This window comes from Rhamphochromis sp. 'chilingali' (genome assembly GCF_963969265.1).
Source record: "Rhamphochromis sp. 'chilingali' genome assembly, chromosome: 4".
Lineage (NCBI taxonomy): Eukaryota > Metazoa > Chordata > Actinopteri > Cichliformes > Cichlidae > Rhamphochromis > Rhamphochromis sp. 'chilingali'.
This window is the reverse complement of record NC_137948.1, coordinates 11897384-12185741: the sequence shown is the minus strand read 5'-3', so window position 1 is coordinate 12185741 and position 288358 is coordinate 11897384. Positions and strand designations below refer to the sequence as shown.

The window sequence follows — 288358 nt, the reverse complement described above, 5'->3', positions numbered from 1 at the left end:
AATACTTAATGGCAACATTATGGCGAGTTAGTAGCCATTAAACCTAATTTATACAGTTCTACATTTTTTTTTCCATCTAGGACGCTTTGAAAAGACCCCAGAAACACTATCTGACATCCATCAGAGGCCATAAATCATGATAAATGGAATTGTTGCCTCCTAAAGAGAAAAGAAAAGCTGTCCTGGCTGAGACAATCGCTTCCATATGAGATACTGTATGCAATTCAGACACATGTGAAGTGCATGCATGAATAGGTGCACAATGTTCAACCCTTCTGCTTCAGCCATAACCTTATACACACACGTTCATCCAGCCACACACACGCTCAGCGTGTTTGATTTTGTCGGAGGATGGATCGCTCATCATCGGACAACCACGCTTCATCAAACTCCCTGCAGCTTTGTTTAAATAAGCCATAGCTGCTTTTCATTTATTACCCATTTATCAGCTCGTAGCCACGCTGTAATCTAACATCTGTTGATTCTCTGACATCTCACTCATTAGAGTTCTCACTGCGTTGCTTATGTCATTAAAAATTAGTCAAACATCTAATGATTTCTGTCCAGGAAACCGTTTAGGATTGAATTACTCCTATATGAAATGTTTTCTAAATCATCAAAATACTGGGTTTTGGCATGCTACCCTGCTACGTTTAAATCATGTTCCGCTTTAGGTTTGACCCTACAGCTTGTAGCTTACGGGGGAAAAGCTTGGCCTGGAATCATATTAGATTATATTCTGGCAGCCTTCTTGATCAACTCAGGAATGAATGCATTCTTATCTGTATCCTCAGAGGATGACAGGAAATCTGCCTCTTTAAAGTGATGATAGATTTGTCCTGAAATGCAGGTACGCACATTCACACAGATGCTGGACTGTGTCCTCTTTTTCTGACTATATTGAAATTAAATACTGTGCCTCAGGCTGGCACTGAACTCGTGTGAGCTACTTTCTTCCTTTTTTTTTTTCATAAGGAAAACCCCGTTGGAGGTTCCACAGGTTATTGTTTTCTGTATAAGAAGCCGAGGTATGTAACGACAAGCTAGACCTCCATCTTGGTCTGTGGAGCAAAATTAAAGAGGTTTATAGTAAATGGATGGGATAAAAATCATAAAGATAATTTAATTGAATTTAGTGTGTCGAGTATGTGCCTCAAAGTGCTCTGGGTGGTATTTCTTTATTACAACAACTTACTAGTACATCCTACACATTCCCATGAGCACCTCTTCAATCTATAGCGATAGCACTTCAATCATTACATCATCATCCAGAGCAGCTTCGTTCCATTTGCTTCTCCCAAACACACTTTAGGTTGAAATTAATTTGAGTTCCCGTGAGAGGGAGTAGGACATTATCATTGGCTCAGATATGTGTAGCTATGATTGGCAGCTCACGAGAGAGCTTTCCATTAAGTGGCCGAAACTTCACCTCTGACCCCACAGGAACAACATATATCCCAGTCGGCCCAACTATCCGTGGGGCTAAAAGCTTGGTCAGTAAATAGTCACGAGGGTCACACTGTGGGAGGTCAGAGATCAGAGGTAAAGAGGAAATGTGTTATTAAACATAGATATTGTTTCTTCTCTGTGTTGTGCAATAATTCAAACTCTGGGGCCTGGTGCATTTGAAAAGCGTTGACTCTATAATAATCTTCATTATCTCCAGTATTATGGTCCTGGGTTCAAATCCGCCAGATGCGCCGGGGCGTTTCACATGTTCTATTCATCATGTCACCATCAAAAGTATTCATATTTTAAAATATGCACGTACAGCTGTAGTTTTCTTCTTAGTTTAAGATGGCAAATAATAAATGGACTAGCTTTTCTCTTATTAACCACTCAACGTGCTTTACTTTACAATCCACATTACTTTGAGCGATATACCCTTCACAAGACATTTAAAGTATACCAATGCACAAGATGTTATTTAAAGATAAAGAGCTCAGGCTGTGCTGGTTAATCTTTTTGTTTAGTACCTTTTCCATGGACTGCCCACAGCTTCTAAAACACTGGTACCACTTTATATAACAGATGTGTGAGTTAGTGCTAATAGTAATTGTTAGCTGTTAATAGTTACCACGAGCAGGCTGAGATTTATGTTTCCACAGCTGCTGCCCGCCTGTGTCTGCTGACTTTCTCATGTGGATTTAACAGGACAATAAACATCCTGCGGCTCAGTTACCATTGAGGACACTCCGTGATCTAACATTAACACAACACGAAAAGTGATAAAACATCCGACTTTTGCATGAACTGTGACTTATTTTGCAGGAGGACAGCTTAATTGTTAGCATGGCATAAAGCCTCATGTTTATAACGAGCTCCACAACTGTATAAGACCCATTCACTCCACTTGTGTAACTCCTGGATGGGCGAAGAGATGCATTTCCCTTAATGACTAATAATTTGATTGCTATTAGGAACAACAACCTCTTAAATAATCTAAACTTACTCTATTGTTAATGGAAGTGGGTAAAGCTCAACTTGAAATCTTGGACCTGAAAGGCCTGAAGAAAATGTAAAGCAAGTGGCTGCTTCAACGTTCACTGCTTCCTCCTCACTGTGCCTATTTAGTGATAAGTTTGAGAACTTTTCAGTTTCTGTTGTTTAATTTAGCATAATTAAAACATATATTTTGCTGATAAAGAAAAAAATGAAAGTGAGTATAAACTTTAGGGGATTTTTTGATGTCTGGTTCTACCTGTGTGCCTGGAAATAAGCCGTTGAAGAAAGAGGATTTTCTGTAGGCGCCAAATTTCTGCTGAATGTATTGATTTAAAGTTTATATGCTAAAAGTGCATGCAAAAACTTTTTGGTTATATATTGTTTACTTTGGATTATTTGTGTGTTGCTTGCATGAGAAGGCAGTATGCGGACCAGTGTTAATTTCACTGACAAATAATTTTCATCATAGTTCTCAAAGTCTACCATAATCTAAAACTCAACTATAACTAAGTGAATTTTAACACCTGAGTTATGATAAAAACGAAATTATCTTTTAGTCAAAAAACTTAAAATTAACACAATAAGCAGTCAAAGAAATTATTCCAGTAATAATATGTAAAATAAACAATTTTATTAACATGTATATTTGTATAGATTACAGGTTTTAAATTAACATGACTGCATTCTTTAAAAAACAAACAGAGCCCATAAATGACATTTTCTAAGTACATATGGATGTATGTGGAAGCATGCATTTGCTAGCATGAGCCTGGCACGCACATCACCCCCCGGTCAGCATCTATCACGTTGCTCAGTCATCTCATATCAAGAACTTAAGCGCGACTCTTCTGGCTTCTTCCCCCCTGGATCTGAGATTGCTTTTAATAAAGTCTTTGTTTAGCCTTGCTTAAAAGAGCTTTGACTGAAAAACTCTGACATTTTTGTAAGATGCAGTAAAGATTGTGGAAACGCAGAGAAATATTTCAGATTTTCTTTCCATTTTTCAGTAATCATCTGTACTCGGCCATTTTCAAGAGCGAACTCTGATTTTTATCGATGAGCCAGGAATGCAGTGGCTGTAAGTAGCAGCATTGTTTGATTCAGGTATATCGAGTTTCCCCACAATACCGTCTGCCTGCACAGACCATATTTATTTCAGTAGCAGAGAGGTTTAGCACAGGGAAATAAATCACTCTCATAATGTAGAAGTACTGTGTTTGTATTATGATGACTTTAAGCTTACAGCCAAGCAAATGTTGTCTTACTTAAATTCACTTCAGAGGTGGTCTGCTATATTTTACTTCAAACAATAAATGTTATTTAAGAAAACTTTTTTTTTCATAACACACTTTCAGTCTCAGCTTTTAACCTGATCAGATTAGGAATCACCACTTAGTTTATTTTATTTTAGAGTTCATGCAAAGCGTTGTCTCTCTAAACTTAACTCTGACCTCTGTGTGTTTGTCACTGGCCTGAGTGAGAGATTGATAAATGTAGATTAATTTGCCAAATGACCCTGAGTTGAAAGTTTAAAAAACATTCATCATGGCCAACCTCCCACACATGGTATCACACATGGATCATCTAGATAACAGATCCATTAAGGCCACTTTGATATTACAAGAAGTCCTCCTTTCATTTATACTAATGAGAGAGCTGGGAGGAGTTAACCCAAAAGCAAGTGAAGAAAAACAGAATGAAGCTGAGACATGGTGATTAGTAAATGTAAACCCTGCATGATTGCAGCTTTTTTGCTTGCTAAATGCTCAAATACTCAGATGGATCTCAAATTAATATGAGAGAGATTTTAAGCTCTGCTTTTCCACAGAAATGAAGAAAATCATTTTGTTGTATAAATATCTAAAGCCATGTTTATTTCTCAGAAACTAAACACTGTGGGAAAGCAGACAGCATCTAATTGGCAGGATGTTTTAACCCCTTTTGACTGTGGCTGACAAGCTGACAATGTTGTGCAGCCATGTGTGCTGGTAAACACACAGAGCATCTTTGCCTCTGTCTTCCTGACTCCATCCAGTTACCCCCACCTCACCTTCTCCTCTCCAGTTCATTGGTTCGACGTGGAGAAGCGCTGATCGCCACTTGTTCTGGTTCACTAAAGCCTGGAATCTCCTGTTTAGATCAACAGGAAAGGAATCTTCTTGGTCCTCCGAGACAGCTAAAAGCCCGTCTGTTTTAAAGAGGGTTGGGGGTCTCATAAACTTGTCAGACCCGACGGTGTCCTTTTACCTACCTAGCTTCAGTTTTAGCTTAGAGAATTCCAGGACACTCTTAAATGGTGGTTTATAGGTGACCTGTCAGCCCAGGGATCATCAGAGGTTTATGGTTGACCAATAAAAACACTGCTGTGATTCAGAAGATCCCCAACTCATCGCCGCGCTTTCAGATAAACCCCCAGTTTTTTCTTCCTGTCTCCAAAGATTAGAGGAAACCCCAATAAACTCCCCGCTCTTTTCTCACCACTTCTGTATTTGCCTCATTTATCTCCCACACTTATCTAACCCTAACTTAGATTTTACAGTATAGGACAAGCAGTATGTTTGTCTTGATGAGGAGAGTTTTGTTAGTGTGGCAAATATGAAGCCTGAGCCAGGAGGCTTAGTTAGACTAGTAAAGGTCCAATGTTTCCCTTGTCAAGGCTGACTGTGCAGCAGGCTCAAATGCAAAAGATCACCTTATGCCATGAATACCCCACGATAGCTGGTGAAAGCTGCATGTATAGACTACCATGACCTAGATGACTGAGAACTTACACAGACATTCTGCAAATTACATAAAAATGCAACAACAAAAACCCCAAAGCAAAACCCAAAAAACCTATAGCTATTTATGGCTCAATTACTCTATACTAACTAAATAATGTGTATCTGTATATTTGTGTTTCAGAATCCTCAAAATCCATCAAATGCATCAACATCCACGAATTTGACTGGATTTCATATTTTCTCCTTTCCCTGCTTGTTTTCTTTTCTAAACACATACACATTCACTAACAGCATCTTTTCACATGACAACATAGTATTTTATACATTTTCACCATTTAATTTATGTCTTTAGGTGGTCAAACTTTATTGCATCTGACCTCTTCTAGCTCGTAATGTTCACCATGTTCATCGCGAACATGCTTTGCTGTTTTCTTACCTGCACGCCCACAAATAGGATGTGACAGTTTTAGATGGGACAGCTACACGTGGTCGGGGCTGCCCATAAAATAGGCGGCTGGTGTCAGTCCCAGAGGGTTCACTCTGATTATGGTTTTCCTGACAGATGGTGGAGTTTCAGCTATAATAACATGCTCTAAATATCAAGGCAGGCTTTGTAGTCACATACAAGTTTTTTTTTAATTTATTCTCATTATTTTTTAAATTGAATTTTGGATATTTTTTGTTTTAGTTTTGGTTCTTAGTGTAAAGGCATTTTATTGTGAAAAACTGAAGAAAGAATTCTCAGCCCCAGTAACAATAAATTTGTTTATTAAAAGGTTATAGTGAAATATTAACCTATTAGTAGTAATAAAAGAAACTACAGTAATTTGTATATAGTTTAATACACAGTTTAAGAGTTTTGTATATAGTTTAATAGTTTTATATGCTATATAAAAGACTTATTGCTACACTTATTACTTAAAAAGATATTTTTTTACTCCCTGAACCTACTCTAAAAACGTTCTGCTATTAGCAGGAGGCATATTATCTGTGAATAAAGGTGAGTGTTAGAAAACAGTTGTCTAACCACACATCTGTAGACACTGAAGTTAAAAAATGAAAAGCAGAATGATGTTTTAATTCTAAAATAAATTTAGCTATTAAAAATTATTTCTGGTAACATTTTAGGTTTTAAATGTTAACATTTAAACCTTACACCAGTGAATCATATTGGACCATTTAGGCTGGTTTGCAGTCGGCCTTTAGGTGCAAAAGAGGTGTGGCAGTTCTTCAATAAATTCATTTTTGCATTTCAGAACAAACAAAAATCTCTGAATGGAGACATTTAAAAAAGGAGAGCTTGAAACAGAAGAACAGATATGAATGTAAACACTATTTAAACACCATTTCTGAAGTCAAAGTAGTACTCAAACAAACAGTCCCACAGATGCGTCTGTTAAAAACACAGCTGGGGTTTTAAGCAGGGTTCAGATGTTGTGATACCGCCCAGTTCACAAGCTAAAAGAAACATGCATACTGTAAATGCAAGTACACCGACTTGGTGTGAGGCCTGAAAAGATTGAACGATCTTCAGCTGGTGTTGAAATAGGAAGTCACTTCACCTGTTTTCTTTGCATTACAGGACTACTTAATTCTCTAGACTCTAAATGGTAAAAGACCCTCTTCCGGTTTTTCAGCAGAGCTGTGATTTAATGTTTTAATGAAGTTCTTGCTCTCATGCATGTTCCTTTACTCTCTGCACAGCTGTAAAAATATGTATTGGCCTTCACTGAGGGACTGCTCATTTCAAACAATATTCATTCTCCCTCTGAAACAGAGGTGAGATCGATCTTCCGTGTGGAAAGATGCAACCGTGTCTGTTGATACAAGGCATATATTTATGCAATTTAGTGTGTATTTAAGACATATGGTGAAATTTATGCCTTAAAATACACATGTTGTGTAATAGATTTGTTTCACATGAATGCCCAAGTCCAAAGTAAAGAAAATTATCCTTCATGTTTCATTCTGGACTCCAAGATGTTCCTCCTATTAGTCCCTCTGTGGGTGATTAAAGTCTGGATGAAGTGAATTTATGTGAAATTGTTTGCAACAGCTGAGCCTCCTGATGTTGTCTTTATCTAAACATCTTTATATCTCAAGTATCATGCCCTTCCTCTAAAGAAAGACCTGATAGACATTCATATCTACTGTGCAACCACGATGTACCCCTACTACAAAGTAAATCCATAGATAAATATGTAAAAGACAGTAGTCAAACGGTTAAGCTATCAAAGAAAACACACTGTGAATGTCTGCATGTTATAGTCTTTTTGTTCAAAAGGTTAAAATAAAATGTTTAGGGTAAATAAACACATGAGAAATATGTCATTTAAAAAGTGTATTAATACAAATTCTAAGAAGAATATGGAAAAATTGCTTTTGAAGGAATTCAGATTTTTTTCAAAGTTGTTTCAATCTCTGCTGAAGATCTGACTGAAACTTCTACAATAACTTCGCTTGCTTCTAATTTATATTCCAGAAGTGGAGAATTAGTAAAACATCTGGCTCTGTGACCACAGCAGGTTAAGCTGAAGAGGACATCTGTCTTTAAAACCACCTGGCAGTTTCAACACTTTCACATTTCTCGTTTGAAATAACTGATACACTATCCAACACAATGCACATTTTTCCGTAAAGAAAAATACACTAGTGCATACTGTTCTGTTGATGGGGGAAAAATGACACTTCATCCCACATACGGAGGCCAGGAAACACAACTGCCTGTACCACAGCACCTCAGCTGTCAGAACGTAATCCAGTCATCCATTTGGTAAATCCATGATAAACACATGCCAAACCCATAATAACACTTTCTCTAAATACTTGTTAGTCTCCTAGAGCCTCACCCTTTGCTCCTTCTAAGTGGACCATAACTCTCATGTAAAAGTCATGTGCTGTGGTTTTACAGCCTCCAGGAGGTCAGAAGATGCAGCTGCTTTTCTCGACCACCACCAAAACCATCAAGAGCATGTCTATAAAACTCTATATTATTATTATTATTGTTATTATCATTATTATTATTATTATTATTATGTCCATTTGTGACAAGATGAGCGACAAAGAGAGAAGTAAGGCAGAAAAATAAACAGCAGAGAAGACAGGAACAGGGAAGCCACAGGGGAATAGAAACTGTAAATGTTTGTTAAACCTTCACTCAATTGTAATTAAACTCAAATGGCACAAAAAGGAATTGGCTGCAGGGTTCATATGTGTCAGACAGCAATGGACCTGCGTTCAGATGTGGTTTCTGGCATAATTTCAACCTCAGGAACAATGTTATTTTTAGGAAGACACATGGACGGAGATGCAGGCAGGTAGTGCCTTTCTCCAAAGTGAACGCACAGATCAGTGTGTAACAGCAGCACTCAGAAGGACTCACTGATTGAATGAGACAGGCTTGTTAGACTGATCTCTGTACCTGTGAAAAGCTGATTGAGAGAGATGACAAGCTCAGGAAGAGAAAATAAAGATACTGAAAGACGGACTGTGAAACAGTCGCTGCTTCAGACAAATGGTTTTGGTGCATGAAGTGGTGAGTTGAGGTGACGGTTTGTTTAAAATGCCTACACATGAGAATGAATTGAATTACATTGCAGAGCTTTGTCCCGAGCAGATGTACACCAGTTTTTTGAAAAAGTGGAGCAAGTCTAATTCAAGATCAAAACACAGTCTAGTCTCAGACTCACTATATTATTGTAACTCACAATGTAGGATTTGGGTAATAAATAAATGTTGATATAGATGTTTATGTTAAACATCTGGTGGTTTTCTCAAGTGAATATATTAGGCTCAAATATTATATATCATAGAAATAAGTATGAGCATCGCTAATTGCATTTGTAAATGCTGGTAGATGGCTACAGAAAAACAAAAAAACATTAAAAAAATAAAAATAAAAAGCAGGAAATAGTCCAATAGTTTGCATGTCACACTAATTTGCTTTCTGATAATGTCTGCCCAGAAATTAAAAAGTCCCAAAGTGTCTTAACTTTTAGAGAAAGGAAACTGTAATAAAATGTTTAAAAAAAACTTCACAAGCTCCCCCTGAGCACCTATATTATATTATGATTATTTGATCTGTGCCAGACCCTTCGTGTAAAAATGTTTTTGCAAGCTCTGCACAATAACTGGTACCAACTGAATTTTTCCAAAGACATTTTCTTTCATATGACTGGAAAACCGCTTAATGTGTGGTCTTTTTCAAACTCCAGGTACTCCCAGTGAATACACAAAACGCTCCTGGAGTGCAAAGCCTTCTCATATCTGTATGAATACATCCAAACACAATTTTTCTTTTCCACTCAGTGAATGAAAAACTAGAAGGGGTAATGCTTTCAGTAAAATACTTTAGCAGTGTTTTTATCCCTGTTGAGGTTTTCACTTAGATGCTCTTTGCCTTGTTCTTGCCTGGCTCTAAGGGTATGTTGGAGAAAATGTCCTAAAATGCTACAGCAGATGTGATACAGAGCTTATTTCTTTAAAATAATCCACACTTCGCAGATTTTTTTACTGTAGTGCAAAGTGCACCGTTAGTCTTTCATATTTACCGTTTTATAAGAAAGCCGTCACGAAATGACATCTGTGCTTTGAAGTCACATTTCTTTAAATTTTACTCCAACGTCAAACAATGCTATGCACGTGGATGGACTGTAAATGAAATGAAGGCGCAAAGAGCAAGGTTTGCAATGCAGAAACAAGTGATGGTAACCTAAAAGAAGTATCTTTAAAGACTGAATAGGGGTAGCCCCTCAGTGGCCTTTCTACTTTGCTGAAGCTCAAGACGTTCTTAATTACATCCACAAAAAGCCTGAACACCACCAAAGGCTCATTAAGAGGCTGGTGCTCAAAGGTTGACCATAGACTCAGACGAATGAAAACTCCTTCTTTGCCATTTTTTCTTCTTTAGCAGCAGCTTCTCAGGCTTTGTGGGTCGGACACTGGAACGACATGGGTTTTGAAAGATGGCTGTCCGCTTGTGTGAAGTGAAAAAGTTGGATAAAAAGGAGGGTTAAAGAGGGCTCCTGTTTGCGATTTGCTTGGAGACTTCGCAAAACTAACATCCTATAGTGTGGTTTCTATGGAAGCCAGTGTTTTTGTCCCTGGAAGCCATGAGGTCGATTTGTTCTGAACCTGGGCTCGAGTTGGTTGCTCTGGGTGGTGAAGAATTAACACACACAATTAGATTCTGTGCACATGTTTGTGTGCAGGCCAAATTTAGGAAACCTAATCTCTAATAATTAAAAGTCTCTGAAGTCTGTGAAGTGAAACCGTTTGCTTTGTTGTCCTGTAATGACAGAATGAAATGAAGAATAAAAAGGGAGAGCAAGAGGGGAGTTTAAGGGTCTCACACCAACAACTTCTAATAAAAGAAATCCTTGTGAAGGTAGTTTATTTTGGTGGAATCATTAGAATCAGTGAAGTAAAGCTGTGTGAATTTAGTAATGTTCATGAACTTGCAGTTAAACAGCTTTACAGCTTATTACAAAGAAATTCCCTATAAATAATTTAGATTTACACTTCTGTGCGGTTCATCCCATCCAAAGAAGTTTGTGCGCCGATATTAGTGAGTAAAATTCTAATACTTGTTAGTGCAAGAGGATGGTGATAGCTCTGTGATGGGTAACATCCTGGTCCAGTTTCCATTTGGCTCGTTTCATGAAATCTGAACTGCGTATCATTGTCTTGTACTATGTCTGCTTCTTTTCCTCTATTCCCACAGCTTCATCTTCTACTTTCTTTTTCAAATATTACTTTTGCAAATGGACCTGTGTAATGTTTTTCTTCCCTAAAATTTCAATCACCTTTACCGGAAGGACATTAACAGTTTTTCTTGGCAGTTATGTTCACTCGTCAGGAAATACGTCTGTCATCGAAGCAGTAAGAGTGGATATTGGAGAGCAGGGGAGGCTCACGATGTTGGGATTTCAGCTCTTGGCAAGCTGGGTTTTATTGAGGTGTAAGAAAAGAAAAGAAAAAAGGAGCGTATAGAAGACTGTATAAACACAGACCACCACCTCTTAATCCTTAGACACGGAGACATGACAAGACTCCCAACACGTTGAGTCTAAACTCAAATACAGTGACAGAGTAATTGAGATGTTAAGATTGGTTGTTTTTGGATTTTCGTCAGGGTGGAGCTTACTTACTTCGCTGTGAATTATGTGTAAGCTTTCATTTGCCTTTCACCAAAGGCATTTCTGAATGTTGAACAATGGATACAAATTTTTTTTTTTTTATTCTGTCGGCTACTACCATTTCTGTCCACCAGGGATATGTTAGTTCTTAAAAAGTACATTTCTTACCTTGCAACAGTGTTGTGGTACTTATTAGTATTCAAAATAAATATAGAAATGCCTTTCTTCACCTGTTTTATTGTTTTGCACTACATCAGCTGAGATACAACAATATTCATTGTCTTATGAGCTAAGAATCTGGTCTTTAAGTCTGATGCCATTAGCCATTTCCGGGTCCAGACTCTACTTCCGGTCCCAAAGTCAAACAAACACCGTGGCATCACTGAGAGTTAGGAGCTGTCGAAATTCTTTCATCTTTAATAAAATGATCAATGTGACTGCTCTACCAGGTGTAACAATTAAGTTACAATCAAATCCAGACATCCACCAAAACAGAATTTACGAAGTTTAGCGGGAGTTAGAAGTTAGCAGGAAGTTAGCTCGCTAGTTTCTATCTAAAGATGACATACCATGTTCTGACTGAGAGATTTCTGAAAAATTAAAATGTACAGCTCTGCTATCACTTCTGACATAAATGAAGACAGAAAACTAAACAGTGGTGACTTTTTTAGGGTTACTGAATTTGGACTAGCTGGTACGTGGTGGCTAGCTACAGCTATGGTTAGCATAATATAAACACATTAGCACAGTGAAGCTGAGGGATGAACACTAACTTTTTTCCACTAAATAAAAGTTAATGCAAGGGTTTTTGATGGTTAGGAACAAATGTAATTGCATGGCAGGATGCTGTGAAAGGACGAAACGTCAGTCGGGAGAACAACTGATACAATCCATCCAAAATATGAGGTTAGTCATATTTAATTAATTCTCAACAAGCCCCTAAAAAAGGGGCTTGTTCAGATTAAATAGAGGATACAAAGCATTAAAGCATGTTAAAAACACAACAACCTTAATAAACACAGAGTAACTTGGACCCAGAAGCAGGGTTCAAACGTCATCACTTTCCAACCGGATTGTCCTTTTGCGCAAAAATGATCATGTAATGTATATAGTTCACTTTTGAATAGCCGTAGACATCACTGTGATTTTTGTTCATGCATTAGGTTAAGATGATTGATGCTTTTTGATTTTTGATGATCATTAAAAAGCTTAATGACTGTGTGATGCACATGTCATAACTGTTTATTTGTGATTTAAGTGCATGGAAAACTCATTACAGTTTTTGCCCGTTGCTTGAACACTATAAACCCATGCTCAGACTAAAGTAACACAACGTGAAGCTTTTGTTACCATACCTCAAACACATGTACCCATACCTTAAACAAAAGCGCTGCTTTGCACCCCAGTACCAATTATGCAACACTCCTACTCCTTTATGCAACACACCTACCCCTTTATGCAACACACATGGTCCTGCATGCTACACTCTATGTCATACATAAGACACTTCGCTCACAAAATGAAATGTCAGGGTGCCATTCGGAAAACACATGTATCCAAAATACAAAACACATGGGGTAATTGCAACCACGCAAATACACACCTGAAGGCACTTACTTGCAAAACCGAACACCAATTAGCCAACTACAAAAAGCCCTCAGCGTAGCCATTTCAAGAACTTCGCAAGCATGGATGGAGGGAGAGCAAGAGGAAGAGGAAGAGGAAGAGGTAGAGGAAGAGGTAGAGGAGGAGGAGGAAGAGGAGGAGGAGGCCGAAGAGGCCATGCACGGACCCATATTTCTGATGAAATAAGAGCAACTTTGGTGGACCATGTCATCAACCATGGCCTGACTATGAGGGAAGCTGGGCAGAGAGTCCACCCACATCTAAGCCGCTTCACAGTGGCATCTATAATACGAACATTCCGACTAGAAAACAGGTCTGTCTTCACCTCCATACCTTCTGCTCTACTCAGATGGTTCCATAGCACTGTTCTACAGTATATCACATTACCATATCAAGTGTACGGGGTGCTAATGCTCCTTTTGCAGCCAAAGTGGCTGATTCCTCATATTGAAGTACAGTGTTGTACAGTGGATGACACAGTACGTACAGTAAAGTACTGTATGAAAAATAAGCAAACCGATGACAATATGTGGTTGTATTCCTCCAGAATGACCCGAAGACCTTCTGGGGGTGGACGGCAACGCCTGTTCACACAACAGCAGGAACTTGCCTTTGTGGACCTAGTGAGGGCAGACAATGCCATCCGTCTCCACCAGCTACGACGGAAAATACTTGCAGACAGGCGAGTGTTCAGCAACATAGACCATGTGAGCATCACCACCATCAGACGCATCTTGGGTAAACACAGCATCACCATGAAGCAGCTCTACAGAGTCCCATTCGAGAGGAACAGTGACAGGGTCAAAGGACTTCGAGCTGAATATGTACGGGTACGTGTAACTGTCCCTTACATTTACAATAGAGTATTGGTGAAGTCCAGTAGCAGCTGAATATGTACCATATCAGTACCACATGGATCTATTCTGAGAGCTACACAGGTACCTGTGTGATGGGGTGAGGGTGCTGTATGTGTAGCACTGTAGTACAGTGATATGTTCCCCTTTTTTTCAGAGGATCATGGCCATGGATGGAGCTGCACAGCCTCATGAATACATTTTCATTGATGAAGCTGGATTCGACCTGAGCAAAACAAGACGACGGGGTCGTAATGTGATTGGCCAAAGGGCAATTGTGCACGTCCCAGGGCAGCGCGGGGGAAACATCACATTATGTGCCGCCATATGCCTTCGAGGACTTCTGCACCATCATGCAATGCTAGGTCCATACAATAGCCAACACATACTCACATTTCTAGATGCTCTCCATAACATAGTTGTACAGAACAGACCAGATCAGCCCAGGTTTGTGGTGATATGGGATAATGTCAGTTTCCATCGGGCTGCTCTGGTCCAGGCCTGGTTCACCGACCACAATCAATTTGAAGTGGTATACTTGCCCCCTTACTCACCATTTTTAAACCCTATTGAGGAATTTTTTTCGGCTTGGAGATGGCGAGTATATGACCGCCAACCACATGCCCGCATGCCTCTTCTGCAGGCAATGGAACAGGCCTGCGGCGACATTGAGGTGACAGCGATCCATGGATGGTTTCGGCATGCAAGAGGGTATTTTCCCCGGTGCCTAGCGGGAGAGGACATAGCTTGCGATGTTGATGAGGTCCTGTGGCCAGACCCCAACAGACGGCGGGATCCATGAGCCCACTTATGCACACTTGTCATGGTTTTTTGTGTTTACAGTATAGTGTTTTTTCTATTGCAGTATTATTGTGTTGTGGTTTTTTTTTTTTTTTGCTTCATCTGAATTCATGGTACTGCGATGTACACTATTGAGTAGGTCTATTTGCGTTTTTGGTTGTTTGGAAATGTGTCTCCTGTAAATGTGCCTTCTGAATACACAATGGAAATCAAGGACTGCAGTGTTTTATGTAAAGAAGACTAGTGTGTTCCCCCTGATCTGTAAGTGTTTGCATATGATGCAAGTATGTGTCATTTTGTCAACAGAGTTACATTTTGACAGAGGAATGTTAGGTTTTGACAGCAGAGTTTAGGTTTTGGGAGTGGAGTTTCATTTTGGCACAGATGTGTATGGTATATTTCCCAGTGTTGTGTCGTGTTTACTTGTGTTTAGAGTTTTGGCACAATGAGCGACGTTTTGCCAAATGTGTTCAAGCAACGGGCAAAAACTGTAAGTAGTAGTCATCAAAAGCATGATAAAAAAGGGTGGAAATGGATTGCAAAGCAGCTTATAGATGCTAATCTACTGTAGACAAGCCAAGGAGCTTCAATAGGGCCACTTATATAGTTTTCCTATTGCCAAGGACAAAGAGTATGAGCCTTCAGCTGTTGTGGACTGGCATTCAGAATGTGCCTGAACTTGACTGTGTGGCTTGCCTAAAGTGATGCTATGCTCAGTTGTGATATAGTGTGGTTGCATTTATTCATTAAGCCCCAAAGTGGTACCAGTAAGTATTTGTATTGTGCATATATTATTTGTTTCTCTTGCAGCACAGCTTAAAATAACATGAATTTGTTGATGTTTAAATGATCCTTAAACTAACTTGGAACCCTTAAAGAGGCAACTGAGTGTTTTTAGTTAAAGCTAATCAGAGACAAATGGCTTTGGCACTGCAAGTAGAGTAAATAAATCATTCTGGACACATGAAAATCCACAGTGGCCATACATTTCTCTCACAGTATACTGGATCCTTCTGCAATGCAGCTGGTGCTTAAATGTAATAATCCCAAAGCACCATTTGAATGCTAATCACTGAGCACCTCTGCTGATTAAAGCAAACATTAGTGAAAAGTGAAGGAATCTACTACATGCTGTGGAAATCGGCACGTTTGTCTTGAAATTAATCAGTAAAAGGACCTAAATCAAACAGACATCTGACAGCGTATTTGTGTATTGACATTTCTTTGTGCTTTTCAGTGTTTTGGATCAATTTCAATAACATTTTAGATTTTTCAGAAGCCAGGTGTTTACTGTAAAACCTTTATTTGATTTTTAAACACATTATCTTAAAATTTCCTTGATTAAAGCCTTTGCAATTTATAAGAAAAAAAACTTGAAAACTTGACTAGATACCACGCAGGGAAACCCCCGTGAGGTATCTTTTAACCCCTCATGATGTTTGGATGAAGGAGGAAGTGATGGGGGAGAGAGTGGTGCTAAGTGGACTGACCCCAGAGGTAATGATTAGGGTCATAAAGAGGGCTGTGCTCCATGGTTATTAAAGGATCATAAAGAGCTCTAAAGGGTTATAAAGAACAAGTCTGGAGAATATTAACAAACGCTGTAATTCAAATCAACACTGGCAAGCATTCCACCCTACCAGTTTAGCAGTGTCTTGTATAGAAAGACAAGCACAGAGAGCTTTAAACTCACCTAAATGGTACATTTGCCAAGATGATAGGGAAGAAATGTACCAGTTGAGATGCTAAATCACTGAGTAATTTGCTTGTTTAGTTGCTAACGCTGTTACTGTGCAAATCAGCTTTGCACAGAAAGCAGAGCCAGTGGTAGCTAGACTCGCACGCCAGTCTCCTATCAGTCTAGCTTCAAAGACTAAAGGATTATCCACAATGCCCACAATGAAGCTTAGTTTATGGTCATTATATCAGATGTTATGAGGACGGGGATTTGTTGTTTTCTTCTCCTGAACTTCTTTTCCCAACTCAGCAAAACCTCAGCACTGGAAGAAGTGGACACAGGAAGTAATGAGATTGCCAAGTTTGCTTGTTTTTTTTCACCAAATATTATCCAGACAGTCTATTTTTTTCAAGCATATCACACGTGTATAATCAAGGACATGCAGTGAACAATAACACAGTTGCATGGGTGTTACTGCACTCCGTTGTTTGTGCTGGTGTTTCTGAGATGGTGTTCTTCTTAAATATCTTCAGATGTTTCTGATGCTTAATGTTAATACTTCCTCTATGTATTTTCTATAGTGCATTTAGTGTCTAGTTCTTAGTTCCTTGTGTGTGTGTGTGTGTGTGTGTGTGTGTGTGTGTGTGTGTGTGTGTGTGTGTGTGTGTGTGTGTTCTTTGTTTAGTTATCACACCATTTCCTGGTTTATTTTGATAGTTATTTGTCTTTTTTTAGTTTTTTTTAGCTTTTAGTTTTACTTCCTGTTGTTTCTTCATTTGAATAGTTTAGCTGTTGCTTGTTTTCCCAGCTATCTCCACCCCAGAAATTGTGTTTTGTATGTGTATATAAAGTGCTGTCTTACCCTTAGCCTTTGTCAGAGTGTCAGTGTATTCTCTAGTGTTTTTCTTGCAGCTTCTGGTTTATGTTACTGCATTCATTGGTTTTTATTAGAGTTGTATGCATTAATAAATCAGTCGCCTCAAACAGGCTACGAGGAGAGAGAGAGATACTTTTCACTTTGACGTCATTTTAAATGATGTATATTTTGAGATTTTACCAGGCAAGCACTGCCTGCCTTGCTTGCCCTGATTGAGGATCCATACCAAAAAGATATTGAGTCACATGCAAATTGCTGAAAATTTTTTAATTTTTACTTTAAAAAAATCGCTTGCAAAGAATAACATTTAATTTTGTGAATAAGAATGTGCATTCGTAATTTGAAAATACAGAAAAAAACTACTGTTCATATTGTTCATGATCATATTATTCACAATACCCACAATGCTGTTATTGTTTTTCACTGACATTTTTTTTCCACATTTTGTTTTAAAAAAAAAGGATTGTAGGTTTCTATTTGTTACTAATAGTTAACATGAATATAATAATAATTATGTTAATTATCTGAAATAAAAGAACTCTTGGAAATAAAAAATGTGATTATTATGATTATCATAGATAAACAAGTTGTTATTTACAAACTTTCTAATGCGGATATTTTACCTTATAAATGAATAAAAAGCCAAATTAATAAAAAAAATCAAGTGCCATTGTTGAAGGGCCCATGCTTGGTTCGCCTTGGGCCCCTAAATCCTTAAGTCCATCTCTGCCTACGTCATCATCCAGTGCACCAGGCTGGTCCAGAGGACTGTGATAATGGGAACCAGAGCTTCCTGAGCTACCTGAGCCACCACTAAAGACAGCAGCACCACAGATCGCTCACTGCATCACTCCATCACTCCACCACACTCTCTTTCCTTACCTTGAAGGATGAGACCTGGATCTAGTCTCAGCTGGCCTCTGCTGCCCCCTCTATTTATCCTTATTATGCATTTACAGTGTTATTATTTTGTTCTACATTTTCTTTGTGAAAGTTATGTTTAAACCTCACGCCCTCACTTTTTTGTTCTCTTTTGTCACTTTACCACTCTTGCTCAAACACAGAACATACAGGTTTGTGTTTTAGTAATTAATCAGCCACAGATCTCTGTTGCTTTTAGATGTTTTGGAGCCACGTGCTCATAATGAGAAATGGCTCCTAGGCAGTGAATAACAGACCACTATGTCTCTGTGTGCCTGTCTGTCTGTCTGTCTGTCACCGTGTGTGTATGTTTGTAAGTTTCCTCACAAGTGACCAGAGGTCTAACTTACATAAATATTTGGTTCCATAAAGGCTGTTAGCGCTGGCTTATGAATCATAAAGCTCATTAAACGGGAGTGTAAATAAACAGTAAAGCGAGTCCTGGCGCCCTGCCGAGCTGCCTTTCCTTCCATAATTCAGTCTGGGCTCCGACTGTTGTGGATGGATTAATTCAGCTCTTTACCTGGACGACAGGTCCTGCTGTTTGGCTTTCTAACCTGCTCGGCTTTCCTGAATTGGACAAAAAACAGTAAATTAGCTGAAGGTTGTACCCGGGGCATAAACTTGTCTAACAGCCCATTGGAAGCTAATGCTCTGGATTTGTTTGGGAAAATCCTTCTGACATTTGGTTTTTTAAGAGGTGATTCTGGCTTTGGTCGTTAGGACGGAGTCAAAGTTTATGATGCATGGAGAGAGAGAGAGAGAGAGAGAGAGAGGGCGTGCATGGTGTGTGTGAGAGAGAGAGGAGGATTTTCATTTAGTAAAAAAAAAAAATTATCTTTTACTCCATGTCTATTTTAATAAATTCAATAATGTTCCTCAAATTTTTTATGTAAAATTATTTTAAAAGAAATTATCTTACAGACGAGAAATGTCTCAAGATCACATTTTCACTCAACTTTCATTTCATTTTCACAGCCAACATAATTCAAGATAACAAAATGCATGGGGTATTGTACAGAGGTTTGTCACATTAACCTGTCATCCAGCATTCATTATTTTCTCACGATGTTTCTTCACAAGACAAACAACCTCCTAAAGGGCAAAACAAGCTTTTCTCCCACTGGCTACAAATTGTTTTTAACTAGCTTTAGCAATAACAGAACAAGTTGCCTGCTAGCTACTCAGTTTTTTTCCTTTTTACTTCTTTTTTTTTAAATGAAGTTTTTTGACAACTTGTAAAAATGTTGAGTATAGAACTCCTATCCTTGACTTGCAATCACACTAGAAAAACTGCACCGATTGGTCTTGTTGGTAAGTTGCTTAAATTGACACAAGAAATAGGTTTTGATTAGATAATAATGTGTTAAATATCCAAAACTGTGACTGTCTTGGAGCTGCTCCCCAGAGCATGGACTACAATGACTGGAACTATCTGCTCAGTATTAGATGAACAATTATCCACTGCTAATTACATCTCACCTCTTCTTTGAAAATGGAGAATTCGTGTTTTTCTCACCAAAAGACAGCATCATTGATCAATCCAAATCCACAACATGTCTAATGGTTTACATTTTCATCCTTATTTCCACAACAGAGGAAAATGTGATCTTCCTGCAGAGTCTGAAGAGCATCTGAAGGAAAAACATCTGTGTGGAGCTACATTTATCAAACTGAACATCTGCGCAGATACAGCACAAACTCTGACTATGATAAACTGAGGGTTGAAGTAGGGATCATGATATCACCACTGAGACCAACACTGGAACCCATATTCAGCCTGAACACAAGAAATACCTACAAAGATCTTCAACACTGTGATCTTAGCTATTTGTCATTCCTTCACTGAGAAGGTGTTCTGAAAAATAAATACTGAAGTGATTTATGTTTCAGTTAGACAGAAATTTTGGAGCTTCCTGAGTCGCACTCCACTCTCCCATATCTTTCTGTCTACATGTGCTTTGTCTTAACAAAACACAACTTTGCAGTCCTCTCATCAGATCTTCTTTCTCAGCTACCTTTTCAAAGCATTTACCTTCTTTAAGTGATCACGGAGAAAGTCACAGGAATATTTTGTTACAGTTGTTGTCTGGGCAAAGAGACTTTGGCCTCTTTTTGCTTTCCTGGCTATTTAGAATGGAAGGGAACAGATTTATTTACAGTAAGTCATCCCAGTTGAATTAATACAATTAAAGGAGGAAAAATAAGTGTAGTGAGATAAATCATGATTGTTCTGTTGTTCTCATTTGTCAGTGTCAGTCACTTTCCTACTATCAATAAAAAGATGTTGCTTTATAGATCCCTCATGGAAAATTCATTTTCCTTGCTCCCGCTGAGGGAGGTCAGTCCACAGGGTCAACAGTGGAGCGCCGACTGCGGAGGATATGGGGTCGTTTGTTGTTTGCTCATCATTCTGACAAATCCACTCTAGTAATTCAGTATCATTTTATAGTCACACCTGAACTAACACTTAATTTAGAACAGCCAGTTAATGAAACACATGCAGGCAGAGGGTGAAGATGCAACACTCACAAAGAAAGGGTCCAGTTAACCCAGAGGTTTGAACCAGCTCCTGAACAGCTCCTTGCAGTTCACTGGTTTAACACTATCAACTATCAACATAATGCATGCATATTGATTTAGTAGTGATAGTGACCCTTATGAAAAGGACACCGAGGGAACAGTTTACCCTGCCCAGGATAGGGTTACCGGGGCCCCGCCCTGGAGCCAGGCCCGGGGAGGGTGCCCGAGGGCGAGCGTCTGGTGGCCGGGCCTTAGTCCATGGGGCCCGGCCGGGCACAGCCCGAAGAGGAGACATGGGCCCATCCTCCCGCAGGCCCACCACCTGCAGGAGGCGCCATAGGGGTCGGGTGCATTGTGTGCCGGGTGGCGGCCAGGAGCGGAGGCCCTGGAGGACTGACCCCCGGCTGCCAAGACTGGCAATAGGGACATGGAATGTCACCTCTCTGGTGGGGAAGGAGCCTGAGTTAGTGCGTGAGGTTGAGAGGTACCGGCTAGATATAGTCGGGCTCACCTCTACACATGGCTTGGGCTCTGGAACCAGTCTCCTGGAGAGGGGCTGGACTCTGTCTCAGTCTGGAGTTGCCCCTGGTGAGAGGCGGCGGGCTGGGGTGGGTATCCTAATATCCCCTCGGCTTGCTGCCGGTACGTTGGGGTTTTTCCCGGTGGACGAGAGGGTTTGTTCCCTGCGCCTTAGGGTCGGGGAACGGGTCCTGACTGTCATCTGTGCTTATGCGCCGAGTGGCAGTTCAGAGTACCCAGCCTTCTTAGAGTCCCTGGGGGGGGGGGGGGGGGGGGGGGGGGTGCTGGAGGGTGCTCCACCTGGAGACTCTGTTGTCCTGCTGGGAGACTTCAATGCTCACGTGGGTAACGACAGCGAGACCTGGAGGGGCGTGATTGGGAGGAACGGCCTCCCTGATCTGAACCCGAGCGGTGCTCTGTTATTGGACTTCTGTGCTAATCACAGTTTGGCCACAACGAACACCCTGTTCGAACATAAGAGTGTCCATAAGTGCACGTGGCACCAGGACGCTCTAGGCCGTAGGTCGATGATCGATTTTGTAATCGTATCAGCAGATCTGCGACCATATGTTCTGGACACTCGGGTAAAGAGAGGGGCTGAGCTGTCAACTGATCACCACCTGGTGGTGAGTTGGATCAGGTGGCGGGGGAAGACGCTGGACAGACCTGGTGCACCTAAACGCGTAGTGAGGGTGTGCTGGGAACGTCTAGCAGAGGCCCCAGTCCGCGAGATCTTCAACGCACACCTCCGGCAGAGCTTCAACAGCATTCCGAGAGAGACTGGGGACATTGAGTCCGAATGGACCATGTTCAGCGTCTCCATTGCCGAAGCTGCTGCATTGAGCTGCGGCCGCAAGGTGGTTGGTGCCTGCCGTGGTGGTAATCCCCGAACCAAATGGTGGACACCAGAGGTGAAGGGAGCCACCAGGCTGAAGAAGGAGTCCTATCGGGCTTGGTTAGCCTGTGGGACTCCGGAGGCAGCCGACAGGTATCGACAGGCCAAGCGGAATGCGGCTCGGGCAGTGGCTGAAGCAAAAACTCGGGTGTGGGAGGAGTTCGGAGAGGCCATGGAAAAAGACTTTCGGACTGCCTCGAAGAGATTCTGGCAAACCGTCAGACGTCTCAGGAGGGGAAAGCGGTGCTCTACCTGCACTGTGTATAGTGCTGGCTAGGGATGGGTATCGAAAACCGGTTCTTGTTGAGAACCGGTTCCCACTGTTTCAATTCCTTGGAATCGTTTGCCACTTTTAAAAACGATTCCCTTATCGATTCCAGTCGCCCCGAATGACGTCATCACGTTGAGTAGCGTCTTTTACCCAGTAGGAAACACGGCGCCTGAGCGGCACAAACGCTCAAAAGTTTGGTTACACTTTATGAGAAAGGATGACAACAGGGCAACGTGCAATACTTGCAAAGTAGAGATTTCATCAAAGGGAGGAAACACTACGAATACGCAAAAGCATTTGCTCAAAAAACACGCGATTGCTTTCAACGAATGTCGTGTTTTTGATCCGCTCCGGACTAGCGAAGCTCAACCCAGCAGCAGCGGTAGCGTTTCCACGTCCTCTCCCGTTAATACTGCAGGTAACTAATCAATTAGCATTGCATATTATGTTAGCGCGATTTACCTTATTACAAAACCTGCTATTACTGTGCATTTAGATAACCATGATGAGACAGACAGAGTCTGGCTGGCTCAGATGCTGGCAGTTCTCGCTGCAGTCTACCGGTAGCGTCTCCTTTCAGGCCAGGATAGACGAATGTCACCGAGCAGTGTCTAAGTTTGTGGTCAAAGGCTTTCACCCATTTGCCACAGCAGATGATTTTCAGTAAGTGAATGTGTTTAATTGTAGGCAGGACATTACTGGATATTCTTGTGTAATTGCTACAGAACAATTTATGTTAAACTTTGTTATTGCTACAGGAGAATATTTATTTTATTATTTTACATATACATTTTTTTTCCTGGGGACCCTGTGACACACCATTGAAGAGCCGTAGGCTGTGGCTCTCTTAAGATCTCACTGTTGGGTTTGTAAGGCCATGTTACTCCTAAATTTCTATCTTGTTCAAAGAGAAGATATAAAACAAAGTTCTAAGCTAATCGACTTTAGTGTTCTCCTTTAAAAAAAAAAAAAGAATCGATAAGAGAATCGATAAGGAATCGAATCGTTAAACAGAATCGAAAATGGAATCGGAATCGTTAAAATCTTATCAATACCCATCCCTAGTGCTGGCGGAGCGCTGCTGACGTCGACTGAGAAAATTGTCAGGCGGTGGAAGGAATACTTCGAGGACCTCCTTAATCCCACTGACACGTCTTCCGAGGAGGAAGCAGAGTCTGGGGATGAGGGGAATGACCCGCCAATTTCCGGGGGCGAGGTCACTGAGGCAGTTAAACAACTCCTTGGTGGCAGAGCCCCTGGTGTTGATGAGGTCCGCCCCGAGTTCCTGAAGGCTCTGGACGTTGTAGGGCTGTCCTGGTTGACACGCCTCTGCAATGTTGCGTGGAGATCAGGGGCAGTACCTGTGGACTGGCAGACCGGGGTGGTGGTCCCCATCTTTAAGAAAGGGGACCGGAGGGTGTGTTCCAACTACAGGGGGATCACACTCCTCAGCCTCCCTGGGAAAGTCTATGCCAGGGTGCTGGAAAGGAGAGTTCATCCGTTAGTCGAACCTCGGATACAGGAGGAACAATGCGGTTTTCGTCCTGGTCGCGGAACACTGGACCAGCTCTTTATCCTCTTCAGGATACTTGAGGGTTCATGGGAGTTTGCCCAACCAGTCTACATGTGTTTTGTGGACTTGGAGAAGGCATTCGACCGTGTCCCTCGGGGTATCCTGTGGGAGGTGTTGCGGGAATATGGGGTGTCTGGCCCATTGCTACGGGCCATTCGATCCCTATACAACCGTTGCAAGAGCTTGGTTCGCATTGCCGGCAATAAGTCGGACTCGTTCCTGGTGGGTGATGGGCTCCGCCAGGGCTGCCCTTTGTCTCCGGTTCTGTTCATAATTTTTATGGACAGGATTTCTAGGCGCAGCCAAGTGGCGGAGGGCTTTCGCTTTGGTGGCCTCAGAATCTCATCTCTGATTTTTGCAGATGATGTGGTTCTGTTGGCTTCATCGGGTGAGGGCCTCCAGCTCGCACTGGAACGGTTCGCAGCCGAGTGTGAAGCAGCGGGAATTAGGATCAGCACCTCCAAATCTGAGGCCATGGTTCTCAGCCGGAAAAGGGTGGAGTGCCCACTCCGGGTCGGGGATGAGTTCCTGCCCCAAGTGGAGGAGTTCAAGTATCTCGGGGTCTTGTTCGCGAGTGATGGGAGAAGGGAGCCGGAGATCGACAGACGGATTGGGGCTGCAGCTGCAGTAATGCGGACGCTGCACCGGTCCGTCGTGGTGAAGAGGGAGCTGAGTGTAAAAGCGAAGCTCTCAATTTACCGGTCGATCTACGTCCCTACCCTCACCTATGGCCACGAGCTGTGGGTAGTGACCGAAAGAACGAGATCGTGGATACAAGCGGCAGAAATGGATTTCCTCCGAAGGGTGGCTGGCCTCTCCCTTAGAGATAGGGTGAGAAGTTCGGCCATCCGGGAGGGGCTCAGAGTAGAGCCGCTGCTCCTCCACATCGAGAGGAGCCAGCTGAGGTGGTTCGGGCATCTGACAAGGATGCCCCCTGGGCGCCTCCTGGGTGAGGTGTTCCAGGCATGTCCCACCGGGAGGAGGCCCCGGGGCAGACCCAGGACACGCTGGAGAGATTATATCTCTCGGTTGGCCTGGGAACGCCTTGGTATTCCCCCGGATAAGCTGGAGGAGGTGGCTGGGGAGAGGGAGGTCTGGGCCTCTTTGCTTAGGCTGCTGCCCCCGCGACCCGGCCCCGGACAAAGCGGATGAAGATGGATGGATGGATGGATGGATGGATAGTGACCATTGTGTAATTACTAAAAGACTTAATCTTTCGTGGTTATGCTTGGGAAACTCAAAGGACTCCGTTAAACTTATGGAAAGATTATGGACTTCTGCTTTTTCCCTGTTAACAAAAGGTCATTCTGGTCATAATCCTGATTGCAGTTTCCCCAAAATTTGAAAAATGAAAAGGAAGATAAATGTGGAAGACTCCAGCTGATTCCATTACATAGCTTTTCCTGATAAGTTATTGTCTAAATCAATGGATGGTGGCTTGGGCTGATGGTATTTGATAGCTAAATGCAGAAATTCTTAGCTATCAGTTTTAACTCGTGTAAATAAAATGGCAAGCAAATAGTGTGCACTTAGGGATGCTAAAACAACAAGAAGGAGTTTGACGCCCACTGTTCAAACGCATTTTCCTCTGGACCGTGTAATCCAGGGAGCTATTTTCCTTTTCCATTAAGCCAGCATCTGTGTAAATGGTGTCTTCAAGGCTACTGGCTCCCGTGTTAACCTCCGACATGCTCTGCTTTTGTTTGCTTCTGCATGGTTGATGCGGTGACCCCGTGAACCCTGCAGTGATTGTCTCACACGGTTAAGTGCCTCCTGATTGTGGGCAGAGGTGAGTGTTGATAATGTCTGTCAGATTCACCTCCCACGTAACAGGCTGCGCGTACACGCAGGCGCACGTGAGCACGCACTTTAACACAAACACACAAGCAAAGCCAACGCACAAACTACTCTGTGCTCTCTGTCCTAACAGTAAACAGTTTAGATTCGTCGATGCTTGAGAATGCTTCCTGATGGCGGAGGAAGCCATGGCAGTGATGTTGAAACACGTCAAGTGTTTTCTGGTGTGTTTATTTTTCAGGCTGCACAAAGGAAACTCATTCTTCAGTGTGCTTGAATTTTATTTAAATGTTAAGTTACTGACCTGAATCTTCGCTTTGCCTTACTCTCCCCGCCCCCACACACGAATTCCAAGTTCTAAATATTGCACACCTGCATTTATGTTTATTTTTTAGATTATTCGAGTATGAGTCTTTGTGTGGCAGCAAAATAAAACCTACAGACAGATGCCTTAGCACACTCACATACATCAGCTCCTTCACCCTTCTCCCTTCTCTCACCCCTGTAACCTCAGTCTCCATAGTGACTTAAGCTGTCAACAGATGGCCGATCCCACATGGTGAGTGTTGATTTAGTCAAAGATGTGAAAACAAACCCAGTTTCCCCTCTCCTCTTCTATTCTCTCACGTCTAATATCTTTTGAAGTTTATCTAAAACTACTTATGAATCTAAAACAGGGGAGACAAGGTCATGAAAGCCTACTGTGGCGCATCTTAGTCATAAAGCTCATGTGTGCTCTCTCAAATAACCCATATTTAAAATGTATTTGATTCATTTCTAGCATGTTTATCTGTGATGCTAAATGATGTTTTGTTGCTGGTTGTGACTGATGAATTGTGGTCAAAAATTGGGGTGTGCAGTTGACTGAGTTTCTTGCTTTGGTCTTCTGGACAGCTTGAAAGAAAGAGGGGAAGAGAAAACAGTCTGCAAAACACCAATACAGAAACACCAAATACAGAAAGAAGCTGTTGATGTGGAAAACACTGTCAGAAACAGATATGCTGCAAATAATGGTAATAATCTACGAGGGGAAATGTTTCCACAAAGCCTTAATAGCTGACAGAGATGGTTGGGGGCATACTTGGTGTTGTTTGTGACTTTTGAGGTGAATACTAACACAATCAAATAGAAAACGAACATGTTGTTCTTTTTCCATCATCCTCATGATGATCACTCTTGGTGCTTTTTTCCTTCTCTTTACTTTCCCCTCACAATAACTGATTTTTAGATTTTCTTGTGTTTTGTTTTTTATTGTCGTGACTCTCAGTAAAAAACAGATCTGGTCAGCTGAATCCTTTTTAATGCATTTTGTATATATGATCAATGTCACTAATGCACTGATGTTATTTGAAGAGACTTGAACTGGTCTTAGATTTTGTTGTTTTTTTTTTCTTTAGCAAGTTTCACAAGCAAGTTTTCAATTTCTAACAAGGTCACTGCATGTTGGAGTAGATATCAGGTTGCAGAGAGCAGCAGAAGGGGAATTGTAATGAGACAAAAAAAAAAATCATCATAAACTAGATCTCAGATACCTGGAAGTCGGCTACCTCAACTCCCACAGTTCCCCTTCTTTAGATCTCACATTCATAGCCTGGTTTGGTTTCAATCTGAATGTGAGTGTTGCTTTGGACATTTGTAATGGTACTGCTGTCTTTATATGACTAAAGAAACCAAACAACACATTATTCAAGTTTGCAGCCACCCTTTTTCAGTCTTCATGCCGCTGCTATTAAGCACGTGGCAAACAGTTATGATTTGTTTACACTGACCCGCTGCAGCCATGCATTTAACTTAATTAGCTGGGAACTCAGATTTCCTCTGGGGATTGCCAAAGCCATGGAAACTGTGTACCAATAGGAGGATTCAAGGTCAGTGCTGGCCACTATTTTAGGCACAATTTATCATCTGAGGCATTGCTATGCACTCTGGGGTTTAAGGGACCCAGATCTAATGGAAACTGGTTTGGTGGATCTGTTTATAGAAGATACTGAGTACAGGAACTAAGAAGGGGCAAGGGAATGGTCCATGTGTCCTTTTTGACATGAAACATTAGTGAGTGATTCAGTGGGTTTGAAAATGCATCTCCTTTGGCCTGCTTGGATCTTTCATACGATCTGCTAATATGTTATCTGCCTATTACTGCGGAGGTTCAACACTTTTTTATCAGGCATAACGCCACAGGCCTGTCAGAGTAACAAAAAACATTTTTCTACAACACCTTTTATATTCTTATGTGTTTATTTGAACTCGTTTAAAGATTGGCTCTAGACTGCATTCAGCTTACCACAGTGTCTATTTCAGCCATCCCAAAGTCTTTAGCTGTCACTTTCAGCTGTACTTTTAACAGCTATCCATCATGCTTGGCTTCCAACTCCATTTTATTGTTAACTAATGATTTCACTGTTAGTTCCTTATCTTAGTGTCAGGCAGAAAGAGAAGGCCCAAAATGCAGGACTCAAAGAGGCGGAAGAAATTCAAAATACACAGCTTTATTGCTGGGATGAAGCAGAACAGAAAAACACTAACTAAACTGGGAGTACCGAATAACTAGACAGGTTGGCAGGCTGGCAAACAAAACACACAGAGGGAGTGAGAGCAGAAGACATTAACGACGCGCCGCTGAACACTGGAGGACACGCACTATAAATACTGAGGCAGGAACAAGAGGGAACGAGGAACAGGTAGGAACACAGCCGGGAGAAATTACACTTAACGAGACAAGGGGAGCAAAGCTAGACACACAGACATAAGACAGGAACATGAACCTCCAAAGTAAAGCAGGAAACAAGACACGCTTTACAAGGACACGGACTCCACAGAGTGAGACAGACAAGACACTGAACTAAACCTGCAATAACAACGAAATACAACCCGAACATTAATCCTAATACAGAAACACACCAGAATAACAGAAACACAGATTCATAATAATAAAAATCAAAGCACCAGAGAGACATAAAGAACAATCCATCATTCAAAAATAAACCAAAACATAAGGAACTCAAAATGCTGGGTCGAACCGACCCAGAACCATGACACTTAGTCTAGATAAAGACAATAGCTATCTAAAATAAACATAGTGGATAAAGTATGTTTATCTGGTGTTTTTGTTTGTTTATCTACTCTTATCACATAATTTCAACTGTTAGTCATATTTTTAGAAAACTTTTCAACTATTACTTTACTTTTTGCTTAATTGTTAAAGATGTGCTTCTCTTCCACATCCACCTACTGGACAGGATACTGGCAGCTCAGTTTGAGAATGACTATATAACAGGGGAAACTGATTGTTGTTTCTGTCATGAAAGTGGATAACACATTTTTGTGGCATGCTGAAGATAATCAATAATCTAGCTTTAAGTGTGGTCTGTGGGTGGACAATCCATTAAGCCTGAATCTGACAAGAAATGTTGACCGTATGTGAATGTGGAAAACTTTCACAGTTGGGGGTTCACTGACTAATGCACAATCAGATTCAGCTCAGACGTGCGTGTGTGGCCAACAGTAGTTGCTGTGGGAGTTCATGCATTCTGCATTATAGCTGTAGTATTGGATTTCATTGCAACAATTTAATTGCCTGTTTCTGGATACAACAACTCAGAGAGATATTGAGTTATACCAGTACTACTGGGTAGCCTGAGGTCCAGAAACACATAAAAGCAGAAACAGCCAAGGTAGAAAAACTTGGAATGAGACACACACACACACTTATACACACAAAGGCACACAGAGTTTATCAGTTTCCCTTGAAGACCCCCCTGGACCATCTGCTCTTCTATTCAGTAGGGTGTTCAACCATGGGCTCGGCACCGAAGGTCACAGTGTGTGCATGTGTGTGGGTAGACAATGATCCAGCTGGATAACCCCCAAACACACTTCAAACCCAGTTTGTTGTGACCTTACACCTCAAACAGACCATCAGTATCTTTCAAGATGGGTGTTAAGTGCACATAAAGGTGAGAGAAGAGGTTGGGATTTGTGCGTATATGTGAGTTAGTATATATAAGTTTGTAGCTTTTGTGGGGCTATTCAAATATCTATTGATCACATTTTTTTTTACACAGGAGGATTAAGTACTTAAACGCAGGAGAGACGAGCACCAGATCAATATAAACAGTCCTACGCTAGGGCTGTTCACAGCTGCTCATCTCCCTCGAGTAATTGTAGTCTTTATTGGCATTGATTTGTAGAAGAAAAATCACTATGGGTGGCTCAGCTTAAAACACTTAAGATTTTCTGTGTGCATGTACGTGTGCATCCGTGCGTGCGTGCATGCGTGCATTCTTTCATGGCTCAGTAATGGACAATTGTACCGTTACCAGAGATAAAGGTCTTAAAGACTAAACACAACAAAATCTTTTGACATGCGTCATCTGCGACACATCAACCGAATTGTGTCTGTATTGTCAGTACAAAGGGAGAGGCAGGAAATTCTTTTCAAAACTCATATTCATTGCACATGAAATGCTGTCGGATGTATGTTGTCAAGTTTTCTTCAGAAGCCTGAATCAAATATTTTTTTTCTTATCTCATTTGGTATCGTGTAGCACACTTAGTATGCACATCTGTGTTTCCCCCAGCATCTAGATCCATTCTTTTCATTTGACCCGAAGACTTTGGAGTTGGGTGACGCCGCACAAATAAAACCCTCCTCTTTGTGTTCTCGCAATGTTTTACAAGTTTAACGTCTTTCATGATTATTGATGATTGAAATGATTGGGTTTGCATTTGGAGGTGTCAACAGTGTTTTTATGAATGTCTTGCTTGTTTTTGGCTCTACGGAGAGCTTTTTTGATGATACACTGAGTGACCATTGTGGACAAAACAGCAGGGAATTTCCAAGGGCATACAGTACATCTAGAGATTAGACACTGGATATGATGTAACTATGAAAGATTACTCAGCACTTACTTTGACATGAAATAACTGACGTCTTTTTACCACCATCTGATCATGACTGAAAAATTGTTAAAAAAATCAATTTGATATGAAGGTTTCAATTGCAATCACTGTCAGTATGTATTTAGACGCAACATTTACCTTAGCTCATGCTACTTACTTAATGTCACCTGGATGTGCTTGTCAGATGTGCTAGACTAAGAAAAGCACATGCACTGTCCCAGCACATGCACTCAAGCATTGTAGTGGTAGCATCATCCTCTGGGGCTGGTATGTTGTACAAAGTTGATGGACTATTAAAGATGTGAGAACTACCTCCAAATTCTTCATCTTCACCTCAGATCAACAGCTAGATGGCTGAATTTTAGACACAACTGGGTCCTCAGGAAAGAGAGTGATCCCAAACACACATCAAAACAGGTTTTGGAATGGATAAATTCGATTTTATTTTAAAATGAATTAAAGATGTATGCTGTACACTCACTCCATATATGGCAAGGATGATTCAAACCTATGACCTGAAAGACAGATGCATTGAATTCCATCACTGCAATAATGTGATGAATATTTCTCACTTTGTAAGAGATGGTCTGACTAGACTTTTATATACGATGCAACAAAGTCAGCTCTGTTACAACTTGGAATGTCAGCCACAAGCTATCAACTACACAGTGAGCACATTATATGTGGCTGCCGTTTTAGTGTATACAAATTTAATGGGTTTTTTTTGTCTCAGACAAATGTTAGGATTCTCATTATCTCCCTTTCTTTTCATGCAGCCCTGAATATACTGACAGGACGGCTGGATTTCTGAATTGATTACTTGTTAAAGTGCATGTATTCATTTGTCCTGTGATGCATTAGATAAATCATCCACATAGTTTACATTATACTATTCCTGCTGAAAGCATAACAAGATTTATAACAGACTTTTATTAAAATTATCTGGCACATTAGTGTGGGAACGCTTGAATGGAGCATCAGCTTAAAGATGGATATTAAATTTTAAACCTCCACAGGATGCTCTGTGAATTTTAGCGAATAATTTGATAAAATGGTAAACTCGCACATAAGTTGTCACTTTGTGTTAAATATGTGGACATCATTTCCCTTGAATATGTCCACATCTATATAATAAAAAATATTGTAATGTGCATCATATTATAGCTCCAGAGGTTAGGATGGAATTGCTTTTATGTAGCACAGGGATCAAGATGAAACCTTTTACCAACCTGTGCCATGGTTTTAGAGAAAAGCGACGTGGGGACTTTGATCTGTCACGTCACATTTAGTGTAAGGATTTATAGCTCTCTTCCATCTGGGAACCATCTTCTTTAGACTTCAACGGCCAAGTAAAGCACTCTTCTTGTTATCCTTTTGTCCAGAAAGAAGGAGGAGGAGGAGAGTCCTGTCATGTCTTCACAGACGGGTCATAAATTGGCAATACTGAGAGGAGGGAACTCATAATACTAGTTAATGGGTCTGCAGTAAAAAGCTGAGTGGCTGAAATGATCAGAGTGTTCTTTTGGTCTCAACTGAAATTCAGCCTTATATTGAATAAAATCTTTATTGTAGCAGATATAATGTCAGTATAAAATGTAAATGATAAAAAGTCAGAAGCCTTTATTACAGAAGGCTACTTTGAAGTTAAATTTTAAAATCTGTTATTATGTAACCAGTTATGCCAAATTCAACACATGTGGCCTCTGGTCAAAACATCAGATGATTATTTTACTGAAAAGAAATTCCATCGTATCTGTATTTTATGGCAAAAAAAACAAAAAAGAAGAAACCCATCATTGTTATGGCCTTAGCAGGGCCTCCTCCTGAAGTTGCTGTTGTGTGGGTGTGGCCTGCCAGCTCTCCTGCCTTAGGTGCCATCTTTTTGTTACAGCTGACTACTTAAAGCCAGAGAAAGCTGAGCTCTAGTGTTAGAGAGCCTTGTTGGTGTGCAGCTAGTGAGCTGTGTGGTTGGTGATTGTTTACTCCTGGAGAGGAGTGTGTTTGGTGACTTATCCTTTTTTACTATTTTTCAGTTTACTGACCAATGCCTGAGTTTTGTTGTTTACTTTCTTTACATGGTGATAGCAGCTTGTCCGTCTCTTTTAGCTCACTTGTTAATAGAACGGAATAATGGAAATCAAATGGAACATCCATGACACGCAGCTCATAGAAGAAACCCACACAATTCCTAGACTGAGCAGTGAACTGGGAAATATTTGTTTGTTCCTCAGTTCTACAAAACTGTATTCAGTCTAATTTCACTCTTACACAGCTCACATGCATTTAAAAAAGCATGCATGTAAAATGGCTCAACACATACATTTATGCTTTATGAGGTAATAAAGCAGGAAATTGGTGATTTAGGTGTTGAGATTAGGTTGATGTCCAATTAGGAGTAGACACTTCTCAAGTGCATAAAATTTATTGCATGAAATTTAGTCCGCCCTTTAAACTTAAGTTGGGAATAAAGCTACTGGAGGGGTCCGAGTTCAAGATGCTAAGATTTGTGAGTGTCAAGGATTGACAGGACTAGCAATGAGCATTTCAGAGAGACCGCTTTAGTTGGACACTTTGGCAACTTATTAAGTGGGATGAAAATTAGTTGCTTCAGATATTTGTGGTGGAGCGGTATTATCTATTCTGAAAGAAAGATGCTGAAGATGCAGAAAGAAGAAAGGAAGGACAAACAAGAAGTTTGTGGATGTGGTGAGAAAAGACATGCAAAGGGTGATCGAGAACACAATGATGTGGAAAAAGATCTTCTGGTGTGGTGACAACTTAACAGTAGCAGCAAAAAGAAGCCAAAAAGTCAGCAATATTTTTATTTCAAATTTGAAACTAATGAAAAGGCTTCTGTTCTCCACACAGCCTACATGCAACTAAAAACATGATTTTTTTTTTCCTTCTCTTCTCTCTTCGTCTCCCTCTATGGATTTCCTTCTCAATTTCCATATCAAAACTTTTTGTAAAGGATTTTTGGCTAGTTTTGTGTTAGCATGCTGTCTGTAAAGATGCTTGCAAAGAGCCAGACTCGTGTTAGCAGTATAATCTGTCCTTGATGCAGTTTGCATTTCACCATCACGCTCTTCTCCTTTTCTACTGAAAAATCTAACACTCCACTGTTATACTCCACCAAGCATATGAACTGAAATTAGTTGACTGTAGTGCAAGTGTGCATGAAGACAAAAGCAGTAGTGACATAACGTGTTATTTTTGAAACACCCAATCAGTGTGAAAAATATATTTTTTATTTTAAAACAATGACTAGTTACACCCAACCCTGTTTTTTATACCCTTGGCAGAAGTTAAAGAATTTGTACTGATAAGAGCAAAATACAACAAAAAGCAATTAGTTAGGTACAAATCATGTTCAACATACAGCTACAGAAACACTCATTAAAGTAGTTCATGGAGTTGCTAATACAGCTAAAAGCCATATCTCCAATAATTAGTTCAATGCTCTGTCTGAAGCTATTATTACGGCTAAACTGTATCCAGATTATCTTCTTGACATTTGTTGTAAAATAATGAATTATTTTAAATGCTGATAAATGATCTTCCTATTTTTGGTCACATGAATATTTTTGGTTTAGTGCTGAACCCACTGTGGGTATTTCTCTGAATCCTTCAGTGTGTAAGTGTATGTGGATAACCAGTTTGGCAGACCTGACTGTGCTGACTTTAATCTTTCTCGCTCTTGAAAATGTTGAAGGGACAGCTGCTGAGTTCTCTTAGATCCTATCAGTGTCTGGCTTTTCAATGCTGGTGTGAAGGACCAGCTCTAATGCCTTGAAAACAAGCCTGTATGGTCTGAAGACAGACAGAAAAAATGACTAGTAACATTAGAAGAGGTAAAGAAGGTGACAAAAAACACTTGAAGCTATGGAGAGGTGGAGAGTGCGGACAAGGAAAATTGCCAAAATGGGGGAAAGAGGAAAACTGAGAAGTGAAACAGCTTTGGATCAAACAGGCAACAATAAGAACAAATGACTCGGTGCCCAGAATATTTCATGTCGTATTATCTGTTTCATCTGGAAGTGTGATGTTTGAAACAAATTACAGCTAAAAGTTTTTACACACCTTACGACAGCTGATACCCCTGGCATATTAAATCAGTCACTTAAATTGCCATTAAACCTGTTTGGTACAGGCTTGAATTAAAATATAAAAGTGTATGGGTGTGCCTATTCAATTTACATATACCTTTTATACCTCGTTTAACTTTTACATTTGTACAGCTTTTATACAAATGTGTAATTCCTCCTGCATCTAAACCTAAGATCCATTTAACACCAGCATGTGTTAAATGGAATCTAACACATGCCCCAAAACCCAAGTTTTTATAACAAGCTAATACTTAAAATTGTAAATTTTTTCAGTTCAAATAATTTTATTCAGTTAGTAATGTCCTGCTTAAAAGAAACAAAAAACTAAACTGCAACAACACAAATGTCACAATAGTTAAGTTCGTCTTCTGTATACAATCCAGGATTTACAGTCTTGTTACTGTAGATGGAATTATTTCTGAAAACATGCCAGTATTTGACTGGGTGGGGAAAATGTTTATTTAGATGTGTTATTTATGTTTTGTGTACAAGAATACTGAACCAGACCTCATAGGCCTCAGTAACACAAGCCTGGAGATTGGTTGCCAGATGGTCTCTAACCAAACATGATGGAGAATTGAGCTTTTGAGTGGTTCCTGGAGGTTGCAGGTAGTTACTGTGAAACTGATTGCTAAAGCCCCCATTCACACAGCCACAGAGACCAGTCAGTGACCGCCGGCAATAACCAGTCTGCAGTGTGCATTCCATGACCGGTTGGTCATTGGTAGCTGGAGGTTGCTGGCACATGTGCCACAAAGTGGTATACAGTCCTGCACTAACAATCTTGAGATTACTTTGATCTCTAGCACGCTGGCGAGCTCACTGGTAGATGTTCAAACAAATTGATAGCAGCATTAAGGCACAACTTTTACTTTGAAGGCAGTAAATGGCATTTTTTATACAAATAAGTGTTTTCCATGGAAAGTCCAGACAACCACAGCAATCTGCTAGTGACCAAAGTGATCACAACACTCTTTTTGCATCCAGTTTTATCTAATGAGAGTCATCCACATCTGGTCGGGATTAAACAGAGTGACCAGAGGGTCCCAAGGAGTCGCTGACTGGTCTCCAGACCTGTTTGTTTGAGACATTAATCTTGCAGTTTAGTTGTTTTTAGTCCCATTGCCACAGGTGTATATGATCAAGAACTGAGCCATGTGGACTGCCTTTACATATGTTTGTGAAAGAACACAAAGACCTCCCTGACTTCAGCCAGGACCTTCATGCCATGGGTTTCCATGGCAAACCAGTTCCCGCAGGTGTAACTTGTAGTTGGCCCAGTACTTTTGTCCATACAGTGCATCAGGCAGAATCAGAGGTCATCTTTTAAGTGCCAGTACAAGGAATAGTCTGATGTTACACAGATGAGTGAAATACAACCACATGGACCACAGGAAAGTCAATGGGATTTAGTGTGTACAGAAGTCATGTGGGGGTTTGTTAATATTCACCCATGGCAACAGTCTTAACCTAATTTTACCCAGTCAAACAAACATAGCAATGTAACCATATCAACCATTTGTTTGGCAAGCGGTTTGGAATAAAACACCTGTCCAGAAACAAGCTCCCTCTGTTAAACACAGGATTTGTTTGGCTGTGGTAGCACAAACACTGTCAGCTATTGTAGCTTTAATGATTGTAAAAGGAAAGAGTACTGCCTGTCTCCCACCTGTGAGAGCGCGAGGTCTTGCCAAACCAGGAGCTCTGACCAATCTGCTAAGGTCATGACCTCAGCCTTGTTCCAGTCCCAACGAAGATCTCATCCCTGCCTGGACTTGGCTCTGCCCTCGTTCCACATCATTGCTCTGCTCGTATGTGTGACGAATAAAGGATGCTGAGAAGCCAGCGCTAAAAAAAGTGTCTGTGCAGTGTCTGTGTGTGGGGTATTTAAATTCAAGTGTGTGTGTGTGTTTGTGTGTGTGTGTGTGTGCCAAAGCCAACACATTTGTTCCTGACGTGCCAGGCACACATCCCATTAAGCCTCCGCAGCCCATATGTAATTTACATCACAAAGACAGCATCCTTTCCAATTTGACGGTGCTGGATTTGAAATGTTTCAGAGAAGAACAAACTGCAGATTGAGCAGACTCAACAAAATGCTGCTGTGTGCTGAGTTGTTACTATCAAAGCTGGGGCTGGGAGACATGTGCAAGCCAATTCAGCTTTAATTTGCCAAGTCTAAAAAGCTCAGCAGAGGAAAATGCTCTTTAAGACTCTGCCATGTCTGATGTTTTCAATTTATCCCCCTTATTTTGCCCAAGTCCTTTTGGTCTCCTTCAGCATTAGCTTGAGACAAACTGAAGGAAAATAAACTTGTCATTCTGAAACTGTCCCCTCAATCAAAAAACATCAAGGGATTGTTGAGAAAGGACGGACAAACAGCTGCTCCTATTAGTCTTTTTCGAGCAAGACTCAGAGGGGATGTCATAAAAACACCATAACTACCAGTTAAAGGTCAGTAAAAAAAAAAGAGAGAGAATGGCCAAGTCTTTGTATTTCTTATGTCCGTTCTCCTTCATGCATCTGCTCTCAACTGTAATCAACTGTAATGCCAGCAGCTCCTAATTCAATTTGTATTATGTTTCTTTAACTTAAATTCATATTACCTTCTTTAGTATTCCTGGAAACTGATTTTTCTTTTTTTCAGAATTTTCTGTTTTCAATCAGCATTCAAATCTTCATTTGTTGACTTTCTGACTGTTTTTCTCGTGAAGAGCTGTTTGTCAGAGGTCAATGCCTTCTCATACTACTCGCCAAAAGTTTCTTAAACTGAAACTTTTTTCTTTCTCTGTTGTTTTGTCCAAAACCAAATTGTCCTAAATGACAAATATGATCGACAAATATAATAACTTTTGTTTCTTGGCTGCTCTGGATGCTTAGCCTGGCTGTGAAGTTACAGCACAACAAACCCTTCATCACATTGTCCCAGGAATGTGCATGTATTCATTTGATGAAGCAGAAAATGCATAAAAGTTTCTGCTGGAAGTGCAGCTGCTAGAACTCACACCAAAGAAACATAGCCTGGCTATGTTGAACTTCGTTTTTAGTACACCCCTTATGTTGTACAAAGTCAGCCTACCCAGGATATCTTATCCACCTTCACTTACCCTAACATCGGCACTCACGCTGAGCAGTCACATGAAGACGGCTATCATCAAATGATGATTAAAACAAGCAAAAAACACTATACATAATTTAAGATGGCGCCGGTGAGGTCGGCTGCCGTCACGACTGCTCCGACCACTTTTTCTTTGTCTTTGTTTTTTAAGTTAGTTTTCAGCGTTTCTAAATCGGCAAAATCATCACCATTGGGTACATTAGGTATGACAGTGACACTCTTGTTTCTATTGGTGTACAATGTACTCACAATTCGAAGTTTTTAACTCCGGATCCGAGCTGGCCGAGTGAGATCTCGAGGGAGAACAAAGGGAAGCGGCGGCGGCCTAGAGGGAAGCGAGCCGGCGTCAGGAACAGGCTGAGAGCTCGTGCACCTCTGCCTAGCATCCTGCTCGCCAACGTCCAGTCACTGGAGAACAAGCTTGATGACCTCAGGGCCAGGATAAAGTTCCAGAGAGACATTCGGGACTGCAATCTCCTCTGCTTCACCGAGACATGGCTGAACCCAGCGGTGCCGGACCACGCCATCCAGCCGGCCGAGTTCTTCTCGGTTCACCGCATGGACAGGACACGGGACTCGGGGAAGTCAAGGGGAGGCGGCGTGTGTTTAATGGTGAACAACAACTGGTGCAACAGTGCGAACGTTGTTCCTCTCACACGCTCCTGCACACCAAATCTGGAACTACTGTCCATCATGTGTCGTCCTTTTTATCTACCTCGGGAATTTACATCGGTCATTGTAAGTGCCGTTTATATTCCACCACAAGCGGACACGGTCACCGCCTTATGCGAGCTGCATGAGGCACTCACACAGCACCAGACACAACACCGGGACGCTGCGCTTATTGTGACGGGGGACTTTAATAGCGCCAACCTCAAACGCACAGCGCCGAACTTTTATCAACACATCACCTGCCCCACCAGGGGTGAAAGGACACTGGACCACTGCTACACTACGGTCAAGGACGGCTACAAGGCACAATCCCGCCCCCCGTTTGGCAAATCTGATCACGCCGCCATCTTCCTCATGCCAAAATACAAACAAAGGCTGAAACAGGAAGTTCCGGTTCAGAGGAAGGTCGCGCGCTGGACGGATCAATCGGTGGCCGCGTTACAGGACGCACTCGATGACGCAGACTGGGGCATGTTCAGAAACAGCTCCGACGATGACGTCAACGTGTTTACGGAAGCGGTTGTGGAATTCATCGGGAAACTAGCGGATGATACCGTGGAGACAAAGACTATCACAACGTTTCCCAACCAGAAGCCGTGGGTGGATAAAACCATCCGCGACGCTCTGAGATCCCGCACCGCTGCCTACAACACGGGACTCATGACGGGGGACATGGACCCGTACAAAGCCGCGTCATATAACGTGCGGAGGGCGGTGAAAGAGGCGAAGCAGCGCTACGGGAGGAAACTAGAGTCACAACTCCAACAGAGTGAATCTAGGAGCCTGTGGCGGGGACTAAGGACAATAACGGACTATAAAGCACCAACAACCGGTATGACGAATGCGGCCGTGACTCTGGCAGACGAGCTGAACACTTTCTATGCTCGCTTCGAGGCTGCAGCTAAGGTCTCCAACAATGCTAGTGTTAGCGGCGCTAACGGCTGCAGACAGGAAGATACTGCCAGCACCGGAAACGTGCTCGTCATCTCCGAGCATGAAGTAAGGAGAGCCTTCAAGAGAGTGAACACCAGGAAAGCAGCAGGACCAGATGGCATCCCAAGTCGTATCCTAAGAGACTGCGCATACCAGCTAGCTCCTGTGTTCACTGAGATATTCAACATCTCTTTATCTCAGTCGGTGATCCCCACATGCTTCAAAGAGTCCATCATTGTTCCTGTCCCGAAGAAACCCCACCCTGCTTCTCTCAATGACTATCGCCCTGTAGCCCTCACCTCAGTAGTGATGAAGTGCTTTGAACGCCTGGTCAGAGACTTCATCATTTCTTCACTACCAGACACACTGGACCCACTACAGTTCGCTTACCGTCCAAATCGTTCCACAGACGATGCCATCTCTCATCTCCTCCACACATCACTCACTCACTTGGACACTAGAAGGGGGAATTATGTTAAAATGCTCTTCATAGACTACAGCTCTGCATTTAACACCATAATTCCCTCCACACTCACCACCAAGCTGGAGCATCTGGGACTCAGCTCATCTATGTGTCAGTGGATCTCCAACTTCCTAACTGGCAGACCACAGGCAGTAAGGATGGGCGGACATGTCTCAGCCTCCACCACTCTCAGCACTGGAGCCCCCCAGGGGTGTGTTCTGAGCCCCCTGCTGTACTCTTTGTACACATATGACTGTGTGGCCACTACCAGCTCCACCACCATCATCAAGTTTGCTGACGACACCGTCGTGGTGGGCCTGATCTCTGATAACAACGAGACGGCCTACCTGAAGGAGATTAGGAATCTGGAGAACTGGTGCCAGAGGAACAACCTCCTTCTAAACGTCAGTAAGACAAAGGAGCTGATAGTGGACTTCAGCACTAAGCAGGAGAGGACCTACCAGACCCCCGTCATCAACGAGTGCCCAGTGGAGAGAGTGGACAGCTTCAAATACCTCGGAGTTCACATCACGCAGGACCTGTCATGGTCCAGTCACATCAACACCGTGGTGAAAAAGGCCCGACAGCGTCTCTACCACCTCAGACGCTTGAGAGACTTCCAACTGCCCTCCAAGGTGCTCAGGAACTTTTACTCGTGCACCATAGAGAGCATCCTGGCGGGAAACATCTTAACCTGGTTCGGGAACAGCACCATGCAGGACAGACGAGCTCTACAGAGGGTTGTGCGGTCAGCTGAGCGCACCATCCGCTCCGAGCTCCCTGACCTGCACTCAATCTACAGCAGGCGGTGCTGGACCAAGGCCAGGAAGATCGTGAAGGACCTCAGCCATCCCAACAACAGACTGTTCTCTCTGCTGAGGTCAGGAAAGCGATTCCGCTCCCTGAAGACCAACACAGAGAGACTGAGGAGGAGCTTCTTCCCGCAGGCGATACGGTCTCTCAATCACACCACCACACAGTACTGACCCACACATACAGTTCTTACACACACTGGACATTCTGGACTTTGGTTTTGCACAACACTGGTCACTATATTCTTCATTTCCTGTTAATACTTGTACAGCTGCTGTTATTGTGTATATATTTATTTATATTTAGATTCCTTCATACATTCTTATATAGTTCTATATTGTGTATTGTGTATTTTGTTGTACAGTTATTTTATTTTCAACTTTAATTTATATATTTATCTTTATCTTATTCTTCCCAGTTAAATTTACCCTTCATTCTAATTTGTGTTGTACAGTTATTTCATTTTTAACCTTAATTTATATTTTATTCCTTCCTAGTTAAATTTACCCTTTTTAATTTTTCATATTTATTTCCTATCTTATTCATAGCCTTTTCCTTTTTTGTTCTCTTTAGGTCACGAGCAGTTGTCCAAGCATTTCACTACATATCGTACTGTGTATGACTGTGTACGTGACAAATAAAATTTGAATTTGATTTGATTTGAATTTGGAGGATGTTGAATACATAATATGTTCTGAAAGCTAGTAAACTAATAATGGATCTGCAGCTGTTACAGACAGATTAAAGTAAAATATTCAAAATACAGTATAAATGTGTGTGCACTTTATACAGTATGGGAAATATTGCTGAAAAAGTATTACTATATTAATAAAGCTTATTTCTAAGAGTTATTATTGGAGAATCTGACAGGTTACAATGAAGTAATAATGGATGTGCATGATATAGTTTTAGCATAGCAGAATTCAACCATAGGCTACAAGCCTGGAAAATTGATATTAGACTTAGAAGTACATATATAGCTTTCCTCTTTTAGGATCAAGCGTTAACGTGTATAGGACAAGCAGTTTTAAATTGTTTTAAAACTGCTTTCAGCCAACAGGAAAAACATTTAAAGGGATGATTTAAAGGATGCTATTAAAATGTGCGCACCACTGTCCAAAGGATCTTCCAGGAACACTGGTACTAGTTTACTGAGAACTTATAGGTCCATAGGTGATGATTTTGCACCTGTTGATCTCTAATTTCAAATGTAACCTGCCCTGGAACAATTTAGGTCTCCAGCATAAACCACCATGGTGTTGAACCTCAGTAAGATGTGAATCACCTTAGTAAAAGCCCAACGATAACGCTGAAGGTATGTGGATAAGCCCATATCCTGCTTCGAAGCACAGGCCTCTGCTTTCGCCTTAATCCTGATCGATGGCCAAGACTCTAGGTTTCATTATTTCTTTTGGTAGCAGTTTTCACACATGAACTCTGGACAAGCTCAGGAGAGTCAGATCAGGACCAGATCAGCACTTACGTATTGCACAAAATGTAACACAGTCAAGAAATAGCCTCTCTAGCTCACTATCTTGAGCTACAAAGCAGCATTATGTGAGGGTAACTTACATGTCAACAGTAGCTGGTTTGCATGCTAACTTCTCCAAAGCATGTCTTTGACATAACATGATGTACTTTACATTCTCTTTTAAGTATTAAGTACCTTTTTAACACCATTTTTAAACAATCATTTTGTGTCTTTATGAATTCACTGATATTTATTCAAAATGTGTTTTGTTCTTTTTCTATCCTGTTCTACAAGGAGACGTCTGGCCATTCAAAAGGCATACTCACTCAGAACAGAACTCCACTTATGTGGTTTGACCACACGTCTGTGGTCACCAAGCGTTCACGGCACATCCCACCCAATTAGGGTACGAGTCGTGATGGCCGTCCCTTATATGGCCTCCTGCTCTCGGCATTTCTCTGAGAAAAGGAGCAGACAATTGCATAGTGTTAAAAAAACACACAGTCTCACACACTTGAATGTGGCACCAAAGGGCACAAGCACTCCAGCCCGCCCTCTCTTTTCTCTGCATCCCATAATATATACAGTAAACACATGTCCGGCCCCATACGGGAGCTGAAACTATAGCAACAGGGTCACATACAAACCATGCTCTTGACAAATATATGAAAGAGGAGATGGATTGAATGTGTTTGTCAAGCAGGAAACGGGGAGTGAGAAGGAGGAGGACACAGGAGGGGCAGCCATTTTTTGCCTTTGTTTGGGAAAGCATCTATTGAGTGGCATTTGGTGTCATGCCAGATTCTCTCCTCCACAGATGGGCACAAAGTAAACTGGATTAGTCATTGAGAGGGCTTTCTCCCATAAATGACAACCAAGGAGAGCTGAAAACTTCAAACGCATTCAGGACGTGTCTACCTAAAAACCAGTCGTTTATTCAAATGGAAATGCCTTTATCATCACTCTCTGCAGGCATCCATAGCTTTCTGACTGTATGTGCTGTATGTTGTACATCTGAATAGATGAAGGATTAAAATGGTCAAGAGGGGAAGTGAACAGGGAGATTTCTCGACCTTTTGTTCAGCCAAGTCCTTCTTGGTCCTTAATCATTGTTTTACTTGATCTTCTAGACTTGCGCTGTCTGAGAGCGCAGAAAGTGCTGCGCTACTTTAGCATGCTGCTTTAAACTGTTGTTCAGTCTTAGCTGCAACAATCTGTCTGATTTGTAAATAAGAGTAGTGACTATTACACAATGAGAAAATCATGTTATAACCTTGAAATGTTTAAAACTCAAACTTACATTTCAAATATCTAATTTTTCTTATGTATCCCTGAGAAAATACCGTTTCGTATGATCAAAAACTTAACTGTGCTTCGTTTTCAGAGTGATTTTAGTTCTAGTCTCTGCTTTTTGCAAGTACTTAATAATAAATCCAAAATTTAAATCTCTAAATCAAAATCTGTGCTTAAGTTTTATACATATACGTCAGCCCAGAAATGTTTTCATATATTCCCCAATGGCGTAGCATGTAACAATGCATTTAACCTGTACATTACACAATTTTTTACCCTTCGACTTCCTTTGCACAAAGTCTGTGTGGTGTCTGATTGTGCACATGTGAGAATATGTCAAGTAACTGTCCAGTTAACTCAGCACCCGTTTTCTCTTCCCAGTCTCTGGCCCACTCTAACCATACAGCTCCTTCTCTGTAACCAAATGTGGAATTTCCAGAAATGAAATTCATCTGAAGCTGACCAGCTCCTGTTCTGCACTATGTGTGGGAAAGGTTAACTTTGGACGCTGTCCCATCCTGATTCATCTGATGATGCCCAGAGTATATGTATGTAAATGGTTTCTGAGTTTCTTAGCAATACCTTGCTATCTAGATAAATGAATTTCTCTCGTCAATATACAACACTAAACATGATCATTAATAAAATATTGTACATCTGAGGCTGACAGGGATGTTATTAGTCTTTATCTTGGTTTAAATTCAAAATCAATCCTATCTGAGCCATTTAAGTGCAATAAATTTCTATTTTTATGTCGTCTAAGTGAGGGGACAACTTTACAACAACAAGGTAAATGTCTCTGAATGTCCCCAAACATTTGTATGACAGAAATTATTACAACCACTCAGAGCAATTCTATTTTGCACCAGGTAGCTGTTATCTCAGGTACACTTGTGGCCTATTAAGATACCTTCCCGTGTGTTTTTGAGCCATCTCCCTTCAACTATATCAGCCAACCTCTTTACCTTCTACCTTTTAGCAACTTTTAGCTACACCTACAATAATCCCGCCACAGTTTCTTCAGAAATTGCATAGTCTAATTGCTTTTAATCTTTTTGCTTTATGGAAAGACAAGAGCTTTGTGATAAAATGCATAAACACAGTCAGCCAGGCTTGCTATCATTATCACTATCCCTAACACTATCATTTATGCTTTTATTTCCACGTGTTTAGATTATTTTAATACATATTATTACAAATTTTACTTTTATCTAGCAAGTGACATGCTTTAGGTTTGAGTAGTTTTCCACCCATATACATAGTTCCACTTCATTTCTGTGCTGTCATAAGTCCCATAGTTCAGCTGTCTGCAATGTTGTGCGCTAATCCGCTGTTTTATTAAAGGATTATTTCAGCCGCTTGTAAGAATATTTGTATCACTGATTAATGAAAACGTCATCTTGTTTAATCAGTCCTCAGCAAGAGGTGTGTGTGTGCCTGTGTCTGTGTGTGTATGTGCGTGTTTGTTCCTCCTAAGGAGCCAGCTGCTGAAGCTCAAGGCAGAAATGTGCTAACTGATCCAAGAACCCCCTCCCCAAAAAAATCACACCCATCCCCCTCCCCCCTTCCCGCCTCTAGCCCCCAAACACCTTAAACCTCCATTTTATCCTGTTTACAGAGCCCACAGTTTCACGCCACCACCATAAACACGCACACGGGACACACACGTACAAATCCAGTATACATAAAAGTTTTAAAAAAATACAAATCTGATCCAAAGTCACGATCCTGTAAATCAGAATATACTGTAAGCTAACTACAAATAGTCTTTACTCAACGCTCCCTTTTTATCCAGCAGCTGATATTATATTTATGCTCTTGAGAATCTTTCCCCATGTTGATGAATGTGTGTTTACGTGGCACATTTTGAGCGCTCATAGCGCCGCAGCTGTGATTGTGATCTACTGTTTATCTAAGTCTATTGGAGGAAAACCTTTCATCTGCGCTGCCACAATAAAATCAAACTCAGCACTAGACTCAAACTGCTGGACAAACACAATAAACTCTCGACCACAAAGGAATCTCCTAACATAGATCCTAACAGGAAAGTCGGGATCTGCCGTCACACTGGAGATTAGTGCAAAGATTAGTCTGTGTTTATTTAGCTTCATTTTTACATGGAAAGGCATGAAAGACATTAATAACATATTTGCATGAGTCTGCTTTAAGTGCTATGACACACCTGGTGATGATAGATGATTAATTTTTCCCTCTGAACCACTTTAAAGTCTGGTGCTAAAATAGGACGATATATGTATATTATTCTCTGTGGTTCTACTTTTATTCCTAATAAGATTTTAATTACTGTTTATTTTTTTTCTTCTAAGACTGTGTTATCCTGCAAATCCACTACAAACCACAAATGGAAGTACGGCAGGAAACCAGTAAGCTTTGACAGAGAGCAAAAAGATATTTTGATGTTTTTCTGCTCTTGCTAAAAACCCCATTGGCTCTTAAATAACCACATCCTCCCATCCTGGCAGAGTTTTACAATCGCATTTACAGTGCAAAAGGAAAAGTTTATTGCACCTAATAATCTTTATTTGGACCTGTTCAAATAGGACGGGCTCGCATGTATGGCATGTGTGGGCCTGATGGAGACCATCCACCAAGACCAAATACTCATCTGCTCCCCGTCACATCCCTCATCGTGGCAGCCATTCAGGCAAGCTCGTCTATCAGAACAAAGACCTTGCAGCTCTACCTCTTGTAACCCTATACAGGGACATGAAACGTTGACCTTTGATCCCACGTGTGATACAAGTGACAGTGTTGTCCCACAGGTCAGCAGTAAACGTGCCAATCGCATTCCCAGTCTCCTCTGCAGCAGCACTCCTGTGGCATGTTAGCACTCGAGCGGCTAAAACACTTCTGTCATTTGTTTTTGTGACTCACTAAATACAAGTCTCTGTGTTGTGATGAAAGTATTAACAGGATTTAGTTTGTGGGGGGGCGGGGTGTAACTAAGCTAACTTGTAAATGTTAATGATAGCCAGAAACATAATATATTTATTATTCTTAATACTATGCTACAAAAAAAATGCTACTGCATCCTCAAATCGGCAGTTTTAGAAATTTAAGATAGTTAAAGAGGTGGAGCACATAACAACACTGAGCTTCAAAGATTGATCAAATCAAACGATTTGGGTTGAGACAGAACAAATAAATAAACAAATTCAGCAAATAATGTGTTACTCATAAGTTTTTGTAAACATATAATTTTTTTTTCACACTGTGCAAGTTTTTACACATGTAATGTAAAAGTATTAGTGGCCACTAATTTCTTCTTTGTCTATATTTTCCTATATTTGTTCATGTTTTATTCTCACAAAAATCATACATTCTCTAAATGCATTAAAAAATCTATCAACATTGCTCTTGGTCAGTTGTTTTTCCCCAGACGTTACAACTTTGCAGCCTTTTTGCAAAATGTGATAATAAAAGCAAGTCTCATTTTTCTCCTTAATATATAACAGCCCACGTATCCACTGCTGCTTTATCCCTGAATAGAAACTATTTATTAGCAAGAAGGCACAAAAACCAAACAGACATAGTTAGAGCTAACTCTCCTATGTTAACTCCAACCAGGCAACTCAACGCTCTGTTTTGTTCCATATCAAGATTAACAGGTGGAAGATTCGTATGCATTATATTATACTTGTTAATATTATGTGGTTTGTAAATGAGTTAAAATAAGCGACCGTGTCACTGTTTCTGAAGGATTTTTGCTAATGATCAGGATGTTTTTAATGCTGTTGGAACAAAAATAAAAAACTATTCATCTTAGAAAAACTTTTATAGCCTAATTATAAAATAGCTTTAGTAATTGTGTGATTAAGGCAGAGCATCCATATAAATAATAAAACAGGCATCTCTCTCTCTATGACTGAAAGCTTGTAACTGAATTTTGTGTCACTTGGGTCATAAAACAATAAAAGAAATGTGTTGTTTGTGCTTTCAAAGATAAGTAAATTCCTCTGAGGTAATTATATGTTTGTCTCTTCACAGCTCGGTTTCATCTCCCTGCTGGTAACGGCAGTTGTATAGAGTGACTCTGTAAACACTCTCTCAGGTTTATAGCTTCCAGCAGGCCGCAGTCCTGCGAGCACTTTCTCAGCCGGCCGCAGTGGTAAAGGCCTGTAAACTGCGGGGGAGAGATTTCAGGGTATGAATTGACAGGCAGTCTGTAGCTGTGCATGGTTTTATTACCGCTAATGGTGGTCGAAGACTGCACATGAGGGCGGGTGGGAGTTTTTGAACCATGTCCAACTCGTCTGACAGAAAAGGTGTTACGTTCTGGCATGAAGGCCAGTTTCAGTTTACCTGCTCCTGGATTCAATACAGGAAAGGAGACAAAAACATGTATAATCACATGGATGTTTACACACATACAGACACACGTAACGCACAGACTAACTTCATAGCATCTGCACCCCTATTACATGCTACATACATGCTACACTCGTAGCCGATTTCCTCCAGATGAAGCTGGAAACCCTCCATCAGATCATCAAAGTTTTTCAGAAACATGTGTCTGAGCTTTATTTGCTCACTTTGTTGCAGGATTCCTGCCACTAGGGTTGTTAATGTGTTTCACCTATGAGTATGTAATTAAAAAAGTAAGCTATTCTGAAAAAAATGATATGGGTTATATTTTTACCCCAAAAGTTTAAAAATAAATAAATGAAGAGGAGAAAAATTCACGTGAAGAAAGAAACTGGCACGGTTAACTTTGATCATCAAAAAATGAAAAATATTCAAATCTACTGAAAGCTTCTTATCTATGATATTGATCTAGTGCTTTGTATTATTGTAAGATGAAACTCATTCCAGTTACTGATGACTGTGTTGGTTTAGCATTTCCATAAACAACATGCTGATTGCAGTTCGTTCCCAGAATCAAACCCAAATCTTTGATCAACATCTGTAAATTCTGAGAAAGCGTTCAAGAAACTCCTCGGTGAGAAGGAGCAGATCTTGACCCACTCGTGCACACTGCAGTCATAATTTATCACCCAATGATTTAGTGAATAAAACAACCAAAAGAACATTTGTTTCTTGGCGATATATGTGGTCGTTTTTTTGTAGTTGATGATGATAATCTACTTACAATAGAATTTCCTATCCTTGACTACATTTTAATTAAAAACAGCAAAAGACTCACAGAAGTTCATCACTTAATGGATCTACAATTTTTCTTAAACCAGGTTTTCCTCTGTCCTAACAACTGTACAAACATGAAGTCAGCTAATGGTTTCTTCATGGAGAAAACAATGAAAGTCCCAATAAAGACATGAAGCAGACGTCATGGACAGGAGCCCAGCCAGATGACAGGGAGTCAGCAAGAGGGAAAAGGAGAAAGAACGACAGCCAAAGTGATGCATGGAGAAAAAAAAGGCGGAGAGGGTGCAGCCTGTATACCAGCAAACAAATACACAACAGGCAGCTGACATATAAAACAATATTAGTCCAAATGCAGAGAGAGCTGCTTCCAGCAATAATATGCAGTGACTGGTGAGAAATGCTTGAACTCTGTATGCATGTGTGTGGCAGATGGCAAGTAAAGGTGAAGAGAATACACTGAAAAATGGAAGAGGGGGAAGGAAAAGTACAACAAAGAAGATTAAATAGACACAATGAAGCAATGAAAGCGAGAAAGGCGGAAAAAAATAGGCAAAATTAGTGAAGAGGCGAAGAGAATAGCCCTCAGACTTTCTCCTTGACTCGCAGCCAAACGCATTTACAATCGAGGAAGTTTCTACTGACTGGCTGCCTCTCCCTCCTTCTCCTGCCCTGGCTTCCCCTCCCTCTCCTCTCACGCTGGGACCCCCCTCTATAGAAAGTGGGACTCCGTCTCCCTGCTCACTTTCTCTCGCCCGTCTGAAGATTTAACACAGCGCAGAGCGAAGCTGGCGGCCACAGTCGTGCCCTGGATTGTAACAGAGAAAGAGCGCAAGCCCTCCTGCAGCCTGCAAGCCCACCACCATGGACGTCAAACTGATGGCACTGCTGGCTCTGCTGGCCGTGGCCACACATGTTCCGACCTCCAACGGTGAGTCCAGAGGGACAGCAGCCCCTTTAATTTAAACGCTTCAGGAACATTACTGACAACATCATTTAGACAGGTTTTGGCTAATTTAAACGTTTAAGATTCTGGAGCTTCCGACATTTATATTTTTCTTATTGGCTATTTAGAACAGCATTTTTCTGGATTAAGTTTATGTTTGTTAGGTTATGTCAGCATTAATTTTAATTGTTTATGATTGATCGGTTGCCGTCGTGGTAAATCCCTTATTACAAGACTGTGAAATTCCAGTTCTTCGATCACCTGCTTTCCTTCTACATCGATAAATTTCTAGACAGAAAATTGGGTAACAGATTGAAATGTTATTAGAATTTTTTTTAATACATTAATTAAATAGCTACAGTATAACTTAAACTCATGGAGAGTAAATGAAGTACAAAATAGAAGCTTCTCGGTTATTGTTTTTTCGGACAGGTGCCGAATTATTGCGTTTTGCTTTGCTAGTTTTTTAAAATTATTATTATTTTGCAGTTTGTATTTGGGTTTGTGGAAACAAACATATATTTTTATACATAATTAGAAAATTAAACTTGAATGAAAATATTTCCCCACTGCAAGTTCTTATGTGGGGCGCTAGAAGAGAATAAGTAGAGAATATACTGATATTAATCAAAATCTAAAAAACAGAAAAAGCCTTTTTAAACAAAATGTTTATAAGCATTTGTTTCAGATTTTGGGCAAATATCTTATCTTATATAGGTGGATTCCTGCCACCGCATTGACCCCACATTTACCTCCCACGTTTAACCTTGGTAGGAACAAGACGGGGTGTTGAGTTTCCTAGCAGGATTTATCCTAAGCGTATTGTTTCTGCTCCACTAAGAGCTCAGATTGAATATTCAAGAGTTAGACCTAGACATGTGTATTTGCCTTTTCTCACTGCATCCTTATAATTAGTTTCTAATTAGGGATAAATCAGTGGTGGACACATGCTTCTGGCTCCAGTGCTGCATGCTGCATAATGATCCCTTAGTTTGCATGAGAAAAGACCCTGAATGGGTGCGAATCATTAGAGCGATATTACTGAGGATTTGGGCATTTGTGACAGGACATTTGCTGTTTCTTTATGAAAAAAAAGAGTACATTGAACCTTGTAAAAAAAAAAAAAGAGCTTTATTATTGATGCACCTGATTTTAAGATTTCAATTACATTTAATTATATGTTGCCAAATCACAACAGCATTTGCTTTATATTGTATGGTTTGAGTAATCTGGACATTTACATTTGTACAGGCAGGGCATGGCTGATGTACAGAATCAGCTCTGTGAAATTTTGTAATTTCTTAAAGCACACTTTAAGCTTCAGTTTTCAATGCATTTTATTCCCATTCAAAGCCCTCTATAATGATGCAATTAAAGGCTATTCGGCTGGTTTCTTTTTAACTTTTATTGCCAGCCAGGTTTTCCTTCATCCTTTCCCTCATTTTTTTAACAACCCTCATCGTTTCTTTCATTTGAAAACTTTTAAGGAAGCATTTAGTCTTATTACTGTGCATCTGTAGTCCTCGGGGGCACCGACAAGCCTACACAAACTCACATTGTAATCATTTTAAGAATGTACCTCATAGAGGCTGCTGAGGCCGTCTGAGCTGCAGAGTGCTTTCATAAAAGAGGTGAATATTGGAAATTGAATGTTGAGGACCCTTCTCCTTTAGAGTGGCTTGGCTGAATGCTCCAGGAGTGAAAAGCTAAACTTCTGCATGCGTGTGTGTGTGAGAGTGTGAACGAGCGGGTGGTCAGAAAGGGCTAATCTCTTTTTAATGAGGATGTTGTTCACAGACATAGCAGGTAAACTTATACATTCCCATGCTTTGTTAAGATTTGTTACAGTAGATTAAACATGCCTTTAATTTGTCCAACGAGGTGAAAGGTACGTTTAATCGCAATCCAAATGAATCAGAAACTGCTGTGCTTGGATTTGATTTGAGTTGATGTAGGTATTTAAATCCTCACTTGAACCAAAATGACCCTTTCTTTTGTTAACGGGCAATGAAACGAAATATTTAGACACCGCTGCTCATTTCATCCACTGTGATCTGAATAAGTTTTCTTTGGCAAGTTAACGGAATCATTTATCTTAAAGTCCAACGTCTGCCACATTTTACTGCCCTGCAGAGCTCCACATAAGTAATGCTGAATGTGTCTCTGTGTTGGCTGATTTCTTCTTTGTTCACAAAAAGCTTGTTAGGCTTTTCTTGCTCTTACATATTGAAATAAGGCAGGTGCAGCTTTGTCTGTGGATTTATCTTTGGATCCCAAAGCAAATTTTTCAGTTTTCAAATTCCTCTTCCTAACTCCTTCCTAAATATATAGCTGTGTGAATGCCAGAGCTTAAGAGTGCAGTGTTGCAGAATTGGAACAGTCAGTACTTGTTAAGCTTTTTAACAGCCTGGTCTCTTGAGATTTTGTTGCATTTTCTAAGCTTCATGCTAATTTGTAATCTTCCTTGTCCACTGTTTGTAGCAAAGCCCATCAGTCTGGTTGAGCGCTGCTGGTGTCGATCCACTCTCAACACGGTTCCCCAGCGCTCCATCAAAGAGCTCAAGTTTCTCCACACGCCCAACTGCCCCTTCCAAGTCATGTAAGTAGATGAGTCTCATGTTGCAGGGGGTGATTAACTTCAAGAAATGTGTTTCCTGGTGTAATTATCTGATGACTGTTTGAATGAGTCTGTCACTCGTGTGGCCTGTTTAAGTGGATTCTTTTCAGTGTGTCAAGGTTCATTTTTTAGGTTTTAAAAAAGCAGAATCGTGTAAAGTAACCATTTTGTGATAGATTAGATTGTACTTGATATCTGTGCTGAGCTTTTGCAAGTGAACTGTTCTCCTCAAACTCCCAGACATACAGTCACAATAACCAGATGTAGGAAAACAAAAAAACAATATAGGAACACAATAAAAATGTAAAATGACACTGGCATGCATTACCTTCTCTGTTTAATGAACACTACAGATTCATTTATGACTGTATTAGTGTAATGCCAGTAATAACAGCGCACACATATCATTCAAGACCAGTTCATATCAGTGAGTACAAACTACAAAAGGGCTGTGTTTGAAGCGTAGGCTATTTTTGGGGGTCTATCTAAGCCAATAGTCTTCTTTAACAAGAGGAAACAGAAATAAATGTAATACACTGCTGATGTGTGAGGTATGTGTGAGGTATGGTGTTAATATCCTTCTAGGCTTTCCTGAGTGAGCGGGCTGACTTTAAAACAACACAATCCACTCAGAGAGAGGAAAGCGCTAACGCTCAGAGCTCGAGGGGGCCATTTGTGTTTGGCAAAGGAAGCAATAATTAGGGTCAAAGTGATTACCTTTGTATTTCTGCTGACCCCTTGTGTCCCTCATCTACTTTTTCTTTTTTCATTTCCCGCCTGAATCTGGTCAGCAACGTTGAGAATAATTTCACTGGTCTGGAACACATTAACAAAAAAGAACCTTCCTTAATTTGTTAGCTATTGAAAATCTGGACGGCAGAAGCCTCAAGGCCAAAAGGCTAAAGGACTGGAGGCTTCTTCCACAAAGAAAGGAGGGGGCTGGTGATGGTTGGAAGGGGTAACCGAATGGCAAAAGGTCAGGAAGGACTACCAGTCCTGTGGCTAGGCTACAAACTCCCTCTAACCTCCCTCCAGAAAACTGCCAGAGGAGTCAAGAAGTCATTCAGACAAGGAGCCCGCAGAGTGGCGCTCCGATATCTCTATTGAGGAGCATGAAAGAAAGTCGGTAACATAACACCCTCTTTCACCCTACAAGAAACTCCCCCCCTCCCCCTTCTCCCACTGTGTGCCCTCATCCCTTCACCCTAGCTTGACGACAACCCCTCCAAACCAGGCCGCCACGCTGTTGGTATTAACTTGCTGTGAAGTAATTACTACCTGCTGCTTGTGGAACTCCGGCCCCCAAATTCCTGCCAAGTCAATTAGGGTTTAGGTTCTCAGTTGGTCATCCAGACAGGCAGACAGATAAACAGGATGAAGTGAGAAACATCAAAATAACAGAGAGCTTCCGAGCTGATGAGCTGGCAACCTCTAATAAAACAAAAAGTGTGTGTGTGTCTGTGTGTGTGCGTAGGAAGGGGGGCGACCCCATGAGAAAAAGCAAACACAGATCCAGTTACGGAGCTGTTTGGCCTCCTGACATTTGAAGGATTCGGGATCAGGCTGGTGCTCCCGAATTGCTCTTTTAAGTTTGAGGGGCCATTTGCTCATCTGCCTCTAAATGCAGTGAGGAATAAGGGAGGTGGTATATCAGAGGGGCAAGCAAGAGAGGGGGCACGAATTGAATATGAAAGCAGTGTTTAACTTACAGAGATGTGTGACATGAGATGGAGGGAGGAGAACGGGGAGCAGCGAGACGCTACACCTCTGAGCTGTTAACTCTCATACATGACCTTTTGCCACTGAGGTGTGATATCCACATGTTTGGAGCAGGGTAAGACCCTGTTGCGTGCCCCTGCAATCACCCCATTGGGTCTGAAACTCACCCAGAGTCAGTGACTGACAACAGAACAAATCCTCTCCTAAATGTCTGGCTTAGCTCTCTAATAACAGACCAGACATCAGCACACTCTCTGTGACTGCCCTGCAGCACCCCTGAATCCTGAGGGGGAAGGAAAATTCAATATTTTGGAGTATGAAAGAAGAAAAATGTCTGTTTTTCTGAGTATTACAGTTGTATATTTTACCTAACATAAAGTGTTGAGGGTGAAGCAATGTTTCAGTTTCTGTTCAGGCTAATTTTTAGTGACTTCTAGTTTATTTAAATCTAAACTCATTTTAAAAATATGTTTAAAAACCCTCCACAAAAAAGACGTGTTAACATGTGCACCCAACAAAGTACCAGGAATAAAAATTTAAAGCAACATTTTTCTTTTTTAAGTTACACACATTGACATCTGCCTTGCCAAAAAAGACTAATATTTAAAAACTCTGTTTTCAAGAGGAGCGTAATCAGTGAATTACAGACAAAAAACAGAAACACAAATCAAATAAATAACCAAATCAGACTTAAACAGTAGTGGGATTTAAAAATATAGACTTATACTGTAAATTTCACCCTATACTACCAAAAAGGATTTAAGAGTGGTAGCGAACGTGACTGATTACTTAAACAAGCCTCTGATGTTGCACCTTTTAAAAGTTTTACATGAAACCAGCCTGATCAAAAGGACTTCCCACGTGTAAAGTTTGTGTCAGACTATGTGTGAAGATGTTTAGCATGCCGTGCAGAGACAGCTTTACAAGTCATACAGTGCGGTGTGATCTGCGATATCAGCCTCCCCCCTTCAGCCGTCCTTGAGCAGAAACAGCGAGCTGTGATTTTTCACCGCTGAGCAGACGCTGACAGCCTGTTATGCGTAGTAATCCTCCAGTTTGGAGCTTGGATGTGTTTTTAGATGTGCAGAGATTTTTAGAGCTTATCTGAGGTGTATCTGAGCTCAACCCCCGTAGACCTTTTAATCCTGGCATGTTTTGCTCATTTCACTTCTGATTTATTTAACAGCCGATAAACCATAAACAGCGAGGGGCTGTTTTTGTTCCCATTATGGTTAAAAAAGTGCTGTTTAGCTTTTAAAAATGCTTTAAGAGTTTTGTAGCTTTAGTAAAAAACTTACATTTACTGATTTATTTCCAAGAGACAAACTAAAGGTATATACATTGCTCTTAATCTATATTAGTCATAAATCGCTAATATTAAGTAGTACAGCCAAGGAGCACCTATTTAAATGCTATGGTAAATGGTAAAAATGGCCTGTATTTATATAGCGCTTTACTAGTCCCTAAGGACCCCAAAGCGCTTTACACATCCAGTCATCCACCCATTCACACACACATTCACACACTGGTGATGGCAAGCTACATTGTAGCCACAGCCACCCTGGGGCGCACTGACAGAGGCGAGGCTGCCGGACACTGGCGCCACCAGGCCCTCTGACCACCACCAGTAGGCAGCGGGTGAAGTGTCTTGCCCAAGGACACAACGACCGAGACTGTTGGAGCCGGGGCTTGAACCGGCAACCTTCCGATTACAAGGCGAACTCCCAACTCTTGAGCCACGATCAGAATAAATGCTATAAGCAAGGATGTTAGGTTGTGCATCCCACTGAATAATAATGCTTGATTTGTTGTCATTGCGCAAGGACCGTACCCTGAACACAAGAGAAGCAGAAAAGGAGGCTGGATGAGCTTCTTCAGGCATCCATTAAAATGCCGGTCACACTTTGTTGAGGTTACTGAGAGGTCTTGTTACAGTTTGGTTAACCGCACAGCCGAAGAAGAAGATAAAGCCTCTGTACTGTACAACACTGCAGGATGTCAAGCTACACAAGAGGGCCAAATTTAAAACTGCAACCCTTACATGTCCTTGAAAGTGATTTATTGCCTCTGAGTTTGCTTTGGGCTTAAACACTTTGATTCCTCATTATCTCTGTTACTCCTCTTTTATGTGGAAACCAGGATGAGTGTGGAAAAAAAAATGTACTGCAGAAGCAAATGTAAACATGCGGGAGAATGTGGCAATAAAAACCCATCGCACTCGTCTGCACCCCACTTTGAAAAACTAAAGTTGGGACAAGACAGTTTGGGGGATTTTGGGTTTTTTTTTTCATTTTAAATTCTGGCAATGAGTAGTTTTTTTTTACTTGCTAAAGTAGTAGAGTTAATGCCAAATTATTGTTGTTTTTAAGCTGTTCTTTAGCTTAAATAGTTTCTATGGCTCTCCTTTTTTTGCCTTTTTCACTTCCTCGGGCAGCTAGCTACCAGCATGTGCATAGGTAGACACATTAAGGGGTGTTTGGTTCCTCTCTCAGGAAATCTTGAGTATCAGAAACCTTATTTCCTGGATTCTGGTGAATTTTGTGGCACTAATTTGTACACATTTTTGCATCAGTTTCTGGTGGAGGTGTTTCTGGTAGTTGTTCAACATATAATGCAACAAAACGCAACAAGACTCAGATGCATTCTGTGCTGCTTTCAAATAACGTAACTTTTATCATTTAATATTATCCTTCCTGACATTACACACATCTATCCTCTGTCTTTAATCTGATTAAAGGTGGCACAAGTGATAAATTCCTTTGTTTTAGTTTATAAACCCCTGTTTATAATAGCTCACACAGATATCTTCCCCCCCATATTCCAACCTTTGTGCACATTCAAACAACGTCAGACATATCTGTGATGCTTTTAAGGAATCAGCAGTGTTATTGAGTTTGTCTGAAAACAAGAAGGTCACGCAACATTTCCTTAAGATTAGAATCAGATTTGGCTTTATTGGACGTGTACACATACAAAGAGCTGGGCTCAGTTCTTTCTTCGCTCTCAGTATAAACAGAATAGACAAACAGACAGTACATACAACAGCAACATGACACAGACAATAACACCGTGTTGGTGATACAATGGTGCAGAGTGCAACACTGCTGGAATAAATTACAGAATAAATAAAGGATGGAGAACTGGTTATTAAATGTACAGTATAAACACAGGAACTTGACAGTATATAGTATTTAGATATATACAGCAAAGTGTATACAGAGTTTGCTTTATGTAGTTAGCAAACTAGCAGCAACAGTCTTAGTTATCAACATGCCTAAAGAGGCTGTGTTGCTGCTGAATGAGATCAGCACTGTTGCCTCACTGAGTAAAATTACTGTGTTTCTAGGTCATTCCTGTGCTTCCTTCCTTCTTGTTTTCATTGGTGGAAATCTTCCCACATCCCACCTAAAATCTACACATTGAGCTTCTGGGTGAACAAATCTGCTCTGCATTTTTCCAACTGGTGCAGTCAGAAAACGAGGCTTAAAGTCAGCTTGTCAAAACAGCTTTGTTTTCAAGATTGCTTCATTTTGGTAGAATGTGTCATGTAACCAAATCAATTCATGCTTTTTTTCTTCCACAGTGCAAAGCTGAAGAGCAACAGGGAAGTTTGCATCAACCCTGAGACCAAATGGCTGCAGCAGTACTTAAAGAATGCCATTAACAAGTAAGAAACCCCCTCTATCTATCTACGAATGGCACGAGCATCACTGACAAAGGCAGAAATGAAATATGGTTCCCTTCTCCTCTAAGTTTAGAGCTTGCAAATAAACCAATGTTAAAAAAAAAGTCAATTTCTCAGTTTCCTACTGACAATTAGTCTCTGAAATTGGTGACATGGTTGATGTAAGCCAGTGAGTTATTATCTGTGAAATAATGAGCTTCAAGTAAGACCAGAGATAAATCCACCACTGGTATGTCTGCTTCCTATTTTCTCATAAGCACATCTGAGATAGTCAGCCAAATCAGAGCACTTACGTTAACATTAAAACTTTACACATTATCATCACAAATTGCACATCTGTAAAAGAACGCTTCTGGTTGGGGATTAAAAACTATTCATAAAAATTGCAGTAGCTGTTTCACTTTTTAATGGGCTATGCAGTAAATATGTGCCTTTCACATAAAAGGAAAAAAACTGTTCCCAACATGTCTGGTGGTGATTATTGCCAGGCTGCATGCCTGCATCTTTAAACAGTATAAACACTTAAAGTGCACAATGTGAAAACAAACAATAAAGGAATATCTGAGGGGTTACAAGACATTGTTTATTATTGTAGCGAAGGACTTCTGTGACTGCAGATTTAGGCATTGTCGTAGTTCACTGAAGCTGGCATGTGGCGCAGCAGCAAATAATCTGTCATACACAACAAATATCACCAAATATCAGCCTTTCATATTTAGACTAGTGTCGCTCACGGGCTTCTGCATGTTAACCTCTTAACACGCACCAGATCTTCTCTTAGGCTTGGCGTTAATGCCAGCGACATCCTTATTTTTAATAACCTATAAAAACAAAATGTAGCTATGCTTCTTTAACATGTAGCTAAATGCATCCTAATCCAGCTGGTGGAAGTACGAGAGGTTAAGAGTTGAATATGCATCACACATCATAACTGTCAAACGAAACTTTCCACTTGTTGGCTTAAAAACCTATGATATTATAGCTTTTTTCCACCAGCTGACAATTGACATTTTACATCCACCACTGTTATGGGTTCTGTTTTACTTTTATAGGCATTTTTATACTATATTCAGGAACTTAAAGCACATCAGTAGCCAAGTATATTTCTTAATCAGAAGAACAGCGTTCAGCTCAGCTTACATAATTAAAACCACATATTTCTAATGATCAATTAGTCTTTTAACAAATTTTGCAGTGGGGAGCAAAATGTGCCATTAGATCACCGTGTTTGATGCTAAAAATGAGCCTCTGAACTCCAATCTAAGCATTTCATTAAACAAAAAAACATAAATGATTTATGAATGATTCATTTAATGATTAACCGGTCAATCCAGTAAAGCCAAAAGTTTTGTAAATGGTCTCCCATTGTTCAAACTTCACCTTTAGCCAATGCAAACTGCCTCTGGATTTGCAAGTGATGCTTCCCAGACACCATAATTTAAGCATGGCAAACACAAGCTTATAAAAGACAAGTGAAAGATCTATGATTATAGTTAGGCATATATAATACTGCACCAGAAGGTTTTACAAACTTCCTGATCTGTCTTCTCTCATCGGACATAATTACATTTCCCTCATATGCACTTTTATATGAAAATGACCAGAAGTGCACACGAGGCATGAGAGTCGTGTTAAGTGTTATATTATTCTAGAGGTTCTCAAAATAGGCAATAATGAATGGAAAAATCCTTTTTTATACTAATGTGTTCTTACAAACACCAGAAACAGCCAAAAGATTTAAGCTGAAAGAACATAAAGTGAGTTAGATATAAGAAATTCTGTGCTTATACGAATGTGCCTTGTATGAGCGCATTTGTTCATATATCCCCATAAAATGAAACCAAAAATTGATCTCCTTTCAAGAGCCTATATTAAACAAATTGAAGATATAATGTTTAGTTACAAAACTTACATTCATATATCATGCTCTCTGAAAAAGGTCAAAAACAACTCGCTCATCCTTTATACCAGTGATGCACAGCTCATTCCAAGAGAAGATGAATTTCAAATGACTAAAGTCACATAAAACTAGATAACATGTTTTTAACCTGTGGCTCAACAATAACCCGTTATTTGTTCTCATGGATTTTTAAATGTAAATATGTAAATATAACTGTGACAGCTAAAACGAAGTTGTTTTCAGTTACATAAACTCATCTTAATAACTTCTGAATCTTTCTCCAGGGTGAAGAAATCTAGAAGACGCGCTAATAAGATCAACTAAAACACAAAGGGAGTCCTGTATGTCATCCAGCCTGGTATTCCCAGGCTGAACCTCTGTACCTCCCTGTCACTGCTATGGATGTATGCACACACGCTGTATGTACCCGTCCAACTCTCTGGACAGCTTGCAGAAGCTGCACTCCATCCCCAGCACCATCCACTGATCCCTCGGGACGTCCAGTTGTTTCACATTCACCTTATCCGGCAACAAATCTTAGCACCAAGTGCAATCTCACCTTGACGGACACATGTTGATGTCAAAAATATGTGCTGAGTACTGAGTGAATGGCATGGGAGAGTGTGTGTGTGTTTGAATGTTGCATACATGAACTCTGATTGTGTGCCTGTATATAATATTTTCTTGCTTCACACAGCTATAGAGGAACAATTCTACCTTTCTGTCTCGTGCAAGGCTTTGTGAGTAATGCCACCATCATTTCAAGTCAGATTAATTTTTAATAAAAGCTGCTGACTGAGGAAAAAACATTCACATCAGCTTCCTTGGAAAAAATGCTGTTGGGACTTTGTTGCCAGTTCCTGCCCTTTTATATCAAAAAATGTGGTTTGGAAAAATGCAGACATGTCAAATTTGAAAACATCAAAAGAAATGTTTCCACATCAAATTGATATCATATCCTTCTGCTCAGAATGATATGATTTATTATTCTAGTTTTAATATATACATTACTCAAAGAAGAATTTTGGATGTAGGCTTTCCACACATAAATGTAGAAGGCTTGTTGTGATTTGAAGTGAAAGTGGCATTACTCTGAGAGTGAAGGCTCATGGGATATATTCAGGGGCTGGCAATTGGGGGAAACCATCCACAAGCTTTTGTTAACTGTAACACGCAGAGCTCGCTAGCACAGGTCTAGTTGGTTTTGAGCTTGGTGCAGGAATAGAGAGGAAGCTCACAGAAACTACTAAAAAGCACGCACTGATCCAATGGTGCTATATGTTCAGTTTAAGGAGTCAGAGCCATTGACATAACTGTGTTTTTAGTGATGATTTTATGCAAGATGGGATGTCGAGACTCTCGGTGTCTTAAATGGAATGCAATATGTTTTGAAATAAAGGCTCAAAGGACTGTTGTTGGAAGTGAAAAATGAAAATGAAGTCGATTCTAAGCTGACGTTAAGGCCACACTGTACTGATAAAGACTGTAAAGAAATAAAACACTAATCAGTGCATCCCAAAAAGTTGGTCCTGTTCATCTGGACGTCTGAAGAAGTCACTTGGGTGAGTGACGAAACGTTTCCCCCACTGAAAACAGATGAACAGACTCAACTTTTTGGGATTTCCTTATCTGGATGACCGAGCATGGATGAAAACACCAATCAGTGCAGCTTTTTGTTTTTTAGCCAACTGATCTTATTGGTTAAGAGAGACCAAATATTTATGCACCACCAAGAAGCAGATGAATTCAATTTCATGGATTTTAGGTAAAATAGGTAGGACGTCGTTACAATTCAGGATAGTTTTACACTTTGTAAAAAGGACCAACAGAAGAAGTTAGATGCAGTGTTTTCATACCAGCACCTGTCCTTAGTAGGAATGAAAAGCTACTACATTGTCCAAATAGCTGAAAGATAAATGCCTGAAAAGGAATGCTCACGGTGGCAAAAGAACATTTTTAATTATCAGTTATTTTATATATATGTGAACCACTTTATGTTTTTTTTAATGTAATTGTTTTATTTTTATATTGAAGATAATCTTACAAAATGTTTTTTTAATGAAATGTACAACAGGCAGAAGCTACTAAATGAAGGCCGTTCATTAAAGTGCTAGAAACAGTATCTGACTTCATTTTTGAGGATTCATTCAATATTTCACATATATGTAAAAGTCTGTAAGTATGTTATGCACAGTATGCGACACATATATTAATATTTCTTGCATTTTTTTTAGAATACAGAAATGCTGAGCAACTTAAATGTTGCTGTCTTGAGTTTATTGATATTGTTTGCTTATCAGCTGCAGAGCGCGTGAGCGGAATAAAACCCAATCCAGCCTGCAGTGATAGAAAACAAAAGCCACAAGTCAGGAAACTATTCAGCTCAGCCCACCATTTGTCCCCATCAGCCTCATGATTTAGTTTTTTATAGTTTTACTTAAGTTGATATATGATGTGTCAAAAGAACTGCTGAGCCAAAACAGAATAAAGACTAAGAGTTTAGATCAGCCAGCATGTGCTTTCAATCTGGACACTCCCAGCACCCCACAGGCTTTCTTTTCAGGTTCACTCGACTGCTCCCATGCCGCAAAATTGCTTTGTTTTGTTTTGGGTCCCCCCCCCACAAATTGCTATGGAAGTCCAAGTGCTTGTGGTCATTGTTATCGTCTATCATCTTTTGTGTTTTATGGTCTATTTACTGACTGACAGGTTACTGGTGGTAATCTTATCAATTTGGAGCTAATGGTGCAACAATCCTGTAAGTGTAATTCATTTCTCATTACTCTAATGGCCAAGAATCTTATATAATTATACTAATTTGCGTAAACACCATTGCTCAATAAAACTGTGCTGTTTTCCAAACACACTGATATGTAAAGATAAAGGTTAGTGTGTTAAACCACAACCCAGTCCATAATTAGTAGATTAAATATTTCTGTAAAAAAAAGTCCAGATTTTTCATTTATAATGTGATTATTATCTAAATAGCAGGACTAACTTTGTTAAACTAATAAGAAATATGTTAAACAAACTTTCAACAGCATATGCTCTACGTCACTCACGATTTACCTTATTAAGATTCATGTAATGTAATAAGTATTTAGTTATATTAAATAGACTTTAAGTGCTGTTAAGTTAGTCCCGTGGCCCCTGTGGAAACTTGACACCTGTGCAGTGTCAGAGCCACTCTCGCTAACCCATCAACAGAGCATAATTTGTGGGATCAAATATATATCAGGCAAAGCTGTGTTCCAACACAGTCATCACTGTGCAATTATATTTTTCAAAGAAGGTTTTTGTTTCTTTGTATTTAGACCAAATATATATTCAGGGTCACATTTACTTGCCATTAGTGTGTTACTAAAATAACTGAAGTGTGTTACAATTAGGTCCCCAAGACAATGTGAAATGACTTCATTTCTTTTGAGGCAGCTTCTGACACATGTTCTTCTATACACAAGACGTATTAGAGTATTACTCTGTATTTTCACTGATTGTAAACCAAGAGGCAGTATTTTAGCTTTTATATCAACCCTTTTTTTCAATAAACCTATATAAACTAAAGTGCTGTTATACGTGTATTTCTCATCAACAGTGATTCTTTGTATTTATTGTTCATTTAAAGCTGCATTATGTCATTTCTGAACAATGGTGAGGTGGAGCTGGAGCCATATTAGAGCTGAGATTGTGTCCCCACAGATAAAGCTTGGCATTCACTCGTCTTTTAGGCTGTTTCACCTCTATTAGGCAGCTTGTTCAATGCGGGACTGATGCACTGCTCTTCTGCCTCACCCAACAATCCACCTCTGTTAAAAGTACTGAGATGGATTGCGGGGCATTGTTGTTGCAGCTTTAAGCCTGCAGAGCTGAACTGATGTCTGTATGAAAGGGACAGCTGGTGTGACAGGTCTCACCACACTAGTCACCAGCAAGACCTCTGATGGATCTGAAAACAATTCAGCCAGAACCAGCGCTGTGATGTTTTTGTCTGGTGCAAAATGAACGAGCAAAGTGAAATATGAAAGTTATTTCAACAAAAAATATTATTACATGGTTGCTTCAGGATGGAGGTTTACAAAAGAACAAAGAGCTTGGAGTTGTAGAGTAAATAAATGAATGTCACTTCAATACAGTTAGGGTTTAAAAACCGAATGATAATCAGAAACTCCAGTGTAAAATGGGAAAACACAATGATGTGAAAAAACAGATATCATAACCAAAAAGATCAAATGTTTGCAGTTAAATTATGTATGATGATTATCCATGAGTCTACTGAAAAGTTGTTTAACCTCTGAACACATGACTAATTTTGTAGATGTTGCCTACAAACTATGAAGCATTTCTGTTTCTCTGTTTTAAATAGACAATATAAGTAATCATAGCAACATAAAACATTATGAAAACATATACTGTGCAAAAACCCCAACAACAGTGTGACATTATTGCAGTGCAAACAAATACAGTCTGAGTTTAGTCCTGTAAAATCTCATTTTAATCTAATGGTGTCAATTTCCAGCGGGCAGGAGATAAAGAAGTTGTTGGGTTAATTTTTAATTTTGCTGACTGGTTGAATGTGTGCATTAGATACATTAACTTAATCGGTAGAAGGTCAGAACCAGTTATACTCCACTTTTGTCTTATGCCCGATTTAGACTTCTGCAGGGAGCCTTTGAAGAGTTTGTGACATAACCCAGATAAGTAGCCAATGTCATTACCCAGAGTTATACTTCCATGTGGTTGTTAAATAGTGTGGTCATGTACCGAGGTTTCATAAGCAGATAAACTGAAATGCTGGGACATCTCTTTTTCCCTCCTGACGCCCTCACTCTTTGCTATGGTCAGTTTTTGTTTGTTTTTGTTGTTTTTTTGTAGGCAAACATATTTGTCCCTCAGGTTTTTCCACTTCTTCATACATTCCCTCACATCCAGTTTGGTAGTTGCTACAATGTGCCTCCGGGAAGCTGCTGACATTTGTGAATTCTTACATTTACGCAGTGATTATTAATCTTTATGATGAGGCGAGGATCGTTATTCTTTCACAGATAAATTAAAAAGTAAGTGAAAGTAAGTGAAAAAGTAGCTGCAAACGCACAGGAGTGATCGACAGCACTGAGCAGGCCAATCAAAATAGCTGGCTGCGGTAACCCAACGTGTAGTTACATTTCTTCTGAGGTGCATCTCAGGTTAAGTGGAAGGTTACGGCGTAAGGTCCAAATGGATTTCTAGTTACCCTGTTACTTAAGAGGTAGACTTCCTGCAGAAGTCTAAATCAGGCATTAGCGTGGCTGTCTGATGGCTGACGATGCTCCATTTTCAGTTGCTTTAAATGTCTAAAGTATCTGAAGTATGTCAGGAAAATAGGTTCTGACTGAGATGTAATTGCAGGCGTTCACATTTGCCCTTCTCCATATGTCTAAACCTAGTTGACTAACAAATTAAAAATACATATTACTTGTTGTTCTTAGAGTATTTAAAAGTAGAAAGGGAGGCAGAGACTTCGGCTTTTAGGACCCCTCTTGTGTTGTGTGTATTAACTGTATTGTTAACTGGTAATTATGAGACAGTGCATTTCAAGTCATTTTATGGAGTAATGGAACGAGTAGAGTAACAAATTGCTTTCTCCGGCGAGTATTTAAGTAATATACCACATTATTTTAAAGATTTTAAGTCCTGCCTTTCCCTCTTCATCCCAACAGGGCGTGGCAGATGGCCGCCCCTCTCTGAGTCTGGTTCGCCTGAGGTTTCATGCTGTTAAACAGGAGTTTTTCCTTCCCACTGTCACCAAGTGCTTTCTCACAGGGGGTTGTCTGATTGTTGGGGTTTGCTCTGTGCTATTGTAGGATCTTTACCTTTTAACATAAAGCACCTTAAGGTGGCTGTTGCTGTGATTAGGTATTATATAAATACAATAAATTGAACTGAATAAAATTTACCGAGTCCTGCATCTGGCAACCTGTCCTGCCTCTTCTCAACAACTGTCATAAGTAGTTACTTACCCTGTTTGATGCTAATATTAAACGGCAGCACCACACCTGAGACAGGTGGAATAAGATGAACCACAGACCACGTAAATCATCTCTCAGTGGAAAAAATGAACTCTAGAGACCAGGCTTCCTGTTGCAGGTCCACAATTTAACCCGCTCAAATGGAAAAGCAAAACCAGAACGGCACACAAACAGCCTTGCATTGCCTAGAACAACCACTTTTAGTCTCAATGAATAATGCAAAGGGACTATCATTTAGCATTTTCCACCTTACAACTGAAAAATGCTCTGCAAATTTGGATAGCGATAAAGAGGAACACGGCGCATGTAATGCCCATTAGCATCCCGGTCTGATATTTTAATACCTGAGGTTTCAGAAGTATTCTTTTGTGCTGGTTCATAACTCGTTTGCAGCACCAGGGAGCCCGTGTAACTTTAAAAAGCTGTCAGCTCTAATAAAGTGGAACCACGTAGAGCGGATTAATTTCACGGTGCAGCTCTCGCCTCTGACCTCTGCGTAGATACACATGAGGAACATGAGACATGGTTTGGACATGGACCAAGCAGTTTAGAGGGTCATAGTTACATGTTTGGGCCTTTTGGGCACATGATTGTGGGATTTTTATACTGTGCTTACTCAGCTGAGACCCTGGCACAATGGAGGTGGTTGACATATAAACAGAGTTTTTTATAAAGATGTATTGGTCTCATTCAACCCAGCTAAAGAATTTGACAGGGTTTTTACACCAAGAAAAAAAATCTAACTAAACGTTAAGCGGCCTCAGGTCAGCGTGTGAGATATTTTTAATAAAGTTAGATAAAACATTAGTAGCCAGTTGTGACTCATAAAATGTGTCCAGCGGGATAATTAAATTCTGAATCAGACATGCGTTGTCCAACCAAGAACAATAAAAGCACAGATTGATGGAGAGACATAGCAACAGATGAAGCAGTAGAGTAAATGTTGACTCAAATGGTTCAGGGAAAAGTGGACCTCACATACAGTTCAAGGAGGCACTGTAGGATTTTTTGACATAGTGAACAAGACACGACGAACCATTTAAACCAATTAAAACTGTATATAACATCTGTAGGAACTGTTTTGACTCGAGTTCATGAACATTTTGAAAGTGAGGACAAAAGATTTTTGCACTTATTTGTACCTGCTTCTCTACCATTCTCTTGTTTCACTGCACCTTGTGGAGGGATATTAATCCGACACCGCTGTTTGTTTTTGATAATGCTGACGTATGCTTGTATTCCTTTACTGCATTTGCAGTAAATATGATGTTCAGTGAAACACCTAAAATGTAAAATATTGTCTTCTGTAAATATCACGACCCTCGCACAGCAGCAAGCACATTAAAAACAGCACCCAGCATACAACAGCCTTCAACTCAAATCACCTCAGACAGAAAACATAACCAGGCTCGACAACAAATTGCTCGGCTGATTTGGTTTCGGAGGTTGCAGGTAATCCAGCGTGATTTGAGGTTCTCATCTATTCATCTTTGAACAACTTAATACCCAACCAGCCAAGCTGGAGTTAATAGGAAACACGTTGGCTATAAATCCACTAGAGTGTGTGTGTGTGTGTGTGTGTGTGTGTGTGTGTGTGTGTGTGTGTGTGTGTGTGTGTGTGTGTGTGTGTGTGTGCATGTGCATGTGCTGCTGTATGAAAATGAGACGTCATGGACGTCGTGCTGAAAGATCCAGTAAACATGCAGCACTGACTAAATAGCACATTTAGAGGCTAAATGCAATATACATCCAAATAAACACAAACATGAATGTGTGCGCTTTGATGTGCAAATGTAACTAAATATAGTGACCATAGAAATATATAAATGTGCTTTTCACTTTCTTCTCAGTAGTTAAACTTAAAAGTATATAAATAAAAAATGCTTCTCTGGTATCTGTGTGATAAATGGAAAACTGAGGGGGACAGTTAGCGTAATTGGGCTTAGTGTGAAGTTAGCAATCGGAGGAAACTTGGCTGCATTCACATTCAAAAGTTTATTTTATTTTATTGGAAGCTATGTGCTGGACAGGTGCAGTGACTAATATTAGTCTTGTTATCATCTTTGACTTGAAAGGAAACCAGTGGAGCCCCGTTAGCGTCATAGATGTTTTTTATAGATGTTTTTTAGATGGTTCTTTCCTCCTTCCACCCTGTTACTATGCATCCCAACTGTCGTCTCGGAAAATCACATTAGCTGTAGCATTTTGCAAAACATCAACAGCTTTCAACCACAACTAATCAACATCAAAACCTGATGTTAAAGTGCTGAATGATGTGATTTGTAGATGCGACGGTTCCTTAGAGTGATGAGGAAGGCTTACAGTTAAGCAGTCAGGTTTTCTCATGACTGTATCTAAATCAGTCTTCATCAGAAAATGTTTTTTATTTAAAAAAAAAAAAAGTTTAGCATTAAATATACATCATTCCATGCAAAGCAACAGTACACCGCACACTCCTGTGATTCCTTGGTAACCTGTGCTTGACTGCCTCGAGTAACTGATTGTGTCGCGACCCCCTCGACGTCGCGCAAGCCTTAGTTACCCCCTACAGACAATCAGCTCCAGGCCTAAAATGCACAAGAACCAACAAGCACTGCCTCCAAAAGACGGACGATGTTTGAGTGTTTGAGCAACTGACAGTGCCATTGTGTAGGGAGAGCAATAAGGATGAAAGAGTCCACCATTCCTCCTGCCACAGAAACCACATATCCCACAAGGCATTTCTTCACTATCAATTCGAAAGGCATTAGTGTAAACAGCTCGAGGGGATTCTGGAATGTCCTCAAATCCATCATGGCTGAGTTCTCAGTGTTTCTTTAACCTTACAGGGAAGAAAAAGGTCACCGGCATCACTTGCAGAAACAGGTTGATCACTCTTTCCATACAGGGACATCCCTTATGAGAGACAAAGGAAAGCAGAGGAAGAAGAGGAGAAACGAGAAGAATATAATCATTATTTGTCAGCAATGACTTCCAATTGTTCCACAGCAAAGAAAGGGATGTGATACATCTTTGTTTATTAGCATACTCTGGAAAAAAACAGCCCCAAAAGAGAAAAAAGGATGTCATCATTCATGGCTCATTTTGGAAGACATCACGTACAAAAGGCTCACAATGACCCCTGTTAAATGAGTCGTTTCACTGTGATGCAGGACTATGCAGACTGTGTCTTTGTTGCCTGGTTATCAGACTCCTCTTCTGGCATTCAGCAGACAAGCATCATTAACGGAGTGAAGAGCTGACTTCTCAGCTATTTCCTTTTGGAAGGCAGAAATGCCCTGCAGGCAATTACTACTGAACCACCACTGATTTCACTGCAAAAGGATGCAAACAGTTCCACGATTTAGTCGACGTCTGAGACATAAACTTGCTTAGCGTTTACATGCATTTGAAAGTGTCATTCATAGTTTAAGAATATAAAGCGTTCTTTTTGGCCCATTTTTGAGCTCATTGTTTGTTTTAACCCTGCAAATAATGAGCAAACACATTCACATTTTCATCAGATGGCAACAGTAACAAATGTTATTTATAGTGTATGTTATAATAACAAGATATGTCAATACTTTACATTCCAATATGATTTAAGTGGAAGTAGTACGCTGTTCATTTTACTTTACAGATCACCAAAATTGGACAATAGGAAATTGGAAAAACATTACCTGGTCTGGTAAGTCTTGATTTCGTTATGTTTTTAGATTCAGATGTTAGAGAGCTGAATTTGGCATTAACAGCTGGAAACCTTGGCTCCGTCCTGCCTAGTATCAATGGATCAGGTACAAAAGCACAGATGCGTGTAGTGGTTTGTGGGGTATTTTTTGGCACGCTTTAGACTCCTCAGCACTAGTTGAGCATCATTTCAACACCACAGCTGACCTGAATTGTGTTGCTGGCCATAACCATCCTTTATGACCTTGTTCTGATGGCTACTTCCAGCAGAAATATGCAGTATGTCACAAAGCTTAGGTTATCGCAAACTGGTTTCTTGATCATGACAGTGACTCATGTAATTCTCAGTGTAAAAAGTGTAATTGATTGGCCTCCACAGTCATCAGATCCCAGTCCTTTGGATGTGGTGGAACGGGAATCATCATGGAATCTGACAAATCTGGTTTTAAATTGCTATTATTATTTTAAATGAAAACTCACCCGTGTGAATAAAATATGATTTCTTTGCTCATTATTTGTGTTTGCAGAAAAGAAAAGAAAAGAAAAGAAAAGAAAAGAAAAGAAAAGAAAAAAAAAGAAAAGAAAATGGTCACTTTATTTTCACTTTATTCGTAGTTGAAACTCTTAATCTTTTCCAATCCTAAATCCCGAGAATGTGATAAAAGATGAACATCACATTTTTTCGACTAAAAAAAGCAATTTCTTGCAGTGTAAATGCACAAGAACATTTCAGATCCAAGCTTTTGGGAGCAAACTTTCTCTGAAGTCTGATGAACCACTGAGAACAGAGTTCAAGCAAGACTGCCAACATTTCTCAGAAGCACATCATAATTTGCTCCAGGTCTTAAACAACACAGCCGCTGCTTTTTCTGAGACTCCTTGTTTATCATCACTCTTTTTGTATTATTTAACTCACAATCTGTTGTGCTATCGAGTTTCTAACAGGATTGCAACTTTCTGACAGCGTCAGATATGATGTCAATTTTGTCTGTGGTGCTTTAAGAAGCTCTGCAGCTCCTCATCAGATGCTGTGGACGCTGCAGTTGGCTGAAAGACAGATTTTCTTTATTCTTTTTCCTTTTCTTGAGGCTGAAATGTTTAAAATGCATGGAAAGAAATGTTGTACAAGACTTAATGTAATTCCCCTTCTTAAGTAATCGGTAACTGCTATTTTGAAATGTGTTGTAAAGGTAAACCTTTAAGTGGCTTGGACTTGAGTTAGATCTGGTTTAAAGCCAAGTTAAATGAATGTTAATGTTACTGAATGTGCCAATTCCTGTAAAACCAGAAATCGGAGCAGTGTAACGACAAGCTTGATTTTTCCTGCAGTTTTCTAAGGCTTTGGAACATAAACAAGGCCCCAGCATCTTATTCTCAGTGTGGTTGTTGGAGTGCGACATCAGATTATATTGGACTGGACTTCTTTGGCTGACCCTTGAGAGGTTAGGCTTTTCTCATACCCGGTATGGAGCTCTGACTGTGAACTTGCTATACTTGGGAAAAGGGCAAAGTGAAATCCTGACATGTGTTCCATAAGTTTAGGTCTCACATGGCCTCATTTTGTAGGTGTGATGTTAAATACAGTGTATGGACTCCTGGGCAGGTCGCAGATACCAAAGGAAGTGACCAGATGTAAACACATATAACAAAGCTGCCACTGGAGACCTACCAGTTATTTAATCAAATCAAAGTTCAACACATGGAATTCCACACTGATTAAATTGTTATAATCGCTTTTTACATGACGACTTCGAATTTTATCATGTTGCAGAAACTGCAAAACAAAACCAGGCTCACAAAGTGTTTTCTAAAAAACTTGAACCTTTAGTTTGCAAACGCACAAATACTTTGTCTTTTCATCTCATATTACTGCTCTGGTTTGAGCTGATCTAATCAGAGCTGTAGCAGGAGCATCATATTTAGAGATGCAGGTTTGTTAACTGGAAGGTCACCAGTTCAAATTCCCCAGAGAAATGTGGGTGGAAAACACACAGACACTTCTCCATTACCTCATCAACAATACTTTTAACCCCCATCTATTACAGCACAGCTGGTCGGGAGCCAGTGTGTGTGTCGTAAAGGAAGGCAGCCAGGTGTGCATGTGCTGAAAAAATAATGATGAAGGCATCAAAAACAATTTCCTAAAATGTAAGAAACCTTTACATTGTTGACTATTCATGATGGTGGTGTTGTGTTGCACTGAATAAAATATTTCCAAACTCAGAGAAACAGACCACAAATAACCAGGCAACGTATGCAAATAGTAAGGGTGGGTCTTCCTGTACTGTCTAAGCTTGTGATTTGCAAATGTCTTGAATGTACTGTTGGTGTTTCCAATAGAGACTGACTGAAGCTGTAGGGATCACACTGTAAAAAACACCCACGTCTGAGGCAAAAATCCAGCATGACAAAGACGCCATTATAACATATCTCATATGAAAGTACTATTGGGTATGTACACACAGGCACAGCTGTAGTGTGTTTTATATTACACCAAAAATATCACAAAAATTAGTAACCTGATTTTCAAAAAAGTTGGGACACTTTCTAAAAATACGATAAAAACACAAAACTGTCATTTTTAACAGTTGCTTAAAAGTGTTTTTAGTAAATACCCCTGATTTGGTAAATCACTTTGACTTTCATTTAACAGGCAAATGAACAAAGAATTATCAGTGTTTTCAATAAACTCTATTTATTAATTGTTTGTTCTATTTTATAAACAAACACATTTAGAAATTGATACTATATTTATATTGTCACTCGTTCCATCTCAGGTGAGCTTGGAACAAAAAAAAAAACCTCGCTGATTCTAACGTTTCTGCACAAAATTGATACATGGTTTCCTCTTTGCATGGTACAGCTTTAGGATGCATTTCTTGATATTTACGCACACTCAGCAGTGGTTTCCTTTAGGCACAGTGATTTCTTCTGTCTGTCTTCCTGAATCTCCTCACAATTTTATATATCGTAGATGACGATGATGATGGGCCTAAACTCTTTGTTGTCTCCAGTGTTGGTCAAGTTACTTGAAAAAAGTAATCAGTAACTAATTACTGATTACTCCCCAAAAAAGTAATCCCATTACTTTACTGATTACTTATTTTCAAAAGTAATTAATTACTTAGTTACTTAGTTACTTTTTAAAAACACGATTTACAACCTGAAGAGGTGATAAAGCGATAGATCTTTCAGCCCAATTCTACTTTTTCTACATAATCCATCATACAGAATGTAATCAAATGGAAAAGTCTCTTTTTTTTAACTTGTTTTATCAGTTTTAATCTTTTAACTTTATGCATCAAGCAAAAAATTTTATTATATGCAACATTCTCTGACTTGAATAAATTAGTTTAACATTTAAACCTATTTTCTGCACATTCCAGCACATAAAATAAAATATTTTTTGTGTTTACACTCACTCTTTCAAATAGATGCAAGTAAAACACAGCAGAAAATAAATAAAGTCAAAGACTCAGCGGTCCTGTTGCTCTATTTTACCTGTAAAGCAGGACTGCGGTAGGCGGAGGTTTACCCTGGTGCAGGTGTGCCGCGGTCAGTTGAAGAATCCGCGAGTTTCTCTGCGTTTCCCATTACGTCGTTGCGCACTCGGTGCTTGCTTTGAAGTTTAGGGGTTTTTTTCGCTGTAAAAAGAAGTTTTCTTCCCACGCACAACGGACTCTAATGTTTTTGTCACTTTTTATGGAATCAAACTCAAAGTAAGGTCAGTACTTCCACGCTTTAAACGCTGCATGCTCATACTCTCTCCCACAATCGATATGTGATCCATTGTTGATCTGCACACAGCTGTTGTCACTAACGGCGCACTCGCTTACGTCACTGTCGTGAGACATTCTCGCAAAATATCACGGTTTTAGTAACGCAGTAACGCAGCGTTACTACAGGAAAGTAACGGTAATCTAATTACTGTTTTTGCAATGTAATCCCTTACTTTACTCGTTACTTGAAAAAAGTAATCAGATTACAGTAACGCGTTACAAGTAACGCGTTACTGCCCATCTCTGGTTGTCTCACATTGAGAAAAACTGCTTTTTATACTGGTTGTTGATTTTGTCACATAGTTCAGCACACAGCTGAGCTATGAACCATCTTTGCTTCCAAAGACTGAACCCTTGGTGGACGCTCCAACTTCTTTGGAGTGTGCTGCAGGAATCAATTTCTAAATGTGTTTATGTTTAACAAATAAAACAAACACTTAAAATCTTTAGTTTCTCCTTTTATCTGTTAAATAATTATTCAAGTTCATTTCTAAATTGCAGATTTTTGTTTTTATTGCAGTTTTGAACTTTTCTGGAAACAAAGTTTCAAAGATAAATAGGAACTTTTGATGAAATAAAGAAATAAAGATAAAAAGGGGCAAACTGAACTGAAAACCACTCAAAACACAGCTTATCAATACAAGAAGTTAGCTCAACAGTCTAATGTAAACATCCGTTTTCTTCCACGTATCCGATTCCAGGTCACGGTAAGGCCGGAGACTATTCAAGCTGCCATAGGGTCAAAGGCGGCCTACACCCTGGACAGGTCATTAGTGTGTCATGGGGAAACATAGAGAGACAGACAGTCATTCACACTCATATCCACACCTGTGGGAAATTTTAGAATCATCATTAACCTAACCCCACTAACAGCATGTCCTTGGACCGTGGGAGGAAGCTGGAGCGCTCTGAGAGAATATCCAACATGCAAATTCAAACCCTGGACCTTGCAGTGAGGAAACAGTACTAGACACCACATCACCTGCTTTGCCACCATGCTGACCTAACCAAAAAGGAGAGAATGTAGCCTATATGTTAGCAAAGCAAACCATTATAAATGCAAAACAACAGGACAATTACTAAATGTATTACAAATAAACTTCTTCCCACCCTTCCTTTCCCTTCTCCCATAACTTGTTTTTTTTTTTAGCTAGCTCCACCCTCAGCCTACACACTTAATAAACCAAGGACTTTAGCTGCAGGCAGGTAACTCAAAAGACATAGAAACAGTCATATGAGCAGCTCTTGTTTCACATGATATTTTTTGAAATGCTACATTTGGGATTACCACCCAGAGACGTCTTTTTCAGTTACTAAAGTCATCAAATCTAATCTTGGGAACTTGGATACTTCTACTTAACACCTGGAAACTGTCAGTACAATAACTTTTCAAACACATGTTTGTAAAGCCAATGCATGTCTAATTTCTCCTAGCTATTTGGAACTAATTGGATCTGATAATTAGAGAAAAGAAGCATCATCTTTGAACAGAAAATAATTTCCCTATGAGCAGGTTCTCCAGAGGTTATCGGACCATTTATTTTAACCAGAACATAAACTAAACCCTTAAACTTAACCATACCAGACCATTAATCTCACCATAAACCTTCATTTTTTTTAAACCATCATTTTAAACTCTCTAAAGTCAAACATCTCAACTTCAGTTCAGTATACATAAAAGATGATGATTCCCATTGTGTAGGGTCTATTTACAACCTACAGCTTCAGAGGGTTAAATCTCTTTCTAAATAATCTCAGGCAAAGATGTTGACTTTGGGCTTTGCAGCAACAATGGTGGGGCACCTCCTTACAAGGCATCCATGAAACGTTGACTATAAATACGAAGGGAGCTCTTCCCCCTCTTCAGCCATCAGTCATGAGAAATTTTCTCATGACTGATGGCTTGACAGTTTTACATTAGCGACATTAAGCTGACATGAAGTGAAATACAGACCTCTGGGTCTGATGGTCAAAGTTGATTCATAACATATAAATCCCTCTTCTCATGAGAAACACTGATTATAACACAGAGATGACCACACACTGTATATGCACGTGAAATGTATCAACATAAATACTGTGTTACTACTATTTTATGGTGCAGAGTTTAGCAACCTGCAGCCAGTAGGTAAATAACTTGATTTGCTCTATGAAAATAGGCTTAGATGTGACTACCTACTCTGGTTAGATTAGACACAGAATTTGACAAAAAGAGAGGGATGTCATATAGGTCAGGGGTTGTGGAACAGCCTTGGGGGCATTTTTTTTTTTTGCTTTTCTCTGCAAAATCATCCCGCGGGAAGCCATAAGGAGACCTAGAATAGATAGATAAACGCACACTGACCTCTCAGTACACCACTGCGACCTCAAATCTACACACTATTCCCCTGCTGAACATCAGTGTGCACTGGGAAAAAGCTGGTGAGAGATTTTTATGATGAATTTGTAGTTGCAGAGGTAGGGGCAGATGGTGGTTTAGGCAACCATAGCCATGGGAGAAATTCAAGGAATGTTCTTGCCGGTGTGAATCTAGTTAAAAACTCATTTTATATGTCTGACATTTTTATTACTCGTTTTCCACTTATTTTACTCACTATCCATCCCTACATCCATCCATCCATCCATTTCCTTGACCAAATATCCAAATTAGGGTTGTTGGGGAGCTGGAGGACGTGCCAGATACTACAGGGTGATGGGGGGGGTAAAGTCTGGACATTAATAAGTATGTTTTTAGACTGTTGGAAGGAGCCCACACAGGCACATGGAAAACATAGAAACTTCAGTCCTAACCGCTGTTCATTTTACTCTGCTTTTGATTTGATTGATGTCTCCTGGTGAAGAAAAAAATAGTTCATTAGGATACTGAAGGTAGGCTAGATGGATGTTCAGCATTCATCTTCCTTTTTTCCAGTTCAGTACAATTTTATTTTATTCATATAGCTCCAAATCACAACAACAGGCACTTTATAAGGGAAGGACCCTACAATAATATACACATCTCATCCAAGGAAAAGCACAGAATTCCTTAGCGTGGATTCCTTAGGGTGCATGAGTGACAGGTTTCAACTCTCATCTCTCATTCACTTTGAATTGGATGGTTTGGAATGTGGATTTGACAAAAGTTCAACTTTCCAAATGCCAGTGCAGGCGACACCCAATCAAATCACACTGAAAATTGTCCAAAAGAGTTTTTTGTTTTGTTTTGTTTTTTTTGTGCAGCCTTGTGGATGCTCATCAATAAGCATCCAAATAAAGCCAAAGTTGATCTGTGGAGGAAGCTGATGAACATTCCTGATTATTGAAGCTTTGTGTGTATTACTTATAAATCCTCCATTATATAAAAATCACATCTGTGGAAAAGGGTATTTGTGGAACCTGTCACTTGATTTTAGTCAACCAACATCCTAAATTTCTCCTAGAGGGCAGGAATAGCTCAGTATTTAGAGCGGGCACCCCATGATCAGAATGTCGGGGCTTCGAATCCACCGAAAGGCTTCCCTGAGGTACCCTACGTGTGGGGCTATATCTTTAAAAAAGACAAAGCTCATAATGACTATACACAGGCTTTGTAATGGTCCTGGGTCTGCAATGCAGCATTATTTTTACAGTTTTTGATTCCTTTTAGTTCTCGCTTGTGTTTTTAAAGTTGGAATCCAAGTGAATGCAGGTTGAAAAAGCTTCACAAATGCCTAATAATAAGGCCAATAGTAACTTTGGGTCCTTGACACAGAGACCCTCATTTTATAAGTAAAATACCACTGCAGTGTGCAATAATAACAACACCACTATCAATGCTTGACCTAGGTTGTTCTAACGTGGATTATTTGAAACATTTCTGGGTACATAAAGTTCCCAGTTAATGTATACATGAATGCATGCAATTAATTTGTAGTGTGTGTGTTGTGTATGGTTTGTATTTACAGCACGACTGTGTACGTGAGTAAACTGAGCGGTTGGATGTATTTATAAAGCACTTTTAACAATACAGCACAAAACAAAGTACTTTTTAGAGAACACGGGACATAAACAGAACAATTATCAGACCATCTCTCAGATATTGAATAGACATGAAGGGGGGGGGGGACTCTGCAAGCAGGGTAAGGTTGGCCTAAAGGGGATTTCAGAAGGCCACAGGAGGCCACTAAACCAAAATAAAGACTGCTGGTGTTTTCCCCAACCCTTCAGCCCTTGTGCAGTCCTCAATAGATGGTCACTTGTAAACAGCTGGTAGATACATAACTTTAATCACAAGCCGTCGCTGGGGCTAGACAGAGACGGCATTTCAGATGTTGCCTGCCGCTACCACAGGAAAAGCACTTCAATAAATTCAAGGGAGGACCAGAGCAGGTTGCGAGCAGCAAATAGAGATGGAAATCTGAATGAGAAATGTGAAAGGTCACAGCTGTGACAGTCATGAAAACAACGCATTCTTTGTTTTGAGAAAAAGTGTTTTGACATGTACAAAGTGCATCAGACTGAAAAGTGATTGTGTATGGTGAGCAAAGACAGGTCTGGGGGTCTTTTTCTAAAAGAAGACTTGTGGGGCAGTATGGTACTCATCTGATTGCAATCATAAATCCTTCACTTCCATGAGAATATTGAGATTATATTGCAAATATTTTTCTGATGATTCTATCAGCTTGTGTTGCCAGGCTACAGTCACAACCTGAATTATGGTATCTGGGAAGCATCAAATTGTAAATCCAGTGCTGGATGGAACGGGTCAAATATAAAGCTGAAGCACTGGGAATCTATACACAGGACATCCAAGTCTGGGACGTTGTTAAAACCTTTATTAGTATAATTAATTGTTACTAAACATGGCTAAAAAAAAGGGCAACATTTGAGATGACAATCTGTCTCTCTCTATAGGCAAAGTTCTTTTGTTGTGATAGTCTAACCTCAGACAGGTGTAAGAATGCAAATCTTATTTCAGTCCTTCCAAGCTGCAGATCGCTGAGCTGTCATACTTGTTTTGTCCATTGCTGATTCCCAGGCCAATTACACAGTTATGTCTTCATGTTGTGTCTGGTATAGTACATGTGTTAAGCATGTCACTGCTAGTTTGACAGGAAATTTAGCTAAATGTTGGGTGTCTGCCCAGGCTTCAGTCTGTCTGTCGACCCTTCTGTCACTGATGCCGCATTTTATCTGTTGACTGAGAAGGGGGTGGTCACCCCTAAAGAGAAGCCCCTGAGTTTTAAAAAGTCATTAGTCTTGATTTGATATATTTGTAATTTGCAGGTGTTGACCTCATAAATCAACAAAGCTAGAAGCCTCAGCAAAGTACACACAGGCTAGCTATCTAAAACCAGGCAAAATGAGAAGATGAGTTAGACTTTGAGGTATCTGTTTTGTTGAATCTAATTGGCTCTAAATATTAAAGTAAGGAATGAAAATAACTAAAAAGTGGATGAAGAGGAAAAACAGAGAGAAAACACAGAGTAAGGTTGGTGGTGACCATAATGGACATTATTAAGAAAGAAAAACAGCTGTGTGACTTAATTTTATGCACACAAAAAAAAAGCAATCAGATAGAGATAATAACTGTAGTTTTCTCATGCAAGTCTTTTCTCAGCACAATAATGTTTCCATGTGTGGGAGTGTTTGGCTGACAAATTAAAGGAACACTTTAGACGAAAGGCAAATCAAAGACCAACAATGTAAGAAAAGATTCAAATGAAATTGGACAATGAGGCCCCCAAAGTCCACAAAAAGACACAAGACAAGTTAATTGACTATTTGTTCAATTTTGTACCCACAGAGGTCATGCCATAGTGCCGTGCCAAAGTAAATGTGCGCTCTTGACACAGGCATTTCAAAGAAATAGTCCAGGAAGCCAATTCAAGCCAATTACAATGTTGACAAGGAAAGATAAATTATTTTTCTATTACTAAATACAGCAGTATGGATGTTTTAATATATTCCTTTGCTTTACATAGTATCAAATAGAAGTGCAAATAGAGTAAGAGCTATGGGATAATTGCTGAATACATTTTGACATAACCTGAGTTTTCTCAGAAAGAATCTGGTGCTTATAGCCCAAATATTCCCTGGCAACTATTTTGCAATTTCTCCCTTAATAGTAAACAACAGCTATAATAAGCAGTTACAGGTATTTCCTTTAAGCCCTTGTAACTTAAAAGTCATTTTTAGTCACTTTTGTCCTGATATTCTGACCTTCTCGAAGGAATTGTTTAGACATGCAGCATCTTTGCATCTGACGCATTTCTGTCCTTTTCACAGCTTCAAATCTCACCGGGAGCATTTCAGAAACAGATCATTAATCTGCACAGGATCTTTTATTTTGAAATTTGAAGTTGCTGTGTCTGAATTCCTGCCCTCCTCACCTGTTGTGTACAGCCTATAATAAACAGTCATGGCAGTATTTTAAACATGGCTAAGCAAAGAGTTGATTCTGGGATGCCGCTGCGATGCCTCCTGTAGACATCCAAAGCACTGTCTTGAGCGGGCACAATCAAACCCTCTGATTTTGTCAGACTTAGAAACCGACACAGACATATCTGGTGTATTTTTGATGGTAATACATTACTTAAAAGGGGATTTTTAATATCTGTATTAAATCTAAGCCATAGTTATTTCATACCAGCAAACCCTTCTGAGCTGTATGGCTTCACCCCCTAATGTGGAACTTCTCCAACACAACCCTGAGCCCCTGTGTTTGGCCCATTCAGTCTTTGACTTTTCCACCATTTTTTAAAAATATTTTGGTAGAGAGTCTGTCAACAGATTCCAATTTCCAGATTCTTAACAGATTCCATACAGGAGTATAAATTAAGCTTAACTGTATAATAGTTTGCATGTCCTTCTCATACTTGTGTGAGTCATCCAGTATCCTCCCACAGTCCAAAATAATGCATTGATTAGGTTAATTAGTGAGTCTAAACTTGCAGTAGGTGGGAATATAATGGTAAACGGTTGTGTGATGCTGCAGCAGACTGGTAAAAAGCCTAGAATCTACCCCAGTTCTCCCCTTTGACAACTGGGATAGGCTTCAACAAAAGACAAAACATGGACTGCGGTCAAATCTCTCTCAAAGCAACACAGCTGTATTTACAGTTTCTGGGTGAGTAATAGCTTTATACTACAGGGTTATTACATTTCAAAATTGATCCAAAATGATGGCAGAGCAATGTGATATCATGGGATTATATATAAATTTCACACCACATTTCACGTGTCGTACGTTTGCATTTTAAGCTTTTCACTTGTCCTTTTAAGCATTAAGTGAGACACTAAATGGGGTAGAATCAGTTTCAGGGTTACGGTGTTGTTCGTTTAGATTACGTGATGTGATATGACCCTGACAAAAGCAAACATTGCATAGTGACAACATACAAAATTACTACTAAGTATTTTGGAACAATGGTAAATGAGAAAATGCCCATTCACTTAGTGTCATGTTATTCAAAGCCTATAGAGTTACATTTACTGTACCAACACACAAGGATGACAAGCACAGTCTATTACAGTTAAATGATCCACTTCAAATAATGGTAAAATATCACAAGCACAACCTTGACTTTCTTTCCACGATCCTAAAACAGTCAGGTTTACAAAAACAGCCTCCCTACACAGCAGCCTTTGTTCCTATGTCCCATGGGAGTGCTGCACCCTGCTGATAATTCAAAACCTCTTTACTCAAACAAAGACTAAAATCTGCCAAAAGCAAAGAGTTCAGGTCCCTGTTAGGCCATTCTGGACCTCGAAGAAGCAATTTCAAGCTGTTAGAAATTAAATTCATAGGAGTTTTATGGGAATTATTCTCCTGAAAGTCTACAACACATGCACTACGGAAATGTGTATTTGTCTTCATTTATAATGAGAGCCTTTGTAAGTAATCCATCATTTGTTTGACATGCATTCATCTGAGCTGTATTTGTGATTTTTCTTGATTAAGGTGACTGATCCGAGGTCACTCGAGCCTCACTGCTGCAGGGTGTGAGACCTCAGGCAATAGTCCTGTTCACTGTCAGCCTCAAGACAGACAGCAGAGCGTTAACTAAGCTGAAGTCGCTGTTAATGAAGTTCAGGTCTGATGTCAGATATAGTGTTGGTCTGTGTTTTGTTTGTTTTTTTACAGAAAAGTATAACAGAATTAAATAGATGTCCTTATAATCATATGGTTATACATTTCAAAGGTATCAAAAAAGGTAACTGGTGTAACCGGTCACTTATTCAGTCTAATTTTTATTGGCACTTTGCATCTGGTACATTTTTGCACAGTCGAAAGCTGTAAAAAAATATCTTTGTATATTTTAAGATTAATAACACTCACAGCGCTGTTCACTGAAGAGCAAATCCCTCTCCCTAAAACTGAGATGAGTTGCTCATGTCTGCTTTGAGATCAGGAGATTTCTAATGTCTTAGTAAAAACAAGCCACCTTATCATGACTGGAATCTATCACTAACACTTTGGAGAAACTCAGAACCTGAGAATAGTGAAATAACCGGCTTTACGTAAGGCTTACGGTGTGTTTCTTTTCCTCATCAGGACCAGATGGCACCAGCCATTAGTTAAGAATTTGATCTCAGCTGGAAAATGTTGGATTTCGCGGTCAAAGCCAATGCTCTGTGTGACTCAGCTACCTGCAGTCGATGCCAATGTGACACAGATGCTTTTTACACCGTTAGGGAAAATAGAAAATAGCTAAATGCCCTAAAGTGTTTATAGTAGTGCTATTAATTATCTTTGTGACCATTTTCCCTGAAGCTTAGGCTGTTTATTTAGACACACCATATTTATACATTAAGAACACGGCACTGTGGAAGTAAACCTTTAGCATTATGTGATTTAACCTTAGTTTAACTGTGGGACAGGATGGATATATCTGTAGGTGGGTGAAAAATTAAAGGAAAAACATGAACTCCTGACACACCACAGTAGTGGATATGATGCTGTGTAGTTAGTGCAAACTAATAAAAAGTGATAGAAACCTTTCCCTTCCAATAGAACTAGTCTCTTCCCCACTCACAGGACACAACGAGGGTCACTGAAGGATTTTAAATGTATGAAAATTTTAGTAATTTCATACATAATCCATCTGAACACCTATGGAGGATTTTGGACCAGCTTGTTTGACAGCACAAATGTCTTTCTAATAATGTTTAGTCTGAGAACAAGAGCTCCAGACACTAGAAGCAATGCCAATGTGCTCTGAAGCTGTTCTGTGGTGCTCCAACACCTTACTGAGACACTTTATGGTGGATTTGCTTTCATTTGTTACTCTTCTGCATTTATTTGGCAAGTTAAAATGAGCCTATGCGTGTTAAGGGGCTGAAAGAAAATATAAAATTTGAAAAGTAGCAACAACAAAGCCGTTAACATGTCAATCAGGAGAACTTATTAATACACCAGGGACTTGGAAGTCAAGGCGTCGGCTACCAGCTGAGCAAATAACTCCGCAGGAGAAAAGCAGGGTCAGGACAGAAAACACAGAGGATGTGGAGGGAGATAAAGGACATTTATATTCATTGTTTGCTTTGGGAGAAACACATGGATAAAAGAGTGAGTGGTACACAATATAATTTGTGTACATTACACAGATGCAGGTCTGTGGACACCTGAACATCACGCCAGCTTAAAAGCATTGAACATTTCAGAGTCATGGCCATTCATCATCAAAGTCCTCTGGGATGGCTTTCCACAAGATTTTGTAACCTGGCTGAACTTCAACCCCAGCTGCAACACCATTAGTGAGATTAGCGAGGCGCTGATTTCGGGTGATAAGACCAAGCTGGCAGTCATTGTTCCAGTTCACCCCAGAGGTGTTTAATGGTTTAAAATCATAGGTTTTTACTGTTCGGTTAAGGTTTTCACACATAACTGCGTATTTCTTTACTGGCCTGACTTTGTGAACGCTGTCGTGTTTAAAGAGGCGAGAGCCTTTCATGAAAGCTGAGCACAATCTGTTATTATATGACTGCTTGCTGAGTGCACGTTCTTTTGCAGGAACAATTATTGAAGGTAAAATTGAGCAGATCAAATTTATGACCTCTGCACATGCAGCACCACAAGGTATATTATTGGTTATACAGTAAATCCCACAGTTGATCAATATCAATATTCTAAATGGGATATTTCTGCTGTGATTTTTCAGTGACACATGGGTTCTGCGCTCATCACGCATGTAAATCCTTGAACTTTTGCAATCATGTAAGTGTTACACTGCAAGATTAAACAAGCAAAATATTATGCACTGAATACATTAATGTAATGTTCTACCATTTCTCCAATAAAAAGCCAGTAATCGCCTGCTTCATGGCCACACATGTAATGCCGTAGACTGCAGTTAAATTGGCAGCTCCCAGATGTGAGCATGTAAACTGAAACAATGTGGTCAGAGTAGCTTCCTTGCATAAACAAATGTTTAAAATGTAATTTATGACATACTTTATGTAAGTTGATCCCAGCTCAGAAGGCCTCAGTGATGCCGCTGTCATAATGACACACAGCAGAGATGAATTTTGCAATCATGACAGGCCCTTAACGCTCAATTAACAAACTTATCGGGATGATTTCTTTAAAAAACAATATATCATGACCCATCGGACTACCACACTGAAAACATTGGATTTATGCGCCAGAACAAATACGGCGATTTGATGAGAAAATTCCCCCAATTTATGCTTTCTGTGAGGTGAGAGGACTGTATAAACATGCATTTTTGAGTCCTACAGATGTGCCAAGACACAGCCGCTCAGTCAGGTCCATATTTATTGAAAAATCAGTGCTGGATTTTGCCCAGATATAATTCTTGTCAGGCTTCATATATTTCTATTGTGTAATGATCTGCAGATTACAATGATAGTGCAGCTGACATTTCATAGATGATGAAAACAGCTGAATGCAGAGCAAAAAGATAATAAACTTTGGTCTGTCGAGCTCTGGTGTAATTTGGACTCGGCAGCTACATCATTGTAAAGAGGGACACGAGATGATTGTAACACTAGTGCAGCACAGTGCTGTTAATGCATGAGATCTGCTGTCATTTAAAGGATGCAGATGTTCCAGACATGTTCCAAAAGTCTGGGTATTAAATATGATACAGAGCAGTGTATAGAAAAAGAAGCCAGTCAGTGGTTAAGAAAAGTAGTAGAACGAATCGGAAAACAGAAAAGCAAAAAAGTGACCCGAGTGGTACGGAGTTCAATAAAATCAGGTGAAGTGCATTGTGAGTTCAGCCCAGAATAATACAGTAGAAAAAACCCCACCCACTTCTAATCTCAATGTGCCAGACAGGGAGTCTGTTTACCTGCGCAGTGTTTACAAGAAACCTGGAATCCCCCTGCTGCACAACAAAAGGTGGACGTGTAAATGTGTGAGTGAGCAGTGTTTGTTACTGTGTGTGTACTACATGCACGATTAGAAGCAACACTTGAGCTCAGCAGCCCATTCTCCAACTGTATCTCCAGTTCATTTAGGTGTGACCAGCTTTGTTTGGAGCCTGGCCTCCTGCTCTCTCCCGGCTCTCCGAGCCGGGCCGCAAGGTCGAGCGAGAAAGAGCCTGAGCGAGAGAGGGAGCAGCCCTGACCTCCGGCGCTCGCTGCGGAAACAATGGCGACGCGCCTCACAGTGACAGCGGGAGACAGGAACAGGCACAAACACAGGAACCGTCCATTCTGCCACTGAGACAGACCTGCCGAGGCCTGAGAATCTGGGGGAGGAACTGTCTCTGGCTCGCTTCGTCTCTCTCGGCTTTTCTTGATATGCCCTAATATGACAAAAAAGTGATGCACTTGTTGATTGTATGCTGTTATTAGCCAGTGGTCCCTAAGGGAGATGCTCCGAGCGCCACAGAGTCGTAGGGAATAGCACAGGGATATTTTAGGACACAATGATGGTCTTTTTTCTTTTGAGCTTATGTACCTTGCGGAAGAATTCAGAAGCTCAATTCACAAATGAGACAAACACATCCATCAGAGATGATTTGACCTAAATACTACTGGATTAGGCTGTTAACACACCAATGTTCTAATGTTTCCCCATATAAAGTAATAAGGAGTATTCATAACATCTTATTGGAATATGTCAAAGTTAAATACTGTTTATCAAGTATATGAATCATAATTAGGTCTGTAGAGTTACTGTGAGGACAAATATCCAAGCTGTGTTTATGCCCACTTCTTACCTACAGATAACTACCTGACCATTAGAACACACCTAACGTGACTTCTAAGCTAACTTGTTTGCAGCAAAGGACTTTCCTCCCAAAATCTTTATTACACACACAAACGTAGAACTAATTATTGAGGAAGTCGGACATAATATCAGCCATTTCCTCAATTTCCTCAATTTTGTCTTGTTTCCATTAGTCCATTCTTAGCTAAAAGTTGAGTGTCTGTGTGTGTGTGGGCCTCACACAGATGTGTGTGTTTATATGGTGGCACATGGAAATACCAGCCCATTCAATCAGTTCATAGTAGAAATAACGATAACAGCCTCCAGCTGATAGTTAAATAAGGGCGTGGGCATTCTTGAAATGGCCCAAGAATTTGAACTAAAAGATTTTATCTGATCCCCTGAAAATAAATCCACTCCACACAACTTTTTTCTCGACTTAGACAAAGTAAATAGTTCAGTTCAGTTCATCATAAATAGTTCAGTTCAGTTCATCATAATAGTTCAGTTCAGTTCAGTTCATCATAAAACACTGCAGTTGAAGTTCGCTTATTAATAACTGTGAATTTTCCTCTGAACCATAATAATAAAAGGCATTATTGATTCTAAGGAAATAATAAAAATTTAAGTTTCCATTAGAATCTAATAATATCCTGTTATTACACTATACAGAAAATAGTAAACATTTTCTCAGCTATATATGAGGTGCATGTAGGCATTAGAATGATTTTATACCTATGAAATATGTTATGAAATTACACCTAAATGTGGATTCAAATCCTGACCATTGCATTAGCCTCACAGCACATGGGGAGCCTTCTTAACCCAGAGATCTAAATAGCACCCCACCCTGAGACTAATTAATCACACATGCAACATTATGAAGCCATGTTGGAGCCCTAAATTAATCATCTCTGTATCACCTTGATAGTCTTCGTTCCTGAAGCCATGGCTCATTTGTCAGCACCTTCTCTTGAGTTTAAGAGGAAAGGGACTAAAAGTTTAGTTGTTGTCTTAAACAAAATAATGAGAAGGATTAAATTTTTCCATTTGGTCCTTTCAGCTGCGCTGTGTCATTAAGAGTAGGTTCTGGGAAAGCTAACATGCTTTTGAGGAATGATTTTCTGGCAGAGATTTAGATTTCTCTCTGTGCGTGTCACATGACTAACAGTAAGTGCAGTGTACAAAAGTGCATGCACTGAAACTGAACTCAAGCTAAAGCTAAAAGACAGATTCATGCCGGACAATGAGACAGATCTTTATTTCAGTAGTGAAAAAAGAAAATGGAACATTTAAAAAATGTAAAATCATAGAGGTAGGAGGTAACTTGTCATGGTCCCCGTGCCTGCCCAGCCGGCCTCACAAGGCTACACTTGTGTTTTTGCTTTTTCTCTCTCTCTCCCCTACCTCTCTGCCTGGGCAGAGCTCACTGCTGGCTCCCGCCCTTGGCTCACACACCTGTTGGCGGTCAGCTGATTTCCCGACTACTATTTGAGGCTGGGCCACAGATCTTCTCATCGCTGGATGATTGTGCTACTAACGTTAGTCTCTCTTCCCAGCTCCCGTGGTCTTGTACCTTTACGCCCTACCTTCATGACTTGTGAGTGATTTTTCCCTTTCTTGTTCCAGTTTACCTTCCCGAACCTGTGACCTCCCAGCTGTACGAAAGTGTGTGAGTTGGATGTGAGGACGTGAGCGAGCGTGAGAGAGAGAGCCTTCCCCTAATCCCTTGGAACCCTGGATTTTTCCCTGTCACTGTATATATTATCACACTGGTGTGTAAATAAATGGTGCTCTGAGACGTCAACCTGTTCTGCGCTTGGGTCCCTGCTTTCAGATTGTGACATAACTGAGGGGACCTGCCTGGACAACCTGGATGTAGTAGAGGTGGAAAGGAGGAGAGTTGTACAACAGACAGCCTGAAAAGAAGGGTGACCCCCAGAAGTCAGACAGGTATTAGACCAGGAAAATGTGAATGAAGTGAATCTGACAGCACAGCAATACGTAAGACACGAATATATAGAAGAGATTGACGCTTAACACAAGAGGAAAGATCTTCCTCAGTGAGCTTGTGTACAAACTTCATTCGTAAACAGTGGCTCATCATCCATCATCTGACAGTGAACATTTGCATTCCGGTCAGAATCGGTTTCCTGGTCACTTAAAAACACAAAATTTTCTTCTTCTTCTTCTTTTTCTCAAAAGGTCAGCTCTAATAGACTTTTACAGAAAAAGGCATTGATATGATTCTGCTGCAGAAAAACGATGCCAATGTCTTGGACTCTCAAAGGGAGCAAGACAGAGTCTATGTGTGACTGAAAAGTTGAAGCTGCGAGAAGCACAGGCGGTGAAAAAAAAAAGAGTTTAAAAACTTAAGAGTCAACCATCCAAAGTAAAGGATAGTGCACAAGAGAGGTGAAGAAGAGAATGCAGGGTGATGAGTGACAGAAGGATAGCAGGACGAGTGAAAGGGGAGGTTTACAAGACCTGCTATGATGTGTGAATTTGAAACAGTGGAACGGACAAAAACATAGGAGGCTGTGGTGGAGGTGAAGATGTTAAGCTTTTCATTGGGAATGGCCATAATGGACAGGGTTAGAAATGAGTACAATGGAGAGACAACTCATGTTGAGCGGTTTGGGGACAAAGTTAGAGAAACAAGGCTGGGATGGTTTGGACATGTGCAGAGGACGTGCAGCGGACACGCTGGACAAATGATACTGAATATAGAGCAACCAGACAAAAGTGGAAGACCACAAAGGAGGTCAATGGATGCAGTAAATTTGGACATGCAGAGGGTTGGTGCGACAGAGGTGGGTGATCGAGATAAGCCGAGGTGTAGGTAGAGGACACTATGAGAGGATGTTGCATAAAAACAATCCACTGATTACAGGAAAGTGCACCAAATGTTTTAACATGAAAGCCACACACTACAGCAAGGCTGAGCAAATATTTTAATGCATTTTTTTTCAACAAATGAATTTAACACGATATTGCACCAGAATGAGTCATAAAAGTGTCAATTTGCCATAGAATGAATATTTTAAAAATGGATGAGCCAATTTAATGAGCTAGGTTCTGTTATGAATCTTCAGAATGAGTGAAGCCAAGAGAAAGTGCACAATAATATGGTATAAAAGTAAAGTTACGGGAGAAGTGCCATGAGGATTGCCAGGATTTATACATCGGGGAAACCAAACAACCTCTGGCTAAGCGGATGGCACAACACAGAAGAGCTACCTCGTCAGGCCAGGACTCTGCAGTCTATTTACACCTACAGGCCAGTGGACACTCTTTCAATGATGAGGATGTACACATCCTGGACAGGGAGGAACGCTGGTTTGAGAGCGGAGTCAAGGAGGCCATTTACGTGAAAAGGGAAAGACCATCCCTAAATCGAGGAGGGGACCAAGGGTGCATCTTTCACCATCTTACAATGTTGTGATTGCAGGCATTCCCCAACTCGCTGTGAATGGTACTCATGGCCTTTGATCAGTGGGCTTTGATCAATGATCATGAGAATTTGTGTATTAATGATCAAGGAACTGACCTCCCAGCCCATTGTTCCTTCAGTGGACTAGCTTCAGTCATTATACAAATGTACTGTTTATAAGATTGGGGAAACCTGCAGTCAGCTGAGACTGAAGAAGTCACTTTGATGAGTGACGAAACATTTCTCCCACTGAAAATGCTGCGTCCGGATGAACAGAATCAACTTTTGGAGATAAAGTTAATGCTGTTTGCCATCTGTTTACTTTTCTGAGGACTCTCATTTTTTTTGCATGCCACGCAAGTGCAGTGCACTCAACAGAACTAAAATGAGCAATGCAACTGTACAACAACCTCATCTGACTGTTTACTCTTATGCACACGCATGTAAACCAAGGATCCAGGACTCTTGCCAGAACCCAATAAAAAGGTCAATGACACTGAGATTTAATACATTTTTTATTCTCTATATGCATTATGTTTGAATTCATTCAAACAAATTACTAATGCCACTAAAAGTTCTTCAAACTTATGAAAAGGGACAGCCACCCTTTATGCAGCGTGGACATTTTTGGGGTTACTTACAGCAGCCTTCTGCTTAAAATGCATGATACATGGTTTTTTTGCATCATTTGCATGCTAAGTTCTTTATTGCCTATATCTACATCTATAATAATTCCCATTCTATTCTTTCTGTGTATATATATCAATACTCTATGCTTCATCTCATAAACTACAGTCTACACAATGGAGCTGCTGATAACAGTACTTAAGCTATAAACCTGCCAACCATTGATATACACCAAAACCCGGACTTCCTCTCTTGCACATTGTGCTGTATTCAATGTAAGTAATTGAAGCCACGAGTGGCAACGCTACAATAAGTGACCAGATTACATCACTCAGCACCCAAAGGGCACTCGACACCCCACCTCACCCCACCCTCACACCCTCCTGCTACCTCCTTTCCTCATCCAGTAATGTGGCATTGTTCATTATTGATGAGATTGACCTTGAGGAAATCCCGCTTAGCTCTGAAGTGGAGACTGTCAGTCTGACATGTGCTGCCAAGGTAAACAGAGTTAATCAACCAAATCGGTCATCTTTATGCCCGTGTGACACCTTCCTAATGTGGATTTAGGCTCTTAATCCCCATCAGAATTCAGGAATGCAAAACTAAGACTGGAACTGGCACTGGGAACACTGGGGACGTAATGTTGGGAGCAGAGTAGTCTTCCTCCCTCCATCCTGTATTAGTCTCTGAGGCCGAGCTTGAGTCGCTCTCCTCTTTTCAGCAGGAACCCCCCACTGGGTGAGGCATTGCTTTCAAAGAATTCAAATGTACAGCGTGACCCACAATTCTTTTCTCTGTAGGTCGGGTGTGAGAACGGGGCCTGCAAGTTGGCTTCAATGTGTTTTTTGAGGGAGGGAAAGTGTATAGAAAAGATTCAGCCCAAAGAAGGGAACCGCCGACCCAAGCGCCTAATGGCTGTTAACAGTTAATGATGTACATTTAACCCACGAACTCTGCTGGGCTTCCTGCAGGGTGGTGCAGTGTTTCGTGCAGGTCTTGTACCATATGCATTGTGAGTACCTAATTAACCTTATAAGGACAGCTGGAGCATATAGCCAATCCAATGCCATTTGGGAATACTACATGCAGAATAAAGAGTCTCCATCTCTGCACATTTTCAATTTATCCTTAAAAGAAATTCATTTTTACCTCTGGTACTGTCTGAAGATTCACACACAGAAATAGAACATTTTTGTTGTGAATTCCCTGGTGAAAGAATGCTGCCATGTTATCAGAAAAGAAAGAAAAACAATTTTGGGTCCAGCTCAAAGTGGGAAATATTTGGACTCCACGAATTAAACTAGGAGACATTTTACCCGAGTACACAATAGGTGTTGTGATGCGTATTACCCATTGTCTATTGTCATATTCCCCCAGCTTCACCCTGTGTTACCCAACAACACATCCATTTGACTATTACTGGAAAAAACATGGAGTGAACCAGAGAATCTGTAACTTTTTTGTTTTCATACACATCCCTCCAGCAAGTCCTTTGTCTGGCTTTGGTCTGCATTGGCAGGGTGGTGACACTCAAGGCTTCGTAAAAAGAACTGATAAAAGAGAAGATGGCACAAAGCCTGTCAGTTAGCTTGCCAGTACAACAGAGGCTGTGCAGAGAATGTCTCCTCTTACTTTGCCTTTTTTCCCTTTCTTTCCTGTTGATTCTTTTATTTGCCACTGGTTGAATATATATTTATATAATGTCATGTTTAGAAAATGTTAATGTTAAATAATATATACTGAATCCTAATATATCTGCATTTACTTTTGATTTCCTAATAACATAGACAAATGTTTGCAAACTGAATACAAGCAGTAGATTCAGTTTGCACAGGGCTGATATGATATGATATCAGAAAGCCCTGGATGTACCTCTTGTTAGCAGGGATCAGTTGGATCTCCTGTTTTTTGTGGCTTTCAACCAAATGTAACTGTTTTCAATTACAAAATGGGATTTCCATCACTAATATATAATGTTTCTAATCAGACTTAAGGTCATCACCATATGCTTTAGATTTCCTTGGCGACATGGTGGACTAGGATGTACACAGGATCAGTAAATCTAGGAGGCTAAAAAAAGGCAAATATCCCAGATTTGCAGAGCAAGATTCTTTGTGGGTTATTAAAAAAATGCTTCTGTTGTGATTATAGAGGCACATCTAAACTCTCATTCAGTTCTTTTCTTTTTTCTTGGGGGGGTGGGGTATCATCTGTTCTTCTCCTGCACTAAACTCACAGATGTGCAACAGTGCAGCCTTTGTTTTATGACTACTACTATTATGTGAGTCAAGCTGCAGAGCTTTGTCTGTAGCACAACCTCACAGTTCATTGATGACTATTTGAAACATACAGTAGAAGAATGACTGTTTGCTTCCCTTGTCTCATAGGCTTTCTCCATCCTGCCCTCTCATCCACCTGCACATTCTAATGAGGTGATCACAGCACTTAAATACCAGACTGTGATCACATTGCATGCTTGCCCCATGTGTACACTTTCCTCTCTTTGTTAGCCCACAGCCTCATGCACATATGGAGGCCTGGGCTGTTTCCTGCAGCCAAACAGAGGGATGTATGTTTCTAATTATAAACTTGATCTCAGGTTAAACACACTCTCTGCTGGCCACCGCAGTAACCAGGATTTATGGTGCCAACGTTTGGGCTCTCACCCCAGAAACCAAGCAGTGAAGCTGATCTGTTGCTGTGTCGTTCACACGGGGAGAAAATAAATCTAAGGCAACAAATCTAGTTAGACGTGTGCGTCACTTTCGTATTTGTGTTGGCTTCTCAAATATAAACTTAACCTGTCTAAGTGTGAGCGCAAAATGTTTCTTAATAGGCCATTGCAGGGAGGCCAGGAATGCACTTTGAATGGCAGTTACTGTTTGCTAGTTGGAAATGTGCTAAAAACAAGGTGGAGTGGTTTTATTTCCTTTCTAATGGTAAGATTAAGGTATTTGGTTAAGGCCATGCAAATGTTTCATTACTTGTAAATTAAATTTAATTATTTTACTAACTAGTTTTCTGGCCAAGGATGGTACATTCATGAAAAAATATTTCAGCAAATATGTTTTGACTGGTCAACTCACACTAATGAAGAAACCCAAGAAAGTATTTGTTAAAAAAGGACTAAACAGACAAACCATACCATGTTTTTCTGAGCTAATCACTTTGAGCTCTCCATAATAAACAGACCTGAGACTTTATCCGACTGTTGGTCAGAAAGCAAATATGTGTATTTCCCAAAATGAGGAACTACATACTTAAAAGCATCTGGCAAAAATATCAGTGCAGTGCTTTTCAACATGAATGTTGTGCAAAATTTAAAAAGTACAGTACTGTGCAAAAGACTTGGTTCCCTTTGTTTCTTTATATTTTCCTTCCAAGGAGCCAGATTTTGTTGTAATTTTAAAGTGATCTTGAGCAATAGTTATCGAGTGTTTCTGGACATTTTTCTTTGGCTTCTTTTTTACCGATTTTCAGTCCAGTGCTTGTACCTTCAAGGTTCAAGGTTCAAGGTTCTTCATTTGTCACATGCGTAGTTATACAAGTATAACACACAGTGAAATGTAACCTGACACGCTCCTTGACATGAGCAAAAATGGGGGGGGGGGGGGGGGGGGGGTAGAGGAAGAACATTATATATATATATATAGTATATACATTGGGTGAATGTGCAGTAGTAGCACCTGTACCTGACCATTTTCAGAGTAATGCTTTTTAGGGAACAAACATAATTAGCTCCCATTTCTTTAGTCGAATTGATGAAAAAACAAAAATAACACAGTTTGATAGACATAAAACAGTATTTTTGCAGCAGCAAGAGTCCAAAAATACAAAGAGCAATTAGCCAAAGGTATCTACAGCAGATGAACAGTATCTGAAAGTCCTTACCTTAAGAAGTATGGGGGGGAAATCCAGAAAAGACCTGACACAGGACTTGAGAGATGCATCTCGTCCTTCAGTTGATTATTCTACTGTTCACTGAAGCTTCATCAGAAATATTCCCAGCGGTTTGCATCAAGAAGAAGGGAAACAAGGGGAAGGGGCTGAGGTATACCAATTTACATAAATCTAGCCTGAAAGTTGCAACAGGTCTGATGGAGAGATGAATGTAAAATCTTTGGTTCAAGTATAAATATGTACAGAGGAGACTGGATATATGCCTCTGTCATGGTTTGGGACTGAATTTCAGCCAGTGGCTTTCAGGATCTTGTTAGAGTTGATGGAACTATGAACACAGAAAAGGACCGTCAGATTTTGATCCACCATATGTTACGGTTTGGAAAAAGTGAGGCTGGCAAAAGCATGGTAAAAACATACCTGGATAGAAAAACAGACAATGAAACACCATCAGTCATGGATTGGCCAGTCATGAATCGTATTGACGTAGAAGGGTGCAATAGAAATATTCAAAGAAGAGCTAAAATGTCCTTCAAGAAACTTGGAGAACTATTTCTGAAGACTACTTCAAGAAATCACAAGAAAGCTACCTGATAGAGTTAAGACTTTAGTGAAGAATAGTTGGTCTAACCAAATACTGACTTTCTGGTTTTGCCTTATATACTGTGTTTCCATGCATGGTTGAATATATAATCCAATAAAGCATTGCACCTATTTCCAGTTTTCCTAGCGAAATATAAAGGTTGAGGGGTTACTCAAGACATTTGCACAGAATTGTATTTAGAGGAATGTCACAACAGCAGGAAGGAATGCCAGTTTGTGTTAGTCAGAAAATGTCAAGGGACTGTTGTTGTTGTTATCCCCAAACAGTATTTGAAATAAACAACATCTAAAATGTGATTCAAGCCAAAATGAATCCAGCTCTGGATTATTTTAGCTTGAGTCTTTTCATTATTCAAAATAAGAGGAAATCCTTCAGAGACAGGAAGGTTTCCCTTTTGTGTAATAAAGATCCAAAATGTTATGCCAAAAACAATCTGGAATGTGGTAAACAATATAGGGGCACGCACTACCCGCATGACACACGTGTGACTACGGGGTCTTGGCGTGGCTGGAAGTTCATCATAGTAGAGTCATGCAAACCCCAGGGAGCGATGGGCTTAGTTTAGCACCTACAGGGAGTTGTACAAACACGATAGTATCCAGGTTGCACTGTGGTAAATGCCTGCCTGGCACAACACAAGCCCCATTTGGCATACTCAGGCGTATTACACATCAGTTCAAAAAAGCTGTGCATGCCTTCCTATATATTGTTAATGACTAACGAATCAGAGAAAAGCAGCCAAAATATTCATAAACACAGGAAATTGTATTCAATCTAACAACAAAATCACTTGGGAGGCAATGGAGTCGAGGTCAGTGTAATATTGTTGATCATAGGAAGCTCGTCTCAGAGTGTTAACAATGACCAAACAAACAGAGGTGGGTCTGCAGTTGGACGCTTCGGATCAGGACAGCAACAAGTACAAGTGGGGCTTTCCTACAATCGAGTGGAGCTCCGGGGCCTGCTTCAAAACATGAAACAAGCGCTTCGAGCTGCCAGAATCCTTTTCAATACCCTGAGGTTTTTGCAAAGGAAAAAATTCCAATCGAGTATACCTTTGTTCCTTTGTTCATGTTCTCAAGTGTTCTTCTGGGAGCCCATAGGTGAACTGAGGGTGTTCTTTATCCAGGGTGTGACTGCAACCACAAAAGGTAGTTCCCATCTTAGACACATGTATAGATTATCAAAACAGCAAATTAACCCAGCCAGAAGAGGAATATGACAAAAGCATGTTAACAATACATTTCCCATGGAATGTCGGGTGATGCAAGAGATGTGTTTATGACTTTGCATCTCTCAAATCCTGAAGAAGCAATAAAATAAGTAAATAGAATATTAAATAGTATAAAGCATAAAACTAACACTGGGGTTAGATATACTAAATTGAATTATAGTGTTTACATTCATAGTTTTTCACTGATGGATTTCGACATATTGTGCTGTTTTAGGAGCGTCTTTTGGCATTCTCTAGTTTTTTCTTGATTAGCCGCCCAGAGACAATAGGACATTTATTTTAAATCATGTTCTTCTAAAGTGAATCTTAATCTTAATTGATTCATTTCAAAAGAACACAACTTGATTAAAAGATCACACCGAGCTGTTCTATCAGTACAGAGCTGCTTAATTCATTTCCGGGAACACCAGAGAGGCGTTACATGGAGTCTAGTGACACCTGGCGGTGTAGACAATACACTACACTACACAAAAGGCTAGTGGTAAGTGGAGTTACATGTGCTCTTAGCAGAGGGGTTATGCTATGAAGGAACCTTTGCACAGCCAGGTTTTCTTTGCCTAAACTGGCTCGACAAAACTTCGAAGTCCAGTTGGAGATACGGTATCACCGTTATGAACTTTCTCTGTTAAGAAAGACTTTCTGTTGCATTTTTTTTTTTCATTGGGGCAGAAAAAGATTAATGCTGCCTAAAATACTTTGGATTTACCGAGGGGTAAAATAAACAGTTTAATTCAAATTATGTTATTCTCAATGCTGTTGTTTATTTTAAGGAGATTGCTGCACATGGCAGCTCTGAAACTTCAAATTTATACATTCAAACATCGCTGTTAATATAGTTTAATAAAGGAGATGTGGAAACTGCTTCAATTTGTCGCCATATGAAGATGAAATTGATTTTACTGATTGAACAGGTGTTCTTTGTGTGTTCTGTATTAACAAAGAAAAAGAAAGAGAGGAGGATGGATGGAGGACAGCTGGAGTCTGGAATCTGGAAGTACAGAGAATTACCACGGAGGAAATGAGGGCAGCTAAGAAGAGCTATGAGGATGAAGAGAGGAAAACTTGTTGGTACAGATGACAGAACTATAGAGGTATGGGAGATGTCTAGGAGAGAGGGCAGCTGGCTTTATAATGGAGTGAAGTGTGGTGCTGATTTTCAAGAACAAGGGTGATGTGCTGTAGGAATTACAAAGGGATAAAGTTGTTAAGGACTTTGCTGATAACAGAGGCTTGCAAAGAACACAACAGATGTGATGTTTGTTTAAGAGTGTTGATGGGGAAGTACAGGAGTTTGCTCCAAGTCAGGAGTTTCACTACAAATCTAGATATCAAAGATATTGTGACAAAGGAGGGATTGTGGTACTGTATGACGAAGTCAGGAGTGGCAGAGACATATTTGAGGGTGGTGCAGGCCATGTAAGAGAACAACAAGACACTAATGAGGTGTGTGGTAGGACTGAGAAATGGGTTCAAGGTGGGAGTGGGATTACTTGTCCACAAGTAAGGAGGAGAGTGCAACCACGGTGGTTTGGGTGGAAATAAATGTCAGGGCTGATATGTGACAAGGAAGATTTACAAGACGATGGATCATCTGCCTCGAGGCAGATGACGTTCTCCACAGCTTGTCCAGATGCTTTCACATCTTTCACAGGTGCTCAGGGTGTACCTGCTGTCATCTGTGAAAAGCACAGTGGTGCCAGTGGTGGATCTAACAATCCCACTATTCTATGGCAAATTCCAATCAGGCTCAGGCTCTTGAGACTGCACTGGAAGACACAGCGAACCTTCTGGAACGTGTCATATTAATGTGTCATCCTGGAGGAGTTGGACTACCTGTGCAACCTTTGCAATTCCAAGTATCGCCTTATGCTACCAGTAGTTACAGATGAAGACGGTAAAGAAAAAAAATGTCAGTGACCTCCACTTGTCAAACCATTCCTGTTTTGGGCATTGTCTGTTTGTTGCTGCTCTAATGCATCTGCTTTGAATTTCATTAACACCAAAGCAGCTGAAACTGCTAGTCTGCTATTTAGCTGACCAGATGAGTATCACAGAGGTTTAATTGACTGTATGCATTTTTGAACAGTGTATAAGTAGGCTAGAGTGTAAGTGCCATCATATACACCTATCTTCAATTAAACCACAACCCACAGGAGCTAAACAAACAAATAACCGAAATACGTGACTAATACGTGACTAAATTTAAGCCGTTGTACATCAATAAGGATAAATACCAATCAAGAGTATCAAAACAACAAACGAACCTTTGATTGGTGTATAAGCTGAGGACTTAACCAATCAGAATGCACCTCAACTAAAGGGAACCCACCGATTGGTTTGTTGTCACGCGTGCCCCGTGAACGTTGAATCCTGCTGTTTGGGGACGAGCAGTGCAGGCGGTGTTGTGACAAGGTGAGTTAGCTTTTCATTGTCGTATCCCTAAAACATTGTAATAACACGCTGTTTGTGTTTGTGTTCACACACACAGAGCGGGTCTTTAACGTGTGAGCAGCACAGTGTAACTATAACGGTAGCTACTTACGAAACACACGTACGTGCAGCGTCAGTTTTGTAACTGTTCCCTTCAGATGTCAGCTGTGGCTATCGGCCTCTGTCTGTGAAATATTTCTCCCAAAACTAAGGTTTTTAAGAAGATGCGTTAAAGGGATAACACAGTAATTCCTTCACCTGGCGCTTGATCAGCTAACAGGGAAATGTGGTGCATTAAAGGACACAAACTGCTTTTGCTGTCACGTTAGAAAGTGATATTGTAACCTTGTAAACAGGCTGTTTAACCGTAACCGTATTAGGCTACACAAGCATATATATTTTTTACTTTAAATAAATAATTTTAACTGGTGACAAGTTGTTTATTTTGATGATTTAAATCTTTTCTTTTATTTCCTGCTCGTATTTGTTTGTCCTGTACATTTTTCTTTAAATATCTGCCTTTTCTTATTAAGGGCAAAATATAACCAGTATAATGGAAAACGAATTCCCACCAGAGCCCAACAGTGCCAAAAAAGGAAGGGCAATGATTGCTTTGGACGATGACAATGATGATGAAGTTCTCAGGTATGAAGAAAACAAAGTAAATAAGCAGCAATTTATCTTTGCTGCTATTTTGTCATTCAGATAAACGGCTAAGTGTTCTTTTGTGTTGCCCTTCCTGTCCGTTTCTGCTTCACCAAGTCCAACAGACCTGTCTGAGCTGTTGGCCGAGGGGACCAAGGAGGCCCACGACAGAGCAGAGAACTGCCAGTTTGTAAAAGATTTCCTCAGGGGACGCATTAAAAGAGAGCTGTTTAAGGTTTGATTTTTCACTATATAAAGGCAAGAATTAAGGCAGCTAAAGTTGTGAACCAGTGAAAGTAATGAACTACTGTACACAGGAGAGCGTCACACAAAGGTCTTCAGTTTGACCCTGTATATTGAAAGTGCTTAGAGACATAGGCCTACATTTGGTGTTGTCAGTGTGATAAAGTCTCGATCTATGCTTTGCCTTGGTTCTAAGGCATGATCAGAAAAATGCTGCCAAAGAAACTGGCAAAATGTGAGCTGTCTGGAACATCAGTTTATCAAATAAAATCATATTTCACCATTTAACTGTATATTATGTCTAACAGTTTCTGCTAGATGAAACACTTTATGTCTGACTCTGACCCACTTATTCTCCCCTCTTTCCTCCCTCTGCTGTCAGAGAGGCACAGCAGCTCTATATTTTGTCTACTCGGCTATGGAGGAGGAGATTGAGAAGAACAAAGACCATCATCATATCGCTCCAATCTATTTCCCCGTAGAGCTGCACCGGCGTGAGGCCCTGGCCCAGGACCTTGAGTATTTCTATGGAGAAGACTGGGAAAACCAGGTCAGTAGGAAGCATATGGAGGATAAATATGTCAGTCCCAGAGAATGCTGGTCTTTTCTGGCACTTAAGTTATGATTATACAGGTATCATCATCCCAAAAGCTGTATTTAATCAACTGGACTTTCACAGTTGTTCTCTCTCTTCAGATTAGCCTCTCTGCAGGCACCAAGCCTTATGTGGACCGCATCCATGAGGTGGGGGAGAAGGACCCAGTGTTGTTAGTGGCCCACTCCTACACCCGCTACATGGGTGATCTCTCAGGTGGACAGATCCTTAAGAAAGTGGCACAGAGGGCTTTAAAGCTCCCCTCAACAGGAGAAGGTCTCAATTTCTACCAGTTTGAGGGAATCCACAGTCACAAAGGCTTCAAGCAGCTTTACCGAAGCAGGATGAATGAGCTGGAACTGGACGCTGAGACCAAAGACAGGATTGTGGAAGAATCTAATCAGGCTTTTGGCTTCAACATGATGGTGAGGAAACTGCTTATAGGAATTATACAATGTACAGCAATTTGCAAAAAGGTGCATTGTTTGAAAGATAAATTTAAAGTTAATAAATATTTAATTTTATTATTTACAAAAAGGTATTCACAGAACTTGAAGAGCTTGGAAAGACTATCAAAGAGGAGGTCCAAGATGCAGGGTTTGGACACAGTCATGCAGAGATGATGGAGGGTGGAGATATCAACAAGTGTCCATATTATGCAGCTAAAATGGGTAAGAAATGCATCCCCTTTACTGTATTTATGAAATTTTGTTTCTTGCATTTCATTCTGCAGATAGAAAGTTAAAAATTTGGTGCTCAGTTTGATAATAGTTTATAGACTTGCCTTTAAAAGATTGGACAGTGTCATCATGGACTTCAGTTAAAAGGGATCCTTTTAACTGTGGGATGTCTGAGTGCAAAGTGTCAGACCATTCATAGCTACAAAGTTACATGAAGTACCTAATTCAATTATCCTGTTTTTTTCCCTCCTTTTTTCTGTGTTCTCATCTTCATGTCTCCTCTGAACAGCTGTTAGTGGAAATCCTACGCATGCGTGCCAGTTAGCCATGACACTTCTCAGACATCCGCCCTGCCAGGTGGTTCTGGCTGCCTGGATGGCCGCCCTGGCTGGGTTTACTGCCTGGTACTTTATGTGACACAGCTTTCTACTTCAGAAACAGCTTATGTCGGTGAAAGAGCTTTTGCAGTGATGCAGTTGTTTGAAAAGCTATTTTATGATGCATGCACTTTGAGTTAAGCGACACTTTATGGATGTAGAAATATTAAATGCATACTCTTCTGTTATGTTATTAAAATGTTTTTGAACAGTTTTAGTGTTAAGGACTCTTATGAGAGTTGAACACTTGAGGCAAAGTAACCAACCAAGAGAGGACCTTGGTCAGGGAGGACTGTAAATATGCAATAGATTCTAAAAACATGTTTCCACTTTGTTATGGTGGAGTTTTTATTGTATACATTTAAAGATAAATACAGTAAGGTGTGCAAAGACAAAGGAAGAAAAATCTGTTTGAATTCCTTCTGAAGCAACTCAACATTAAAATATTTTGTGAACTAATTCTGTTCTTTGACTTTTTATTGGTCAATTGAAATGTTTAAAGATTTTTTTTCTTTCTAATATAAATCGTTTCTTCAACATTTGCATCTGCTATGTTAAAATTCACCAATACTTTGTATGGATCAATTTCAAATCATGTTCTGTGACATGAAAAACATGAAGGAAGAGAAACAAACAAACAAACAAATGTATAAAAGCAAGAGAAAGCCAACAATCCACCCCAAAGGCACATACTGATGAGTCAGATTAAACTGAGTGAGTGCTTATAAATCACGTATTGCGAGTGTTTCTATTGAGTTGATAGGATTGCTGCTGATGTGTAGAATTCACTGGAAACATCTCTGCAGAGTTTTAGGCTGAGAAAGTTCTTACAAATGAGTGTAACTGAAGACATTTGGATTTGAAGTGGACACAAATTTTAATGTTCATGTTTTTTTTACCTGAAACACCTGTTGTCAAAACGATCTCTACACACTTAACAGCTTTTGTGGAGCGTTCACTAACTGTGTATCAGGTGCACAAGAAGCCTTCATTAAGCAGGATGTAACTAAGCTTTGAGCTCAATCGTCATGGTCAAACTGACGGGAATGTTTTTGGAGTTTTGAAGGTTTTTGATGCAAAAAGATCCCTAAAGTTCAAACAATTCATTTTGCACACACCATGAATTTTTAAACCGTTTTTGGAAATTTGTTTCCCCCTTACACAATGAGAAATGAATTCAGCATATGCATTATTTCAGTTTTCATTAAAGATCTTGAGTTCTTGCAAGCACGAGACACACTTCTCCAAACTTTTCTGAAGTCAGCGATTTTAAAGGATTGCATTTTTGTCATTTCATTTCACCCTGAGACTGAAGCAGATTGGTCTGCTTTTCACCAATATCCATTTACTTTGTCTACATTTAGTCCTTCTGAAACACAAAACATGTCGTGTTTTTCATCCACCATCACATTCACCAGACAAACTGTGCCTCTCTTCTGCTCTGTTCTAATATTATGAATACAATCGTTATCCAAATGATTTGCAAATTTCATGATTGTTTAATTTTTGTCACAGTACAAAAAATAATCCAATCAATCTGGAACTGTCAAGATATGTCAGTCTGGACCGAAGTGGTTAACCAACGTTACATTCACAGACCTCCACATGTGGCTAGCTCTGCTAACGCTGCAATTTTGAACTTCTAGACAAACTAAAATCGGTCCAGGTCCATAATAACAGCGTGAAAGCTGTTCTTTCATGAGACACGTAGAGTCACATGTTTTTTGTTTTGTCTTTTTCAAAGAGGAAATAAAAAGCTTTGTGAAGCTGTGGCCATATGTGGCAATATTTCCATGATACATGTTTGTGCAGTGCTTTTCTACTGTTTCTGAGAACTTGGAAAACATTTATAAAAGCTCTTTATCTATGATACACACGCCTTCATATTTGCAAATCACTTTGACATGAGCCAAGAAACCTGGATCAAATCACCAGCTGGTAGTTAACCCGCTCTACTTCTATTTCTGGATGTCAGAAAACATCTTAACCAAGATAGAACTGAAAACTCACAGGTTCTTAAAAACTCAGCAAGAGAAACTGGTCCCAAAGTGACATTTCTTTGAACCAAACCTGAGGCAAAATGTGTGAATAATTCCCTGTTTCTACAGCCAGGATGCCCCAACCCTAGCCCAGTCAAAAACAATGTTGAAGAATACTTTCTTTAATGCATTTTACACAATAACAGAGTTTTTAGGTTTACACTTTAACCTAACACACAAAAAAAAAATCAACATCAGGAGGGGACAAATTCTTTGGAGCTTGCAGCAAAAAGGACATGTGGTGTCTGACCTGTGGAGCTATCCTATCATGGTCTGATGATGCAACATGACTATTCGGACAATGTTAGGCCAATCTCACCTGATCTTTTATTTCAGCTGCATACATAGTCACCATTTAGTAAACAACTGTTAACCTACCACAGTCCAGATTTTTTTTTTTTAATGCAATCTTAGTTCTCAACCTTAATTAAGATTAAAAAAATAATAATAATAATAAACCAGTAATTTATCAACTGTGGATGATTCAGATCTATGTCAGCTAAAATATCTTAGATATAAAATATAACAGCAAGCGTCCTCCACTGTATAATGTGTTTTCATTTAGAATATTGTTCATGGACAATAGATGCATCTCTTAATATGTTATGTTTTCATAATACTATTCAGAATACCTCACATTTTTTTTCTAAACAAATAATCATTTTAAACTTCCAAACACCTTTTTAAAAGCTTGTTCATCCACCACACGTCCAAAATGAGTAGAGAAATACAGAGTCTCCTGACTGCTGTATCTCTTAAATTTCAGTATGGTCTCATTTACGGAGTCCCCTGTGTCTCCAATGGTCATGACATCTGACACCGGCAGGTACATATCGTGGCGCTTTCCCCAGAAAGTGAGGTGGGACACTTTGAGGGTGGTCTGAGACGGATCCAGATACATCATTCCCACCACCCTTCTGAAGAAGTAACTGGCAGTATACAGCATAGCACCAGCAAACAGAGCTATCCCTGTCGTGTAGCTGACAAGAAAGGTGGAGGCAGCTCCCTGAAAGTAGAGGACGTACACCGGGGGCAAGATGACCACAGTTATTGCAGTTTGGAGGAGTTTGAGCCTGGACACAGCTCTAAGGAGCTTAATGTATGGCAGGGTGTAAATCATAGTGTACTTCTCTGTGGACACATCCGAGTATTTAACAAAGGCTGTGATTTTGGGGATAACAGGTCCATGTAGGTGTTGCTGAATTGGCCTGAGACTTGGTGAACAAGGCTGCAAACTGGAAGGTGTTCGAGCTGCGGGCAGACTTGATCCTCTGGTGAAGGACAGGACGTGGGGAGTTAATCTGCACCGGAGAAGTGACCTGATCTGTAGAAAGATAAATGACATAAAACAGATAAATTCAACATGACATGTTTGGAGACAAAACTGTTATTATGTTGATGATATAGAATATAGAATATTTGATTAGCTAACATCTATGAGAACAAACTGACTACACCACTTAATAAAATAACTCCTGGATCAGCCAACTGATGCATCAAAAATTAACTTTAACACAAACCAAGACAAAACGTACACAAACACCTTAGACTAGATCCCCGTTAACAAAATAACTTTAAAAAATAAGTTTAAAAAAACTGCAAATTCTCTGTCAGTATTTCCTAACATAGTTCATCAATACTGTACATATGGTCTTTAACAATAAAGCTGACTTTGATCTTGCAAACCTTCCCCGTCACTCTTGCTGCTATCCTCCCGTCATATATCACCTCTGGCCTTCATCTCCACCCACTCCACCCTGTCTGTACTCTCTACTTCACTTATTTTGTGCACTGTACGTTGTTATTGCAGTAATATACAAAATATAATATTGTGCAGTTGCTTAAAAAAATACAAGTGGTATACCCAGACGAACACTTGCAGTATATGTACAGCAGCTGTTGTGTAGCCGCTGTGTGGAATAAAACAACCTGAAGGTGCACATGTCTTGACTGAGCTGTCACCAATGACTGTAGAAAACACACAGCCCTGGCACAGCACTAATGACCTTCTGTGGCTAAAAATTAATCTTACTGATAATAAAAGTCAATGCTGGATAAGAGTTTGGATATAAAACGAGGCTTACCATGATCAGAGACCGGCTAAATGAAAGAAAAATGCAAAAACAAGAAAGATGGATCACCAAATGATATGAATGGGAGCTAACAGGAAGCAGTTATGCGGTGCAACCCGGATGTGCTCACCTTTAACGTCTCGGGGGTTTTTTGTTAATGTTTATTTAACTTTTTTTTTTATGTTGTTCCGAGACATCCTGTGAGAAAGCTGTCAATCATCGCTCTGTGACAGCTCAGTAAGAATAATAATTACAATTTTATTATAATTTTGAATACATCAAATTCATTTTGAGGATGTTAGCTTAAATGCGGAAGCATCCACCGGGAAGCGTAAATCAGCAGTTCTCTTCGAGTCACGGGGACTGTCTCTCGGTAATGAGTGTTTTATCGCCGGGCAAAACATGTTCTTATCTCATTTAGGTCGTTTAAAGAAACTAAAATTAGGACAGTAAACGTCCCACACCTTAAATGCGGAACATTTCCTGCCAGGTGCTATCTTCTGCTGTGGGACAGGTGGAGAAGACAAAAAGAGGACAACGATGCTCCAGCTAGGAGATGAAGCCACGCTGTACTCCCTTATCTTCGTGGGGATCCTGCTGGGGACCCGAAGCCCGGTGTGGACAGTGATCATCACCGCCTCCCTCTATCTCTTTCTAGCAATGTTCCGCTTCCCACAGGTACCGTCCAGCCGAACCCAGAAGGTACTCCACCCAGTCAAGGGCACGGCGGGCACGGGCAAGGTGTCGGTGATCGCTCACCGGGGCGGCGGGCACGATGCACCGGAGAACACGATAGCATCTATCTTAGAGGTGAGAGAATGAGGTGGGGAGGGTTTTGGAGCGATTATCCTTCATTTGCCCTTTTTTGTTATGGCCGTGGTTGCAAGGGGAACTACTGCGACGTCTTTAACTTCTGGTATTCACGCCCAGTTTGTATCTGGACAACTTACCAGCACAGAGAACATGCATTTTAAGGCCACCACTCTTCCAGCAGCACCTTGTATCACAATGTTATCAGCCAGTTCCCAACTAGCCAGCCTCGTTTAACTAATCTGCATGTTGAGATAAAGTAAAGATGTGTGAGTAATAATTAATCTAATAGCATCTGGATATGAGTAGTCCCATGTATTGGTTTTAATTTATACAAATAAAGATACCGAATACAGACCACATGCTTATATCAGGTGTATATGAGGTGCGAGTGTTCTGAGCCAGAAATTTGCAAGTCAAAAATACACCTGCTAGTGCTTTTTAGTGTACAGACTTTGTTGCAATGGTGTACACTTTCGAAGAGTATTTCTTAACTGTGATATACCCCCATTTATAGGTCAACACATAGAGAACAGATATACTCAGTTTGCTAGTCAAGTAAAATTTTCTTCAGATGGATCATGGCTTTATGGCTAATTTTGTTGTATAGTAGTTGCAAATTAAGCTGCAAAGTTCATAAGGAAGGTAGGAATGACTTTTGGGTTTTAGGGCAGATTTGTGATCACCAACTCCATCTGAAAAAACATCAAGTGCAGACAAAAATTGTCTGTTCTGTTGTAGGCCAGTAAGAATGGGGCGACTGGTGTGGAATTGGACCTGGAGTTCTCAGCAGATGGCGTCCCAATACTGATGCATGATGAGACCGTGGACCGAACCACCAGTGGGTCAGGATTCCTCAGCAAGATGAAAATGTCAGAGCTGGCTAAACTGGATGCAGCTGCTAAACATCGACTCAGGTAAGAAAGAAGCGTATAGTCAGGAAGGCGCAAACAAAGCACACGGTAGTGAGGTGCTTTAATGTGATACAGGTTCTTCCACACTAATATACTAGCAGGTTTAAACATCCACTGAAATAAGGTAATTTTCCCCTTGAAGGGAGGACGTATGTAATCCGCTCAGTTTGTCTGTTTGTTAGCGGTCTAGCGTACACAGAAGCCACAACACAAGATTTAATTTTTAATTTTATTTTGATCAATTTGAGGTTACAAGGTTACACCAAATGTGAAATTCAGTAAAAACTTTGTTATCCACAATTTATAATCTGTCTTTAAACTTTAAAGCAATATACAAGGCATTGTTAGAAATGAGTACCTAGGTGGTCGAGCATTTCACCTTGGCCTTCACTGCGCATGGAGAGAGCTGTACAACACAGTTTTTTTTTTTTTCAATGTGACGCCATATGATGTCACAATGACGGCATAAAGTTTTGCAAAATCACACACTGGATGATTATATCTTATCTTAAAGTTGTTACAGCTTATCAATGCCAAAGCTTTCAGCCAGTTCTGCTCCAATCATATGGGTAAAGATAACAAAATACACAGATTCTAGTGTGTAATGTTTCAAGGTCAAAAGTCAGGGTCACACAAATAAGAAAATATTTCAGTTTCTACTGGATCATATCCAACGTTTAAAGTAATATATTAGTCACTGGGGGGCGTATGCATTTTTTAAACTTTAACTTAAATGACTTTACAATAACACAGAAATATAAAAATTATATACTACCATATTAACAATGCTCACTATTCCAACCAATTTGTGCACTGTACCACTGGCAGCAAAACACCCCCGGAGCATGATGCTACCTACCACCATGCTTGACAGATAGTACAGTGTTCTTAGGTTTGAAAGCTTCTCCGTCACTCCTACAAACACATCTCTTGGCATTGTAACCAAAGAGCTCAATCTTTGTCTAATCAGACCATAAAACTTTTGTTTTGAAGGCTTTTGGTTTATCCATGTGGACAGCTGCAAATTGCAGTTGAGCTTGAAGGTGTCAATTTTGGAGCAGTGTCTTCTTTCTTAGTCAGCTCCCTCTCAGTCTATGCTTCACTGTGACACTGGTATTCCAGCAGTTTCCAGTTCATGACAGGTTTGAGCCTCAGTGGTTCCTGGGTTATTTCCTCTCATCTAAGATGGACTGTGTGTGTCTTTGTCCAGACCTTGGCAAAGTGGTTACACATCTGAATAATTCATGCTTATGTATAAGCGTTTTAAACAAATAATTTCAGACTCTTAACAAGAAGTTCATAGGTTTTTGCTTACACAAACCCCAAATTAACCCATTTACACACATGTTCAAATAATACTTTCTCTATGACAGTTTGATTGTGCTGTGTTAGATAAACACTATTTTGCCCGAGGACGGCATGTAGATTGGATGTGCCAAGGATCAAATATCTAACTGAAAGATATAGCCCAGGGAAATATCGGAGCAGGTAAACGGCGGAGAACCGGAAACTTATGCTAGATAAGAGTGAACGAGTATATAAGTGACTTTGGCAAACTGTGTAGTGAGACATATGAAAGATCACTGGCACAATATAAAAAGAAATCCAGTTAAAACGAGCCTTACTTGTTTTATTTCCACCAGGGACAAGTTTGCAGGAGAGAAGATCCCCACCCTGGAGGAGGCAGTGGAGGAATGCATCAAACTGCAGCTAACCATCTACTTTGATGTCAAAGGTCATCCAGATGAGGTAACGCCAACAAAACTGCCTGCATAACTGAGAGATTGCACATCATCATCGTCACAGTTTGCCCGTGTTGATTTTAGTGATGGCTTGATACAAACTGATCACAAGTCTGCCATTTCTACTTTTTTATTCATTACCAATAGAATGGCACTATAATACATGTCACCACTCTATTAGTTACACAAAACTAATCATTAAAATTAGTTGTGGCAAGCCAGAGTCATACCGGGGAATATCCAGAGAAGAGAAACACTACTAACGCTGACGCACTTTAAGACGTCCAGAACACATGTTCCAGGTTTGTCTGTACTCAAACAAATAACAAACCCCTAAAACGCACACGGACACACACACACACACAACTTCTCACAGATTGAGGACAGCACCACTGATAAGCAATGTTTTGTTTGTGTGGTAACATTGTGCATGCTGTTAGACGTTCCTTGTTTGTTTGCTCTTTAACAACCAAATGTAACTTTGTTTGTGTTGGCAACATAAAAACTGAGCCAGGGGCAGTAGTCTCTTAGCTTAAAGTTAGGGTATTCACTCAACTCCTTAAGTGCAGCATTTGCACGTTTTTAAGGAAGGGAAAGCTGCAGTTGTGGTTGGAGGCTCACGTACTGACATTTATGATTTGCGGGCCCGTATGCCTGTGCATACACAGCTGCTAGTTACCACCTAGTGGTCGGAGAGGAACACCCACAAGCAAAAACATTAAATCTGCAAACAGCTGAATGACCTACGATAACCATTTGTTTCTTCTTCCTACTCAGGCAGCCGCAGCTCTAAAGGAATTGTATAAGAAATATCCGGTCCTCTACAACAGCAGCATTGTCTGCTCCTTCGAGCCCAAAGTCATCTACAGGGTAAGACGGCTCATATCTGAAGAGTTTAAAGCTTAGTTCATGTCAGTAAACACACTATTTTTTCAGGGGGGATTTTTCTCTGTGGTTTTCTTCATACGATCTAGTCAAACTAGAGGAAAATTACAATTTAGAAGAAAATACACCGAGGTAAACTAATATGTAGTATAAAGAATCAAATTCCAGACATGAAGAGTTTCTGGTGACTGTCAGGTCACGTAGCACCGTTTGTTCCCAAAGGGGTAATTTCAACGCTGCAATTACACACCCTTAAAAAGTACAAAAGATAAAGATGCACAAAGTTCAGACAGTTTGGCTGCACACAGTGAAACAAAAAAAACACAAGAAGAAATGTAGAAACAAGTTTGTGTGGGTCAGCTTATCTTATTTATCCTACATTAATTAACTTCTGCTATAAACTAGAAGTTCAAAGTTCTCTATACATGATTATGAACCCTGACCACTTTCAGAACTTTTATTTTATTTTATTTTTTTTAAACTTGCAGCACATTGGCAACGTGGTTAACGCTGTTGCCTCATAGTATGAAGGTCCTGGGTCCAAATCAAGCATTTGGCCCGGGCCTTTCTGTGTGGAGTTGGCATTTTCTTCCCATGTCTCTGTGGGTTCTCTCTGAGTACTCTGGCTTCCTACCATAGTTTTTGGGGTAGGTTAATTTCTGATTCTAAATTGGCCGTAGGTGTGGATGTAAGTATGCCTCTGTGTTAGCAGTGCGACAGGCTGGAGACCTGTCCAGGGTGTGCAGGGTGGCAGCCGTTACAGGCTCCAGCCGCTCCGCAACCCTGAGTAGGATAAGCGGATATCTGTGTGTTACACTTTGCACCTCCTAGACACATTTAGGTGATGGATTGCAAGACTAATTAAACAGTATGAGCACACAGCTCTTAGTGCCTTAGCTCTTGGTTCCTATTTTCATTCATTTGTTACCAATTAAAGTGAACGCTAAGATGACCTGACATCAGCTGACATGTGGCTCAAAGTAGTTTACAGTTTTAATTGTAGTTATTTTTGCACAGTCTAAGAGTTAAGTTAAAAACGTATTGTAATAAATAGTGTTGACTCAGAAAGAGTGGGGAAACAAATACACAAATTGCTTTCTAACAAAACAGCATGCTAATGTTCACCAACACTTTGTGTCTAGATGAGACAGAGTGACCCAGATGTGGTCACGGCACTGACCCACCGGCCTTGGAGCCTGAGCCGGTTCGGGGACGGTGCCCCACGTTTTTCATCGCTGTGGAAACATCACTGGATGACTGTCATGGACATCTTGTTGGACTGGGCACACCATAATGTTTTGTGGAAGCTCTGTGGCGTTTCGGCGTTCCTGATACAGAAGAACTTTGTCTCACAGTGAGTTTTGTAGCTGGAACATACAGTGATATATTCTATATATGCGTTAGATTTCATTAGAATACAGATGTGTTAGAGGTACATTTCAATGGCACTGCTAACTGTCTTATTCCATGCTCGGGTTTATTGTTGTGGATCATCAATAGGAGGAAATCTAAACATTACATATATTTGTATATATTAAGTATCTCACTTTTACATTTATTTTTTTTAAGTTATACCAAAAAAGTTATCGTTGCTTTGTACTCATCCTTAAAAAGTTCTTTTTGGGTCATTCAGACCAGATGAACATCACTCACCGATTGTGTGTCCTGTCTGCAGGGACTATGTGCAGTACTGGGCCCAGAGGGGTGTCGAGGTTGTAGCCTGGACCGTCAACACACAAGTAGAGAAGGAGTATTACCAGGAGGTGCTAAAAGTCAACTACATCACAGACAGCATGGTGGAAGACTGTGACCCTCATTACTGACGTACACATAAATCCACTCCACAAAATGTTGGCATTTATTAAAGATAAAAGAAACTGTCACCCATATGTAAGCTCAAGCAAGAGATCATATACTCCTTTTATTTCCAAGAAGACTGTTTTTCTATGGGTGTATGTTTCCTGAAGAATTTTAACTGGGCGCCATAACAAAATACAAAGTAACAGATTTTATTACGACTAAATCACTTTAATAATGAATAATGATGAACTCGCCTGTTATATTTACAGACTTGTTAATGCAAGGTGCTGGTAATATGTGTCTATAATAGACCTGCAGCAACATGATGTATTCATCCACTCAGGACTACATTGGGGGTTTTGGGGGGGGGGGGTTTGTTTGTTTGTTTGTTTTTTGTATGTTTGTCATGTTAGTTGTGTTTATACAGTCTTTCAGATAATGCAGAGCACTGTGTGCACTTTTTACTCACTAAAATCTGAAGAAATCTACCTTGAGATGATTTTTTTTTTTTTTTTTGTCATTTATGACATGTGAATACTACTTATTAAAGAAACATACATAAATGCTTTATAGAGCAGCATAGACAAACTAATAATAAGTAGGCTTGGTGATTACTTATGTTGTTAATGTATGGAGAAAACAAACTTTTGTACTGTACTGTATATGAAACCACAAGGACATTTATGAGGGATCAATTGTGGCACAAATACACGAATGGAGTTAATGCATGGCTTTGTGTAAGGCTCGAGTGTTACCAATAACACAGTGCCTGTTTTTAAAGAGTAAACCATTTTTTAGCAGTATGACAGTTTTGTAACTGCTTTACTTGAATGGGTAAAAACTAAAGTTAGACGTTGCTTGATGTTGCTGTTTGTCTGGAAAATCAACCTCGTGCTTTTGCATTTCATATATGCTGAATGTAAAGTAAGCTGGCTTTACTTTTTTTCATCCCTAAACTTGAGTGTAGAATTTCAAAATGTAAATTACACAATTTGGTGTTGCCGTAAGGCTTTAAATGACTTTAATAAGCCTGACTGATTCTAGATTTTTGGGGCTAATGACTGCCAGATTTTGGTGGTCACCACATTCTAGTATCTGATGATATCATTATATCTATACACTGTAGATATTACTGTACAACAGAGGTGGACAATTAATTTTCCTAGGTGGACATATTAGAAACTGGAACGGTTTTGGAGGTAAAATAGATATAAAATTTTTACTCAACCATAAAATCTATTTTTACTAATCAAATTGCTCCAAATAACAGGAAAATGCATCAACAGTTTAAAGTAAGGTGACACGGACTCTCTTGTGAATAACTACTTGATTTTTTATTTTTATTTCTTTGTAATAGTTGTGGGAATGTAGAGCTGCTTGGCAGACTGAAAATGTTGGTCTGTCATGTTCTGTGTCGTTATGTGACGGCTCTGGACACTAAAATGGATCAATAAAGGTGAACGGTTTGAGCTGATATCTTGCATCGCATCATTCAGTAAACACAACTGTTGATTATTAGCTTTTGGGCCTGCAGAGTCAGACGATTGACCCAGATAGCGCAGATGAATGGGGGTTGAGTGAGAAGTGTAGTGTTGGATATCACCCTGGTTAAGCCTGTCTGAGCCGCTTCTTGTCCCGGCTGATCTTCAGTTGCTAAATGCAGAATTTCAGCTCAGGCAGTTTGGAGGCACTCAGCTAATTTTTATCTGAGCAAAAGAATCAGTTTACCTGCGTGTTTAAAAAAAAAAGAAAAAGAAAGAAATGTTAGATTTCAGGTAGAAATTATCAAAGGATAACAATGACGATAAGTCCCCAGAGAGATTATGGTGAGTGCCAAAAGCTGATTTAAAAACTAAAGCCCTATCCTTGTTAATAGAGGTTTTTTTTTAATGCTCACAATTGGTCAAACATTCGTAATAATTGTCTAATAAATATTTTTGAAGTGTGTAACCAAACCTTCAAACTGCACCAAAATGTAAGTTTCCTGTCAGCTTTCTTTATTACTGTCAAAGCGCCTGGAGATCTGCGAATTTGGTTTAATAGGTGAAAGGTGAGCGCTTCGCGGCTCCTAAAACCCGGCCTGAGGGGCGTTTAGTGACGTCACGCACAGGCGGACTAACCAGAAGTAAATAGAAACAACGCGACCGGAAACACAGCAGCTCCGACTTCAAAATAAAAGGCTTTTCAAAGTGTGGAAAATTTTTAAGATCCCTAGAAATGAATGCAATTAATTAATCGCAAGGTTAGGAAACAGTATGTAAATATTAAGTTTAACACAACAAAAATATACTTAAAATAGCATGAAGCTCAGTGAACTAGAAAACAATGAAAAATAAATCTTAAAAAGGTCAAACCTAATCTGAAATAACTATACAATAAAGTAAAAGTATACTAAAGAATAAAGTATAAGTATAATAAGTATAGTAAAAGTCTAATATGCATGTACATTTAAACTCTAAATTCACCATTAAATAATAATGGACTATGTAATAAAAAAGTGAATAATAAAAATAATGGAAAGGTGTTGTTGTGTGTAAATCCTAACTATGTATAATTTATGTTGTTATTATAACTAATTCCAACTTAATTAAAACTATTAATTAATTTAAACTATGATACGTTTTATTCATTTTGTTAAAGTAATACAAAAGAGAATAATTAAATGGAAAATCTAAAATAAAATACAGTGCTGTGCAAAACTTTATTTTACTTCCAAGGACCCAGGTTTTCTTGTAATTATTATTTACAATTTGTGTCTTTTTTCTTTTTCTTTTGTGGTCCTGAGCAATACTTCTCGGGGCTTTTTTAGATCTTTTCTTTGGATAGTGGCACCTCCTTGACTCATTTTCAGTGAATAACCAATTCTAGAGGGATGTTTGATGAGAAGAAGACAAAACGCAAACAGAAACACTTGAAAACAACTGCTTATGGAACATGACAAGAAGCCCAATGACCACAAGAAGTCAGACACTAGAGGAGTATATCCCTAGAAGTCCATGCTCTGTTTGGTCCAGATCTTTACAACATTAGGCTGGGTTTTTAATGTTGTGGCTAATCAGTGTTTAAGTGCATAGTATTTGTAGCTGCATGATAATCAATAGTATATAACTGTGTCGTTTTTAATGTGATATAAAAGTACATATGGTGTCACCTCAAGATTGTGCTTATCATATTTTAAATGGTGCTTCAGTTTAAAGTAGCTGTAGGCTTGTATACTCCAAAATTAGTTTTATTTTGAAATGTTCAGGCGGAAGCCCTGTTCTGCATTTGGACTTGCTTGACGCTAGCCCAGCATGCTCGCTTTCAGTCCTGAAGAGAATAAAGTGTGCAGTGCCCTTGTAACCTGTCAGAAATCAGAGGTGGTACAGTCGGTTCCGGAGCACCAGCAGATGAGAGAGGGTAGGAGTGTCCGGCTTAGAGTGTCACAATTCAGGGACGTCAGGAAGCTTGCCCCCGGCTCCCATTAATGATCCCCGGCATGTGGAACTGCGTTCTCCTTGAATGACCTACACACAACCTATTGCACGAGTCCTGGACGTCGTTTCATCTCAGTTGAACCACCTGCCGGAGAGGAGCTGCAGCGGGCGGTCTACACAGCGGGCAACAAGTCGAAGCGAGTCTCTGGCAGGCCTCGAGCTGACTGTGGAGCAGCTGACCTGGACAACAATCATTTCGGGGGGCAGCCTCAGAAGGACCGGACAAGAGCTACAAGTTTCAGAGTCAGCGTTCAATGCTTGAGGCCGACAATTAAGGAGAAGGGGCAGTGCAGAATTTCTCGAGGGTATCGGCGTTCACATGATGTACACAATCACCAGAGGTCCCAGCAAACTCGTTACACAACGGAGGACAGGTGAGTGAATGTGGCCATTACCTAACGCGTGATGCAATGTAACGTCAGGCTGCTTTTGGCTCAAGAAAGCGAAAGTTTCGGGGTTGTTTCGTAAGGTGACATGTTTGAGTGCTGGGTTACATCGAGTCTACAAACGCGTAATTTTTCCGTTTTTGCCCCAGGTAACACTCAGCAGGTCGAGAGCAAGTTCGGCGACTTGAAACTGAAGCCGACGTCCTGGATCACGTCAAAGTGAGTATGTTTACTTTGTGTTTTTATTTAATGTTTACCTTTTTTTTTTTTTTTTTTTTTTTTTGAGGGTTGCTTTGGGCGTGCTGCTGTTTGAGCAGCGCGAGCTCAAAATACTTTCCACGTGGACCGCGAGCGCGATCATATAACACGTAGGTTGGTTCCATTATCGGACACAACTTCTCTGGCGGCCCGTCAGTTTCTCGGGCCAATCAGAGGCGCCATTAGTTGAGGTGTGACACTGCATGGTGTAGCCGAGAGCTCTGCTACCTGAGGGGCCAACCCACCTCGCCTGCTGTGATTTATTAAGGTGTAGAAATATAAAGAAAATAATATAAAGAAAAGCCTAAATCTAGCCTTGATTGAAACTTCATCTACAAATGGCAAAACTAACTTAATGTACTGAGATAGTTATGGTGGACTAACCAATACAAAGCTGCAGTCTCCAAAATGTCCAGGAAAAAATTGACCACTCTAAGAAAACCTTCTTGTGTGAAAGTGTGCAAGACTTAGATTTACACTTAGATTTGCACTAATATATAACACCCCACCTTCAAGAAAACACCAAGTAGGTAATGGATGCCCTTTTCAGCTCATGTTCACCCTGCCCATGAAGAACCAAGTCAGTCTGTCCTGTCATAATCAAAGTGGCCACACCTTCACCAAGTAATCCAAGCTGCTAAATGAACATAAGACTTTTACTCTCACTTTGTAACGTGACTCCTGTGACTGTCTTCATCCAAAAAGCCGCTCCTCTGCAATTAGCTCTTGTGTTTTCTCCTTAGCTCTCCTCCTCCAAAGATCGTGTTCAATCGCCTCAACGGGAAACGGTACCACAGTGCGGCCGCACAGAAGTCTGAAAGCCCAGTGGAGGGATTCACTCCTGCACACGAGGAGAATGTCCGATTTGTATACGAAGGTGAGGATAAGGGGACCAATAGATGGGTGGTGATGTAAGTCAGAGTGCAAAGTGAGCCCTCCAAGACAAAAAGTCAGATCTTTATCTGAAAGGGGAGGTGGTATTAGTTACTAGAGTAGCTTTACATGATTCATAGTTTATAATGAGCCTTTTCAACCTAGGGTACTAGTGTAGCCCTTCAGTTCATCTCTTAAACCATTGTAGCTCCAGTTCCTCTTCTTTTTAAGACCTCTTAATACTTCCTATTGGCGGCCTCTCACAAAAGTTTGCACAGCAAGTGGTGGACCTGCGGTGCTCAGAGGCAGAGCTGTCTGCCTGAGGGGATCATACTGGGGCTTTCCACTCTGTCTGAAACCAAGCAGTTTAGAGCCCAAGCTTTTTGGTACTTGTACAATCAGTGATCTCACTTTTTTGACACTTTGGTCATCTTTAATAAGCGTCTTTAATAGGCTGATGATAATTTGGAAATCAGATGATCTTCTGCAATACACGTCCTCCTCTGCATAAGAAGCTTTGGATATACAGATGTGCAAAATTGTAATATTTACTGTTTGTATTTTTACCGTGTTGGTAAATTTCTCTTCATATGCTTAGGTTCAGAATTTATATCCTTTTATATCCTAAGGTAGTTTTCAGTAATGTTGGGTGTTGTTTTGCAAACTAATAACCCTTTTTTTTTTTTTTTTTTTTAAATGACAAATACCTGGACTACTGCAAAAATTCAACTAGTTGTCAGTAGGTCTCAGACGAGTGCTGCTTCTAGTCAGTAAACCCTAACAATGAGTTAAGTCCAGGCCCTGCAACATTCACCCCCGTCTTGGAAGATTGTCCAGCATACCTCAGCGCCGGCCAGTATTTCATGCCGTGCTCGGATTGAATGATTTGTGGAGCTGAATCAGCATGAGCCAGCTATCTGTGTTACTCTTGGGCTGCTGCCAGTAAAGACTGCTCTGTGGCGTCCTTTTGTGACCACAAAGTTCAGCGCTTCACTTTTGTTCTCTGCTCAGACACAAGGAGGAACCGCTCTCACGCTCTGTCGAGTTGTTCGAAGAGAGAAAACCTCCTGCGGTTTATTCCAGTTGAACATGTTCACACAAAAAAGATAAAAATTGTAACAAATGTAACCTGCAGACATGATTAGAAAGCGTTTTATGCACCCGCATGCACACGTTCAACTGGTTTATTGTTTAACATCCTTAAAGCCGTTAGACATTAAATGTTTGGCTGACTATTGGAGCTCCAAGTAAGCAGAAGACATGTCCACAGAAACTAAACCTTGAGATTTATCTTGATTATTAAATGGAAAAACCTTCACCCTCAGCTGATAAACACAATCCGCCTACCAGACCAGTCCTCTCAAGGTTTGCAGCCTTCAAATGAATTTAGATAAATAGTGGTCAGAGCTGTGTAGATGTGCCCTTGAGCTCAGCTGCTGGTTGAAGATTTATTTTTATTTTTAGTGTCTTTTTGTATGAGTTCAAAGATTACAGGAAAAAATACACCAGTGTATCCATCCAACATCCAAATGGTAATTACAACTCCACGCGTGTGTGACTGTTTGCAGTGTGGCAGGAGGTGGAGCAGAAGCTGGAGGACGGCGGCAGAGGGGAGCTGGCTGGCAGCCAAGGGCCCGTTCAGTACTCCGAGAAGACCCCGAGTGCTGCGATGAAGAGTAAGTTCCCATGACTTTTAAAATGCCTCCAGTCATTTAGAAACTAACGTGACCACACTCATTTAATGTAATCTTACCGTATGTCTTTATGGCATCCTAACAGATAAACCTCTTCCTACTCATTAAGCTGCTCAGCTTTTGAACCTGTAATCTATGCATTTATTATGTCTGGGCCTTTAAACCCCTGAACCGATTGGCTATTTTCATCTCTCTGAATGAACAGCATGCAAGGCAGAGGGCAACTGTTGTAATAGTATTGCTTTAATTTTTAACCTCCTTTAATTTGAGAACCTGGCTATTCCAGATAAACCAGCCGTGACGACCAAATGTAGAGCACACACCTACCTGCCTCTTCCGCTTTCCTTTGTGTATCGCTACCCCGAAAAGCTTAAACCAAACCGGTTTCTAATCCTGAATTCTTTAGAATGTGAAGAAAAAAATATTATTATATATTTTTTATTTTTAAGAACACCGAAAGCTTTTCAAATCTGAGAAATTAACAACATTACAAAAGGAGCTCTCCATTCAAGTGAAGGACAATGAATCGATTAAAGAGGCAGGCTGGAATTCTTCAGCTGTTAATGTAACATTTTGTTCACGTGTAGAAAACGTACTTGCTCATTTGATTCAATCTGAAGTTAAGCTTTCGTCTCTTGTCTCTCCTGCCGTCCTCCCCTCTGTGCAGACTTTGTGCCCATAGACCTGGAGGAGTGGTGGGCTCAGCGCTTCCTTGCCAACATTGCCAACCTCTCATGACTGTGATGAGGCATCGAGCCGGGACGAGGAGATGCACCGCGCTGATGCATCCGGAACTTGCCACACGGGTGGAAAGGAGGCGAGCCCGTCTTTGGGATCTGTAGCGTTGTGTCTAATTTGGAATGTGATTTGATGCCTCGTGCTTCACAACTGCTGTCGAGAAACCTGAGTGCACAACGATGCAAACACAGCGACCTGACTGGGAACTCTTGACAGCATTGACTTTATGTTGTGCTGCTCTAACGGATCTCTCTCTCTCTCTCCCCCTCTCTCTCTCTACTTGAATGATGTATCAGAAGCTATGAGATCTTCCCCTTGTTCAACAACCTGCTTCCTTTCTCAAGTGTGTTCAGCTCTGCGAGCATCTTGGTTAATCTTTGGATAAGGAAAAACAAAAAAAAACACACAAAATGCCTTTTCAACAACTTCTGTGAGATTGCATTTCTTTGCGCTTAACTGGCTCATATTTTGTTGTTGCAACACATAACACCTGACTGTTGTGCAATACAACACACTGAAGATTAACTTTGTATCACTGGGCGGACAAAGTGTAATATCAACTTTATTACATCAAGTGGTTTTGCTGTTTTGAAATTTTTAAATCAAAAGCCCTTTTCAGATATAACTTTACTGGCTGTTAAAGTGACAGTTTGGTCATTCAGACAGACATGTGACAGTATTGGAAAGACTGACTATAATCAGTATAAACTTAGTGGATGGCAACTTTTTAATGTTAGTGACAATGGAGAGGAGAACAAAGAGCAGGGTGTACGTGACATGTTGTGCTGTTCAGGCTGTTCTTCTTTGGGCTGATGTGTAAATGTTACTCTCTTAAAATTCCTGTCATGACTTTTATGGAAAAAGTGACCCAGGTGCTCATTTCGGACACCTTGTAAGGTGCAACAGGAATGCATGTCTGAAGGGGGCTAAAGCAGCCATTTGTCAACCCCACACTACAGCCGTCATTAATCTGATTTATTTTCTTAATAAATGCAACATTGGGGGGGGGGAAACAAAAAAAAAAAAACAGTTAAAATACACCCGGTCCTGGAAAAACGGTGTCAATAATTACATAGTTATAAACCTGTTTTTACTAAAGATTTTCTCACCTGGGAATAATCAGTCTTTGTCTTGATCACTTAGATTTTCTTGTGGCCTTTTCAGTTATCAGACAAACGTTCCAAGCACAGAAATAAAATCTGCTATCTTTAAGTTTCTACATAAAACCATTCTTGCAGTGAGTTTAAAAGTGCGACTGTAATGCCTCCTTCCTCGCTTGCCTCTCTTTCACCTACTTTTGCCCGCCTTGCCTGTCCTCTTGACCCGCCTGCGGCTCGGTGCGGCGCGGCCTGGCTTGGCTGTGGTGAAGGTGATGCACTGAGAGTCCAGGTAGTCCATGAGCTTGGCGGCCCCCAGGCGTATCCCCGCTGCTTTGAGTTGCTCCTGAAGCTGAGACAGAACCAGAGGCTTATACTGGAGGATCTGACTGTACAGCTTGGAGTCGGACAAGATGAAGGAGCGCACGGCTTTGAGTCGATCCTGGAGCCGGGACGCTGCTTGAGAGGCAGAAATCCCGCCATCGCTGTCGGAGTCGCCGTCGGACGAGATGCATAATTCTGGATTGGACCTGATGAGAAGGAAGCGGTTAATTTTATAGACTCTACTAAGTGTCTGATTTTTAAAATGAGTGTCAGGTATCTAACTTGTATATCTGAGGGTCAAACGTGCACACACTAAGCAACAGCTGGAACTGGAAAGCTACTTCAATGGTTCCAAAATGTCTCCAATCAGCCACATGTCAGTAGTTGTGTGGTCGTGTGACCCCAGCCAGGCGTGTAAGGGGTCATGTTGGCACCAAATGATCAATCACAAAACATGAATGAAATCAAGTTTTAACCTCCCAAATATGAGGAATTGTACCTGTAAAATGGGCTAAAAGGAACTCCTGATATTGGCTAAATTATCTGATCCAGAAACTCAGTTGATGGATGTGTGCAGATTGTTTTCTCTCTCTGTCCTGCATTACTGGAGCTGCTGCTGTTCTTTCTGTGCAACACTGTAATTGTGTTAAAAGAAGCCAAAGGTCCCTGAATACTATTGCCCTGCTAATCCAACCACCAAGCGTCACTACAGTAATCCCATTTTCCAGGAGAACTGAGCGGGTGAGTAGTGGTGCTTTTCTACACACCGATCTGTTACCTGTTACAAAAACAGCATTCAGGCAAGTTACCTTAAATTCTAGTTCATATCAGCGCCATCAGCTCATGATACAGAATATCTGTGTGTGAATTTGAATTAATGCTTCATAGTATATAAAAGCAATTTACAGTAGCGTTCAACACATTTGCTGATAAAGTTTATATCACATATAATCAGCATCATTTTGAACTTTTTCCCCATTCTGTGCATTTTAAGCTCTTTCTCTCAGGAGCACTAACATCACAAGTCTTTGACTCATCGTTATATGGCTGTTATCTCCACTCTGTTAATGTAATTTTAGATAGTGGACATAATTAGATGAAGTATTTTAAATCACAAAATGGCATTTTTATACATTTCAAATTTCCCCCAAAGAATCTCATTCATAAAGGTTGTTTATCTTGACTTTATAGCTGTGCAGTCACTACTGACTAAATTCATTGTTGTTTTCCCAGGTAGGAACAAAAAACAACATTCTAGAGCTCAATTAATAAAAACACTAAAAATGTAAGCACCCTCTGTATAGCTGTGGGTTGTGATGTACACAGGTGAACACTTTGGTGTCATTCTGAGGCAACAGCACAGCAAATTACACACAATGACCATAGCAGGTTACAAACTGGTGCTATTCAACTGTGAAGGAGGGCAATGGTGTCTAACATCCTCCTCTTCACAATCCTCATGCATTGTGTCGACTCTTGATGGACTTCACATCTTTAAACTAAGACATTATCTTCTGAATGTTCACGACTGCCAAGAGATGACTTGGTGTGAACCTTTGATGTCATTTGATTTGTTACCAACACTAGTACAGGTGCACACAGGCGAGCAACTCTGAATCCATCAGAAACATGGCTCCTGGAGAACACAGGCCACTGACTGAGTCTATAGTCAAGCGCTCTGTTATGTAACACCTAAGATGATCTACACGCTGCGGAGTACCTTTCCGATTCTTCACTGGCTCCAGCTGAGGAGGTGTTGGAGCCCTGTGAGTTGGACAGAGGCTCCGCCACCTCATCACCGTTGTGCTTCACAGGGCACACATCAGCAGGTGCTCGGGGTTCTTTAAACTTCACAGTCTGGGCGCAGGACACTGGCCTGCTGGCAGGGGGCTTCATCTGAGCTGTGGCTCCTGAGACTGAGGCCTCATCCTCAGAGTCTGAGCTGACCAGCTGGTGTGTGTATTGGTGGATCTCCTTCAGTTTTAGGATCATCTGGCGCTTCGGTAAAGGCCGAACGCCAAACCTGCACAGAGGCGAAAGTTAAAGGCATTTGCGAGGCACAGACGGACTAACAGATGGACAGAAGGAAAACAGCCTGACAGCGAGCAGAGCCAGACAGACTGCGTTGACAGTGACACCAGGGGAGCTAATCGGATAGATACCTCACTTAATCGCTGTGATTAGTTAGAAAAAAAAAAAACTTGGCCTTGTATCTAATCTTTAACGAGAGGATGAGAGTGAACCAACTGACCTGTTGAGCTTGTTCTTGAGCTCCGGCGTGTCCATGTCAGAGTAGTGGGGCATGGGAGTGATGGGCACCAAGGTGCGCTGCCTTTTGCTGTGAGACGACACTGATGAAACACAAGAAGAAGACACTGTTTAGGCACAAAGTCTAATTTCTACACTAGAAGTTCATAAATAGAAGACAAGTGCGTGCAGTCCTTTAAAAAATCCCAACTAATTATTTATTCAACAGAAATTAAGCAATATATCTGTAATAGCCCGCAATCATATCTTAAGTTATACTAATTGTAAAGCATTTGAATGAATTGGTGATATTAAACAATATAGATAAAATGAACCTGATAAAGCAATAAGCCCCCAAACAACACATTATTCCTTGTTTTCCACTTGAATTTAATCAATACTTCAAACTTTTACCAGTCAATTTGGTTTTAACCTTGAAATGAGGCTCAGATATAACATTCTTTCACAATTAACAAGTTCGTGCTTATTAAAGTTAACGAGCACAACATTAATTAATGTTGCAGAGTCTCGACTTTAAAATATAAAGTGCCTTGAGATGCCTATTTTTTTTGTTTGGTGCTTTTTAAATAAAAACAAACTGAATTAATTGTGGAGGCTGTTTGAGAACTTGTGGTCGATAATAATAATTATCTGTCTTTTTGTGATTTTATTGCTCTGGAATGTGTCGGTTGCTTATGTATATAGCACTACTTTGTCTATATTTCTCTTGCTATAAGAGCTGTGTAACACTAAAATTTCTAATTTTGGGGATAATAAAGGTTTATTCTATTCTATTCTATTCTATTCTATTCTATTCTTTCTGTCTTGGTGGAGAAGAGCATGTTTTTAAGCCTGTCACTCGATTTTTATAGTATGTGTAGCCCTGTGCAGGCTTGTCGTCCCAACCACAAAGGTACAGCATGTACAACCCTGTGAATACAGACAATAACTTTCTACTTCAGGCACAGGTTGTCTGGTAGAGTGAAGAATCTGATTAGATTTTGAAGCAACTCTAGTATAAATTATGTATTAGAGGAAAAATACTTCTTGATATTTAATAAAAATTAAGACCTGTTGATACATATTGGGATGGTTTTTATAATTTAGGCTAAAACAAATATTATTTAGTAATATGCAGTTTATATTTATGCTGGCAAATTACACAATAGAAATACTTACCTGGGGTCTTATGATAGGTTGAGGGGTTCACCCTCTTAGAGAGAGGAAGGTGTTCCTCCTCCTCTTCTTCTTCTTCCCAGCTGTCCCATATTTTGGAGTCCAGGAGGCCGTTGTCAATCTCTGGTGTGGTCAGCAATTTGGCTTTAGGTGGGGACGTGGTGATGGAGGGACCTGCGTGCACCTGAGAGCTGTGACATTTAGGTGTGGAAGGGGTAGTCACGCCACCACAGCGGTTTAAAGACTCGCTGCTGTGTCTGGACGATTCAGGTCGACTGGTGGGAGAGGTTAACGACTGGGCTGTTTCTCGCTGCCCGCTGTCCTCCAGCCTCAGACTGAAGCATCCTGGATCAGCGTCTACACACACATCGAGTCCCCATGAATCATTGAACGCTATGGGAGGCTCATCCATGGCCATGAAACTCTGCTGAAAACTAGATTCTTCAACATCTGCCTCTATTTTTATTTCTCCCTCCTGTCCTTCATTGAACATTTCTTCAGTATGATCGGAATCTGCCTCTCTTCCTTCCTTCTCATTCCTTAACCTCTTTTCATAAATGCTGGAATTAAGAGAACATCGACTCTGACTAGAAGACACGGTGAGCCTCGGTGAACTTTCTAAACTATGAGAAGACGAAGCGCGTGGGCCTGAAGGGTCAGACAAAGGGGAGAGGTGAAAGCTCCCCAGGTCTGTTTTCTCTGGGCTATCTGATGGTGCTCTCTCCCTTTTCTGACCCATTGAGTTCTGCTTACTGGGATGAGTGTGAAGCAGGGAGGAAGCAAGACGCATAGGGGAATGGTGGAGCTCCGTTTGTAAGGGAGTACTGCTGTAAGGTTGGGGGTGGCGCTGAAGAGGAATATCACGCTTTGAAGAAGCTTGGAGAGAATCAAGGTGAGTCGAGCTTGAGAGATTTGACAGTTTAGGCTGAGGCAGGGGAACTTTGAATCGCTCTCCATCGTTCCTTGAATCATCACTATTCTCTCTTTTTGGAGAAAAGCTGAAGTTCCTTTCTATCTTCAACCTGGAGACACTGCCCTTCATTTGGTCGGTGTCGGCAGAATCCTTGGTTTCACTGTTGGAGGGGTGAAGGGTGCTCTTAAGAGTAGGAGAAGAAAAAACAGAGGGTGATGATGGGGATGTTTGACTTCTCCGAAACAGCTGCGTCCTGCACATGCTGCTTCTGGTCTGAGTGGAGCTGCTCCTGGTGCCGCTGCCAGGACGGACAGGTGTGGACGGGATCAGCCAGGAAACTTCTGGAGAACAGTCTAATTGATCACCAGCACTGTGCCCCAAACTACTGGCCTCTTTATTCAAAGCTGGTTCATTGGGTGCTGAGTTGTGCCTGGATTTGATTTCTGTATAACCGGGAGAACGTGGTAAGGGGCTACGGGAACTAAGAACAGCAACATCCCCCTCAAGCTCCTCACTGGAGTCTGACAAAACTATGAGCTCAGGTTCGTCTTTTTTCTGGGCTGAATCAGGAGAATGAGGGGTGCAAATACTATAAGGACCTTGGCTTTCTCGCTTCATGTCTTCCAATAGATCTTTCTTGGGCATTTTCAATTCAACTGGATTTTTTCCCTTGTCTCCACTGCCACCCATGTCACCTACTTGTCCAGGGGACACACCTGGAACTGGCAAGTTGGATGTCCCTGGTGGAGGACTGATGGAAGGATCACTAACTACACTTGCTGAAGACTGAAGCAAAGCTCTCCCTGAAAATTCATATGATGGTTTACAAGGGGACTGCTGAGAAAGGTGCACCTTTGGCAGACCAGAGGTAGAAGCTAAGGAGGAAGGCTCTGCTTCCTCGTACACCCCCCACGAATCTGAAAAGAGACGGCTGTAGCTGCGATCCAGGCTGGGGTCGGGCTCACGTTGAAAGTCAGGTTGCAGCTTTTTGTCACTTAAGCTTTTTTTAGTTTCTCCATCTTCTTCTTCATCTAGCGCCTCCTCCTCCTCCTCCTCCTCATCCCTCTTTCTCTGCGTGGACGCAAACTCATAGATCTCCTCCAACTCTTCCTCATTCACTTTCTCTTCGTGAATCTCTCTATCGCCTGACGTGACCTCATCAGCTTGATGATCCACTTCCAGGCCTTCATCTCTTCCTCTGTCTGAATCTTCCCCGTCGTCACCGTCAGCATCGTCTTCGTTCCACATGGAGCGGAGGAGCTCGATGAAGGCCTGGTCTGTTTCCTCCTCCTGGGTTAAGTAGTTGCCCTCGTCTCTCAGAGTCTCCTCTTGCCCAAGATGACAAAGCTGTTGTAGCTCCTGCAAGTCAAACCTGAAACAGGAAAGAGAAACGAAAGAAAGAAGCTTTCACAACAGCGTCAAATTTTAAGAGTTCTTACATGAAATTCAGAAAATATCAAAAAGAATAATACTTTTTTAAGTATTGTTTTTTATATGATTTTAATGTTTTATTTAAAAAAATGGAAACTCTTAACAGAAGTTCTTTTCACACATGCATTAGAGCCCTGAACCTTTCTCAGCTTATCTAAAGCAGCTGTATGAGAGAAGTCAATTATCTGACTCAGTCACATCACAGTCAAACCTGCCAGCTTCCAACACGCTCTCTCACATGTACGCCGTCTCCTCGTGTGTCCTACATGTGAGAAAGAATAACTGCGAACCACATCCTGACTGCATTCTCCAGATGTTTCCCATGTGTATATGTTTAAAAACATCTGGGCTTCTAATTTAAGTGCAATTACGAGAACCAGCTCTGTTTAATAAAGAACAAAGCTAGACAACAAACAAGATCCTGGTTTATAGGATGAAATATCGACTGTTTAAGGCATTTGAGCTTTTTGGTGGGAGCAGACATCCACTCTAGTTTTAGGTTTTGCCATTAAAACTTCCCTCTTTAATAAGACATACTGTAATTGCTGGTTCAGGTGACCCTGAACCGCCCCATCGTTGTGACACTATTGCCCCGGGCTACTAGGGGAACTCTGAGCGGCATTCTTTTTTTTGTTTTGTTTCTCTCTCATTTTCAGTCTGCATGTATTTATGCCACTGCTGCACGCATAAACTTTTGCTTTGTATTTTGTGCTTTGGACTTTACATCCTCCATCTCCTAGTACCTTTGTGCCAGCTCCAGCACATGAGGCTGCAGCGATGCCGGTAAGGAGAAGTGGGCTGTGTAGAGATACTGTAGAAGAGCAAACACTGCTTGGGCCGGGACGTCGCTGATCAACACCCTCTGAGCAGGAGGCACGCCTTCCTCCTGCACCCCAAAACCACTTTCATGCATCTGTGACGCGAGCAGAAGAGCAAATCGACTCTGAAAAAGCTGAATTAATTCATAAGAAACTAAAGAAACAACTTTAAACAAAACAAAATTCCCAATTTGTTTTTAAAGCATTGAAATAAAATCACATTCACACGGCTTATTCTTTCAAGCAAAATGAAATCTCAACCTGGAGCATCGCACACTACAGTATGCATCAGTGTAGACCTTTAATTACCTCTTACAATCATACTATTATTATTTATACTACTTGCGTCAATTTTTACACTAATTAGATTATATTTCATACTTGCAAAACATGACAGAACAATATGCATAATAATGCATCCCTGGTGTTGCACATCAGCAGAGCTTTGATGTGCAACACAGTAATAACTGATTTACCATTTCTGCCAGCAGGGGGCAGCGAGCATACACCATGAAGGAATGTGCAAAGAAGACTTCTCCACTGTCCACCTGGAGCTGGACATCACTGAGCTGAGGGTTGTTCACCATGCTGCTCAGGTCTGACGCCAATGTGGACAGCGCTAGCTACAGGGGGAAAACCATCATAATACAATGACGTATGTTAACATGTTATTTAGGTCCTGATATTTATTTTATTATAATTATTGCTTTAAAAGAACACAATGAATTAAGGTGATTTAGAAACTGTGTCATCACAAAGTTAGCCTGCAGCATGCAGAACGGTTTGCATCACAGCTGGGCAGATGGATGTTGAGCCAAACTGTGCATTGCTGGAAAGCTTATAAAAGATGACATCGTTTATAAACATGACATCATGAGTCATGTTATAGGACTCTGTGCAACCATATGAAAAAACGAATTACACCCCATGACTCAGTAGGCTGTAGAAGCATATCTACCAGTGATCAACTGAAATAATTCTTTTATATGTGTGACTGTATCAGTGTCTCTGTCTCGCATCACTGTGGAGGAATTTTGTCCCACTTTTCTTTACAACATTGCTTCTGTTCATTAAGGTTTGTGGGAATTAGTTGGCAAGTTCCCGCCACAGCACTTAAATCAGCTTGAGATTTGAATTTTGGGCCAACTGCAACACCTTGACTCTATTTTTTTTTTTTTTTTAGCAGATTTGCATCACTGTCCTGCTGCATGACCCAGTTTGAGCGAGAGAGGTGGGCTCAAATTTGACTCTACAAATACTTTGTTATTCAGATGAGTTTATGGTCAAATCAATGACTGCAAGGTGCCCAGGTCGTGTGGCTGCTCTTCACCAGCACAGCGGCTCGTACCAGCGTATGAGGTATCTTTATTGGACAACTTACTGACAAGTAGCCGTATGACTGTTCACTCAAATAAAATATCTGGAGGCGACTCTTTATATTTGGCAGCTTTTTACAACAAACCCTTGTTTATACTCCAGAACAAGAGGGCCAGATTAAACTTGGCCTGAAAACATCTAGGGACCTTACTACAGATCTAACTGAAAGAAAATAAAGCGGTCCTACAAAAATAGTACTTAAAAGATTTGGATAGATGAAATTAATGAACATAATGGAAATGTTAAGAAACATCTTACTGATAGGTGGCTGTCTCCAACTTTTTCCCTTGGTTGCTCAGCTGCTGTCATCGCTTGGCTATGTCTTTCCTCAGCATGAGTGTGGGCCCTTTCTGGCAGGAAGCCACTGGCACAGAGGTCAGCCTGCTCCTCTGATTCCTCCTGGATGAAGCCGCTCTCGCTGGCGTTGTCTGCAAAAAAAGGTTAAATAGTTTAGCCTCATGTTTAGCACGATGTTAAAATGTTTATAAAACTTATATAACCAACACCCACAGTTTTAGTTTTTCTTCAACATACACAGCAAGAACAGAAGACAGTGAACAAAGGTGTGTATGTGATGTGTTCACCATATTTTAGGCGCTTTGCCTTTTATTTAAATGTTCAAATTAAACTCTACAGGTAATAACATCATAATTTTATATCATATAAAATATCAAACTGTCAGTTAACTTATTGGTACAATTTTCACATTAGGTAAGGCTTTAATGCTGCTCCACTTTAAATAAAAAAATGTTTTAGGACATAATTTCTGTCCGCGTGTTTTACCTTTGGCTGTGTATCCATACTGTGTGAGTGTCATGCCTTCGTCAGCCAGGTCCATCAGGTCTTGAAGAACCTGACTGCTCACTGAGAGCTGCCCTGTACCGGGCGTGGAGGGAGCCGGGGAGCAGGAAGCCGTCTTGGCAGAGGATGGTAGGATGGAGGTCCTGAACCCAGTGGTGGGAGTTCCTTTGGCCACAGGTTGAACACAAGACTCGGGCTTGTCGCTGGAGCCTTCTGAGGCTGCATCAGTCTAGAAGTGGAGGAGTTTTTGGTCAGATATTGTAAGACATGCAAGATCACACTCTTCTCAGTATGAAGATCCACTGGGACCCATTAGTGATTCCAAAACACAACATTTTTCTCTCAACAGTTTTATCTGTGCTTAAAGTTGCATCTGATTAAAACAAATGATCAAAAGAGGTGCTTCCATTCAATCGAATTGATTAAATCCTCCATTTAGTTGAAAACTGACGCAATAACACAATAAAAAATAAACATGTCTTAGGTCTCACTCACCATTGCTGATACCCAGGGTGAGAAGAACTCCCTGAGCTCCGGAACGTAGAAATCAGACAGACAGCTGGAGTCTCCGTCAAGCAGTCGGCTTTTCTCCCAGAGGGGGGCAGCACCGCTCCAGCTATGCAGAGTGCTGGGGCTGCGAGGCGGGGTTGGGGGACAGTCTGGAGGGCTGCGCAGGAGAAGAGCAGAAACACGTTCCTGCAACCTCCTCAGTGCCCCCTCAGCATCCTGAATGAGAAGTAATGGAGCAGGGCGAGGGGCGACTCCTTTTTTTCTCTTTCCACGCCCTTTACCTGCACGAGGGGAGCAGAGGATTTAGGTCCTGCCGATATTTGAAAACTTCCTCATTAAATTTGAGTAAAAAACAACTTAATGTAACCTTTTAGTTATTAAATATCTAATAGACAGTCACATATACACTGCTGCAGGGCTTTAAAACAGCAACAGGTATGCAAACCCACAATCTACCAACTGTACTGTTAAATATTTGTTACTCATTGACAAAAACAGGACGAAAACCTTCCTTGTTAAACCTTTTCTTTGCTCACGTTTGCTCTTGAGCTGTTACTGGTATTTATTCTGACTTGGTTTGATAACTGAGAAATGACCGGTCCTGATCAGCTATCATTATTAGAGACAAAGCTAAACCAAGATCAAAGGCAGGGTATCCTGGCTGCAGGGTGTGTTGATAATTAAATATTAAACTAAAGCTCAAATGTCAAATTAATAAACCACACCTAAGTTTCTGACTTTGAAAACTGAGTTGGGAATTCAGTAAATGTAAATGTGTTTTATCTCTTCTGTACTTTGGGCTTTTCCTACTGTGACCTTGCTTAATGCAGGCATTTCTGTCTCTGGAGCTGCAGGTTTCTGAGGTGTGACAGAATAAGAAGCTGGAACAAGAAATTGTTGTAGGAGAAGATTTGAATTTGGTACTCGAGTTTTATCTATCTTTATTTATCTTCTCCCCTCTCCCTGCTTTTTGAAAAACACAGATACCTGCGTCTGGCCTCCACTTCAGATCTTGAGTCACTGACGTGTGAGAAGTGCCAGTCTTTGTGTGATACTGCCTCTCTTCCTCTTTCTTTTGTTCCAGCAGGGAGGAGGACAGAGCCAAAGCCACCATGGTCTCTTCATCCAGGGCTTCGGGCTTTTTCTTGGGCTTCTTCCGTGCCTGCAGGCCTGGCTTGGTTGGGCCTTTCCTTTTGGTGCCCACAGCTTGAATGCTGAAGAAGAAAATGGCTAGAGTTAGATGTCATCTATCTTTTAGTTATGCAACAAAGTTATCGTCTGACTTACAGTAAATTAGCAGTGGCAGCACTCTGGGTTTCCTCAGCTTGTCTCTGCAGAGCCTGTATCAGCACAGCCGGTGAGACGTCCATATCTGAAGAACAGCGCTTCAAGTGGACCGAGCGGCTCTTCTGGGACTTGAACTTCTTACCACAGATGGGACAATCAGGAACACCAGAAGGTGGTGGAGGAGGAGGTGCAGGAGCCGCAGGGCCACTCTTTTCACTCTCATCCAAACACCTGTACAGAGAGATTTTTGACAAAAATGAAAAAATATATATATTCTGATTATTCAGAGAGACACTTTAGGTAAGAGTTCATGTATCTGCAAAGAAATCAAACATTTTGTAAAACACAGAAACTGAGGATGATTTTTTTTTATTTGTGGAAAACTCTTATAACCCCAGGATTTCATTATTTTAATCAGATGTTTGTCATTATACTTTATGAAGTTATGACCTGAAAATTAGAAAAGGTATTGTTTTATTTTCCAACAAATCATTTAAATGCAACTTGGTGCACTCAATGAGTGGAATCCTTGAACTCCACATGGAGGCTACTTGTCCAATAAACACTCTCTTACAGTGCTGTAACAGTGAAGACAAACTTTTTAATGTCATTTAGCCTCCCTGTGTGTCCACTAGTATGTAAAGCTATCATCTAAAATGCAATCAAAATCCTCAGACCTGTTAAGATGCTGTGTGCGACCCTCTGCTGTCATGTGTGTTAAGTCTCTGTGGCAAATCTGACAGAAGAAAAGCCCTCCATCCTCCAAGTCCACAATCTGGGCCTGCGCTGCCTCTCTGTCCAGCTCCTGCTGCAGCTGCAGAGCAAGAGCCTCATCGTTGTCTTGAGGCTCTGGAGGAAGAGCAGAGCTGAAGGTATCTGGAGTATCTGCGAACAGCCCGGAGACAGAAATATACGGGTTAAAGTGAGGGATAGCAAGAATAACACAGCAACATTTCAGAAAACAGGATTTCAAAATAAGGAAAAGGTATGGGCCACATTTCCTATTTTTCAACGATAGAACTCAGTCCCTGGGTAACAGGTTGTTAGTAGTTTGTCAACAGTCAAGGTAAATTCTATATGGCATATACTGAAATATAATGATGCAAATTTAAAGTGTAAAATTTGGGAAAAAATATGTCTCGGATCAATACAGACACAGAAAACCCTACATAAAATATTACAGTGTTTATAAGGTCTACCTTTGTCTTCATAATGTTGCTGCTTTTGCCATGTTTAGACTGTCAGGCAGATTAATACTATCCTTGTGTCACAAATCACCCCTGACACTCACCATCAAACACTCCATCCTGTCAACACTGTCTTCTTCAGCTCTTTTGTGCACTGCTCATTGCTTTTAATGGTTGAACTCAGGTATTTAATCTCATTCACCATTACTACCTCTACTGTTCAAGGTGTAGCCCGTCTCTCACCCTATAACAGCTGGAAACAGCTTCAACCCTATAAACCTGAACTGGATAAGCATAAGAAAGAAGGTGTATGCTTATTATAGTTAAGTAAACTAAACTAAACTGAACTAAAAGCTAAAACTTGGTGTGCAAAAAAACTTTTAATTATGTAATATAAAAATAAAATCTAAACTAAGTAAAATAAAATAAGAATGTAAAGCAAATGTCTTTAGATTTTGTCAGTTTGATCAAATTTGTTATTGCAGTCAGTTTGATCAGACTCTTGTGCATCTGTTAATCCAGAGAGCAGAGATTCATATTTTTATATTGTTGTATTTCTCTACTGTGCAGTTCTGAGCCTGGCAATTCTTGCCCCTGACAAATACCACCCATTAGATAACAAAGGAAAACTGAATATAATAAAAACCAAAGCTAAACATTTTAACTACAAAAACTAACCCACTGTAAACTGCCTGAACCTAAATTGAACACAAACACAACACAAACAAAACTAATGAAAAAACAAAAACTGAGCAGGAAAAGAGAGCACATCAAAGTAAGGGATGCAGTAGACTGGAGAGGATTCTGTCATCTCACCCTGATTTTTTTGCTGTGTAAAAGGAGTAGAGTTGTTCTCGTGGTTTGCTGGTTGGATGTGAGTTTTGTGCACCATCTTCTGTGGACTATCTCTCTTGAACTGCTTCATCCTCAGGAGCACTTTGTCTTTCGCTCTTAGGCCGCTTTGAGGACTTGGCCCTGCTTCCTTTAAAGGCTCAGCTGATGGCCAAGCATCCCCTGACTGATGTCCAGCCTCTCCATTGACCACACGCGTTTCTCCTCCACCATCATCGCCAGCACCAGCAGCAGAAGCAGGCTGCGTCCAAGATAGCCTTTTGATAGAGTTAAGAGCTTTTTTGTTATTTCTCCTTCTCTTATCCTCTTCGCTTGCTTGACTGGAGGTCTGCTTATCTGCTTTCCTCGCCTGTCTGGCTTCACCTGGTTTCTTGCGGACTCGTCTTAGATGCTTCGAGCTGAAATCTTCAAAATCCTGGTCCGAGTCATCCATTATACTGTATTTTTTTTTCGCAATAAGAGGCTTTTACGATCACCCTGCAAAAAGACAACTAGTTTAAGCTGGATCCACTGATGTGAAACGATGGAGGGAAAAGGTTTAATTTGCATGTAAGTAAATTTTGCGCGGGTAATTCTGTATTCAAATAAAAACAGCGATGCTATAATTACATGCACACTGAGACAAATGGAAATAGTTATATGTGGCACAGATGTTTGACAAATCATGCCACAAAAGGTATGGAGTGAAAACAACAGCTAGCTACTTATGCTAGCACCTCTATACTTACCCATATTTGAAGAATTAACTGTTTAATTTTCTGCCTCATTGTTTACAGAGGCCGCCGAAGAGTTTATTTTCATTCATTTAAAACCATATGTAATTCTATAGAGTTTTTTATTAACTAAAAAGCGTAGAAGACAGCAAACAACACTTGTTTTCATTTCAAAGCTACGCCCCAAACCGCTTCATTTAAAACTTCCGGTCATGTGACGGTGAAAGCAACGAATAACTGGCTGCTGTCGAGGTCATGTGACTAAAGCGAGTGACTTTGGACGGAATCCGTAAATAACAGTTTAATATAATCATTTATAAACGCTTTATTAAAGATTTCCAACACTTTTTTAATTGTTTTAAACTAAATAATGATTTTTTAAAAACCAGTTTAAGACCCAGGCTTGATCAACATGTTCCTTAAAGCAATCACACTGCAGCAACCAGAGGTGGGACCAAGTCATTGTTTTGCAAGTCTCAAGTAAGTCTCAAGTCTTTATCCTAAAGTCTCAAGTCAAGTCTCAAGTAATGTCAGGCAAGTCAGAGTCGAGTCTCAAGTCACTGGTGTAAAAGTCCGAGTAAAGTCACAAGTCTGAAACTTTGAATTTCAAGTCCTTTCGAGTCTTTAAAAAAAAAAACGAAAAAAAGCATGTTGCAGTTATGCTAAATGTAAATATTAGACCATGTAATTTTTTAATCTGTGTTTTTCTCAACACATGACAAAATAGTGAACTTAGAAAATATACACAAATTGTGAAATTGCACCTCTTTAAAATGCAGCTCAATTAAACCTAGCTCCTAGAATAATTTTCACCGACAGTTCTGAGATACGCTGCATGTTATTCTTGGATGCGGTTGTAGGACCGGCTTTGAAATCGCATGACAAAAATATCATACATAAATAAATGATTTTTTTTTTAATATCATTTTTTTTTTAAACTGCATCACCAACGTAGCCTGGAAAACATTTGCTAGTTAGATGAAGTCAGCTATCTCATCGTAGCATATTTATATGCATATTTATAATCATACGGTTCTTGGAGTGAGTGCACACACTCATGAAGTTTAGTAACTTCAGGTCACTGCAACAAGCCCAGGTACAGTTTACCGACGGATGGGTGCAGGACCTTGAAATGCACCGTGTAGAAAGTAAAGACCATCGTACGTATCATAAGTTTACCAGTCTCACAAATCGTCGTCATAAATACACATTCCTTAACCGCTTATTAATAGGACCTTTGAGCTCAACGGTAATTAATTAGTAGTGGAAATAATTTCTGGTAGCATCACAGAAATGTAGCAGTGACAATAATACTGTATGCTGTAATCGTACTGGGCAATTAGTGATACAAAAAACCTGTTTTATCCTGTGAATAAAAGTATATGTTTTTGTCAATGTACCATAATAACAGAAGCGAAACGCAATATTGTGTCAGGACAATTCACTATTTATGCACAATAAATAAAGGAGCATAGCGCGACCATTTCTGTTCAGCGCCAGACTTGCTTGTAACCTATATCACCAATTATGTTATGAAAATGACGTATTAACTACAACAGCAGACTGACCTTTGTGTAAATGCTTGGAGCAGACTAACCTGTGAGCTGGAGTGTTCTGGGACGTTATATTTGATCTTTGAATGGCTGCAATCCAGGCCACCCGTCGCGTCTTTGTCACTTCGGAAACATGGCTCGAACAATTTCTCTTCAACGACGTAATCCGATAACAACCGATCTCTTTACCCGTCGGCTTCCCGTGGCTGTCATGCGACCGGCTATTGCAGTTAATAATACAACAGCTTCTTGACATTTTTGTGTTTCTTTTTATCGCTGTGTGTGCGTGCGCTAGTACCGCTTGCCACGAGTTCCCAGAATCCTTTGCGGTTCTACCCGTGAATGACGTCACATTTTCAATCTCTATATAATATGCATGTTAAATTTTATATTTGGGGTAAAATATCAAGTCTTTTCAAGTAAACCGGTTCAAGTCCAATTCAAGTCCCAAGTCATTGGTGTAAAAGTCCAAGTCAAGTCACAAGTCTTACAACATTTTTTCAAGTCAAGTCTAAAGTCATAAAATTAATGACTCGAGTCTGACTCGAGTCCAAGTCATGTGACTCGAGTCCACACCTCTGGCAGCAACTCAATGAATTTACACATGTCAACATGGTCAAGATGACCTGAAGCTCAAACCATACCACCACAATGGGAAAGAAAGGTGATTTTAAGTGACTTGGCATGCGACATGATTGCTAGCGCCAGACGGAATGGTCTGAGTATGTAGAAACTGCTGAGCTGCTGAGATTTTCCAAAACAACCATCTCTATGGTTTATAGAGAATGGGCCGAGAAAGAGAAAATATCCAGTTAGTGGTAGTTCTCTGGAACTTGTTGATGTCAGCGGAGGATGGCCAGACTGTTCCAGCTGATAGGAAGGCAACAATGACTCAAACAGCTGTTGCAACCGAGGGAAGTGGATCTCTGCACGCATGACACCTTGAAGCAGATTAGCTAATGGAGAAGTTCACAAAGCCTACCTGAGCACTGTTGCTGATCATGTCCATCACTTTATGACCACAGTGTAAAGATTTTATCCATATCGGATGGATAAGTTCTTTGTACTCAAATAGCCTCCACAGTCACCAGAGTTTGGGGATGTGGTGGAACAAGAAATTCACATCGTGGATGTGCAACCGATAAATCTGCGGCTACTGTGCGATGCTGTCATCAAAATATGGACCTAAATCTCGAAGGAATCTCTGCTGGGAAGAATTAAGGTAGTTCTGAAGGCATAGGGGTCAAAACAGGTACTAGCAAGGTATGACTTATAAAGCGACTGGTGAGTGGATAGGCTTTGATGAATACTGTTAGAATGTGAAGGCATGTAGGAAGCAAGCAAATTCAGATACATCTTATAAATCTGCAGAGGTAAATCTACAGTAAGATTTACTATACACAGAGGAGTTTATAGTTTACTTCTTTGTGTCTAAGTGTACTTCTGTGCCTGTAGTTTACACAGAGGGACAGACACCGACTCAGACATCATAGACTTTTTAAAGAAAAAGACTCCAGTAATACACACTTAAAAGAGCTTTCCAAACCTCATGACTTGAATTTGAGACAGAGACTAAATGATGTTACCTGACTGAAAATTTCATTACACTTTCACTTCTTAATGCAATTTATATATTTTGTAAATGAACATTCAGATTCTAACTGGCTGCTATATGAGTGTGACTTCACCAACTGGGCATCACAGCATATTTCCCACAGCCATTCAAGTGGCAGAGACTCAGTGCAAGACTTTTGCAACCAGGATGATCTCCAGAAGATCAGAAACATTTGTATGGAGTGCCAAACAAGCTGTCTTTTAAGAGAAAGAACCAGAACTCATATTTGTGCAGCTGTGTGGATGTGATTATGCTGCACCGGCAGACACACAGACAACTGCTAAATCATTACCTGCTCTGATGAGTCTTGATGCTGCCACATTCAGATTGTAAGGTCACATCTGGGACTGAAAAATTAACCTAAACACGAAGTGCCAAAAATTGTAGTTCCTCCACCAGCCACAAGGCCATCTACACTGCAATCGTGAGTCAGTTCCCCTTATATCAAAATCGCACCCTACAGATTTCTACACTCTTTCATAAGGACTGTTTTTTTTTTTTTTAATAACTTACTTTTTTTAAAAGTTTAACATCTAAAATTATGGGTGTAGCCACATACAGCTATATCCATTAAGTCTGACTCCTCCACTAATGATTACTTTGAGCCACTAAGCGGCACTGGCCTTTTAGGGTATTAATTTGCACCCACCTGCAATCCATCATTCCACCACTTCTGTTTCCAAAGAACAAATAAGGTGGTAGCCAAAACACAAACAAATGGGTAAAATCAGTGTCTGGATTCCCCTTTTATGGGCATTGTAACAACTCTCGATGCTGATGGTGGTTGAATGGTGTGGTGGATGTCTTATTGGACTGCTAAGCACCAATCACCCATTATTTATATGGTACAGCCAACCTGAACTACTGTTGCTCGTTATGTCCATCTCTTTATGACCAGTGTTTCCGTCTTCTAATGGCTATTTTAGCAGGTTAATGCACATTATAAAGCTCTTATAATTTGAGACTATTTTCTTCTAAATGACAATTACTTTAGTGCACTAAAATGTACTTAACAGGTTTCACAGACCATTGTGAATGTGCTGCACAATGCCGTCATGTACCAAATGTCTCTGAGGAATGTTTCCAGCAACTTGTTCAATCTAAAACACTAAAAAAAATTAGCAAATGTGTACCTGACATAGTGGTTAAAATGAGTATTTTCTGTAATCGCACAGGTTCTCACTAGACTTTTTGTAGAGCCTAGCAGGTTACTTATTAATGCTTTGCACTTCGACTGAAAGAAGGGGGTCTTACATTCCTGCTAATAATAAAACCAAGTGCCAATTTTTGCTGACAATAGTCTGGCTTTGGTGGAAATGCATGAATCCGGTTCTAGCTCAGGCACCAGATTCACATGGGTGGAAAAGAGGCATCGGTCACTATTTGTAAAGTGCTGCATCGATACATATCATTTTACTAAACACAACAATTCAACTCCATCTTTTTAAAAGTTCAGGATGAGGACTAAAGTTAAAATAAATGTTATTTTAGGTGACATGAAAACCGAACAGTCGTTGCTGGTAATGTAACACCGGAAACAAATGAATACACACCAACAGGAGGAAGTGATGCCTCATTATTTAGTCAACAGAGTACTGGAGTTCTTCTGTTGCACACAGTTTATTTAACAATATGGTATATAAGTAAGAAATGAGTCTTTTACCAGTTTATACAGTGATTTCATTTGCTCTTCCTTATATCTATAGTATTTTGCTTAACTTGATTTACAATAGGAGAAAAATTAAATCCCCCTAATTCAAGTTTTTTTTTGTGAGAGGAATGAGGGTTGATGACATTTAGTTCTCCTCCAGGTGAATCTCAAATGTGCCCTTCATCCCCTGATAGCACACAACTTAGTGTAAAATTTGGAGAACTGGGCAGCATCAGAGACATTGCCTACAAACAACCACTGCTCATTCCACCTCAGCTTAGGGGGCTGGTCTCTTTCTCACAATCTCTTTACACTTTACAACATTTGTATGACAAAAAGTATGACAAATTCTTTTTAATGTCAAAGCAACAACTTTCTACACCTGCAAGACGTTTCCAAATTCCAGGCCACTGAGTTGTAGGCTGCAGTCCTTATTGGTGAACCAATCAGCTGTATATCTCTTAAGCCGCGTGTCCACCCAAAAGTACCCGGAAGTCGTAGTCACAGAAATTTTTGTTTCCAAGGAAATAAAAAATGTTTAAAAGGCCCGTGAAAATTAAGCAAAAGAAAAAAATTTAAAGAAAAATCCGCTGACATAATAAAAAGAGACGGCTGCTTTTACACCCTGGAGTTGGTGGTAAAGACGGGTACTCCAATCAGAAATGTTCAGCGCTTCAAAACCACCCAAAGCAGGGACCTTTTTGGTGGGGGGTTAAATAATTACCCCAAACGTAACTGAAAGTATGGTCCCTAGTCCCTGGTAAAAGTTCCTGTGGTGGAAACGCGGCTTTAGTGACGGTGAGGGTTTGTGTCAGTGTCTTCATGTGCTCCTGCATACATGCCTGTTTACACAAACTGCTGCAGGCCATTTCCTACTTTAATACAAATGAGTGCTCTTCATACACACAAAAAGAATGGGAGCGGTCATTGTCCCTGAACGCATCTTCTTGCAGTAATAGTACAACACTAGATTACAATTGCCAGGAATGACAGCTTGTGAAGATAACAAAAACCTGGCCCAATTCAGAGACAAAATATTTTACAGTTTCCAAAAAAAGGAAAAAAAAAAAGAAAAAAAAGAAAAAAAAATTCTCAAAAAGGTACAAAATAAAGATATGAATAATATAATGCAACTTTACATTTTTGTAAAAAAAAAAAAAAAAAAAAAAAAAAAAAAAAAGAAGAAAAAAGAAAGAAAGGCATGAACCCATAAACAAACAACCCCCCCAAAAAACAAGAAATCAAACAAACAAAAAAAATTTTAAAAAATGAGTACTGAACACATTTGGTCTCAACCAAAAAAATATATTCTTTGTGACTTTAATTTCATTTTAAGAAGCAACTTGCAAATCCCTCAACATCCCAAGGAAGAAATACCTACCATTTAGGGTTAGGAAACAATTACATTCCCTAAAGGTTTTGAATTTTTTATTTTAAATGAACCAAATTTTCTTGTTTTGTTGCAACGTTTGAAACTTTTTACATGTCAGTACAAAAACCGTTGTCAGCCTTACAAAGAACAAACAAAGCCCTCTAACGGAATAAAGAGTTTGAGGGAAAACGAGGAAGAGGAGTGGGAGGACAGGTCCGTGGGAGTGACAATATGTTCTTTAGTTCCCAGCAGAAATGCTACAATCCCTCCACAAACTTCTCCAGAGTGTCCCCTGTAGCATCTCCTACCATCCCCAAGTCATTGCTCAGCCCTCCTCTGTTGGGCGTATTAAGCTGCGGTAGCATGGCGCTTTGTTCTGGTGTCCCCAAGTGTCCTTGCTCCATCGACTGCAGTGGGCCCCCAAGCCCTGTGTGGGGTGAACCCGAGTGGGGTGGGTGCTGAGGTGAGGGTTGGGGCTGGTTCTGGACCTGCGGCGAAGGACTGGAATGTGGGGGCTGCTGCGAGGGTGGACAAGGGGACTGGACTGGTGCTGGGGAGCGGACCTGGTTGCTGAGGGCGTTGGCTAAAGCAGGTTGGCTGGGGAGGTGGGCTCCGCCTTGAGTCTGCCCAGCCAGGAGGTGGGTTTGAGGGCTCATGGGGCTTGGTTGGCCAGGGGAGCCCATCTGCTGCTTTAGGACAGCCTGCTGCTGGGGAAGTTGCTGCTGCTGCTGAAGCAGTCGTTGATGCAGTAAATTTTGGGTCGAGTCCATCCCCATGCCAGACTGGGCCATCTGAGCCATTGGTGGGAGCTGACCCATGGGGCCCCCAGGTGCCCCTGCCTGCATTTGCATTTGCTGCTGTTGTTGCTGTTGCATTCGGAGCTGGGAGTAGGTGGGTGTTGTACCCTGCGACTGAGCAGCAAACTGACCCGGGTGGCTCTGTGGTAACACTCCCTGCTGTTGCTGCTGCTGCTGCTGTTGTTGCTGCTGCAATAAGAGTTGCCTGCGGAAAATCTCCTGGATCTGGGGGTTTGCATTGTGCGCGGTGTTCAGCTGCCCTTGAGTCCCTAATGCAGCCATGCCCTGCACTTGAGGCTGCTGTGGTTGCTGTGGTGGCATCCCCGTCCTTTGCACTGCCCCTCCAGACATAGCCATATTCTGCATTGCTGGCATGCCAGGCTGCTGTTGTTGGCCTGCTTGTTGCTGCTGTTGCGGTTGTTGCTGCTGCGGCTGGTTGGCATGGTACTTGGCTGTTCGCTGTTTAATGAACGCAGCCATTAGCTGAGGGTTTGATTTGAGGATGTTTAGAACTTGCTGCTGCTGCTGGGGTGAGCTGGGAGACTTTAGGGTGCGGAGGAGGTCCTGCAGAGCATTTGGAGGTATAGCTCCAGCTCTCTGGGGAGTCTGTGGCCGGGCACCGGGCTGCTGTGGTATCAGCATCCTCTGGCTTTGCTGGGGTTGCTGCCCTGGTGGCATCATGGCTCGCTGCATGGTCATGGGCTGCTGTGGGGACTGGCCTGGAACAAGACCTGGTTGTTGAGTTTGACCTGGCTGGATGGGGCCTGAAGCTCCACCCCACTGTCCAGTGGCCATACCAGGTTGCATGACTGGTGGTCCCCGGGGCCCAGGCACCATCTGCATTGCTGGCTGCATTGGTGCCGTCATGCGCTGTTGTGGCTGCTGGGGATTCATGGGCAAACCATTCACATTGACACGGTAGTTCCGCTGGTTCTGCTGGGCCTGCGCCATCATTTCGATGCGCTGTGCCATCTTGACTGCAGCGATGGGAGGTGGCTGCTGAGATAGCTGCTGTGATGGTTGGGGGGGCTGAGGGAGAGGGGACTGCTGCTGGTGTAGAGGGGAGGCCTGGGGCCCAGGTTTGCCCTGAGACACCGGTGCCTGAGCTTGGGCAGTGCGAGGTGCATTGGAGAAAGACGGCGACATGACGCCTGCTGAGTTGGGGGTCTGCGGCTGGTTGGAAAGAGGCTGCTGGGGTGTTTGGGGAGTGCTGGGCTGAGTGTGGGAAGTGGGAGTGCTAGGGGCAGCTGATGGCGGTGGGGATGGTAGCGGCATGGTTCTGCATTGCATGGTGGCCATTCTTCTCCTCATCAACTGGGCCTGCTGGAGCCTGTGCTGCAGCTGCTGCTGGCGAAGCTTGTGCTTGATGTTCAGGCAGAACGGGACAGGACACTTGTTCTCCTGGCAGTGCTTTGCGTGATAACAGCATAAAGCAATAAGCTGCTTACATACAGGACAGCCACCGTTGGTTTTGCGTTTGCAACCCTTGGTGTGCTGTACCACTCGCTTCATCTTCTGGCAGGACGGCAGAGAGCAGTTGGCATTGCGACACTGACAAGCATGGACCAGCGACTGAATGCACCGTTGAATACTTAAACGCCGGCTCTCCTGTGGGCTCTTGGAGGCCTCCCCACTCTGGCTGTTGTTATCATCATCCAGGCCAAGACCCCACTTGACCATCTGGTGCTCATGGCCCTTTGTGTTGTAGCAATTAATGCAAAGATCAAAGTCCTAAGAGGGAAAAAAGAAGAAAAGGGGACATAGTAATTAAAGTCCAACCAAAGATGGTAAACTAAAAAGTTTACTCAGTTCATGTACGTCATTCCACGTATCTGACAGATTTCCACTTCCAATCATCCTTTTTTTCCTCTCTCCCTAGTTCCAACCTGACACAAAATAATCGAGTGTAAAAACAACAGTGCAGTGGAAACTAACCTCGCACACAGTGCAATGGTAGCGTGTCTCCACGTGGTGCTTGCACTCGTTACAAGTATAGACAAAACGATCCTGTCCCTGGTTGTGCAGTTCAACGAGCATGCACATGGTGCTCCACTTGCACCTCCTGAGGGAGCTGAACTCCCAGTGCTTGTCCCTTGCCAGAGTCAGGAAGGCATCACGGCCATCCATCAGGTCACAGGAGAGCAATGGGTCGGGGTCCACGATGGGCGGCAAAGTGTTGACCATGGGCCCAGAATGAAGGTGAATCACGAAGAACACCTTAAGCAAAGGAGAGGGGGGAAAAAATCAAAATAAAGTATGACTTACTTTCGTTATTCGGACTGTTCCCCACTAGTTAACCTTTTGATCACATCCATAAAATTATTGTTCATCACCTCCCAATTTTCACTACCACAAAAAAAAAAAAAAAAACAAGAAACAAGTCTGACCTCTTTATGCTTCTCCATGGTGGCGTACAACTTCTGAGACAAATCATTAGCTACATTTGGCATCCCAGGCTTCTTCTTATTGGCTCGGCTCACGCTGCTCTTGTTTTTATTGGTCTTCTTGTTGTTCTTCTTCTTAGCGTTTTTACTGTCACTTGGTGTTCCCTAAAAAATATATTAAAGAAAACATGTTATGTATGAATTATTCCATCATTATATATTCTCACTGTTTCCAGTGCTAAAACTTAGCACAGAGTGCACAAATTTTCACAGTTCATTAGTTACTCTCTGCCTTGGTTTGATGTCACCTTAATCTCATTAAATTCCACTGAAATTATTTTGATTCAAATATTTTTAATGTTTAATGTTTTATATGTTTAAGGTAGTAGTACATAAAAATACATTTTTTAATTCTTTAAACTCCTTATATCGAATCATTCACCTGCAATGGAAAGACAAAGATAGTAACACAATACAAGATAGTGGAGTTTCTGGTGCTCTACTACATCAAACCTTCATATAATAATCATACCTCTGGAGTTTCAGAGGCAGCTGTGTTCTCCTCCTTCTTCCGCTCTTCTTCCTCCTGCTCCAGCTCCTTGATGCTCTCTTCAAGCACATTAGGCCAGAAGTCACCTTCAAAGTAAGGCAGCTCATTGGCGCTGGTCAGTCGGTCTTCAGTTGCCTGTTTGAAGATATCCTGAGAGACGGATGGAAAACACTGGGTTAATCCCAACAACAGCTAGTGAGACATCTGATTAATATAACAAAGACCTCAGTAGTCAATAACATTATCATCTGCCCTTTACAATTTGGTCACTTTAGCTTTTATGTGGTAATAATTAGAGATGGACCGATCCGATATTACGTATCGGTCCGATACTGACGTAAATTACTGGATCGGATATCGGAGAGAAATAAAAAATGTAACCCGATCCATTAAATATCAAAAAAGCACCTCACAAAACTTGCAACATGGCGTAACTCGGCTCATAACCGTAGCACGTCGCAGCAGTATGCATCACGTGATAGAGCGGCTGTGTGTATTTGTAGCCTTGCTACCAAGCCAGCATTTCATCTCAGAGGAAGTTATCCCCGGGAGAAGTAAAGCAAGTGTGTAAGTTCATCTCTGAATGTTTGTAAAGCATTCCCGCGTTAAGCTTAACAACCGATATATGGAGCGACTGCCTCTCTCCCTCTCCTGCTGCTACTTCAATCGTGAAACTGATCAATGATCAGCTGATCGGCTATTTTGTCGCGAGTCCGTCTCTCTTCTTTGTTTTTGGCCCACTTTGCACCAGAAAGAAGAAACCAGTGGCTGAACAACAGCAGCACGTTTAACCTTGATAAGCTGTTGTTAGAATTTATTTATTATTACTTTCTACACCAGGATCTTTTTCTACGCAGCTGACAGCTGGTAACTGTGCAGGGGCAGATCTAGCAAAGTTTAGCCAGGGGGGGCCGATAGGGCATTAACAGGGAAAAGGGGGCACAAAGACATACTTTTCTTTCTTATTCTCATTTAAAATGTCTAGCTTTTAATAAATAATTATCCGAATCTTACACCCAAAGTTTTAATCTGATGTAAAATGTATAGAAGTCCATTACTGTATATAGTAACTATTAAGTCTAATATACCCTAGTAAGCTATAGTACTTTTTCCTTTGGGAAGATACCATCTGTGCAGTCTGCAATTCTGTAGAAGAAAGATGTTGAATCTAGTTAATTATTCTTGAAAAATAATTTCTGGGCATTTTTTTCACACTGCATCAAATTGAAGTTGATTACGTCAATTAAGCATCATGAGGTGGGGAGTGGTTCCTTATTATTATTATTATTTTTGCTGGGAGTTTTAGAACTCTATTACTTAGGTTGCTTACTCTTTAAAATACCAGAATAGGGAGGATGGAGTAGGTTTAAGTTTATTAGATTGATCAGTGTTGCTGAACTATGAAATATTTTGGGTGCAGTGTATTTTTTGCATACAGGTATAACAGAATAGCTTTAGTGTTTTCGTTTTTTTTTGTTTATTTTAAACTTGAGTATGAACTTATACAAAAAGCAGCTATATATATATATATATATATATATATATATATATATATATATATATATATATATATATATATATATATATATATATCTGACATCTCTAGTAATAATATGCAGTCCTTCATTCTGCCTTGTTACCTTGTAGTCATGCAGGATCCTCTCAGCAAAAGCCTTGTCCAACATCTTCCTGTACCACTCCTGCAGTCTTTTAGGCTTGGGGATCTTCTGGTCAGGAGGATGGCAGTGAAAGATATAGTCGTCACCTTCACTGGGAGGACATGCCCAGATGTGGGCCTGGGCATATCTGTGAACACACGTGAACAGTAAGTCAGGCCAAAGAGACAGTGATGACGTTACCCTGAGACCTGGATCTACTGAGGCTTTTGCCAGTTGTGCAAGTCGTCAGGAAGAACAGACAAAGAATAGAGTGAGCCTTACCCAAGTTTCTTGACATATTCTAGATAGCCAATAAGGATCTCATGGTAAACGGCTGTTCGTAGAATCCGAGGTCTGAAGAAGTGAATACTGTCAAGGTATGATATGTAGACCCGTCTGCAAAGGTTAAAAAGAAAGAAGACAAGTTAAATCTTACGTGAACCACAGAAAACCGCAAAGAAAAGTTAATATTATTTATTGCTGTGTGACATAATTGAATGCACAGACCTAGTGTTGGGGAATGGGCACTCAGAGCCATACTCCTGTACGTGCATGCCGAAGAAGCACACGTCTACACCATCAATTTCCTCAAATGCGAAAAGTGCTTTGGTTCTATAAGGAAAGGCCTCTGGCATTTCACCTGTATCTACAAACCTGTTGAAACCAACAAAAGGAAATATTAAAATGTATAGCCATGAAAATATGACTTGAATCGTCCCACTGTGTTCTTCACATCTGCTAAAATCAGTGACAGACGTGGAAAGCCAGTAGCTTTCAGCAGATGTGAAGAACACAATGGGACGATTCAAGTCAAGTTGCCTTTAGTCAATAAAAAGCTAAAAGCCTTAAATCATTTAACTTTAAGATAACAGGCTCTTGGAGTAGGGACTCCTCCCTGCAAAGATAGGACACGCATTGTTGACTTTGATCCCATGGTGAATCTAACAACACCGTAAGGCCTCCTAGGAGGGTGTGCACGACATCTCATCAAACAGGCATGTTTCACAATTACGCTGAGTGGGTGTAAAATCTTTATAGAGGACATTGCATTCTTTATGGCAATTAAAATAAGCTAGGGAAAAACACAAGCCTTGCCAGCTTATCTACAAATTAAGGAGGTTTGGCTACCCTCACCCAAACTGTTGACTCTTTGGTTGTTCATTTATTTGACTAAGGCAACCCTAGTAGACAAGTACAAAATATGTTACTTTCAATGGAAAACATTGTTTTTAAAATTCTAATATCCAAACATCCTATCCCACTTTCTCCTCTGTTAATGATGGTCTTACCTAGCTTTCATGCCTGGTTTAATCTCCACCGTTTTATCAGAGCTTGCCACCACTCGTACAAACACTTCCCCAGCCTCTGGGTGGTTTTGTCGCTTCAAGTATTTATTCACACGGTCCTCTATGTACGTTCCCAGTCGTGTTGCTTGCAGCCCTACAACAGACAAGCACAAGGCAGAAGTTTGAAAAGGGTCAAATCTGTTTCCTGAAGCAGGAGCTTCATTTTTCCAGGAAAAAGTACACAACCTGCAGCATGGAGAGAACAACAACATTAGGACACTATCGATGGTCTATGTTAGACTATAAAACTTCAGATCACCAATATGTCACTAACATATTCCATCAAAGTCAGATATGGTCCTCCAGGCCTAAACTGATAGTTAAACTACAAGGCTAACACCACACTGAGATGTATGCAGACCATGGGCACATGGAGGAAGTCTTAGCTTGTTAAGACAAATCTTCAATAATCTGCTGACATTCTGAAAAATCCACAAATAAATAGCCGTGAAAGATGAACCAAAGACTTCACATCTGAAACAGGAAGGAGTACTAACTTCTTGCTGAGAACTTGTTTTCCTTTCGTGTTTTTCCACTTTTCTTCAAACAGTTGTCACAGATAAATCTGAGGAAAAAACAACATATCATACAGAGGGAGGTTAAACACACTGTTAGCGGAAATACAAATTTGCAAAAATGTACAAAAAGCAATGGCGGTCAAAATTCTCACCCAGATGGCCAAATGACCTCGTAGTGTAAGACGCATATTTGGTGCATCTTCCGTCCACAATCTTTACATTCAACAAACCTTAAAAAAAGAAAACATACAAAAAAATCGTTAATATTCATCATCATCAGTGGGGCTGTAGCTTATTCCAGCTGTCACGGGGCACAAGGTGGGCTTAATGCTGGACACATCACTAGTCTGTTGCAGGGAATCACAAAGAGATGGAAAACCGTTTGTGGATTCTCATCGACAGCTAATTCTGAATCACCACTTTCACATCCCCAACGAACCCAACACATATCTTTGGACTTTGGGAGGAAGCCAGAGTACAGAGAGAGAACCCTCTGTGTGGAGTTAGCATGGGATGCTTTCACTTTTCAAATTTAAAACCAAAGAAAATGCAAATACAAAAAAAGAAACGCACACAAAATTTAACAGAACTAAAATATCACTCAGTTCTCACACATCGTTACAAAATACACACTATTCCAGTCGTGTTTCCCCGTGGTTATCATTTGTATGAATGTTGATATCTTTACTGCTCGGGCAGCAAGCAACAGAGATCGTCATTCACGTCAATGTTCCTCCAGTCGTTACGCTCGTGCAAGCCAGCCAATACAAGAGCGCCTTTGTGGGAGGTTTAGCATAACATTTGTGCAACATATCTAAAAATCACAGTGACCAATCTAAAAGACAGCTACTTTATGACCTGTGCTCTCTAATCCAAGCCCTCACTAGAAAGAGAGAACTTCGACATCAAGTTACACTCAGCAGGTGGTGCTGCTGAGCTGCCCTTGGGCTTCACTGAAACCAAAGAGATTGATCAGAGAGAAAATATGCAGACTGTGCAGAAAAAAAACACACCAAAACAAAGCCAGATGTGGGTGGCAGGGGAAAAAACTGTTTAAAGATGTGATCAGCAACACATGAACAGAAAAAGGCATCAGAGATTAACTCTGGGAAAAGAAGCAAAGACCGACCATTCTGAGTTCCTTTCACTGAAGGGTGTGTGGTTTGTGTTGACTTACGGTTCAGGGTCGAGGACATCGTTCTTCTTCCGCTCAAACTGGTCTTTCGATATCCTCCTAAAGTGTGGGCAAAACGACCAGAAAAAGTTAACCAAGTAATACCGTGACTATAAAATAGTAGATAAATAACACAGATATTGAATAGTAAAATCTTTTTTCAAGCAATGTGTTCACATTAAGATGGTTTTAAAGTTAGAGATGTCAATATTTCAGTGGATGTTCGCATCTTAACTATGAAGCAATTCTGCTGAAACAAATTGTTAACTTCACTTTTTTAAAATTTTGAGAACAAAAATATTATGATCTTGGATTGCAGTTGTTTTCTGTGGTTTGACCAAGGTGTGTGCAACAAACTGGATGTATCCAAACAGGAAATATTGGAGTCTGGAAACATTATGTGGGATTACACTGTGCCGATTCCCAAGTTGGAAACACTGAACATCAGACAAAATCTCCCTCTTATGCATGTCTGGTACAGATTTCAACCATGAAGCAAAATCTTGATGTTGATTTAGTTTCTGTATTTTAAGAGACATTTTAAGGGATTGTTTTTCTATTAGAATGAATTTAGTGTTGTAGGATTTTAAAGATCTGCAGAAGCCAGTGTTTTACTTACGTCTGTGGTTGTGCAGGATCATCTCCTAACGTCACATTATCCCCCTGGATCTCATTGAAACATTTTTCACAGAAATGATACCTGCAAGAAAAAAAAACCCAAACAAACACAAATTCAGCACGTTAAAAATGATAAAGATACCAGGATACAAGATTATCGTTGTATTCAAATGTGAGTCATATTGCAAAAGTTGATGTTACGCTATAGGATTGAGTGTGCCCAGGCAAATTGTACAAAATAACACTAGATTTTTATATAGAGCGGGGATTCCCTGAACTCCTATTGAGAGTGTAAATGGACTGCGCTGCAGGAGTCTCATGCCGTGCTGCTGCGCTGCTCAAAAACGCTGCAGTTCCACAGTTTATACAGGAGGGGGTGCAAGGTACACTGTGTAAAGCAATGTGCTGAATTCTACTGAGAAGAGAAGTCAATGATGGGGAAGGCAGCTTGTGGCCTAAACTAAAGCGTTATATTTTCAGTCATCACGCAACACAGGGGGCAGCGACAATGAATTCACATAGTCCCCTTGACAGATGCCGAGAGAAAAAAAACAATTAACACATGGCTTGTTTTTCTTTTTGTCTGATGGTCATTTGGGTGTTTCTTCTAATGTATGACGCTGGAACCTAACAGTTAATAAATGCGAGCAAAACCATTTTGAAGTCTCATACTGTGCCAGGACTTGAAGGCAGAGCCATTAAAACCGTAACTGGTATGACAGCGATCCCACTACAGCTACAGATGAGCAGAACCCGGGCTCACAGGGGATGCGCAACAGTTCAAATAGCTGCAATTTTGGTCCATCAAAACTGTGCATGCAAATGTGCAATGCAAATGAGATTCCTCGGTGAGATTAAGCATGTGCTCACCCAACATTTGTTTTTTGACCTAGTTGAACAAAACACACACTTTAAGTACATTTATTCATAAAAAGGTACCTGTTCTGGTAACTGTAGTATGTGCCTCCAGTAGGTATGGTGCAGAGCTGCTTGCCATAACAACAGAGGGTTTGAGGGGAGAACTCGTACTGTAAACACAAGTGAGACAACAAGAAAGGTCAAGAAGGTCCAAATAAAACTGTTCAAGAAAAAAGTGAGTCTGAAGATTAGAATTTAGAGTTTGGGCTTTGGTTTGGAAAATCTTTGCCAAATTTCAGTGAGAACTCAAAATGTGGGCAGGTAAAACTTGGGCTCATCCTAATGAAACATTAATTTAAACCGAGAGCAGAAGCAGAGTTTAACACTACATTTATAATATAAACAATATCCAAACAGTTATTTATAGAAGACAAAGAATATTATCCTGAAATAAAACTGCAGGCATTCAATAATCTATTGTCCACCCACTCGATCTCACCTTTCTCCCACAGCAGTAGCCCAGGCCCTGCATGACAGGGTCAATCTCGGACTCAAACACCTCAGCCAGCTTAGAGCAGTACTTGTAGACACGGGATGTTTTGCGGTTGTAGAGCCAGGCGTTGTTGAACATCAGCCAGACATCATCCACATATTGCCAGGGCTCCTGGTACTGGCCTGTGTCAAGCTTGCGCTTTATTGTGGACAAGTCTATTGGATTCTTCACAATGTCAAAGTAATCCTAAAGAGAGAAGAAAGAGGAAAGTTTTACACGATTAAGAGTTAAGATGGTGCATCTCAATTATCTGTTCACACCAGAAGTACAAGCAACACTTTGAAACACCTACAAGTGCTGCTGTGTTTAAGCAGCCAGCTGTTGTTTGCTACATACCGGGATACCCAAGAGCATAGGGTCTACTGGTTGTCTAAAGGGCAGGGACTCGGGGTCCTGCCTGTACAGACTCTCCAGAGTTGGCATCAGAGCCTGGCGCAACTCCTCGGGTTTAAAAACTGAAAAATATACAATGGAAAGCCAAGGTAAGGGGAAATTTTGGGTAAAGGTGAAGAGAAAAAAAAGGAAACAAAAATGTTTCTATATTGTACGTTTAGTTACTTGACACTACCCCAAATTATTTGCCTGTAAGGGAAAACTACTTCTTTCCAAATTATAACCAATAGCATAACAATTTTTCCCCCACTGTACCAGAGTTCTACAATTTCATTTACATTTCCCAGCACTTCTGCTCTTTGTAGGTTTCTATATTACAAAGTTTATTATTAAAGTTCAAAGTATCGCAAAAGTATCTGGACATAATTCTGTCAGCGCAACTAATGATGGTATTTTGACTTTATCATTGTATACATTAACAGCAATAACTAAAACCCTCCCTGATTACTGAGGAAACCTCAGAGTTTACGCAGAGTTTTTCATTCCCCTGGCCCTAGACTCACTTTTCCGCCGTGACTGAGATGGGGATGAGGTGGTTGTGCTGTTAGCTCCACCCTCTTCCTCTTCTTTGGGTTCCGTCTTAATTTCCAGCTTCTTCTCCTCCACCTCCATGGGCTCCGGCTTTTCCTCTGGCTCTTCCTTCTTGGCCAACATTGAAGCAGACTCATCTTCAGTCTATAAACATATAGGTAAAAGACATTTCATACCACAGTCATGTAAACAATAGAAATAGCCATCTACTCATGACAGTAATACTCTTTAGAATAATGATTTTCTTGTTTATAACCTCATGAGCTCAATTATTTGTGAATCCCTTGACTTTGTTATTCTAAGTTGACCAAATGCTTTATATGGCATTTTTTAATGCTGACAGCCAAGGACAGCTCACTAGCTTCAACCAGCCAATGGTGTAGGCGGCATGTTGTTTTCTTCACAAAAAAAAGTGAATCCAAATCAGGTCGTGATCTAATGAACAACTATCAGATAAGGTGTCTCTTAATTAGGATTAATTAAAATTATAAGCATAAATAAGTTATAGTTTAGGTCTTTACTCATTTTAAATTGCAGTCACAGCTCACCTCCATCTTGGGCTCAGTTTTTCCACCAGCAGCCTCAAATTCCTGTTGATCATGGTGCGTCTCCGTTTTGACCTCTTGGGTAGGCAGGTCTGCTCCAACATGCTGCGAGTGCAGGTCGGCGCTGGCGGCTGAGGCTGGTGTGGGCACCCGATTATCCAGACTGGCTCCTGGCTGAGACAGCTGAAACACAAAAGAGGGAAAAAAGGACAGGGAAGGACAGGGGCAAAGAGGGAGGAAAAAATACAGTCATGTGTTTGCAACAACTTTTTTTTGTTTGTTTTGTTTTGCATGCAGGGCTCTGAGGCTATGACACGAATGCACACCTCCCCGTATACATATCATTGCTCCCTTACGATGAGAGGTGTAATATTCCCATTGTGATTGGGGGGGCTTACAAACAGTGGTGAAAATGAAGTTATTAGATAGAAAAGGTGGATGTGGATGGGATGGTTTGGTACATGGCAGGCAGAGGGATGGGAGTTTGCACGGGAGGGAGGAGGGAGTCAAAAGTGGAGGGCATGCGAAGAGACTCAGTCTCACCGGCGTGGTAGGGGGCTGAGGTGGGGGCTGCGTCTGTGCTGCTGCAGGGAGCTCCGTCTGGGGTTGGGACTGGGTGGGGCAGGGCGGGGTGGCACCCTGGGCTGGGGCTGGGGCAGGGAGGGTGGGGGTAGAGCTGCGGCTGGAGGGCTGGGGGAGCGGCAGGTTAGTGGCCCCCCCAGCCGTAGAGGCAGAGGAGGCAGCAGGCGGAGGCGTGGAGTGCAAGGGGGTTTGGGAAGAGGCTAGCTGTGGGCCCAGCGAGGGGCCAAGTGCATTCATGGGGATGTTAGCACTCTGCTGCTGTTGCTGCTGCTGGAGAGAAGGACACACAAAGAGCAGGCAGACACACACACACAACAAGCAGACAAACATACAGTCATAAGGTCAAACAGACAAACACAACATAGCACACAATTTGGGGTTTAGAAAGCACCTTGTGATTGGTAAAAACAATTTAAGAGTAATTAGTGTGTTGTATGAATGGTGAAGTAATTTGAGTTTAGTTCTTCAGCAACTAGTTGCAATTAGGCGAACTCTGAACAACTGTACCAAAATCAGCCAATCCAAAACCATTATGCGGCTCAGGTAACTACAGCGCCACCTCATTCGTGTCTCACCTGAGTGACAGCAGCCTGTGCCTGTGGCTGACCCATGCCTGGCACCACTGTGACATTCATCGCACCCGTTGCAGCAGCTGGAGCAGATCCTGGAGGAAACTGGTTCTGAGGCAAAAACTGACCCTGGTTGGCAGTCTGACCCACCATGTTTCCTCCACTGTGTCCAGTCATCATGCCCTGGGCCTGGGGCATCCTAGAGGGAGACATTCCCATCTACGAGGCAGGAAAGAAGATATTACTAGGTGCAGTAATCTTATTTGTACACCTAAGTTAGCTTATGCATTACTTGAGAGCGTGTAACTGGGTGCCAGCTCATGTTACACGCCTGCCCCATGTGTGGGTGTGATTTTTGTGGCCCGCGGTCTGCCCCCTTACCGCTGGGACTGAGTTTATGTTCATCTGTTGAGGGTGATTCATGGGTGAGGCAGCACGGGGTCCCATTGTTGCTTGAGACATCTGGGCATTGGGTAGAGTCATGTGGTTGAACTGGTTGATTCCTGTACAGAGGAGTAAATCAGACACTTTAGAAATTGGCACAACAAATAGGAATAAAGAAATATGCCCCAAAGCCAAGCTGGTAGAGAGAAATGTTTTCCTGATTAAGTTCAATTGTAACTTCCCCATTCTTCTTCTTGCCTCTCTTGTATGCAGCTCATTATTTCCTGTACCATACATTTTATGCAGTGTTAATAAGCATGTCTGGCTATCCTGTCTATTCTACCAGTTGTTTTATTTCACTTTTTGTGCACTCTGAAACTCCCATATGTATTATTAAAAATGTACCTTGTGAAGCCTGCATGCGACTCATGATCTGATTTGGCATGTTGGGAAGAGGAATAGGTCCATCTGCAAAAACAAAACAAACTTGTACAGTTAAAAGAAAACAACAATAACAATTAAAAATAAATACATTGCAACATCAGAGACAGATGCTGCTGTTGATAGGCTGCTCACTGAGCTCAGCTCATATATCCATTTTCAATTTTAGACTGGGGGGGAAACGACCTTTTGAAAGTGATTAGACCTGTTAAGGCACATATATAATAGGTAGGGCTGTGCGATATGACCAAAATCTCATATCCCGATATAAAACATCTATCGTCCGATAACGATATAAATCACAAAAATTAACATTTTCTGTAAATTCTGTGAATCTCGGGTAGCTGAAGTGTTTCCAGCTGAGCGTCGTGTAGCTGGAGTCGAGTGTTTTACCGATGCATGAAACTACACATTTTTAGACATAAGTTGTAACGGCCGCCGTTTTCTTTGGGAGTATTTATTACATGGCGTGCTGCGGGGAAAAGCCTGTTCTAACGTTTGAGTCTAAGGTTTTGGGTTTTTTTAAGCACCTGACGGCTCTTTTTTGCTTCTCATCCGTAAATACTCTGCATACTCTTTCACGCGATTCAGTTTATTTTGAAAAGTCTCAACAGGATCTTGAGCTTTATTGTGAAAGGTATGTGGAAAATAAACAAGCGGACACGTGATAGTTTTACCGTCGTTGTTGCTAACGACAACAACGCATAAAAACAGGTGCTTGTCCATCCGTAGTGTGGTTATATTAAATATAAGAGAAAAAGAGAACTTTAAGAAATGAATATAGCCACTACAGTGACCATCAAAAAGATGAAAAAATATTGCTGTAAACAGTTTATTTTGCAACACCACGAAACAAACGATAGCGTAAAATGAAACGATAGACGTTTTTATATCGTCATCCGATATATATCGTTATATCGAACAGCCCTAATAATAGGGCAATATGGATAAAGCCTCTGGGCATACAAACATGACTAAAAGTACAATTTATAATTCTGCCATAAGCCTTTCAAATTGAGAGGGCTGTACAGGTGAACCACTGGTATTTTTATATAACCATAACTGGGTAATTAAATCAATTTGAAAACAATGTGATTTTACCCAAAACACGTTCATATAATCTTACACTTACTCTGTGGTCGTGGGCCCAAGGCATTGGGCTGGGCTAGGACTGGTTGCTGGGTTCCCTGGGCAGCCATAGGTGCCTGGTTGATGATCTGTTTCTGAAGCCTTGAACGCCTCTTCTCCTCCAACTCTTTTTGGATTTTGTATATTTTCTCAGCCAAAAAGTGATAGTACTCGTCCTAAAAGGAAGAAGGTTGGAGGGATGAAGAAAGGCAATATGAAACACTGAGGGAAAAGGCATGTTCTGTGAAATTTTGAACTATGGTAAAAGCCTTTGAAAAGCGTTTGATGTTGAATGTGTCAAGTTGAGCAATTCAAGTCAGTCAATTCAACAACCTGATGCGGTTTTTCAGGATACTTACCCGGCTGTTAGCTGACTCATACATATCACCTTCCACCTTTCTGGCGTAGGCCACTAAGTTCTCCATTCGTCTGTCCTTCAAAGCTGCCGGATCAGGGGTAGGGAATATGGCTTGTACTCTGTTGCAGGAAAGCACAAGATAAGCAAATAGAACTTCTGATAACTTCTACTTAATTTCAAACCATTGCCTTAAATATCCAGCCTTTCAAACAAAATCAAAAGGTGCCTAACAGGTAAGATCTCTCCAGCTGAGGTATACACTTACAGTTTGTGTACGAGGTGATTGCGCAAGTCCTGAGTGACGTGCTCATGCCAGGCTTTCCTGGAGCCTGTGGCAGAGACAGGTGCTGCTGTGGGTAGGCTGCTCATTGAGCCCACAGCTGACCCATCTGACAGCAGCTGACTGCAGGTGCAAATGAAAAAAATTTAGAAATCCCACATCCATGGATATCTATTCCTGTGGTTACTCAATTTAAAAATATATAATTTAAAAAGAAACCTTAAAAAAAAAAAAACCCAAACAAACAGGCCAACAAGTATTTTTAATAAATGAATGTAATTATTCTTATTATACTTGACAGAGACTGACTTGTTAGTGTTGAGTGTGTTGGGAAGGGAGTCTGTGTGCAGGTTTGTCTGTTCTGAAGTGGGCACACCCATTGCTGCATTTCCAAGAGCCATCTGGTTACCTGTGAATACAGAATACAGTGAGCAAACGGCACTCCCTTGATTTAAAAATCAAACTCAGTGAATAAAATATGGGTATGAACTGTCATTTTTAAGCATAAAAAATTAATTTACCAAGTGCACTGATGGGTCTCATCTGCTGTGGAAGTTGTTGTTGAGCCTGGGTGTTCGGTGCACCTGCTGTCTGTCCTGCGCCTGGAGCCTGCTGGGTTGGAGCCTGTCCAGTGGCCTGACTGCTGTAGGGCAGCCCAAGTGCCGCATAAGCTCTCTGCATTGAGCTGGGGTCTATGGGGGCTGAGGTACTAATGGTGGGAGTACTAGGCTGGCCCACGCCTACAGAGGACATGGAGTTCTGGAGGCCTGTATTCGGGGAGCTTAGCATGGCTGGGGAGGGATATCAAAAAGTCAGCCCACAACATCCACATGACATCATATTGTTTTATATTGGTAACAACCTGCAAACTGTCTCTACACTAATACTGCAACAAGTTAAGTCTGTACACAAAATGCACATGTGAATACTACTAGCCATTTTTTTGAATATAGAAATAATTCAAATGCAGTCATCATTTTAAAAAGAATACTTCAACAGATAAAAACAAAAACACACATACATCTGCATGCTTTGACTTCGGGCAAGATTAAGTCACAACACGGCAGCATGATACAATCAGAACATTAGTGTAAGGCTAAATGCTTTATAAAGCCAGGGACTGAATAAATCTATAAATCCCTTTAAGGGGAAGAGTGTTCACATATTTTTCCGGGTTCAGGTGTTGGTTGGGCTAAAAGACCAAATCTCTTAGTATGCGCAAAGACTCAAATCAAATGAGGCAGAACAAAGAAAAACTACACCGTCTGCATTGGCAGGAGCACAAGCCCCAACATCATGTTTTTTAACATTTAAGCCAAACTGGGGAAGACTAAGACTAAAATGCTTTAAGTGTTGAAATATGAGGTGCCAAAATAAAATAAAATAAATCCAAGTAATCTAGGCAGAAGAATGAGATGATAGGACCTAAAATACAGCAAACCAGCCAGATGATAGCAGGTACATGAGAGAATCAACACTAAACAGGAACAACAGAAGCTTCCAGTATGTGTTGGAAAGAGCATCAAACTCAGCTCTGTTCTGGTAGAGAGAAGAAGTAAATAACCCAACAGCCAATTGCTCTGTCGGACTCCATGAGCACACGCTCTCTGCATCCTCTCTCACCCTCGATCACACTGCTATACCTCCTGTGTGTCAGATTACAAGCCCAGCAGGACCACACTCTTATTCGCCGAGTGCTTTTAGTCATCACAGAGAAGCAAAGGCCTAGAAATAAATAGCCTGACTGACTCTGAATGCCAAGATATACATAATTCCAACACACACATTCCTGACTTTCGAAAGCGAGCCTTTCTAAAAACTACTACTGTGACCATTACAGCTCAATATACCAATCCTGTAATGACTGAGATACAAATTGAGGCCGTTGACAGAAAGCTCACCAGGTTTCAATATCTTGCTTACCAAAAACAATCTCTGAAAACAATTTCAGCCTAGTTTTTGATTTCTGCAGATATAAGTGTCCTGACAATGCTTAGGTGATGGTGGGCCAGAGATCGCTACTTAGCTACTTACGCTGTTGGGTGCGCTTGTCGCTGGCATTCTTCAGCGGCAGGCAGACGGGACAGTCGTGTCGAGTGCAATTTTTCCAGTGGGAGATGATCTGTCTGGACGACGCACAGTGAGCCACTGCAAGAAGAGAAGACGAGAGAGGAACAAGGTTGAAAACTGTGATACCATCTGTCATATTTGGTCACATCCAACCTGACTAACTTGAACTCATTATGGTTGTTGCATTTATTCCAGTAAGACGACATTAAATTAAATTTCATTTTATTCCACACTAGTCAACCTGTAACCAACATCGCTTCTTTCCTCCTCCTTTTTTATGTTTACCAAGAATCCCCAGCTGCAGTTTTTACTTCATCTGAATAACATCTATCACAGACAAGGCACTTGTGGTAGATTACATCACTTCAAAAGACCCAGGTTGAACAATTCAGACTGGACGTTCTTGATGGATCATTCATTTAACATATGATTCACAGTTGTTACTGGGTTCTGTAATGTACTGGCTAATTGCACATCTAACCTCAAGCTTGCCTCTTTTGGGAAAGTTTTTTTTTCTTCCTCAAACTGCATAACAACTGGTCATAAGAAAATTCTACACAGAACACTAACACACAAAAACTTGTTTACACTCTTGTTTACTTGTCCTCTGAGAAAAAAGAAGAAAATCACAACATACTGACACAGTAAATGAGAGACACTCGAGAACAGTCCAAGAAGTTAGCTCACCATTTCAGCCCACTGCAGTAATTTTCCCTCTTGAAAGGCTGCTGGTTGAGCCTAGTGGAGAGGGGACCTACACTGCATTTGCTAATGGGAAACTGAACAAACCGGGGTACTTCATTTCATCTCTGGCCAGGCTAATGTAGTAGGAGCTAATCTGACAAGAAATCACAACCTGGCGCTTGCTTGCTCCTTGGCACTAAGTAAATGCTGGTCCACATTGAACTGCTACATGGATTCAAGGGCTAGGCAGAAATTAACATAATTATGTTTTATTATTTTTGTAAGAAAGCCAAAAGAGCTGGCGAAGACTCAAAGTACTGCTATCATACTGGTATCTTTTTATAAATTCAGTATGCAAAGAAAGGCTCTCATATTTAAGTCCACTGCCAATCCAAGCACGACTCGAACTGCTCACACTATAGACTCTGGGGTTTCTCACTCGAGAATAAATGGAGCCAACAGACTTCAGATAAATCTATAACGTTAGTGATAACTGTGTGTCGGGGAACAAAATCTCACTACACAGTTATTTCAGTGGTGCTGAGAGGCAAGGATCCAAACCAAAAGGAAATGAGCTGGTATGGAGAGAGCAGACACAGACTCCTTTACACTTAACACACCTTGGCCCCTTGAGTGTTTGGCTTGCAACTGAACTTGAGCATTCAAGCCCAAAAGCTGTGCAAAGGGCACAGAGCCAAATTTAAATGAGAGTAGCTTTGGGGGAATTTTTCATGGTAGGAATGCTGGGGCCGACACAGAAAGGAGCAGACAGAAACAAACAAGGAAAAATTCACCAACAGAGTGAAATCAACTTTTGGAAGGAGCAGGAGCAGACTTGGTCACAAACAACGATACGTGTGGGAGTTCCCCTTGTGCAAAGTCTGGTTAAGATAAATAGACCTGCAGCAACAATCAAACTTGCATATGATAAAAATGGACATAAATTGGACTTAAATATATCATAACTAATATATCATCTATGAATAACAAAAAACAAACAAACAAACCACACAATAGAGATGTATGAAAATACTTATGAAGATATATTGAGTTAGGAGATGTTGTTACTGTTTGTTCCCCTGTGTTGCAAACTTGCAAAATTGATAAAGCTGACACGTCCATTAGTTTACCTCAAATAACCTAATCACAAAATATACATTTCAAACATGTACAGAACAAAGAGGAAGAAAACCTAACCTGTAGGCGATTGTAGAATTTTTAAAATTCTAAAGTACCTGAGGCAAAGGGGGACAGGGTTGAGAAGCTCAATTTTATGTTCATGATCCAACAAATAACCCCACAAGCTGCATGTCTTTGGACAGTGGGAGGAAGCCGGAGTACCTGGAGGGAACCCACGCAAACACGGGGAGAACATGCAAATTCCACACAGAAAGACCCCGGCCTGATGTTGGAATTGAACTCAGGACCTTCTTGCTGTGCGGCAACAGTGCTAACCACCATGCCACTGTGCTGCCTTGTGGGGATAGGTTAATTGGATCATCCAAATTGTCACTAGGTGTGAATGTGCGAGTGAATGAGAGCGCGAATGGTTGTCTGTCCCTGTGTGTTGGCCCTGCGACAGACTGGCGACCTGTCCAGGGTGTACCCCGCCTCTCGCTCTATGACAGCTGGGATAGGCTCCAGCGCCCCCCGCGACCCTGAAAAGGATAAGCGGAAGCGAATGGATGGATGGATGGATCCAACAAATAGAGAGGACAAAAATCAAAACATCAAGTTCAGTGTCTCTCTTTAAAAATGATGGAGAGGCATGAACCATAAAACCTTTGGGTGTCTCTAGAAGCACACTAGCTTCAGAAACCATGAGATGCATGAAGGCAGGAATTTCTGAATTTCTAAATTTGGACAAAACAAGAACGGCTTTGGTAACCAAAAACCCACTTCTACTGTTCCATTCACCTTTCAGCACAACAATAACCCAAAGCATACTGCCAAGATGCAACTGGAGTAGCTTTGGGACAATTCTGTGAGTGTTCTTAGTTTAACTGCCAAGATCAAGGTGCACAGAGCTTGTGGAAACTTGGCCAAGAAGGATGTTCAAAGAAGCAGTTCCTACCAAAGGGGCTCCTACATGGAGATTTATACATCTGAAAATGTTTGTGAATGAAATCCGATTTTAAATTTATTCCATGAATCTAATCGCTGTTTCAGGATGATGACAGAAAGGCATACTTCTACCAAAAATAGCAACACAGATGGCCACAATACGAGAATAAATGAAAAGAAAGCTGCTGCTAAAAAAAACGTTATCATGCTCAAATGTCAGCAGTTTTCTTCTTGAGGCAGTTACTGATCAGGTTTGTGTGTAAAATAAGTAGAATTATCACTGTGTTTGTGTGTTCTCCCCGGGTACTCTGGCTTCCTCCCACAGTCCAAAGACATGCAATTTGTGAGGTTAGGTTAATTAATGATTCTAAATTGCCCATATGTGTGAATGTGAGTGTGAATCATCTGTCTCTATGCGTTAGCCCTGTGACAAATTGGCGACCCGCCCAGGCTGTACCCTGTCTCTCGCCCTATGACAGCTGGAATAGGCTCCAGCCCTCCCTGCGACCCTGATAAGGATAAGAGAAAGCACGGTGATCTGTCCAATCTATTCAAGAAACTATTTTTCCTTCAGAAATGGTAACACAGCAACTGAATCTGCAAATTCAGCTGTCAACACAACGCAACCTGAATTAAATAAACCTTAGATTCAGTTACCAATATTGGATCTTAGCAAAGAAATCTCACCCAGTGCAGATTCTTTCCCTGGGGAAAGTCCAGTCTATGTAGCTCAAATTCCTGTGGCTTAAAAAAGTGATGTCATGATGTTTTAATTTCTAGCTTGTATGTTGTTTTGTCATTTGTTTTACTACTCTTATGGGTAGGAGGGGTAAAAACAAGTTAATACTAAATAGACACAGTTATAGATAAAATAGACCATGTTTTTTGTTGTTAAGGGCAGTAGAGGCCTTAAAAAATGCAAAATAAACAAATAAAATAAAAAAAATTTTGTTAAAAGCAGCTTGAATAAAAAGCTGCGGGTGTTTACTAAGAGCTAAGCTATTTGTGTTCTGACCCTTTAATGTCTCAATCAGTGTAAAAAGGGGTCGACTTCCATGAACTGTCCATCTGGAAATTATCGTTCATTTCCTTCACTTCATTTCAAATGCTTCTACTCACCTTGGCAGGATTTGCCAGCCTGGCAGTGCGTCATGTGATTAAGGACGTTCTTCATAGTGCGGCAGTGAGGCAGGGCGCAGGCCCTCACTTCCCCATTAGCCTGTTCTCGTCGCTGGCATTTATGTGCGTGGAGCAGCAGGACCAGCTGCTGCTGGATCAGCTTGCGCTTCTCAGGGTCGGCTGTGGGGCCTGCCGAAGGCACTGCCACACCTCCGCCGCCAGCCAGCAGGAGCATCGCTGCCTGCTGCTGAGGCGGCTGCTGCTGGAGCTGCTGCACGGACAAAACAGGCAGATAAATGTCAAAGTTGTGATAAGTTATCAGCAATTCAACAGTGTGACTCAGAAATGGTGCCAAAAAGGAGATAATTTATTTGTAAATGGTATTTATAAAGAAAAACAAGAAAAATAAATGTTTTGTGTACAGTAATATCTGAATATGTCTAAAAAGTACTGACCATGTTTGGCACGCTAGTAACAGCAGCTCCTTTGAGCTCATTAGGGAAGGGTGGCAGGCTGTTGGCAAGGGCAGACTTGTTCTGGAGCTGCTGCTGAGGGTTTAGCTGCTGGCCAGGTCCTGTAGCTCCCTGACCATAGGACTGCGCCCCGAACGGACCATTACTACCCAGGCCCATCTGAAAATACGGACAAATGACCAATAAGTCAGCACAGTAATTGAGCAGTGTTGTTAGCTGCGGGGGGGGGGGGGGGGGGGGGGGACGACCCCAAAACAAAACTGCTTATAGTCCAGAATCCTGAAGGAACAGACTCAGATTGATTAAAGCATTCACAAGTTTAAAACATTTGATATAATGTGGTTAAATGTTTACCTGAGGGATTATGTTAGTTCCTCATTTACAGCCTTAACATGTCAAAAAAAGGTTCTGCCTCAATTTCAATGCCAATTTGTCATTACAAGACCCCCTCTGCCAAGACAAGCACTTGCGTAGCTGTGCCAGGATAATTGTGCCTGGTCCTGTTCTAAGCAGCACAGTGATGCTCTGGCATCCTGTCAACTCAGCATGACACAAGCTATTGCCAGGAAAGACTTCTTGACTACTGAGTCATTTTTCCTCCTGCTCCCTTCTTTACTTAAGCTAGTTAGTAGACATGGCACAACTGAAAACTTTACTAACAATGCAGCAATTAACATGAGTCACCAGAAAAATGCTCTTCTACTCTGGCTTTTTTCTTTAATTAGCCATTTCAACAGGTAGTTAATCATAAATTGTGTTCTCAAGATCCTTTTGGGTTGTAGGAGAAATTGTTACTAAGTTTTATTAAGAAAAGCTTGTATAATAACAAATCTGCACAAATCGTCAGGAACACAATTTATCTTAAGAGATTATGACCCAGTTTCGCAGTCTTACATATGCGACTCTTATCACATATGTGGGTGGAGGTTGTACACCTGTTATTTAAACTGGAGGTGTTCCTGTCAACTAATTTCCCTCAACAACTAAAACAAAACAATGCCACAGTCTAAAGGGCATGGTTAAGCACCATTTGAAATTGGAAATGTGTGGCATCAAACACAATTTCACATCAGTGTGCCCAATGGCAGCTTGTGTTAATGCCAACATATTTCACCTGCAGGTTAACATCCACACACCCTTGGAGAAGGTGGTTACGTGCCACTTTAACTCCGCAAACAGTCATTCCTCTTCCAAGTTTGCACAGGTTTTTAAGCACAGACAGTATAAAAGATGGACACTGCCGCTCTGACGCCACCTATTGGTTTTGGACTCTACAGTCTCAACTTTTGATGTGATACGGCATATTTGTTTTTCAAGCCTAAATGTACCATATATCATACAACAAGCCATAACTTTAATCAGATGAACCATTAAAAATTCTCCAAGCGCTAGTGATAGCACCAGCTTCCTATTTGGGACAACCATCCAACAATGCAGCCAACTCCACTATCTAAGCATTTGAATTGTACAAAAAGTTCAGCTGACTCAGAGCGGTTAAGAGGAAGAAAATCCTTCATAGATGCCAAAACTTAGCTTGTACCAGACTGTAAATACACTTTTTTAATGCTGTAATATTGTGCATTTTAACATAGGAGTCTAAGGGGGATACCTTGCTTTTGGAGCCAGTCGCAAATGGTTACAAGAGAAACTGCAGTTTTTGACACTTCCATACTGCCATTATTTTACGCTCCAGAGATTGCTCTGTGGTTTTTAAGATTGTCTCACATTCCTTGTTTACAACTTCCCATCACAGAGACAGAGTTGCTGCCATTTACTGTCTGTGTAACATCTTAAAAGACATCCAAACAGGAAAACATTCTGGTTACAGCAACCGAAATGTTAATGACATTAAGCAACTTCAATGGGCACAAAAGTTTGGAATCAAATCAACTGCAACCATCATTGTATAGTTATAAAATACAAATAAGGGATTTAGTAAACATGTTCTTCTGGTGCACAATGAAGCAGGCAGCAAAGTTCAAACAACTACTGGTCTAATTGTGGGCTGCAGCTATCAATTATTTTAGTAATCGAATAATCTATTGATTAGTCGTCCGATTAATCGAGTAATTGGATAAGAGATAAAGTGGTTTCCATATTAGAAATTGCAATGTTGTAAGTTTAACTGCATATAACATCTGTCAAAAAAAACAAAAAAAAAACCCCAACAAAAAACCCTTTGATTGTATTTACATGCCATATTAAATTTTATTTTTTAAAGAAAACATTGTCTTGAATGCAAAAATATATAAACACTCAAGTTCTCTCTGGCAGAGTTTTATATCCTGGATGAGGCAGATTTGTTGTGTGTCCATGTTTATGGGTTGTTGTGCATGTGTGTCCAAGTGTGAAGAAGTCAAGCGAAAAGTGAGTTTGCGTCTATAAGCCTTCAAAGGAGAATGTGGTGGCTGCAATGAAGAAAAGCGAGCACATCAGCATTCTGAAGTTTGTCCAGCGCTCTGACGCAAAGTTTCTGTGCAGCTGAAAACAGATGCATAATGGTTTAGATGTTAATTAATATTAATAATAATTCAGCGTCCAGAGCTTTACTGGTCCATGTCCATTTTTATTGGCTTGTGAAAAATACTTTTATTTTTATGTTTTTACATATTATTACAATTTAATGAACACAATATCTTTGATTACTTCACTTTTAATCTGAAAAATGTTCCCAAAGCTTTTAAATTAATCTGGTCTAGTACACCACATGCCCCCCCTCACATTAAATGTTTTAATGGTGAGTACATCTTCGCGGTGTGTAAACAGTTCCACATTAAACTGTGCCAGTGTCATCATCACTGTTGCTGTTGTGTTATTGGTTTTTGTTTAAAATTGGGGGCTGCGTGGGCTTAATGTTGTCATAAATATATTTCTATTGCAGGTCTGTTTTCAGTCGCAAATGTGTGTGAAATAACACAGAGCCACGTGTTAAACGAAGCATCGAAGCAAAGAATGTTTGTCGAGAATTTTTTATTTTTGGATTACTCGAATCGTTGGAGCTCTAGTGCATTCACAACTTAATCTACTTGAATGGGCTAGATAAACCAAACCGCTGTCAGCAGAGCCTAAAACAGAGAGCACAACAAACCAAATCAGCACAGCAGCCATGACTGTCGTAAGTTTCAAAGTTTGACTGAAGGGTTTATCCAACTAAATCCAAACCAAAATAGCGCTCACGCTCAAGAAGTCTGAGTGCATACATTAAGATGTGTGCCGCTGGAGGGAATAAAATCCTTGTTAGTGCCTTGCATTATACACTGATTAACTTGCTGCTGCTCTCTCATCCAGAGAGCTGCTGGGAGACCAGACCAGACTCTGCCATGCCAGGCCAGGCTGTATCCCCCTCAGGCTGTTGACACCGCTCCAATAGACCAGATAAAAAAGACCCAGCTGAGATGACCAGACACTGGCAGGCTTTCAACACAGCTGAGCAGACGGACACACACCCACACCCACCCCCTTCGTTTCACTCTCTCCATTCAGTCCCCCGCTCTCTGACACACTCCACACATCGACAGGCAGGACAGTTGCCAACTATCATCTCACCACGTTGCTGCCAGGCGAGACTGTTCAGCTGAGCTAGCCTCCCTCCTTCATCCCAAGTGTACTCCGCCTCTGTCATTTCAACTTATTAAGTGGTTTACAATACCTGTCTTTCTTTGCATCACTGAAATGGTAAGCAGCCACCCAATAAGCTGGAGAAGGCTGGGCGAGTGCTCATGCGTATACAGTAACAAAAGGAGCATGTGGCGGTAAGGAGCTTCTCACCAACACAAATGCCCAGAAAGAGATTTACAACCTGCGATTAAAGGACAATAGAGGAAGCTGCATACAAAGAATGGGTCTGGTGGTTTTCTCCTTCAGAGCAGTTGGTGACATGATAATCACAGAGGACCAGCTGAGCCTAAAACATGCACACGGACAAGGTTTCTCCTGGCTCAGAACGGGCCTCGAGTGGGTGACTACGCATGGCCATAAATGCAATCAGCCCACCATGAGTCTGTGTTGTGTTGTGTTATTTGAATGAAAGCTATACATTTAGTTGTTAATAAGCAAATACTATAAGTAAATAGATTAACCCTTTAAGACCTACCATAGAACCAAGTCCGCCAGAGATTATCTTTATATTTTTACATGCTGTAGTGCCATTTGTGGGAGCATTTCAAATTGCTATACATCAATACAACAGGTATATCCCAAATTTTAATAATATGTATGCATTAAGTCCATAGTAACTACATAAATTGCAAAAAAAAAAAGTGCAATAAACTACAAAAAACAAATTGAAAATCGTTTGGGTTTTTTTTTAAACATATATTTCTAGTTAGAGTAATGTAAGAGGCTTATCCCTCAAAATTGTAAATACAAAAAAGTTGCACAAAATAGTTTCCAATCATGCGGAATTTATTTTGAGTGTCTTCCTAGTTTTATTTTTGAGATACGCCAATTTTTATATACTGCAGGAAAAACAAATATAAATATTATAATGTAAATTTGCAAAAAAAAAAAAAAAAAAAAAAAAAAAAAGCATGTGCATCAAAATAAATTATTTCCAGCAGTGCAATTTGAGTTCTAAGCATCCCAGAAACAATACAGAAAAGCATAAAAGTCAAATATAACTTTTAAAAACACCAGTACAGGCTTATAAGGCCCTGAAGGCAAAAAAAAAAAAAAAAAAACCTACATTTTCCACGAAAATGGCGTCACTTCCGGTTTCGGGCAGGTAATGGCAGACACGCGATAGTTCGCGCTGACATCTATTCCAATGTAGGAAGTGTTACGAACAGCTGATCGGATCAGCAAAGCATTTTTCTGGAATATTATATTTTTGTTCCTGCAAGTGCTTTTTATGCAATTTTTGGGAAGCTATATGTGGAAGGAAACTGTGACCTAGGACAAGCTAATGGCACAAGTTGTAAGTATAACTCCTCCGGTTTCATATGCGAAAATTTTTTTTTAATTGCGCTAGCTTACATGGTTCCAGTTCTACAGAGATTTAAAAATAGTTATGCAAAACGGAGTGTGCCCTCTCCAACCGGTTTTAAAGGGTTAAACACAAACCCTATATGATTAGACACGCTGAGCTATGATTCATATTTGCCCGTAAGTCATGGGGTAAAAATAAGGTTTTCCTTCTTTCTTTCTTTTTTAAATTAAAAGTCTTTATTTTCAACAAAAATTTTCAATTTTCACCAAGTAGGGGTCTGTAGTTTGACTTAAAGTGAATTGGCCCATAATTTAATTATGACGGGCAGCTAGAGCAAAAGAAAAAAAAAAAAAAAAAAAAAAAAAAAAAAAAAAAACCCACCACCTTTTTGGGTTATATTTAAACCTGCAGAATATCCGTGGACTCTCCGTGTACACCACTCCACTTTAGCTCCTGTTTTCCCCTTCCAGAAAGTTGGCATTTGACAAATGAAGCAGTTAACTGTGTAACCTCAGCTCTTGACCTGAGGGCTACAAACTGTCAGTGTAGCTGCTAACGGGAAGCTTCAGCAACATGTAGCTTTATCTGTATTCTCATGCAAAATAATGATTCAGAACAAAATTATGAAATCAAAGATCATTCTAGGCTTTTTTTTAACATGTGAATAGTGACTCTGTCAGATGACTTTAGTTATAAAACTGGGATACGCTAAACAGTTTCGAAAACAGCTTGGAAGCAACGCCCGGCTTACATTAGTCTCAATTGCTATCATTTAGACGCTTTTGGTTTTTCTTGGCATTAACTGGCTGTGGGAGGCACCAAAATCTGTGCAGGAAAAATCCCTGACAGAGGCATACACACAAAAAACAGGCCCGTTTCTGTAAATGCTGACAGCCCCCTCGCTGTTACTTCGACATCAGCTTTTAATTGTTTCTGTGGTTAAATCGTGTCTACAGACGCTGGGAATGACTCGACACACATTCACTATCTCAGTAAGTCTCTTCTCAGAAGACTGGAGCTTCTGTGTATGTGTGCTGTGGTTAAGAACAAATTTGGTGTCTTGGCTTTGACACAGCCAGTTAAATAGATGGCTTCCTAGTGATTTCCTGCAAAACCACATTGGTGACAAGTGTACGTGTAAGCCGCAAATGACACTCTCCCATAGACACACACATAATTATGCATCCCTAGACTAATCTTAACAACAACTGAACAGTTGACAGCAGTGTACCAGTTCCCTGCCAACAGTGGAGTATGCATTTTTGAGTGCTATAAACAAGTGGACTGGAAGAAAGAACTGTTTAGATGAACCATAAACGTGACTTGCGAAGTGTATAGATACAGATGCACTCGTGCCTACCTTCATCACACAGAGTGTGTATTGAGGAGGGGCTTCAATTAAGCTCCTAATCAATGATAACAAAAGCTTTGGTGTGTTGCTATAGTGAATGTAAAAAGTCATTTGAGATGAATCTCCATCTCATTACACAGCCAATTAAAAGCTATATATAAAGCTAAGCTCTAGTAATTTTTTCAGATGCACAAAAAGCATTTCAAAATAACTGTCTATGCAAATCAAACTGTGTCCTATATCATTTGAGAATAACTGCGAGCTAGGGCTGGGCCATATCATCCTGTTCACGGTAATACTGGTATAATGTTAGGCAATGATAAGAAAATGAAATATCACGATAGAATATGGGTAAAACGTGCATGCGCAGTGCCTTTGTTTTCATACACACATGGTGGAAAAAGCATGGCGGCGACGGAGAATAAGGGCGAAAGCGGATCGTTGAATGAAACAGATGAATCAGAATTGGTTTGTAAACATGATGTAACTTCAGTGGTGTGGAACTGGTTTGGCTTTTGTCCGGCAGATGCAGACCAAAGCACTTTTTTTGTTAGAGCATGCAAGCGGGCCGCCGTTATTACCGAACCGATTTTATGTGGTACGCGACGCTCAAAAATCTTTTATAAAAAAAAAAAATTTAAAAAAAGTTTTAGTACGACTTTGGTAAGCTACGAAGGCGCACCACTTGATGGATTGCTGGGGCATTACGGCTACCGTAGTCAGGAGCCTCGCGGAGTGATACGTACTGTGCTTCAACATAATATTACCGCATTGTGTGTGTTTATAAGGTTGATCTGATATCCTCGTGTTGGTGTTGTTCCCAGATCATCATACTAAATGTTGTTCCAGGATCAACATTGCAAGTGACCAATCAGATGTTGTGACGTCATACTTTTGCGACTTCGGGAAAAACCGGCGAATGGCTTGGCACGCAAAGGAATAACGTCACAACAATGTGATTGGTCACTTGCAATGTTGAACCTGGAACAACATTTTCATGATGGTCTGGGAACAACACCAACACGAGGATATCAGATCATCCGTGTTTATAAGCTCTTTTGAAGTTTTGTGGATATTATACATGGTTATGCTGAGGATATGTCGGCCAATTTCCACTGGAAATGCCTTTTGGTTAAACTGTCAGCAAGGAATTTGCATTTGCACTGTTAAATTTTTACATAACTTTAATGCACATAAAAAAACAGCTGCTTGTTTAAGTGAAAATACATTGATGGGGGGGTGTTGCACTAATAAAGTTGTGGAGTTGTTAAGTATTTTGTCTCGAGTCAATTATATCGTTATCGCAAATTTTCAAATATATATCGTTATGAATATTTTTGGCCATATTGCCCTGTCCTAATGAGAGTTGTTAATTCCACGAGTCTAGATTTGTAACTTTGCCATTTATGAAAGGTTGCTACACAAAGCAAAGTAAAACAACATTTATAATGGGATTGGGCAATAAGGAAAATGTAAGATGTCTTATATTAAAAATGAACTGAAATATAATGCAATAAAAACATGATTTCATAGACCTCGTTTAATGCTAGTTCCTTTTCAGTTAGGATCTGCCACAAATTTTAGGAAAGTTGAACAATTCTCCATATTTCACAAGATAAATTGTGAATGAGATTCTAAAAATAAAAATCACCCTAATTAGCACTGACAGGTCAAACTGATAACTAGCAAAAACATATAAAAAAGGAATTAAAGAAAAAAAAAAAACCAGCAATTTCAATTCAATTTAATTAAAGGTGTTTCAGGAGTTTTTAAATGTGATTTCTATCCAAAAGGTTATTAATGAAAATTAACAGTATAGATCTTAAGTATGTGCCAAAAAAATTGAAGAGAAAGGCACAAACATGTAAAATGCTTTAAAACAGATGTTTTCTGAGGTAGCAGAACATTTAACATAGTTTTGTGGTGGATCTTTACATGTCATATTTAGGGAGAAACAAAACCTTTGTTTGTTTACAATATAAACTTCAAACAGCAGTTTTAATTTCTGCTGTGTCACTGTAGTGCTAAAAAAAAAAAAAAAAAATTTTTTTACTCCATGAGCACAGTTTTAAAGCTGTGCCAGGTGATCACATAAAAGGACGTTGCTTTTAGGGCTGGGCCATATTATACCGTTCACGGTAATACCGGTATAATGTTAGGCAACGATAGGAAAATGAAATATCGCGATAGAATATGAGTAAAACGCGCATGCGCAGTGCCTTTGTTTTCATACACACATGGCCGATTGTTGAGTGAAACAGATGAACCAGAATTGGTTTGTAAAAATGGTGCAACTTCAGTGATGTGGAACTGGTTTGGTGTTTGTCCGTCAGATACACGACAAAGCACATTTTTTTGCAGAACATGCAAGCGGCCGTCGTTATTGTCGTATTTGTCGGACTAAGATGCTCTTAAATCTGGGAGTAATCTGGGTCCTAAACTCCGTATTCTTCAGTTCAAACGAACACTGCAGCATCACTGAGCGTTAAAAACTGTCTAAATTCTTTCATCTTTAATAAAACGATCAGCATTGCTGCTTTACCAGGTGTAACTATGAAGTTTAACTTTCAGGCATCCATTAAAACAAAATTTATTACATTTAACAGAGTTAGAAGTTAGCAGGAAGCTAGCGGAAGTTAGCTCGCTAGTTACCTAAGCATGATATAGCATGTTCTGACTGAGAGATTTCTGAAAAAAATCAAATGTGCAGCTCTGCTATCACTTCCAACATAAATGAAGACAGAAAACTAAACAGCAGTGACGTTTGTAGGGTTACTGAAGTTGGGCTAGCTGGTATATAATGATGTGCTACGTAATCGCTAGCGACACAGCTATGTTAGCATAACATAAACAGGGAAGCTGGAGGACGAACACTAACACTTTTCCACTTATAAAAGTTAACATTAAAGTTCCTGATAGTTAGAGACAAATGCAATCGCATGGCAGGATGCTGTAAACGGACCAAACTTCAGTCAGGAGAACAACTGAGATAATCCATCCACAATACGAGGTTAGTCATTAATATACTGCAACAACATGGGAATAGAGCAGCTGCCAGAGAATTCAACATTAATGAATCAATGGTACAGAAGTGGAGGAAGCAAGAAGAATGAGTTTAATAAAGTTTGATTTATCTGACTGCTTTGTTTCGCTTAATGTGCCTTATAATCCCGTGCACCTTATGGTCCGAAAAATACGTACTGCACACTGCAGTTTAATGTTGCAAAGCACCTCTTTTTAACTTCAGTGGATATTATATATGGTTATGCTCAGGATATGTCAGCCCATTTCTACTGGAAATGCCTTTTGGTTAAACTTTCAGCAAGGAATTTGCATTTGCACTGTTACATTTTTATAAAGCTTTAATGTACATAAAAACCAGCTTCTTGTTTAAGTGAAAATAAATGGAAGGTTGTCTTTTTGCGCTAGTAATGTTGTGGAGTTGTATTTTGTCTCGCATCAATTATATCGTCAGTTATATCGTTATCGCAAATTTTCAAATATATATCGTGATAAATATTTTTGGCCATATCGCCCTGCTCTAGTTGCTTTCCAATAATGTTGCTTTCACTCCCAAATAAGTGCGAACATTTGTGCATGGCTCAACAAATCCGGCCTCTGCATAGTTTAAAATTTTTACAAAATAATTTACTGGCTTAAATGTTAGCGTCAATTAATAGAGGATCACAGCATAAACTGGGCCCAGAATGACAAGATGCAAAAATGCCACATTAACAAGCTTTTCGACTTCGCCTATACAATGAGTGACCACCTAGTTTGTGTCCAGTGTTAAAGTTGTTCCAACACACCTTTTCTTTAATCAAAAATGAATACTTCAATGCAATTTAAAACAAAACAAAACAAAAAAAAAAAAATCAGTGCCAGAGAAATATCCCGTGTGTGCCAAAAAATACTTGGGGCTCACAATTTGCATGTGCCAACACTTGATATAAAACAAACAAAAATAATAAAATAAGTGTCACTCACCTTGTTCATGTTGCCTGCTTGCTGAGCAGTACTGAGGGTAGTGTGAGCTCCCATCTGTTGCCCTCCCTGTGTGAGCGTCTCTGCCAATGCACTACCTGATCCTCCTTGTCCTGTTGCAGTTCCCTGCATTGTCTGTCCCTGGTACTGCATGCCTGTTACCCCTGCCCCACGTCCTCTCCCAGCTCCAGGTACAAGGCCACCATTCATCACTTGCCCAGGCTGCGGCTGCCCTCCCTGGTTCAGGAGTCCAGTATGGCCCTGGTTGTTGTTAATCATGGCCTGACTGAACCCAGTTGTGTTTAAGCCCATAGTTGCAGTATTGTTGTTGTTGTTCTGTCCTGCTACTCCAGTTGGGGTTCCTGCTTTTTGGGCCTGAGGGGACGGGTGGTTGTTGGGGGAGCCCTGGCCAAGAGGGCTCTTACCCAGTGGTGCTCCTAACTGTGGCCCCATGCTGCCTGGCTGAGAGCTAACTGTGCCTATATTAGAAGTAGTACCAGCCCGAAGCAGCTCTGAGAGCTGCTTGTGCTTGGCCGCTGCATCTGGGACGGCAGAGGCACTGCCACCGCCAAGTCCTGACTGAGTGCCTCCTGGTCCGCCAGCTCCAGGTGCTGCTCCACCATTTGAAGGGATCCCGCCCATCAGGCTAATATCACCTCCATTGGGGATCAACTCATCTGGAAGGTCATTCTCCAAATCGTCCCAGGAGAGTGACCCAAGATCTATGAGAAGGGATAGAGAAGCAAAATGTCACAAAATGTTTTATACAACCATGTGACTCAGTGCCAAGCATTCATTCTCCTCTGCTTCAAATAAGCCTGTACTCAAATCACTGAGTACCAGAGCATCTAGATCTTATCTACTGCTAGCAACTTATTCTACAATGCAACACATGACAGTGGGAAGATTTTTTTTCTACCTTTTAACAGTTTTGAGTCCCCACCATAAACATTCCAACCACAGCAGAAAAACAGCCAGCATGTAGGGCTGCTCGATTATGGCAAAAATGATAATCACGATTATTTTCACTGAAATTGAGATCTCGATTATTTGACGACATTTATTTAACAATAACAATGTATTGAATAATGACTTTAAAGATTGTCAAAAAATAATATAAAATAGTGTGCAAATACTGCTAAAAGTGCAAATGTTTGCAATATAAAAAATAAATGAAAAATGTAAACATCTATGTTTAGTGAACTTTGCAGTGTTGCTCTGTGGTACAGCTACGACACTGTAGCAAAGTTTACACACTATGTCTACTTGATCCACGTCCGACTCCGCGAACCCATAAAGTCACTCTCCTCTCCAGATAACTTCTAGGGCTGAACGATATATCGCATTTGCGATAATATCGCGACATGATCAAGTGCAATTTTCTAACTGCAAAGGCTGCGATTATACTCTGGACATGTCCAAATTCATGGGCTGCATCCTCCTGAGGCCGCATTTGTAGACCGATTACGTCACAGCGACGCACCGAAGGCTGTCCAAATTCATAGACTCCTCCGAATGTAGCCGACAAATGCGTCCTCCTTTTCCCCGAATTTGAAGGATGGGTCGGGTGTGTCCTTCGTGGCCTACCATATCCCAGAATTCATAGCGCGGCCCAGCCAAACTCCAGTTTCCAGCAATGGCGGCCGCTACTAAGTTTTAAAATTACTCATACTAATCTTTCTGGGTCACAAAATAAACTTAACATATTTTCAGGCGAGAAAGTAGTTGTGTAAACATCAAATATCTGCTCGGTTTATCAAGATATCCCATATTTGCAAAAGTGCTTCGACGTTTTCAGAGGCGTCTGCTACCCACCAGCTCGACAGCTAGCCGGGAGCTCGAGGGTTACTGATGCGGCCGAGAACGGCACAACTCCCGGCACATCATTTTCAGATCACCGCGGAGTTTCGCTGCTCGGGTTAAACGTAATATATAAGTCACTTAGACAACCTAAAAATGTTATTGTTGGGCTTTTTTCAGTGTTTTGTTTGTTCGTGAGTAAATCGGTTTGGCTGAGATTAAAGTTATTAGATTAGATAAAATAAAACTTTATTAATCCCCCGGGTGGGTTCCTCCTTGGTTTTCACACAGCTGACTAAACGTCAAACAGAAAACTTATTAAACAGAAGTATGAGACAGTCGAGAATTTACACCAGTGTCTGGTTATATTTTAGATAGCAAGAAGCAGACGGCCGAGTTTATTAAACTCCACCGAGACAGCGGTGACGCTAATCAGAACTAGACCGTCCAATTTCACGCCTTTAAATTTTAAAGGCGTGTTTGTGTGTGTGTTTATACAATTGCTATTATGTTTGCACTTTATGTGTAATGTTACTGACTGCAGAGATCAGTAAGATGTGTGTATTTTTTATTTATTAGTTTTATTTATTTAATATTATTTTTTAATTGAATGACTGTCTAGTAGTTCACAGATGTCGAAAAACTGAGTGTGGTAAAGCCACTGATTTTTTTTATGTATATTTCTGCAATCTGCACATTGTACTGACTTTCATTTTAATGTTTACACCAGGGTTCCTTGTCAGCACTTTATGCTCAGATGTTTGTAAGCTAAAAATAAACTATTGTGTATGTTCAAATATACTGTTGTGATTGAAGAAGTTAAATAAAAATGTCAGTCATCAATTCATGCATCACCTCATGTCATCATAACAGAGGTCTGTCTTCCAGGAAAGAACAGTTTAAAATTAATGTAATATAGTATTGGCCATACTATATGATGTATTTCTTGTCTTTGTTTAATAATACAGAAGATAAAGACCTTAAAAAATAATCGCATATCGCATCGCAATCGCAATATTGGGGCAAAAAAAAAAAATCGCAATTAGATTATTTTCCATAATCGTTCAGCCCTAATAACTTCTGCTTAGCTTTCCGAGCTTCCCTCGGGTCCTCTTAATCAGTAGGCCCCCCAACCCCCGGGCCTCGGACCGGTACGTGAGTCGTTTGGTACCGGGCCGCGAGAGTTGAGGCTCAGGTGTGAAATGTAGTTTTCAGGGTTTTTATCGGTTTTCAGCGTTATTTTGTTATCGTTTTTATCGTTAACTCTGTTTTCTTTGGTCTTTTCACGTGTGTTATGAATAAAAAAAAATTTCCGGTACCGGTACTAGTTTTATTTTGTTGTATTTATCCGCGACACCTTAAAGGCCGGTCCATGAAAATATTGTCGGGCATAAACCGGTCCGTGGCGCAAAAAAGGTTGGGGACCGCTGCTCTTAATTGTTGTGACACGTGTTCGAAATGCAGAGAGGTGCGCTCGATTTGCCACATGGAGCAGCGCGAGAGTAAAGCACGAGGGAGGGGCTAATAATCGGCTCAGTCATTTTTAATGATCGCTGAAAGCCCAGATCGTAATCGAGATTAAAATTCGATTGAGCAGCCCTACCAGCATGGTAATAAAACTTTGTAACCATTTTTGTCAGTTATAGTTTTCATTTTTATGAGAATTAGAGGCATTTGCTTATCAAATGATCAGAAGGGGGGGGGGGGACGTGATTTTTATCAAATAACAGATTCAATACATTTAGTTAATGGACTGTAGTCACCACCCAAAGGCTGAGCCATGAAAAATCCTGCTGTGTTTGAAAAAAGAAAAAAGGGCTCTTACTCCTCAGTTGACCCTTGGTCTCAGTCCAAGTGTTCACAAACATTCTAATTATGAAATATTAATGAGCCAACATGCTAAATGCTGCTGCCTTGGCCTTGTCCCACTGTGGCCTTGTCCCTTGCAGTGCAAGACAAAATAAGCATAAAGCGTGATAAAGCATCGCTACTGGCTGACAAACACAGTGTGACAAGAGAATCCAGCAGCACTTGGGGTTCCTGCTGGGTGGCGTAGGAATATTTGTGCCACACCATCCAGAGGTGTGAGCATAATGGTGAGAGCCTAGGGAGCCACGATTTGTTTGAGAATTCGTGATTAAGATGGTGACAAAAGCACAGGAGCTGTGCATGCCTTACAGCTTTGAATCACCAAGAAGAATCAACTCTCTGGACAAACTGAAACAAGATCACTTTCCACAGCCTTGATCACGAGTTCACCTAACGGCACAAAATCACCAAAGAAACAAGCTTTGAACACTGCAGCTCTCCCGTTTTCATTTCCCCTCTGTAAGTGACATTAACTTGCCTATTCAGTACAACGTGCCTGACGAGAGTAGAAATATTACCTGAAATCTTATTTGGCTAACTTGTTTCTTCAAAAGCATGTTGTGGAGCGGTTTGTTGGTCTTCTGTAAAGAGTGGAGGACATAACTGGAATGTATGCAACTGACAATTTCTTCCACAAAAGCGCAAATTTACTGAATTTGTGCAACTGAAAGTAATGAAGCCAAGAAATGTCACTGTATGAAAGGCGCTGTTAAGCAAATCACTTTTCAGTATAAGACGAACAAGACCTTAATGCTACAGGACTGAGCACTGCTGCTGGATGTCTTCATTGAGATTCAGTCAGGATCCCGACTTTAATGAGGGCACTTGGCCTACACACTTCCCTGAGTAAACACAGGCTTGCAGATCTCCCTTGCTAGCTCGCTGTCTGTCCCTAGCATCAGGCACGCAGGTGCTCCATGTGGAGGAAGCTTGTTTGAGGCTGAAGGGACAATCCATCTTTTCCTCTCTCACTCCTCTCAGCCCATGCCATCTATCAGGCAGGCACATGGATGCTCTTCAAGCAGCTGTATTCACTTCAACTACATACGCTAAGGCCTGGCATTGCATTTTTCATTTCAAAATGGAAATCTAAACACACCGTAACCTTGCCCTTAAGCGTGTTGGCTGGATACCAAAAATGCAAAGCAATGTTTTGGTTGGGTATGGCCACATGCAGTCTGGGGAACCCCAACCGTAAGGAGGGGGGAAGGTGGGCATTAACCGTTTTAACATATGCACTGCAGCCCTGAAGTTTTCTTCAGACATAATCCATGGAGCTGTATGTAGGAATGTGAAAGTTTAAATCGGACCTTACAATAAAAGCTCCCTTGGACAGAGTCTGCATAAAGTTGAACCAGTGTGCGAATTGATGTGATAACCATCCGGAGAATTCTCATCGAAAAATTCACATGGGAACGTCGATTACATTTCACTTTCCATATCATTTCACTGTCTCAAAGGCAGAAGAAAAACATCCACAGGTAAAGAAGGGTCACTTACATGAGTGCAAATATGAACACAAAAACACGTAACTCGGGAAACAATGTGTGATTTACTCAAAAGTGGATACACACAAATCAGTGTGTCAACTTTTCACATAGTCGTTCATAAAGCTCCTTTACACCCTCCCATAGATGACTTTATCACTCTCTCCCCCGCCCCCCTTTGGCCACTGTCTTGAGGTGATGGCTATAAATATCTACAAAAGCAGCCCCAGCAGTGATCCCGCCTGGAGATTTCTGTCATCTTGCCCTAAAGCCATGTGCGTCTGCTCTCAGAGGGACAGGTGCAACATTGCTACTGGCATTCTTTTAATTGTTGCTCATTATAATATGGTGGATAGCAAAACAAATCCACTTAATAGTGGAAAGGGACTCTTATTTTAGGTTTCCTTTCTGCAGTAATAAATCCTCCAAGAAAGTATGCCATTGCAACAGTTGGAAAGAACAGCAGAGGAAAATTACTTCACTGAGTAAATAAATACTGATTGTGGCCAGAGACACTCAAAAAAAAATAGTCAAGAAAAGTTACAGACCTTCAGTTTAAAACATTTTTAAATCCAACAAGACTACTTCTATTGCAGACAATAGTTAAACTGCAATAGCTTTGTTTACAGTCCACCTTGAGAGCCTGTGCCAAATCAAAAACAGAAAATATGAAAATAACTGTTTGCTGAATTTAGTACTCAGTAGTGGTGCAACAGATCACGGTTGATCCGTAATCTGAACCAATCCCACTCCACAGTTCGGCACGCACGTGATCCAAAGATTTGAAAAAGAAGGGGAAAAAAAAGTATATGTATGGTGCGCGTGGTCAGTTTGTCAAGCGATAGTTATGGCCAGCGATAGTTATGGCCAGCGCTAGCGGTCCAAGTGGAGGAGCAGAGGAGTTTGCGGCATTTAAGCAGCCCTTTGTTCCCCAATCCGACCGGGCTAAAGCTATTTCAAAAGCTACTGGGGTGTTTAGCTGCAGACGGGAGGCCGTATTCCGTTGTGCAAAACAAGGGGTTTAAACTATGATGAACGTGCTTGAGCCACGCTATGATATCCCGTTGCGCGTCCACTTCAGTGACGAGATCGTACCCAGGCATGCATGAGCAGGAAAAGTTTAAAGTTATGGCTGAACTGTCCTACGCATCTTTTGTTGCTCAACTAAAAACGGGTGGACCTCCAGGTCAACGGAAAGCTACGTGACCGTGACCGCTCATTATATCACAGCGGAGTGGTAGATATAAAGCCCTGTACTGCCCTATATTGCACCTTAATTTGTTTTTATATAATTGCGTGGAATGAGTCTTGAGTTGAATGTTTTTAATAGGTAAAAAATACTTAAAAAGTTAATAAGTAAATGTTAAAATTTTGTCTTTTTTGCTGATCCGAAAATTGGTCCGATCCGTGAGTTAAAACTGTGATCCGATCCGAACCGTGAGATTTTTGATCCGTTGCACCACTAGTACTCAGCCATATCAGAATTGTCATTTAAAGCAAAATCTGACGTGTCTTTCCTCCTTTGTATGAAAATGTGCTGGTAGCTGAAATCACCAGTTCTACATTGAAGGCAAGCACAAACATACTGAGAAAAGTAAAAAACAGCAGAGTACAGCCAAGACGATTTTAAGAGTAATAATGACACTTCATTTTATTAAATCAAATGCATTAACTAGCTAGCAAGTTATCCCAAGAGGCAGTAGCAATAAGTGTGCATGCAACTAGTCAACCAGACTTTTAATGTTGCTTCCCTTGCCAAATGGTGCCAGAAAAACTCTGAAATATATCATTTTATTTTTTGGCTTTTTAATATAGAGCGGCAGGTGATGATTGGTCAATGCTGAACTTCTATCTAAAGCACACTCAGCTTTGTCTCTGGTAGGGAGTGAATGTGGATCTGTAACAGGAAGACTTCTCTTCCCTCCCCATTTTAACAAATACCATCATCTCATCTATGGTGAACAGACCCTTTTTTTTTTCTTTTTTTTTTTAAACAGACTAATTTAGCAACAGCAGTTAAGATCCATTTACACCTGCATGGAATCTGCAACTGGATACATGACATCTGACCCACAGGTTTGTTTCCTCTAGGCGGGTTGCTTTGGGGGAGATTTGATGACAACAGGGGAAACCAAGTTTTTGAAGTCTGCACCCAGTTTAGAAATGCATTCTCATTATTTCGTTTGTGGTTGCAACATGATCCAGTGATCTGTACTGTTTGTGTTCCTCATCGCATTAACACAGCTACATTCTTTAGTTTGGCTTGCTTGAATCAGCAGGAAGAGATGGTATTGTTCACCTTTAAACTTTGTGGATTTTGTTTTTCTTAAGAAAATACAACCAGAAACATCATCCATTGGTAAAATTATAGTCATGTGGAGCTCCTCAAGTACTCCTACTTCCTCTTGGGGATTTAGTTTAGTTTTCTAGGTTTTCTGCAAACACAAAACACATACTGAGCTTCAGTCTAACTCTTCTCTACCTCATGAAGCTAAAGTTGTTCCAAGTATAATGAGCAAAAATAGAACAGTCAAATGGTCTGTTTAAGCTTAAATACAAGCACAGACATGAGAAATGAGTGGCGTTTAAAATACCATGTCGCCCATTTTTTTGATGCTTATTAAGTCAGCTAAAAGCAGTAGGTTGGTGGTAATAAGTCCCTTCATCTGCCTTTAACCATTTTGCTGATCCTCGCCATCTTTCTCTCATGATTTCTCTGGTTGCCCCAAGGCACAGGCATAAATGCCTCAATCAGTGGCTGCATTGCAAGCTTACCGCCTGTCCTTTTAGATATTAGAAGTGCCATTTGTGCAGGAGTGAGCAAGAAACTGGACGTCTGGGGGTTGGGAGGTCCCTGACAAATCTTTGACTGACAACTGAAACAGAACTAAGACGCAAACGAGTACCAAATACTAATTTTTCTTAGGTTTCAGCGCAAATTTCAGGTTTTCTAACCTAAGACAGACACAGATATCCTGAGGCCCAACCTACCTACATATTTATAGAGAGAATGTGAGAGAATCCACAGGGCACAGTTAAAAAATTCAAACATGGTGACTATGAATCTTAAACAATGAAATTTAAAAAAAAAAAAAAAAAAAAACACCCTGCTCTTTCATTAAAAATAGTCAAAAGATTAGATCACATAAAGTGCATGCAAAACCACATTTTTTTGTGAATAAAAGGGGTAGAAGAGGAGGATAACAGATGGCCTTAATAGAAAGACAGGGGCTCATGTTTGTTCTGCCCCACCAATTTGAGAAAAAACAAAAAAAACAAAAAAAAAAACAACTCCCCAAGTGCACAAAAAACTTGACTACTCGTAATGTTCTACCTCTCACTGAACTGCAAAAATGTTTTTCTTTATTAAAACCATTTTTAACTCATTTGTCTTTCTGACCTGTTATCTGCTGTGAAACAAAACTAAATCATACCATGCGATACTCTGGTCTTGTTTCCTTACCAGCTGCCGTTATTGAGGGTGTGGATAATGCCAATACAAATACCATTACTAATTCTGCTTATAGGCTGGACTTTTCATCTTAGCCAGTTTTTTGCATGAGAGAGAGAGAGAAAAAAAAAAAAAAAAAGACTACTACCATTCATCTTAGGTGTGGAAAAGCCTCATCACCATAACTGTGACATAATTTTACACTGTATGACAGAAAACATGCCAGCGGTGATTAAACACACACACACACACACACACACACACACACACACACGGCGTCATATAATTGCAATTAAGTGAACAATTTGGAATCTGATCTCAGCTGGAACTGGTTCTCAATTCCCATTGCTACAAAGGTTTAAATAGGACTGCTCACGCATACAGACATCACAAAGAGAACAACAACGTATGTTAATGCTTTCATTTCGTTTTAAAATTTGGCTATTTTTCTCATACAAAAAGCCAGGCTATATGTTAGGAAAAGGGAAAGAGGAAAGGCCAAATGTTAGGGCAGATGGGTGCTGCATATAAAGCTCCAGGCATGACTGTCATCAAAGAGGGAAAGCCAGCTCTTTATCTGCAGTAATTTACAGCTGATGTTACTGCTGCCCTGCGCTGTCCCATGGGGGTCCATTGAGTCCCAACTGCAACTGGCAAAAAGTATAAAGAGGGGGTGTGGCAGGTTTATTGATGGATTACAGACATGTGGTGGCTCTGTCATGTGTGATAGCTCTTGTAATTTATAATCACTGATGTTGTGACTGCCATTGTTCCTGAAAGGTCTTCTTGAAGACTTGACAAAATCAAACACAATGAGGCACATGTGCAAATGACAGACACAGGAAAACTATTTTTTCTGGCTACATGCAGACTGTGAGGCTGGGCTTAAAGTCAGCAAATAATAAATACCACAAATTTAGTAAGCCATACACCTTTTTTGGCAGTTTATATATGTAATGCCTTTAATGACAGTGTAAACAAATGTAGAATCAAAAGTAAACATACTTTTGTTGCTCAATGAGTATTTCCGCTTTGAACAAATCCCTATCATAGGAAATTTAAAATATCTTTTGCACTAGGGCTGTGCGATATGACCAAAATCTCATATGTCGATATAAAACATTTATCATCCCAACAACGATACATATCACAAAAATTTTACATTTTCTGTAAATTCTGTGAATTTCGGGCAACTCGACTTGCATGAAGTGCATGAAGTTGAACCAGCCGCAATTTTCTTTGGGAGTATTTATTACACAGTGTGCTGCGGGGAAAAGCCTGTTCTAAGGTTTATTTTTTTTAAGCACCTGACGGCTCTTTTTAGCTTCTCGTCCGTAAACACTCTGCATACTATTTCACGTGATTCAGTTTATTTTGAAAAATCTCAACAGGATCTTCAGCTTTATTGTGAAAGGTTTATGTGGAAAATAAACAAGCGGACGGTGGAGACACGCGATGGTTTTACCGTCGTTGTTGCTAACGGCAATGCATAAAAACAGTCGCTTGTCCGTCCGTAGTGTGGTTATATTAAATAGAAGAAAAAAGAGAGAACTTTAAGAATTTCTACAGTGACCATCAAAACGATGAAAACAATATTGCCGAAAACAGTTTATTTTGCAACACCACGAAACAAACGATAGCGTAATATGAAATGATAGGCGTTTTCATATTGTCATCCGATATATATCGTTATATTGAACCTATTCTGCACTGTATATGGTTCTAAACTACTGTGATTATTGTTACTTGTGTTAGCAGCAGAAATGTGCAGCACTACTCAATGGCTAGACGGCATTTAACCCAGCTAATATTTCTGGAGCCAACTAGCAGTAGTAACCACATTTCAACATCTGTAGTCACACATGTCCCAACTTTAAACATTGCTGTCCTAGGTCTCGTTTCCCTAATCCACAGCCGGAAAAAAGAGCAACCGTGAGAGTAAAGCCAACACAAAAGTGCCTTGATTCTTTTTAATGGTTAGCAGGGACACCCCAAACTTGCAAAAGACGTCCACTTATATATGGCAGAAGAGAAAAAGGAAATCCCATGGCTTTCTTTCCCAGTGAACATACATTAGTGATCATTTTAAGGGCTCAGTCACTTCATTGTGTAAATTATGGTCACTCTAAGAGTCAGAAAGAAGGATTATCCAGGACATGCCCATTAGTTAGCAACTTATCAATCACATAGATTGACAGTTAAACTCGCTCCTTGCAAGTCAAGTCTGGTCTCGAAAACGCTAAAGGTGGTCAAAACAAAAATGCTCCGCTCAAGGCTTAACAGCAGCACTTCACTAACAGAGGGCCAACAGCTACCCTTAATAGCATCTACACTAAAAACAGCTTTCTTTTGTTTTCAAGACGTTAATGTGCCACACGCTGTAAACGATACAGTTGAAAAACACATTAGTTTAATGTTTCTTTTCTGGGCTCTAAAGTTTCAGTTCTTGGTTAAAAAGCAAACATACAAGACACCAGCTAAACAAATAGGACTTTTTACATCGGAACCTAATGTGCCTCGATTACAGCAAAAATCATAATAAAGATGACTTTGATTAATACAGTAAGCCAGAGTTTCTACCCACATCAAAAAGATTTTGGATGCAGTGTATTTTCACAGAAGCCTTTCATATGTTTAAAATTAAAAAAATAAATAAAATCAAAACAATGGGTAAAGGGAGCAGAAAGGACACATGGGAGTCTGATAATACATTTTAGGTCCAGACTAATGGGTATTTTTGACTGTAAAGCCTGTAAATTTGTGGAAAATCCCCAGGGGATGTTTGGAAGTGCAATTGTTGCACAGAAAACAGACCAGATGAAGGACCTTGAGTGATACAGTGACAAAAGTAACTGCTAATGATCATTCAACAAGTTCACCAATGGAAACAATGAGATTTTTAACTACTCTAGAGAGATCTGGTTAACGCTGGACTCCAGCTAAAATGTCACTGTGGCGTGAAGTGAACCAAACAGCAAAAATATGCACTATAAATGAAAGGTCTGTGCTTGATGTACAGCACACAGGAGAAAGATAAGAGAGAGAGCTTTGCAGTGAAAATTAGTTTTATCCCTAACACTTTGTTTTCACTGAAATACAAAAACTGGAATTGAAATTATACTTGGTTAATTGCTGAGCCGTAGCTTAACTCTAATTGGGGGTGCTTCTGCAGGTAAAGCATACATTACTTTCCAATTATGGTGAAAATATGAAATCAACTCATTTTTGTATCTTCATACCAGGAGCAGCATTTTCCCATCACAGAAACAGCGAGCGCTGCAGAAATGCAGTTCAGCTACTCCACTTTTGCCACACAGTACAGCAGATGAGTTAAGAGTGCTGCAATAACTCAGGTTTTCACTGAGGGCTCACAAACCACCTCAACAAAAACAAGCAGGGACAATCTACCAGGTGAAAGAAAAAAGACATGTTACTCAAGGGATTTTTTTAAGTCTCCAGATGACTTTATAATTTCAGCTATAAAGTTTGGAAGAACAAGTCAAAAAGTTGATTTAAAATAAGCACTAGTCTTGTTTTATAATACAAATGAACTTTTTAAGGGCCAAGTGGGAACTTGCATCCCCAATCTTTGCTTTCCAATTACAAGAAATATGACAGACATTTCCTAATCACTCAGATTCCAATACTCAGAGCACACATACAGATTTCTATCTTGCATTTCTACACGTTTATTTTCAGCAGGACACACGTCTGCTGAGATGTGTGACATTATAACCCTATCTGCACTCTCTGCAAGAATTCAGTGAGTTAAAGGAAAATAGCACCATCGAGACTGAGTGTGGCTATGTAGGCTTGCTCAGGGATAGATGGAGTGGCCATTGAGACTAGGTTTTTGGGTTGTTGTTTTTTTGCCTATTAACACTTCGTTTTATAGCCACAAGCTGAACCAAGTGGGCACTACTAAATGTTAACATTTACCGTTTTCTCTGACTGGTGATTACACACACCAAAAATCGTACCTGAAATAAATGGAAATGGATGCAAACATTGTCAGACTTAGAATTTACAGGTGTACAAACATTGGCATTAAGTCGTATGTGATTTGTGATTTTGAAGACAATATTATTTAAGCTAATTAGGGCCTAGGTTACCTCTGTGAGTCTATCACGCCATGTGTACCTGCTGTTAATGCAGTATCAGGCTACCACAAAAGATACCACTTTGCACCTGATTCGAGAAATAATTATTATTTTAGTCTTTTGATTTTTAAACTATGACCCATCAAATTCTCTTTACTAACGAAAGCGTTACAGTAGACCAATGCAAAGCTAATGCAACACCTCTGAAGATAACAAAAGTTACAGTTATTGTAGCCATGACCATTTTAGACGCTCAAGTTAGTTATTCTGCTGATCGTATTGTGTTAAGGTTTGCTGCAGAAGTTAAGGAGAGTGTACCAAAAGACTGGCATTAGCGTATTAAGGGTAGGTGCAGTAAATGCTCACCTCAGAATGAAACCACAACACTGCGGTAAAACCACATTAACTGCTACCGAAAGAACAATCAACCGACTGGATAACGTGTAACGTTGCTACACGGGCATTGGTTGATTTAATGCCAAGTAGTAAAAGAGAAGTTTCAGTGCAAATGTTCATTACATTTGGGTTTGTGTGTGCCGACAGTGTCGAGGCCTTTACCTTGTCCATCAGACGTTGACAGTGCAGGTGAATTCAGCTTCGGCCGCTTAGAGAGTGGAGGTCCGGCGTCCAGCAGGTTTTCAGCCATAGTTGAAATCTTGCCTGGCCGGTCGCTTAAGTTGATGATTCTGATTAGCTTATTAGTAGAAAGTTGTTCAATCACCAAAAACCTTCCCGGTTAGCACGTTAGCAAGCTGACAGCCTGCTAACATTGGCTAACTGGCTAATAGCTAGCTAATTGCCTGCTACCAGCTAAAGTAACTGTTAGCGTTTAGCTACTCCTCGCCGTGAGAGTCAGTGTCTTTTAAAAGAGATGCAATAGCGCCCCGCTTCGCCACCGCCATTCACCCCATGATAATCCAACACCCAACACCCACATTATTATCGTTAAATACCCCAAAATAAAATATTCCCCATGTAAAAATCGAGCCTCACACTGACGATCCAGTTAAATCAGGTGGATTGCTGCATTCCGGGAGAAAAGTCGTAATTTCTAGATGTTCAAAGTACCCATTTTGCGTGACGTCAAATTTCTTCATGCAAAAATCGCGCGAAGCTCCACAAAAATGCACAATTGCATAAAAATGCCGTATTTTTGCAAATCTCTTCGAAAGTCACGATCTGCTCACCGCTTGCCCACGGTAAACAATACTGCTCCCGAACGGCGACAGGGGCTGAATCACCGCACTCTGAAGGGGAAATCAGATATACGGAGCTTTTCTGCCCGACGACCACCAATCCAATTCCCGTTTTTTCGCACAAAATGTCTCCGAAGCGATATTACGATTTCGTTTTCGGCAGAAGGCCGCTGTCATATCACGGGAAGGATGCTCGATTTCTACGTAAAACCCAGTGTTGGACCGAAATCCTAATTCCGAGCCACGACAAGATGGCGGCTGTTGATTCCTTCGGTACAAAAAAGTTTTTTTTTTCTTTTCCAGATCGGCTGTAGAGGGGGAGGGGCCGCGCATTCACGCCCTACGTGAAAACACCGTCACCGCTGACCGCTGGGGGCGCTACAGCACAACCAGTGATTCACACATGCACTTTACAACCCATTTGATCCCATATTTTTTTTGTAAACTCGGGGCAAAATATATACATTAATGAATAAAAAATATCTTTTTTAAGATGTTAACTTAAATATTTTACCTTATTTTTACAAACTCACGTAATTTTTTCTGGAAAAAAGAAATTAGATATGAAATGTACATTTCAAGGATCTGAATTTCCTTTAATAACTGGAAAAATATGAATCTCTGCATCATATAGGAGTTTTTCCGTCTACAATAAAAAAATACTTAAAAGTTGTCAGTTTCTAGCCACTTATTTGTCATTTTTGAAATCGTGTTTTACTAACCTTCTTTTAAATTTGTTAACAGTTTGCAACAAATTATTAAAACATACCTTCTTGCAGTTAAAATGCACTTGGTTAATATAAACTGCGCCCCAACTTCAGTCATCAGCTGGCTGCTGATGAAGATCACAACCCTGTCTCCAATTTTGAGACCTTTTAGGTTAGGCCTAATCCTCCCTAAAACCTGGCTAATTTGCATGTTGCCTTTTTGAGAATCTCTAAATTGCTTCCCTCACCTCTTATTTAGTTTTAATAATACAAAACTAAATGACAGTACAGTCTGTCATCACTCATTATATGCACAGAAATTCAACTCCACGTGACTTTACACGTTACAGTATGCTAGACAGTCCAAGCTTTCTGCTTGGAGATTTATTTCTCTCATACTGAAAAAAAAGAGGAATAAAGTCATATAACTCACACATAAGCAAACACACACACAAAAATCAATCTGATAATACGTGTCTCTTATTCATTGTTTTTGGACAGAATCTGACACATGCACATGTATAAAAAAAAATCATATGTGACAAAATAACTGCATATGTACAAACACTGAGTGCTTTGTGCAAATGTGTACAGATTACTATCACGTGTTGATAAATGATACATGGGTAATGTGCACAAAACGTACATTATACATCTCATTCATGAACATAAAACAAATACATTTCAAATCAAACAACACTGTTTAAAATCTGTCCCAGTGTAACTTAGAACACATACGGGTAGAATTTACTTGCAAATTATAATGAAAAGACGTGCAGCTGACATAATTTAAAATGAGTGACAATGTGATGCTTAAGTGCTGACACTCTATGCCTTTATGTATTTCCCTTATTTCTGTCATAAAGCAGAATCACACTTCTCCAAAAGGAAAAGAAAAAAAAAGAGATGACTGAATGCCATGAACTTATCCTTTTTTAAAACGGGAGAACTAGCTTCTGCCAAAACTGAAACAAATCATTTATAAATACACTGTCAAAGAAGGACAGTATTCAGGTAATGAGCAAAGCTTAGTGATTTGAATTTCCTGAATACTGGAAATATATGCATAATAATTAACATATATGTAGAATGACATTGAAATGAAATAGGATGACAGTATAGTACAGAATCAAACAAAAAATAGGGAGACTAGCAAAGAAGGAAACTACTCACATGCAAACAAGTCTCACTCACACACATCTCCCCCTACTGCACCCCAGATCACATAAGTCAGCAGCGTGTAATATTTTATTCATATGTGTGTGTACAGATTAGTGCTACTGGAGAGGATGTGTACCCACAAACCTGTGGAGTTCTTCCTACGCCACCTCAGATCTATGGCTAGTTAGTGTCACTGCTGTGCATGGTAGGGCTGCAGGCACATGGCCTGAAAATCCCATAGATCATCTAACAACGCAAGGCAACAAGACGGTGAACTTTCCTTCACAGCTGATACTCGATATTCTCCTTTATTTGTGTTACATTGTGTGCTATGCTTCATTAGATTTGGCAAACAAGAGCAAGTGGAGAAAATGTACAAGTAGTGTAAATCTTTCAAAAAGTAATGATTCTGGGGAACAAAAGCAGGACTCGTTTAACTATTTCAGCGTCTGCAGTGACGGCTTCTGGAGAAACCTCTTTGGATTTTCAGGGTATTAATGCTGCAACGATTATGAAAGTTGATGCTATGATTAAACATAGTCCACATTCAAAAGGCACAGGCTGTGTACGTCCAGAGAGCTTAGTGAAAGAGGTAAATAAACATGTTTTGCTACAGGTCCCGACAGCTACATAACTCATCCTTCTTGTCATTTTGGCATTTTTGCATGTGAACAGAGAAAGTCCATCTAACCCAACTGCTGACTAATTTTTTAAACATGTGGTGGTGAAAGCTGAAAATGAATAATCTATGGATAAGGCAATAGCAAACTGTCCCCATTTCGATCTTTTTTATATGATTGAGTTGACGTAAAACCTTATATTTCTCACACACTTAGGAAATATAAGAGAGAAACACGTACTTTCAGGAGAAAAGACAAAGCACGAAGTGAGGAAAGAGAAAAACGAGCAAGCGATTTAATGGGAGCACCACCACACTTTTCCAGATGGCTGGTCTGTGTCAGGAGGAAAGAACTGGAAAGAAGCACAAAAAAAGTATCTGGAATTTATCAAAAAAGAAACAAAACCTGCACACAATGACCATTAATTTTCTCAAATATACAATCACAATCTATCCTCTGCGTAATGACAGCTTGGTAAAAAAAAAAATGAAAGAAAAAAAACTTTCTGGAAACCAAAAACTAAAAAAAAGAAAAAAATACAGTCATACTTTCAGGCACCACAAACAATCAGCTAGATTAGGCTGCACTGCACCTATAATCACTCAATTAAAGTGGCACAATTTTATTGATTCAGTAGAGGCCCTGATTGGTGAAAAGACTGACAGGATCAAGGTAATACGTCCCAATCTTTCAACAGCAAATCACAAAGATAAAGGCAGACGACAATGATCTGTTGGGTAATTTGCACGGATGGGCTGACCATTGTTTATATATATTTTTTCTTTTAGCAATGAAGGCAACGGAAATTCAAGAAAAGTCACAAGATTTGAGTCTGAGGTTTTACACACAGTACTGTGGAAACTGTCACTCATCTCTAAATTTAAACCCACGCCAACAGCCTGTGGACCACCCCATCACTGACCAAGAACTACGCAGTGACTGTCCCTCACAGTCCCATTTAAAGTTATACTTCACCTGAAATCCTTCGAGTATCAAGCGCTCACCTCATCAGAAGACAGGAATGGTGATATTCTGCATTTGACTTATTGACTCCAATGAAAACAACATTAAATCTGCCAATACTGCCAATACTTGCAAGTATCATACTACCTCCCAGCAATATTAGGACTCTCTTATAATTAATAATGAGTGAAATCTGTGTTGTTGGTGTGGATGTTAGTACGGTAAATGGGAGTACTCAATTTATGGTAGTTTGAATGAGTGATTCTTGTATTTTGGCTATTTATCAGGATTCCAGTAGGAGCAAATGGGAGAGTGGCTGTATTTGGAGACAGGCCAACACGCTGCTGACTTCCTCTTCACTCTTTTCATTTGGTCAAAACAAAAATACAAAATATCACCAGACAGATATTTGGTCTTCCAAGCAGGAGTGGTTCTGATCAAAGAAAAAGCTGAAATATCAGCTAGCTCGCATCGAGACAATTTTACACTACCTGTAAAATTGGACATGTGTGCGAGAGGTGAGCGTTTAATACCTGAAAGACAGATCCCACTATATTTAAAGTGCCTTCCTGCATTTGTGATGGTCTCACTTTTTCAAACCACCTTTCTTCCAGATCTATAGTCCCTTATCTGATTATTGTCCTTTTGATTCTCTCAGCTCTGTTTAAAGTTTCTTAAAAGCTATTTATTGGTAATAACTACTGAATACAAGTGGTCGAAAAAAAGAAAAACACTGTGCAAGACCTGTGCTTAAAATGTGCATTGAGCTGCTACACAAACTAAAATCTCTGCAGCCTGCATGTCCCTTGAAAGTGAGACTCTGGCACAAATGAATACTGTATTAAGCCCTGATGTCAAAGCACAATACATAAATTAACACTGCTTCATGTGATTCCCTCATTCTTCCCAAAGTTTCCTGCTCCGCCTGTCATTCTGCATTGGCACTTATATAAAATCTAAAATAATTTTCCCTTAAGTAAGGTCGGGACTTTGATCAAGTTAAAACAGTTGATATGGCACGACAATAATGATTTCTGTAAGAAATACTTGCATTCAAAATAAAAGCATGAAAAAAGAAACCACAGCATATTCTGTAGTCTAACATTGTTAAAACTTGTTCAGTATTCATATTTTTGTTCACTGTTCTAATCCTGAAGGCACTTAATGACAAAAGCATCAACAACAACAACATCAACAGATCCCTCTTTCCCTTTTCAGCTTGTTCGCCATCATAAACTGCTGTGCTCAACACAGGTAAAACCCGCCCCAGGACTCAGGCAACACTCCCATGAAAGACATCAAGTACAATCTTATAGCCACTGCATCTACTGGTTTTGTTTTTGACGTGACCAGTCTGTCTTCCATGCCAAAGACACTTGCTTAAAGGAAAAGACATCCCGCCAACATCGGTAATCAGTCCTGGGGAGGCAGCAGCTGGGGGCAGTAAGAGGAATAGAAGACAGCGGGAGGAGACAGAAGGGATCAGAGGCGAGCATAAAACTCCTCATTGAGTTTAGTTAGCTCATTCGCTTCCTCATCTTCATCCTCCTCTTCTTGAAGCGCGAGAGGAGCTGGCTGCACCTGGGAGGGGCCTTGTGTACAACTGGGCTCTGGGCCTAGTTCAGAATGAGGAGGGGTGTGAACGTCTGTGGCAGGGGGCTGTCCAGCGTCCCTATATCCTTCCTCCCTCACTTCTGTGGGCTTAACTGAGACAGGCTCAGGGCCTACTTCTGGAGGCCTTACAGCATATTGGGGTTGAGTAGAGAGTGTGGAAAGAGAGGAGGAGGGAGGAGTGGAAGAGGTGGAAGGGGCAGCCACAGGCTGGGCAACTGAAGTCTCACTGGCAGGTAATACCACGGACGAGGGTCCAATTCTGACAGCCTGCTCCGCTTGATCCTGGTATATACTTTCCCCACTTTTTGGGTAAAGGAAAGTCCTCATTTGACCTTTGCCCTTAACATTCACAGTACCTCTATAGTCAAACTCTAAACCCATGGCACTGAGCACAGCATGGCTTTCCTCGCTCACTTGCACCCGACACTCCACGCCGGTGGAGTCCATGCGACTGGCAATGTTTACTGTGTCTCCCCAGATGTCATAGAGCAGCTTTGTGGTGCCGATGACCCCTGCCGTCAGGGGACCATGGTTAAATCCAATGCGGAGCTTGAACCCGAAGCCTAGCATGTTCTTGTTGAAATCATCCAGGACTCCCATCATCTCAAGGGCAAAGTTGAAAAGGGCCATGAGGTGAGCATGCGGAGAATCCGATTCATTCTCAGCCATCTGCTCGACGTTCAGTCCCGACGCAGCCATGTAGGTGGCCCCGATTGTCTTGATTTTTTCCACGCTTGAGAATTCAGGTTTGCGAAGGAGTTCGTCAAAGTCTCCAATCAGCTCATTCAGGACACGGTAGCACTCTTTTCCACCTTCGTAGCTCTCTTCATAAAACTCACTGAAGTTCACAATACTGGCAAAGATCACACCCACACTGTCGTGGTTCTTGGAGTAGCTCTGGGTCACCTGAAATATATGGAGAGAAGAGGCTCACGTTATAATGAACTCACAAGAGAGAACTATCTTCAACTGTAGTCAATAGTTTGAACGTGTGTATACATGAGATTCAGGGTGAATTTAGATTTCATTGTAAATGAACACAACTGCCATTTTTTGCTCATTAACTGATAAAACTACTACTGCTGTATTTAGCCAGAATTTGCTTAATAATGGTTGATTACAAAGAATAAAAAACAAGAAAATGTTTATTTATTGATCAGTATTTAGAGGATTAAGTTCAAGTTTAATAGTTCATTTAAATGGCAACAAAACCTTGAGCTGGTCAGCGACATGGATGGGGATGATGTTGCCGAGTAACCACTCAGCCTGATCTCGCATCATCTGGATCTTGGTGCGGTGCTTGTCAGCCTCGACGTTGCCATGGTAATGGAGACGGTAGCTGATCTCAAACTCGCGGTTGAGGAACCACACCAGGAGAAGAAGCAAGAAGAAGGCCAGGATGGCCTCTGAGATCAAAAGGTCAGAAAACATCTTAGGACCATTTTCTGAACTGCCGTCAATCAATGTTGAGGTGTTTGGTCTGTGGAAGAAAATGATGGGAGAATCAGAAAAGAATGAGGGACATATGGGAGAAATGATCAGATGAGAATTGAAAGACAAAAGATGGTAAGGCGATTTCTGCAGCCATTTCTTGGAGAATCTACGACATAGCATCTTAATAAAGTTTTAACATATATCTTGCAGTTCTTAGCCCAGTTTTTAAGTTACATGTGCTTAATCCAGATAATGTGCAGTAATGCTGGGAAATTTTGGTTTAGCCTTAATCAAATTTGATTTAAGAATCTAAGAGTCCAAACGTTGCCAAAGAGCAAGAGTATAATTTTGGACTTGCACTAAAATTCTGATTTATTGCAGAGCAGCCAGTTATAACTTCCCAACCACTGTTTATCTGCAGTTTAATTAATTCTGGAAGATTTAGAAACTAGACTTGAGTTAAAGAAGATGAAGGCTGATTGAAAGTGATTTTCATCCAATCACTTTATGGATTTATGTGACAGATAAGAAAATTCAAGGAGTTATGCCTGGTAAATTTGATCTGATAATGCACTTTAGCTAAAAACTGTAATTAGCACTAGAATAAGAAAAGTTATCCTCAATGTAATATTATTTGAGGGGTTATTTATCATCATCACCTCAATGCAGAACATGTGAACTGATGATGTCGAGATGTTCTGATGTACAATTGAAATTCAGTTATTTTATCAAGACGAAAGAATGAGGGAAAAAATTTCTTGTGTGTGATCTGTGTCATATCTTACACAAACTCTGTGAATACATTGAATGTATAACGCATGGGAACAGTTTGTAAAGCAGGTGTGCAGCACAGTATTTGTTTTAAGTAACCACACCTGCAGAGATTGTTTTGCATAGGGCTATGTGAGTAACAGGCAAAACAAGAGGTGCTTTGTTTTCAGCTTTGCCTTCCTATGAGTCTCAATTTCTGCTGCAACATTCAGATTGTTGGTGTAATGGTGTGGGGAGCTCTTCTTCACACGGTACAAGTTTAGCACTGTTTAAATGCCACAGCCTACCTATTATTTTTGCTGACTGTGCCCATCCCTTTATCCAAGCTAGTACTATCAAAGTATACCCAATAAAGTGGCCAGTAAGTGCATAACTATTAACTATAATATCCTGGGGAAAATGCTTTTTAAAACCTTATTTTTGGGCAAAGTCATATACATTTTTTAACATTTTTTTCATCTTTTTAACTCAGATTTGACTGGTGATTCTATACATGCAGTTTTATGTCCTGATGAAAATGTAAATTAAAGTGAATTTGCATAAAACTTCAAAATAGCTGACCTAACAACGGTCTAGAGGTGTTTCTATCCCCACATCCCCAGACTTTTTTAATGTTAAGTTGCTAAGTAACCACCAGCTGCTGGGCTACTGGCAAAGGTGGATGCTGAAGTTTTTCTTGCATAAAACATACCAACGCTTTATGACCCATGTCTGTATACAATAACTGCATGCATCTCACACAAAGATTAAAAAAAAAAAGAAGAAGATGATCTCCGTGCCACATACTCTCATGTCTGGTGTAGCCACTTCCATTGATTATAATAGAAGTAAAATGCATACTTTAGGCATTCAGTGTAACCACAGTAAAAGGCTGTGGCCCACACTTATCCATCACTGAAGGAGAGAGAAAAAATTACGGAGAATTTCTCTGTTTCAGTTTGTTTTTGTAATTCCCCTGATAAAACTAAAATAAAAAATGCAATGTTGAAGTTTACATATCCAACTGTAATATAAACAGGTGTATCGTGAATGCCCAGAAAAGGAGCCAACAAAGACCAAAGAATACAAAGAAACAGTTCTCTACTTTCATTTTTTTCTACTGCGGCCTTGATTAAGGCTTAGTTGTAGCCCTCATACAAGATTTAAGCCAGCATGAGCTGCATGAGTCATTTCCACCACTATTGGCATTTGCAGGCATTATTACTGCAGCACACAAAGAGGAAAACAGAGGAAGAGAGAGAGATGGATAGGAGAATAAAAAGCATGACCGTGTGAGCATAGGTTAAAGCTAGAGAGAGCTGTAGTTATGAGTAGAGAAAAAAAAGCAGTCACTCCTGTTAACCCTTCAAATGTCAGTCATCAATCAAACCCCTCTGTTTCCACGGAGACACTCACCCTTGAACTGGTAAGCTGTTATTACTCGAGCTGAAAGACACAAGAGTGGTGTCAGTCAGAAGACCAGTCAGGAGCAGTCACACACATGCACACAAACACAAACAATACGCATGCATGACAGCATATAATCAGGGGTTAAAGTGGGCAGAACAAGCCAAAATGGTGTTTCGATATCTTCAATTACAGAGTAATTAAATACGATAGGTGGCTTAATGCACCACAATATCAAGCAGGATCATGTTTCATTTGCTATAGTATGGGGTTCCTTCTAGCTGATGCCAGGAAGATACTCAAGAAATCAAAAAGTAACATCACCCCATCATTATTTGGCGAACTAGCGATATGCTAACTTATTTTCAAAATAGTAGATGGGTGGTTAAAAATCCCAAACTCTATAGCATCATCACAGGCCAGCTGATCACAGCCTTTCCAGAAAGAAAGCAAATGTACTTGAGCTCACAAAACAAATGAATTATAAATTATTCTGAGGAAAGACATTTTTCCTGATGAACTGCTTCACTGGATCTTGAGTGATATTTGAATTCCTGCATATGATGTAGATATTCTTATTTCTGTTGCAGAATCTGCTACAGGTAGCGTGCTTAAAAACTACCAATTGAAATCTGAGCCACAAACAAACCGGGCAGACTCTAGTGCACCAATGCAAACCTCTTTCTTTAGCATTAAAAAAAGGAATTATTATTATGTACTAAAGAAGTTCAGTGTTAATTTTGAGACTAAAAAGCAATAATTGCAATAATTTTTGTAGTTCTATTGGTTACATGATGGTTTGTTTGTTTTTGTTTTTTCCCAAAGTGCAAATTTTGCAGGTGAGTGCATTTAAAATTAACAATACAAATGCTATTTAAAAAGGTCAGCAGGAGGCAATTAACTGCAATAAAGTGCTAAAAAAAAAAACAAAGAAAGGAAAAAGCCTGCCTTCTTTTGTGCCTGGTGTGGAGGTGATAGTTGCAGCTCAAAGTGTTAATTTGGAATGCCAGGGGGAGATATTATCGGAGTGATAATTGGCACGAGAGAATGGTTGGCATGGAAGCGCCATGTAAAACTTTGGCTCGCTCCTGTAGCTCTTTACTGAGCGTTTGTCCTGAATGTTTAGATCTGAGTCCCACATCTTTCTGGTCCTCTGTAATAGTGGCATTTTATTGAAACTGAGAAGAAGTCATCTCACTGCAAATACAAAATGCATGCATGCTATGGATGTTTTAAAGGCAGCAAAGTTACGTTTTTACAGCGAGCAGAGCAGTTTGCGCCGTAGATTTTTAATCCTGTACACTGAGATCAGTTCATAATGGAGCACAAAAGCCTCTGCGGTGTCTCTCTGCATACACAGATGCCCACAATGTCACAAACTCCCTCATGTATTTTGCTTTTTTCCCTCCTCTCCATCAGATCAATCACATAATATAATGAAATGTGCAGCTATTAATGCGACTCGGATTGGAAGCATGCAGAAAAAAGCAAGAGCAATGTGTGCATTTACAGATGAGGCACAGCTGCAGTAGCTTCATTAAGGGTGGATTGCAAATAACCTTTTATGCTCTTCTCTACATCCTGCAGGTCAGCTGTTATTAGTGCTGGGCGATATGACAATATATATCGTGTCGATGATAGAAAAGTGTCTATTGTGCCATTTGTCTTCTATCATTTCTATCATTTCTAACCTAATTTTATAAATTATTACATGAAATATACCATTAAAAAGCCTGTGGCAAATATATTAGTGTTGTCTTCTCACTATACATACTCTTAACTTTATGCAAGAGAAAATAAAGTATGAAAAAATGATATTTTTCGCAAAGAAACTCCGTCTTGTGGTTTTGCGACATGGTGCTGCTTTACGTGCACCCGGATTTGCGACATGCTTTACGGTAACTCAAAACGATGGACGTGCGACAGGTTGCAGTTTCATGCCCGGACATGCAACAGGCAGAAACAGCTACACAGGCAGCCCAAGAGGAAGCACTTTTACCGAAAAGAGGGGGTACATCTGTGATTTGGTTACATTTTGGGTTCAACAGCACCAACACGGAGCAGAAGACGCCCATTTGCAAGCTATACTATAAAACTATTCCTGCACCCGATGGCAACACAACAAATCTCTCCTATCACCTACAGAAGGTCCACGAAAAAGAATGCTCAAGAATCCAGAAAATCCGAGCTAAACCAAGTTGTGGAACGACAGGAGCAAGTTGGGAAAAGAAAAACTATAGCTAGCCAAAGATACAGCAGTCTTTCACACAAGGCCCTTATAAGAAAACGTCCCAGCGCCATAAACAAATCACAGGAGCCGTCTCGTGTTACATTTGTAAAGGCATGGCCCCTGTTTATGTAGTTGAGAAGGACAGCTTTCGTGACCTCATCAAAGTCCTTATAAGTCGAGTTGCCTCGCTTATATGACGCATGCCGGGCCAAAGTAGAGACGGATGTTTGCAGTGTCGTGCATTATGCCTTGACGACTGACCTATGGACGAGCAGAGATACGCAGCCCTACATGAGCGTAACCATCCATGTCATTAACGAAGACTGCACCCTCTGCGCTCGCTGTTTACAGACTGCGTACTTTCCAGATGACCACGGGTCAGGTGGTATATCGTGATATATATCGTCATCGTGATATAAAATAATTCATATCGTGATAAATATTTTTTCCATATCGCCCAGCACTAGCTGTTATACACAGGTGCCGTGTTTGAAATAAAGCTGAATAATGCTTGAATAATCTCTGGATGACTCCTACACTTCACCCGAGCTCTCCGCTCTCCCCTCCGCAAAAGTCTCCATCGGTTTCTAACAGAAGACTTCTCCCTTTTCTATCAAAACACATTGATTATTCTCCCGCTGACTCTCACCGATCTGAACTGCTGTTTCTGGAGAGAAAATGTGGAATACCTCCACTTACACTGTGCCATTTCAGTCAGTACATTGTACATTGAGGATTATATGTAGTGAATATATGCAGAGATCTACAGACTAAACACAAAAGGTGCAAATTTGTTTTACAATAAGGGCTGGCTAGAAATCACTGCTCTACCCTACTCTAACCTTGACTACTTAAGTCTTTTATAGGGATTCATGATAGCATCCCACAGAGTACCCTGCACTTAGTGTTTGTGTGTATGTGCAGTTAGCGTCTCACCTTTCCCCAGCCAGAGGACTGCACAACAGCAGCAGCAGCAAAGCAACCCCTGTAGCAGTGGCTAGGATTGAGCGCATCCAGAAACTCAGCTGACAGAAGTTACAAAACTGGATGATGGCCAGGATGGTGGCACAGCACAGGAACGCGGTCACCTGAGGAAAAACAAAAGCTAGTTATTCGAATGTCTTAGCAAATACAACAGCAACAAAGAATTCTTGCACATTCAACTGAAGCGTGTGCTATAAAAACACCTACTAAGCACGTAGTGATGTAATGATGTAATACTGGCTACTCCTCAGCTGTAAAATCCAGGTTTTCTGTTTAAGCACTTAGTGGTTATGTTGTGTAACACAAGTGCATCATACTACATCTTTCACCACCAGAGCCAAAGCCAGCATGTTGTAGCCCAAAGACAATCCATAGGCTTATTGAATAAAATATGATAAAAGCTTGAAGGTTTTTGGATCAAAGTACTACAGTTCAGTTCAGATAACTGCAACCAGAAAGTGCCTTAAGATGATTACCCTTGTGAATTATTGCTACATAAATAAAATTGAATTAATTAGCTTCCCATTTCCCCCACGGCAAACGTTTTTCTCTACAGTTCTTGTTGCCATTTCCTTGGTATTTCCCTGGATTGTGTCAGCAAAACTGCAATATTATATCCTAAAATGTCAAGAGCAATTCAGGGAATAAGTGCACACACACTTTCAGTTTTCAGGACTAGCTCTATAATTTCATGGAACATTTTTTTTAAATTAATGAATCATTTTATTTGTTTATTGTCACAAATAGACCTTTACGACAATCAAAGGGATTCTATTTTGCTCATTTCCAATTTTCTCCGTACTTTGTTCTTGGACCTTACTATAGTATCTTTGCATGATTCTGATTTCAAAATGATCCTTATTCATCTTAACCTGGGCTGTGGTGCGACACCTCACTTCATGCACATTGTGAAGCAAGGTTTTTTTTAGCACCTCTTCCTTTAAACTAGCTTTGTTCTCATTGGCTGGTCCTTGCAAACGATTAGAACAGCAGGCGGATGGAGCTGTGGTGCTGCTGCATTCCCAGCCTAAGGTGGCATTATTAGGAATATCCTCTGTCACTGACTTCTTATAGAGCCAAGAGCAGGAAAAATTTTAAAATAAAATTTAAAAAAGCTTCCTGGTAGATGCACCTTAATTTGAAAATCCCAGGCGATTTTGAGAAAAGTTGACTCTGGTCTTGAACTCTAGGTCAGGGTCCTTGAGATTCAAACTTGTTTGAGATTTTTAGTAGGTCCACCCAAGGGATGAATTTAAAAATCCTACATCACCTCAACCTTGAGTTGTCATATTCACAAACTTGGGTATCAACAGTAACTATTGTTACTGTTGATACCCAAGTTTGTGAATGAACCCATGAACCTTTTAAGATTGAGGGGTAAAAACTGTCTACAACAGTGTTTAGTGCAGTCTGAAACCTGCACTTTGGCTTGAAGGGATTACTTCTATATATAGCATGAAAATAACTGGATGGATTTCAAAACAATGCTGTCAAAATGAGTTTTTCACCAATGTTGAAGATTTAGCACTGAACAAACTGTAGTGTATTCAATCTCAAATTGAAATCCACCACGTGAGCAAGTGTTGGGCCATCTACACTAAAGCAGAGTCATGCTGGAAGAGAAAACCTAAGCACAGTCCAAAATGTGTTGGTAAGCTGAGGCATTAAGAGTCCCCTTCGCTGGAACGTTCCAGACTCACTCGTCAGACAGAGTGCCAGATAGAGAAGCATGATTTGTCACCCTACAGAACATGTTTCCACTGCTCAGGAGTCCAGTGGTGGCTTTCTTTATGCCACTTGGTGCTGTAAAGCCTGCATGTAGCTGAACAGCCATGGAAACGCATGCAGTGAAACTCCCGGCACACAGTTTTTGTGCTGATGTTGATAAGTCTGCAGCACTCAGCAACCCTGCTCTTCAACTTTACATGGTCTGCCACTTCATGGCTGAGTTGCTGTGGTTCCTAAACACTTCCACTTCACAATAATAATACCACTTAAAGTTCATAATATAATATCTAAGAGGACATAAATTTCACAAACTGACTTGTTGCAACAGCAGCATGCTATTACAGTGCCACGCTTGAATTCAGGGAGCTTTTCACAGCAGCACAGTCTTTCACAAATGTTTGCCAAAGCAGGTTACATGGCCAGGGGGCTTGATTTTCTACACCTGTGGTAATGGGCCTGAAATAGCTGAAGCCAGTGATTAGGAGGTGTGGCCCAGTACTTTTGTCCATAAGGTTTAGCTTTGTAAAGGGATCCTTGACCCAATAAAGTGAGCTTTTTTGTCATAGTTTTGCGGAAATGTCTTAATGGTCTAAGCCTGAATTTCAAAAGCAACATAAATGAAATATAATGTGATTTGTAAAAGTCTAAAACATAGTGATTTAGGCTCTTAGAATCACGCAGAGCTCTTTTCATGCAAAAACATGCAGACAGCAAAATGAATTTGGGGACATTTTCACGCTGTGTTAACGATTACATTGACAAGATAAGATCTTTTCCCAGCTCATCACTACACATGTCCTCCCCTCTCCCTGTCATGCCCTTCCACCCCACCCTAACACCCCACAACCCTCACTCAGCACTGTTATTGGGCCTTAACATCTTCAAAGGCATTAAAGTCCAGAAAACTGCATGTCTAATTAGCAACTCTCCCTGAGACTGTCGCTTTGATCTGCGAGCCCTGAAGCGATGGCGAGAGCTGAGGCGAGAGAGTGAGCAGGGTGGGAGAGAAATGGATAAAGACATCAGGTGTTGGAAAAACAAGATATGAAACCAATGCACATCTTGCAAGCAGCCGTTGGCTCCAACATGAAATACGAGACTCGTACGTATACAGAGCTGGAAATGCACTTGACTTAAAACACCGCAAAACAAGCGCAACTCAATCTTCACACATGCAGGACTCAAAGAAGAAAAGTCGACATTTCTGGTGCCAAAATCCATGCGTGTTCATTCTAGTGGTCCTATAACGGGTTAACACCAGCTAATGAGCTGTTTTAGACCATGATGAGTTTCAAATCAGCTTAGAGATAACAGTCAGAGTAAACCATTACAGCTACAAAGGATACTTCCAAAAGCAGGGACAACAGAGGCACAGTAGTTGCAGTTAAATCAGCAGCAATACAAGTACTATTAGTCCCAGCATGGCATCTTTAGTAGTAGTCCTGGCAGCAGCGTCAACTGCAATCTCTCTGAATGATACCAAGAAGCAGCAACTATGACGGTGCAAGTTTAGTAGGGTTACATTTTTACTTTAAACTTCTCCTTGAGATACTTTCAGATGAGAAATGTGTGAAATATTTTGAGGCTGTGAACCAAAAGATATTTGGGATGTTTAAGAAGTTTTGTTCAAGAGTTTAATTTTAGTGTTTACCTGAGGTTCCGGCTGGACGCCTGAAGTGAGGTGGGACAAGACAGAGATGGCAGGGAGAGAGACCAACACGGCGCCGATCACGTGACGAGAGACCCAGCCAGAAACTACCAGGAGGAGGGAGTGAGTACAGCTCATCACCTCCTCCAAGTAGAAGGCCATGCTGCACGAGAGGAGTGGAGAAGAGAAGGGGGAATCATTTATTGTCTTAATGAAAATCAGAATGAACAAAAACTTTAACCCATAACTGAAAAATATCAAAGTTAGACAGAAAATAAAGTAGAGAAAAACACGCCGCCTCTTCTCCTCTAACTTCCTCAATCCTTGCTCAGTCTGGGAAAAAACTGCAGCAGATTCTCATTACCCTTAATTATGATACATTATTAAAACAATAACACTGTCCAAGTCACAGCAAGAAGATGAAGATTTATTGCCCATTTAGGCAAGACAATAAGTGAAAATTAATTAATCTTTAAATACTCTCCATGCACAGTCATTAAAGTAAGTACCACAAGAAAACACATCCCGAGCACTACTCAGAGTATTGGAAAATCCAAGGATAAGTTGTTGTTTTTTTCTCTTTTAGCCTGGTATGAGTTTGTCATTGTGCCGGTTTCTAAGCCAGTAATTGACTGGGGAAATTTATCCGTGGTGTGGAAGCCAAATAAAACATAAAACAGTGTAAAACAATTCATGCTAGTCTCAGTGGAAAGTCACAGTCCTGCATGTTGGTCTATCAGTAGTTTCAGTTCCGTGGCACTGAAGCCCAAGAGATACAGATTTTTATTCGACTGTGACAGCACTCGACTTGAAAACAAACAATTGCGTATTCTTACGCCCAGCTGGAACCGCACCGAGAGCAACGGTATAAATAACACTTGAGCGATTTCGCTATCCCGCCAGGAAAAATAAAATCTGGGGAAAACACTGAGGCCTTGTCATTGTTTTGTAAAAAGGTCAAATGTTGAGACAATGAATGTGTTACGTTATAAAATATGTTATACAAATGTTTTTATTGGCATATCGGTCAAAACATTTTTGATATACAACATGTGTGCACACTCACTAACACCCACAAACACTCTCCATCTGCATCAGCTGCCTAAACATCCTCACCGTATGGAGAGCACCAAGGAGGCCAGCTCAAACAGACCAGCCAGGGGAGCCAAGGCCAGGGCAGCGGTAGCCAGAGTGGATGAGCTCATGAGAGGTGGAAGAAAGCAGGCCAGGGTGAGGGCCAGGAAGACAAAACAGCTGAGGAGGACATCCAATAAGGAGCTGAAGGTAGTGCTTGCAAACGTCTGCACCCGAACCATGTTTCTGACCTAAATGGGAAGAGTAATTGCAATTGCTCATTTTTACAGAAACTACACCCACACCTTGCAATGCACACATAAATGTATGGATGTTTTACAATCAGGTCTAAAATGTGTAAATCTAAATGCAAAACAAAGTACAGACACAATGAAACCTCCAAAATATTTATTTTACCTTTTTTTAGCAGTCGTATCCAGATCTGCGTTGTTTTTACGTGGTTTCCTAATCTGATTTAACTTAAAAAAATGTTACTGCCTTCTGTAAACTGCCAGATTATTTTTAAATTAATCACACTTCTTCAGTGGGTGTTAAAACCCCCCAACTAAATCCTATTTTCATCCTTAAAGGGGGGGTGCAAAACGACAGTAAAAGCGACAAATAGAAGCTTTTTTACAAATGCAAAAATCCCCTGAATTCTTCCAATCGTTTAACAATTCTTTCTAGACACGAATGCACAAACTAAAACTTGTGCTGCTTTAGCAAATAATAAATATTATATAAATGTTTACATACTGAATATATTTTCACAGCTAAACCCAAAAGTCATAGTCATGTGCAAACTCTTATGATCACATACTGTAGACATTTTGCGTGAAGTGATCCTAGTGTTGTGGGGTTTTTGTTTTTTTGTAGTAACACTGGTTTAACACCAGGTGGCTACAAGACTTTGAGGTCAATGCAGGCTAACTGGAACTGGTCCTGTGTGTGTGTGCCTGTGTGAGAGAGCATGTGGTATAAAATTTCGGAAACAAGAGGGGTACAAGGAAAAACTTACAACAACTCCACCCCATCGGTCAAAGAGACAAGCACGCAGTGACACAGAGAGAATCAAACGCTCTGCCTCAGATTCAAAAGATGCATTAGGACACTACTGTTTGTCATTCGTCTCCTTATTGCCTTCTGCTTTTTAACAGTTCAGGTTTTTGGGTGGTTCTTTTTTTCTTATCCACGTAGGAAGCCCTCTCTTCTGCTGAGTGCTATTTTTAGTTAAGCCTCAAGTTAATCAGCGAAGAGTGTTAAAATCACAATCGCTGGTAGGATCATCAAACAGTTGAGTAGAAAAATGTGTTTGTGTACTTGTGTGTACCTCTTCCTTGTAGCTGCTCCGATAGGCTTTTTCCAGAGGGCTCTTTAGAAAGTTAAGACTGATCTTATTGATGGGTGGTTTGAAAAAGTAATCCTTCATTAGACTGGGGATCAGAGTAAGGAAAAAAAATACGACAAAAGGTCAGAAAAAGTCAAATGGTTCACTTATTATTTTATTGTGCGAAAAAAATGCAACAACTGTAACAACTCATCTGGTGATTCAGGACAAAACAAACAAACTGTAAGTCTGAAACAACTGCTCCGACATTAGCATTAAACCCTTGAGTCCTCAAGTAATCATACGATGTTTGCATTTCATCTTTAAGAGCATCCTGAGAACTCTGTGTGTGGAGTTTATGCGTTTATCTCTGTGATCTGGCGAGGCGAGCCCTCAGTACAAAGGTTTATTTTTAATAAACCTTTAGAAAATTATGAAAACATGGCATCATATTCAATGCCAAAGTGATAAGGGTGCATAATTAGTCACCCTTATCAGATCATAAATTCCACCTTTAACCACTTTGCTCACCTGTCCTCCCCTATAACATCCACGAAATGGGCGTCGCTCTTCTGTCTGTAGTTCTTGGCACGCAACTGTATCAAGGCAGAGTGATCCATGCCTGTACCTGCTGCCCCCGTGCCCCCAGCCATGCCGAGACTGGTGCCAGTTCCCGTGTCACATAGAGAACTCTGACTGGCCCGCACTGGTTCCTCCAGCGGTGGACTCAGCAGGCCGTTGACTGCCCTGGGGCTGTGACCTGGGATAAACTGTGATGAGTAGATGAGATAAAGGCGATGACAAAGACAGAGGGACCAGAGCCAGAGGAGAGACGACGGAGGTGAAAAAGAAGAAAGGACACAAAAAGCGATAAGCACGGGGCATGACTGTCAAGTAGCTTTAGAGACAAATGCTTAATCGAGTGCTTGACAAGTGCACCGATGCTGTCGTTGCTCGTGTGTGCGTGTTGTACCTTGGCACTGCTAGTCTTGTGCTCTTCCTGGCAGCCATTCAGCACAGCCACATCATCACCCTGCTCTGCCACTGAAGACAGGACCGTGTTATGAAACACACAGGGAGGCTGGAGAGAGAAAAAGACAGCAGGGGGAGATTTTGACAAATTAAACATATCATACAGAAGCGGCTTGTGCAATAACAGCATCAGATTATATATGATGGAGCTGTGCGCACTGGTATGTTTTAAGTTTAAGTAAAAGTGAAATGATGAGCTGGAGTGTTTCAGTTTTATAATAAATCCCCCTAATAATTAAGACTTAGCAATGAATACGAGACAAAATAACTCTGTGTGAGTCACACAATGGTAAATGGCCTGTATTTGTATAGCGCTTTACTAGTCCCTAAGGACCCCAAAGCGCTTTACACATCCAGTCATCCACCCATTCACACACTGGTGATGGCAAGCTACATTGTAGCCACAGCCACCCTGGGGCGCACTGACAGAGGCGAGGCTGCTGGACGCTGGCACCACCGGGCCCTCTGACCACCACCAGTAGGCAACGGGTGAAGTGTCTTGCCCAAGGACACAACGACCGAGACTGTCCAAGCCGGGGCTCGAACCAGCAACCTTCCGATTACAAGGCGAACTCCCAACTCTTGAGCCACGATCGCCCCTGTTCAAAATGAGCTTCCCTTCATCACTGACTGGTTCAATAATGCACCAAAAGTACAGGGTCGGCCATTTATATGGATACATCGTAATAACATGGGAATGGTTGGTGATATTAAAGTCCTGTTTGTGGCACATTAGTATATGTGAGGGGGAAACTCCTCGAGATGGGTGGTGACCATGGTGGCCATTTAGAAGTCGGCCATCTTAGATACAACTTTTATTTTTTCAATAGGAAGAGGTCATGTGACACATCACACTTACTGGTAATGTCACAAGAAAAACAATGGTGTGCTTGGTTTCAACGTAACTTTATTCTTTCCTGAGTTATTTACAAGTTTCTCTTTGTTCACAGCCATTGACATGTCGAAGAGGTTAACACGTGAGGAGCGGACCGAAATTGTGTTGATATCTGGTGAACGCAGTAACCAGGTCATTGCAGCAGATTTCAATGCAAGACACCCTACGAGACCATCCATCTCCCATGCTACAGTTAGCAAACTGCTTGCTAAGTTTCGTGAAACTGGTTCAGTGTTGGATTTGCCAAAATGTGGATGCAAGAAAACTGTCACTAATGAAGAAACATCAGTGGCTGTCCTAGCTTCATTCAGCAAGAGCCCACAGCATAGCACTCGCCGCATCCCATATGGAAAAGAAATAGTAAAAACTTACATGATTTACTCATGAAAGTGGCCACTTTCTCATTACTTTCATATATTGTTTTAGTAAGTATCCAAACCATACAAGTTTCATTTATATAATTTTTCAAGGGATCTTATATCTGTTTTCACTCTTGTATGCTTTCCATACAAGTTTCACACAAGACAGATGCAAACTTTATAAGATTTATATATATCTTTTCCATATGGGATGTCACTGGAGAGTGGCATTAGTCGAACATCCCTTCTGCCAATATTAGCTACTCACAAATGGCACCCTTACAAACTCCAGCTACTGCAGCATCTCAACGAGGATGACCCAGATCGGCGCACAGAATTTGCAGAATGGGCAAAACAAAAATTGGAGCAGGACCCTCAGTTCATGCAGAAGATTTTGTTCAGTGATGAGGCAAACTTTTATGTGAATGGTGAAGTTAACAAACAAAACCACCGCTATTGGTCTGACACTAACCCACATTGGATGGATCCCTCCAAGACTGTTGGAGCAACAAAAGTGATGGTTTGGTGTGGTATATGGGGTACAACGATAGTGGGTCCATTCTTCATCAATGGAAACCTCAAGGCCACTGGATATTTGAAATTGCTACATGATGATGTGTTTCCCTCTTTATGTACTGAAGCTGGCACGTTCCCTGAGCTTTTCCAGCAAGATGGTGCACCACCACATTATGGGTGCCAGGTCCGAACATTCCTAGATGAACAGTTTCCTGGAAAGTGGATTGGTCGTCGTGGGCCAGTTGAAAAGCCCCCAAGGTCTCCCGATCTGACCCCCTTAGACTTTTATCTTTGGGGTCATCTGAAGGCCATTGTCTATGGTGTGAAGATACGAGATGTGCAGCACCTGAAACTACGGATACTGGATGCCTGTGCTGGCATTTCTCCTGCGGTGTTGCTATCAGTGTGTGAAGAGTGGGAGAAGAGGGTTGCATTGACAATCCAACACAATGGGCAGCACATTGAACACATTTTATGAGTGGTCAGAAACTTGTAAATAACTCATGAAAGAATAAAGTTACGTTGAAACCAAGCACACCATTGTTTTTCTTGTGACATTACCAATAAGTTTGATGTGTCACATGACCCTCTTCCTATTGAAAAAACAAAAGTTGTATCCAAGATGGCCGACTTCTAAATGGCCACCATGGTCACCACCCATCTTGAGGAGTTTGCCCCTCACATATACTAATGTGCCACAAACAGGACTTTAATATCACCAACCATGCCCATATTATTACGGTGTATCCATATAAATGGCCCAGCCTGTACTTCAGTTTTGTATGTTACTATAGACAAGTGGTTCTGACTGCTGGGGCACAGAGCTGGAAAAAAAAGGATTTGACCAAGGGAATCCTTTTTATTGTTAATGCCTGATTAAAACAATGCAGAGTGAGAAGTATTCTCCATTTCTTGATATGACAAGTATAAGAGCCACTGCTTTAAGTGAGGCATTCATCAGAAGGACAACAAGCATCAATGCCAGTTTGAGTTCCTCATATGTGGTTGTCCTCTTACCCCAATCCGGTCAGGTGGTTGGTGTGGCAGCAGAGGCTCAGCGGCTTTCGCCCCTCCAGGGATGAGGTCTGGTGTGTGGGTCGGAGGACAGGAGGAGCGGCTGACTCCTTCAAAATCCTCGCCTGGCAGTGCCATCTGAGAACAGCCACACTGCACATCATGATCCGGCTTCCTCCCTGATATCAGGTAGGTTTTCAGTTCTAACAAGAGAACAAAAAGCAATGCAGTTTAGAGGAGAGTAGCATAACTTTCACTTTACTGGTTGAGTGAGATTAAAAAGAAGTGAATTGCAGAGCACAACCGATGATAATTTCTTCAAAGCGGTGTCACTTAACACAATCCTAACAGCAGTGGCTTGCAATTGCTAAATTATTACTCGAGAATTTGTAAAGACCAGTCATCATGTGCCTCTGAATTCCCAAAGAAAGCAAATTTTCTTACTTACATATAAAAAATCAACTAAAATGGTGTAGTAACTTTTAAATTAGGGTCTATTTCCCTGAGAGGCACCACTGCACATGTTGCTGATAAAAAAGGACTGGATTATGTTGAAAATATGGACTCTGGGCAAATTTCTTTCGCCATTATGAACAAACAGATGGTCATGTTCAGGAATATGAATATGAACTGCTGACATAAGTCATTTTTATGGTGGTATGTACTGAGATGATCCACCTGGGTTTTAAATGTTAACCACTGTTAGATGTAACCAAAAATCTGATGATTCAGGCAGGTCTGTAACTGATTTGTCAATAAACTAATTTAATAATGAAAGGGCAGAAAAAAAGTCATTTGTAGCTGTTTTAGGTGTGTGGGTACAACAAGGAAGCGCTAAGGACACACCCTCCCTTCCCCGATCAGCACAACGCTGACCGTTAGCCATTAATGGCATTTGAGGAGGAAATTTTATACTTGTAAAAATCATGGCTAGGTGTAGACACACACTCTTCAAGCACACATGATCCATGCTTAGTGGATTTACACAAATGCTGACAAGCCAACGGTAATGCAATATTGGGTGTTTCACAAACTGTGTTTGCATATCAGCCCACGGCTCAGGCCTATTCACCTCGCTGAAGAGCCAACAAGGAAATATACAAACAGTGGATTAGAGAGATGGCCCATAGCCAGCTACTATCAGCATGTCCAAACATACAGTAACCTGGCTAACTGGCCTCATTGTTCAAACAGCTAAAGACGCTAACCATATTAGCAAGGGGGGGTGACTGGAAGAGCATCTAAAGGGTTACAGTGACATGGTCTATAACAGGTCGTGTGCTCTCTACTGTAAACTGACTGATGAAGTTACTATCATTAAAATGTGAACTATTTACTAGTAAAATTGAACTTGATGGCCTGCAAAAAGATATGTTTTCAATAAACTATCATTTATTCTACATAAGTGCTATTCCAGGTATGCAAGATAAGAGCTCTTAGGACAAATACACATTATTATCAGCGCATGCCTAGCTCAGCTATGTATGAGACCTTTTCAGGGGTTCTGTGGTCCCTGCAGCTTCATGCATGTGCTATGTGCAAACACTTGCTTGCATGCTTCATACACATGTAGTAAAGATTTAATGTTTCCAAAAATCATTTCAGGTGAAGACTGAACTGGATACATCACAGTAATGAAGTAATGAATCCCTGTCATAAAAATAGATGTTAGATTTTTTTCTGTTTTGTTCTTGAAAAAACAAAACAAACAAAACTGAGGTATGAACTGTAATTCTGGCCTAAGAATTGAGCTACGAACCAAGCTGTGGATCTGGAGAATCTGTACAGCCCTAAGAAATCACATTTCTGACAGATACTCTATTGTACAGTCAATTACTCTACTTGGGAGGAACGAAAGCATAATTCAAGAGTTCTGAAATAAAGATCTGAGTGCTCGTTCTATGAAATTCCTCGTGATCTGTCTGCATGCCAATGTACTGTTTTCATTTAACTGAAAAAAGAGGAAGATATGTAACCATGTGTCAGTCTGATATGTGTGACTGATGAGCATCCAGTTTATATGTGAAAGCTCGTGCGTCAGTCTGATGCTGAGTGGGAGTGTTTGTAAGTTGGTCTGTGTGCTACAGAAGATTATCAAACACACACACACACACACACACACACACACACACACACACACACACACACACACACACACACACACACACACACACACACACACACATTTCCATCCCTTTCAGTCCTCCTGCAGGGAGTTAACTCAACTCTCTCCAGTTTTTGTACTTTTATTAAATTAGTCTAATGGAGCGAAATGTGGATACGAAATTTTTACGTTCCTCTAAAAAGTCCAAGGGATGGTGTAAAGTAAAGCTAAATTATTCAAGTTTTTTATTTATAAATAATTAAAATGAAAGAGACGGACAAGCTGATAGCCAGTACTCTTAAAAAAACGAAACCCAGAAGTTGGCCAGCAAACAAAAGCCGCACACACACAGTTCACAAGCTGCACAAACTCTCTGGTACTAGAGCTCGCCTTTCTCTGGCCTTAAGTACTCTGGCCTAATTTCTGAGTAGAGTCAGCTGCACAAAAGCGTGGCACCTAAGGTGGGAGAGACGGTGGACACACCCACGCAGAGTCAAAATCACAGCAGGCCCAGCTGGGGCCGTAACAGATACTGTATTGGTACAACTGACACTAATACCTAGGTATCAATTTCTTTTTCTAACCTGTTGCTTTCGATAAAAGTCTAAGAAAACTTCCAACTGATAACGGTATTGGCTGAACTAATTTTATTATTAGATGTATAATAGCTTTATAGGGTTTTAATCCACTGTAAGATGCAAAAATTCTCTATTTAGAGATTCGAACCAACAGATGTGAGTTGCAGTTTCACCAAAACTTGTTATTAAGCTTCTTATCACCATAAAAATCATTCTGTTAAACTAATTTAATCATTCGAGTGTCCTGTGCTTTATTTTGGGCCCTTGAACCAGTCAGTGTCCTCACCCTGTGCTACTCAACTACAAGAATCGGTGTTACTTTATGTATGAATAATTTGTACAACAGTGACGTGGGACTTCAGCTACAGCAGATTATCAGGAAATATATCCAAGTAATTGTTTTAAATGGATCATTTAGACAACGAGCCTAAATCGGAACCAAATAATGGAAAAAATATTAAGAAACACAATGACTGATGGTTTCGTGGATTAAAATTATGTGAATTAAATGCTTTGCACTGCGCAATCAACATTTCGTAACCTGACCTCAACTAAAGAAGATTTCTGACTGCAATACTAGAAAGCACTCTTTGCATCAGAACACCAAATGAGGGAATGCCTTTTGGAAACATATCATTCATCACCCTAGTGAGGTTTTAAAAGCCTGTGCCCAGAATCTATGTCAATGAGGCTAAAAGCTCTTCTGGAGGCAGTTGGCCCACAAGCTTAGTAGCACACTTTCATTTTTCATAGATGAGAAGCCAAGAAATTCCTTAAGATGCATCAGTCTGACACCAAGAAAACTCCAACTGTACTGAATTGGCAGAGAAACCAGTCAGTAAATCTGATTACATAACCGGTAAACAAGAGTGGTCTCGGTGGAAACTTTGAAAATTTGTGTTCCGTCTGCATCTATAAGTAGGAGACATTTTCACTTGTATTAATAGGAACTGCACCAGTGTTAATAACTGGTTAAGTTAAAGAGTTTAGATAGACAAACATCTATTTTGTGAATTTCCCTCTTACTCCAACATGCCTTCTTCATAACAAAAATGCTGACATGCTACAGACAAAGATACGGACAACTCAAAAACAGGCACTAGCAAGCGGCACACAGATTGTAAAGATGGTGAAATCGACCTAGAGTATTTTGAAGGCCATTGAGCCTCACAATGCCTGGCATAATCCACATTCCTTTTCTTCTTCCATTTCAGATTTCAAACGTTGTCAACAGCGTGCTTGAAAGTCTAAAACAAACCTTGAGGGAGTTAAACGCTTGATATAACAGACAGTGAAAAGATGAAGTTTCCCAGCAGTAAAGTGCACAGCAGGTTGATAGTTGTGCGCATGGATTCAAAGGTATGAGTATCTACTGCTTTCTAAGGGCAGCACACTACTACGTGTCTGTCTATTGATCTTCTACAGGCTCTGTAAAGGCAGCACTCTGGGAGAAACTGACACCAGTACTCTAAGCCTCAATGCAGCTCAACGGGCTTTATTGATTTATTCAGACCAGCTGCCTGGAGCAGAAAGGGTTCAGCTGGGGACAGCTACACATACTACAACCACACATACAAAAACACCACAATGCTCATGCTGTAAACACTTAGCCATATACCTAGACATCTAACAGAGTTAAGAACCTGACCAACCTAAATTACGTGGCAGGATATCTTAAAGTTTCTTCCTCTTTAGTCTCCTTTCGCATATCATTTTTCCAGACTAAGCCATCGTCAATGATTTTCATAACAAACATTTCAAACTCTGTGCGTGCATTGCTGCAACAGAAAATTACATCTGTCCAGCAACCACCCCCGCCCCCCAACTCCCAAGAATGTTGTCTGTTCTTTGTCAATTAACATCAAACAACATTTGATGTATGTTACAAGACTCAAAAAAATTTTTTTTAAATTATAGAGCCAGATAAGATAAGACGTGCTGGCACTGCATGTAGGATAAAACCCAGTTGTTGTTGTTTTCTGCACAAACTTCCAATTTATCGAAGCACGAACAAACGCACAGAGAAACGCGTGCACACATCAGAGATGCAACAACTCAGAGCTCGTCGTGATTACATCTTCCGTGATAGCCATGTGAAGCTGTGTTGCAATGTTTTCAGATCATTCAGGTAACAGAACTGGTAAATATATTGGGAATACATCAGAATATTCTAGTTTGTTTTCGCTTCATGTTCTAATTGCGATCAAATGTTCAGGCCTGTGGTTAAAAAAAGGACACAAACCGAACTGTGGGTTTCAATAATTATTACTTTATTATTATTCATCCTTTCGCAATCTGTCCATGCATCGTTTCATAATGTTTGTTTTTTTTATTTAATAGATCTGCATTAGATGACCTTAACACACGTTGAACCCACTTATTGAGGTTAAAGCCTGCTAAAGACTGCTAAATCATAAACTAACACACAAATAAATAAATCACAACACAGCAAATGAGATTTTACATTAGCAGCTCCGATGTTATCTCCTCCTGTATTAGCTGGACTAGCTTCTTTATGAATTCAATTATGTTTTGTAACAGTATAACGTGTCTCTTAAGCTCCTTGTGGCTTTTGTTTGGACCCTAAAATTATTTAAGAATGAATGGACATCCTAATGAGAAGGCCGAAATGTACCAGTGTGGTCAAGGAAAATATTTGCAACACGCAATGTCAAAACTAACCACATATGACAGTAGTGTTGACACATAAAGCAACAGCTACTTTCAGTTTGCTATCTGCTATGCCTTGTTTATGACAAGTTTCTTAGTTTTACAGCTGTATTAACACGCAACTTTAACTTAAAAATGACACAACTGACCAGATGACATAACATTTATAATAACCAAAAACAAAAACAACTTTATTTTTTTTGCATATCTTACCTCCTTAGCGTATACCGTATTCAGGAAATATGCAGCATCTCCATGTGGGAGACACATAAAGTGGATGAATCAAACTAACATGCAGACACAAAAGTACCATTTTCTAAGCGTATGACTCATCGAAGGTAATGCAATGCGGTACGATTGCTCTTTTCCCTTATAGTCTCATACATTAGAAACCATCTCCCAACTTCTTAACACACGTGCACGGCTGGTTTTACCAGACCAGATCCACACAGGCATGAATCAATTAATCAATCAGTGAGACACGAAGATGAATGGAGAGGAAGTAAAGCTGAGTCGTCACATTCCACATGCACACTTGAAGCCCATACACATCATGGCTACACATACTCACCTACACAAACACACACATGCTACACAAACACACACGTGCTACACAAACACACACGTGCTACACAAACACACACGTGCTACACAAACACACACATGCACACACAGAAAATTACTCTCCAGAAAACAGACTCCCAACTCCCTGACACTGACACACATATAAACGCGCTACTCTATCAACATTAAAGAGCACCTACTGCACTCTTTCATTATTTACACTATATATAGTGTTACAATGGCGGATGCTCAATAGTTTGAATTTTGTGTTTATAAAGTCCTGTAGTATACCTTTGAAGAGAAGAGATTTCTATGACGTACTCCAGAAGTACTCCTGTGCAGTTAGTAGTACTTGGGAAAATGGCAAATTCCCCAGGAATTTAGTCCTTCTTTGAAAACACCTGGACCAGGAACCAATGCTTATCCCAGGGGAATTCTCCTATGATGTGACGCACAGTGTATTTAATTTAACAATTTAAATGACAAATAATTATATGGAATATAAATACAAATATTTTAGAGCCTAATTTTAAAGATACAGTGTGTAAAATACCACTGCTAGATGTCAGATTGCAGTCAAATGACTACTGTCTTCTTACCCCAACCAATTCAAGTGCACAATCCTACTAAGGTGATTTGTTGAAGATCTCCTGAACCTTTGTGTCGGTAAAAGTTGCTGCTTTGGCCTAACAGTACCTGACAAGCTGGTGACAGGAGGGTCAGATGTATAATCTTCTGACACTAAGTGATTGGGCCGATAAATAAGCATATTTGTGCAAATTTTTGCTTGTTAGAGCCTTGACTTCAGTTCAGGAGATGAGTGTTGAGGTGAGGAGGAAGAGGATGATGTGGAAGGAAGGAGAGGGGGACAGGAATGGAAGAGGAAGATGAGAAAGACGTAATTCAAAAGAGATAATACACATGTACAAATGTGAAATGGTTAGCTAGAGATATCTGTGATCTTTAAATTATTTTACGTGGCTGGTCTCGAGTCGCATACATAGAATGCAATCAGGCAGGATGGTGAAATAAACTGTTCAGACTACTTCCCTCAGGAAGGAGGTTCTGCAGCATCCGGTCCCGTAACAGCAGACTGAGAGACAGCTTCTCCCATCAGGCTATCAGACTGCTGAACACGTCATAGACACCTCACCTCCACTACTGGAACTTCAACATTATGCACTCCATACTGTACAGTAATGCCACTGTTTTGCACATGTCTCAACTCTGTATATTTTTATATATTTTATCTATTGTTTACTCTATTTAATTTGTAAAATATGTGTACACACACACACACACACGTAGAAAAATATTTAGTATACACATCCAGAAATGCATATACTATTATATATTGTACATATATTTATTAGTTTCAGATGTAGCCATTCTTGTATTTTGCTTGTTTACATTATTGTATTTTGCACAACTCTGTTGCTTGTGAAGCTCGCACACAAGAATTTCACTCACATGTACTGTACCAATGTACCTGCACATGTGATGTGACAATAAAAGTGATTTGATTTGATTTGAAATCAGTTTCGGCCACTATTTTCAAAGTGGAGACCAACATGGCGACTTCCAAAAAACCAGCAGCTGCTCCTTTGCATATTTAATAGATTAAATCAAACTTTATAATGATGCATTCATCAATTTGTTGCAAGATTTAATAATCAATAGATATTTATGAGTGTAACATTCTTTTTTTAATTAAATAATATTAAAAATGACTTACTTTATCTTTAATATAAATGAATTTCAGATAATTTCGAAAGCTTTGATCAATTGTGATGGCCTTTTTCACTTTCCGATGTCATACAGCACAATGATTTGCTCGTACATACAGGCTGAATGATTTTGCAGCTTTGCATTGATACACACCCTTAGTACATATAAAGATAAACTCCTGAAAGGTAGTTCTACAATTCGTAAGCACAAACGTAAACATGAATCGAGACAGACTTGATCCAAAAAATGTGTACAAGTGTGCAACAAGCATACCGAGACAAATGTCTGGGCAAATGTTTTAAAACTACATCTGACATTTCAGACCATCCCCAGAGAGATGGCTCATTCCCAACTCACTACTTCCTGACAAATGACCTTTGACTTTATGGCAACTTCCAACCACATGATCAAAACAGTGACCCAAAGGTCGCTGACTCCCCTCTGGTCCCACACACAGAGAAGTGAACGTATGTGAATACAAAAGAGGGATGGAGACACTTCAGCAGACTAATTAAAGAACTTCCATCGTTCTTTGTTTTCTCATTCTTTCATTTTGCTGCTTGAACAATCAGAAATAAATAAATCCAGAGCTAAAAATAGATTTAAACTTGCTTCCCCCTTTCATAGATTTATCCTCCAACTGTCCAATTTTATTCACGTTCACCTTCAACTTCTTCTCCTTTGTCTCGCCAGACCTTACATCTCGCAGCACCTCTCGCTACCTATTTTTATAGTTGATCTGCCTCGTCTCTGCTGTCTTGTTCTTTCCCTTTTTTTTCAGCTGTCTGCCTTCAACTTTCTCCCACCGCTCACTCTTCCCCTCTCCAGCCCTTCCCTTTCCTATCCTCCAGTTTTCTCCCTGGTCCGTGGCGGGTCTTGAGAACAGGGCTCGACAATAGCAGAAGCCTCCATATTTGGACACGCTGATGGAACCGAGGGATGAGGCTCTCACACGATCCTCCTTCAAATACCCTCCCATTCCTCCCTCTCATCCATCCCTCTATCCCTCCTCCCTTCCCTCTTTTGAGCCATCATTTTAGTCCAGGGAGTTCCTCACTCTCTCCCTCTGCTTCATCCATTTCTTTTCCTTTGCACCACCTCCTTGATCTTTTAAATGTCATTGCTGGGATTTAATAAAGCGTCTATAGGGACCCTGGTGGGTTTCTTCTCTGGTTTTGGTCAAACACGAGACCTTGGTCCCGTCGCCCAAGGGTTTGTTCGCATATTTCTAAATTGGTCTAATCAGGAAAAGTTGTAAAAGTCTGACAAACAACACAAAATGTTGACTTTGTTTTTTCATATACATATTTTGGAGTTGGCATTAACAGATTAAGGTTGGGGTCATGGGGATTTCCAATTAATATCGTGTTTTAAGAAAACATATTAGCATTTTCATCACCCGCAGTTTGTTTGCGCCACAATCAGGAGGTCCTACAAGTGTGTGAGTGCGCGGCATGCAGTACAGCGGGTTGACAGGAAAAGTGACGCACTCCAACTGCCACTGCGTCACTCTGATAAACATACAATCACGCACACACAGCTGTTAAAAGGCATTTAAGTGTCTCACTTCGCAGAGTCTCTTGAGTTTCGCCCGGGGAGGTTGCTGTTCAGCGGCAGAGGAAAGTCCTTGAGGAAGAAATGACCAACCTTGGTCTTGCTCGGGAGAGCTGATGACGACTGATGCATCACTTTTTTGTGTGTGTTTTTTTAATGCATGCGCACACGGATGGGCACATACTAATCTTGACTCCATAGTGTGGTGGTTAAACCTAATGCAAAACACATGCAGTGCGGTGACAGATATTTATTGTCTCCGTGAGATCTTATCTGCTTCTGGTGCAAATGAACTTGATTTGCAACACTACAGAGAACAACTGTTGCACAGAGTGAATCATTCTGCTATCTGCCATAGATTCACAATGTCCAGTCACACAGTCACAAAGACACATACACACCTCCTTCCTGCCCAAAGCTAGTTTGTGGGAAATCCTTGGGAAAAGGTCATAACCACAGAATATGCTCCCTCTCTTCTTTTTCCCCTCCCTCTTTTTCTCTTTCCACTGATGTCACACAACTCTCTCTTTCCACAGACCACCAAGGGACGCCACTTTGCATTCCTATTATAGTATGATTTTACTGATACAGGTTTTTTGAAGGCTATTAAAAAGATATTTGGAAAAAGAACTTCTGCCATGTTATTGTTCAGTGGCAAACCTCCACTAAAACAGCTCACTGTCTGGGCAGTATTTACTTCTAAGGAAAAAGAATTGTATTTTGTCTTCTTTGTTCTTTTTAAACATATTTGTAGGCTTTTGTTATTGGCTCAATAAAAACAATAGATAATTGTTTTTTTCATGATTTATGTGCATTTAATACATCTGTAGCATTCATTTCATTGTTCCTTATATAACATTATTATCACTTTGACATTCAGATATATCTATTGACACTAAAGGAAAGGTCAGAGGTCAAATGTGACATGATATTTTACATCTTTATATGGTACTTTCTATATAGTTGACAACACACACCACACTTGTAAAATTCATAGTTTCTAAGTTATAATGATTTTTAATCCATTTTCTACCAATAGATCATTAGGTTTACCCTAAAGGCCTTGGTGGATATAAGCAGAAATGAAGGGGTTGTTAACATGACTCCACTCTATATTCATACAAAGTTTCATCAGATTTCATTCAAAGCTTTTCGAGATCTCTTGTTTACAGACAGAAAGACATGCATGCAAAAACAGAACCTCCTTTGTGAAGGTAACCAGAAAGTGAAACTCTGAAAACTGAGAATCTCCTTTGTGGGAGTGTCCGGCACCGTTATACGTGGCATGAACGTGTTTTTAAATGGCAGGAGAAACCTGAGCAAAGCTGTAAACAAGGATGACATGTGAACGCCATACAGAAAGACCATGGCTGGGTTAGAAGCTAGGCCCATCTTTCTATGAACCACTGGCTATTTTGGGTACAACAAACAAGTGTTTTAAGAAAACACTCAGTAACTCATAACTTATGTAACTTATGTGTATGTATGCACTTCTCGGATATGCTAATTCTCAAGGTCTCACACCTGCAGTCACGTCTTCTATGTGACCAAAGGGCATGTTGGGAAACAAAGGAAATTATTGACTGAACTTGGCAGGTTAGCGAAAAGTCGCCACACCCAGCAAATCAGATCCTTTGTTGAACAGATGGAAATCTTCTACAGATTGCCATTTTTTTACTTAACTGTAACTACTAATGCGAGTTTTCCTTCTTTTACTCAGTGAAATTATTCTGACTGTGGATACTGTGTTGTGGAGTGCTTGCACCGTGTCTCTATAATTATGCTTGCAGGTCATTTTGACCCACGTGCCATCAGAAACATATAAAACCCAGGCACGAAAAATCTGTTTTTGTTGTTAAAAATTACTTTATTTTCACTAATTACAACATTGAAAACATTGAAAACATTGAGTAACAGCGACTTATCCCAGTGGCTTTATAGCGCGGCAATGTCAGAGGCAGAATAAACTGAGACTCAAGCTTATAGATGCTTTTGTTTGTAGCCTAACCTTAAACAACTCATTTGCTATTTTTAACTGAGTTAGTGGCTCTGCATCCAGGGGTGTTTGCTATTTTTGTTTTTTAAACGAATGAATGATGTGTCTGTGACAACATCTCATAATATGTGATCGTTCAAATGACTCATTGCATACATAGGGAACACTATGTATGTAGCATACAGTGGAAAGTAAAACACAGCGGTCCTAATATGTCAAATCCAAAACTTCTTTGAATTCATTCAATTAAAACAGAAAACTGTAAAAGCCAGAATGTAATGCCTCCCTGTCTTTTTCCATTGCAGCTGTGATATTTAAAAAGAAAATTTTACACACTTAAAAAGGAAAAAAATACACATCTACACAAAACCTTGCCTGCAGTACAATGTGCCAGTCAAACATTTGAGCAAAGTGTTTGTCTTCCATTCTTTGCTCATGCCTTGACATATCTGGGATGTGACTGCCCAAATCTTATTCTGCCTGTTCCCCTCACAGGCTATAAACTCTTTTTCTCCAAGCACTTCGGCTTTTATAAACCAGTGCAACGGAAGCTCATGGATTTTTTAACAGGCTAGGGGCTGCGCTCCGTATCTATTATTCAGAACAGCCGTTTAACACAGCACCACCCCAGCAAACCATAGCCGGCACACACACACACAGACACACACACACACTCACAGGGCAGTAGAGGCAAACCACGATGCTGCCAAACTGACACGCGCAGCTGCTACGAATGTGGAATTTTAAACAGCTGTCAGATTACACAAACAGACATAAAGAGCAGAATAACTAGCAGGCAAATTAGACATATTATTGTGTCGTGTGCAAACCCTAAATGAAAGTCCGCAGATGTCCATGGCACAACCTTGAGCCACGCGCCAACGTGAACACGTTCAATTTTTGCGATTCTACCAGTCATAAAATCTCTTTGAGCTGGTCAATTAGTAACAGCGAGGCAGGAGTGTCAGGTAGGCCTTTGCCCCCAGAAAGTGAATTATTATGGCAATCTACCATTCAATGGTGAAAGGGATGACCATGACAAGGCAAAAACTCTCAGGGTCTGATGGCACGAACTGCATCTTACCACATAACCATGATATCAATGGCTTAAACCCGGTCACAGAACATAATAAATGTTATCATCTACTCTCCGAGTCCTCCCACATTTCTTGTGTGCCTCTGAACGAATTCATCGGAATTTCGTCCCCAAACACCCGGACTGATAAAGAGCGGGATTTTTATTGTGTTTTCACACGATTCTTGTGTTTACACAAGCCAGCTTTATCAATCTCTACCTAATGTTGACATTTTTAGTCTCCACTTTAAGCTGTGCTAGCTATTTCACTATATGCCACCCTTTGTACTTCACACAAAGGGTGGCACCTTTGCATGAAGTAAAAAACCAACAAAAACAATCAACAAGTCATATTCTAGCACCGTCACATGGCTTCATGTGATCATGCTGAAGACTTCTGGATATGAGCTAAACGCAGGCAAACATACACCAAATGTAAAGACAGCGCAACGTGTGCCAACGCTGTTAGGTAAAGCTCCACTGAAGCTCAAATATGAACACGAGCATGTGCAAACACACAAATACATGATGGACTCACGATGGACAGAGCTATGCAGGTGACTCCTGAGTAAGGTGTAGGTCGTAGAAAAGACTAGTTATAGATTAAATGTAGTTGTGTGTGTCTCTGTGTGTAGTCTTCTTGAGGACCAGTTTGATTTTTAAAACACAGAGTGGAGGCAGTTTTGGCTACTTTCAAACATCTCGCTGTTGGGTTATAATGGTTCGAGTTAGAGTTAGATTTATTTACTTCTAATACAGGTTGACTTCCTAATTTAATTTAAGTACATGTACATGTACAAATGCATGTTTGTGTTTGCTATACATCTGCAATCAGACTAGGACAGGGCCGGGCACGCTTATCAACACTGAACACACACACATACACATTTGAGTCATGTCATTCTTGGGCAATGGAAATGACAAACTTCTAGTGAAATAAGCCGGTTGTTTGAATAACAGCAAGGTGATTAGACAGCTGCCTGGGTGAGGGAAAACTAACTGTTACTACAGATCTATTTAAAGAAACAGATGCAGAGGATAACAGAGCGTTATTACAGGTCATTCAGACGTTAGAAGGAAGGGAAACTGTGTTTCTGTTAGAATCGAGACAAAGAAGACCATCTGTAGAAAGGTCCTGCTCCTATTATATTCTGCTGGTTCATTGGCTCCTGACAGTCAGAGTTACATTATGATTTACTATCAGATCTACAACATCATTTCTCTCTCTGGGACACACAGAGCATTAATGGTAATGGAATTAGGATGTACTTAATATAATACTGCAGGAGACCATTTTGCAAGTCATTTCTGAGCAATTTGTGCATGTACAAGACTGGAGAGCAGAGCAGCGTCACGCTGGTTATGCTTTTCGGCTTTGAACGTCTTCACATTATGCTAAACTTCATCAGGTGTCAACTGAAAATCATTTTAAATTTAAAAAAGTAGTAATATGAACTAAAACACGCACACACAGCTTTATCAGGACAAACTGATTTGCTACGCCTACAAAAATCTCACTCGTTCAGCTTAGTTTCACTTGGATCATATTTTTCCCCATCCATGCCTGCAGTGTTGCTTCCATACTATATTTCAAGGATGTACATATTTGACTCCAGGTGTGAAAAATGAAGCCGATGGAGAAGATCAAATTCTTTTTAAAGGCCACCACAGGCTGCAAAAAGAACCCTGACTATACGGAAGTCTATGAGAAAATTGCTTTATTATTTCAGTAAACATCTTTAAAATGAATTTTAGAAGTTTAGAGTCTTCCTCAGTACAGTATGATCTCATTTTGCAGTTTATGATTCTAGTTACAGTAAAACAGGAGGGCTTCACTACTTTGTGACTGACTGTTGCTACCATATGAATTGAAGATATTTTCTTTAGGTTCTCAGTCAGATACACATCTCACAGTCATGTCCAGCTTCATGCGTCCATCCATTCATTTTCTTCTGCTTATACAATTAAAGCTACCATGGGGCAAGAGGCAGGGTGCACCCTGGACCGGTTGACAGCCTGTTGCATGGCCAATACAAAGAGACAGACAACCACTCATACTCGCATTCACACTTACAGCCAATTTAAAGTCACCGATTAACCTGACCCACTCACGGCATGGCTTTAGACTTTGGGAACAAGGTGTACTACCTGGAGAGAAGTCACGCAGCCACTGGGAGAACATCCAAACTGCACACAGAAAGGCCCCGGCCTGATGGTGGATTTGAACCACCAAAGTGCGGTCCAACGTGACGTAAAACATGACTATTTTGAGGTTAGATTATCCAGGAGGGACCGACCTCCTGCATGAGAGCCAATCAGCAAACAAAAGAGTTGATGAAATAGTTGGAAAATTATTTTTTTAAGCAGTTTAGAACACGTGTCAGAAATCAATGTAAACTTCCTAAAATGAAAACATAACAAATAATCTGTAAAGTTTTTCAAAGGAAAAAAACATATCATAAGTGAAATGTTTGATATTTCCAATTAAAAGACTGATTTTGGAGCCTGTGTCTGAAAAAAAAAAGGAGCTCTACATACAGAAACTACAAGTTTTTCACTGCTTACATCCCGCTGTGGTCAAACACTACACCACACCTAACAAACAGTCCCAAATAACAAGAAGAAGCTACTTTTAGCTGCTTCATAAATGTGGTTGCCACTGCAGGTAACTGATTTGATTTGGCAGACTTTTATGCCACATGTTCTTCCTCACATAACTCCAAAGGGATTTGTGGCTCCTCTCAGGATCAAACAGAGCATCTTTTCTCTTGTTAGGCGAATGTGCAAATCCTATAAGTAATAATATAAGTATCAAAATAGTGCTGCTGCCAAGGATTTCAGTAGATTAGCATTTAAAGAAGCTAGAGGAATTAAATCAGAACTGTTTTTACTAGTATGTTACCACCATCAAGTCCCATAAAGCGTTTCATACTGCGCTTTATGGGACTTACAGGATTAGTGAGTGATAAGCATAAGCCCTGGTCCTCTTTAATTGCCTGCAATGTCTGTCACACCTCGAGTAAAAACATTAAGTAGTAAAAGTGGTTATATGCCCATACGTTTATTAAAATATATATAGACCTAGTTTTTCCTTTGTTTTCAGCTCTAACGTTACTGTACTTTTGTACTTATCACTTTTATCATACGCAGTGGATACCGAAAGACACGGAGCCGCTTGGAAGACCACCTAGAGAAGTGATTTCAAGTGACCTTTGAACCTTACAGTGAACGCATTCCTCCAAACAAACAGATCGAGGTGATGCACGTGACAATACCATGAGAGAGCCTTGCAAAAGCAGATGAAATGAGACAAAAAAAGATTTTCTAAGAGAAAGAGATGAACAAACACACAGCGTTTTAAAGCCACCCCGGCAACCTGAGTTCACCTGTGAGTGATAAACTGATGTGTACAGTAAAAGCACCTCTGTGTACATAAGACACAAAGACTTTGATCAGCCATTTCTTATCTTTACTGTAAAACACACACAGGCGGAAGCACAAGCCCACGTTTTGTTTGGCTAGCTAGCGCGGTGATGTAGCTCCCAATGAAGGGTGAAGATCTGAAGAGCAGAGCAAATTATAACGTGGCAGCGAGAGCACTGCTGTGTGTTTCTGTCTCTGTGTTACTGATCATCTCCTCCTGACAGGTTTTGTTAAAAATCAAAAAATCAGGATTAACAGCTGAGAAACTGCAGCTACTGAGCGAAAGCATGAAATACTCTTTGGCCTGTGCAGCTGTCGTGGTTCTTTTGTGCAAAGACTGGTTTCAATAATGATCCTTTTATCATACTGTCAATTTATAAAGCAGTTTTTAATGGTTAATTATCTACCACACCAGACATTTCATCAATACATGTGCGTGCCTGATAAATGTTCAGTGATGTTGTTTAGGGGGGTTTTAGTGTTGGTTGTTGTTGGGGTTTTTTGTGTGTTATTTTACTGATCAGCTAAATGATCAGCAAATCCAGAATATACTTCTTTATACTGGCAAAACTCTAACTAATTAAATCACTGTTCAAGTGTTCCAGTAAGGCTTGAAAACACCATGGTTTTAAACTGAAACAGCTCAAATGGAGTCCATATACATTACATGTAATTAATGAGCCAAGGAAAGCTTGTTTTGACATAGTGTGAAAGTCACTGTCTGGGCAGCTTTTGAATGTATTTGCATGAGATTTGGAACTTCTTTTGTCACTTGACCCATGAATACCCCGATCGTGTTGAGACAGATAGGAGGAACGTGCACGGTGGCTTTCACAGTAAATGATTTTGCTAGCATGTAAGATCTGAGATTAATAGAAATGCTGAAAATGAGCCAGTCACCTTTACCTCCAGAAAACAGTGGTTGACGCCAAATATAGTGAAAAGAATACAAACGGACAGCCCCGTGACACACTAGGGCTGGCCTGGTACGGCTAAGGATCTGCTGTTTGCAACTGCATATTTAGGTGACATGTTTGATTTAGCAAAGACTAATCAGCCTGAGGGCATGGACTTTCCACTGAAACTCCATGCAAGAGTAGGATGGACCAGTTTGTAAATATGTGTGCGAGCGTGTGTGGAAAAAAGCCAAATGCATGCAGCTTGCATGTATACATGTGCAAGCACACAAATATGTATACACACGGGCACCAAGTTTAGACGCAAATCGAAACTGAAAAGGCGCTAGTGCTACGCCATGATACCATGAGAACAGTTCAAGGCTGATACCTTGAGTCTAGCAGACGTATAACAGGCTGCTATATTGTACTGTAAAGGAAAAACATTGCGCATTAGCGCAAGAGGTAAAGCAGGGATAAAGAAACTGGCTAAACACGAATACGCGACAGAAATGTGCTTCCCTCACCACCTGCAGTGAAATCTGAGTGTGTTTGTGTGCTTGAAGCTAAAAGAGATATGGCAGGCCTGGATTAGAGAGGACGGAGGCGGCACGAGCATTTGAGCAGAGCAATCAGTGACACAAGCAGGATTTAAATACGAGGCGAAGCAGGAAAATTGAGAATGCAAAAATCATCTCGCTGGAAATAAACTGTGTGTAAAATCTGACAGCACGAACAATAACATCAAAAAGGTCAAGCAGAAAAAAACCACACATGCACAGGAAAGAAATACAGCAGCACACACAGGCCTAATGGGCTTTAATAAAAAGTTGCTGTAGATTTGGAGCTTTTCAGTTGTGGGTGTGAATAGATATGCATCAAATGAGCAAAGGTAAATGGAAATTGTCATGTACCACTGAGCTGGAGGGAGGATTTGGACCCAAAGTGCAGGATGCAGGACGCAGGACGTGAAAGCGCTTCAACTTTATTACTGGTAACTTAAGAAGCGCTGCTATAACTACCACATAGTTAAAAAATTATGACTTCTTCTTCTTCTTCTTTCAAGTAAGGCAAGTTGTAAAGAAAACAGATTCCTCATGGTGCACTGAGATGTGATTTGCAGCTGCGTCATCCATTGCACAAACTGCATTTCTGATACAGGCTGAGTATTTGTAAAGGAGAGAATGGCAAGTGGTGTTTCAGTGAGAGAGAATGAATGGAAGCATGACACCGGAGCCGGCTCATTCAGCCTAGCGAAGGATCTATAGCAAAGCTGTGACTAAAGACAGACAGCAGACAGCACTAAAGCACTGTTACACAACAGGACCACATGTACAGGCCTGGGTGACAGGTGGGAGACTGAGGCAATGAATGTGTTACACAGTGAGGATGAGGCAAAGCAGAGGGAGAGATGCGGTACATGAAAGGGAAGAAGACCCCGACATGGGGTGAAGAGGAGGGGGAAACGCAGCTTACAGACGGAGAACACCGAAGAAACGCACAGAATTAATCACTCGTGTCAGACAAGGAGAACGGACACCGTGAATCATAAAATCTCAGTTTCGCAACTGTCTGAGATTAAAGGTACCGGGGATTAATAACTACTCTGTAACCTATTTTCAAACCCAATAACTGACTAGGGTTGTGTGTTTGAAATTGAGGCGTATGGATAACAAAGGGAACGTTGAGAAATGGGACAGCTCAGTTAGCATTTCACAGTAAGTCAATAAGCAGTATATCAGAAAAAGCTAGCTTGGAGACAGTGACCGAATGAAGATGAGAGAGGCCATAACTACACAATAAATTGAGAAAAATGTCCAAATGGGAACATTTGGCTACAGCAGTTGCAACAGTTTATCTTCAGAGTCAAAGATGTCTTAAAGAGCACAATATTCTGGCAGCTTTACAAATCTCTGGTTTAAGGTGAGAAAACTAACACTGGGAAAAGCTACAAAAGTTGGTTAGCTTGCCGATTCTTACCTTTCTCATTACCTGCCTTTTTCTCCAATCTAATATTCACACAATATTTCTCAATAAAAGTTTCTACATTGAGATTCTCTGAAACACAAACACGTCGATGTGCACCACTGCACAGAACAAAATGCATAAAAAGATGCTGGTGGGTAATTTACAAATAGTATCACTGCTCTGCAATCACACATGCACTGCAGCTCCAAACATGCAGATGAGAACAGAAATGTCAAATGTTGCCTGATTAGCTGGTCTTCATCTTGCCAGCTCTCAAGTCTAAGTGATTTAAAAGTGCAGAAGATGTGCAAAGGTGTGAATTTTGTTACATTTGCTGCTAGCGTGTGGGCGTTTCCTGCACGCTTTATCCAGGCAGCTCCCTTCCCTCCCTCCCTAAACCACATGGATTGTTTGCATTAATGTGACTGCATCTTAAGCAGACTACTTCCTGCTCTGTGCTACTCATGAGAAAGGATAACTGTGGAAATGATCCTGAACCGGACGTACCGGAAAACCGTGAAAATTGCTGTAATCTGAGTAGTTCCAAATGCATTTCACCTGGCACTGTCGGCAGCAGAGTATGCATCACAGCTGAGCAGATGATTCATTAAGCTGTTTGTAAAATACATAGCTGGGACGTTAATTAACGCATTTCCCTTTTTAAAATTACATATTGATTATGTACAAATGCAATTTCTGTCAGTTTATCCATATCAGCACAATCTCTAAAAATCCAGTCTGGATCTAGGCTCTCGTTTTTTGCTCTTTTAAAAACCAAAAACAAACAAAAAAACCCATCTCTTTCTCTATGCAACAGAAGCAAACTGTTATTCTCATCTCTCTCCCTGAAGGAAGGAAACGGTTTCTGTTTCAGAAGGAAACTAGATGTCATTCTCCACTTTTCTCTCCCTCAACAAAAGCTGCTTGTCAATATCTCATGTTGTCACTGTTCGCCAGTCTAGAAATAGAAAGTGATGGCACCATTTAGAGCCAAGTGTGAATACGCTCTGACATAAGGCCTGACAATAGAACAGACAGTCTCTTTTCACAAGCAACCCAAGATTAGACGGCCCACGAGGAATTCCCTGCTGGATAGATTAGTTCCACTGATGCCGCTTTCGGCAGACTATTGAGACACACTCTGTGTGTCTATAGGAAAAGATATGTCCGGTGGTTATGTGTCATATTATCACAATTTATCATTTTTTAATTATCAAAAATTATGAAAGAAGTCTGTCATGTTTTGTCTTAAGAGTCCTAACTTAATCAAACCACCACCAGCAGAGAAAAGGCTCGAGCATTGGTATTTGGGAGGCTGTGACAATCACTGTTTATTTTTCACATGATGAATGACTAAGCAATCTATTGCAACTAACTGGACTTAATAAAATATCCTGCTCTTTAATCCCGGTAACCCCACTGTATGAATTGCTGAGATTCCTAAACCACCAAGAACAAAAAAATTCCTATACATTTTTTTCCTCAGCAAACTTTATGAATCATTTACTCATGGACTCCAAACCCTGTAAATGCTGAACAGGTTGCATAAAGCTTCAATTTCGTCCCATACTTTTAACCCTTTCTCTGCTGTCTGTCTAGTCTTTCCAACCTATCGCCTCCTTTTCCTACAAATGGTGGTCACACGACGATGAACACCTGCTTAATCCAGAGGATTCCAACAGAATACCTGCCTCAGAACAGTAAAGCCAGCCAGTCCTGCTATTATCAACCGCTATCTCCAGCTCCTGCTGCCCGACCGCGACGACAAATCCCAAACACAGTCAGAAATATGCAGCAAACACAGCACTGACTGAGAGCGCTGAGAAAACAAAAGTCACGTATGGAGGTTCTTTACTTTGAGAAGCACAAAACAGATGGTTAGAAACTGGGTTTAAATAAAGAGTGCCTGATTTGTGCAGCCACGTTGACCTTGTTTGACTTCATGGGAACTGCTTGATCAAACATAAACTTTGTGTATCAGTCACGCTCACAAATCTAAGCCATCTCTGCTGTATATGCCAATACCTATCCTGTTACCCTTGTGCCACAAGCATCCATTTATGTCAATATTATGCAAGTTTCCTGCCTGTAGTGAGGACTTCAAATCCATTTGTTGTTTTGGGAAATTAAAAGGTTCTAATCACAATAACACAAGACTCTGTCTGCAGACTTGTGCTCCCAAATAGCACTTTTATCCCCACAAAACCATTACTGTCATAGGGTATTGATGGAGAGGGTGATATATGTCCTTGAGCAACAACGTGACATTATAAATATGCATTGAATGCTGTATAAGAGTTTAAATGTATTGCAGTGGTTTAGTCAAAAATCCCCCGTGCAGAGACAACATATTAACTGACTACTACTTGAATGACATCCAACTGATAGAAACCAAAACTTGTGTCTCTTCCTGGTGCTCTAATCTCTTAGTCTTTAAGGTTGATCTCCCACTTCTGCTGGTAGATTGTTTCAGCAGGAATAACTGGTCAGATAACATATTTTAGTGCTGTCTAGACATGCACTGACCCTACTCATTCGCAATGACCAAGTGCTAAGATTAGTTAGCTCTCAAGCTTCCACCTGTATGAATTTATTGAAATGTGATAGCCCGCTCTTCCTGCTGTTTAGCAGCTAATTAGCTCTTTATCCCAGTCCAGTGTTCAGTGCAAATGTTACAAACTCAAAGAACTTTGAAGATAAACCAACTGGTAATCTTTAATTTGTTAATATATCTTTTAAAATAATAATCCATGTCTAAGCAGAATTCAAAGGCAGCAACCCTCTCTGTGTGACTGTCATGCAAAGAAAGTTGAACAACCACTTACCCTTCAGTTTCTCCATCACGCTCGGCCCGGCTCTCTCTGCCACACGTCCATCTTCTCTCAGGTAACGGTCATCCAGGAATCCCACAGTGGCTCCTGATAGGTGAACCTTTCCTGCCACACCCAGTTGCTCCATCAAGTTAGCCAAATTGACATCATTTGACCATACGTCAAATTTAAAGCGTTTTATTCCAAGAATCCCACACAGGACGGTGCCTGTATGGACTCCAACGCGCATGCTGACCGTCTCACGTGTCTCCTGGCAGAACTGCTCGATGGCCTGGATCATGCCTAAGCCCATCTCTACACAGCAGTAGGCATGGTCCGGTCTGGGCTCAGGGCAGCCTGCTACGCAGTAATAGCAATCACCCAGAGTGCTGATCTTTTCACAACAGGTTAGCTCACAGAGCCTGTCGAAACGTCCAAAAAGGTCATTGAGAAGGCCCACCAAGGCCGGTGCCGACTTGTTGGCAGACATTTTGGTAAAACCCACAATGTCTGCGAAAAGGATGCTGACAGGGTCCATACGTTTCATGTTGAAAGGCCTAAATATTATCTGCCCACTAGGGATTGAGGTCTTTTTGCGTTTGTGATTGTTGTGGGGGTTATTCTTGGAGTTTGTGACACTTTGGGATTGTGAAGCTCCACTGCCCCCTCCGCCACTCACTGAAACTGCTGAGGCTGAGCAGGCACCAGAGGAATATCTCTTTCCAGAGTTCTCACCACCGCCCTCGTCGTCCCCCTGCTTCATCAGCTCGTCTGCGACCGGTCGCGGCATGACTGAGTGGATCATGCGCTCCTTCAAGGCCTTCTCCACCTCTAAGTCCTTGCCATGCATGATAGCCTGGCCCACTTTGAGAAACGTGCTGCGAGAACGCACGTCTGACATAATGAACAAATGGATGCCAATCACATGGGCACACAAATGGAGCAGAGCTTTGGCGGGTCCCAGCCAACGGAGAGTGTCAGAAGTCTTTTGAAGGAACGGCAGCCATCCTAATGCCTCAAATAATATAGAATACAGCAGCCCCAACATCACAGAGGCATATAGGCGGACATGGAGGACACTATATAAAATCAACAGCACCTCCATGCACAAAGAAAAGGTTCCCACAGAGGAAATACAAGGGGATGAACATACTGGTGTGCTGTCCTGTGAGGGATGTGAGGCATTCCCACCACCGGCCCTCTCCAGCCCAGTGTAGCCATCGGTTTGTATCTGTGGAGCTAATGTGATGGCGAAGGTAAACGCTATCAGGAGCAAGGAGGTTTGGTTGTACAGCAACGTGTATGACTTTGTGAAAGTAAACAAAAAAAGGAGCACTAGTAAGACTAAAAAGAAGGCTGTAGGGGTTAGGAAGGTGACGGGGTTGCAGCAGTCACTTCTGACCCCAAAGTACACCCCCCAGACCACAGATGCTACTGCCAGGTAGAACAGCACATAACGGAACTGCCGCTGGGTCTGAGGAAAGCACCTCTCTTGGCACGCCTCCTCCAGGATGGGAGAGTCGAACTTGGGGTCCCAGCACTGAGCAGCAGAGCGTTCAAACAGTTGCGGTACCTTCCTGTGAACCCTGGATGTGGAGGTCACAGCCGGTCTGGAGTCTGCCGAGCTGCAGCTGGAGGAGATGCTGCATTTGTGGGTGTTAGGGTTCGTTTTATTCACAGCCCCACGGGCAGCAGCCCCTCCTCCCCCACTGTTGGCAGCCCTCAGGGGCTCATGTTGATGCACACGTGGCGCGCTGTTGGTAATCCGCACTGTCACGGCGCCGTCCCCGCTGGAGTCGCATGCCACCTCCGTGTCACGCATAAGAAGCTGCCGATGATGCTGTAGAGTGGCCATATTGACTGGTGTGACGCGGAGACGAGGTGTCAGATATTAATATTTTATGTTGATATCTCCCGATGATTGCTCAGGCAATTAGACGCGGTGCGTGGGCGCCGTGTGTGCACAAGTGGCACGCGGAGAAGGGAGGAGGCGGCGGTGATGGAGTGACAAACAGGCAGACAGAGGGGAAGCGAGAGCAAAGGTGTTTGTTGGAATAATCACACTGCATGAATGGTGAGCACGGGACAGACGTATTTGCTACGCACGCAGCAGCCCGCACACTCACTCACATAAGACGCGCCGTTCCAGTTTCTTGAGCAGTCCATTATCCGACCCCGGGTTTGCGTCAGTACTCACATTACATGTATCCTTCTCCAAAGAGGCTCTGGGTATGAGCCCGGCTTTCTCTCCAGCTGCGGTAAAAACACCGTCATCACTCTTTCTGCCTCCTGAATAGAACATCCTTCTCGGAAAGGAGCCTTTAGTGATGCATCTGTTTTTGTGCCTTTATCAAGTCGGCCCTGTCGTTACATGACTGGAAATGACCTCCTCTGAGTGTGCGCAATATTTCGGTACTACTGACATTACAGTTAGATGCCGTTAGGGAAAAAAACCCCTTACGAGTTCCCTCATTCCACAATAGCACTGTTTGTTTGGTAGGGGGGAAAGCATTCAAGGCGAATGTTTCATTGTGTGAGCAGATGCTAGATTTAGACTGTCAACAGGCGTCTGGCTACAAAAGTTACTCTGTCCCTTCTTATCTCCACAACATGCGGATAAATGATCCCTTTACACTCCTTGTTTAAAAACAACAACAAAAAACCCTAAAATCTGTGTTATGAACAAGTAGTGCTGACACAAAAACGCGTGGACACTTTAAATTCCCTCATTATAAAGGATCAAAAGAAGTAAACTGTTTTCAAAAAAGTAATGTATGAGCTTTATTCTCCCTTTACACAGAATGTATGTTTTTAAGTACTAAATATTTAAATTCTCGTTTGCCTAAAATAAGGGCAAACGTTTAATTCCCTTATTTCCTTTTTAAAGTTTGAGCTCTGTAATGAATGCGGCTTTACCTTCCACTACATCCACTGTCATTGCATGGCTCAGGCTGCTGAGGATTTGCATTTCTTATTCCCATATATTCCCCTTTTATCTTTACAGCGGGCCCTTGCAAATATTCCACACCGAGTTATTTCGCAGTCCTGTCCAGTCCAAACCCCAGATCATAAGAGGCCTGACAGGCAGGCCTATTCCCACGGATCCAGCCCCGTCCTTTCCTGAACTCCCTCTCCGGATCTCCACCGTTTGTTTCCCCTCTGCCTTCCAAAGAGGGGCTCGGGGAGGGGGTATGCGCTATTCAAAGACGCATGATCAGAACAGAGAAGAGCAGAAAATAGGCTACCATCCGCTGGCCCAAATTAGCGTAGGTTTGCCTCTGCTGGGAGTGTCTGCAACTTGTTGCGCGCAGTTGGCAAAACATACAGCTATGAGGAACACCCTCGGTCGGAACAGGCTGGTCTATAAATAGTGATGATCAAAACTGTTGCAAATAACAACACCGACAGCGTGTAACATCTTAATGCTTTTCTTCTACCTCCTCTGTAGAAAACCAGAAGCTCCAAAAGCAGAAAACGTTCCCGGTTTTAAAAAGTCGCAAAACGTGTGCAAGTCGTCAGCCACAAACCTCCTCCACTTTCCAAAAAGCTCCCAAACTTTTATCCCAGGCCGTATTTCCTGCGTTTGGAGAGGAGACCCAGTTAAGAGTCTCTAGATATTTGGAGCTGAGGCTGGATTTCCTCCCCTCGCATTCCCTTAGAGCAAAGAAGGCGAAAATCCCCAGAGCAATACAGAAAACCCTTGGATCTCCTCGGTGGGATTAAAAAAAACCCACCCACCAAACAGCGGTGACTTCTAATCTCAAGCAATTCCTTAGGTCTGGATAGTGCTAGTTTTCGCTGGCATGTGTGTGTCCAACAAACACAACACTGTGCGCTCTGGCTGTGGTGCGTCCTCTTCCGTCCGTCGTTGGTGCCACCCTTTCTCTCCCCCCTCCTGATAAAGCTCTCTGCTGGAGTTGGTGTGGTGGATATAAACACATACAGGTTTGTGGCTGCTTTCGCGGTCTTATCCAGGCGAACGTGGTATCTCCTCTCCTGCAGCTTCCAGGGGTCTTCGCTGTGACTGAAATCCTCGCCCCAGCTGGTGTGCTGGTTGTGACCGAGGAGCCTGTAAAGCAAACCACAGTTTAAAAAACATAGTTTCCGGTCTTGCTTTTCAAGAAACGCAAAGACAGTAAAACATTTTTCACCCCCCCCCTCCAAAAAAAACTTCACCTCGCTGCTCTGTAAAGGATAGTGACTCCGAAAAAAACACGGGATAGAAACAGGATCACTTAAAAACGCACGAACAACATTTTGTAAGTTAAAGTAAAAAAAAAGAAGAAGAAACGTTTAAAGCTGGGGAGGCGTGGGGGGGCAGCAGGTTTTCACAATAAAAGCAGCGCACCACTTACACCTAAATAAATATAGTACCTTAACGGTATTTTGTCCATGGCAGTGTTTGTGGCGGTTTCAGTTAAAAAACAAAACAAAAAACAATTTGCTTCTTCACAAACAGAAATATCATTTATCAAAAAAAAAAAAACCCCAGAAAGGTATGCTGTTGTTGCCTGGCCTAGTTTGCAAGTTAAGCCAGTTTTAATGTTCTTCATTAAAAGGAACCATACAAAAATGTTATAAATGTAATAGATATATAGCTACAGTAACACTTTATTACAAGTACTTGGTTTTTATGTATTTAACTGGAAAATAAGTAACTCAAATAACTAATCAAATAACATAAGTTTTCCAATATTAGTCAGCACTCACCTTAAGCTAAAAGCTAAAGTATAATTAACCTCATATCAAGGTTACAGGCAGCAACAAACCTTTTAAAAGTGATCTTAATTTACCATAATAATACGACACAATTGCCAAACCAGATTGATCACTTTAAGCTAGACTCTACCTTCCTCGATCAGTGTTTGTTGATTGGTGGTTTCCATAAATAAGTACGAAGCTTCGCTGCGTCTGGTCAGAGGGAATAACTGAATGTTTTCTGAGTGATTATCTTCACGCCTCTTCACGCGCTTAACAAGCGCTGTTAAATTAACAGTTTGTGCTTATAAAGCATTAATTACAGTAACACCCACAGAAGAACAAGATATTAATCGGCGTGGTTCCTTTTTTGTTTTGCTTGAAATATCATTTCCTGACTGTGGATATCCTGCACCACACTCCGTCATATCTGATGTGTCTGTTGACTGGAACTTCAGATGAGTCAAGTTTTCAGGTTAGAAGATCAAATATGGCAGTCTTTCCTATAATTACCATTGATTAAACCGACAGTTAATTACTTCAATGCTGGCCTTAAATAGGGGGAATGGGTTTGACATGACGGTATGCATGTGGGACACTAAAACCCGTATTCAGTATTGGGTTATACTATAAAATACAACATTTTTTGTTCTGGTTAGACCTTGTACATCCTGTCTGATAGTAGCAGAACGTCTTACTTTGTCTTTGAAACAAATGAACTGTTCTCAGTGCTTAACTTGTGCATCCTGATCCACATCTATATTTGTAGAGTCCAGCAACCAAACTCTTCAGATTAGTCTGATGTGTAGGAAAATATGAAATCTAGCACTTTTTCCAGTTGTAAATTACTAATGTTTGCAGTGCAATCAGATCAGATCAGAATCACATTACATTCGTCTTAAGTTAAGAAGTACAGTAATGCTAAATTTGAAACCATGCTGGGCAACTGTGTAACCACAGTAGCAGGGCTTAAATTCACACCAATCAAATTGACTACAATATGTATGAATTAGGGAATTAAGGACTTTTGCAAAAGTCATTGAAAAGTGGTTCCACAACTTTGACATTTGACACAATAGCAATTATCCACGGCAAGTTTGTGGATTAATATCAAATGTATTTTTCTTATGTCTAAGGTGTGTTGACTGTCAAGGATCAGTAACGTGTGCTTTGCTATTGTGCACCACACTGTGTTCACTGCAGCTGAATCAAATAAGTGTTGAGCCACACGTGAATAAGAATATGATAAACAAGGTAATAAATGTTTATTATGCTTATTTAATGTATTTGTGAATCTTTAAATGGTATTTTGTATAGCGCTTTTCTAGTCCCTAAGGACCCCAAAGCGCTTTACACAACCTGTCATCCACCCATTCACACACACATTCACACACTGGTGATGGCAAGCTACAATGTAGCCACAGCCACCCTGGGGCGCACTGACAGAGGCGAGGCTGCCGGACACTGGCGCCACCGGGCCCTCTGACCACCACCAGTAGGCAACGGGTGAAGTGTCTTGCCCAAGGACACAACGACCAAGACTGTCCAAGCCGGGGCTCGAACCGGCAACCTTCCGATTACAAGGCGAACTCCCAACTCTTGAGCCACGATTAAAGAAGCAATAACGTTTTAACTTTGAATTGAAGCAAGTTGCCCTCTGAAGTGTGTGTGTATGGCATGTGGGTGGCGTGTGCATGCTTGTGTTCAAGAGCTTACAAGAGAGGCCTGTTTGAAGAGCTGATAAAGCTACGCTGATAAGTGTGCGCTGACACTGTGCACGGTCCCGTCTGTCAACTCAGCAAACACAGATTATGCTCAAACACAGATGAGGATGTGGAGCACATGCATAGGTGAGTTTGCACTGTACCGTAAACATGGCTGCTTTTGCATATTGACCACAGCAGGGAAATTAAGCTCTTCTAAATAGAGCTCAGTGTGAGCAGTAGGCCTGGAAGGGTGAAAATACATTTTTGTTGTTGTGACTTTTCACAGCAAGGTGCTAAAACTGCGGTGACAATCAGCATGATGTAAACGTTTACCTTTAAATATATCCCACTTTTGAAAAGCCTAAAATAAAGACATTCTTAGCCTCGCTATTGTCATATGGCAAAGTCAGTCCATTAATCTGCGTCACCCCACCACACTGCTCGACTCGAAATATCTCAGCAACTGCTGGATAGATTATCCTGATATTTTATAAGGAAATGTGTGGTGCTGTTGCAGTGAAGTGCACACGCAGTGATCCCCTGATTTTTCACTTCATCATCATCAAACTGTGGTCTGTCTATACTCCACTTTTCTGTCTTTTTTCCCCCTTACCCCAAAGAGCAGATGCCTGTCCCTCTCTGACTACAGTTCCACTGAGTTCAACTTCAAGTTCACTTTATTTGTCATTCCAGCTGTATTAAAACACACTGGGATAAATTTGTGTTTCTCCCAGTCTGAGTGCAAAATTGCTAAACTGAAAACCACTCCAAACAAGATAGACTTCTACAATAAAGAGACAGTACAAGGTCATACAGTGCAACCAATGCTGGAGGTCTTCCTGTTAAAATGGACATTTTGCTCCCCACTGTTGCCAAGTATTTGCTCATATACGATTGCCTGAGTGTTGGAGTTCTTCCTCTAATATTCTATGATCTATGAACTGGCACTATACAGATAAAAATGAAGTTAAATTGATAGATAACCGTAATTTGTGTGATTCTTTGGGCTAGTATCAAATATTCCATATGACTTACCATTTAGAGTGAATGAGCCAACTTAAACTATCATATTAAACATGACAAGCATGCTTTCTTTGCATTAGTATGGTAGCAATTCCATGTTGGAACAATCACACTCAGGCGCCTAGCACGAAAAATCATTTATTTGATCTAATTCAAACAAATAGTGGTAAAAATACACTGAATCACAAGTAAACATGTACAGTGACTTATTTCCCAGTGTCCAAACAGTCTGGAATAAAAGAAAGGCAAAAAAAAAAAAAAAAAAAATAAGTGAATGAACGACAAGTAACTTGAAATGTTGCTTGTATGCCACCATCTACACTAAAGATGAGTTTGTTTGGAGTGTGTTGTCGAGTCACTTTTTAAAGTAGTGTCTAAGTGGTCTAGAGCATTGCTTATTCAGCTCAGTTTCAAGGTTTCATTGTGTGCTTTTGAAGCAGCGAGACACTGTCGCTTGAATTGCCTGAATTGCCTCTTTGTTTAATTTCATTCATCGCTGAACAGATCTGCGATGTGGGCGGTGATTTAGAAAAGCCGCGCTAATTGTGTAGGCCACCATATGCCGTATTTACAGAGTGTGATCTTTTATCATTGACTCTCTACATTGTCAGACTTTTGTCCTACAACTATGAACGCATCTCATGTTGCTTGCCTGCACACTTCTGTGCTGACTGTGTAGCATTGTCTGGCACACGATTGTAGTGGGATCCATCTAAATCACTTCACATAGATGTATAATCATACTCACGCACACACAAACTTTTGATTGATGAAAAATGCACTGCTTTAAAGAAATTTGAGCCTATATAAAACGATAAGCTGCTGACAAACCGTGAGAAAGCATAAAAACTGTGTCTATACCAAGTTTGTGCAGCTGTTAAACAAACTGGAAAAAACGGGCAGCTTATAAAAATACATCCAACCTATTGCTTTCTTTTCACCATCAATTAACACATTGAATGGAAGCGCCACCTGGTGTCTGTCTTCCCTCACTGCAAAGGAGGGAAGCCAGCAGCTTATAAAAAAGCTTAGCGTTTCTATTTTGCTGTGATTTGGGCTGCTGTGAGCTCACTCAGCTGCTACACGCTCAGCTATGCCTCGGATCCATAAAGCATGTATCTGGATGGATATATGTGAATAAATCTGATTGCAGTTTCTTCCTCTCGACTGACAGTCCAAAACAGCATGTTGCGAGAACTGATGCTTTTACCTTGTGTATTCCCAAAGCCTTCTAAATTTTGCAGCCGAACAACCAAATGATATGAATTATAAATCGTTTCAGTGGGAGAGATTTCGTCGGTAATGTCTTTGAAGGCTCACAAAGGAAACAGGCACGATTCCTGATTTTTGGTGTTTACTCAAAAGAAATCACACAAAACAATGACAATGAGAGACAGGCCTAAAAGAATGAGAAGAAGATTACACTTTAAAGGAAATGCCCATGTGGTCTGCAGCCGTGGTTGAGGTAACACTAGTATCAGTTTGGATGGCTGAAAAGGCCACGTGTTATTATGGGTTTTTGCATTGGATAAACAGAAAATCACCAGAGATGTTCAAATAAAAATAGTTTGTATAATGAACATTGTATAGTAAAATACAGAGTCCAGTACAGTTTACAGTAGGGTAGTGGAATTACAACTAAATGTGGTACAGGGACATTTGAAAACACAACAGGAGCACCATTCCCTCTTCCATTGTACTAATATAAACGTATTCTGATTTTAGGACATTTAACCTGGTGGATAGGTGAGTAGAGGCCATAAGAACACAGCACTGCAGATCGCACTGAATTTTCAGACATTGCACACAAAAGACGCAGCGTTTAATATCGTTGGAAGAGTAGAGTCACTGCCAGCAAATTTTCTCTGATGAAAAGCAGAGCCAATAAATAATATACAAACTTGAAAGATGTGAGATAGAATGTCTCTCAGTTTTCATTCAGATATCTTGTGAGATTATACGAGCCTAAATATTCTGTCTGCTTGGTACATCATAAAGACACAAACAAGCACTAATAAATAAACTTAAGTACTTCTGATTCGGGTCTTCCAGTTTCTCTAGTTCGTGGTACATTTCTCTGTCTTCCCAGCCACCATCTGCCTCCTCCTGCACCCTTCTCCTCCATCTCACTGTCTCCTCCAGCGGTTTTTGGGCTTCTCCTCACATGCAGGGCCCTCACAGGTACCAGGGAGGGGAGGCGGCGGTGTTGTTGCAGCTTTCGCAGGGGCGGGTGCATCTGTCCTCTTGCTAACGCTGCCGAGCAGAGCCGGGAGCTCGTGTGAAATGGCTTTCTCGAGCTTCTCCAGCAGGCAGCCTCCAGTCCAGCTGCAGTGATAGGAGAGCTGCTTGAAGTTGGAAATCGGGTTGACCCCGAAGAAGTCCTGGTAGGCCTCCTTGTCTGGCAGGTCGAATTTGCTGACATTGGTCTTAGCCAGAATGGACTTGAAGATGTAATACTTGTCGGGGTCATTGACAATGTCTTGGAACACCTCATGGGGGTCACCAAACCAGCCCAGCTTATCGTAGTAGGTCTGGAGGTAGCGATCCACCAGCAGAGTGTGGATGCGCACACGGATGGCGTGCTGCCGAATGAATGCGATCTTGTTCTCCATCTGATTTTCAATCACCTGCAAGGGAGGAGGAAGAGAAACGAGAGAGAGCGGGTGATACAAAACAGATAAAAGGACCAAACCGAAACAATGAATTATAGATTACTAGCACGAACGTGTGCTTTGATTGCAATGATACCATCATGAAGTCCAGTAGTACTGAACCAACAAGTAGACTTCTGAAAAAGTCTGAAAGCTCATACCCAACATCAGTCCACTTAATATGACATATGTACTGCTCTCAGTAAAACACAACCTCCTCTCTGTAATCACACTGGTTTAAGCTGTATTTCGGTAATTCTTTTGCATCTGTGCTGCCACACTTCTCACTTAAAAGATTTGCTGCTACTTTTTGCTTCCAGTGTTTCAAAAGCCCCCACTTCTACTCCAGCATCCACCTGAAAGCTAATTCCAGTTTAATCCTGCTTATTAAACTAATGAGTCAACAAAAACTGCTGTAGAAGTTGCACCTGGTTGAGGTCCTCCAGCAGTGAGATCTCCTCCTTCATAAACAGCTCCCGGCTGGTGTCTGGAGCATAGGCGTAAGGCCAGAAGGAGCTGACGTACACTCGAGGAGGTTCGGTGACATTGATGAGCGGTGCCATGCTCCAGAAAAGGGCTCCGTAGACCCTCATCAGGTTCTGGGTCGAGAGGCTGTCTGCCTTGTTGAGGATGAGGCGGATCTGTGATTCACGGCCCTTCATCTGCCGAAAGAGCATCTCCAGCTCACCTCCCACATCCAGTTTAGTAGGATCAAAGACCAGGAAGATGAGATCAGCCCGATCAATGAACCACTGGCACACCTCATTGTATGGGTATCCTGAAGGAAAAAGAGGACAATTTATGTGTGTTTTAGAGTCAGAAAGCTTCAAGGAAACCTCTCATTGCACCCAGAAGATAAACCAATCAGCATGCTTTTTATTAACAGCTATTCTTTGTTTTCTGTGAAAGGCTTACTTAAAAAAAATCATAAAAAACAAATAACTAGCAGAAAATATAGGTTTAATAAAGAGTGTAGATATCCGATAGTGCTGTATACTGATTTAATCCAACTCTCTCTATAAACCAGTGTGGAAATGTCATTGTAGTGGATCACCCCAGTAATACCAGCCTGCAGTTAAATTTTACATGTCTAATTAGAGAATTAGAACAAAAACATTAAATATTTCATCAACTGCTGCACTAATAGAAGAAATGTGACCATCACCTCTTTCCTGCTGCTTTCGGTTTTCAATGATGCCCGGTGTGTCGACTATGGTGACCCTCTCCAGCAGCTTGTGTGGCATCTCAATGCCGACCAGTCGCTCCAGAAAGTTCTGGCCGAACTTCTCTAGAGGCGAGAAAGGCCTCGAGCTATCTGCCGCCATGACGATGCCCTCTACACTCCGAAACTTCTCGCCGTGCATTATGACAGTGTACTCGGAGGTAGTGGGTTCAGCACCTGTTGAAATGATGGAAAAGGAAATGCTTTATTAATTTGATTAATTAATTTGTAATAATAACTTGTTAATGCAAAATAACTCCAACATATAATTTTAGTACTAAAACAAAATGCTTGTCTAATGTTTAATGACTGTAAAAATAAACTATTGTTTAAATGTTTAACTAAACTTTGAGCCTTATTTGTAAAATGTTTCTAGACAAATGTGTTCTTAACATGTTTAAAAGAAGGGATAAAACTTTTGGTAGATATTCAGGGTTGTTTTATTTGTGTCATACGGGCCAAAGTGGCAATGAACCTTCCTTAATAATGAAATAATATATAATATGTTATATAGTCTGAGGACGTGTTGAAACTGAAAACATCGCATCCAGGACAACATAATCCACTTTCTGGGATTTCCTCACCTGGATTATTGAGCATGCATCAAGCTATTATTATTACTATTAATACTATTCTGTTTATTTACACTGTTACATTATAGCTTCAAGTCAAGATGAAGCTGTCACTGACAAACTAACAATCATGCTGTATCTGTATGAACCTGTGTAGAGTTGCTGGGGGGTGCCATGAAGACCCAGCAGATAGTTGATCATAGAGGACTTGCCAACGCTCCAGGGTCCCAGAAACAAAACCATGGGCTTGGATGTGACCTCGCCCTCTGAGTATGTGAGAGCCAGACATAAAAAAGAAGGATGAAGAAAAAAGGAACAAAGACATAGACAAAGAAGTCATTAAACACATCAAACCCTCCTCTTTCTTGTTTTTGAAAAACTTAAACTATGCTACTGTTTAACTACTGTTTTTTTTTTTTAAACATCTTTCCCTCCTCGGGTGCTTACTAGAGCTAATCCTGGTTTTTGTCATTTTTCAGGCTTGCTTCCAGAACAAAATGACTGGCTGTGCTTCAGAAGCTAGTGAGGGTGACCTCTGCCTTTACAGCTTGCTAGCATCACCCTTTGAAAAAACCACTTCAACATATTGATATATTGATATATGTTGAAGTGTCAAAACTCATCACTAAGGGTACAGGAAAGGTCACCAAATGTTCTCTTTTTTGGGGAAAGAGTTAACAGTAAATCCACAGCTGCAGCCATCCTGCTCATGTCACCACACCACACACTGGTTGTTTGGTTTGCCAGTATACAGTGGGTATGCACCCCTGACACTTTAATTCAGAGCAACCCAGGTCAGCAAAGACTTTCAAGAATGCTAGAAAGTTTTGAAGGTGACCACTTAAAGTTTTGGTAAATCCCTCTGATTATTCTTTTGTGGCGTCCTTGTCTTTAAATTAAAACCTCCCGTTGGACAAAGGAAATACCAAAATGAATGGGGACATTTAATTCAAAGCACATTTATTCTCCCCTCAGAAAATAAACTTAGAAAACAAAGCATAGAATCTCTTAATATAAAAGACCTTAATGGTACACTTTGTGATATATACTCACCAATGTAAAAAATAATAATAACAATAATAAATGAAACTACCTTTGAATTGATTGTAATTGTGTACTTCCATTCTGGAACACAAGGTGTCCCAGAATCACATGGCACAGTGTGAAGTCTTGATCCTGCTCCTTAGCATAAATACTCCATGCCCTGAAGTGCTATGGAACAAAGTTGCAGTGCTCCTGGCCCACACAATGTTCCCTTTAAATTTCAGCAGACAGAGTCCTTATTGTGCTTCTCTGTGTGCCTGGTTTGATTAATGTCACATCTTGGCTTCATATTCATTTATAATTATGACTTTATTTGTACTTCAGTGTTGCTGTGCTGTTCCATTTCGTTAAACCAGGCACTGTGTACATGTGAACTGATAAAGGAATGTGGGTAGGGTGTGCTGCTTTGGTTTTACACACCACAGTAAACGGCTGGAAAAGCAATGTGTTGAAGTCGTGTCGTACGCTTTCTGTTTCTTTTGACAAGTTACCAGAACTGTGGCTTCTGACTGACATTCACAGCAACAGTATTTCTGTGACAGGGAAGCATGTGAAATTCTGATTTCTAATGGCCTGAAATTAAGAGTGAACTTTATAACACAAGAGGCCGCTGCTGAAGTTAAAAATAGACGTGAAGAGATCATGACCAACAGTTTCTTCCCATGTTGCTAATGTGGACCTGTAAAACCTGTTTGTGACTGTACAGACAAACTGTTAGTGCTTTGGTAAGGGCAGTTAAACTCCGCAGGAAGCTAAATCACCTGTGACTTCATGCTGCCTGAGCTCATTGTACTTGAAGGCTTGCTCTACTGGCTTGACGGCCTTGTGGTAGATGTTCAGCAGCGTCTTCACGGCACCTGGAGGGGAGTAAAGGAAAGACAACCTGGACAGTTGGGATGGTTATGTAAAAGAGCATTACGAATGCTCTTACTACCCTTACTGACGACACCAATTGCTCCTGCTGTATGTGATGAATCGGCTTCCTAAAGTTCACTGAATGGATCTGAGGTGATTAGGGGCTGGCTTTGCTCAGCTCTTTGGCCTCACCGCAACAAAACAATCTAGCTCAACAGAACAGAGGGGCTTTTTGTGCCGGGGACAGAGTTAGGCATTTTCACTGATTAATCACCTTCCCTTAAGACACGTCTGCGCACACACACACACACACACACACACACACACACACACACACACACACACACACACACACACACACACACACACACACACACACATGCTCACATAAAGGCCTCAGGACCCAGACATCGGGAAGCAATTTTCAGAATAGTTTCTGCAGAAAAAAAACTCCAAAATTGTTTCAAACTTCCTTTCATATGCATGCAGAAAAGCATCTGTTTTTTTTTCCACTGACAAAGTAGCTGTAAACATTCTCCTGCATTTTTTCAGTACATGACTCCAGGTGTTATTTCTGCAGCAAAAGTCTGAAAGATGTTTGAAACAGTGTGCAGCGTAGCAAATGCGCTCACTGAAGAACCAGCTTTTTATTGAGAGGATGTGTTTTATGGGAGTTTTAAAGAGGGGGCTTCTTAACCGCCGCTGTTCCTTCCTTACCTGAGAACTCTGCTGACGGTTCAGCAGACGCCAGTCGCAGCGTATCCTCAATGTGGGAACGGTTCCTCAGTGCCACGCTTAATGTCTCTCCTTCTGTGCATTTAAATTGGAAGAACCAACTGTTTCGGTTAACACGTGACAATTAACATGGAAAAACAGGCACACGGTGACAGCAAGTAATCGAATTTTATCTGTGAAAAATATACACAACTGCTGACATGGTGGGAAAACAAACGTGGACTCAATGTAAAATGTCCTAAATTGTTATGTCATGCTGTTATATATCTATCTGTCTATTCCTTTCCACAGCTACTCCCGGCTGTTTATTTCTGTACCAGAGATTGTTTCTGATTCCTCTTTAACTACACACAGTGTCATATTCTGGGGATTTGGCATGTGAACAAAAGAAAGAGAGAAGCCGGATACCATAGACCTTTGCTGTCATTTCATGACCTGTCTCAGTTAAATGCCCAGTGACACAAATATCTCATTACCAAACAGAATTTATGTCATAAGGCACATTTTATATACACAAAACACAAAACACAATGTCTTTATTAAAGTTGCGACAGACCAATAAGCTGCCAAATAAGCAAATTGCACATTACAGCGTTTGTAAAAAAATAAAAATAAAAATCTTTTCATCTCCTCAAAGCTTGGGTTGTTTTCATTTATCAATAGATTCTTTTCTGGGTGCTCCACCGAACATTTCCAAAGGGTAAGCATGAAATGTTCCAGTGAGGCGTTCTTTAAATTAAGGGACTCATTTTTTAATTTTTATTTCCTTCTTGTCAGAAGCTCGATGAGAAAATCAGTAGGCATGTCATAGTAAGCGACTCCAAGGCTGAAAAATGAAGCCAGAGCACAAGTGCCAAATATGGCAGGTCCTTAAGTGGCCACTTGAGTCTGCCTCTAAAAGTGAGCCAATGTGAAAAGAGGCCAACTTACAGTGAAATGAATGTGTTTACAATGGGTTAAAAATGTTAGTCTTGTAGATAATTTACCCATTCGTAACAAAAGTAAAACTTTTACATTTTTCAAATATATTTTTTTGGCTTTTTAGCCTTTGTTGCAGTAGGACAACCGGAGAGAGACCAGAGGTGAGATTCAATCACAGGCCTTCAGCTTTAACCTTATGAACAGTATGAAGACTTAAAGTTTAGTAACCGGAAGCTTTGATTGACAGGTGGTTGTTACCAGAAACTTTTAAAGCAGTTTTAATGTAATTATCCGACTGGCTTGCTGTGTGGCCAGCAACCCACAGAGTCTGTGGAATATTTCGGTTTTGCAGTCATGTGACTGCTAACCATGTGAGAGTAACTTGTTTGCCATTTTAGATGTGTGACCCTGTAAGGTTAAGTGAATAAGGTCCCAGTCAGACCATCTGGCAACCATCGGTCATGTGGGGATAATTTATATTCCCTGACCTGCAAAAACTCTCACCAACTACTATCTGACTTTCAACAACAAAACGGAAACAGAAAATGTGCCTTCAGCAACTCCCAACTATTGTGTGCATGATTTCACTTGAGAAACTGGTGCCAAAGAAGACAAAAAAAGTCACATGGATGCCATAAAACTTCAAAATACTGCTCCTCAAACCAATGGATGGTACCACAATGCCTATAGTCACCATCTACATACGATTTTAGGTCTGAAAGCTAAAAAGCTACAGCTATGAAATGACTAGAAGATCAGCTTAGCACAAAGACTGAAAACAGATATAGCTACACTGGTTATATAAAAAATTATCTCCCTAATATCACCCATAAGGTTCACTGACTAAAACCATAAATAATGTTTGTTTTATGCTTGCAAGCGAACAAAGTCTAAAAACCACATGTCGTTGCTTGCATTGGGTTCAGTTTCTCTCCCAGCTGGCTGCACTTTCATATTTAGTCTGAAAATATGAGATTTTTGTCAGGGTTCTCATCTAATATTTACAAGCAGGCAAAGATACAGGTCTTTTTCATTTAGGATTAAAAAAAGACAGCATGCACCCCACCAAACATGATGAATGAACAAATTAATGAAGTGGGATCAGAGTAAGAGATTGGAATCCCTGTAGGACTTTGCCTTCCTCTTTTATAGTAGGTGTCAACACCCGGATACCAGATAATGACATGCTTCCTTAATCACAGAAGCACCAGCTGGATGGGGACAGATTTTCTGTAACACGATCCCTCCAAGTCTACTTGCAGGTCAGAATGAAGACAAGACATTTAGCTCTGGTTTCAGCAAAAACATACAAGTCACCTTGCTCTTCTTAAAAAAACTCCCTCAAACAAATAGATTTTCTATAAAAGCTGAGCTTAAACATCTGATATACAAATCGTAGGGACATCATGTTTTTGTACCTTTGGATTTAGACTGTGAAGGCTCCTCTGGAGTCACCTCCTCCACTGCCTCTACTGTAATTTCCTCAGTTACATCCTGCACTCCTGCTTCCTCAACCGACTGTGGTGTTATCTCCTCTGTAACAGCTTCTGGGTGAACCTGTGGAGTGACTCCTGGCTCTTGTTGCTTTTCTAAAATCACTCCAGCCGGAGACTCTGCAGTGACTTCTGGTTCAGGTTCAGTCTCTAAACTATCTGCTGATACTGTTTTTGGTTCTTCTATCAGTTCTGGCTCCGTTTCCTCAGACTCAGGGTTGGTTTCAGGAACCACCTCTGGTTCCTCTTGTGATTCTGATTCGGTCAATTCGACCGCCTCCCTCTCAGCTGCATCCTCCACATCTGTATCGTCTTGCAGGACTGTTTTCACAGTTTTCATTTCTACAGAAGCTTCCTCTGTTTCTTCCTGTACGTCTTCATCTTCTGATTCCTCAGTCTCTTTAACCGCATCTTCTCCATCAGTATCCTTAGGTTCAATCCCTTCTTCCTCCTGGGATATTCCATTTTTGGCTTCTTCCTCGTCTTCCTCAGCCACAGCCAAAGTCTCCTCCTCATCTTCAGGAATAGGTGGATCATCTACTGTCTCCTCAGCTTCTTCATCTGATGTCACTTCTTCTTCATCTTCTTCTTCACTTGCTGCCACCTCGGTGGAAGAATCCTCTTGTGGTGCTTCCTCTTCCTCCTTATCCTCTGAGGAGGATGGGTCTTTTTCAGCATCTGCAGTCGATGGGGCTTTGCAGGGATGGCACACGGCCCTCTCTGGGGCTGGGGTGTCGTTGGAGGAGCTCTGGCTGGAATGCTCCTCTGATGTGTCACAGCCACAGGAAAAGAGGTCTCCCTCTGGCCGCTGGAGCTTCAGACGCATCCGAGGATCCTCATCTTGGACAGAGGAGTCTGTCAGGAGATCTGAAACGAGAGGGAAATATGATTTTACAAAAGTTTACCTTTCAGCATGACAGAAACCTTTGAAATATCTCTGACAGCAAAATTTTGTAAAGAAAGAGAAGTGATTGTTCTTGAAGTCATTGTCATCTCAGACTTTAAAAAGATGCAATGAAATGCCTCACATTTCATAGTCAAAAATCACTGTTATGCAATTCACTTCAAGTAGAGATGTACAGACAAGTCACCCTTGTTTGCTACGTCAGCGTTCGACCTGCATTCAATCAGGATGCTTGAACAGAGCAGATCACAGGTTTATCACCTCTTGGATTTCTGACTCAGATTTCAGTTCCTTGACTGGTGGAATGAAGGAATGGACTATTTAAGGCTACAAACACTGGACAGTGGCAGAGGACGCCAAACAGAAATGAATTCATGTAAGGGTACACATTTTTGCTCATGTGGTGTTTTTAATTAACATGAAATTTCTGGCCAAAAGTGTGAATGAATAAATAATTTCCTTTATTTCCTGATTTTCAAATAAATTCTATTATATTATCATTAATAAGGACAAATAGAAGCATCACTTGATTAGTACTGAATCAAAAACTGTGATGTATGCCATTCAAATCTTCTGTTTGGATGATTAGGCAGCGGAAGAAAACTGATAACCTGACAGGCTGCAGCAAGACCAGGTATATAAAAAAACAAGGACTATTTGCAACTGTAGAAGAGACCAAGAAACATGCTGTTTAACCCACACATTGCCTTTTCCCACTAAATGTTTTCTTAACTTTAAAGCCAAAGATTTGTTCAGTGATTGATGATAAAATGGTTTAAATGTTTCTCACAGGTCAATATGACATTATTAGCAGAGACTACACCAAGTTGCTCGCACCCGTTCAGGTAAACAGACATCAGCATTGTTCTACAGTTACCGTGGCGTCGAAACAATCATACCTATAAACAAGCTTCTCCCTCTACATTACACTACATACATGTGCGTGAGATACGCTTCACTACCACAGTGACCAGAGAGCACAAGGCCACGACCTCTGTTTAATTATAACTGCGTGTGAGGAGGAACGCACATTGATACAACGTGTGATGTGAGGGAGTTAAATACATGTCTACGGGTCATGTAATGGATGAAGACTAATAGCCTCAGGCAGCTGTCATGGTTATTAGATTGTCCTACGCTGATAAGTAATTTGTGATAATTTCATTTACATTTTTGCACAAAATACTTCCAACATAAATGTATTTAAATTCTACTAATTTAATCCAGTGCATGAATTATTTTGCTCGATAAACTTTCTTTGGTTAGACTCACAATCTAAAGCTTTATATTTCAGTTTCACTGTCACGGCTTACTGGGACACTTGATGAAATGAAATCATTATTACCCAAACTTGTTTCACTTGCGCTGTTCCTGTTTTGACAAGTTAAAAGGCTGCTGGGGGAAAAACTGTAACAACAGCATAAAATCCACAACACAGGAAACTTTCTCTGTTTTGCTGTATCAGGATTGGCTAGTTCCAAACCTCTGAATCAGTGTGCACATCCAAGATTAGTTCATGAAAGAAAATCCAGATGCTGAGTGAGCCAAACTATCAGGTTAGTATCAATGCAGATGCCTTTCCATTTCGTCTCTGTGGGCAAAGAGTAGTGCAGCTATCGGCTACTTTCTGTCTAAAAGGTGGGTGTGAAAGTAACCAGTAGCTCCCTCCTAGTCAGGTATACTTGGACTTTAAGCTTTGATTTATGTTTTCTTTACCCTATTTGAAGACCTTGAATCAAACACCACACATGAACTTTATTCTCATGATGCTGCTTATCACCTCTTGGAAGCTTCATTAGCTTATCACCTACTGAGCTGCTGTCAGCATCTGTGACCAGAGAAGGTTTCTAATCCCACAGGATCCTCAGTGTTCACGAACTATAAAGGTTATAATTTAAAATGTTTTGGACACTATGTGCTGGAACTCAGTCCATTCATACAAGTGAAAACAACAAGATTTGTTTCACTGGTCCATCGCTAAACATGGCTTTAATGGACAACCTGTCCAATCCTCAGCTCTAACTAGGGCTGCTCAATTAATCGAATTTTAATCACGATTACGATCTGGGCTTTCAACGATCATTAAAAATGACTGAGCCGATTATTAGCCCCTCCCTAATTTATCCGCGACACCTTAAAGGCCGGTCCGTGAAAATATTGTCGGGCATAAACTGGTCCGTGGCGCAAAAAAGGTTGGAGACCGCTGATTAAGAGGACCCGAGGGAAGCTCGGAAAGCTAAGCAGAAGTTATTTGGAGAGTGACTGCCGTTGGTTGAAAAGAGAGTTTTAAAAAAAAAAACTTCAGTGGTGTTGCACACTATTTTATATTATTTTTTTAAAGTCATTGTTAACCCTTTAAAGCCGGTCAGAGCAGCACGCTCCGTTTTGCGTAACTATTTTTAAATCCCTGTAGAACCTGAACCGTGTAAGCTAGCGCAATAATTTGTTTTGCATATGAAACCGGAGGAGTTGTACTTACATCTGATGCCATCAGCTTGTCCTCGGTCACGGTTTCGTTCCACATATAGCTTTGCAAAAATTGCATAAAAAGCGCTTGCAGGAACAAAAACATAATATTCCAGAAACACGCTTTGCCGTTCCTATCAGCTGTTCGTAACACTTCCCACAGTGAAATGATGCACATGCTGTTTTCTTTGCAAATTTGCATCATAGGATTGTTTTTTGTTTTTCCTGCAGTATATAAAAATTGCTGTATCTCCAAAATAAAACTATGAAGACACTCAAAATAAATTTCCTGTGGTGGGAAACTATTTTTTGCAACTTTGTGGTATTTAAAGTTTTGAGGGATAAGCCTCTTAAATTTCTCCAAGTAGAAATATATGTAAACAAAACAAAAGCGATTTTCAAATTTTTTTTGTAGTTTATTGCACTTTTTTGCAATTTATGTAATTACTATGCACTTAATGCATACATATTATTAAAATATGGGCTATAACAGTTGTATTGATGTATAGCAACTTGAAATGCTCCCACAAATGGCACTACAGCATGTAAAAAAAATAATATAAGCTCTGGTGGACTTGGTTCTATAGTAGGTCTTAAAGGGTTAAATGAATATCGTCAAATAATCGTGATCTCAATTTCAGTGAAAATAATCGTGATTATCATTTTTGCCATAATCGAGCAGCCCTAGCTCTAACACACAAAAAGACAGAAAATCCCACAAACAATTCCTTTCTAAGCAGAAGAGTCTTTTGACTTTATCACACTTTCTGAGCGCGATTAGCATCAGAGAGACAGCATTTGGATGCGAAGATGCTTCCTCGCTGTTACTGAAGGCGGCTAAGTCATGCTTGTCCAGACTCTGTTATTTTGGGTGTAACAAGACTAATAAAACACATCTTGGCCAGACTTAAGTGCACGATGGGTGTCAGCAAATGAGTGACTCAAAGAGAGGGGATTAGTGAGAGGAAAAGTGAGGAGGGTGTATGGTTCAGAGATTCTGATCAAGCTTGGGGGAGGTCTGGATGCCGTCCATAGACATGTTGTTACAGCATTGTCTGCATAGTAACATGAACAGCAGCAGGCGCTGCAATCCTGAGTTTAGTTAGTGAATGAAGGTTTCCAGAGTTAAATGACATTTCACACCAAGGTCATTGTTTAAAGATCATTCACTAATTATGTAATACAAAACAGATTAAATATCCGCTGTTTTTGTCATCTGATCAATTATCAAAGCGTATGTACCAAACATTTATTTGAAATCCTTGATATGCTAATTTAGTGGAAGGCTCTTTATCACACTAACTGCTGAAAGTGCATGTTTAAAGAACCTGGTATTTACATGTAGTTTTTAAACTTGCAAACATTGCAGCGACGCTGTCTGAACTTCATGCACACGCTATTCTCGAAACTGCTGGTCTCAAGATCACATCAAGCAGGGAGATCATTTTCTGCTGTGCTAGTTGCCAGCAGTGGCCAAATTAAATTAAAGTTAACATAATTAAAAATGGGAATGACGTGCCAGTGTGAAAGAAAAAAAAATATGAGACATAGTATGTGTGAAAATAATCCCCTGTGCTTTCAGAGACACAGCTTTCCAATATAAAAAAACATTTAGAAGAAACCCAAATAAGTGTTTTTCTCATCTTTATAGCATTTTTTACAGCATAGCTGTGAGAACGGTAAAAAGGGTCTGCTGCTGGTCTGCTGTACATATTAGATGGATGTAGCCACTTTTATGATACCCATGGGTTTGTGAAGTCCTCTGCTGAAACCTCAAACTCATCATTTTGATTCAGTTTCTGAAACCAGGCTTGACGAGCAAGGGTTGCATCACCTACTCATATACACTTGATGTACAGCAGGGGTGGGCAACTCCAGGCCTCGAGGGCTGGTGTCCTGCAGGTTTTAGATGTGTCCTTGATTCAACACAGCTGATTTAGTGACCTCCTCAACATGTCTTGAAGTTCTCCAGAGGCCTGGTAATGAACTAATCATGTGATTCAGGTGTGTTGATCCAGGGTGAGATCTAAAACCTGCAGGACACCGGCCCTCGAGGCCTGGAGTTGCCCACCCCTGATGTACAGGGTAGCTATGAGCTAAAAGTTACTGTTGTTGTATTTATTTTACTTTAGATAAAAAGTGAGCATCATGAAAATTTTTTAAAAGATTTCCGACCATAAACTCATCAGCAAAGGTGGCCTCAGTCTCACAGACCAGCTGGCGACCATCTGATAGAGAAAAATGTACAGAAACCAGTCACAAACAAAGTGGAAAAAAAAAACTTTCCTTGTGATTGCTTTGGCTGCTAGCAGATTGCCTGTAGGCGATGCTGGCTGGTCTGCAAACACCTACTAACTACTAGCTGGGTGGTAGCAAAACTTCAATAAGCGTGATGCAAACTTGAAATAGAGCATATTCACCTTCAAGTAAAAGTTGTGCCTTAGTACTATAGGCTAGACGTTTTAAAAGGTTCAACTTTTACTTTGAAAGCAAATGGTCTCCATTTCCAGTTCGTATTGTGCTTTTCACAGTTTCACTACCACTTGCTTGCAAGACAAACCAGAGTCTTTCATGGAAGCTCACTGCGGAAACCTGCTACAGACAAGAGCAATCGCAAGGAGGTTTTGCAATTTTCACCATGTGATTGCCAGGAACCTCTGTCAACCACTCCCCAAATGGTCTTTTCTTTGGATACTGATGGTTAGCCACACAAATATAAAGAATGGTCTTTGTGACTGGAGCCTTACTAAGGTCATGAATACAGTGATCAGTGGTCCAGAACAAAATATATGGGATTTAGAAATAAAGCTTCTTTTGTGTTAATCTTAGCAAGCTAATGTGCTATTGTGATATTAGTATATTAAAAACAATAATTTAATAGATAATGATTCAGTTTGTAAAGCTATCAAAATCAAGGAGCAATGTGCTCCTGATCCCTGCACCGCCGGCTGCTGCAGTGGAGCCTGGGCAGACCGTGGTGTTGTGGGGATAGAGTGGGACAGGTGCCTGGGTGCTGGATGGTACAACTTTGAGACAGAAATAGTGACACAATGAGTCAGAGGGTGAAAAGAAGGAGGGATAATTCCACTCCTATTTTCAGGAAGTGTGACGCTCTTCTTCTCCATGTGATTCTCATGAGGCAGGCCTGCATCTGTGCTGCACTATTACACGCAGCCCCTGCAACAGTGTGCAGCGGCACAAAGCTCTTTTTAAAGACCAAGAACAATAAAAGCATCAGTGGTGAGATCAATGACATGCAGCTATGTATTGCACTTTGAGCATAACAACCACAGTTATTCGCATACAGGATGGAAGGACTGTTAAATTTTGGGTCGATATGTGTGTTTTTCTTTTGTTCTTCTTCATTCGAGTCCTGACATTGGCAAATGCCATCTTATATGCTAGAAGGCCACCAGCAGTTAACAAGTACTTAAATACATCATTTAGCATCATCTTTAAACAGTTAATTAAATACAGTCATTTAACCCTCCAAAGACAGCGTGCTTTCTGTTAGCAACTCTATCACCACAGTTTATTTTCATTCACCTCGACTTTTAATGCCCCATTATGTAATTTTAAACAGCCCAACTGTTGGGCTTCTCGGCTCAGGTCTTATATTCCCTGTGCCGAGCTTCTCGTGCCTGTTTTAGAAGGAACATCCTGACTGGACAGCGCTGACTGGAATGACAGATTAGCGGCTCTGCAGAGTGGGAGTGGTGAAGCTTTATTGAGACATTAAATCAAGTACTGACTGTCTGTGCTCATGTATGACTTTATGATGAGTGAGTCACTGTATGTGACTATTTACACAGCGCAAATATGTGAGCATTTCTGAAAGAGAGATATACTGATCCCCGGCTTTGGTGACTACAGTATCTGATGACGACTTTGTGACACCTGACTACAGCAGCTTGTAGGGGCCAAAATGAAGCAATGCAAGGGCAGACAAGGGTGTTCCTGGCTTCAACTTTAGTAAAGAAATCAATTAAAAACAACTATAACGTTCTGAAACAACTTTCGCAACAAGTTTGATTAAGTGTCATGCCTATATCTGTAAATCCTTACTCGGGCACCGCACGGTGCTGTTAATGCAGATGATTTGTATTTGTATTTTCAATCACTGCGTTTACTTTGGATGCAGAAGAGAACGTGATTCTTTGGAGAATGTCCAAGTTACTCTGTCAGTGCTGTCACTGTGTTACTCTGGAGGGCACAGAGAATAAGCAGCAGGCAGGACAGTTTCCATCAGCTGGAGTCACACCTCAGCCCTGACATTTCCACTTACACAACCAAAAATTCTGCACTGCACCACAGAAGCATATAGTACACACCTAAGAGTCAAACCTGAGAATGCATTCAGTTAGCAGTGACCCCATTATAGTTTCATGGCTCAAATCATGATAATAATAAATAAAGACTATTAAAAAATATTTAAAATTTCCATTTGTTGTTTGTTATCATTTCAGTTTCCAGCAAGATGTGCAAAAACCCACATGCTTAAAGACACAGGCAAAATACACCTATAGCCATCTAAATGTATTGGATCAGCTGGTCCATTTCAAACATGCCTGCTTGAATTACACACCCATCAAGCGGTTTTACAAAACTTAGACATTTTGACAAAATCCCAGCTTCAACCCTCCACCGTACCTGCAGCAGACAAGGCCAGAAGAGACAGCAAGCAGCACACAGACACCACAGACTTCATTTTGGCTGCCAGGGACCTGCCGCTCATCTCCCTCAGCTATATATACTGCTCTAGCTGAAGGTCAGAGGGCATGCCAGTGAAGGGGGGGGGGGGGGGGGGGGGCAGCAGCTGCACCCGTGTCAGCCATTGTGTGTCAGAGCAGCTGCCAGTTCTAATCGGGAATGTTGAGAGAAGAGGGAGACTAAGTGATCATGTTGTGCTTTGGTTTGCAGGCTGTATAAAAGCACCTCGGAAAACTGAAAAAGAAAAATTCAGAAGCTTTACATTTTAATGAGACAAGTTTTTTTTGAGTCACATTTATAGTGCAGCAGTAATGCCTTTCATTTGCTTCATTGCTTTAGCTCAGATTAAAAAAACACTGAATGGATTACCATGGGTTTGGGGGCAAAAAGTAAGTGGCCACTTTATTAGGTACAGTCATGGAGGTCCTAGAAACATTCCTCTGGGATTTTGGAAACTTTTGTTTCTGAACATCGCTCTACTGGATTGATTTCTGGAGACTGTGGTGCACATTTGACTGCAGTGAACTCATTATGATGCCCAAGAAACTAGTTTGACATCATTTGAGCTCTGTGTATGGTGTTTTTCCTGTTGGTAGCAGTCATCAGATGACTGGTACACTGTGGTTAGAAAGGGATGGACACGGTTGGCATCAACAATGATTTAAACAGCACTCATTTGGTATTAAGGCGTCCAAAGTGTGCCAAGCAAATATCCCCACACCGTTTTACACCCCCACCAGATTGAGCTGCTTATAGAAGGCAAGGTGAATCCAGGGTTTCATGTTGTTTACACACAAATCCTGACTGTCATCCAGCTGACATAGACCTTGAGACTCAGACCAGGAAACATTGTTCCAATTTTCGTGAAGCTGTAACTGTAGCCTTGGTTTTCTGTTCTTACATGACAAGAGTGGGATCCAGTGTGGTCTTCTGCTACTGTAGCCCATCTGCTTCTAGGTTCAATGTGTTGTATGATCAGAGATGCTCTTCTGCATACCCTGCTTCTAACAAGTGGCTTTTCAAGTTACTGCTCTTCAAAGCAGTCTGGCCATCTTCTGACATCAATGGGGCATTTCTGCACAGAGAACTGACACTCACTGGATTTTATCCTCTGTCAAACTATCCCCTGTAAACCCTGCAGATGGTTGTGTGGCAAAATCTCAGAAATACTGAAATACTCAGACGAGCCAATCTGCCACTAATAACCAACCCCTAAAAGTTGTGTCAAAATTAATATAATTCATTTTAACTTAAACATTCAGAAAAGCCACTCAGATTCACTGACTTCCTTCAAATAGACTACAAAGCTCTTGTACACTACGCATCTTTTAATGGTGCTATAAAGTTACTTTAATAGAATGACAAATACTACTGTCCTACTACAAATACGTAGCGGACTGCATTTAAATCTGTCAAAACAAATAGTACACTACAATATTTTATCATTTTTGCACGTTGTTGCAGTGCACATGTGTATGTGCCACATCTTCTATCACCAATTTGAACTCTGCGCAGCAGTAATAGTCACTCATTATCACCACCTGGTGGGCAGAAATGGTCGTATGTATGAATAAAAGCAACCAAACAGAGGGAGTGTAATAAAAAAGTACAAATTTTTATTTTTTCGTCTTTACAAAGGCCTGTTTACCCAAGGTTTTTCTTTTTTTTTTTTATAAACAAAATATAACAGCTTCTCATCGACCTGGACTGATGCAGAACAAAAAACAAAACTTAAAATCACAATATAAAAGGCTTGTCACTTAAAAAATGAAAAGCAAGACAAATTAAAGATTTTGAACTGCGTCACAGCAAAGAGCGTATGGGGAGAAAAACAAAACAAAACAACCCTTCCTGAAAGCTGATTCAGGCATTAAAGAACAGCAAGTGCTTCATATCAAATATGTCAAATTCCACCAAAAAACAGCAGTGCTGCAACACAATGTACAGAAACATTTGGGCGTAAGAGTTTCTCTGACCAACAACAGCCCAGATTAAAATCAGGCTGTTGTCATATGTCAGAGCAACACCAAACCCTTTAACAAAGTTTCACAAACAAAATATGAAAAATACCCCACGTTTGGCATGAAAATGCTAGTCTAGTCTAACCTGATGCCTGGGAGTGACTAGTGTCCACACATCCTACACAAGACAGTGTCACTGAACGCATCAGTCATGTGTTCATGAAAAAAAAAAATAAAAAAAAATAAAAAAATAAAGACCCCGCAAGAAATAAACAAAATGTCATAACAAAAGATTACTTCAGACGAGAGAAAATGCCGATTAGTAATATGCATTCCGTTGGCAACAGAACATACAAGAGATCAAAAGACAGATACAAATCCAAGAAAAGGGAATGTTTACAGCATCAAGTCAGCGTATCAAATTGGGTATGACAGGAGAGAGGCTTGTAGCAGGGGTTTCCAGTCAAATTCCCAAGAAATATGAACAAAGTAACATGAGGTGGACAGACTTGGTGCTTTTTTGAGACAGACAAATGGAGGGATTGTAGCTGGGTGTTGTATCAATTTTACATTTTACCAAACAGTGTTTTTGCCCTTTTTGTAGCCAATGTTGATGCCCTGAAAACTGACAATGATCTGATTTGTTTGCTCAGTTTTCCCCACCTAAAGCTGCTCATTTCTGCGTGTGAGCAACCCTGAAAACCCATCCCTGCTCTACACTCTGAGCATGTTCAAAGTGTGTAAATGACAAATATTTAACAAAAAAACAAACAAACAAAAAACAGGATCTGTAGGAAATGTGATTAACGGTTACATGAAGGGTTTTGGCCTCAGCTCACTGCTCATCAGCAGAGCACCAGGGTTATCAAAAGAGCACCTTGCAAGTAGAGACTACATTCTTTGACACAAGCTCATCAAGTTTCATACATATACTGTAGGCGCGTGACCACCTATTGACGGTGCATAGAGATCTTCACCTCATGTAGAAATGACACCAACAAATGTAATGAAGATGGAATTGCATAAATACCAAAAAACGTTAGTGCATAGTCACTGAAATTAATAAACCAGGACTAAAAGAGACTTAGATAGTCTTTGGAGGAACACCAGAAGCCTGCATGCAGTGCAAGCATATGAATCATCCAAATCGCATCAGCTAAACTTCACATATTTTCATTTACAATTAAAAAAAAAGAAGAAAAAAAAATCTGATTCAGTCAAATTGTCTGGGAGCGATCATAAATTAACACCAGACGTGAACGTTGGTTAATATTTTCGAGCGATAAACCAACATTTGATGGCGGCTGGTTCAAAACTGAAATCAGAATCTGTTTAAAAAAAATAAAATAAAATTTAAAAAAATCCCCTCAGGGACCCCGGTTCCCTGTAAAAACCTGATAAACCTCCAATTTGATAAATTCAATTTAAGAAATTGTTCACCTTCCGTATTCAGTAACGCTGACATAAAGTTAACAAAAACATAACCAAAAAGACGACCAAAGTAAATTGATCAAGAGCTTATTTTAAGGGCTTATTTAGACATTAAAAGCATTTTTTCTTTCAAGTAAAATCAGACAATTTCTTTAAGCGAGTATCCTCAAATTAAACTTGTAATTAGGTGAATTTCATTCCAAATTCTGGCATTTCGAAACTGCTTCAGCTGTAGTTTGAGTTTCAGAATTGAGAGCTGCTCGGTTATTGCGATCATACATTCAGCTCTCTGTTACACTGACTCCCATCAGTTTGAAGCACAAGTAATACTGCCGGTGTGCCAGTGACGATGGATTACTGCGACGCGTAAACACAAAATGAAGGGCGGACTGATGCTGATAGCTTTTTACACTAGAAGACCCTCAAGTTTCATAATAGTCACAGACCGGCTCTGCCATTGAAAGACAGCCTCGAGAGATCCCACAGTGTCTCCTCTGCACGCTGACCATCCTATGTTTTCAATATTAAGAGATTTTACAGTACAAGACTGACACAGAGCTTAACCATTGGATTTTAGGAGTTTGGATAATGCCAAAGACGACGTTTTTTTTTTCTCCTTTTTTTTTTCTGTCAAAAAGCAGTCAACCTCCTGGAGGGAATCTTACAGTGAAAAGGTATTTATGTGTGTGTGTGTGTGTGTGTGTGTGTGTGTGTGTGTGTGTGTGTGTGTGAGGGAGAGTAAAAGAGAGAGAGAGTTCATGGGATGGATCAATTCATTGAACTGTCCTCCCCCTCTGTGTCAGTGTCTGTGTCAGAGCAGGCGGTGTCCATGGCGATGTGGGCGGGGCTTACAATGACAGCTCTTCTCTGCTCCTCCTCAGCGCTGGCTCTCCTCTCCTGAGTGCGTTCGATATGCTGGATGGCCTGGGAAGGTAAGAAAGTATACTTTAAATATGAGGCAATAAACAGACTAACAAGCAAAAGCAGCTTTCCATACAAAGTACTCTCCAACTCTCCATTGCAGTAAAGACCCATGAAGATCAGGCTAGTTAGTCTGCTTGAACCTTTTGTTTTAACATGCAGAAAAGCATAGAGACCTGGGTCGTGCACTATGAATCAAGCTCAACAAACCCAGGCTCTCTTTCTATTATCTGGCTTCACTTAACCCAACATTGGCAATCAGGCTAATGCTTGTTTTATGGTAACACGCGTGTTTATTTTTGTAGGTTTTTGACTTTGCAGAGGGGTATGCAACCAGCACAAATGTGGTTGCATGCAGCCCTCCAATGACGCAACAGCATGTAGCTCGACAAGCATGACAGTATGTGTATGCTGACTGGTTGAGAAGTGGGCTGGAACAAGGAATGGAGCGATGGCCAAGTTCCTTCCAAACAGGATGTCAGAAGATGATAAAATGGAGCATGAGAAGCACAGATGGTGACCGCAGCGGACACTTTTCATTGTTTTCAAACAGTCGGTTTCACTTCAGCTCTTTGTATGTTCTCTGCTGCAGCTGGCAAGGACCAAGAACAAGCAAAAGCAGCCCACAGACTAAGGACTGACACCACTGTAACAGCATTACTACTCTTAGTGGTAATGCTATTGAACTGGTACTTTAACATAACTCCTATCAGATCATATATGATTTTGTCATTTATCATCTGTCTAGAACCCTCAAAATATAAACATAAAATATAATGAATTTATAATAATTAAACATGAGAAGGGAGCCAGAGATCAACAGACGGATTGGTGTACCGGTCCGTTGTGGTGAAGAGAGAGCTCAGAGTAAAAGCGAAGCTCTCAATTTACCGGTCGATCTACGTCCCTACCCTCACCTGTGGCCACGAGCTGTGGGTAGTGACCGAAAGAACGAGATCGCGGATACAAGTGGCGGAAATGAGCTTCCTCCGAAGGGTGGCTGGCCTCTCCCTTAGAGATAGGGTGAGAAGTTCAGCCATCTGGGAGGGGCTCAGAGTAGAGCCGCTGCTCCTCCACATTGAAAGGAGCCAGCTGAGGTGGTTTGGGCATCTGACAAGGATGCCCCCTGGGCGCCTCCTGGGCACGGTGTTCCGGGCATGTCCCACCGGGAGGAGGCCCCGGGGCAGACCCAGGACATGCTGGAGAGATTATATCTCTCGACTGGCCTGGGAACGCCTTTGTGTTCCCCCGGACAAGCTGGAGGAGGTGGCTGGGGAGAGGGAGGTCTGGGCTTCTCTGCTTAGGCTGCTGCCCCCGCGACCCGGCCTCGGATATAGTGGAAAAAGATGGATGGATGGATAAACAATACACTGTAAATTAAGTCCATGTACACTGCATCCAATATTTTAAAAATTTCAAACCTCTGCACTGAACAGATGTTGCGGGCTTTTTAAGACAAGTTATTGTGCAGTGACATTAGTTTGAGTTCCAAATCACTGAGTGATCTGAAACTGAATTTGAGGATTTGGGATTAGGAATCGAAAGTAATGGCTCAGAGGATTTTTTGACGACCTGGGACTGAATGCATAACAATCAGCTTGTTAGTAATTACTTTGATCATTTAATCATTAAACCACTTTCATGTTTTAGATAAGATAACTGATAACTTACGACAATTGTGTGCATGTTTCAGGGTGCTAGTCTTACATAACTTGACAGCAGCAGATGAATTATGAGCTAAAAAGGAGAAAACTTTGCTTTTCTTTGTCTGAATGTGACACAAATTAGTTTAGTGTTTTCATGTTTTTTCCTTTCCAGGGCAACAATCGCTGTCAGCATGGACTCTAGTGAAGTGAGTTCTGCGTCACACATGCACACGCATGTGTGACGCAGAGCTACACCACCGTTCACATCTAAGCTCAGAGGCAGAGAATTCTCTTCTGGACAGGAAATAGCCAAAATGCATGTCAGATTAATGTCTCAATTAGTAATGATGGTGTCAGATAAAATGTAAAATAACAATAACGTCAGATTTTACTGACACACCGGTCTTTAATAGTTTTGCCTCAGGGTCAGTAATACTTGGTGTTTCGGCACCCATCCCTACCGCAGACCAGTTGTTTGTAACACTGCCCCCTGGTGACAGTAAACTATAATATGTAGACACAGGTCTTCAAACCTGTCTGTAGGACCACTGCAGAAACATTATTTGAGCCGAGGAAAATGCTCGTTTCGGTTGCCTTGGAGTCTACTCAAATAACATCGAGCACCACACAGACGTTTTTCAGGGCTGCTGAACACACATTGAACGTGTCAGACACCCAAAACCTGCCTAGTAAATACTGCAGTGTGAAAATGTAAAGTAATGCAATGTCAATGCCTAATCAGCAAGGATCCTCTAAAGTGAAAAAAGTTCAAACCTGCACAATGGTGTCCAGGTTCTGTCTAGAGGTGGACACCGTGCTGGTGTGGGCTGATGGGCTCATGGTGACCACTGTGACGTGATGGTGGGGGTGCTGGGTTAGTGTTGGAGCTGGGACTATCACCGTGGGGTGGTGGGTGGGGGCAGGGGGAGAAGCCAACACCTAGAGGAACACACAAAATATTTATAAAACAGACATCAAAGTGTGTTTTCCATTCCATAAATACATATGCCCACATCACAGCTGAGCTCCATACAATATTGGCCACTTCAGAGGCTGTTGGAGCAATCTGCCGCCTCTTCCAGTTCAGAAACAGTAGCACAGGTACACATTAAGTTTTGAGCATGTTTGTTTCTAACCTGTGGACTGTGTGTCTGTCTGTCCACAGCGTGGATCTGGTGTAGCCGTAGCAGGGTCTGGCTCTGGATGAGTGCATGCTCCTCTTCCACCTGCTGGGTGATCACCTTCAGACGCTCTGGGTGCAGCTGAGTGTCCAGAGAGCGCACCTACACAATGCACACAATTACATCAACCAAAGATAGACTGACAATTTTAAGAGCAACAGAAAATATATCCCAGCATTCTTGTCAAATAAATACTCTAATGGGAAACTTCATCTTAACACTGTAATATCAACACAGTGTTTCCACTGGAAACATAATGACTGTCTGAAAAAGAAAAAAGTGTCCAAGACACATAACTGCCATGTATTCCTCTGATGTTTACCTTCCACTTAAACAACGTAATTAAAGTCTTGTTTGTCTTCTGCACCTGTCCCACCTCCTTTGTCTCAACCTGCTCTTCAGGTCGATCCAGGATGTGAGCTTATGAGGAACCGGCTCGAGTACCGGAAAATCTGTCAGCCCCACAAGCTGAAGATTTTATAATATGATATCACGACCAGTAGTTGAGACTATTTTGTAGCCTGAAGGTGTAAACGAACTTATTTGTATAGCCTGGGTAAATTAACAGTCCTATTTTTGTACCTTTTCTTTCGAATCAAACGTTCTCTCTTATTTGTAATGACAGCAAGAAAGTGAAATGTCTTTTAAATACACATAATAACACGGAAGGAAAAGGATATTTCTTTTCCACCTTCACTTCCAACTCCCTGCTTTAACCTCACCTGATCCTCCAGCTGCATGCGAGCCGAGCGCTCCTTGTCCAGTTGCTGCCGCAGCTCTAACATCTCCCTCCTCAGCTCTTCAACCTTCTCCTCCTCCAACATGTCTGGAGACCCAATCCCTTCATCCTTCTCCTCTGCTCGCCTCCTTTTAGGCGATGAGCCACTTAACTCCTGTAACGACAAGGAAACCACATTCGGTTAAATGTGAAACAACACGATTGGTGTAATTTTCTTCTCCATTTAAAACAACACATGGTGCCTATGCTGACCTGAACAAAGAGGCAGTGTGAACCAATGGGAAGGTAAAAAAAATGACTTCAGTAAACATACATTTAAATGTGCAAAAAACTAATTCAAGCTAAGTTTGGCTACAACTGTAACTCCATGAAGCTAAACAGGAAGTTACAATTTGTCTGTAATGACAAAGGTGTAAGATGAAAAACTTAACAACTGACTATAGGTAAGAATCACAGACCAACTCGGTATTGGTGTAATCTGCTGCTCACAATAATTGAAGTGATTCTGCAACACTCAAAAAGCTGAATTTCTGTGTTGTCAGTGTGCATCTGTATTTATAAAATGAAATGTTTTGTTTTTATTTATTAGCTCTCAGGTTAGCTTCCTCTCACTGAGCGTTTTCAAGTAGGTTAACTTTTTCCACCAGCTTTATTTGTCAATCTTCACTTCAGGAGTCATCAAATAGTGACTCGAGTAACTGAAATTGGTGGAGGGACTCAATTAAGACTGCCTCCCATCTCTATTACTAACACTATATCTAATACACTGTCTGCTTACACTACTGTCTAATACCTTTGAAGAAAATGACCAGTCTGTGTTGTGCAATCAATGATGGTCAAAGTTATTGTCAATAGCTCTCCAGTCAAAGCAACATTTAGCTCATTTCCCCTTTCATGCATTAAATTAATATCTCTAATCAGAATCAAAATGACCCGATTCTGCCTCACTATAGTTTAATGTTGCATCTCTTCACGTTTGCAACCGACGCAACTGGATGTGCACGAGCAACTACAACCAACTGGTTGTGTGAGTTAAATCTACTGATCCATCAAACAAAGGGAGGAGATTTCCGACCACTGGGCTAATCTTTAAATTACAACATAATGTGACTGCACTTGCAGAGACACTCGTTTTCCCCTTAACTTAGCTGTTTCTGTTGGGTGAAAAATTTGACTGTGTGTGGAGGGTACAATAAAATATTGAACCATCAAATATTGAGATTTAACATAGCTGTCAGCCTACTTCCGTTAACAAGTTAACCCTTTAAGACCTACCATAGAACCAAGTCCGCCAGAGCGTATAGTATATTTTTACATGCTGTGGAGCCATTTTTTTGGAGCATTTCAAGTTGCTATACATCAATACAACCATTTTAGCCCAAATTTTAATAATTTGTCTGCATTAAGTGCATAGTAATTACATAAATTGCAAAAAAGTGCAATAAACTACAAAAAAATTTAAAATCGTTTTTGATTTTTTAACATATATTTCTAGTTAGAGAAATTTAAGAGGCTTATCCCTCAAAACTGTAAATACAAAAAAGTTGCACAAACTAGTTTCCCACCACAGGAAATTTATTTTAAGTGTCTTCATAGTTTTATTTTTGAGATACACCAATTTTCATATACTGCAGGAAAAATGAAAAAATATATTATAGTGCAAATTTGCAAAATAACAGCATATGCATCAAAATAAAATATTTCCAGCAGTGCAATATGAGTCCTCAGCATCCCAGAAACGACACAGAAAGTCATAAAGTCAAACATAACTTTTAAAAACACAAGTATAGGCTCATAAGGCCACGATGGTAAAAAACTACATTTCCGCAAAATGACGTCACTTCCGGTTTCGGGCAGGACATGGAAGACAAGTGACAGTTCACGCTGATGGACGTAGGAAGTGTTACAAACAGCTGATTGGATCGGCAAAGCCTGTTTCTGGAATATTGTGTTTTTGTTGCTGCAAGTGCTTTTTATGCAGTTTTTGCAAAGCTATATGTGGAAGGAAACTGTGACCTAGGACAAGCTGATGGCATAAGATGTAAGTACAACTCCTCCGGTTTCATATGCAAAAAAAAAGTATTGCGCTAGCTTACGTGGTTGCAGTGCTACCGGGATTTAAAAATAGTTACGCAAAATGGAGCGTGTCCACTCCGACCGGCTTTAAAGGGTTAAAGCAAAGCTAGATCATTCATTTGCTGTATGTCAGTATTGTAAAGATTCCCAGTGTGTGTGTGTGTGTGTGTGTGAGCCCGCCAGTGCTACCCCTCAGCCTCGTAATAATTACACCTATAGTATCATTTTCAAAATTCTACATTTCCTTGTTCTCAAGTTATGGCATTCACCAGACTTATGTGTCCATGCTGCCCGGCAGGAGGACAATTCCCCATCAGCCTTTTACGTCTGAGGGGTAAAAACGGTATCTGCTCTTGTGGACACACAATTTTGCCATTGTTGAATAAACAACTATTATTTTTAATCAGGCCAATGGTCACACAGAGCTCACACACTATCAGAGCTCCTCCTTAACAGAAAAACAATGCATGTTTTTGACTGAAGGTCTACTGAAAAAAATATGTCTTATATATTCTCTAAATTCTGTTGTACATGTCAGTGATCTGGATCAATTCTACATTCAAGTCTCCTCCTGGGGAGGAACCTGAGCTGAAGACAAAACCATAAGGATTGTTTTGGCCCCAAAAACACACCATTAGTACTCATGTAAGATAATATATATTCTGTATAACAGATCAGTATCTCATCTGTGTGACACTGACATGAATTCAACCCCATTTTATACTTAAGAACATTTTATGTAAAAAAAAAAGAAAAAAAGAAAAGAAAAACAGGGAGACATGCTGTTACCTGGATGAAGCGCTTGAGCTGATTGTTCTGTGCCAGAAGCTGCGTCTTTTCCTGCTCCAAGGTGAAGATATAGTCTGCTGTCTGCTGCAGGATGGCCGCCTGAAAGTGGGGAAAAAAACAAAAGCTGAACTCTAGAGCAGATGTGATATTAGTGCAAAAACAGGCACAAATTAACTTTATTCCCTCCTTTGCGCATTTGTGCCGAGTCACTTTGTATTCTTGCTGTGCCAACATTTGGTTAATTGAACAACACTGTGCACGCGCACGTGTGTGTGTGTCAATGTGTGCACGTTTGGAGCACCTTGCTGAGTTTCTCCCCGTCGGTGTGCGGCAGGAGTGTCTTCAGGGACTGGAATCCTGCGTTGATGCTCTGCATACGCCGGCGCTCGTTGCTATTAGCGATTTCCCTGCGAATTCGCCTCTCTTGGTCCTGAGCAGTCTCTGGACTGAGGGGGATGTTGGCCAGGCTGAAGGAGAGAGGTCAAATGAAGAAGATGATCATGACTGTGTCGTGAAGTCACCAAGAAAGCGTAAGTTCCCCTTTCAAACATAATTAAGGTTAGCATTAGATCTGAGCAAATATGTATTCTGGGTTAAAATGACACACTGGGACAATAAAGTCTGTAACTAGCTGCAATCTGAAACCTTTTACCTGGAACTTTACAGGGCATTCATCTGAACTCATTGCCCCTTAAAGCACTTGTAGAGCATGAGTATGAATATCATGGTAACAAAACCTTCTGACATATTTACTCAGAGGGAAAAATAAGTGAACCATTCAAGTCAGACTTCCGCAGCAAACCTGAAGAACCAGATCTGTGATGTTTTACTAGGCCTAAAGGTCAGACCGAACACATGGCTCACATAGTTGTAAACATGTCTGTCCTACAAAAAATGAAAGAGTAGGCAGGCATGTGCCAATCAAATTGTAAAGCTTGCAACTTAACAACATTTAGTGAACATTAACTGTGATATTAACATATAATCAGTAATCTTTCTCTATTACTTAGATTTATACATATTTAAAATATCGTATTAGATCCGGAGGGTCTAGTTCTAGAGTGAAATATGCAAATTATGCATTATTTACTTTCACTTTTATAAATTTAGACACGAGGAAGACATCTTTGGTTAGGTAAATATCCTAAAACGTTAATTTTTAGATAAAAACTGTCTTTTTGCCTGCCATTTCTTTCCTTGGTGTTAGGAAAAACTATTCGCGGAAATTCTGTACCATATCTAGACCAATGTTTAAGCACACAAAGACTTTTCTTTGGCTACAAAAAAAGTGAACGATTGACTAAAGAATAACAGATTAACAACCAAAACTGTGAATATCAAAGGCAAAAAAATAATTATCTAAACAAAAAGATCTGTTTCTACACATTCAGTTTCATATTAACGTTTGACACAAATTATAGGGGTGTTTACGTCGACTCGGGAAGAAACACCGCATTTCTCCCACAGACTTGAACGCGCCGGGGTTTGTAGCTCAGACATAAAACCAGCTGTTGTCTGCTGACGCTGCCGGGAGCTGCGGGCCTGCGGCACGGCCGCCGGGGGGCGCGTCTGCACGGTAGCAGCCCTGAAACGTGACTCCACTCCGCCACAGGCCCCCCTGGCGTCATAGAGAACAATGCTTTCCCCATTTAGCATGAAGCTAGAACTTAAGTTATCGATCCAACATTAACCGATAAACACTCATAACTGTCGCACCACACAACAAACGACGTATTTTAGCTAAACGACTCGGGAAATACGAGTTATGAGACGCCTGTGTGTATTTCATACGGCTGGAAGATGTGCGCAGTAAGAGCTAACTAGTTAGCCACGCTAAGCTAATTTTAGCACAAGACGCAACGACGACTACGCCGCGGATCAGTATTTAAACACGCATTTTTTATCCCCGGACACGATTTTACACCACATACTTCATCATAGCTACACATAGATGACACACACGAGCGATTTAGTTAATATGGCCAGTTTTTTTGGGCAACGGTGACGTTACAAACGTGATTTGTTGTGTAGCAGCAAAGCGGCGGGTTAACTACCACGTGCTCTAGACGGCAATGTATCGATTTCACCTCACTGATTTACATATTCCTGAGCCAGGCGGTTACAAACATGCTTTATTATAAGTTATTACAAACAATTCAGCCAGCGTATTTAAAAGCAAGGGGGTGAAATGTTACATATATCCTCGTCTCTAACAACATCAACTGGCACAAGCACTGGCTGCTAATTTCCACAACCACGCTCCTGCTGCCAAGACATGGCAGCGAAGCTAACAGCATGCTACATGAAGGCTGACTGCAGCGCACACACATACACGCGCTACACGAAAGGTTATTTATTCACGCAGTTCGGTAACAACACCGATGGTTTGCATTTTTGCGCACCTGCAGAGACCTCCAATAACATCCTTCTCCGATTTCTTGAACTGTTGTAAGGACTGTATCTTCTCTGTCGGCATCATGAAATATTCCATGCTTTCAAAGCCACCTTCAGTCCGTGTTTGCTGTTTTCTTCTCCCTCCCCTGCGCTCCTTGTTAAAATAAATAGATGTTCGGTTGGTTTTTGTTTCTCCCTCGCAGAACTCCCACTGTACTTGCCAATAGCTTACATCTAAAAAGCCGCTTTCAATTCGGTTTGACTGAAGAAAAGCGTTAGAAAAATAACAATTCAAGCTGTGTTGCTTTCCCCAGCTGATGGGGCTACCTCCAGTGTGTGTGTGTGTGGCTTCTTGCCTCCGCCTACTACGAGTGTGTGTGTGTGTGTGTGTGTGCAGCTGATCTATGTGAGGCGGGAAACAGCTGGTTGGAATCAGACCTCGTTTTCCGGAAAGCAGAACAAACAGACCAGCAAGAATCTGACTGCAGTGCTGCAAATCTACGAGCAGTGAGCAAAATACCGACTATATAATTTGAACTACGCCAAACTATAACCTGGGAATCAGCAGGGTTAAAGGTAAATTTAAACTGCAGCGGTTTGCGTCTTGCTTTTCCAAGTGCAGCGACTGACTGTCCAGTGTTGGTATACTGCCAATATCACATAAAAATCAACTACTGACATCTTGATTGTGATAAAAGTTTAAGTAATATTGTAAATAAATGGCATCACCAAGCTTATGGACAAACCGTCCTACAGTTCATTTCATTTTTGTCATAGTTAACAAAGGACCAACATGAAAATGTGTTGGACAAAAAAAGTCAGTCACCATCGTAAAATTTAACAAAAGAAAAGAAAAAACCCCCAAAGCAACACAAGTTTAAAAAAAACAAACAAACTACTGGAGACAGAAATAAAACAAAAAAGTAATACAGAGATGAACAGGATTACAATTTAAATGACCATAATGACAATTACAAGACTAAATCCAGAGAAATGCTCACGTGTAGCTCAATTACAGACATATTACACAAACAGAGGTACACTTAAACACTTAAGTAGCTTATTTGTGCAGTGGTATTGTGTAGTAATTGTGTAGTTTTTGTCTACAAGGGCATCCAAAAATCTGCCAAATAAAATATTCTGAATTACCTGCTGTAGAAACTGCTTATGAACAAGGGAACAGTTGGAAGTAGCTTTCAATGTAAAAATGTTCATTATGAAAAGTGTCCATCTAATCATATTATATTACATTCATTGCTGCTGTTCAGGATACTTATAACCTTTTCTTTCACCTGCACCCTATAATGATCACTTCAGAGGATCATCTGTCCCCATAATGCAATTTGTCTGTGAAATAATAAATAACCAAAGTTTTAAAACCAATATTACCAGAGGTGGGACCAAGTCATTGTTTTGCAAGTCTCAAGTAAGTCTCAAGTCTTTATCCTCAAGTCTCAAGTCAAGTCTCAAGTAATGTCAGGCAAGTCAGAGTCGAGTCTCAAGTCACTGGTGTAAAAGTCCGAGTCAAGTCACAAGTCTGAAACTTTGAATTTCAAGTCCTTTCGAGTCTTTAAAAAAAACAAAAACGAAAAAATAATGTTGCAGTTATGCTAAATGTAAATATTAGACCATGTAATTTTAAAATCTGTGTTTTTCTCAACACATGACAAAATAGTGAACTTAGAAAATATACACAAATTGTGAAATTGCACCTCTTTAAAATGCAGCTCAATTAAACCTAGCTCCAAGAATAATTTTCACCGACAGTTCTGAGATAAGCTGCATGTTATTCTTGGATGCGGTTGTAGGACCAGCTTTAAAATCGCATGACAAAAATATCATACACATTAAAAAAAACTGTATCACCAACGTAGCCTGGACAACATTTGCTAGTTAGATGAAGTCAGCTATCTCATCTTAGCATATTTATATGCATATTTATAATCATACGGTTCTTGGAGTGAGCGCATACGATCATGAAGTTTAGTAACTTCAGGTCACTGCAACAAGCCCAGGTACAGTTTACCGACGGATGGGTGCAGGACCTTGAAATGCACCGTGTAGAACGAAAGACCATCGTACATATCATAAGTTTACCAGTCTCACAAATTGTCGTCATAAATACACATTCCTTAACCGTTTATTAATAGGACCTTTGAGCTCAACGGTAATTAATTAGTAGTGGAAATAATTTCTGGTACCCATCACAGAAATGTAGCAGTGACAATAATACTGTATGCTGTAATCGTACTGGGCAATTAGTGATACAAAAAACCTGTTTTATCCTGTGAATAAAAGTATATGTTTTTGTCAATGTACCATAATAACAGAAGCGAAACGCAATATTGTGTCAGGACAATTCACTATTTATGCACAATAAATAAAGGAGCATAGCGCGACAATTTCTGTTCAGCGCCAGACTTGCTTGTAACCTATATCACCAATTATGTTAAGAAAAATGACGCATTAACTACTAAAAAACACTGACCTTCGTGTAAATGCTTGGAGCAGACTAACCTGTGAGCTGGAGTGTTCTGGGACGTTATATTTGCTCTTTGAATGGCTGCAATCCAGGCCATCCGTCGCGTCTTTGTTACTTCGGAAACATGGCTTGAACAATTTCTCTTCAACGACGTAATCCGATAACAACCGATCTCTTTACCCGTCGGCTTCCCGTGGCTGTCATGCGACCGGCTATTGCAGTTAATAATACAACAGCTTCTTGACATTTTTGTGTTTCTTTTTATCGCTGTATAACTGATTTTAATTGAAAGCCTGCGTGCGCTAGTACCGCTTGCCACGAGTTCCCAGAATCCTTTGCGGTTCTACCCGTGAATGACGTCACATTTTCAATCTCTATATAATATGCATGTTAAATTTTATATTTGGGGTAAAATATCAAGTCTTTTCAAGTAAACCGGTTCAAGTCCAATTCAAGTCCCAAGTCATTGGTGTAAAAGTCCAAGTCAAGTCACAAGTCTTAGAACATTTTTTCAAGTCAAGTCTAAAGTCATAAAATTAATGACTCGAGTCTGACTCGAGTCCAAGTCATGTGACTGGAGTCCACACCTCTGAATATTACTATTGGTAATATCTACTAAAAATGTTTGCAGCAGAGTAGGAAGCTTAGCAGCAGAAAAAACTAATTTCTTCAGTCCCATTGCCACAAGTGTATAAAATCAAGCACCTTCTATACAGTCTGCCTATACTAGGGCTGCTCGATTATGGCAAAAATGATAATCACGATTATTTTCACTGAAATTGAGATCACGATTATTTGACGATATTTATTTAACCCTTTAAGACCTACTATAGAACCAAGTCCACCAGAGCTTATATTATTTTTTTTACATGCTGTAGTGCCATTTGTGGGAGCATTTCAAGTTGCTATACATCAATACAACTGTTATAGCCCATATTTTAATAATATGTATGCATTAAGTGCATAGTAATTACATAAATTGCAAAAAAGTGCAATAAACTACAAAAAAAAATTGAAAATCGCTTTTGTTTTGTTTACATATATTTCTACTTGGAGAAATTTAAGAGGCTTATCCCTCAAAACTTTAAATACCACAAAGTTGCAAAAAATAGTTTCCCACCACAGGAAATTTATTTTGAGTGTCTTCGTAGTTTTATTTTGGAGATACAGCAATTTTTATATACTGCAGGAAAAACAAAAAACAATCCTATGATGCAAATTTGCAAAGAAAACAGCATGTGCATCATTTCACTGTGGGAAGTGTTACGAACAGCTGATAGGAACGGCAAAGCGTGTTTCTGGAATATTATGTTTTTGTTCCTGCAAGCGCTTTTTATGCAATTTTTGCAAAGCTATATGTGGAACGAAACCGTGACCGAGGACAAGCTGATGGCATCAGATGTAAGTACAACTCCTCCGGTTTCATATGCAAAACAAATTATTGCGCTAGCTTACACGGTTCAGGTTCTACAGGGATTTAAAAATTGTTACACAAAACGGAGCATGCAGCTCTGACCGGCTTTAAAGGGTTAACAATGACTTTAAAAAAATAATATAAAATAGTGTGCAACACCACTGAAGTTTGTTTTTTTTAAAACTCTCTTTTCAACCAACGGCAGTCACTCTCCAAATAACTTCTGCTTAGCTTTCCGAGCTTCCCTCGGGTCCTCTTAATCAGCGGTCTCCAACCTTTTTTGCGCCACGGACCAGTTTATGCCCGACAATATTTTCACGGACCGGCCTTTAAGGTGTCGCGGATAAATGAGGGAGGGGCTAATAATCGGCTCAGTCATTTTTAATGATCGTTGAAAGCCCAGATCGTAATCGTGATTAAAATTCGATTAATTGAGCAGCCCTAGCCTATACAAATATTTGTGAAACAATGGGTGGTTCTAGAGCACTCAGTGCATTCAGGTTTACTACAGTAACTGTTGTAACAAGCCAGTGTGTGACATTTCTTCCTTCCTAGATATTCCACAGTGAGCTGTATGTGGTATTAATGCAAAGTGGAAGCGTTGAGGAACCACAGCAACTCAGCCATGAAGTGGTAGACCACGTAACCTTAAAGAACAGAGTGACTGAATGTCGGGGTGCATAGTGCATTAAAATGACCAACACTCTGCTGACTTAATAAAGCCAAACTTTCAAACTGCCTCTGGCATTAACTTCAGCACAAAAACTGTATGCCAGGAGCTTCATGGCATATATATATATATATATATATATATATATATATATATATATATATATATATATATATATATATATATATATATATATATATATATATATATATATATATATATATACATATATATATATATATATATATATATTTCCTTGTGCATTTGTTTTTAAAAAAATATTTTAAATGGCTCCCAAATAGGAAGTATTTTCACTTAACAGCTAAGAAATAAATTTTTCAATTTGTCACCTTGAATACAAAGGACACAAAGGGAAAAGTAAAAGGAAACATTACAGCTTAATAAAATCCTTTTATGCAGACTGATAATAATTTATTATAAAAGGAAGCTCCTCAGCATAAAAAAACTCCGGTTTAGGACAGCAGGTGGCAGTATTAAGCTGGAAAGTCACCCAACCAGAAAATCTGGTTCTTTGTTTTCTTTACATGAAAAGTGGAAAATAACCATTCATCCATTCTCTTCAGCTGGCGCCTATCACAGCTGTTATAGGGTAAGAGGTGGAGTGGACGGGCTGCCAGTCTATCGCAGGGCTAACACATAGAGAAAGACAACCATCCACACTCACACCTAAGGGAAATGTATTACCATCAATTAACCTAACGCCACTAATTGTCTTTGGATTGTGGGAGGAAGCCAGAGGACTTGGAGAGAACCCACACAAAGATGGGGAGAACATGCAAACGCCACACAGAAAGGCACCGACCAGATGGTGGAGACTTCTTGCTGTGAGGTAACACTGCTAACCACCACAACACCGTCAACATAATAAATTCCTAATAGCTTCACTGCTGCTGTAATGAAACCATAGTATGTCATCTAGAACAACACGATATCAGCAGGCCTTTTCACAAGCCTTGAAGCTTAACCGGTCACATGTGCCTCTGGACAGTTTTTTGTTTTTGTAAGTTATAGTATTTAAAGCAACACACATGCTTTATTGTTCTCAGGTTTTTATTTTCCCCATGTAGCACATGTTAAAGAGATAGTAAAACGACATTATACACTGATGAAATATTTGGTCTTAAAAAAACAAACAAAAAAAGTGATGAGCTCTCCTTATTACCACAAATCTTTAAGTAACTAATATACAGAGAAAGTGTTTCAAAAATGATCCAATTTACTATATTCACCTTTAAATAACATATTTATATTTATGTACACATTTTTTTTGAAATAATAAAAAAAATGATAGTATTCTTCATATAAGAAATGCACCATAGTCTATATTGAGATATATTAGTGTATCTAATGAGTCATCATTTGTAGGAAAATGTATTCACTAAGGCCACTTAGTACAATTCTTCAAAAATATCTAACGGTAAACTGTATTGGACACCACACAACAGAGCAAATGAAGGTGCACCTTCGTATGTCGGCACAGACGTTTTCTAAATTTGGAAATTAAGCGTGTTAAAGAAAAGAATGAACTTAAGCCATATGTTCACAACATCTTTAACCAGAAAGGAGCCGTTATACTTTTAAAGGCACTTACATTTAGGACCTTGCTAAAATAGGCCTTGTCTTTGGCAGATAGAAACTTTAAACGCTTGAAAATGGAAATCTGGATCAAGACTTAAATAGGGGTCTCCGGAGTAGACCTTTTAAAGCCTGAAAATATAAACCTAACTGTAGGGATGATTATCCTTTACTTGTAGCATGATTGGCAAATGCCCTCTGGAGAGAACAGAATAACAGAACATTTTATTTTGTAACTTTGACAAAGTGTAAGCATCACTGAGTTGACGGGATCCCTGCCATCTGTACTGATGGTCTGATCCTCTTGGCAGCATTTTCCTCCACGGAGAAAGTGTAGTTATACTGGGGAAAAAAAATAATCAAAAAACAATGTGGCAATATTCTCAATTTATATACCCAATAAAAAGTATCAGATGAGAACTTACCTCATTTTCAATGTCTTGGAGAGATTTTATGGGAATATTCAAATCCGAGTTCTAAGACAAAAATAGTCAAAGAGAATTGGGATGACAAAGGAAAGTCAGCGGTATTTGGCATTGGAATCCATCCCTTGAATACTGAAAACTTGTAACATACCGTCTCATTTGCCTGGGTTTCAAATTTTGGGTGGAGGCTGAAAGGAACTCCATCTAGAGCTGCAGAGAATAAGAGTATGCCTAGGTGAGTGGGTCTCTGCGGTGAGAAGCGTAAATAAGAAGCCCTTTGTGTGACGAGAGACCCGTGGTACCTGTAATTCCATGGATGCTTCCATCAGCAGGTTTGTCTAACTCATCCTTTGTTTGAAGAGTGTGGCGTCTGTGACTAAGTCTGCTGGGTGGCAATTGAGGAGGAGGAGGGTTGCTGCAGAAATAAATAAGATAAACAAATAAGATGTCGACCACAAGAGTAAAACGCCTCCAAGATAATACACTTTGCTGTAATAATGTCACATCGCTATAATTTTTAACTATATACACTTCTAATAAGAGACATGTGACATTTTGATAATAACATCTCCATTTTAAATATACATAGGCATTGTACCTAGGTCTGAGGGGTAGAGGAGGAGACTGCTGCTCTAAGGAAAGTTGGCGGATGTCCAGGCTGACACTGCGGGGCTTGGCTTGAGGCGTGGGTTTAGAAAAGTAACCTTTTCTGTACCACAGCACATAGCCGTGGATGTCTCTGAAGAAAAAGTGCATGTAATGACAAATTATATGCAACATAATATTCATAAAAGTTCATGAAAATGCTTTGATAAAACAGGCCCAAGACAAAAGTCCATGTATCTGAATGTACCCCACAAATGTGTAATGCTGCAACATCATTTTGCTTTTGGCTGTCAGCTTGATATCCAACACAGCTGTTTCCACACTGCCCACTGGGACGATGCGTACGCACACACGTTTTTTCTTGGAAACTGTGGCCTCTGGACAAACAATCACACGGTAGGTCAGAAGTGAATGAATATGATGCATTCTGCTAAATAAGTATGAATGTGTGTGTGTGCTCACTTGGCTCAAGATGTTCAGCTATAAAGCAGTAACCATGAGGAAGTGAGTCCTTATCAGAAATAATCCGGATGTCAGACACTACCATACCACCTGCTGAGTCCTGCATTTATGGAAAATTTAGAAAAATAAATGATGTATTGTGGTAATATAAAGGTAATACATGTATAAGTTCGCATTTTTTGTTCACCTTGCTATAACAGAGGTAATATCCAGACTTCATCCCAAAGGTGCGTGTAAAATTTGCTGATGCTCCATCTTCTGTGAGGCTGATCTGCAGAAAAAGGGAGATGCAGTGAGACAGCTGTGGCATCACAAACACATTTGATTTATTCCAAAATAAGCAAGTAGCATGAAAATTTGAGTCAGCTTGAGTCAGTCAGTTTAAAAGTTGGGATTTTGGATTCAACAGAAAAGAATCATTGCACATTTGTTTAACTGTTCTCCTTCAGAGTTGATATTTGGCATGCGGACTGAAGCAGATGAGGATCGAACTACCACCTTCCGATTAGTCGGTGACCTGCTCTGTCTCCTAAACTACAGCCACCCCAGATAGGATGTGTCACCAAAAAGCTTGTGGTTGTCACAGTGACTTGTAATTTATACTTAACACGCTGACTTGTTTTGTTGCAGCGACCGTCTGGTTACCCAGAAGTTGAGTGTGCAACACCTTTGCACAGGTCACCTGGTGGAGGCAACCTGTTTCAGTACAATTGTGATCAGACTGGGACTAAATGCAATCAGACAGATTAGCGAAGGTTTGGAAGTAAATCCCATCTAATTTGTAACAATCAATCTGAGTCAAGTCTGTGCAACTCAGCACAACTGCAATGTGTCTCTTTAGAACAGGGGACTCAACTCAACTGGCTTGTATTTTGGTTATATTCCTATAGAAAAACAAGGGCAGTGAGCATCTGCAGCAACCACATCACTATTTCAGGAGGAATTTCTGTTTAAAATCAAAAAGATTCTGGCTGGACTCTAAACGCAAGTAGTTCAAGTGAATTTCTGTGTATATCGACAGCAACGGATTTGTAATCCTAGCTGATTCACCACGAATAATTGTTGAATGCAATCAATGGATTGCATGTATTGCTGGAGCTTATCAATTTCCCACCAACTGCTAGCAATTTCCAGCAACTACTTGCACCCAATAAGGGGATGCAAATTTTTCCCAAGAGACTGGAGGTCACTAAGCAGTTGCTAACTAGTCTCTAGGTGATTGCGACCCTAGAACAAGGACAAGAGATTTTATTGTAATTCTCCTGCAAACTTTGTGGTTGGAGTTAAGTAAAATGAAATATCTATAATCTATCTCTGTTCTTACAAGGGTGAAATCTTTGGGGCAAGTGCCAGAGTTGGAGGCCCAGGCCACAGCGGTCACTGGCCGGACATTCCCACGTTCCATCAAAGACATCTGAGGAAGACCCAAACAAAAGTTTTAATAAATATGGAAGGTAAACAAGGTACAAATGCTTTACTGGTTGGTCTTAACATAAATTATGTCTTCTTATTGCCCAAGGATGTTTTTGGATTGTCATTCTAATACAAACTTTCTCAAAGCTTATCTGTTTTTTTCAATTTCAATGCGTGTACAATAACATGTTCCCTCGGAGACTGAGGCATTGTCACACCCAAATCGTTTAGTTCATGTGACTCCTAAATGGGAACTCAATTAGGTCGAAATTACCTTTAGATGAACTCTTACACTGAATAGTGTCATTCTCTGCCCTAATATATATGGATGACAGCCTGAATAGGATCGTTCCCTATTCAGGCTGTCGTCCATATATATTAGGGCAGAGAATGACACTATTCAGTGTAAGAGTTCATCTTAAACAGCAGCAGAAGTATTTAATCCACTTGCATCACTTTTAATATAGATTTTAATTTCTTTGTTTTTTTTAAGCATTTACTCGACTTTTGGCTACATGCAAAGCATAAGCACATTTCTACTGGTAAAGACTTTTTACTGCGTGGCAAATTGTTCAAACAAGCACATTTGACTAAACAAAACCGACTAGCACATTGGAACAACAACAAAGTCACAATGTAACAGAAAGACAAACAAGCATATAAAGCTCAGATTTTAAATGAAGATGAAAAAAAATCTCAGCAATTCATGATTTCACCATTGATTTTTTTTGTAATAACTTCTATTTACTCGATCAAACTTCCTGACATAGTGCTTGCTATTGTTATAACTTGAGCTCTATTATGGTAAGCGGCTGAGGAAATCGACACCAGCCAGATGAAGGTATCTTAAAACAGCTGCTAAACTTCCCTATCCACAATTTTAAACACACGTCATCACACTTCTGCCTTTCGTAACACGTGTTTATTGTTACATTTATTAATAACAACACCTGAAATTATTAAATTAAAGACAAGTACCGTGTAACATCCCTGTCAAGACTAGCTTATGTGGCATTAGCGATTGTTCCGATGACAAAACTTCACCGCTTCTTTGTTAAATAAGCCAAATATTCACCGCTTCGTGAGCTCATTCGTGTAATTATAAAAATACACACTTACTCTGTATATGTATTAACTTTTGGCTCTCCGAGGTGAAAGAAAAACTTCTTAGTATCAACGGAAATTTTCCTGGACGTCCTCGTAGGAGCAGGAAGTACTCTGACTCCGTCCCGACTCCAACTCCCGTCATCCTCCGAGGCATGACGTCAGCTTTATAAAACAAACTCCCTTCTGAACGCTAGATGGCAGCAGTTACGTGAGAATACGGCTCAGATTTTCAAAGCTTCCATTGAACTTGCTGCTTCAAAAAAGTGTTAGAATTAACAATAGAAAAAACACATTGCCTCATTTATTAATCTCTCTGCCTAACAGAACATAGATGTTTATTTTTTGTGCTACAATCCACTATCTCTGCACAAGCAAGAATTAATAAATCAATGAATGAAGGAAAACACTGCATGCGGGTGACATTTTCCTTCACATACAGTCTACAGAATACTTCCTAACGTTGCACTATTCTATCCTTTCTTATTTGTTGTAAATGAAATTATTCAACAATTTAATGAAAGGAAAACACATGTCTGCCCTTTTTAGATGCTTTTAGTAGCGAGTAAGAAGCTAAAACTGTGAATAATAATGAAATGAAAATATAAATATAATGAAACTACCAGACAGTCCTCGTAATCCTAATGTGTGTGTTTGTGTCGGTTTGTGTGTGTGTATGAAAACCAGAAAAAAGACCCTTGATTGCAAGCATCAACCAGAGGGGCTTAGGTCCCTGTTGGCATGGCAACATGCAGAATGGATGGCAGTATGCGTGTGTGTTTGTGTGCGTGCATGCAAGAGCGGGGGTGGGTTGAGCAGGTGGACTGTGGACGAGGAAGGAAGTCAGTGCTTATCCAGTGCACTTAGCTTTATTGGTTGATTGGCCAGTTAATTAGTAGGTAATTAATGAGAAGGAGCCAGCTGTAATCTGCTGAGAGTAAAACAAGGGGTAGATGAGGTAAACTGCATGTCTGTGTGTGTCCCATGGACACATTTGCATATCCGCTTGCAGGGGGTGCATGCAGTCACCTGCGTGAGAGTTCATAAATAAATATGAAAATGATGGACTGAGTATGAGCGTCACTCTGTCGCTTACTCTCGAGGGATTCAATCGTCTTTTCAGCAGTTCAGCCTGAAATGCATGAAGTCTCTGTCACATTTATTTCAGTGTTAAACACACACTCACAACCAAAACACTGGAAGGTGTGTGAGAGCCCACTGTGGCCCCTGATGTAAAGAGTAATGTTGTAGACTATATATATATATATATATATATATATATATATATATATATATATATATATATATATATATATATATATATATATATACACAAAGACGTGCGGTTTCAATAATACATAATACATCTCCGTTTTGAGATGTTGTGAGAATACAACAATAATTTAGTGTTAGTGCCACTTGTGTTACAGTAAAACTATGATCCCACAATAAAAACCCTACAAAACCAGCTGATACTAGCCATGGGGGTATCATCGTCTTAACCACCACCAGCCAACATGGTCTCCACAGCGAAATGACGACTTCTTCGTGGTTTCAAATCAAAGAGCAGCACTCCCCGGAGCCCGCCGACATACTTACTGATGCAGAGCTGCGTAAAGGCAGCCACAGAGAACAAGCAGAGAACAAGTCCGGAAGATGGTCAGTGTCACAGTGTCAGAGTTCAAATTAAAACTTGGAAGACTTGAAGTTTTGCAGGACTAACTTCTTGTACACCCCCCTTCTGTGTGGGTTTACTGCATTTACACTTTTTAAATTTATTTTAATTGTAATTTAATGTAAATGAGTTTATTACTACTACTGCAACTACTACTACTACTACTACTACTACTACTACTACTACTACTACTAATAATAATAATGTGATCCCCATGGGGAAAATACATTTCTCTCTGCATTTGACCCATTCACTCAGTAAAGCAATGGGCAGCACTAAGCAGGCACACCGGGGAGCAGTGTGTAGGGACGGTACCTTGCTCAGGGGTACCTCGTAGCCGTTCAGTGGATTCGAACCTTCCGATCGTGGGGCCACCACTCTACCTACTGAGCTATCCCTGTCCCCTTTTGCCTAGTGCTTCGCCTGAGCCTCTCGGTTCTTCACAAAGAACACTGCAGCATTTTCCAACAGCGACATATACAAATGAAAAATGTCTCTATGAGTGCTATGGATGGTAACTTAAGACAGCGACGACCTGCCCCGGGGTACAGACTCCAAACATCTGCAAACGCTGTTTGTGGTGAAATTATGATTCTAATGCTTCCAGTTAAGCCGATAAACAGAAGTAATAAAAGCCAGCAGTCCATGCCAAGACGACCAAATTCACTGTGATTAAAAACAGTTACAAGCGGAAATCATCTTTTCTGAATGAGCATGTTTACTGACCCTGTCGGTTTGCGCTTTTAATGAACGAGTAGGCATTTGGGGATAAAAGGAGAGCAGGCGAAGACGACGGCATGAGAAAGGCTCTCAGGTTAAGAGATAGCCAGCTTTAACGTAATACACACAACTGTTTCACACAGTGGGAAAGTCATTTGGCGTATCTGTTTTGTTTTCTGTAGTATATCATTGGCGTTTGAAAAAGAGACTGAGTATTCCAAAGCAGCAACGAGTTGGCGAGTTTGGCAGTTGTTGTCATTTTGTTGCCAAGACCGCTCTCCATGTAAACAGCCTGCTTTCTTTCTCTTTGAGATTTTTCACCCTCCAGAATCTGTGCTGCTCATTAAAATAACAGAAAAAAAAATATTTAGTGAGCTGTGCCCTCTCTTGCCAAAGAAAAAGAGCTTTTGGTCCCCGGCTATTATTTTCTCATATTAGTAAATAGCGAGTATCCTTGCTGCTGAGGCCACACCGCTCTTACCTTTCCGTTTTTGTGGGAAATCTTTCAGTTTGCTGTGAGCGTGGAAAGTTGAAGAAAGAACTTTGTTTGTAGTTACCCTGCTCCCATCTTTCCCTCCACACTGGTGCCACATTGGAGGTATGGAGAACAGAGCCCACCAGATATTGTGTCATATTGGTTTAACTGGAGAGGAAGTGGATAAGCCACACAATAATAGGAAATGCCATAACAATTGCCAACCGCTGCAGGACATCGGCGACATCCTCCAGCAGATCATCACAGATGAGATGATGAGGCCCAGGCCAGGTAATAACAGAGGTACAACGTGAGAATTAGATTTGAGACACTGGATTGGAGGGATTCGGTATCCCTCCGAGTTGAATGGTGGTTCCACTTCTCACTCATCACACACTGAAACTACCAATCCCCAATACTGCTGAATCCTTTTGCACCTCAGAATATCTCCATCTTTATCCCATAGCCCAGACCAACAGGATCCATCATCTCACTATAAATACAAAGCTGAGTTTGTAAGTCACCTGTGATTCATTGACCAACATGGCAGTAATGCTAAATAATGACTAAATAAACCAGAGAAAAAATGAGAAAGGATTTGATCTGAGTAAGGAGTTCTTGATCTGAATTTTTTTATTTATTATATGAGTGTATTCACAGTGTATCTGCTGTAATTTACTTATAAGACTGCCGGAACCCCTTCAACACACAGTGCCATTCATGAATCTTTAGAATACTGGACTTCGGCAGCAATCCATTCGTTCTTCCACCATCTGAAACAAGACATTTTAGCTCCTCTCCTTTTATTGGCTTCCAAAGACTTAGCATTTTCTAGCAAAAAAATAAATGGTAAATGGTAAATGGCCTGCATTTGTATAGCGCTTTTCTAGTCCATAGGACCCCAAAGCGCTTTACACTACATTCAGTCATTCACCCATTCACACACACATTCACACACTGGCGATGGCAAGCTACGTTGTAGCCACAGCTGCCCTGGGGCGCACTGACAGAGGCGAGGCTGCCGAAATAAAAACCAGAAATACTCTGGTTTTGTCTTCTGGGTGCTTGATTTACTGTAAATTTACTGAAAAATGATCAGTATTGTTACTGTTTCTGTCACACGGCTGCAATTAGTCATAGCAAAAACTTTGCATCGGGCAGGTGACCGTGCAAAGTATGTCTGCGTTCTCACCTCTGATGGTTTATCAACAGAAGACTCCAGGGTCAAAGTTCATTTGTGGAAAATTGCTTTATCTGTTAGATAAGAGCATTTTTTTATGACTAATAATAACAAAGAATTGTTTTTTAATGCAGACTCTTTTGTCTTTCTGCTACATTCTATGATTTTCCATGAAAGGAAACATGCTTTAAACTGCCACAGAATGAAGCCTGCCCTCTTCAGCGTCCTGTGAGACCAAAGAAAATACAGGTAAGATGCATATGTAGCTTTCTTTCTATATTTATCAACCAGTAAAGACACATTGCATGCTAATACAAGACTTCTGCTCTCATCAAATTCATTATTGTGGTTAATTTTAGGCTTAAAGTTGACTTTTTATTACATTTGAATGACTCTTAGTCAGTCAGTGTGTAAGGATAAGGGATTTAAACAAGACTGCAAATAAACTGTATCCCTTTTGAAGATTTAATTTGCTATTCATATCTTAGGTAGTGACTCACATGACATGACAGATGACACGTCTGTGGCAGAGAGCGAGAGAGATTGGAGACACATAAGCAGGATGTACACTAGTTTGTCTACATTTTCTCCCGTCCTCATGAAACTTGTCATTAATGCATCTCTCTTTCTCCCTCTCCTGCTCTTGTGCTCAGTGTGTCATACTCTATCCCCAACAGTTTGCCATGGTATTTTTCCAAAACTCATTCTCTGCTGGCTTTCTTGATGATTTTTGATGATGCTCTCCTCCAAATGCTCAGATGGTGAAAAGGCTAGAAGTGCTACTGCAGGAGGAGCGTCATAACAACAGACGCTTTTAACTGAGAAATACATGGGAGCAACAGGATCATCAAATCTGTTATTATTGACATAAGGAATCTGCGCCAGGGGTTGAGATGATGCAATGTTTAAATAGGTCTAATTGTTTATATGGAAAAAGAAAGACTGACTCAGTGACTTTAGACTCACAATAATACTCCTGCTTTTCTTATCCTGCATTTATTCCAAACTCATTTTGAATTTGCAGTAAGTGAACAAATCTATATTTAACTAGGCAGGAAAGATTCGTAATTTAATATCAGTCGGCAACTTTTTCCTTATTGAAAAAAAAACACCCCCAAAAAGTACAAACTGCACCGTACTCCTTGGTATTACCTCAGTTAGCTTGGAAACAGGAAGCTTAAGGGTGGCAGCAAGAAGGATTCAGAGTTTCCAAGTTAAGTAGTTGTCTCACCTGCTTATTTTCAAACTAAGAGAGCCCAGATTCACAAAATCGGACATGAGGGGAAAATGAGGGCTGGAAAAGATGACATAAAGAAAGGCGCGTGCGCGTGTGTGTAACAAAAATAGTTTGGTAGAATTTGGAAACCAGCATAGAAGTGATCATATGCTTTCCAATCAGCTCATCTTAAGATAAGAAAATACTTTATTTATGTTGACATAGCAAGGTAATTAATTAAGAAAATGTCTTTTATTTTCTCAAAAACACAGGATACTTCTTTTTACTATAGTTTTCCTGAGAGGTGCTAAGCTCACAACCTTCTGTATGACCAAGTCAGTATAAACTGCACTAAGTTGTTTGAGATTTTGGAAAATACTGGCTTTTTGTTAAATACAAATAACGATGCACTCTTATGCCTCACCAGTAAATTTTAGGGATACACCTTTCAATGTGGTAAAACAATACTAACAATAATGACGTTTAAGTGTTGCGATGAATAACTGTCCTTTTGGACCTTGTTAATCAAATGAACCAGCATGAATTCTTCTGTTAATCTTCTGTTATTTATCTGTTATTTTATGCTCTTTTTTACAGAGGTAGTTTAAATGAATGTGAACAACACAAACTGAAAGTGAGACTTATAAAATATGAGAGGAAAATAGCGGGGCTGAGTTCAGAACTAGCAGCAGGATTGTTGGAACAAAAAAGATCTTTTGGGGGCCGTCAAAAAAAAGTGCACTTTGAAATGTGCTGTTAAATATTCATACTCCAGCTAGGATGCTTGCCTGTGTGCAGCTGTGGCTGTTAATGATATCCAACCAATTATATTGTATGAATTCTTAATCTTATTTCTTTGGATCATATTATTAATATGTGCCAGAATCCACAACTACACACAGCAAATTATGTAAAGTATCATCAGGGAGCATCACAGAGGGCGATAAATGAGCAGTGCAGGCACAGAGAAAAACTGGGGGTTTGGGATACTCTGATCTTTACTGTTTGTGATCTACTGGCTTTGGAGAAGCTCACACACACACATACATGGAAACACTTCGGGTGGGCTACATTAGAAATGTGTTAAATATCGCGTTTCTGGATTACATGTGATGTAGTTGTCAGTGTGGCACATCGGTCTGCTAATTGCTATCTACTTATACTTTAATTATGCAATACTGAACATCTTAAAAATACTGTTGTATGAGACCAGTGTAGTACTAGTGCTCTACAGTAATACGGTTCACTGGTGTGCCTTATAAAGTGATCACAGCGTTGGTGTACTGCGGTGCGTTTCTCTAATTCCTGCAGAGGTTAAGCTGGATGTGAAGATACGAAGGCTGTCATAGCACTTGTTAGACACTATGAATGGGAGATGCTACCTGAAACTGCCTTGTAATTGCCGTCTGATTTGCATAACTGTGCACATTAACAACCTCTCAAATGAGCTTTAATTTTTTTCACTGAGTGTTTTGATGCTCCTTAAGAGTTGGTGTTAATTAACATTAGATTACAGATCAAGACTAAAAAGTCGTCATCATTGTAAAAATCGTAGCTCAAACTGAAATATCATTTTGTTACAAATGAATTCCGTATTTACTTTGTATAAAAATGGCTGTAATTTCCAAACAGTCAATGCAGTATATTTGTGAAACCCTGCAAAAAAAGCTGAAGTCTGCACTTCTCTGGCATCTTGTGTGTCATCGACCAAAAACGTACTTATAAATTTCACTAAAAGTGAAGCGTCAGCTGTAAACTAATAGTGGTTAAAGTCATGGCTATGGCTTTTTGTTGTATCAGAATCAGATTTATTGACCGAACACTTAAACACACATAAGCAGGATTTTTAGATCATCTGTTTGAATGAATGATAGGCTTATGTCACTTATTTCGCAGAGTGGCGTCTGCTGTCTGTCCCTTTGTTGTTTACAAGAATCTTTACTCCTTCTACAGTATCGATTAGAATTTCATCATAGGTATTTTAGCTTGATGGTGTGTGATGGACTGTGAACCTGACCAGGTACTACGTACTACTACTACTATCCCTTCCCCACTAGGCCAGCGTCAAGTGGCGTCACAAACGAACACGGACAGATCTTCCCCCAAACTTTTCTTTTATTTGGATTTGTGGTGCTTTTGTACACCTCTTTCTGGGATTCTCTTTTAACCTCTCACATTTTAATTGTGCTGACACTACTATCTTTTTAATCATAAAAATGAAAATAACTTAAAAAAAGGACTAGAGCCTGCATGTGGTGTTAAACCAGATGTGGACCTTTCATCTTAACGCTGTAGCCTATTAATAAAGCAAAAGATGCATGCTGTTCTTTTTAGGTTTTGAAGCTATGATTGTATCTTTCTTTCTTTTTATAAAAGCACATAACAAGACAAACATCACTTAACAAATAAAGCCGTTGTCATTCAACAAGTTTCTGTAGAGTCGCTTTGGACACAAACTTGGTATAATATGATTTTAATAAATTCAAATTCTCTCATCTTTAAACAGGTAAGTATTTTTACTTAACCATTATGAGGAAAGGGGGTTGTGGTCTCATTCTAGAACATTCAGTGCTGCTTCTGTGCGCAATCCACTCTCCACACCACTAGAGGGCATTCACATGTCACTGCATCTAAATTGGCATCTGGGGACTTTGTAACCAGGTCATGTATACTCACAAAATTTTATTGTCTCTTGGCGTCTCTTTTCTTTATTTATTCAGACTTAAAAAAAAAAAAGTCACTGTGGTGAATGTCAGCAAATCAAATTCTTATTATTTATTCTTGGAGATTCTTTGTATATAGATTTTGGACTAGTGATCTTGTCCAAAACGTGATCTTTGTTTATCCTGATCCAGTAAAATAACCATGGTAATATGTTTTACAATCATGAAATATATCTCTTATACACTACCAGTCAAAAGTTTGGACACACCTTCTCATTTGATGTTTTTTTATTTTTTTATTTTTACTACTTTGTACAATGTAGATACTGAAGACTTCAAATATATGAAGCAAGATATATGGAATTATGTAGCAAAGAAAAAACTGATAAATAACTCAAAACTTGTGTTTTATATTTTAGATTCTTCAAAATAGCAGATGAGCACAATCAGTTGTGCTGTGCAGAAGTCAGGTTGGTGCACAGCTGACAGCCCTGTTTGACAGCTGTTATAATTCATATTATGGCAAGAACCAGTCAGCTAAGTAAAGACAAATGACAGTCCATCATTACTTTAAGAACTAAAGGTCAGTCAGTCTGGAAAATTGCTAAAACTTTGAGTGTGTCCCAAAGCGCAGTCGCAAAATCCATCAAGCGCTACGACAAAACTGGCTCACGTGAGCACCGCCCCAGGAAAGATCAAGAATCACCACCGCTGCTGTGGATAATTCATCTGAGTAACCAGTTTCAGAAATTGCAGCAACTCAGATTAGAGCCCAGATCAATGCCACTCAGAGTTCCAGTAGCACACACATCTCTGCATCAGCTGTTCAGAGGAGACTGCGTGAATCAGGCCTTTATGGTCTAATAGCCGCTAAGAAAACACTACTAAGGAAAAGCAACAAGCAGAAGAGAATTGTTTGGGCCAAGAAACACATAGACGAGTAGAAATCTGTGTTTTGGTCTGATGAGCCCTAGTTTGAGATCTTCGGTTCCACCTGCCGTGTCTTTGTGCGACACAGAAAAGGAAGGTGAACAGATGGTCTCTACATGCATGGTTCCCACCATAAAGAATGGAGGAGGTGTGATGGTGTGCGGGTGCTTTGCTGGTGACACTGTTGGGGATTTATTCAAAATTGAAGACAGATTGAACCAGCATGGCTACCAAAGCATCCTACAGCAACATGCCATCCCATCAGGTTTGCATTCAGTTGGACCGTCATGTATTATTCAACAGGACAACCTCCAGGCTGTGTAAGGGCTATTTGACCAAGAGGGAGAGTGATGGTCTGGCCTCCACAGTAACCTGACCTAAACCCGATCAGGATGGTTTGGGATGAGATGGACCGCAGAGTGAAGGCAGAAGGGCCAACAAATGCTCAGCATCTCTGGGAACTCCTAGAGGACTGTTGGAAAACCATGTCAGGTGACTACCTCATGAAGCTCATCGAGGGAATGGCAAGGGTGTGCAAAGCAGTAATCAAAGCAAAGCGTGGCTGTTTTTAAGAATCCAAAAATATAAAATATGCTTAAGTTATTTCACACTTTTTTGTTCACTACATTCTTCCATATGTGTTCATTCGTAGTTTTGATGCCTTCAGTGAGGATTTACAATGTAAATAGTCATAAAAATAAAGAAAAACCATTAAATGAGAAAGTGTGTCCAAACTTTTGACTGGTAGTGTGTTTGTCTGACAAGGATTTCAGCTGAACACATACAGGTTAGTATAAAAAGAAGTTGTGACTTCTTTGTGCCAAACTAAAGCATAGGGATTGATTAACTGCAGAACTGAATTCACTGAAAAAGTGAATCAGACGTTCCCATATAACTGCAATCACATCATCCAGATCAGAACTGTATACTGATCCCGGTTTTAATGTTTTGGCTAATTTAATGTTCATTTTAAAACAGGAGAATGTTGTGAAAATCTCTTCTTCCAGGATTAGAAAATCAGTCCTCAAAAGACATTTGAGTAAGAGGACAAACTGATTAAGTTAGAGAGTGAGAGCTGCCAGGGTGGACTGTTTCTGTGAAATATCTGATAATGAAGTGAGTGCTACACAGTGTAATCAATAATTTGTATGATAAATGACCATGCTGATACCGTGGAATGTTAGTTTTTTAGTATTTAAGTAATTTAAAACAGTTTTTATTATTCTTTAGTTACAGTAATTTGTTGATCTGTAAATATGTTACTCATTATTTGCTACATGGCATTTTATATTTTATCCAATAAAAACCACCAGCTTATTATTCCAACAGTAGTTCTATTAGAGTTACATGTTAAAATGTTGATATGAGCTTATCTAATATGACAAACAATAATGTTCTTATGAGTGATATCTGGTGACATTCCATATAAATGACTGTCATTATCTGCACACAGTACAAAAACAAGGGCAGCTCTGTTTTCACAGTCCTGAAAAATCAGTTTCATCAGCCACTATCACCAAGCTCACCAATCAATACAGACACACGGAGGCTTTTCACTGCAGGAATGTTATTTTCTTGGAAAGCAGAATAATCCTCTAAAGCATAGCAGTAAAATCACAGTCCTCCTGTAGTTCGACAGACTTATAAATAATTAATAAAACACTCACTAAATCTAATTCCGGTGTTTTTCCCCATATATCTCCTGCAAGTTCAGTGCTTGTCAACTGTGTGAAATTAGTTGTTTTAGTTGGCGTGGTCTTGGCTCAAAAGATATATCATTCAGGTCACCAGAATCAGAAAATAATTAACTGAAAAAGATTGTAAAAATATAACCGTTTAATAGCTAACTGGCATTTGTAGAGGATATTTGAATAGGGTAAGGGGTTAAAGGTTGAAAGTGATAAGAGGCACAGACAGAAAGACAGACAGCGAGGTTGCACAGCAGAGAAAGTTAGTCTGCTCTGTGTTCATCATGGATTTATCACGTGGGGCTCTGATCCTGTTCTCTCTAATATACTCAGGTGAGTCATTTCATTTGATTTAACCTTCCTGCCTTCTTGGGACCTTTTTGTGCCACTGCTATGTGTTAAATGGCTGCCATTTCCACTGTGTTCAGTGGAATATAACCAAACTTGCCACAGGATAGTTTTTACCTGTCAATGTTAATATTCCAGTGTGAATTCCTTAAATCAGCCTAAAATGGCTGAGCAGCAGAAATCCCCACACCCATCACCCTGGGGACCATTTTCTGCCCATTGACTTCCATTATAAACGCTATTTTTCAACCCCAAATTATCATCATATGATTTTATTTTTTCTTCTTTTCTTGGATGTCAATGAAGACTCAGGGCCTTGAAGTTTTAATTTTTAAATTGCAAAAAAAATGCAAAAAAAATAATGGCAGGTCAAAATGTATGTTGGTGCCAATCTTTGGTCCATCTAAAGGCCTACTTATAATGACAATCACATATTACTTCAACTGGTTTTTTGTGGAAATATTTAGTTTCGTTTTTTGGTTTTTGGGGCTTATAACACAGGGCGCTCATGTAATAACACTGGGATTTGAAGGGTTAAAACAACGAAAATATAATTAAAACTTTACATGAATATTTCAGGGAGAAGTAGTTTTACAAGGTTGGCTAATTTAAAGTGGAATAAAATATGGATATATGGTCTTTTTATGGCGTGGCTGAGAATGGTCCCTAGGGTGATGGGTGTGAGTTTTTTAAAGGATGGCAGGAGGGTTAATGAAAGAGGAGAAAGGCATTTGTTGGAAGATGGCAACACAATGTCTGTTTAAGTACTTTAAAGGCCTAACTGAAACAAGATTGAACCCACTGGAATAAAAATACCTGCAAGATTCACTGGGGATTATTCACAGACTGCAGTAGTTCCCATTGGAATAAAAGTACTTTCTAAGCAAAATACTGATAGGCATTAACTGTTGAAACAAACATGTTGAAATCATCATGGGGTCCTTTTGTCCCTCTGTGGGGGGTTACTCCCACTAGGTTTATATCTGGGACTCTCCACCATTTGACCTTAGAACTGAAGAAGCTTCTCGGATGAGAGGTGAAACGTCTTCAAGTAACTTAAAGAAGTCCAGACGCTTTTCTTTGCAAGCTCCTTTGACTACGATGACCTGGATGACTGAGAACCTTCACAGACATGTTGAAACAGACTTTTTTCTCCCCAGACTTAAATATAAGGGACAGCTATCTCAAACTCCACGTGTGATTTAGATAAATTAAACACATCTAACAATGTTCTGATGTTATTCAGCAAAGTCTTCATTGAGAAAAATACCTCATCTTTTGTACATTGTTGTTTCGTCATCGACTGCCCGTTCAGTCTGAATATTTGTTCGGGTTGTTTGCTTTGGGCTCGCGTTTGTGTACTCTGTGTTTTACCCAGATGTGTCAAAAGGTTCACAAAGACGTACGTGTATTCTTACACGCAGTATAAGTATTCAAACTCAGTTCCTAGAAAAATGCAAGAATGAAGAATTGAAATAAGCCATTACCTAAATTGAGCAGTAAAATGAACATGACAGATAATCTGCACTTTATAAATGTACTTTATATTAGTTTGGATGACTTAATAATAATAACAACTAATCATTCACACAAAGTGACTATAAATAACCTGGTTTATTTTTTGAATTTTGTAATAAAATCTAGAGCTCTTTGCAATATGCTGACACTACATCAAAAGCTAGTATAGCTACAGGAACAGCAATTTAATT

The 288358-nt window shown here is 40.5% G+C and overlaps 13 protein-coding genes across 19 annotated transcripts in view; 6 read left to right on the top strand and 7 right to left on the bottom strand.

The window, feature by feature from the left end:
* Positions 1–13479: 13479 nt before the first annotated feature.
* On the top strand, positions 13480–15070 carry LOC308395996 (uncharacterized protein; the record flags this gene model as incomplete). The annotated part of the gene is made up of 2 exons (XM_080881056.1): positions 13480–13761; positions 13943–15070. 2 exons carry the CDS (start codon positions 13480–13482, stop codon positions 14585–14587), a joined length of 927 nt encoding a protein of 308 aa, XP_080737182.1. The 3' UTR covers positions 14588–15070.
* A 34199-nt stretch (positions 15071–49269) lies between these two features.
* On the top strand, positions 49270–61521 carry cxcl12b (chemokine (C-X-C motif) ligand 12b (stromal cell-derived factor 1); the record flags this gene model as incomplete). 2 transcript variants are annotated; one of them, XM_080881468.1, is made up of 4 exons in its annotated part: positions 49270–49463; positions 51960–52077; positions 57398–57481; positions 59684–61521. In XM_080881468.1, the coding sequence occupies exons 1-4, from the start codon at positions 49397–49399 to the stop codon at positions 59721–59723; spliced, it is 309 nt and encodes a 102-aa protein (XP_080737594.1). In that variant the 5' UTR covers positions 49270–49396. The 2 variants fall into 2 exon arrangements, with proteins under 2 accessions (XP_080737594.1, XP_080737595.1); XM_080881469.1 differs by lacking the exon at positions 59684–61521 and having other exon boundaries at positions 57398–57485.
* A 35569-nt stretch (positions 61522–97090) lies between these two features.
* On the top strand, positions 97091–100214 carry hmox2a (heme oxygenase 2a). The gene is made up of 7 exons (XM_080881085.1): positions 97091–97204; positions 97756–97867; positions 97985–98102; positions 98493–98660; positions 98807–99130; positions 99244–99376; positions 99675–100214. Exons 2-7 carry the CDS (start codon positions 97776–97778, stop codon positions 99800–99802), a joined length of 963 nt encoding a protein of 320 aa, XP_080737211.1. The 5' UTR covers positions 97091–97204; positions 97756–97775; the 3' UTR covers positions 99803–100214.
* A 551-nt stretch (positions 100215–100765) lies between these two features.
* On the bottom strand, positions 100766–103992 carry tmem186 (transmembrane protein 186). The gene is made up of 2 exons (XM_080880723.1): positions 103886–103992; positions 100766–103125 (listed from the first exon to the last, which is right to left on the bottom strand). The coding sequence occupies exons 1-2, from the start codon at positions 103886–103888 to the stop codon at positions 102460–102462; spliced, it is 669 nt and encodes a 222-aa protein (XP_080736849.1). The 5' UTR covers positions 103889–103992; the 3' UTR covers positions 100766–102459.
* Positions 103993–104000: 8 nt separating this feature from the next.
* On the top strand, positions 104001–110379 carry gde1 (glycerophosphodiester phosphodiesterase 1). Of its 2 annotated transcripts, none has more exons than XM_080880722.1 (7): positions 104001–104110; positions 104364–104683; positions 105425–105600; positions 107241–107346; positions 108117–108209; positions 109367–109578; positions 109900–110379. In XM_080880722.1, the coding sequence occupies exons 2-7, from the start codon at positions 104414–104416 to the stop codon at positions 110045–110047; spliced, it is 1005 nt and encodes a 334-aa protein (XP_080736848.1). In that variant the 5' UTR covers positions 104001–104110; positions 104364–104413; the 3' UTR covers positions 110048–110379. The 2 variants fall into 2 exon arrangements, with proteins under 2 accessions (XP_080736848.1, XP_080736847.1); XM_080880721.1 differs by lacking the exon at positions 104001–104110 and adding an exon at positions 104111–104246.
* A 2916-nt stretch (positions 110380–113295) lies between these two features.
* On the top strand, positions 113296–117900 carry mcrip2 (MAPK regulated corepressor interacting protein 2). Its single transcript, XM_080879732.1, has 5 exons — positions 113296–113874; positions 114036–114105; positions 114888–115021; positions 116586–116693; positions 117379–117900. The coding sequence occupies exons 1-5, from the start codon at positions 113820–113822 to the stop codon at positions 117447–117449; spliced, it is 438 nt and encodes a 145-aa protein (XP_080735858.1). The 5' UTR covers positions 113296–113819; the 3' UTR covers positions 117450–117900.
* Positions 117901–118409: 509 nt separating this feature from the next.
* On the bottom strand, positions 118410–132386 carry slx4 (SLX4 structure-specific endonuclease subunit homolog). Its single transcript, XM_080879731.1, has 14 exons — positions 132198–132386; positions 131434–131946; positions 130108–130315; positions 129431–129661; positions 129131–129357; positions 128129–128424; positions 127616–127862; positions 127091–127260; positions 125932–126078; positions 125381–125550; positions 122297–124578; positions 121122–121221; positions 120591–120893; positions 118410–119076 (listed from the first exon to the last, which is right to left on the bottom strand). The coding sequence occupies exons 2-14, from the start codon at positions 131900–131902 to the stop codon at positions 118737–118739; spliced, it is 5190 nt and encodes a 1729-aa protein (XP_080735857.1). The 5' UTR covers positions 131903–131946; positions 132198–132386; the 3' UTR covers positions 118410–118736.
* A 5775-nt stretch (positions 132387–138161) lies between these two features.
* Positions 138162–184876, bottom strand: crebbpa (CREB binding lysine acetyltransferase a). 4 transcript variants are annotated; one of them, XM_080880857.1, is made up of 31 exons: positions 183978–184876; positions 170716–171434; positions 160433–160609; positions 159978–160248; positions 156075–156188; positions 154562–154831; positions 154350–154449; positions 154026–154163; positions 153762–153879; positions 153407–153578; positions 152239–152301; positions 151831–151952; positions 151456–151668; positions 150842–151150; positions 150302–150481; positions 149726–149897; positions 149166–149284; positions 148776–149015; positions 148358–148446; positions 147420–147500; positions 146804–146860; positions 145779–145856; positions 145606–145673; positions 145052–145202; positions 144270–144416; positions 144045–144158; positions 143745–143910; positions 142087–142254; positions 141558–141719; positions 141106–141387; positions 138162–140901 (listed from the first exon to the last, which is right to left on the bottom strand). In XM_080880857.1, exons 1-31 carry the CDS (start codon positions 184063–184065, stop codon positions 138631–138633), a joined length of 7419 nt encoding a protein of 2472 aa, XP_080736983.1. In that variant the 5' UTR covers positions 184066–184876; the 3' UTR covers positions 138162–138630. The 4 variants fall into 4 exon arrangements, with proteins under 4 accessions (XP_080736983.1, XP_080736984.1, XP_080736985.1 ...); XM_080880858.1 differs by having other exon boundaries at positions 150842–151147; XM_080880859.1 differs by having other exon boundaries at positions 159978–160245.
* Positions 184877–185784: 908 nt separating this feature from the next.
* Positions 185785–231635, bottom strand: LOC308396099 (adenylate cyclase 9). 2 transcript variants are annotated; one of them, XM_080881177.1, is made up of 12 exons: positions 231621–231635; positions 227460–231513; positions 206082–206281; positions 203236–203343; positions 202794–203032; positions 202266–202368; positions 200978–201186; positions 199865–200024; positions 196438–196589; positions 193281–193310; positions 190893–191160; positions 185785–190586 (listed from the first exon to the last, which is right to left on the bottom strand). In XM_080881177.1, the coding sequence occupies exons 2-12, from the start codon at positions 229297–229299 to the stop codon at positions 189549–189551; spliced, it is 4347 nt and encodes a 1448-aa protein (XP_080737303.1). In that variant the 5' UTR covers positions 229300–231513; positions 231621–231635; the 3' UTR covers positions 185785–189548. The 2 variants fall into 2 exon arrangements, with proteins under 2 accessions (XP_080737303.1, XP_080737304.1); XM_080881178.1 differs by lacking the exon at positions 193281–193310.
* Positions 231636–235106: 3471 nt separating this feature from the next.
* On the bottom strand, positions 235107–252488 carry LOC308396304 (sarcalumenin). The gene is made up of 8 exons (XM_080881503.1): positions 252385–252488; positions 244290–245231; positions 241933–242025; positions 241122–241217; positions 239466–239582; positions 238688–238921; positions 237951–238300; positions 235107–237498 (listed from the first exon to the last, which is right to left on the bottom strand). The coding sequence occupies exons 1-8, from the start codon at positions 252467–252469 to the stop codon at positions 236998–237000; spliced, it is 2418 nt and encodes an 805-aa protein (XP_080737629.1). The 5' UTR covers positions 252470–252488; the 3' UTR covers positions 235107–236997.
* Positions 252489–256510: 4022 nt separating this feature from the next.
* LOC308395726 (transcription factor AP-4-like) lies at positions 256511–265958 on the bottom strand. Its single transcript, XM_080880699.1, has 7 exons — positions 265591–265958; positions 263490–263655; positions 263189–263287; positions 260307–260477; positions 259540–259686; positions 259178–259342; positions 256511–256760 (listed from the first exon to the last, which is right to left on the bottom strand). The coding sequence occupies exons 1-7, from the start codon at positions 265677–265679 to the stop codon at positions 256605–256607; spliced, it is 993 nt and encodes a 330-aa protein (XP_080736825.1). The 5' UTR covers positions 265680–265958; the 3' UTR covers positions 256511–256604.
* A 5243-nt stretch (positions 265959–271201) lies between these two features.
* mvb12a (multivesicular body subunit 12A) lies at positions 271202–275895 on the bottom strand. The gene is made up of 10 exons (XM_080881103.1): positions 275770–275895; positions 274562–274651; positions 273425–273508; positions 273238–273337; positions 273023–273152; positions 272768–272908; positions 272472–272584; positions 272321–272379; positions 272170–272220; positions 271202–272086 (listed from the first exon to the last, which is right to left on the bottom strand). The coding sequence occupies exons 2-10, from the start codon at positions 274649–274651 to the stop codon at positions 272000–272002; spliced, it is 855 nt and encodes a 284-aa protein (XP_080737229.1). The 5' UTR covers positions 275770–275895; the 3' UTR covers positions 271202–271999.
* Positions 275896–286527: 10632 nt separating this feature from the next.
* sid4 (secreted immunoglobulin domain 4) overlaps positions 286528–288358 on the top strand; it is a 6606-nt gene continuing 4775 nt past the window's right edge. The window contains exon 1 of the mRNA XM_080880994.1: positions 286528–286634. Within this exon, the coding sequence (XP_080737120.1) occupies positions 286586–286634 (49 nt within the window). The 5' untranslated portion in view covers positions 286528–286585. The remainder of the gene's footprint in view (positions 286635–288358) is intronic.

What these genes read in the sequence shown, in the direction of transcription:
- LOC308396099 (XM_080881177.1), bottom strand. Translation starts at nt 229,299, where the DNA reads ATGGCCACTCTACAGCATCATCGGCAGCTTCTTATGCGTGACACGGAG. An exon ending in GATGTTATAGGGGAGGACAG is followed by an intron (nt 202,369 to 202,793) that starts GTGAGCAAAGTG and finishes TCTGATCCCCAG; the next exon opens with TCTAATGAAGGATTACTTTT. An exon ending in GCGTCCAGCCGGAACCTCAG is followed by an intron (nt 196,590 to 199,864) that starts GTAAACACTAAA and finishes GTTTTTCCTCAG; the next exon opens with GTGACCGCGTTCCTGTGCTG.
- hmox2a (XM_080881085.1), top strand. Translation starts at nt 97,776, where the DNA reads ATGGAAAACGAATTCCCACCAGAGCCCAACAGTGCCAAAAAAGGAAGG. An exon ending in GAGAAGACTGGGAAAACCAG is followed by an intron (nt 98,661 to 98,806) that starts GTCAGTAGGAAG and finishes CTCTCTCTTCAG; the next exon opens with ATTAGCCTCTCTGCAGGCAC. An exon ending in CTTTTGGCTTCAACATGATG is followed by an intron (nt 99,131 to 99,243) that starts GTGAGGAAACTG and finishes ATTTACAAAAAG; the next exon opens with GTATTCACAGAACTTGAAGA.
- LOC308395726 (XM_080880699.1), bottom strand. Translation starts at nt 265,679, where the DNA reads ATGGAATATTTCATGATGCCGACAGAGAAGATACAGTCCTTACAACAG. An exon ending in GTTATTGGAGGTCTCTGCAG is followed by an intron (nt 263,656 to 265,590) that starts GTGCGCAAAAAT and finishes TCTCTCCTTCAG; the next exon opens with CCTGGCCAACATCCCCCTCA. An exon ending in AGCTCAAGCGCTTCATCCAG is followed by an intron (nt 260,478 to 263,188) that starts GTAACAGCATGT and finishes TTGTCGTTACAG; the next exon opens with GAGTTAAGTGGCTCATCGCC.
- mcrip2 (XM_080879732.1), top strand. Translation starts at nt 113,820, where the DNA reads ATGATGTACACAATCACCAGAGGTCCCAGCAAACTCGTTACACAACGG. An exon ending in ACGTCCTGGATCACGTCAAA is followed by an intron (nt 114,106 to 114,887) that starts GTGAGTATGTTT and finishes TTTTCTCCTTAG; the next exon opens with CTCTCCTCCTCCAAAGATCG. An exon ending in TGTCCGATTTGTATACGAAG is followed by an intron (nt 115,022 to 116,585) that starts GTGAGGATAAGG and finishes GACTGTTTGCAG; the next exon opens with TGTGGCAGGAGGTGGAGCAG.
- slx4 (XM_080879731.1), bottom strand. Translation starts at nt 131,902, where the DNA reads ATGGATGACTCGGACCAGGATTTTGAAGATTTCAGCTCGAAGCATCTA. An exon ending in GCTGCCACTGCTAATTTACT is followed by an intron (nt 129,358 to 129,430) that starts GTAAGTCAGACG and finishes TTTCTTCTTCAG; the next exon opens with CATTCAAGCTGTGGGCACCA. An exon ending in GTATGGATACACAGCCAAAG is followed by an intron (nt 127,261 to 127,615) that starts GTAAAACACGCG and finishes CTTTTTTTGCAG; the next exon opens with ACAACGCCAGCGAGAGCGGC.
- mvb12a (XM_080881103.1), bottom strand. Translation starts at nt 274,651, where the DNA reads ATGTCTTTGATGGAACGTGGGAATGTCCGGCCAGTGACCGCTGTGGCC. An exon ending in AAGCATCCATGGAATTACAG is followed by an intron (nt 272,380 to 272,471) that starts GTACCACGGGTC and finishes TATTCTCTGCAG; the next exon opens with CTCTAGATGGAGTTCCTTTC. An exon ending in TCCAAGACATTGAAAATGAG is followed by an intron (nt 272,087 to 272,169) that starts GTAAGTTCTCAT and finishes TTTTTTCCCCAG; the next exon opens with TATAACTACACTTTCTCCGT.
- crebbpa (XM_080880857.1), bottom strand. Translation starts at nt 184,065, where the DNA reads ATGGCTGAAAACCTGCTGGACGCCGGACCTCCACTCTCTAAGCGGCCG. An exon ending in ATCTCAGTCACGGCGGAAAA is followed by an intron (nt 149,285 to 149,725) that starts GTGAGTCTAGGG and finishes TATATTTTTCAG; the next exon opens with TTTTTAAACCCGAGGAGTTG. An exon ending in GAGGTCATTTGGCCATCTGG is followed by an intron (nt 145,674 to 145,778) that starts GTGAGAATTTTG and finishes TTTTTTCCTCAG; the next exon opens with ATTTATCTGTGACAACTGTT.
- LOC308396304 (XM_080881503.1), bottom strand. Translation starts at nt 252,469, where the DNA reads ATGAGCGGCAGGTCCCTGGCAGCCAAAATGAAGTCTGTGGTGTCTGTG. An exon ending in ACCGTCAGCAGAGTTCTCAG is followed by an intron (nt 241,218 to 241,932) that starts GTAAGGAAGGAA and finishes ACTCCCCTCCAG; the next exon opens with GTGCCGTGAAGACGCTGCTG. An exon ending in CAGGCAGCATGAAGTCACAG is followed by an intron (nt 239,583 to 241,121) that starts GTGATTTAGCTT and finishes TCACATACTCAG; the next exon opens with AGGGCGAGGTCACATCCAAG.
- gde1 (XM_080880722.1), top strand. Translation starts at nt 104,414, where the DNA reads ATGCTCCAGCTAGGAGATGAAGCCACGCTGTACTCCCTTATCTTCGTG. An exon ending in CGATAGCATCTATCTTAGAG is followed by an intron (nt 104,684 to 105,424) that starts GTGAGAGAATGA and finishes GTTCTGTTGTAG; the next exon opens with GCCAGTAAGAATGGGGCGAC. An exon ending in AGCCCAAAGTCATCTACAGG is followed by an intron (nt 108,210 to 109,366) that starts GTAAGACGGCTC and finishes CTTTGTGTCTAG; the next exon opens with ATGAGACAGAGTGACCCAGA.